The sequence below is a fragment of the Crotalus tigris genome, unplaced genomic scaffold (genome assembly GCF_016545835.1).
Source record: "Crotalus tigris isolate CLP2741 ecotype Arizona unplaced genomic scaffold, ASM1654583v1 scf7180000017666.379230911805:20528666, whole genome shotgun sequence".
Classification (NCBI taxonomy): Eukaryota; Metazoa; Chordata; class Lepidosauria; order Squamata; family Viperidae; genus Crotalus; species Crotalus tigris.
In genome coordinates this window covers 15,169,624-15,392,045 of record NW_024096552.1, presented here as the reverse complement: position 1 = coordinate 15,392,045, position 222,422 = coordinate 15,169,624, and the positions used below count along the sequence as shown (strand labels likewise).

Below are 222,422 nucleotides of genomic sequence, written 5' to 3'. Positions count from 1 at the left end.
ATCAAATCTTGCCCTCTTGTCTTTCCATTCACTATTTTGGTCATTATTTTTACGCTTTGAAAAAAAAATAGTGATAAATGATTGGAAAAAGAGTTGTTTAGGAACCAAATTATGTCCAGCTTTTCAGTTTGTTAAGAAAGTTCTGAATATAAATTTCAGAATTAGTTTCAGAAAAAAGAAAATTATCCTGAAAAACTGATAATCTAATATTGCAGATGTTAATGCATAAGTGAATATCTTATATATATATTTTAAAGAAAATACTTCTAGACTAGACGAATTATACCGAACATCTACAACTGTTATTTTTGACACTTCCACAAATCTTCTGCCATTACTGGGAAAGCAATTTATTCTAAATCATATTGAAATGGGTAGTAAATGAAAGAATATCCATTTTAATAATTATCCTTTTCCCCTCCAATTTAAATTTGACTGAAGATTGCCTCACTCTATTTCAGTTGCAATCATTTTCTTATTTTTTTAATTATTATATTTCCATGGGTCATATATGGTTCGAAAATGTAACTGTCAACATAAGCACTAGACTTGGAATTGTATGAGGACACTCCAAGTGCAGGCAACACCAAAATTTCTTTTAGCAAGGTTGGTTTCAGACATTTTAAGAGTGAAGTAAACATTTTAAGAATCATCAAAGCTAAAGACATTCATTTTGAATTAAAACTAGAAATAACAGTGATAAAACCAAAGGGCCAATTCTGAAAGTTTGCTGACAGAAAAAGAAATACTTGTGAATCACTTCTAGCACCTAAATATACTTTGCAACCTTTTCATGTAAGCTTTACTAAGTGACGTTAAGCATCTGCCCTGTATTTTGTGGTTATAGTTCTTGAAGGGATACGTTTTCAAAATTGAATGATCTTAAAAACTCTTTTAACATCATATTAATTATACATGTTAGTCACCTCTACAACATCGTATCGCACAAATTTCAGTAGCAAAAAAATAGTTAAGTGTTTCTTCTTCCACTAAATAAGTAGGAGGCACAGTGATTCTGGCTTAAAGAAGCTGGAGATGGTCTTTGCTCCGGGAGTTCACGTGGGTGAATGAGCTCCTGTCATTTGCCTCAACTTCTCCCACTTAGCATGCCACATGTAAATAGATACCACTTTGATCAGAAAATAATGGCATTTTGTAGTGTGCCAGATCTTCAATGTGATGCCAGAGCGTAATGCAACAGGTGGAGGGAGAAGCCTTGGATGATGATGCAGAATGCTTTTGAGCCTTTCTGAGTGTGGAGCTAGTCCACTCCCTCTGGTGCTAATGTAACATAGCCATACACTAAATAAACAAGTGTCTTATCCTATTAATTGTAGACCTGAGAGATCAAGGAGTCTTTTGTGAAGTTACAAGTTTATTTCCTAGAACCCTTCTGCATCATGAAATTAAACACTGTAAGATTGTTACCCTTTAAACAGAAGGTGGCAGCATTCTGTAGCTTTGCAATTGCCTCACCCTGAAAATAAGCTTTTAGCTTTTCAAAACTTAAATTCTGCCTCTTAAAGGCTTATAAGAATATCCAAACTGTATTTACTCAGCTATGCCCTAGTCTTGCAAAACAACGAATATAGCATTTTTAAAAAAATCCAGTGGATTTTATGAACTTAATAAAGCTTTAGAAAATTCTAATCAGGGAACCTTCCAGAATTGTGGGTTTCAAGTGGCAGATACTCAGCAAGCAAAATCCATGCTGAGAAACTGGAGAATGAAGTGGTTTGTCCATTTGGAGGGTGCCTTAAGTTATGAAAGGTTGCTTTGGACATTGTGTTTCTTAAAAAGCTGCTTCAAATGCCTTATGAAAAATATGCTATGGAAGCAAAGAACTTCAAAAGGAATCAGAAATGACAATGGGAGTACGGAATTGATAAATAATTTATAATTCCAAACCCAATCTTTTAGAATTTCAATCTGGTTCTGAAAAATTAGTGTGAACTTCTGGACTTTCTACTACTTTCAAGCATTTCTTTAAAATACTATAACCGCTACTATTTCTACTACCAGTATTAGCAGCATCTAGGTGGTGGCAGTACCATGGCAGAACAGAGGAAGGATATGATCCTGTACAATACTCTATGTATTAACATTAATATATTGTAATAACACCAATCTCTTGCAAACATTACTAGTTAAACCAATAATGCTGCTATTTAATAATGGTGCCAAAGTGGTTGTTTTAATATGGCACTCTGCATTTTCATCCTTTTCTCCATTTCACACTTCCATTTACACTAAACTGCACTATTGGGTTATTAATAGGAATAACCACTGATTTAGGTTAACTAGCAAAGAATGAAGTGGCAGGTACAAGGAACCAAGAGTGACCTGAGGAATGATTCCAGTGCAGTTTATGTATTGTTGCTCACTTACAGATAGTCTAATCAGACTAAAGCACAATTCTGTGTAACTAATGGATAAACTTCTTGGAGGTTTGTGGGGGGACTTGACCCTCTTCCTATATAACAAAAATCATGCAAAGCTGCCTCTTTGTTCCTCTGGAAAGTCACACACACACATACATGCGTGACACTTTACTACGTTCTACCCCATCTGGTAAAATCAGACATGATTATGGTAAATAGGAATTCCTAGCAACAAATTAAAAAGGGTTTTAACAATTAGGTGAGAGTTGCAATAAAAAAGGAAAAACAACTTGAATAACTACTTGTCATGGTTCCGATAGATAGAACCAAGTAAATCAGAACTCCAAGGCTAGAAGCTTGCTCAAAGAACATGTTTTTTGGATACAAAATATTGGCATGATCAAAAGTAAAACCAAGTCTGAAATTCCCTCCAAAGAGTTATACTATTAAAATGTCAAACTTCATACCCCTGTGCTATGCAATAATCCATGTTCCCCAATAAAATGGCTTGCTGGGCTTTCTCCAGCATGATTGGATGGAGAATCCACTAGTGGGTTATCTTAATCTTCCTGCTCCAATAAGACTAAGTCTGGAAAGTTCTTGCCTCTACTGTGCAAGAACCCCCCAGTTTACGACTTAGTCTCTTGCTCATCAGACGCGTGTTTTGTGCTTCCTTCCAGGATTAGCAGCAGGTTGTACCATCCTTAGTGGATTTTCCTTCTTAATTACCTTATAATATTTGCCTTGTATTTACCTTGCAAGAGGATCACAGGGATTGGGGCTGAGGGTGGTCCCCTTCCCAACTTCAGGGGTCTCCGCAGGCTCAACTGGATTGGGAAGCCTCAGGCGAGCCCTCCTGATGGCCCAAATTGAAGCAGCTGATCGGCACTGGGCAAATTGAAGCAACTGATTGGCGCCGGCTTGTAAAGAACTTTAAGGGCTGCCGATCCTTCCCTCGCTCCGACGGAGCAAGCCACAGCTGGAAACTAATACCTTGGCAGATTGAGGGCTAATTCTTGAGCTGATGCAGGATTGCTTTTTCCCTCCTTTCGGCGACGCTAGCAGCGCCAGTAACACCGTGCCGGCCGGAACTTGCTCAGCCATCCAGCTTTGAAAAATGGGCGGCAGCCATTTGAGCACCACATGGCTGAATTTACATACTTGGATGGTCGCCATTTTGATTGCCCACATGGCTCAATTAACATAGTGGGACGATCGCCATTTTGAACACCCACATGGGCCATTTTACATATTTGGACTGCAGCCGCAGGGGCCTGCCCCTTACAATTCAATTTGAATGAGGGCTCTCATTGTAGTGGGTTCTGGGGAGGGCAATCCATCCCCGATAGGGCCGCATTGCCTGTGGATTGATCACCCCCCCCCCCACAGTTAATTCTGGGAGAGGGTAATTCAGCCCAATAGAGTCAAATTGCCTGAGAATCTACCTCCCATTCCCCACCCCGTCCAGCAGATGGATTCCTACAGGATCCTATAGCATGGAGGGAGGGGACCGGCTAACGGTCTCTAATATCATTGGGGACACTGAGTCACCTCAAATGACTTAGAATAGTGACAAACACTATCAGTCACTGGTCTAGAGGAAAAATTGCGGGGCCTTTAAGGTCCAATCGGGCACAGCATTGTAATTGAACCTTTTCTGTTCTCCTAATAGGATGGCTGGTAATTCAGAGCCTCAAGCCCAGGGCATCCCTGACTCCCCTGCCAGGAAGAAGCAGAGAACCTCTACAATGGAGGCTTTGGGGAGGTTGAATGCAAAGGCCAGGGCCCAGGCCAGTAGAAAGGCCTCAAAGAAAACAGATACAGAGGCCAGTAAACGTCAGGTCCTAGAAAAGGAATTTTCCAAGGCAGATCAGTTGGCTTCAAGGGTGGCGGAGAATTACAAGTCTTCTCCAACTATGACGTCACTATTTGAACCCCAGATAGTCCCCTCTAATCTAGCCCCAGGGCCTGGTCCCCTCTTCAGGAGGCTGTGCGTCCAGAACACATCATGCTTAACCAGGGCCTAGAGTCATAGAGGGTTACCACTCCACAACCAAGGGCACAGGCTACCTTTACGCCCACCGCAGCAGGCCTCTGTCCCTTTGAACCACAGGCAGTGTGGCCTGATCAATTCCAGGCCACGATGGCTCAGGCCTTCACACAATTTATGGTCTCCTTAGTTGGTCAGCGATCCCAATAAGTCCCAACAGCAGCTTCACGGCCAGTACACTAGGCAGAGCTCCAGCGTTTCTTCAGGAGGCTTCTTTGGAATCAGATCCCGAGGATTGCGATCCTTCCGGACTGATCCTGTCAGAGGATGAGGATGTCTCCCCCCCCTCCCGGACCCGACACCTCCCTCAGGCCTGTTTGACCAATTCTTGTTTGGCTCACTGCTGCTCAAGGCATGTTCCTCAGTTAATATTGCTCCAGAAAAGGTGACTCAACTGACTCCTTCTACATCTCAGGACCCAAACCCATTGTATTCTGAGCCGTGGTAACGCAGAAACATATTCCCTGTCCCCCCTTCTTTGAAATATGGTACAGAAGCAGTGGGCAAAGCTAGGATCTCTTTCCACTCCAGGGGTCTCAGAGAGAACTCTATTCAATGTGGCTCCCTCCTTCACATCCTTGTTGGAGGTTCCCCTGATAGACGAACCATTAAACTCTCTATTTTCTAATTCCACCATTCCAGGGGACATGGCAGAAGTAAAGCAGAGGACAAGAAATTTGAATCTGCCCTTCGCAGATCTCATCAGGCTTCGGCTTGGGCGGTCAAGGCGTCTACATCCCTGGCCTTCTTCGCCCGGGCTTCCATCATATGGCTGCATGAGCTCCAGGATCTGGTACCCCCCGACCAGGTTCATGCCCATCAGAACCTGAGTAAGTTGGTGGCCACATCGCAGTACAAGGCTGACACTTCACTCCATGCTGCCAGGTATTTGTCATGGGCCATCGCAGCAGACATAGCAGCACGCAGACTTCTCTGGCTCAAGAACTGGCGTGCGGACCTAAAGGCCAAGTGGCGACTGGCTACTGAGCCTTATAATGGGGGTCATCTTTTTGGTGAGGTCCTCAACCCTTACTTCGTAGAGGATAAGGACAAACGTAAGACCATGATAAATATGAATAGGAAGGGAGATAGACGTCCAGGTAGTAGCACTTCACACCATTATTTTCGCAGGCAATCCTTCTGACCAGCCTCAAATTGGGACTGGCCTCAAATCTCCCATACCTTTAACCAGAGACCAGGCCATCAGCAGGACCGTTCCACAGCCAGGACAAGACACAATTCCAGGCCAAGCAGCCCTTTCGAGGCTCAGGAGGCCATCCTTTCAGAAGATCCAAGTGACTCCAGAGATATTTCACCCATAGGTGGTCAACTGTCCCTCTACGCCAATGTATGGGAGGACACCACCACAGACACTTACCCACGGTCTAGCTCTGGAATTCTGGTCCAGCCCTCTGGAACATTTCCGGACTTGCCCCACCCCCAAGAACACAAGCAAAGCAGAACTCATGTCAGAAGCCATTTCACATTTATCACAGATAAGGGTTATAGAACCTGTTCCAGAGGATCAGAAAGTGCGGAGGTTTTACTCCAATCTTTTTGTCATCCCAAAGACCTCGGGGGGCTGGAAGGCAATTCTGGACTTAAAGAGCCTCAATTACTACCTAGATTACAGGTAGTTCAAGATGCAGTTGCTCCAGTCGATCCTAGCCAGCATCAGAAAAGGGGACTTCCTGACATCAATAGACTTAACGGAGGCATATTTACACATAGTCATCTTCCCTGGGCATTGCAAGTTCCTCAGATTCTGCTATGCCCACCAGCATTTCCAATACAGGGCCCTTCCATTTGGGCTCGCCTCAGCCCCCCGAATGTTCACAAAGATATTGGCAGTGCTGGCAGCCCACCTGAAACAAATTCCAATCCATGTCCAGTGCTGCCTGGACAATATTCTAATACAATCTCCATTCTTCCAGCAGGCTGTTGGACCTAGCCCACACAATAAAAACCCTCCAGACTCATGGATTTTCTGTCAATTTTCAGAAAGCCAGACAGTCCCATCAACCTGTCTCCTCCATTTGGGGGAGGTTATTGACACAAACCCTTGCACAGTTTCTCTGTCACAGGACCGATGGGACAGCATACGGATACTGGTCCTACGAGTATGGAGGGAGCGGGTAGTATCCCTGGCATTGTTGTCTCAATTCCTGGGGAAGATGGTGTCTTGTATAGCAATTGTACCTTGGGCACACCTTCACACCAGGGAATTAAAGTGGGTCTTGTTTCCGTTCCAGAAACTACGCATCAGCAATTCCAACCGGAAGGTCCCATCTACCTTGACGTGATTGTGGGGCTTGTATACTCTCAGGAATATGAGAGCTATGCCAGAGGTTCAACCATACTGGACAGGTCTCATCTGAGGAGTCAGACAAAAAATATGGTGAACGTAAATTTCAGAATGCCATACTGGCTCGGATGTTGCCCGGGTTAACAAGGTCCGCACTAGATGTTGGAGTTCCTGGATATCTGGTAAAAATGGGTTACAGGAGTCAGGACTGTTGGCTGAGCAACCAGGACCAGCAGCTGCAGAACTACTGGAAGAAAAGGTGTTTACCCGTCGCAAATACACAGTGATTGAAAATTATTATTATTGCTGTTGTTGTTGTTGTTGTTATGGATCATCGCACAGTCAGCCAGATGTTCAGACTGGATTTGGCATTTTGTCTACCTATTGAGTCCTTACCCAGGACCTGGGATAGGCAGATGTGGATGTTTGATGGTATTACAGATATCGTCGCAGGATGGAAGCAGTTCCTAGTAAGGCCGCCTTTTGCAATTGACTAATAGCGAATTTGTCAATGCCAATGGTGTTCAAGTGGTGCTCCAGTTGTTTTGGGATTGCACCCAAGGAGCCTATGACTATTGGTACTACCCTTGCTTGCTTTTGCCACAGTCTTTCTATTTCTATTTGTAGGTCTTTGTATTTTGTTATCTTCTTCCAGTTCTTTCTCTTCTATTCTGCTGTCTCCAGGCACTGCCACGTCCACTATCCAGACTTTTTTGTCTTTCTTATCGACAATTGTTAAGTCTGGGGTGTTATGTTGCAGGTGCTTGTCTGTTTGAATTCTGAAGTCCCAGAGCAGTTTAATTTTATCATTTTCTATGACTTTCTCTATTTTATGATCCCACCAGTTTTTGCTTACAGGCAAATGATACTTTTTGCAGATCTTCCAATGCACCATTGTTGCTGCTACTACTACTACTACTACTACTACTACTACTACTACTACTACTACTACTATTATTATTATTATTATTATTATTATTATTATTATTATTATTATTATTACTAGAGACCATGAAAAGAATTATGCATGTATGTCCACAGATTCTCAAGGAATGCTGCTGATAAAAATAACTTGAGAAAACTCCTTGCTAAATCAGTTCAGTTACAGGAAGGATGAAGAAGTTGGAAAATAGCTCCCTTCCCATTTAATTTTAGAAACATCTATGGTCTTACGGATAAACCTGTCCACTACTTTTCCTGTTGACAGCTATTAAGAATACAAGGCAACCTGTACACAACTAATGTTCAGCTGTTTGCCTTAATTATGTCAGTCTTTGTCAATTGTTACAATTTCAAAATTTCTTCTACAGATAGGTTAGGACAACAGTCTAATTCTATTTAAATAAACTGCACAAGACAACCTTTTGTTTAAAGACTCCTCTCTTTGAAGAACTGATTAATCTAAATCTGACATAAAGAAGGTCCTAGCCTCGTAGTCTTGAAATTGATCAAGCTCCACAAATGAGATTCAAGGATACTAGTGATTTCTTTCCCAATCTGGCTAGATGCATTTATATTTAAGTGGAAAAATTTGTTTTCCACATGTGTCCATCTTAAATTTCCATTTTTGCATTAGCTGTGTGTTTCTGGCAGTCTTCATGGTATATTTATGCCTTAAATGACCAATATAGAAAGTCATTTGGTAAAATAATTGTTTTTTCTAAACTAAAATAGAGGTATCAACTACACATACTAGCTGGAAATTCAGAAACATTTTTTACACTTTTTCCTCCAAAGGGAACCCAGAATGAACCCGTTGTGAATCAGCAGTGTCTTGAAGTATCAAGGCTGTATACTATCAACCCTTTCATCTTGACTGATAAAAAAGCACTCCTGCTGCTTGATGGAAGCATCCAAATAAAATCTAGTACATAACCCTAAAATTGTGTGCATGAGGTACTAGACTAAAACAATCTGTGAAAATGCCATGAGTTTGGGGATATCTGAAAGTATCTATTGAAGCAGCCCAAAGTTCTTAACTAGACTTAAAACAATTGAATCCCTAGATCCTAGTAGTAGTAGTAGTAGCAGCAGCAGCAGCAGCATTTTGGAGACAATCAAGTCAGGATTCTGTTCATCCTCAGAATAATAACATATCTTTAGAAAATATGTTTAGTCTGATTGATTGGTTGATATTGATTATGAGCCATTAAATTGGTCAACTTTTATTGACCACATAAACAGTTTTTCTCCATGACAATCTGTTATTAAACTAGTCTTTCAGGTCTGTGCGCTGTAAATGAGTCCATTCACCTTGCTGCTAATTTTTTCTTCTTTCCACATTTCTCAGCTTCAAAGCCTTCTTCAGAGAGCAAAACCTTCACATAACATTTTCAAAGTGTGATAACTGGAGCCTAGTCACTTATGCCTTGAGTGAATTCTGAGTTGATAAATTCTATGATCTGTTTGTTTTTTTCCTGGCTCTCCATGGTACTCTCAGCAGTCTACTCAAGAGCACCAAAGGTCAAAAATGTTAATACTCTTTATGTTCTGGATCTTCAAAGTCCATTTTTTTTCCTTTTGCAGAATATCACAGAGAATATCATTGCTTGCACTAAAATATTTGTATGCCTATAACACATCATGAAATTTGAATAACTTTTCCAAGGCTTTCAAGGATGTTTCATCAAAGGCTAGCCTGCAACATATTTCTTAATTGCTTGTTCCTTTATTATAGATAGATAATCTTAAAAGGCAGAAGCTTCTGTCATATTGATATTTTCATTGACAGTTCTAAGGTTGGCTGTACCTTTTGTCATTAGTTTGGTTTCTTTGACTTTTATTGCTAAAGTTTGCAGGAATTTGCATTTTTTTAGCCATCATACTAGTATCATCAGCATTGGTCAGGAGAGTATATAGCCTTCTTGCATCCTTTGCCAACTTGGAGTAATCTGTTTCATCATGTTGTTTTTTTGTGGCTTCCCAATCTGTATATAGGTTTTGCATGAGAATAGTGAGATGTTCTGATATTCCTATATTTCTAAGAAAATTCCAGTTTGCTGTGACTGACACAACTGAAAGTTTTTCTTTAATCGATAAAGCACATACTGTCTTCTTTTTGTTATTCTCGGTTATCCAGTATGCATTCAACTATAGTTTCTCCCTTAATATTTCTAATTTTGTCATTCCAGTCTCCAATCATGAGCAGCACATCTTGTTTGCATATTCTGTCAATTTCAACTTCAACTTGATAATGGAACTCATCAGTCTTTTTTCTATATTAGTAGTTGGAACCTAAATTTGGATTCATATTAAAGGATTGTTCTCAAATTATATTATTCAGTGTTTGATTGCATTGTAATCAATTGCTGTCCTTTCTGCCATTTCTTTGTTTTTCATATCCTAAGTACTAAACAGCATGATCTTTCAATTGAAAGAGTCCAGACCCAGTCCATCTCAATTTGCTGATTCCTCAGAGGTCAAAATATAGTCATTTTTAAGGACAAAGGCCTTGAAACAACCTAATTTTTAAAATCTGCCTCCTAGTCCACATTATGCTATCTGATAGCTCTTTTAAAAGATATTTTTTAAACTCACAAATTAATTTTCAATATCCTTTGATTTATTATTCAATAGTAAACTACTGAATCAAACAATGCCTTTACTGATGCACAGTGCACTGATTTATCTCCACCTGGCCTTCACAGACATAATTAGTCTCAAAGTTTCAATATTACCAAACTACCTCCATTACTCTGCTAAATCCTGTTTCCCTGTGGAAGTTGCAGAGGAAGTTTTATCACAATACAGTAATATTTTATAAAATATTTCTCATCTAACCTTTCACAAATCCTCTTTGTTCTTTGTTTTTGGTGGGGTTTTGTTTTTTTGGCATCTCACGTTACAAGCAAACAAGCCAAACCTGCTGTTCTAATAACACTATTGTTTTGTAATCCCTTTTGGCAATTAAGTAGAAGCTTTTGTATAGCTTAAACTTTGTGCTCATTTAACAATTTGTAGCCACTTGCCCAAAGCAGAACAGGTCCTTCAGTCTTTTTTTTCATTGTTTCACTCTGGCATTGGATGGCTACTTACGATGTCAGATGGCCTCAGTTGTATATCCCCACAATTATTGAACTCTTTCTCTACATCTTGGAACTCTCTTAACATTTCCTCCATTTTTAGTAATGTATTACCTCCTGGGGCCCTTCTTCTGTCCAATGGAAACCAACATTTTTTTTTTAATGGCTTGAAGTATATGGGTTCAATCCTGCCAGGTGGCTCAGGCCAATGAGGCAGAGGGAAGCTGGGGACTCGGGGGAAGCTGCCGCTCAGAACCTAACCGGGATCTGAGTACGATTCATATTCTAATACAGGAGATTCTCAAAGTGAATATAAGGATAAAACCAGAAAGTTTTCTCTTGGGTTTAATGGAAAAAAAACTTGGAAATTTTTTGGGGAACTTTGATGTTATATATGTTGAGGGCAGGAAGATTACTCTATGCTCAAAAATAGAAGGGAACTTTAATCCCCACAATGGGTGAATGGAGTTAGCAGTGATGGCTAAATTGATTGCTTTAATAAAAGAAAAAAAAAAAGTACCGTATTTTCCGGCGTATAAGACGACTTTCTAAGCCACAAAAACCTTCTTAAAAGTTGGGGGTCGTCTTATACGCCGAGTCGTCTTATACGCCGAGTCGTCTTATACGCCGGAAAATACGGGTATTCTATTTTATTCCTTTACACATGTGGTTTGGTATATTACTCATCAAGTTTTCTCTCTCCCCCCCTCACTCAAAAAGAGTCCTTGATTGGTAGAGTGGCAGTGGCAGTGGGAAGAGCAATTAAACTCTAAGCTGTTTGTTTCAGCAATCCATCCCCGCGGCTCACCTCTAGCAGGCGTGTGGTTTGCAGCTGCTTTTTGCTAACTTGAAGTCACAGGCTGGTAAATGCCTGGGGGTCTCAATCTGTCTCCTCGCTGCTTCGCACTTTCCGAGCTGGAGATCAGGGTGGGAGGGAAGGATTGGAGGGAGAGGGAGGAGGAAAAGGAGGGTGTGTGTGTGTGCTGCTTTCTGAGCTGGGAAGGATTGGAGGAAGAGGGAAAGGAGGCCACACCCACGCATACACACACACACGCTTTGCATTTTCCGAGCTGGAAATTGGGGTGGGAAGGAAGGATTGGAGGGAGAAAGGAGGTGTGCGTGCGTGCGTGCTTACTGGAAATCAATAGCCATTTTTACAGTACTGCACAAAAATTACTTTTTCCTTATCTCACTCCTTAATTTTCATTAATGTGCCATGAATAGCCAATGCAGATATGCATGCTTCAGCAGGTGAATCATTTTGTACAGAAATCAGCAAGGTTTAAATAAGTTAAAAATTACAACAAGCAACTACTGAAATATCTGTCAGCGCGTCCTCTTCGGTGCCCAGAAAAGAGCCGACAAACAGGAACAAATGACAAGCGAATGGCCTTTAATCCATACAGCAACAAAGTTAGCACTGGGAGTGAGTTGCTCCCAGTGCTTTACATAGGCTCCCGCTTGCTGTTCCCACCCCCCCGCCCGGCAAACCAGCATCCGGCCTGTGGTGAATAAAAGCAATTAGCAGAGGTGTCACCCCCCCCCCCCGCTCCGCTTGATGTGCCATTCTCTCCATGGCGTTCCAGGAAACAGAGTAAGGCAAGTTCCTCTTTCCCTTGCTGTCTCTCATTGTGCTCCCTGTCCCTAAGTGTCTCTGGCAGTCTGGTTGCTTGGACTGGCAAGGCGCTAGTCCATAGGCTGACCCTGCTGTGAACCCAGTAGCCCGAGAAACCAAAGGCATCAGTCACGATAGCCAGCCAGCAGCCTGCAAAGTCCCCCCGGCGCCTGTAAGTGCGTCACAGCCAACCTCCGGCATCCGTTGGCCACGTGTCTTTCTGGCTTGCGCCTACCAGCTGGGAGAAGGTTTGACGGGACAGGCCCCTGCCAGTATGTGTCGACCCCACGGGGTATCAGGAGCCGGTCAGCCAGGTGGCAACTGGGCGACGGGTCCAGTTTGCCGAGTGGCAGCTGGGCGGCGGCAATACCACAGCCGGCCTCGCGTCTGCTCGTACAGGTTAGCCCCGCGGGGCTCGACAATATCATTAAACTATGCCTAGCTGCTTTCTGCTGAAAGTGGATAGTGTTATATATACTCAATGTTTTTACAAGCTACATATCTAAAGGCATACAGACACATTTAAAAATACTCCTAGAGAAGTCTACTGAAGGATAATCAAAATTATTGCATTCTTGTCCAAGGATCAGAATAAAGTGATACAACTAAAAATATTTTTGGCAGCTAAGGAACTTTCCCTTTTATATGGATATAACTATGAAGTAAAAAAGAGATATTGGTCTAGTTTTGAAGAAAAATCATACTTAAAATGTCAAATTTCAGGCAATATTACACAATAAAATAATACAGCACATCTGAAGTTCTAACTTGGTTGGCCTAATTTAATAGCAGATTGAAGAAAAAGCATTTTCCAGGGCATTCATAAACAATATCTGTTCTAAGTCTGTTAACATCCTACAACAGTGATGGCGAACCATTCAGAGACCGAGTGCCCAAACTGCAACCCACTTATTTATTACCGGGTGCCAGGTGGGCATGGCCCACTGGATGGGCATGGCTGTGGTGGTCATGGCAGATTGGGTGGTCATGATCACCAAGGTGGGTGTGATCACCTCAATGTTGCTCATGGGGAGGGATGCAGAAACAGTAATCAAGTCTTTCAAGAAGTGTGGCATATCAAATTCATTAGATGGTATGGAGGATGACTACTTGTGGCAAGATGAAGAGGAAGCTGAAGCTGAGACCACACCATCTGATACGGAATTCGATCCATATGATGACTGCCTTACAAATGTACCACAAGATGTCATTGATATTTTTATGATATCAGATGATGAACAGGATGATTTTGAAGGCTTTTAAAGGGAAACTGTCACGCAAGCAAAACCTGTAAAAATAGCTTGCAGTTATGATGGGCGTTGCTGACTCGCCAGGGACTTGCCCGGCACTTGCTCTTTCTATTGTTTTTTATCTTCCTCCTATCATCATCAGTTCAGTTTGGTTGACAGCTTAGAAAACAAACAGCATGGCAGCTCCCATGGTTTTATTGTCTTATCCTTCCTTTCAGCTTTAGAGTGAATTAGGAAAAGTTTAATCCACTTGCACTGTTTTATGTTTATATGTTTGATGACAGCCTTATGTTTATAAATGACAGTTTTTCTGCTAAGTACCTGCATGTCATAAGCATTTGAATTAAAATTACCATATTGAAATCAAATCTGATGTTTTTTAATTTTTATTTGGTGTGCGTTGGAAGAGGGGTAGTCTTATACGGTGAGTATAGCCCAAACTCTATATTTTAACTGGAAAAGTTGGGGATCGTCTTATACGCCCAGTCGTCTTATACGCCGGAAAATACGGTACTTTTGTTTCTACTTGGAAACCGCTTCTGGAATTTGTGCTTGAGATAAAAAAGAAAAAAGAAACTTTGATTTTGAGTTTTACTGTCTAGACAGATCTGTTGTTATAGAAATGGCTAGTTTATACTATCATGTAAAAGTAAAAATTTGAAGTTTGATGTTACTTCTTATTCTACTGCATCAAAGTCAATGCCTTTTTTCTTTTTCTATTCTTCTCTACATTTTTCTCTTCCCTTTTTCCTCCCCTACTTTTTCTATTATTTGCTTTTTTGTATTTTATATTATAAACTAATAAAAAACGAAACAAACAACTATTAAAGAAGAAAAACATATACTGGCTAATTGCCTAAAGGCAGACAAGAACAAACATTGGTGCAAGTTAGAAATTGGAACATAATGAAATAAAAACAAGAACAGAAGATTGATAAGGTAAAGCATTACAAAAAAATCAAGGGGAAAGTGGATAAATAAAAAACTTGCCAATGTCTTACAAAATCTGAAACATTATAAAAAAGAAACTTAAGGTTTGATTATGGCTGTTTGAAAGCAAGCTATTCAAGCTAATGTAATGAAGAATTGAAAAATGGCCAAATGATTCAAAGTGCAGATTGTGCAAAGAGGCAGAAGAAACAGTAGATCATATATTCAAATTGGGCAAGAAGACTGCATAAACTGATTACAAATAACAAACATAATGCAATTGCCAAATGATTCACTAGAATATCTTTAAAAATTATCATGTGTCAGTAATGAAAAACTAACGAGAAACTTCAATATTGTGGAATTTTTGAAGACAAGTTGATAAAGTATTGGCCATAACATACCTGATTTAACTTTGATTGATAAGAAGGAAATATGAATAATTAGTGAGCAATACCAAGGAACAGTAGAATAGAAGCCAAATAATTGAAAATCACAAAGTATCAAGATCTGAAAATTAAAGCTAAAAGATTATGGTGTAAATTGGATGTGGTGGTCCCAATTATCAGCACACTGAATATCATAACAAAAAACAGCATTTGGAAATCTGCACATTGACAACATTTCTACTGTCAATTACAGAAAGACACATTGCTTAGATCTACACATACTGTGTAATGTACCGATATGTTACAACATCCTTGTAAGTTCTTCTTTTGAAGAACTCGGTGCATATGAAGGCCAACACTAGTTAGAGATGGCAGCTGTGATTTCACATTGTTGTATATACAATAATAACACATCCCATCCAAATATTGCTCCAAAGAAATGCTATCCCCATATCTGGTTTATACATATTTTATTTACTAATATGATTGATATTGTTACTCATCTCACTGTAGCAACTTTGAGTGGTGAACATCAGATAAAAAATACAATTCAAAAAATATACAATGAAATATATTAATAAAATCTATAATAGCCATTGAGGGCAAACTGAACAAACAGTTAAAAAACAATATCTTATGGGTTCCCGCCTACTACAGATCCCCTTTTTTCTTGTTCATACCTTTAAATGTTAGTATCAAAATCAAAATATGCATCACAAGATGAAAATTTTGAAATGTTCATCAATTTCCTATAGTAATCAACACCAATCAGAAGACAATGGTGAAACTAAATCATAGGACCTAATTGGTGTTGGATTGAAGGTATCTGCTGTTCATTTTGTGTGTACTTCCATTCAAGCCAAGAACGACACCCTCATTCATTCCAATCTCAGTTGCAGGATGAATGAGGCTTAACTTGCATCAAATTTATCTCTGACTGGAAACTGGAGTCTGTATTTATCTCAGATCAGATCTCATTAACAACACTGGAGGTACATATGAAAGTCTCAGTGTTATTACTGTCTGTGCACGTTCATTTTTCTATTATCTCTCTTTGTGTATAGCCTTTGTAGGTTCTATTGCACTTTGAAATTCTGCAAAACTTGTTAGACCAGATATGAATGTTGGACACACAAAAAAAATAAAAGGATATACAAACAACTGTCATATCTCTGAAATATAAGGTCTGTTTGCAGTCTATATCTTGATCTTTCACCCAGCAAAACAGACTAATGGCTCTCTCTGATTGTTGCGGTTGTATGGTAGTTGTTACAGTCTATACCTTCCTTAGGCAAGGAACTTTGTAAGAACCTTAAATGTTGCATATTTCATATTCCATTCCTTGAATAAATGCTAAACATTAACTGATTCTCCTGCAGCCTAATAAATCAAGTGTCCTTGGTGCCACGTTGATAGTTTGACAGTTTAGAAAAGAAATCTATGACTTGAAAATAGTGCAGATGATTCCCAAGTACTCAAACAGGATGTGATTTTGTTCAGCATAGCCATATACTATTTGTAGCACCATATTCTATTATTTCAGACCTAAAAATAAAATGAAAATGTAAAAAAATTTCTAAGTCAAGGAGATACATCCTCATGTTTCTGTTAAGTTATAATAAATTTACTACTTTCCTACATAAATGTATGAGAATTAGAAATTTATCACATAAAATGGGCCTGCTGGCTCAGTCTGATCCCCACTATTCAGTTGTTTATCCTGGTTTGCCCCCCCCCAACCAAACAATTTTCCCATTGTTCACATTTGGGAAGGATCTCAAAAAATGAAATGGATACTTTTCTTCCCTGTAGTTTTAATAATTGCTCCCTCTTAAAATTCCTACAATGAAGTTATAACCACTATAATAACCTACAGATCATCACTTCTTTCTGTAGTCCTCCAGACAAGGTACAAGCTAAATGCGACCCCCTAAGACAAGTAAAAATTGCCTGCTGAGGTGGTATAGAATTGGATGATTTCACAGTTCAATAGGAAAGATGAATAAAAGTAAAGCATCCCTTCTCTACAAGGACTAGAATATTATGAGGAAATATTTTTGAGAGATGGGGCATTGTCTTACCTGAATGCCTTTTCTCAGCATGATGATGGAGAATCCACAAGCGGGTTGTCTTAATCTACCTGCTCCTATCAGACTAAGTCTAAAGTAAAGTCACGCCTCTGTTGTGCCCCTATACCCAGTTTAAGACTAAGGCGATGCACAGACGTTAGTCCGACACATCTGTCTTCCTAGCATGAATGAGGGCCAACTGACTCTAGCTGGGAGGGGGTGGATTCTCCATCATCATGCTGAGAAAAGGCATTCAGGTAAGACAATGCCCCTTCTCCAGCATGATTGGATGGAGAATCCACAAGTGGGACCTACCAAAGCCCTGTGTCCCTAAGGGAGGGAGTCAGTATGGCCCTGCGTCCCGCTAGAGGGCAACATGCTCTGCAAGACTCTGCGACCGAAGGAGGTATCCGAAGAGAAATATTTGTCAGTCTTGTAGTGACGGACAAAGGAGGAAGGGGAGGACCATGTGGCCACTCTGCAAATTTCTCCTATAGATGCCTGGGTCGCCCAAGCTGCGGAGGTAGCGGCACCCCTGGTGGAATGGGCCATGATATTTCTAGGGACATTCAGTAAATGTGTCCTATATGCCAGGGCAATGCAGGACCTAATCCACCTCCCTATTGTAGTTGAAGAAACTTTCTGACCTTTAGCCAAAGGCTGTAAGGAAATAAACAATGCCTCTGATCTGCGGAAGGCCGAAGTCCGATTGATAAAATGCTGCAAAGCTCTGTGGATGTCCAGTGTGTTCCACTGTCCTTCAGTGTCATGGGATGGGTTAGGACAGAAATCTGGCAAAACTACTTCCTGGGACCTATGGTATAGGGAGTTTACCTTGGGAATAAAGGAAGGGTCAAGTCTGAGGACTACCCTGTCTGAGAAGAAAATGCACAGGTCCTCTCTGACTGAAAAGGCAGCCAGCTCTGAAATTCGCCTGGCCGATGTGACCGCCACAAGGAATGCCACCTTCATAGATAACAGATCTAGTGGACATGTTTCCATAGGTTCAAATGGAGGTGCAATGAGTGCCTGTAAGACCTGGTGAAGGTCCCATGAAGGGTATCGGTGCACTGTCGGTGGCCTGGCATTGGTTGCTCCTTTTAAAAAGGAACGAACCAAGGGGTGGTGAGTCAGCGGAGTGGCATTGTCACACGTGAGTACCGTAGTGAGAGCAGCAACCTGTCTATGGATAGTGTTCGGTGATAATCCCTTATCTAGCCCATCCATCAGGAATTCCAATACAACTGGAACTGAGACACCCGAAAGCTCCACCCTGTGCCCTGCGCACCAAGTGCAGAAGCTCCTCCAAGTGGCATCATATACTCTATTCATCGAAGGGTGCCTGGATTGCTGAATCACGGCTATCATTCTCAACGAATATGAGTCCAGACTCAAGGCCCGCCTCTCAAGTGCCAAACGATTAGTTGGAGCCACTGCTGGTCCAGGTGCTGGAGTTCCCCTTGGGTGAGGGAAATACGACCTGCCAGGATCCTCCATGGAGATGAGATGGAGAGCTCCATCAGGTCCACGAACCACGGTCGCCTCGGCCAATGAGAAGCAACCAAGAGAACCTCTGCCCGTTCATGTAAGAACTTGCAGATCGTAGCGGGCAGGAGCAGGAAGGGAGGAAAAGCATACAGCAGTTCCCTGGGCCAGCGACTGCAGAGGGCATCTGTCCCCTCTGCTGACAGAGACAGAAACCTGGAAAGGGATCTTGGAAGTTGGGAGTTGGTTGGAGAGGCAAAGAGGTCTAAGGTTGGGGCACCATATCTATCCACGATCTCCCTGAACACTCCCAGATCCAGTCTCCACTCACCATGGTCTACAGTGGCTCTGCTTAGTGAGTCCGCCTGCTGGTTGGTCATTCCGGATATGTGCTCCGCCTGATGGAAGCAAGGTTCCACTCCGCCCAGGACCCCAACAGCTGGGCCTCCTGCATGAGAGTTCTAGACCTTGTCCTCCCCTGCCTGTTCACATGGGCCTTGTCTGTGAGCACCAAAACATGCTGACCCGCTATCATGTTGCTGAAATGCTGTAGGGCCAGATGAATGGCTCTGAGCTCCAGCCAGTTGATATTGTTTCTCAAATCCTCCTGAGACCAACGACCCTGGGCCCAGAGAGACTGGAGATGCGCTCTCCAGCCGAATAGACTGGCATCTGTGGTGATGATGACTCTGGCTTGTTCCATGAACTCTGTGCCCTTTGACAGCACTGGAGAGGTCCACCATCGAAGGGAGTTCAATGCCGACCACGGAACTCGAACCTTCTGACTGGAAGCATTGATGTGTCCCCTCTGAAATGGGAGAAGAATCCACTGCAGCTCCCGAGCATGAAGACATGCCCACGATATGATGTGCACACAGGATACTATTTTCCCCAGGAGCTGAGATAATAAGGCTAAAGTGACTACCTTGTCCTTCAGTATCCGCTGTACAAGGGCCCTAATGCTGTCCTGTCGGTCCTAAGGCAATTGCTAGTGTCTATTATAGCCCCTAAATGAAGGAGCCAGGTTGATGGTATAGTGTGGCTTTTCTGGAAATTGACAGAAAACCCGTGCTCCTGGAAGTCCTGACTGCAAGGGCGAGGTCTGACTGGGCCTTCTGGAAGGATGAGGACTATATTAATATGTCGTCCAGATAACATTGGACTCAGATTGGAATCTGTCTCAGGTGGGCTGCTAGTACTGCCAGTACCTTTGTAAATACTCTGGGTGCTGCCGAGAGGCCGAGTGGTAGGGCTCTGTATTGGTAGTGTTGGTGGGCATAGCAAAGCCTGAGAAATTTGCGGTGCCCAGGGAGAATAGGAATATGAAGATAAGCCTCAGTCAAGTCTATCAATGTCAGGAAGTCGCCTCTTCGTATGCTGGCCAAGATTGATTGCAATGATTGCATTTTGAACTTCCTGTACATCAGATAGTGATTTAACCTTTTTAAATCTAGGATTGCCCTCCAACCCCCTGAAGACTTAGGAACAACGAACAGGGTTGAATAAAACCCCCGTCCTGCCTGGTCTTGCGGCACTGGTTCTATGGCCCGTATTTGCAATAGGTGAGATATGGCCTCTGACATGAGGGCCGCCCTGTTCTTGCTCGTGGGGGTGGGGCAAATTCGGAACCGATCCGGTGGATCGGAACGAAACTCTAACATTAAGCCCCGTGAGATGTATTCAGGACCCATGAGTCCGTAGTTGTGGCTGCCCATGCGTCATAGTAAAGGGACAGCCGGCTTCCTATGGGAGGTATGCCTGAGGACTCACTTGCCCCTTCTGAAGGGGTGTGCTCCCGGGCCTTGAAAGGGCCACTTGCCCTGTGCCTGTGGACGGGATCTGGGTGCGGGGCGATCCTGTTGTCGCTCCGGCCTCTATAGTAGGAGCGATTGGACTGGGCCCAGTCCAGCTTGAAACCGGCTGAAAGGACTGCCTATGCTGGAAGGTCTGGGATGACCCAGTCCCTGTGCGTTTGTCTCCCTTCTTATTGGTATTAACTAGGGACTTGCGCTTGTCCTTACCTTCAACCAGGTACGGTTCTAGAGCTGCACCAAAAAGATTACCTCCAGCATAAGGCTTGGTGGTGAGGCACCACTTTGCTTTGAGGTCTGCCCGCCAGTTCTTAAGCCACAAGAGTCTGTGGGCTGAAATATCTGCTGCTATGGCCCGTGAGGAGTACCTGGTGGAGTGTAAGGAAGCGTCAGCCAAGTACTGGAATGTGGAATGTGGCTACGAGCTTGCCCAGGTTTGATGGACACGAAGCTGGTCAGGAGGAACCATATCTTGAAGCTCACGCAGCCACAGAACCGAAGCCCTAGCGAAGAAGGCCATGGATGTGGAGGCCTTAATCGCCCAGGCCATTGCTTGATGTGCTCTGTTTCAACCCTTTTGTCCTGAGCCTTAAGGGCTTCGGTTATGTCCCCTGGAATATTGATGTTGGGAAACAGGGACATCAAAGGCTCATCAACTTGCGGAACCTCCAACAAGGAAGCGAGAGATGGGGCCACATTAAACAGGTTCCTCTCTGGGGATCCTGGACTGGGAAGAGACCCCAGGTTATCCCACTGTTTCTGCACTGCGTTGAGGAAGAAAGGGGGACAAGGGATGTGATTCTGCGGTACCACCGGCTCAGCATATAAGGCATTGGGGTCCTTTGACACAGAAGGAGCTGAGGCCGCCTGTTCCGGGGTAAGGTTAGCTGTGGTGCAAGCCTTGAGGAGCAAGGAGTTGAAGAGGGAATGGTTGAAGAGTCCGGTAGGTGGTACTAGATCCGATGCTGGGGTGACCTCATCATCCGATAGGATCTGGCGAGAGGAGTCGTAGTCATCCGATCCCGACTCCGATGAGACATCCTCTGTGAGGCCTGGTGAGTCAGGACGAGGTGGAGGCTGTAGAGCTGTGGCCTGAGGGAGATGTTGTGGGGCAGAGGCAGCCATGAATTGGGAAAGGGCCTGAGCAATCATGGCCTGAACCTGCTCTGGTCCTAATAGTTGGCTTTCTGGGGAACGAAGTCCTGCTGCGATGGGCATAAAGGTGGCTGAAGGTCCACCTATGCCCTGGACAGCAGGCCTTTGCACTATCAAATCCAGTGCTGACCCATCACGGTCAGTCTGCACCACTTCCCTAGGAGGAGACCAGGCCCCTGGGGCAGAATTGCAGTGAACGAATAGGGGCTCAAATATGGACCCTCCAGTAGGAATGGTGTCCATGGGCCCTGGAGTAATTGATTTTGCCCTGGATGAATCCTGTTCCCAAGATGGCTGAGGGACAGGGTTCTCTCTGCTAGCTGCCCTAGGCCTCTTAGAGGGCTTTGCCTTGGCCTTGGATGTATTCCATCCCGCTGCCTTAGTAGAGGCTTTGTGCTTCCTTTTGGCAGGGGGCTCTGTAGTATCCTTTGAGGATGCAGGATAGGAATTGTCTGCCATGATCCCTGGAAACTACTTATTGCTATTGTTAATAGCCCAGTTGCTGATGTAATAGGCCTTAGGATGATCAATTCAGTGGTGAACCGCCCCCTTCAAGCGTTGTAATCAGCCACTGAAGATCCAATTTTCGATGAACGTTGCACCCAGGTGAGGGGGGGTGATGGGGGTCAGATAAAGGCGTGCGTCCTTGTAGGGACGAGCTTGCCCTCCCAAGGCCAGACTGTAGGCGACGAGTAGGCCGGAATTCAAAATGGAGGCTGTAACAAAATGGCGACTGTAAGAAAAACGCGCCAAAAATTCCCCAGCCTATCTGCCTCAGAGACTGTAAACAACTCAGTTGAGGCCTCTGGAATGAGCCCTGCTCCTTTAAGAAGCTTCTGGGCTCCTTTAACTGGTAATTCATCAATCTAACCTGCATGAGTCCACCGATGCTGTCTGTAATCCTCTGATGAGCAGCTGGAGAGAGAGGCCTGCTCCGCAGCTCAAATGCCTTGCAGGAGGTCTGCAGACAGATAGGGAGGCCTCCGACACACAGGAGTCTCAACCTAAGCTGTGTAGCCTGTCCACTTACTTAGGGAAGCTTCCGACGATCTGGAAAGCCTCCGATTGCCCGCTGATGCTGTACAGGCCTCTGACGATCAGCTGCTACTCTGAGAGGCCCCCGACGATCGAAAGGCTCTCAGGAGGGCCTCCCACGATCGGAGAGGACTCCGATCCTCCGATGCGTTTGCCCACGCTGGGATGGTCAGCTGGGTGTTGGTAGGCAAAAAGGGAGGCTTTGCAAGCTAATCAAGCTTCAATGCCCTGTCTCCCTGAGCCGATGAGGCTGGAAAACCTTGTGTACTCACGAGGAGCCCTGTGCTTCGGCAGGGAGTCAAGCCTGAAGGCTGCAGGGCAGAAGAAAGCTGTAAAAGATCAAGTGAGAAGATGCAGGGAAGCCAGAAGGGTCTTCCCAATAAAGTAGGGTAAGAATTATTTTTTAAAAAAACTAGAGTTTATGCTATGAAAAATGTGTCTAAGGAGCAAAAGACTAAGTCAAAAACTGGGTATAGGGACACAACAGAGGTGTGACTTTACTTTAGACTTAGTCTGATTGGAGCAGGTAGATTAAGACAACCCACTTGTGGATTCTCCATCCAATCATGCTGGAGAAGATATTTTTAACACAGCAAAGATGTAGCAAGATAAAAGCTTGTCATTGTAGCAACAGGATGGCAGCCCCATTCTTTTGAGACTCTTTTGAGCAAAGGTGAATTAATCATTATGTGTCAACTTCTGCAACGAACCTAGCTGATGCTACCTTTGTCATTCATTCTCAGTTGCCACAGAAAGAGAAGGGGGAGGAATCAGGTTGCTTTTACTTTTATTAGACTAAATATGGAATGATCCTGTGGGAACCAAGGTCATTTTCACTGGACCCTAAAGGCGGAGAGAACAACTGTCGAGAAGATTGCCAAATGCATTTAACAATAACATTAATAACAAAAATAGAGTTGGAAGGTATCTTGGAGGCTTTCTAGTCCAACCTCCTGCTCAGGCAGGAAACCCTATACTATTTCAGAAAAATGACTGTCCAGTCTCTTCTTAAAAACTTCCAGTGTTGGAACATTCACAACTTCTGGAGGCAGGTTGTTCCACTGATTAATTGTTCTAATTATCAGGAAATTTCTCCTTAGTTTTAGGTTGCTTCTCTTTCATTAGTTTCCATCCGTTGCTTCTTGTTCTACCTTCAGGTGCTTTGGAGAATAGCTTAACTCCCTCTTGTTTGTGGCAACTCCTGAGATATTGGAACACTACTATTATGTCATCCCTCATCCTTCTCTTCATTAAACTAAACAAATCCAATTCCAGCAACCGTTCTTTATATGTTTCAGTCTCCACTTCCATAATCATCTTTGTTGCTCTTCTCTATACTCTTTCTAGAGTCTCAACATTTTTTTTTACATCATGATAACCAAAATTGGATGCAGTATTCCAAGTGTGGTCTTACCAAGGCATTATAAAGGGGTATTAAAACTTCACGTGATCTTGCTTCTTGCTTCTTATTGGATAATGTGATCAGTAGCATAATAGAAGGGAGAGAATTGTTATATTTAATTACTTGAATCTTTGGGGGAAAGTTTAGAGTTGGTTTCACTTTTGATCATGCCTATTTTTTGTATCCAATAAATATGTTCTTAGAGAAATTCTACGCCTCAGAGTTCTACTTTATTCGGTTTCATTAGTCAGAACCTTTACATTAAACCAACTCTGATAAAACTTTTCCTGCTCCAGGATAGAGGGCTATCGTGAAGCGAGCTATGGGGTTCTGAGCCCCGATCGCCTACACGATTCTTTCGGAAAGACAGAAAACCCCAAGATGAAAAAGAGGGTGGAATCATCTACTACTCCCAGCACAACCCCTGTGAATGGGGCATGGACAGCAATCCAGACTGGTGATGGAATCTCGTTGATGGGTGCTCGACTGAAGATCTGGGTTGACAAGCCTGACTAGTCATCACTGCAGGAGGCTCCACTAGCCACCGAAGACCTGTACTGTCAGAGGAAGAGGTCCAATGTAGGCGTATTCCCAAGACCCGAAACTGAATTTCCTTTAATATCTTTCTACAGCCCTTCATCCCTCGCATCTAAATGAAAGGTGAAAAGAATGGCAGGTGGAGATGAATTGGGGAAATGGAGATACTTGAGGGCAATCCATGGGCTTTTGGTAGAGAAACTGAAGAAGTTTGACTGACTGGAAGTCAAGGGGGTTGCCCCAGTTGCACGGTAAGAAGTCTCCACTGGAGCTGAAGCCAGAGCCATACAGCCACTCCCCGTCTGGTGAATCCCAAGCCCAATTATTATGGCCCATGCAGCTTTACTGCTCCCTAGACCAACAGCAGCATCAAGCCTGGGGCCCAGGCCAAGCTCTTCTTGCCTCCGTGAAGCAGCAAGTCCCATGGGTCAGCCAAGAGAATTTGAGAGGTGGGCTCAACCTCAATCACAAGCTCAGGACTAACAGCATAGATGGCGCCCAGCATAATGGGCACCTCCACCCTAGGGGACTCTTCGCCAATCAAGGCTACTTTTGATAAGGACCCAAAAAAGCTGCCTTTTTTCCTGAATTGGGTGTGGGCTCACCTGAATCACTACATTATTGCCTCCCCTGATGAGAGGGTGATGATGAATGTGATAGCCGAAAACCTCAATCTGAAGCAGAGAGGCTGACCAGCGAAAGAATTTGAGAGTTCTGAAGGACTGCTGGCAGATTAAGGCAGTGGCCGAAATGATCCCTCATCCACCAAGGAAGGATTGGATTGTGAGCTGTTCAACACCTGTACCTACTGGGGGATTCCCGAGCAGCTTCATGAGTGGTATCAAATGGCAGTGATCCTTGATATTGAATTGGGCTGCTGCAAGAAACCCAGTGCTGTTGAATCAAAGCTGAGGTGCAGTCAGGAGAGAAGTCAGTTCGGACAGCATCTGGCACCAACTCCATAGCCAGCACCCTCAGAGCACTTGCTGGGGCCCCTATTAAGTGCTACCAGTGCAGCCAGTAAAGACACCAAGTGTCTGGCACCAACTCCTCTGACAAAGAGCACCACTGCCACCACCTCTAAACAGAAAAAGCCACAACAAAAGGGCCAGGAGAACTCAAACTGGGCACATCAAAATCAAGCCGTTGAAGTCTCCTCCCCCCCCATGGGGGGAAAGATGGAACACCGGTTGAACGCACCCTATGACAGTGATGCTGAAAGCAAGAATAACCTGATGCTAAGTCAAGCCATCCCTCCTTTCGCCATCCTCACTAAGATTATAGTATCAAAAACCGGGGTTCAGGCAGATCTAGATGTCTAATAGACTCAGGCTTCATGTGATGCTTAATCACTCTTCCAACTATGCTTAAGTTGGGAATCCATGCCAAGTGATTGTCCCTAGCCATGAAGTTTGAGCAGGCTGATAGGTCACTTTATTGGTGGGTCCCCAGCAACGCACGTAACTGAACTGGTATGACTAGAGATGGGCAGCATTAGGAGATCAACCATTTTGTGGTGATTCCAAGAATGACTGAGACTATAATCTTGGGGTTGGCATGGCTTAACAAGTGGTGACCCAGCATATGATGGGAGAATGGGGTGAGAACCAAGAGATTAGGAAAAGAGCCCCTCCTCCCTGAACAGAAGGGTCTGGAAGGGAAAACTGCCTCCGCTGTGACAGGATGTGAGCCCACCAAACCAATGAAAGTCACAGCTGGACGATTACACGGAGTCCAGCTCATCCCTAAAAAAACACCAGGATCTTGTGGAAGCGACATACTCCCCCCTCACTGATCCACTAACTATGCCATAGAAATCCTACTGGAGGTGGTGCTCCCTAAGCCAAAGATGTATTCCATGATTCCCAGAGAAATGAAGAAGCTAAGGGAGTATATTGACAAAAACTTAGCCAGGGGTTTCAGCCAGCCAGCTAAGTCTCGTGTGGTTGCCCCTGTACTATTCAAAGAGAAAAAAGATGGATCTTTGAGAGTGTACATGGATTTTAAAGGATTAAACTGTTAGCATGGAAAATATGTACCCTCTTCCCTTAATGAAGGACATGTTAGCTCACCTAGCAAAGGGGAAGATTTTTACCAAACTGAATTTGCAAGAAGCTGATTACTGAGTAAGAATCAAGGAGGGAGATGAATGGAAAACTGCTTTCAATTGTCCCTTAGGGAGTTTCCTGTTCAACCATGCCTACTGGTCTCCAGGGAGCCCCTGCCATGTTTATATAACTGATAAACAGTATACTGCATGATCACTTATACAAGAGGGTCCTAGTTTACCTGGACGACATCCTTATCTACACCGAGACCATAGAGGAACATGTCAAATTGGTTTGCAAAGTACTTAGGAAATTATTGGAAGCAAACCTCTATGCCAAGCTGTCTAAATGCGAATTCCACCAGTCCCCATTGATTATCTAAGGTACTGAATCTCCAGCAAAGAAGTGGAAATGGACCCAGCCAAAGTGAAGGGAGTATTGGAATAGCAGCCCTCATGGACCCGCAAGCAACTGCAAAGCTTCTTGGGGTTCGCTAACTTTTATAGCAATTCATTCCTTTCTTTGCAAAGATAGCACTTCCTAGTACTGAGCTTTTGAGAACAGGAAAAGGGGGAGGAAAGCCTTGTCCTAGTCAATTGGACAATCGAATGCCAAACTTCATTTGAACAGCTGAAGAGACTATTCACAGAGGAACTGGTCCTCAAACATCCTGACCCTGAAAAACAATTCATCATCCAAGCAGATATTAGTGACATTGCTGTGGGTGCAGTCCTCCTCGAGGAAAACACCCAAGGGGTCTTACAACCCTGCATGTACACCTTCAGAAAATTCAGACACAGAATGACGCTGGTCTGTATGGGAAAAGGAGGCATTTGCAGTACGGTGGGCATTGTTGACTTGGCACCATTTTCTAGAGAGGAGTAAAGTGTTGTTTGAAGTGTGGACAGACCATAAAAAACTTGAGGCACTTAGGACTCCATGGAAATTATCTCCTAAACAAGTTTGCTGTGCACAATATTTCAATCATTTTAATTTCTCCCTAAAGTACCTTCCTGGGAGAAAGAATTTCCTACTGATGCCTTGTCTAAGATGCCTCAATATAAAAGTTGCCATGAAGAAATAATCAATGCCATCATTCCCCCTCCACAAATGGCTTCTCAAGTGATTACTAGGCACCAAACTCAAAAACGATCCACCGGTCGTGACAGCCACTTAATCCAGCAGTTCAAAGACGATTTAAAGTCTGACCCATGGTTCAGAGCCAAGCGTCAGGTATTAACCTATAGAGATGAAGTTGCATGGAAGGGATCCAAACTCTATCTTTTTAGCACTCTCAGGATCCAAGCCCTAGAGTGGAGCCATGATGCCAAGGAAGCCAGTCATTTTGGGCTCCTGAAAACCCTCATCTGGTGAGGAGGAAATTTTGGTGGCCAGGGATGAAAAAAGACATTGAAAATTATGTTAAGAGCTGTGTAACCTGTGCAGACATGAAGAAAAGTCCCGGTAAACCCACTGAGTTATTACAACAAGTAGCAGACCCTTCCCACCCTTGGGAAGAGATAGCAATGGTATTTATTGTAGAACTTCCTGAGAGCAGTGGGAATACAGTAATTTGGACTGTTATTGATATTTTTTCAATGCAAGCTCATTTTGTAGCCTGTCCTGGACTTACTTCTGCCCGTAAATTAGCCAAGCTGCTGTTCCTGAAGCACATCTACCAGCTCTACAGAGCCCCAAAATGGATTATATCACACAGGGAGATTCAATTTACAACAAGATTCTGGAGGGAGTTCGTGAAATTGATTGGGTCAACCCAGGGTCTTTCCTTGGCTTTTCATCTGAGTACAAATGGAGCTGCTGAATGAGCAAACGCAATGGTGGAGCAGTACCTAAGAAGTTATGCCAACTATCAGTAGACTAACTGGGCAGATCTCCTGCTGTTTTCTGAAATGGCCTACAATGATACCGTGCATAGCAGTACTGGACTTACTCCTTTTAAAGTAGCTACAGCCAGGGAATTTGTTCCTATGCCTGAATATCTTCAAGAACCCCCCCTCCTCACAGACCATGACTAAATGGATGACATCATTACAGAGCGCTTGGGCAAATGTCAAGCAGGCTTTAAACCAAGCTGCTAAAATCCAGAAAGAGCAAGCCTACAAATGGCAATCTCCTCAAAATCATTTAATGTTGGAGAGAAAGTCTGTCTCTAGACTTTTGTGACCAAAGTTTATTAGCCCTTTCCCAATAGTAAGAATCATAAATCCTGTCACAGTTGAGCTTAAGCTTCCTTGGCTTTTGTGAAAGGTTCATCTGGTATTCCGTTGTAGTTTACTAAAGCTGGTGACAGATTCAACCTTGAGACCAATCCCTCACAAAGCACCAGATCTAATTCTAATAGAAGGGGAGGCCCACTATGAAATAAAATACATCCTTGATTCTAGACTGCATAAAGGGAAGTATTTAGTGCAGTGGAAGGGGTATCTCTTGTCAGAGGCTACCTGGGTTAAAAGTAATGAAGTAAAGGTAGATAGATTAATATGAAAGTTTCATGATAAGCATCTCCAGAAGACTAAAGAGCCTCCGGTACATAACTGATAGAAAGATCCCTAATGTATATCTATACTTGTTTTTGAGGAACTTCTTTTTCTTTAGGAGGGTCTGACTGTCGACTTCTGCAACAAAACTAGCTGACACCATCTTTATTGTTCATTCTCAGTTACCACATAAAGAGAAGGGGGGGGGGAATAAGGTTGCTTTTACTTTTATCAAACTAAACATGGAACGATCCCATGAGAACCAATGTCATTTTCACCATACCCTGAAGGCGAGAGAAGAACTGTCAAGAAGACCGCCAAATGCATTTATTGGATAATGTGATCAGTAGCATAATAGAAGGGAGGGAATTGTTACATTTAATTAATTGAATCTTTGGGGGGAAATTTAGAATTGGTTTCACTTTTGATCATGCTGATTTTTTTGTACCGAATAAATATGTTCTTTGAGGAATTCTACCCCTCAGAGTTCTATTTTATTCAGTTTCATTAGTCGGAACCTTGACATTAAGTTGGAAGAAATAATAATGTAAAATGGCCTTAAAATTACATTACATTGAGATCTCCCACTCCCACTGCTTCTTTTACTTTATGGGAGCTGTAGAACTTTGGAGTCTGATTTAATCATTCCAGAACTCTATAGCAATAGCATTTTAGATCTGTATTTTTTTTAATGTTAACTAAAAAAAGATCAGCTCTCAGCAGCGTGTGAGACTACCAGTGCTTTTACCAATGCTAGAAGGAATATAGGTTTACCACTGGAGAAGAATAAAGAGGCATTCCAGAGAAATATGAGGAGCATATCTTCTGATTGTTAAGAACGCTCCCAGGTAGAGCCAGATTGACACTAGTTCTGAAGCTTTCATTCTCACTGGAAATAATGGGAAGAATTCCATTAAAATGACAAAAGGCATTTTATACTTGCTACTTTGTTTCAACCTTTGGCTTTTGGATAAAAGAAGCAAGTGACATGAGATTTTCTTGCTTAGAGCACAAAACCTGGGACCTGCTGCTTTTTCTCCACATCAAACAGCCTAACACTAATTGGCTGAAACAGCCTTCATAGTTAACTCAGAATGTTCCTTCAGTGCTCCATATCTATCTTGTCTGTTAGCTGCTATATAAGGAAACTCAACTTTAATTTTACACCCAGGCAGTTCTTTCTCAATCTTAGCAAATGATTTTGATTAGAAGTTATTTTCAATTTAACTCTAGTGGACAGCTGCCTCAAAAAGCACAAAACAATCACACTTACATGCTTTTCTTCGAGAAATTACAATCCTGTTTAGTGAGATCTGATAATCTGTCCAGAAAATGAGACAGCAGCAGTTAGGCCTTCCCCTCATTTATTAGTAGATATTCCAGTCTTTTGAATTCATTGAAGACAGTGTGATGCCTGTGCAGTACAATCAGCCTACAAGATGTTTGTGAACATAGGCATATACAATCTTAAGTACCTGCACTTTTTTTGGCAACTCTAGTTGCTTCCCTGTTTCTGTTTGCGATTTTCCTGCAAGCTTTGTGAAAGCAATATTCTGAAGTCATGTTATACTCAAACTATTGTTGTATGAAAAAATTTCAGTCCCTACAATACAATACTCATCCAGAAAGGCATGTAAACTGTTTTTCTGCTTATTTACTGAAAATATTTTTAATTTGTTCTTCATGGTGGGTTACATATCAATAAAAACCAAACAGAGCTATCCTTTAGGTACACAGTCCAAACGAGAAGAAGCTAACAGAAATGGGAATGGGAAGAAAGGAAGGAAGACAAATCTTTTCCCCCAGCCCAGAGTAAACATTAGATGATGGTACTGGGAAAGATTGCTGGACATTAATTTTAGAAAAGTATGTTATTTTGAGATACTAAACATACATAGTTCTGACATACATTTTGTCTTAAATGTTTACTTAAATGTTTACAATAATGATCAGTTATTGTAATAGCTGGGTGATATCCTGGAAAAAATTATATCCTGTGATTTCTGCCTAGCTTATATATAGTAGTTGGGTCTACAATGTTCTGCAACAGTAATATTTTGGAGTTGTTTTTATGGAAATTATAAAGGAGTACTGAGTTGTTTGATGTCTCGAGCAGACATTATAGTTAGTCCTCCCTTACTGTCTACCTCATTTAGCAATTATCTGAAGTTACAGTGATGTAAAAAACTGTTTTTAATCAATCCTAACATTTACAACTATCCTGATCACTATTCACATGCATCCCAATTGGCTTGTGATATCAGAGTTCATGAAGATATAAGTAAAACAGTAAGTTATGATCACACAATGTTTTGTTTAACAACCAAATGGGAAGTGATATTGTAAGTCTGTTGCAATCACATGATTTTCTGTTAGTGACCATGGCACTTAGTGATGGAATTGCCAATCCCAATTACCTGTATCTACTAAGAGATAAACTGATCACTGCTTCTCTCTAGCAACAACCTGGGATGTGTAGAATCTGTATGTGTATGAGAAAGACAAAAAGCTATTTAAATAGAAACTGTAGAGTCAAATTGTTCCAGTACATTACAAATAGTCCTCAAAGTTACAAGAAGCACTGAAAAAAGTGAATTTTGATCATTTTTCACATGACTGTGACAGCATCCCTATGATCATATGATCAAAATCTGAGTACTTGGTAACTAGCACGTATTTATGATTATTTGCAGTGTCCTGGGATCATGCGACCTTCTGACAAGCAAAGTCAATGGGGAAACACTATTCAATTAAAACTTTGTACTAGTAATTTAACAACTGCAGTGATACATTTGACAACTATGGCAAGAAAAGTCATAAAATGGGGTTAAAAACTCACTTAATAACTATCTTACTAAGTAACAGAAATACTGGGCTCAGCTGTGGTGGGAAGTCAAGGACTACTTGTACCTCCTACTGGTGCACATTTCTCGCTCTGTGCCACAATGTCTTAAAAATGCAGCTTAAAATTGAATATGATGGAAAAAAAGATTATAAAACCTCAATTCTCACTATCTGAGAAGAAAATAAATTTGAAAGATTAGAAGAGGAAGAATCCTGTTAAGTAATAAAAATGGATACTGTTCAGTCTCTAAAATATCACATACTGTTCAGTAACCAAAATACTATTTACAGCATATAAACAAATTACACTTAAAAGAAAAGAAAATTACATTACATTTAGCAATAAAAATGTATACAAAAGAACAGGAATTAAGAGAGGAGAAATTACCAGCTAGGCTGCACATAGAGCCAACAAAATAACAGTCTTAAATCATCAATTAACATGTACAACAATCCATTCTTATTTTGGGTCCCTCTTTTTTAAAAAAAGATTACAACAAACAACATGCAATTCAGTTGGCTGGAAAATCACATGGGTGGGATTGTTTACTCTAATTTCAGTTAAAGCCACAGTTGTACAAAACTCTTGATATTATTTTTCCTTTTTGTAAAAGCTACATATATCTGGTTGAAGTATCTGCTTCCCTTTCAGAGCCTTCAGGGAATTGCAAGATTTGATGCCATAGTCAAGTCCAGGATCAGTGTCAAAGAAGATTGTTCTGTCAAGCTTCAGTGGGTCAAGTGAATGATGAGAAGGAGACGATTGCTCCCTGAATTATATAAGAACTTCCGTATGGAACTGAGTGGAGAAGGCATCAACATGTTTACATTTCATTCCTTCATTCCTTTTGCAAGACAAAGTCCATTTGTTGTATTTCATACCAGAGGACAAAAAGACTTTTTGTGCTTATGATCGTTCTCCATAAACTGCATAACAGTGTGGGTCAAATTCATATTTTTGCAGTCTACCTCTGCTGCTAGTCTGATCTGATTGGAACATTACAATTCAGGCAGGACTCAAATTCCTATCCTGCCCCCCATTTGCTTCCCCTCCCCACACATTAAATGAAAAAAGAAAGGTTAGAATGCTGCACTGCCAATTGGCAGGCTCGCATTCGAGACCTGTTGCTGCCACAGAGCAGGGTGAGCTCCTATCTCACACTCCAGCTCCTTCCAACCCAGCAGTTGAAACCGGACATTTGTGAGTAGATTATGGGAGTATATGCCTCCCCTGGGCAACTGTGATGTCATTGGCAAATCCTCTCACCACGGAAAGACTTTGATGCTTCCGACACACAACCTGCCCCCCCCCATCCCTGCTTTAGGTCTGATATAAAAAGTGCATGTCATGTGCTAAAACTCTACAATTTTCTTCAACCTGAGCATGGGAGTTGACTTTCAGTGTCATGCTGATTATTGCACTCCAAAAAGGGAAAAATTGGGACAAAAATTAAAATTAAAATTCAGTTATATGAGTGGTACAATTATTCTCCTATATTTAATATTTAGGGCTGCACTAACTGGGCACACTCCACCTTGATACTTTGTTGAAAGCCCTAGAAACAATGATTTCTACCACATGGTCAAAATGAAATGCTGGATGTGACACGATGTACTTTGCAAATTTTAAAAGCCAGGGTTAATCTCTCTTGACTGGCAGCCTCACTTTAAATAGTTCTGTACATGTATAGGAAACTACTGAAGGGGGTCAAGATAAAATGGCATGACAGCTGCTAATTGGTAAGCATCAGTGCCAAGTCTTTGCGGATTTGTTTCACTAGGGTTATTCAGTCAAATAATCTTTCCACATCTCTTTTAAAAATGTCTCTTTTGAACAACCTGAAAATTACAATTCAGTGGCAATTTTGAGGACTTCCTGGTACTGCATTCATGGCTTATGATGGCTACATGAGATCTTAGGATGTGCTCCCTTGCCATATGGTCTTTTTTCTTCTCCCTGTCCATCAATTCTTGCATGTTGTGTTTTGGTTGTTTTTTCTAGGAAAATTAAGAACAAGATATAAAGGAGTTCCTTAGCCTTTGCTCCAATATAGCAAGGTAAACCTGACATTCAGGATGAAAACATGTGTGTCTATTTCAGGATCTTATTTTGACAGGCAATGGTTTTTCTTGCATTTTAATAGCTCTGTCACGATGTTAATATAGGATATTATTGCTTTAATAAGCTCATGAATTCAAATCAGAATAATCTGCATGCATCTGCTCTATGGGGAATATAGCTCCTTCTGTATATATCAGCTTATTGGTCATTGTAATTAAGACCAGTTAGTTTTAGAAAGAACAACTCCATCTCAAGTGCGCTGACTAGTTCAGAAATCAAAAGGCATAGAAAAGCTTTGATATAATATTTAGAATGATTGACTCCTCTTTTCTAATGTGGAGTAATATTTGGAATTAACCATTCTTGCTGAACTAACAATATCTTGTATTATTTCCATACACTAATTCTCTTTTCATAACAAGTCAAATGATCTAAACTGTTATTAAAGGCATGGGCTAATATTCAATCAAGATGGGTAAGCCTTGAGCATTCTTTTCTATTCACATTTCTTTTCCTCTTACAGGAAATACTATTTTCTCAGATTTAATGTCACACAGTTCCATGAGAGGAAATAGTGAAAAGTAACCTTGATTAGCCTCCTCTCCCTCAAGGGATATCTCTTTACCTTCTGTAGCAAACTACCCTGCTAATCCTGTGAATATAGCTCTTTCTGCTCCAAAAATCTTAAACGATGGGAAAGTTAAAGAACAAACAACTTAAAGCATGGATTGGCAACCAGGTTTGTGAACACTAGCCTTGAACTTTCTCCTTGTGGCTTCAGAGCCACTCTTTGATCACTGACAACTAAAAGCAAACCATATAATCTTTTGAAGAATGCAATCTACAGCAGTGGAGGCGAACCTATGGCACGGGTGCCAGAGGCGGCACTCAGAGCCCTCTCTGTGGGCACGCACGCAGTCGCCTCAGTCCTAAGCTTCAGATGGGTTTTATAAACCTTTTTGCTTTAGGCCTCCACTGCTGTGTGCAAAAAAAAAAAAAAAAGTTCAATCAATCAGTCAATTTCAACTTCTCACAGGAAAAAAAATCTTGCAAAGTTGGAATTGATTGATTGAACTTTTTAATCCCACCCAGTCTGCCGTTACCACTGCAGCTATGCCCAGCCAATGGGCCACGCCCAGCCAATGGGCCACATCCACCCGGGACCTAACGATGGTTTTGGATTGCAATTTGGGCACTCGGTCTCTAAAAGGTTCGCCATCACTGATCTACAGCAACAAATGTAAACCCTTAAAAAGGACATTAAAAACCAAAGATTTTCAAATTCTTCTGCAAATCTGTTACATGTGGATGTAAACCCTCCAGTCTTGATCTCCACCCTTCAAACATGTTGTGTTATAAAGTGTCTCTTCTGGGAACTTAGTAATAAGTTCAACAAGAATCTTGGGAAGAGCACATAGGCCATTTCTCAACAAAATTAGTAAACGCAGAACAAATAGCCTTCCTGAGTCTTCCTCTTTGCATTTTTGTTGTACCTTCTGACTCTGTGAGAAATAATTACAGATTTGCAATCAGAACATCAAAGTTTAGAAAACTCAATTACAGATAAACACTACATTTTGTGGGAGTCTAGAAATGATGAAACTCTAGATTTATTTATCAATTTCCTCAATTAACATTGCATATCCATTCTGAAGGTCATTGACAAAGATTCTGAGTGTATAACAACCATTTTGTTCAGAATCACACCTTCATAACAACCAAGATCCATTCTTATTAGGTTAATTTAGTATTCTGGAAAAGAAGATATTATGCAAGCATTGAATGCTTAGGAATTGCTGGAATTTAAAGCATTCAAGCACACTTTCCCAAAACCTCTTTCCAGATATCTCAGTAAAAGAAAAGAATTTGCCCTGAGTTAAGAAAGGCATGGATCACTTACAAATGTGATTATTCATTCCAATGGCTTATGTTTCATGAAGGGAAAATGTTGCGGAAGAGTAATAAGAAGCATTAGACCCTTTTTTCCTGATACTTGATATTAAGCTTTTTCACATTTTTGAACAAACTCTGTGTAGCACAAAAAAAAAACCCCACATTATAAAGGCCACCCTAGTCCAAAATCAAAAAAATAGGCAAATTTTTAAAGACTTCTGGAGCACCATTAGTGGGGGAAGCACATGGATTTCTGGGGTGACCATGACTGAGACAGAGTTCAGTTTGCTGTTGTTTGCAATAATTGTTTTTCCATCTCAATCCAGTATAATTGATATTTCCCTAACACCAGCAGTTACATCACTTGCCTTAAAATCACTAGTGCGTACTTTCTTCTGTGTAGGTTTCTGTGCATTATTTATTAATTTTTCAATTTTTCCATTTCTGATACCTGGCTTAAAGGCTCTTTGCCAAATTGCTTTTTACTAATAATAGAATCCCTGTTCAGACAACATAGTCTATGATGAATTCAACATGGGAAGATCTGGGGACAGCTGACCACCCACATTCTGTCTTTTCAGCAGAGGCATTCATATGTATCAAGGAATTGCTTGAAAAACACTCCTATCTTAGCTGGATGGTAAAACAATGAAAAAATGTATTGCTGGATAGTGTAGCCAATCAAATTTATCTGTAAAGCTTATCTGACTCTCTCAGAGGCCTTTTTTGACCAGACTAACAACCAAACAAGAAAACAGTAATTATCTAAAAGTCTTAAGGATACAAAATTAATAGACCCAGATATATTTACCAATAAATACTATAAACATTTTAAAGATTTCCTTATTTGAGAAGGCTATTTAACAGTAACTTCTTAGGGAGTGATGTCTTGGGAATTTGATTATTAGGTTTGATGGATTTAGTAAACCTAAACTTAAGAATGATAAATCAACAGTCTTTAGAATGTTACAAAATAATAGCATTATTAAATCTGAATTTTAAAGTATTCACAGCAATTCTTGTTCAAAAGAATAATAATAAATAAATAATAATTAAGCAATTGCCCATTTGGACTGGATTAGTAGAAGTAGATTCAATCAGACAAGCATTTGATATTGTTAATTATTATAAAAGCAATATTACCGTCCTAAAGCATTTCTCTTTCTGACATGAACAAAATAAAGACAGCCTGAAATGATGTTATCATTTGAAAATATTTCAAGACAAGGACTGAGGCATTTATGATACTTTGTAAGATGCAGTGGTGGGATTCAACTGGTTCACACCACTTCAGCAGAACCGGTAGCTAATTTTGTGTTGCCCAGGCCCAGAATGGACTTCCAGAAGTGGCATCCACGCAGAGAACTGGTAGTTCACATATTTGAATCCCATCACTGGTAAGATGGATATTTCAGTTTTAGAAGACTTCTATGAAAAGTGTCAAACATTCTAGAGGATAGTCAGTAATCTAAACTTTTATAAAGAGGCACCAAGGCAGGGTTGGTCTAACATGTCTCTCCCCTTTACAAAATGGCAACTGTAAGACATCCAAAATCAATAAGTGTTTATTATATTAATTGCGCTGAATTTAAGATTAATTTCAAACAAAATACTAAAATAAGATCTAGCCCTAATGAATAAAATTAAATGCATCATTTCCAGATTGTATAAACAAAATTAAAAATTATGGTCTTTCCTTATATTATTTATTATAGTCTATTATCTCCTGAAACGATAAACTCAAATTCTCACACTTTCCAAGTTTTCAAATAACAGCACATTACTAAATATTCACGAAAAATCCCACCTACTTTAACAAAGAAACTGTCACCCTTACAACATTATTCTTAAATTCTGGAAAATTTGGACAAACATTTTGTGAGTTGTCCCATAAAATGCAGCAACTGCCCTATGGAATGAGGTTCCCCCTGAAATCTAAACAGTTTCCATCTAACTGGTGTCTTTCTCTTCATTCCAATCTGATTTTGTTATTTTGGGAGGATGTGTGTGTGTGTGTGTTGTTTCCTTGTTTTTAAATAGTTTAACAATGTTTAATTTGTCCAGAGTTACAGGGACTCAGGCAGCATATGCATTTAATATATAATAATTACAGTTATTATATATAAATATTTTAGCCATGTAAATTTATATTAGGGAAAAATAAACTGATTTACTTATAATTCAGATATATGAAAATATATCTGTATTTTTAAGCGCTTCAATGATCCATCAGGTAATAGGAACGCTAGCTTCATTAGGACTATAGTCCTACCATACCAGTTGTATAATGCTAATTGTAATCTAATATATCTAGAGAGGGTTGAAGGTGATGGAATACTATGATTCAAATCAAATATGTAAAAAAGGCAGACATATTCCCAAGTCTTGATACTTACAATATTTCATTATAAGAAAAAAAGAAAAAAGAAATGCAAGATAATAGAGACCAAGCTTGGAGACTTATAAAAGTACAACTTGTCTTCTGTGAGGGAGCTAGCTTTGGATTTCTTTTATTTTACTATATGAGGAACTGGACACCCCAATCCTTGTCTTTATTGAGAAGTTATGTCACACTGAAACTTGAAAGTGAGATTTATGGATTTTGAAACAGAAGAAGGCATATAAAAGTATCTTGACCAGACATAGTAAATGGAAAAGAACGTAAATCACTTCCTCTCCCTAGGCCCCATTCCTGGCACACCCACACTTCTATTCTCTGTATTTCCTGATACGTGATGAGAAAACATAAAACAAAAGTCCTTACATGACTGATGAAAATGAATTTAGAGGAGGTTGATTAGATTTATGGTGATTCCAACTTTGTGCTAATGCCCTGCAACATTACAAATAATTATGATGGATACAAAAGTAAGTGCATCCTGTTTATACAGAGAGATAAAATGCTTTTGAACTCATGTGCACATTTTATCTTTCTCTCTGGAGAAAACAGAGGTTTTGTGGCATGAACAGGTAAAGGTTTATTTATTTTTAAATCTTTATGATTCCTTTTGGGGGAAATTGTGCTGAAATGCTGAATAAATCAACCATTTTATATCCGAGGCACGATAGAATTATCCAGTGTTACCTTCTCTTCCCAATCTTGGAAAGCCTAAAGCTAAAAAGGCCATTTAGGGCCATAGATTGTCAATACCTATGGTCCACAGCAGTGCTTTATTTGTAAAAAAAAAAAAAAAAAAAGTGCCTGAACTCACACATGTCATATAATCCACCTCGCCTACCCTACAAGATTTACCTTTGTAGTTGAAAAAAAAAACCCTTCAATTTTTAGTGTATCTAAAAGACTAGGATTTGTTCAAGGTAAGTTAATACTACTAATGTTACCATGCACTGTGTGGCTTTAAATTACAAGAAGGCATTTTATTAATCTTTTGAGATATTTACCACTGGCATACCCATTTAGTTTAATGAGTGGAAATGTCATTTAATGAGTGGAATGAAATTGGCCCAATAAAACAAAATTTTGTTGCTTGTAAAAAAATTTTAAGAAGTTGTCAAACAAGGTGGAAAAATTTACATTTGGAGTTTAATATGGATATTGACTTGAAACAAATTAAAGTTGAAACTTTGTCAGTGAACGGATTGCTTTAAATTTACCTTTAAGTTAAACCCAATTTAATAAATAGATCTGATTAAACCTTATACTGTAGGTCTACCTTTACATCTGACCAATACATAATTAATATATAGCTTCGTGCTTTGAGGAGCACGAAGCTGAAAACACCAGCCTGAAGATGATGAGTGGGACTTCGTCGAAATGTCGCCAAGACACTTCCAATTGGGAGAAAACCTGAATAACCAAAGACATATATATATACATATATACACATACATACATACATACATACACCTCATAAAGGTAAAAAAGGATATATGCAGTGTTATCTTCATTTTAGATATCAAAAGGGTCTCTCTCTGTGTCTCTCTCTCTCCCTTCCTCTCTCTCCCTCTCTTTCTTTCTGCCCTCAGTCTGCCAGTCCTCTTCCCCCACTCTCTTTCTCTCTCTCTCTTTTTCCTCTCTCTCTCTTTTTCCTCTCTCTCTCTCTCCTCTCTCCTCCCCCCTCTCTCTTTCTCTCTCTCTCCCCCTCTCCCTCTCTCCGATTTCTGCTCACCTGGCAAGCTGGCTTCAAGCTGTTCTCCAACAAGCTCAGAGGTAGGCAACCTCGGCTCTTTTATGACTCATGGACTTCAATTCCCAGAATTCCTGAGTCAGCATAGCTGGGCTAGTTAGCTCTCTCCTGCCCTTCCTGCTTCCTGCTTCCTGCAGAGATGCAGCAAAGGGAGGAGCCACGCCCCAAAACATTTTCAGCTTGTCGGAGAACACAGTGAGTCCACTCTCTTTTACACACACACACACACACACACACACACACACATACAAACACACACATAAACACAGAGACAGAGACACAGAGAGAGAGAGAAGCAGGGAAGCGCAAGTGCCTCTCTCTGTCTCTGTCTCTCTCTGCAAATGGCAGAGGAGGCTGGGAGCCACAGGAGAAGGCTCAAAGAGCCGCATGCGGCTCTGGAGCCGCAGGTTGCCGACCTGTGCACTAGACCAATCTAGTCTCTAAGTATAAGAAGAGAAGAGAAGAGAAGAGAAGAGAAACTAAGATGAACAATGGCCTGGAGACTAAAACATACAGAGAACGGCTGCAGGAGTTGGGTTTGACTAGTCTAAAGAAAAGAAAAAATAGGGGAGACCAGGTTGTTCACCAAAGCACCAGAGCGAAGGATGAGAAATAATGGTTGGAAACTGATCAAAGAGAGAAGCAACCTGGAATTTAAGGAGAAACTTCCTGACAGTGTGGGCAATCAACCAGGAACAGCTTACCCCCAGAAATATTGGGCGCTCCATCACTGGAGATTTTTAAGATACTAGATATTCGCCTGTCTGAGATGGTATAGGTTCTCCTGCTTAAGCGGAGGACTGGACTAGAAGGCCTCCAAGGTCCCTTCCAGCTCTGTTCTGTTCTGTTCTGTTCTATTCTAAATCAAACAAACACGTGATATAAAAAGGCAGCTTATAATTTAGAATTCTCATCTAGCAGCCATTCTTATGATTATTTTGTGTTCTTGTATATCTGATAGAAGAAAAATATTTAAAGGATGGAAGAATATTACTTACCTTCTCATTTAGGAAACTAAATGAAGGAAAATGAAGAAGTGGCAAAAATAGTGTTTAACTCTCTTCAGGCAGTGGGTAAAGTAATATGAACTCTATTGATATCTGTACTGAGGAATAATGTTAATTTCTTCCAAATGCCATTTTTATTATCCCTTCTTTGTGCTGCACAGTGATCATATATCATTTTTTCTATACATATATTTTCCACTGTCTACCATACCTAGAAACAGGATTAATTAAAATCATCTTTTGTTTTTATGCATTATAGGCAGGGCTTTTTTTCTCATAGAACGTCCAGAACGGAGTTCTGGTACCTTTTTTGGATGGAACGTTGTAGGGTAGGCAAGCCGAGTTGTGAGTTCTGGCACCTTTTTTTTTTTTTTTTACAAAAAAAGCACTGATTATACGAATTTTTAGTTTCAAACCTATATACATATATTTTGTGGAACCTCCTACACATGCCATCTAGTTTTTTTCAAAGATGCTCAAAGACATATTATATCTATAATTTATATCAGTCATCTTCAACAAGAGTACAGATATGTGAACTTCCAGAGTTCATAGTCAAGTTCACATTTGAAGAATCCAGACTGGGGGAAGTATGTTGAAATTAGGAAAAAGCAGATATAAGCCCAAGAGTCATTATTGCACCTTACTCTATGTATCTATGTATATCTCTTTTCTATGTCCTGTCTGTCTTCTGTCTGTCTATCTATCTATCTATCCATCCGGTGCTTTTTTTTCTAAAAAAAAAAAAAGGTGCCAGAACTTACACTCATATCACACACATCATACAACCCGCCTTGCCTACCCTACAAGGTTCCATCCAAAAAAGGTGCCGGAACTCCGTTCTGGACGTTCTATGAGAAAAAAAGCCATCTATCTATCTATCTATCTATCTATCTATCTATCTATCTATCTATCTATCTATCTATCTATCTATCTAATCTATTTATCTTTAGGAAAATTCTCCTTGGTGGAATCTTAGTAGGCTGAATTAGTTGCATTATATTACCAGGATTTTCATCTGCAGAATGGAACCTTATCAGTAGGAATCTTATCTATGCATAGACAGGCAGCACAAAGGTTGACCTTTGCCCAAGTTGTCCTTTGAAAACTAATTTTAATTTTAGCAGCAGTTCAGTTGCAGATATAGTTCTGAAATTCAAGAATTTTCAGCAGTGCTAGATTCACAGCCTGTGGAATGTGCTGCCCTTAGAGGATAATATATTGCCAGGCTCAATTGCAACAACATGTTTGTAAAAGCAGGATTAAACAGTCTATTTTTAGGGTGAATTGCCAAGTTAAAAGAGGAAAGTTACTCATTGAGGATCTAATTTTACCAGTTTCCCTGTGTCAGCCTTATGAAACATTATTCCTGCTAGCCTGCTCTTTCTGTATTTTATTGCAGGTATCTATGCAAAAGTAATTTATAAACAGAGAATGTTCTTAGTTATTGTGACCCAATAAACATTTCTTGCTCTTACTGTTTCCCATTTTGTTTTATTAATAGCTGGTGTCATCAGCTATTTCCTCCATGCAATTCCTTTCACCCGTTCCTTAAATTCTAATCTATTTATATTCAATACAAAAGCAGGGGATAAAAGATATTTAGACATGCACATGTACCTTCATGCCGCTGTGACTCAGACTTTGATTTGCAGGAATTATGTAGGTGGCATGTAGACTATCTCTTTTTTGGATTATCAAAAAAGAAAGAAAGAAAACAAAAGGAGGCATAAATTTAATCAAGATATGTATAAATGTTAATTTAAAACAATATGAATATAGCTATCTCACTTTATTGGAAAAACCTGACTGTGAACAATGTGCCTGTGCCAGTATTATTATAATACTAGTCATTGACTATAATAATAAAAATCTGGTATCAATTTATTCACTCATTAATATAATATTTCAGGATGGCCTAATTGGAAAGAATTGTAAAGATGCCATTTAAAACATAATGTTACATCAAAATTATTCTAAAAACAGCAGCATTGAAAACAGCAAACTAGTAAACATATGAATACTTTTCACAGTCACTTGAAGGAAATCTCTACAGGTAAGAAATCCCAACAGCTTTTAAGATTTTGGCAGAATGCACCTTACTGCATACTATTATACAAAAACAATGTGACTGCTTACGTAGTTGGTACATGCTAATTATAGATGATGGTATTATTTAATTATCCAATATCATTCTTGACCTCTTAGTACATCTGATTCCAACCTATATGTCTACATACTTCTAATGATGTCTTTTTCATAGAATTGTTTGGCCACATTATTTATGTCCTGTCATTCAAAGACCAAAGTATGGTCTTACATCCTAATGTTCTATTATGCTCAAAGAGGTCCCTTGGATTGGCCTATCTGTGTAAGTTAAATAGATTACTGTAAAAGTATATCCTATAGCAGTGGTGGTGAATCTATGGCACGGGTGCCAGAGGCGGCACTCAGAGTCCTCTCTGTTGGCACCTGCGCCGTTGCCCCAGTCCTAGGTCTTCAGCTGGGTTTTATAAAACCTTTTCGCTTTAGGCCTCTGCCACCGTGTACAAAAAAAAAGGTTCAATCAATCAGTCAATTTCAACCTCGCGGGGAAAAAAAAGATCTTGCAAAGTGGAATTGATTGATTGAACTTTTTAGTCCCACCCAGTCTGCTTGTTACCATTGCAGCCACATCTACCAATGGGCCACACCCACCTAATGGGCCACACCCGGCACCCGATGATGCATAAGTGGGTTTTGGGTTGCAGTTTGGGCATTGTGTCTCTAAAAGATTCGCCATCACTGTCCTATAGAGACACACATATGTGCAAAATAAGAAGAAAAATCCAAAGATCAAGAGGTGATACAAATTATATATGCCTTTTTAATATATTCATATCTAATAATTTAATATCGTATTCTTTAACTAAACTTTTAGAGCGGCTTAAAAATCATAACTAACAAAATAAGAAAAAGGAGGATGAGGAGTATTAAGAATGTTAGATTCCTTGAATTAGTTATAAAAATAATAAAGGCAGGATATAAATTATTGCAAATTGACAATAATTTAGTTAAAAATTCCATAAGCAATTAACAAAGTTGAGGGATTGAAATTAAAAACAGCAGCAAAAACTTGCCTTTTAAACAGGAAGCAATAATAATATTGTGGTATCCCAAAATTATCTTGCTTGCTGAAAAAAACCAAGCAATTTAAAAAGCAAAAACTAATCGAGAATTGTTCTACCCACCTAATTTATAATTTCCACAAAGTTGTACTAAGAACAGAATAGAGATTCTGCCAGCATTACCATTATGAAAACAAATTGTGGCAATGTTTGTTTGGTACTTAAACCAAAGATATCATACATACTTCCAATTGATATAGGTTTATTAGGATTTAGCCAGTTAGCCAGCAGTTGCCTATGGATCATTGTTCCTTCCCTAATGTATTAACACCATTCATGATTACACATATGCTGAGGAAAGGGAAAAATACATCATTTTCTTAGTTTGATACCTTCTAGTTAATTACTGTTAAAGTCAACTCATGAATATGCTTCTAGAGATGAAAAAAGAGGAAAGCACAATTTTCCAAGCAGATGGACAATTTTTGATGGCCATGGATTTTAGTTAATACATAGTTACAAAATACCAAGATAGATTTAGGAAAGACAATCCACCATTGATCAATATTTAGTGTTTTAACATTTCATAGAAAAATACTTCTCCAGCAACATTACCTCCCTTTATGCTGTCTTTACTGACTTAAAATCACTTTTATTCCATATCGTGAATCAAACTGTAGAGAAAACTGGAAGTTTCCTTGATAGACTGTTGTTTACTTTATCTAAAAATATATACTCCATGAAGGGGCATCACTCAGATTAATATGTAACCCCCAGGTCAATCTCACTAGCGCCACTGGAACTGAGAAATACTAAAACTATGCTGCCTATTGGCTCCACTCCTATCCACCTTTTATATTAATTACATAGTGGGCCATCTTTTGAACACACTCCTATCCACCTTTTATATTAATTACATAGTGGGCCATCTTTTGAACACAAAAATTCACGCCACACCCCAAACTAACTGTAGCACTTAAATTATTTGAAAATAAGCCAATAGCACAACTTTTTATAGTGCTCAGCTGGGCCCTTTCTCCAATTTTGCATCATTAGAACTTGTTTAGTCCAAATGTCTAAGATTGGCCTTTCAATCCCTATCTGATCAGCCTCAAATGGCACCTTTACACTAGAGATAGGCTTCATGAAAGTAGAGGTTAAAATGTAGGTAACTATATTCAACTATAGGTCTAAAACATTATTTATCCTCTTGGCCTCACTCCACTAGTATGAGGGATGATTTTCAGTCCACATAGAAAAAGACAGTGACAACTACTATCTCATCCTTAGAATTCTCTCCAGGTCTTCTACTCAGCATTGGATAAAAGGCCAAAGCTTGCATTAAACAGGGCATAGTGGACACAGAGTGCCAATTGGATCTAGTTCCCAATTTTTATCACCAGTGAACCCAACAATACAGTCCTTTCTAAGGCATACCTAACAATCTTGAAGTACTTAATCATCAAAGGGCATTTATTTGGCATATTGTCACACTTCCCCTCAGCTGTTGTTGAAGACTGCTACAAGAAGATCTCTTGGTCAGAGAGACAACGTCATTGTGACTCTGGACATGTGGGAACAACATAACACATACTTCTCCAGGGCCTATACTATAGAGGCATTTGCACTACTCTCATTTAACCATTACTGTATTAGTACCTGAGGTCCACAGGACAATTTTACACCACCCTGCTAATATTACATAATACCATCATGCCTGTAGCCATGAACACTCCCCTAATCTAATTTTAGATTATTCATCTATTGTGAGATTTGAAAATTTACAACAGCCATTATGAAGTTTCATATTTCCTGTTATGGGCATTCTTCTCAATTGTTCTTTTAAAGAATTCTTTTTTATTTTAAAAAAACTGCAAGATTCTTCTGATTTAATAGGAACAATGGTGCTTAACTATTTCCTAAATTTAAATTACTAAATCTGCTCTTTAAATCATCCCTTACTATTTGGCCGACACTGGCTGGAAATGCTGGAAGTTATATGACAATAACTTCAGAAGGCCCAAGTTTTGTCTATTGCTGCTTTAGACTCACAGCACAAAAGAAACAAGATTGACTCAGAACATTTTACAATCAGTGCTGAAGGAGAAAATATGCCTGCTTTCCTTTTCTGCATAAGAGGCAGTCAACTGAATTTTACTTAATTATAATAACAGAATAGTAGGACAATTAGAAAATCAATATAGCATACAGGACTCTCTTCTTGAGCAGCAAGCAACTGCTGGGAAACATAGAAACATAGTGCATTAGTTACTGAGGCTTTTAGGAAGTTCTTGATTTTTATTTTGAGATTATTTAGTATGAAGAAATGGTTCATGAAAGTTTGTGTCCAAAAACCATCCCTTGGTATCACTGCTTTGCCATCCCGTAGTACCACTGTTTTGATTAAAATTATTTGTATCCTAGAGCATGTTTGCATGTTTGCATTCTTGTGGAAAACAGAAGGACTCTTATAAATTCCAGAGGGTTTTAGCAGGGAGATTTATTGCACAGGTTTAGAAGCAGTAGCAACAGCAATTCTGAACCCCGAGGGCAGGTTCAGACTTCAGTTTTATACTTTCCCTTTCTCAGGAACAAAGGAATACACATTGTAATACACATTGTAATACATTAGGTTCGTTTCTCACGGATATACAATGGAGAGAATTTGCTACATACATTGTATCCAAGTGCAATGCGCATTAGGTTAGTCACATACTACTAACACAGCATTATTCCAGTAATTATGCAGACACATCATTATTCTAGTGATTGTTTATTATTCCACATTATTCCCCCCTTTGGAAGTTTTCCTACTTAAACTTCCATCATTCTATCTCCAATTCAGGATCCTTAGGGGCCAACATTTTATATTCCCATAAAGCTAACATTGTTTCATGTTTTGCAGTTTTGACAATCCTGGTTTCCCTGTGTTTTTGTTCTTTCTTTGTGTGTACTACTCAATAGTTTTCTATTAGAGGGTTTCTGTGGTATAACCTCTCATGTAGCCATTGCACTGATTTGTGTAAGAATGTGTGTGTATATTCCCCATATTAAATAACTAACAGATATTATGAACTGTAGATTCCTCATGTCTTCCACCGTGCGTAGAGAGACAGCTTCCGGAGTGTCTCAGCAAGGTCTGATGTTCACACCATGTCTTGAGAACCCGTTGCCGGTAGGGTTCGACAGGGTATATTTCTTGTAAATTTTAATACTAAAGGTTTGTCAGTTTTATCCACCTTGTAAGTTACTGGATCGGCAGGTGCAGCTGCTTTCAATCTATTCCAGTGGACCCAGGACTTTCCCTCCAAGGTTTTCACTGCCAAAAAAGAACACGACAGCAGTATATGGTCCTTTCCATCTTGGGCTCAAGGGATCTGATTTCCAGTGTTTTATCCATACTCTATCTCCTGGTTTGGAGGGGGTTGTTGTTCCATCATATAATGGCGCAAATTTGAAACAGCTAAATTATGAAGCTGTAACTGATGTAACAATTTCTGTTGGTCTATTCCCCCCTTATGAACCAAGTCCGGCCAGCCCTGACTGTCAGGTTTAAGTAGACAAGGGGGACTGCCAAACATGAGCTCATAAGGGCTAAGTTGTAATTTAGTGCAGGGGGCCAGTCTGATTGCATACAAAACCATAGGCAAAATGTCTGGCCAATGGAGATGAGTTTCCAAACAAAATTTGGTAATAAGGGTTTTAATCGTGCGATGAGCACGTTCCACCCTACCTGCTGATTGGGGGTGAAAAGCACAATGAAATCTCCACTAAATTCTTAACGCCTGGGCTAAAGCCTTATTAATTTGGTGTACAAACTCAGGGCCATTATCTGATGAAATCCTAGAAGGGCAACCAAATCTAGGAATAATTTCTTTAAGAAAGATTCTGGCAGCCTGTATAGCTTTCTTATTTACAGTTGGAAAGGCCTCAATCCACCCTGAATAGGTATTGATTATAATTAACAGGGCTACATATTTCGTACTTCTAGGCATATCAGTAAAATCAACAATGACATAGTCCATTGGAAAATAAGCAATTGGTTGTTGACCAGGCGGTACTACCGGTCCTTGGCATGCATTGGTTTGGGCACAAATGGAACATTGAGAACATACTTGTGCCATTAGCAAAGAAGCAAAGGGAAGATAGAAAAATTGTTCAAGCTGCTGTAATAATGCAGTTTTTCCCAAATGATGTTGCTTAGGGGCCTGAAAAATAAGAGGGCAGGCAAGCGCAAGAGGAACAGCAATGTGTCCATCAGGAAAGGTGTATCAGCCTTTAACCAGTTTGGCTTGTACATCCTGTTTCAACTCTTGGCTTTCCTCTTTCGTATATGTAGGATCAAGTTGTTCTAAGTAAGTGTCTAAATACATGAACCTGGTGACATCCGACTGGAAGGGGGGGCCTTCTAACGCAGCTCTTTTGGCTTCTTTGTCTACCTTCCTATTGCCCTGGGTAATAAGGCTTGAGTCGTTTTGATGTCCAGGACAATGGATGATTACAACTTTAGACGGCAATTGAGCTGCCTTAATAAGTCTTTTAATCAAAGTTGCATATTGGATGATCTTGCCTGTGGAGCCCAAATATCCTCTTTCTTTGTAGATTGCGGCATGTGCATGAATTGTCAAAAATTCATATTTACTGTCTGTATATACATTTAAAATCATTCCTGCAGCTATTTCTAATGCTTGGGTTAGGGCATATAACTCTGCAAATTGTGCACTTGCTTGGCTAGGTAATTGTGCTGATTCTACAGTTGCAGTTTGAGAAACAATTGAGTAACCAGAGTATCTAATTCATTGATCCATAAAGCTGGATCCATCGGTAAACCACTGAAAGTCTGGATTATGCAATGGTTGGTCTGTAAGGTCAGGTCTGCAAGAATATTGTAGTTCTATTGTTTTCATGCAGTTATGCACAGGCATAGTTGAATCTGGTATTGGCATAAGAGTGGCCGGATTGAGAGTAGAGTACTGTTGCAGTGTAACTTATGGATTTTCTAATAAAAGGGCCTGTATCTAATGCATCCTTTGATTGCTAATCCATAAATGTCCCTTATTGTCAATAATTGTCTGCAGGACATGACTAGTACAAACAGCCACCGGAGCAGAAAAGGTTAACTTATTTGCCTCCTGTAGTAATAGCATAACTGCTGCTAGAATTTTTAAACATTGTGGCCATCCTTGCGCTGTCATATCTAACTGTTTTGATACATAAGCGACTGGGTGATTCCAATTTCCCTGCTTTTGGGTAAGGACTCCTAAAGCCACATTCTATCTCACATCGATATAAAGTGAAAACAACCTAGATATATCAGGTAGTCCTAGAGCCAGTGCTGTAGTAAGGGCTTGTTGAAGGTGTTTCATTGCTTGGGTCTGCTCTTGTTGCCACAAAAGTGGTTCCTTTTCTGGTCCTCTTAAAACTTGGTACAATGGTTTAGCTGTGAGAGTGAAGTTAGGAATCCAAATTCTACAGAAGCCTGTAATTCCCAAAAAGGCTCTATCTTCCTGTTTTGTTTGGAGGATGGGAATCTGTAACACAGCTTGCTTTCTCTGGGGGCCCAGAGTTCTTTGTCCTTGTGATAGTTCATAGCCTAAATACATTACAGTCATTTGAACTAATTGTGCTTTCCTTTTGGACACTCTGTAGCCACAGTCTTGTAATATTCAGAGCAGTCTGGATGTGTTTTCAAAGCAATCCTCCCTGTTTTGTCCAGTTATCAGAACATCATCCACATATTGAAGGCAACAGTCCTCTTGTCTGACTAACTTCAAATATGCAATTGGGCTAAAGCTTGACCAAAACACATAGGTGAATTCTTAAAGCCTTGTGGTAGTCTAGTCCAGGTATATTGAGTCTTAACTTGTGTCTTTGGATTAGCCCATTCAATGCAAAGATCGGCTGACAATTCTCAGCTAAAGATATGGTGAAAAATGCATCCTTTAAGTCCACAACTGAAAACCATTTAGCGGATGCAGGTATTTAGCGGATGCAGGTATTTAGCGGATGCAGGTAAAAGAATATATGGATTAGGAACAGTTGCATGTAGGGTTAAGGTCAATTTATTAATGGGGCGGAGATCCTGCACTGGTCTCCACTGTCTGTCGGGCTTACGAACAGGTAGAATTGCAGTATTCCAGGGTGACTGAATTTTTCTAATGATTTTTGCTATCAAGTATTTTTGGCTTAATTCTTGAATGGCAATAGCAGCCTCAGAAGTACAATATCGTTGAGGCACTCTAACAGAATATGCTTGTGGTTTTAGTTCCACCATAACGGGCGTGGCATATTTCGCAAATCCAGGGGGTTATCCTCTGCCCACAGGAGTGGGACAGTAAATTGTAGCCACTTAGTACCTCCTACTTCTTCTTTTGTCACTATCATCAAGCGCCATATTTCTTCCACTGGGTGGCACACTTGAATTAATTCCTTCCCATTGTCAAAGAAAATGGTTGCTTTTAACTTATTTAGCAAGTCTCTTCCCAATAATGGGACTGGACAGTCTGGGACATATAAAAATGGATGTTTAATGATTCCTTTTCCCACTTGGCATGTTAGGGGTTCCAGGAGTGGTCGAAATTGAGTTTCTCCGGATACTCCCTGAATTTGGATGGTCTGGTTTGATGGCTTGCCAATAGATTTATTTAGAACCGATCTGGTGGCTCCCGTGTCAACTAACATTGGGACGATCTGTATTTTAACAATGGGCTCTGTGGGTGGGACCATAGAACCCTGACCTCTTCAGTTTCCCCATTCCATGTCGGCTAAGCTGATCATGTTTTCTTCTCTTTCTTCCGTCTGACTGGGATAGGCTGGACGCCCTCTTCCCCTGAAGCTTCCCTTGCAATTTCCTTGGAAAGTCCCTCTAAATCCTCTTCCTCGTCCTCTTCCATACTGGCGAGATTGTCCCCTAGGTTGGCCATTCCTCTGGGGGCTAAGAGAGAATAACTGGCCCAGGGTCATCCCACAGGCTTTGTGCCTACAGCAGTACTAGAATTCATTACCTTCCAGTTTCTAGTTCAGTGTCTTAACCATTACACCAAACTGTCTCCTAGTCATATTATTAGGATGCAAGAAAAGAAATATTTAATGAAGAAGTGAGTTTAATCTGAAGATTGGAACATGTCTCACTTTCTTTGGTTATTCACAGTTAGCGCTTTCTCAAGCACATTGGGATGTAGGTATATACTACTAAAATTATATATAACTTGCTTCTATTCTTTGGGAAAATGTCACAATCCCAAATAATGACTTAGCATTATTTATGCAACATTTTGGAGCTGGTTTAGCATAGCATTTAATTTTACATATAGTAAGCAATATCTATGTCAGACATAAATGTGCTGAATTTTCACTTATTATTGTTCGCTTTGGATTTCATTCATATATTAATACCTAAGAAGGCAAAGACTTTATGTTGCATTCTAAAGTACTTGTGAATCAGCATCAATGCATTTATTTTATCTATTTCTATGACCCAGTCCTTTCAAAGAGGCATGCAGGAAACAGCATTTAAATAAAGGAGAAAAATAAAATACTGCACAAGTATATGTAATTACAATTTATACAAAACCTCAGTAAATACACATGTAGGTATTTAACATTAAAATACTAATTTATATTTAGTATATTTAAAGCTAGATGTAATCAATATATAGCATAATATACTGTATATACATTGATCTCTCTCAACATTTAGCATGTAAAATCACCAAAACTGATGCACGAGGTTTGCTTTAGTATGCAACCAAACAACACTTCTGCCAATTTAATGACATGTTATGATTAGTGAAGAGTTTTGCAACTGTTTAATAAACATGAAAGGAAAAGATATAAATTGTGTTCACTCATCACAAGTGCTCCTTGTGAAAACTTATGATGACTATTACACTGCAGATAACTCGGGCCATGTATCCTGATATCAATGTAATGGAGGATAAGTTGGATTTCTTTTCATTTGAAGGAGCCCTACAGATCTACACCTGTATGAATAGAGACCTGTAGCAGGATTACACTAAAAATTGTGATCAGTAAAGGAGGAATAATTATAGATATGACAGGACTTCTGTTTTTGCGCCACACTGCATGGTCGCAGGATTGCGAACCTCCTCACCCCACGGCTAGTTTTGCCTTGCCAGGGGACCCTAAATGGGTCTAAGTTGCCCCCCAGAGAGGCAACAAAGAAAGAAGGGTGCCCCAATGATTCTCGAACGATGGTGGTCATTTCGTTCGGTTTGGAGAAAGCCTTCTAACCCAACAGGAAAAAGGCTGGTCACATCCTATTGATCAGCCCAAGCTACTTGTAGCCAAAGTCCAAAGGCACTAACCAGCACAACAGTGAACAGCGTGCTTGAAACTAGGTGAGGAATTTGATCTTCTCTCTCCTTTTTATATTTGGTTTCCTGAAAAACTTCCCCAAGAAGGAAAAAGCCTCCCAATGTGAGAAGGGTGGGGGATTACCTAACTCTTCTATAGACGGAAATGACAAATTAAACCCTTATGGGAAATAAAAATATAAAATACCACAGGTTGGATAAATTTGAAAGCTAAGAAAATTGTTAAATCTCTATACCTGAAAAAGCATTGATAAAATTATATATATATATATATATATATATATATATATATATATATATATATATATATATATAAATATATACATACATACATACGTACATAGATACATATACATATATACACATATACACACACATATGTTCAATGATGCAATCTTCGATCTCCGGGAAGAGTATACTCCAGTTATTTATTGTTAAAACCACATTTAAAACAATAAAAACAGTTATATACAAAAATTAAAACAACTTAGCTTTCGCTGGTCCTCTGCCAACGTCCTCAGAGTGGGGCTTAGGGGGTGGGAAGTTCTTTTTATCCCCTTGCTGATCCAATTGCCTACTCATTGCCCTCGTGACAGGGCCACTCTTCCTGATTGCCTGTGACAGCCTTGCCTGTTCCGCCCTCTCTTTTTTGCACTCTAACATTGTATTTTCCTGCTTTGTCATCCTTGTGCTGTCTCCCCCTCCTGTGCTGTTATCAGTAGCACGCTCCTGGGCTGCTGATCTGCCTGCCGTTTTTGCATACCATTGCCAGTTCCTATTACAACTCCCTCCTCCAACCCCCCTCCTCTCCCAGCCTGCCGATTCATACACCCTTTGTTGTCCATTCCTGTCATCCTTCCCCCCTTCCTTCAACCCTCCCACCTGTTGATGAACATGTTGCTCCTGCCTTTCATCAACCATTCTTATTGATGTTCTCTTCCTCAATATCTTTTCCTTCCTGATCCGCTGCTCTACCTGCTGTTCCTGTTTACCCTCCTCCCCCACTATCCATCTTCCCCTCTCCAATGTCTTCCCCATCATCTGCTGACTTGCCTGTTGTTCATCCATTTCTGTACATCCTCTCTTTTCTAGCATTCCTCCTCCTCTGACCTGCCATCCTACATGCTGTTCCCACATGCCAACATCCATTCCTGTTAAACCCTCCTTCTTAAGCTTTCCTCCCCCCCAATCTGCCGTCCTGCCTTCTATTCTTATCTGCCCTTCTCTAGAAGGCAGGATGGCAGATGTATGGGAGGAGGACTTTGCCGTTTTCTTGTTCTTTGTCTTGGATTTTAGTGGGGGTTTCTTTTTGGATTAGGTTTGTAATCTTATTTCTTTGGAATCCATTGGATGTTAGTACATTGGTGAGAGTGTGTAGTTCGGCTTTTAGGTGTTGTTCGTCAGCTAAGCGTTTTGTTCTGGAGATGAGTGTCTTGGCTACAGAGTTGATCTGTGCTGGGTGGTGGTGTGAGAGAGCGTGCAGATAGCGGTTTGTGTGTGTTTTCTTCTGGTATATGGTGTGTCCTAGGGAGCCATTGGATTTCTTGTAGACTAAGACATCCAGGAAGGGAAGTTGGTTGTTAGCTTCTGTTTCCATGGTGAACTGTATTTTGGGGTGTAGGCTGTTGAGGTGTGTGAGGAAGTTGTCCAGTTTTTCTTTCCCATGTGGCCAGATTATGAAGGTGTCGTCTACGTATCTGAGCCAGAGTTTGGGTTTGTGATCCGATTTTTCTAGAGCTTGGGTTTCAAAGTGTTCCATGTAGAGGTTGGCAATGACAGGTGAGAGGGGTGATCCCATGGGTGCTCCTTCTGTTTGTTTGTATTTTTGTCCATTATAGATGAAGTATGTGTTGGATAGGCAGTGGTTGGTCAGATCTAAGATGTGTTTGGGGGGGTTATATTTGTTTTGGATAGCTGTCAAGGCTTCTTTGATAGGCACTTGGGTGAAGAGGGATATGACATCGAAGCTCACAAGTAGGTCGCTGGGCTGTAAGTTTTGTTTCTTTATGATCTCTATAAACTGGAATGAGTTTTTTACGTGTGAGGTAAACTTCCTCACACACCTCAACAGCCTACACCCCAAAATACAGTTCACCATGGAAACAGAAGCTAACAACCAACTTCCAGAAGAAAACACACACAAACCGCTATCTGCACGCTCTCTCACACCACCACCCAGCACAGATCAACTCTGTAGCCAAGATACTCATCTCCAGAACAAAATGCTTAGCTGACGAACAACACCTAAAAGCCGAACTACACACTCTCACCAATGTACTAACATCCAACGGATTCCAAAGAAATAAGATTACAAACCTAATCCAAAAAGAAACTCCCACTAAAATCCAAGACAAAGAACAAGAAAACAGCAAAGTCCTCCTCCCATACATAAAAGGCACCACAGACAGAATCAGTAAGATCCTCCATAAACACAACATCAAAACAGCATTCTGCACAAACAGAAAAATATCCACCATCCTTAGAAACCCCAAAGATAAAATTGAATTAGAAAATCAAGGAGTATACGAAATCCCATGCACCACTTGTCCCACCACATACATCGGACAAACCAACAGAAGAATAAGTGCACGCATTGAAGAACATAAGAACTCAGTCAAAAAAGAGGAACCAACATCTTCCCTGGTCCAACACCTTAAAGCCACAGGACATGAAATTGACTTAAAAATACCAGAACCATTGCCAAAAGTGAACATTTTAATAACAGAATAATCAGAGAAGCCATCGAGATAGAAAAACGCCCACACAGCATGAACAAGCGAGATGATACCTCCTGCCTACCAGCCATTTGGAAACCCGCCCTTATTGACAAACGACTCCCTAACACAAAAAATGATACCAGACCCACCCTCACAAAAACCACACAGGATGTCACCACCACACATCCACGCAAAAAGCAAACCCAAAGCCACACCGATGATGAGGCACGACCACAAACCAGAAGCCAGACCACAGCTGCATCATTAGCCACTTTAAACCCCTCCAATCCATACATGAAGCAAACTGACACCCTCCATGAAGATAAAGCACGACCACGAACGCGAAACCAAAAAATAGCAAGGCAGCCCAAAATCTTAAACCCCCCTGCAACTCAGACTAATCTGAGCACAACCAAACAGAACACTCCCCCAGCCAATCAGAGCACAGCCAACCCCCCAGCCAATCAGAGCACAGCCAACCCCCCAGCCAATTAGAGCACAGCCAAGCCCCTAACCAATCAGAACACACCTCCACCCAATCAGAACACAGCCAAGCTCCCACCCAATCAGTTCATACCCCCACTGGCAGTTAAAAGGAAGAAACAGCTAAGACCACACATTGTTGCTCGAAGCACGAAGCTGAAAACACCAGCCTGAAGATGATGAATGGGACTTCGTCGAAACGTTGCCAAGACACTTCCAATTTTACGCGGGAGAAAACCCGAACAATCAAAGACCTACATACAAACACCTGCGAAAACCTCAGAAAACATATATAGGCTCATCCTGTAGTACTGGTGACAGGGGAGTATAGGAGTACAGGGCCCTAATTGTAGGCTGCTGTTGCTTAATGCCAGGTCCGTTGTCAGCAAAGCCCCCCTTGTCTGTGATTTAATATTGGACAGCGGGGTGGACCTGGCATGTATAACCGAAACCTGGCTGGGCCCTGAGGGGGGTGTTTCCCTCTCGGAGATGTGCCTGGACGGGTTTGTGGTGCTTCATCAGCCTCAACATCAGGGCAGGGGTGGGGGAGTGGCAGTCATCGCTCGGAAGTCCTTGAGTCCTTGTGGGATTCCTGCCCCGGAGGTTGTTGGGTGTGAGTCCCTCCTATTGAAGTTGGGTTCACGGGTTCAGTTGGGCTTGCTGCTGATGTACCTACGTCCCAGCTGCATTGCAACAGCCGTGCCTGCGTTGCTGGAGTCAGTAGCCGGGTTGGCGGTGGAGTTCCCCAGACTTATAGTACTGGGGGACTTTAACCTACCATCACTTGGCGATCGCTCAGAGGCGGCGCAGGAGTTCATGGCTTCCATGGCAACCATGGACCTGACCCAGGTAATTCAGGATCCGACCCATAGGGGTGGTCACACACTCGACCTTGTGTTTCTCTCGGGGCAATGGAGACATGATCTGGAATTAAGGGGAATAGAGATCTCGCCCTTGTCATGGACAGATCATTTCCTATTGAGGCTGGACTTCAGAGCATCACTCCCCCATCGCAGGGAGAGGGAGCCGACTAGGTGGTTCCGCCCCAGGCACCTAATGGACCCAGATCGGTTCCAGGAGGAGCTTGGGGAAATACCTGACTCCCTTGTCCACAACTCGTCCGGGTCCCTGGTTGCGGCCTGGAATGAGGCGGCGTCCGGGGCCCTGGATCGAATTGCGCCTTTGCGACCTCTCTGTGGTGGTGGTCCCCGGAGGGCGCCTTGGTTACTGAGGAGCTCCGGGAGATGAAGCGCCACAAGAGACGTCTAGAGCGACGTTGGAGGGCCAGTAACTCTGAATCTGACCGATCACTATTAAGAGCCTATCTTAGGACTTATTTAGTGGCGATAAGAGCGGCAAAGCGTGTTCACTTTTCCGACTTATTGCGTCCGCAGAATCTCGCCCGGCTGCCTTGTTTAGGGTGACCCGCTCCCTTCTTAAAGTGGAGGAGGCGGAGGAACCCTTGCAGGGGAGAGCTGAGGAGTTTGCTCAGTTTCTTTCGGACAAAATCGCTCAGATTCAGAGGGACCTGGACTCTGACTGGGCAGTGCCAGCTGAGTTGCCAGGGGCTGGTCTTAGTCATATTATCTGGAGCGAGTTTGAGCCTGTGACCCCTGATGAAGTGGACAAGGCCGTGAGGGCAATGAATGCCGCCACCTGTTTATTGGACCCGTGCCCCTCCTGGCTGGTTTCTGCCAGTAGGGAGGTGACACGAGGCTGGCTCCAGGCAATAATCAATGCTTCCTTGATGGAGGGGTCTTTCCCGCAACCTTTAAAGGAAGCGGTGGTGAGGCCCCTCCTCAAGAAGCCTTCCCTGGACCCAGCTGTTTTGAAGAACTTTCGTCCTGTCTCCAATCTCCCCTTTGTGGGGAAGGTTGTAGAGAAGGTGGTGGCATCTCAACTCTTGCGATCCTTGGATGAAACCAATTATCTGGACCCTTTTCAATCTGGTTTCAGGCCCAGCTACAGCACTGAGACTGCTTTGGTCGCACTGACCGATGACCTCTGGCGAGCCCGGGATAGGGGTCATTCCTCTATCCTGGTGCTTCTTGACCTCTCAGCGGCTTTCGATACCATCGACCATGGTATCCTTCTGCATCGTCTCGGAGAGGTGGGGGTGGGCGGCACCATATTGCGGTGGTTCTCCTCCTACCTCTCTGACAGGTCGCAGTCGGTGTTGGCGGGCGGACAGAGATCGACCCCTAGGCGCCTCGATTATGGGGTGCCTCAGGGCTCGGTCCTGTCCCCCCTCCTTTTTAACATCTACATGAAACTTCTGGGTGAGATCATTCGGCGACACGGGGTGAGGTATCATCAGTATGCGGATGATACCCAATTATATATCTCCACCCCGTGTCCTTTCAGTGAAGCAGTCAACGTGATGTGCCAGTGCCTGGAAGATGTGAGGGTCTGGATGGGGGTGAACAGGCTTAGACTCAACCCTGACAAGACCGAGTGGCTCTGAGTCTTGCCTCCCAAAGGCCAACTGGATGGTCCATCTTTAGTCCTGGGGGGGGCAAATTTACCTCCCTCAGTGCAGGCACGCAACTTGGGTGTCCTTCTGGACTCACAGCTAAATCTGGAACAACATCTATCGGCTGTGGCCAGGGGGACCTTTGCCCAGGTTCGCCTAGTGCACCAGTTGCGGCCTTATTTGGACCGGGAGGCTTTACTCACAGTCACTCATGCCCTTGTCACCTCAAGACTGGATTACTGTAATGCGCTCTACATGGGGCTACCCTTGAAGGGCGTTCGGAGGCTGCAGTTGGTTCAGAACGCAGCTGCGAGAGCGATTGTGGGCGCGCCAAGGTACGCCCACGTGTCACCTATCCTCCGCGAGCTGCACTGGCTTCCTGTGGGTCTCCGGACGCAATTCAAGGTGTTGGTTATCACCTTTAAAGCCCTTCATGGCATAGGGCCAGGTTACTTACAGGACCGCATTCTGCCGCATAGCTCCCAGAGACCGGTGAGGTCCCATAGATTGGGCCTCCTTCAGGTCCCGTCGGCCAGACAATGTCGGCTGGCGGGCCCTCAGGGAAGGGCCTTTTCTGTGGTGGCTCCGACCTGATGGAATCAGCTTCCCCCCGAGGTTCGAACTACTCCCACCCTGCAGGCCTTTAAGAAGGCCGTTAAAACTCTCCTGTTCCAGCAGGCCTGGGGCTGATGTCCCCGGGGGGCCGGGATATGATCGGACTCGCGGTATGACTGCTTTATTTTATTGTTTTATCATTGTTTTAACTTTGTACGCCGCCCTGAGTCCTTTGGGATTGGGCGGCATATAAATACTGAAAATAAATAAATAAATATATATATATACACATATACATACATACATACATACATACATACATATATATATATAGAAGAACAAAAATAATTCTTTGTTTTAAAAAGTTGAAAAATGAACAGTGACATTTAGTGGAGGATTAGAGAAAACTATAGCAGCACTGATCCAGAATTTGCCAAGATGCCTAGAAACAGCAAAAAACAGCTGGGAACAAAGCATTGAGTTATCTACTACTGAGTGAAATTACATATGTTTAGAAACTGCTGACCTTCTGGGATTATAAACACACTGAACTGCATTCTTAAATCTTAACCTAAGAACTGTTTGCAAAAAAAGAAAAATTTTGGCCTTTGGTTAATCTTCTAAAGGAGAAATTACTGGAAAACTTTTAGATGGTCAAATACTTTAAACTGAATCCTGACTGGCTGATAATTATAAGACCCCGGAAAAGAAAACTGCCACAAAATATTGTTTTCAGTGGTGCCTCGACAATTGGAAATGTACCGGATTATAAAACCATTATATAAAGATAAGAACTATGTAAGATTTGGCTGTTTGGATTTTAAGATGGACTGGCTTGATAAAACTAATTAAAAAGATTATGACACCGATGGAAAACTACTTAGAGGGGAGAGATAAAATGGATATTATATACCTATCTAAAAGTAATAGAAAACTATACCTAACACCTTTTTCTGAAGAACCCAGTTTAGAGACTCAAAGATTTGCATGAACAATGACTCAAGACAATACAAATACATTGCAGGAAAAAATATACACAATGCTGCGACAGATTCAAATGATAATTGTTTCAAATCACGGAGAGATTAGAAATAAGTTTGACAATATAAACAAAAATATCTCTAACTTAAACCTACAACTAAATGACACTCAAAAATGACAACAAAGAATGAACAAACAAATCAGACAACAGAGTATAAATGAAATGAAAGTGACTTAAATAGAAAAGCTACAAGTGAAGAAAACTACAATTTAATACAAAAAAAAAATCTGCAAAACCTTATTATAATAAAGAAGACAAAAAAGATGCTTTATCCTCTAGGACTTCAAAACAAATTTGAGGATAAAAAATAAAAATAAAATGGATTAAAGAATTGTCAGAAGAATCATCAAAATGTGGGAGACAAAAACTTGATAGCTTACTTGATTTGTCTTTTTTGTCCCAAATAATTTTGTATTTACAAAAATACAACCTGGCAAGCCAAACTTACTGATCTGGAAAGCGACCTGGGAAAAGAAGAAGATCAAAGTTAGACTCAAGAGATGTGATTCAACTTATCAGATGGAATATTATATGACTTAAGCATTTTTTGAATATGGTTTATATATATATATATATGGATATAAAGAGGTCCTAGAGAAATATTATTAGACGGTTTATTATACCAGAGGTCCCCAGCCTTTTGGGCACCGGGGACCGGTGTCACGGAGAAAGGTTTTTCCATGGACCAGAGGGGGTATGGTTCTGAATACTGCCTGCATCCCAAGGATGGAGCTTTGCTTGTTTGTGTGGCCCGCTTGCTGGCATGCTGCAGACCGGTGCCGGTCCACCGACCAGGAGTTGGCTACCCCTGTATTATAGGATTAAATATTGTTGGAATAAAGCCAAAAGAATAGATAAAGCTTGCAAATGGACCCTATAGCAAGAGGAATAAGATATATAAGTAGTATAATACTTCTAGAATATATGAAATGTTAAAACATTGAGAGGGTCTATTTAAATGAAAAATTTGGATATTTAAAGGTAATGAATTTTGAGAAAATTATGACTGATATGAGTGGCCTGAATACTGAGGGGAAACTAAACTTCAATAAGAATCTTGAAAACAGGACATATAATGATTTAATAAGATGACTTTTATAAATACAACGGAAATAAGCTGATTAAAAACATGTTATATGTTGATGTTATTATTATATGCATAAATACTAAAAATGTTTATATTCAACTTGGTTTGTACTGAAAATATTAAGAATTATATTTGTTTAATGTAGACAAAAGGAGAACATTATAGGAAGAAGAGGATCAAGAAATATATTACCAATATATTGATTAATTGTAGAAATTAATTATCATTAATTGTTTTAAATATATGAACTCAGACAACACATTGTTCACAAAGCACTAAAGATTGTTATTGTAAAAATAATACATATATGGCATATATATATATGGCAAAGGGACAAGGCCAAGAAGCATTGCAATTTAGAGTGGAAGGGGTTAGGTTAATCTCTCCATATATCTGGTAAAAACTATTATTCTAATGTCCAGCTTTCTAGTGACCCATGGCTAACTGTAGTGGAAAATAATGTCACATTGGAATATAGCTCCAAGGAGCCAGTCCTTGTTTCTTCATATCATTGGGTGAAGAGTTTGCACCTCGCCAATATAAAGAAATAGCTGTGAGTATCCAGAGAGGTAGTCTAATCTTCTACAGCAAACATTGCAAGTCAACTACAATATATTAGTTTCCTTTATTATTGTTGAGTCATTCCTTTAATATCCAATCAAACTCATTCATACAACATACATACTTTTTACTTGATCAGATTGAGCAAGGTTGGCTTTGATTGGAATATTGATCAAAAAAAACAGTAGAGGATAAGTAAACCAGAGGACACACTTTGGGTAAGTAGTTTTCTACTTCAAGTCTCTTTGCTCATTCTTTTAATCTTGTAGTTTTCAGAGCCTTTGTACAGTAGCTTCTTTTCCTCCAATCACATTTCCAATATGGTACCCTGCCAATGCAATCCTCTAGCTACTTAAAATCTTTGAGTCCACTTCTCTGATTCTCATAGATGGCCACAGGATTCAAGCCAGATAACCAGCTACCCTACAAGGAAAATTATTTTCCTGAATGATGAATATCCTATTATTCTTTGCTCTTTAGTTTTGCCCTTTTTTTGCCAAATCAGAAACAACCTGAGAAACAATGGCATAATTTAGGACCAATGTAAACCTGCCAGGCACTGAACATTTGAAATCAGTATGTTTGCTGTCTCCATTGTAATCTTAAATAAACACACAAAGTTTTCTGTGCTTTATTTGAAAATGTGAGATTTTGTTCACAAATGTGTTGCAGAATTTGTAGGTAAGGTGTTTAATGACTATCACAGAAAACTGGTGCAATTTTTAGTATCCAATTAACACTTTTCAAGCAAATTGGGCAGCAAGAAATTTAAACAGATGAGAAATACAAACTGAGTTGAAATAAATCCAAGTGAACATTCTTCCTTTCCTTTCCTTTCCTTTCCTTTCCTTTCCTTTCCTTTCCTTTCCTTTCTGCTTGACTTCCCCTTTCGTGCTTTAACAAAAGCAAAATTTTACATGTGTGTGTGTGTTTGTATGTGTGCATTTAGTTTTGTCATAATAGTTTTGCATTTATTAATGTGGAGAAACAAACTGTGCAAATATGTGATGCTTCCCACAATAGCTATAAAAACCAAGAACAATTGAAAAATTCTAGAGTTATACCGAATGGGAACAGAAGGCATCCATTCTTTTTATGTTTTGTGCATTCAGTTATTTTGCCAAAAGGACTAAATGCATGTCATTTAGGAAAGCATCCATTAAGACAGCTTACAAGGAAGAGGCAAGCCACTTCCAACCAGGCGATTATGAACAGCTAGGGAAGAAAGTTAAAGAACTAGGAGCACAAGTGGTGTTTTCAGCTGTACTTAAAACAAAAAGCCAACATCCAATGAGGGTACAAAGGATTTTAGAAATGAACCACTGGCTTAAAAACTGGTGTTGTCAACAGAACTTTGGCTTCCTAGACCATGGTCTGCATTACCTAGATGAAGGACTACTGGCAAGGGATGTACTACACCTCACAAGAACTGCAACAATATATTTGGAAAGTGACTGGCTCATCTTATCAAAAGAGCTTTACACTAAAAATGAGGTGGGAGAGGGGCCAAACTTCACAACATATAGAATCTAATTTTAAGCAAAAAACCACTAGATAACCAATCACATAAGTAGGAAGGGAGTAAAGAAAAAAAGAAATAAAAAAAGAAAATCATAATGAAATAGAGAGTGATGGAAAGGATATAAATCCCAGTTACATAGTAGGAAATATAAGAAACATACCCAAGAACAATAAAGAACTCAAATGCCTATACACTAATGCTCAAAGTTTAGGAAATAAACAGGGTTAACTTGAAGTATTAGTATATGAAGGCAGATATAATATAGTTGCCATTACTGAAACTTGGTGGGATGTAACTTATTACTGGAATGTACTGATAATAGGATACAAATTATTCAAAAGAAACAGACCCAACTAGAGGAGGTGGAGTTGCAAAAGATTACTATATCTCTACAAAAATATACAAAACCTAGAATCCATATAGGTCAATATAAAAGGGGGGGAAATGACATTGCTATAGGTGTATAATACAGATCACCCAACCAAGCATAAGAAATAGATGAACTCTTTGTTAATCAAATAACAAATGTATGTAGGAAACATACCACAGTATTAATGGGAGACTTTAACTAACCTGATATCAACTGGGAGACAAACTCTGCAGCAAATGGGAGATCAAACAGATTCCTAACCAACTTAGCTGACAACTTTGTCATCCAAAAGGTAGAGGAGGGAACTAGAGGAAAAACTATACTGGAGCTAATTCTTATTACTAAAGAAGAAGTGATAGAGAGAGTTGAAATTGCCAAAACCTTGGGCAAGAGTGACTACGCCATACTGGAATTCAATATAATGCAAACACAAGAAATAGAATATAATTCAACCACTGTATTAAATTTTAAAAGAGCTGATTTTAACAAACTCAGAGAGATCCTAAGCAAAATTTCATGGATAAAAATCCTAAAGGGGAAAACTACTGAAGAAGCATGGGGAACACTGAAAAATATGATCATAAAAGCCCATCCAACACAATACCACTAAAGCAAGAAATCCAAGAAGAAACCAGCATGGTTGCACAAAGATCTCTCTGATAAACTGAAAGACAGAAAAGATAAGTACAAAAAATTGAAAGAGGGACACATAACTAAGGCAGAATATCAGCAGATAGCCCAAATCTGCAAAGATGAAGTCAGGAAATCAAAGGGTCAGAATGAACAAAGACTTGCAACAAAAGTCAAAGATAATAAAAATGTTTCTTTCAATATATAAATAACAAGAAAAAAAGTCAAGGAAACAGTCGGTCCACTAAAGAGAGAAGATGGCAAGGAAGTAATAGACAATAGAGAGAAAGCAGTGCTGCTTAACCCAAAGGTGATTTTCATGAGGCAACTGGACTTTCTTTTCTTTTTTTGATGACATTTTGCTTCTCATCTGCCACTCGTGGTGCGTTGTGCCTCAGGTGCATGAGCAGCAGTCCCATGTGTCACATGGGCTCATGCCGTAACAGCTGCACCAGTGTGATGTGCCACATGGCCTCCTGCCACAAGTGGCGGCACTGGCACAATGTACACATGGCATCCAACCAAGAGCAGCAGCACTGGCATGATGCGCCACATGCATCTGGCTGTGAGAGGCCGCAAGCGGCTGCAGAAGTCAAGCAACAGCATAACAGGTGTCAGGGTCTGGAAGGTCTGGCTGCAGCAATCCTAAGGTAAGTGGGTAAGACATCCCCCCAGAATAATGCCTCTTTTGGAGGCAAAAAAAATATAAGACCAGGTCTTATATTCGGGGAAACACGGTATGTACATTTGTATGTATGTATTTCTTAATAATAATAATAATAATAATAATAAGTTGGAAGGGACCTTATAATAATAATAATGATAAAGTTGGAAGGGACCTTGGAGGTCATCTAGTCCAACCCCCTGCTCAGGCAGGAAACCCTATACCATTTCGGACAAATGGCTGTCCAGTTTCTTCTTAAAAACTTCCAGTGTTGGAGCTTTCACCTCTTCTGGAGGTAGGTTGTTCCACTGGTTAATTGTTCTAACTGTCAGGAAGTTTCTCCTTAATTCTAGGTTGCTTCTCTCCTTGATTAGTTTCTATCTATTGCTTCTTGTCCTGCCTTCAGGAGCTTTGGAAAATAGCTTGACTCCCTCTTCTTTGTGGCAGCCCCTGAGATATTGGAACACTGCTATCAATTTATAGTAGTAGTAGTAGTAGTAGTAGTAGTAGTAGTAGTAGTAGTAGTAGTGATAATAATAATAATAATAATAATAATAATAATAATAATAATAATAATAATGATGTTGGAAGGGACCTTGGAGGTCATCTAGTCCAACCCCCTGCTCAGGCAGGAAACCCTATACCATTTTGGACAAATGGCTATCCAGTTTCTTCTTAAAAACTTCCAGTGTTGGCGCATTCACCGCTTCTGGAGGCAGGTTGTTCCACTGGTTAATTGTTCTAACTGTCAGGAAGTTCCTCCTTAATTCTAGGTTGCTTCTCTCTTTGATTAGTTTCCATCCTATTCCTCTTTTGGAGAGAATTGACTTAAATTCCAGGTTGTCTTCATATCAAGAAAAAAGATATAAAAAAGAGATATTATAGACCAATCAACTGTTGTTTTGAAGAAAACAGCACTGATTCAGGCTGAACAAGAATATTTTCAGAACAGTGACTAACAAATCAAATCAATTTTTATTATGGTCATAGACCTGCATATACAACTCTTATACACAGGTTGCGTGGGTATGTGTTGGGATGTGATCAAAGTAGCACTTATCTACCATATCCAACAGGAGTGCACAATATCATTTGGAATGAGGGTTACCTATAAGCATTATGGAAATTCTTTTTTTTACATGTTTTATTTTCACTTATAATATAAAATATGAAAAAACGAAAGCAAATAATGGGGAACAAAGATAAGAAAAAAGAACAGGGAAAAAGGGAAGTGTGGGAAAAGGTGGAAAAAGAAAAAAAGGTTTTGACTTCTGACCCCTTCTCTTGCAGTAAAATGGGGCATTAACATTGAACCTCAAATTTTTACATTTCTATAGTAATAGGAACTAGCCATTTCTGTATCAATCAATCAATCTAATCAAAACAGTCAATTTAGCCATCTCTGCTAATTCCATCAACTTTTGTAGCCATTCATCCACGATGGGAATCAAAACATCCTTCCATTTTTGTGTGAATACTTGCCACCATCAACATATATAAAATCAGAGTTCCAATTTTTTTACATTTCCAACATTCATTTGAGATACCTTTATATATTCTAGATGACTTATTTGGTGTACCAGATAAGTACACCAGGAATACATCATCTTATAAAAGTTTTAAGTTATAGTTCAGTGAGAATTTTAAGTCTTTTGTCCACATATTCTCCCATTATTCAAACATCACATTATACCCAAAATCCCTTGCCTACTGAATCATACAGTATTTTACATGTTCACTTTCCAAATTCAATTTCAATAATGTTTTGTAAATCTTAGCAATAATATGGTAATCACTACCACATAGTAAAATTTCCAATTCATTTTTAACAAAGTCAAACCCATAACACTTTTTATCTAATTTGAATCTTTCTTTCATTTGTAAGTATATATATAAACCAATGGCAGACATGACCTTCTGATTCTAACTCTTCCTTAGACTTGAGGGTAGGGTCACCAAAATTAAAAGGTATTATTTTACCAGACATCCACCAGTCTGGCTTCACCACCATTTCTTTTCTAAAAATAGCTTCTTAGGGAGACACCCAAAGAGGCAACTTTGTAAAAAAAAACTTGTTTTATATTTAATCCAAACTCTTAATATGGAATGTCTAATAAAGCAATGGTTGAAATCAACATTTACTTTAATTTTATCATACCATAAATAACATGCCATCTAAACCTTAATTCATGACCTTCCAAATCAAGTAACCTCTTGTTTTGGAGATTCACCTACTCTTTTAGCCAGACCAAACATGTATCAAAATACAATTTCAAATCTGGTAAACTGAAACCCCCTCTTTCCTTAGCATTTTGCAGTAACTTATATCTAATTCTTGGTTTCTTTCCTTGCCATATGAACTTGGAAATATCCCTCTACTGTTGTTTAAATGGAGTATCAGTTGCAAGTGTTGGTATTGTCTAAAACAGAAAAAGTATCTTTAATAAAACATTCGTCTTAATTACAGAAATTCTGCCCAGTAGTGATAAATGTAATTTGTCCCATCTTTGTAAATACTTTTTAATATTCCAAAGAGGTACACAATTATTTTGAAACAATTTTGCATTTGTGTTTGTCAACATAACCCCCAAATATTTCACCTTTTTCTCAACCTTAAAACCAGACTTTTTAGTCAATATATCAAAATCCTGAGAGGACATTCTTAATCAACATTGTTGTTTTCTGTTTGTTTATTTTAAAACTCGCTAAAGCATTATGGAAATTTTAGTCATCAAAAAAAAAGTACGGAACTCGATAGAAAAATACTTAATTTAAATGCCTTTCAAATAAGTTTTGTTCTTCCTAGCTTTTTTTTTTTTTTTTTGCATGTTCAGCATTCTCTTTTTTCTCTCCCTTACAACAACCTTGTTGATCCTTTGGTTATGACAGAAATTGAACAGGCTTGGCTGAGTCTGATGTCATGCACTGAGTAAAAGTGACTAACCTAAAGTCACCCAGCTAGCTTTCATGCCTACAGCAGGACTAAAACTCAGTCTCTTGGTTTCTTGCCTTAACTACTACACCAAAATGGTTCTCTAATCCCTTTAAAACAATGTTCTTAACAATTTAGAGAATATTTTGCAACACATCTCAGACTTCTTTTTTTTAAAAAAAAAAAACACCCATCAAATTCACACCTTTTTTTTCCCTACAAAACACTTAGCAGCTGAAGTTATTTCAGAGACATCATCCAAAGCCTATCACATCTGTAAAGTTACACTTCCAAATTAGAATCTCACCCAACAAAACATTTGCAGTTTAATCATTTTTTTAACATTCTGTAGCTTCCAATATCATAATATTATTAAATACTTTCCTAACTTAAAGTTGATATGAATTTATGTTGCTGTTTTCCATTCATCTAAAATAAGTTATTGACCAGTATAACAAGACTTACTCATCTCATCCACTTCACACATCTGATGAGAATGACAGCAGCTGGCAGACAGCTTTGTCACAATGCATTCATCTGTAATGTAGACATATGACACTTATTTGTTTTTTGTGGCATGCTTGCATAATTATTCTTGCAACTAATCATTTATGTGTTTATCTAGTAAGTAGCAAGCAGTCATACTTATAATTAAATAGATACAGTACAGCCATTCTCTTTTTCAGTTCCAGTTATAAGACATGTGAAGATCTAGAACAGGGGTAGTCAACCTTTTTATACCTACCGCCCACTTTTGTATCTCTGTTAGTAGTAAAATTTTCTAACCGCCCACCGATTCCACAGTAATGGTGATTTATAAAGTAGGGAAGTAACTTTACTTTATAAAATTTATAAAGCAGAGTTATAGCAAGTTAAAGCATATAATAATAATTACTTACCAAACACGACGAGTTGTGTTTCTACCAAACAGTTATACTTTGGTTTCATCTGACCATATGACATTTTCCCAGTCCTCTTCTGGATCATCCAAATGCTCTCTAGCAAACTTCAGACGGGCCCGGACATATACTGGCTTAAGCAGGGGGACACTTCTGGCACTGCAGGATCTGAGTCCCTGGCAGTGTAGTGTGTTACTGATGGTTGCCTTTGTTACGTTGGTCCCAGCTCTCTGCAGGTCATTCACTAGGTCCCTCTGTGTGGTTCTGGGATTTTTGCTCACCGTTCTTGTGATCATGTTGACCCCATGGGTGAGATCTTGCGTGGAGCCCCAGATCGAGGGAGATTATCAGTGGTCTTGTATGTCTTCCATTTTCTAATTATTGCTCCCACAGTTGATTTCTTCACACCAAGCTGCTTGCCTATTGCAGATTCAGTCTTCCCAGCCTGGTGCAGGTCTACAATTTTGTTTCTGGTGTCCTTTGACAGCTTTTTGGTCTTCACCATAGTGGAATTTGGAGTGTGACTGAGGTTAATAACAAGTTCAAACAGGTGCCATTAATACAAGTAATGAGTGGAGGACAGAGGAGCCTCTTAAAGGAGAAGTTACAGGTCTGTGAGAGCCAGAAATCTTGCTTGTTTGTAGGTGACCAAATAGTTATTTTCCACCATAATTTGCAAATAAATTCTTTCCAAATCAGACAATGTGATTGTCTAGATTTGTTTTCTCGTTTTGTCTCTCATAGTTGAGGTCTACCTATGATGACAATTACAGGCCTCTCTCATCTTTTTAAGTGGGAGACCTTGCACAATTGGTAGCTGACTAAATACTTTTTTGCCCCACTGTAGAAACAGGAAGTCTGATGAAATTACATTTAATTAATTAAATTATTAATGAGATCCCTGAGGCTGATGCTGCGAAACTAAATACTGGATATCTGGCTCAATTTTTGTAAGGAACAAACGAAGGTCTCCTCTTTCGGAAATATTCAGGCGGTTTCTTTCTTTGGTCATAATATGATTAACAGCACTAAAGCCTGATTCCACAAGATATGAGGTAGGGAAAGGTATCAATAAACTGAATATCATTTTCCACATATTTGGATATAAGGCAGGCATTTTTTTTACTTTGCCATAGGTTTTCATATCCACCACTATCAAATTTATGTTTACTTTCTTCATCATATCTAATTTCTAACAGTTCTTCTTGGCAAGTTATATCAGCCTCTTCAATATTTGCGGTAAAAGGATTTTTCATCCAGTCATACACCTTCAATTTCAAAATATCTTCAAATCGTTTTTCCATGTCCAATTTAAGTTCGTTGAGGTGGCTACTAAATCTGTCAATATCCTCTGGAGTTACATCATCTTTTATAGATGATAATTCAGGAAACTGATGAAATTCTCTCTTCAATAGATTATAACGAAGTAGTTCAAGTTTGTCAATAAATAATGACACAATACTTTGGCAACCTATAAGAGTCTTATTAGCTCCCTGAAGCTGCAAATTGACATCATGAAATCTCTTGAAAATATCTGCCAAATAAAAGGCATCATTCTTTACTGTTTTTAACTGTTGACACAGATTGGTCTCATTATTACTTTCAAAAAAATGTATGACACTATTATATAATGCTACAAAACGAGCCAAAGATGTACCCTTTGACAGCCACCGAACTTCTGTGTGCAAAAGTAACGTAATAAAATCTTCATTATTGTCCTGGCCAAGCTGTCAAAACATTCTATCATTTTTTGGTTTAGATTTGATCTTGTTTATGGCTTGAATTATTATATTTAATGATGAATGGAGAGTTGTACTTAGATGTTTTCCTACAAGATGTTGTCTATGCACCACACAATGAATACATAAAACATTTGACACTTCTTCCTTCAAATAAGCAACAAATCCACGATAGCAACCTACCATTGATGGTGCTCCATAAGTAGCACATGCAACAATATTATTCAAAGGAATATTATTTTTTGTAAAGTATGATTTCACAGTATTAAATATAGATAATCCTCTTGTATCTGTAATGAGATTTATTGTGAATAAATAAATCTTCTTGTAATGTATTGTTTTCATCAAAATAACGTACGTATGCCATCAATAAAGCATTATTATCTGCAGTGGTAGACTCGTCCAATTGCATAGAAAATGAAGTGTTTTGGAGAATACTTATCAGTTTTTTTTCAACATTAACTGCCATTTCATCAATTCGTCGTTTTACTGTGCTATCGCTTAGGGGCAACGTTTTTAAATTTTCAGGTATATCCTGATGCATTACTGTTGAAATAAATTCTTTTATAGAGGGTATTATTACTGTTTCTCCAATATTATAGCTTTTACCACTTTTTGCAATTAATTGTGAAATGCGATAAGCACAAATTAATCCATCTTCATTCGCTGCATGTTGTTTCTTAAATGATGCAACGATTGTTGAATGATTTTGAAATTTTTTATATATTTCCTGAAAATATTCAATGGACTTGTCCTTATCATTTGGATGCTTTGTAGAAAGATGTTCTCGCAATCGACTTGGCTTCATTGCCTCATTGGATAATGTTTTATGACACATTGGGTGTTGTTTATTTACAACAGATTCTATGAAACCCATCTTCAGATACTCTGGCAAATAGCCACGAGCGTATTTCTTTTTTTGAGACATGGCCTCTACCTTGGTCTTGAGGGAATGCCCAGTGGAGTCTGGTTTGCCCCCGATCCGTGCCTGTCACAGCAGGATGAAGAGAGAGCCTGGTTCTTGCCAGAGATGAAACCTCTATGACTGAGGGCTCTATGCGGCTCTCAAAATGGCGGCCGCGCCAAAATTAGCGGCCGCTTGTATTTGGGCTGGGCCTTCCCAGGCTTGAGGGGCCCTAAGGGGAAGCTTGTTGTTTGTTGTGCCTTTAATTTCCACCCCCGGAGCCGAAACTGCACTATATATGTTTTCTGAGGTTTTCGCGGGTGTTTGTATGTAGGTCTTTGGTTATTCGGGTTTTCTCCCGCGTAAAATTGGAAGTGTCTTGGCGACGTTTCGACGAAGTCTCATTCGTCATCTTCAGGCTGGTGCTATCAGATTTTATTCTCTTTGGGAGAGGGATTCCCAGTTTAGTTTACTTTTTCATGCTGAATTTTAAATGTGTGTCTCATTGTATTTGTTCAATAAAAAAATTCATATCCAAATGAAATTTTTTCTTGCCTGTAGCTTAGACTGTGTAGTAAGGAAACAACAACAATAAACAAGTAAGTAAAATACAAGTTTCAGCTCTCATAACTGTGGTATTTTAATTAAAGTATGCCCAGTACTTATGTAACATAAATTGTAACAGAGATTTCTGAAATCCTGTTCACCACCTTGCAAATTACCCTTACATTTTGTGTTTACTGAAATGTCACAACCTACTTAAAATGTCACAACCTACTTGAAATGTTACAACCTTCTTAAAGCCATCTAAGCAGGACCTGGTTTCCAGGAACAGTCCCAGAGATTTCAACAAAGTATCCAGCGAATATCCAGTTATACTGTTAATGAAACTGACTCTTCAGCACATAAACTAATGCTATTTATGTTTTCAAGATCTAGAAGCTTCCTCTTGATCCCAACAAAAGCAGATCCCTGTGGAATTTTTCATAAATAATGAGCTACTTAAAGAAAATATATAACTTTCTGCTATAGAAAATTAAATATTTTCTTTAAGTGGCTTGTTATTTAATCTTTAATTCATAGAGCATAGCTCAGCCTTAGATAGACGGGACTGCAAGAAAAGGAAATAAAAATACAATAGAAAACAGATGAAAATGGAAAGAGGGAAAAGGACAAATTTGAGATGCATGATAAACAGTATAAATTGGTTTCTAGTTGCACATTGATGTTAAATATGGATCTGGACTTTTACAAAAACGCCATTTTCTTTGAATGCTTTCATACAAGACATTTAAGGTATCTTTGGGCCCTTCTTTTACAATGGACAGAAACTTCATAAGAAAAGGGGAGGATCACCCAGAGGATTTAATTGGTTTTACATGATGTGGCTATGACTGTATTTAGAATTTGTGGCCTCTTAATATTATCAGTTTGGAATTGGGACATCTGTCCCTAACAGGCACCACTCCTTTAACATCTATGATGAAATGTTTCTTTACCTTTACGTAAGAGAAAAGTTGGTATCAACAGTATGAAAGCCAGATTGATATCTCCTAAAAGAATAACCGGACTTTCTTCCAGTTTTGCAGTCCAGGCTTGCTGGTTGTGATCTGTCATGTGTCATTATGAATATTCCATTGATTTAAAAGGAATTAGGCCTAGATTAAAAAAATGGTATTTGCCAGTAATAATTAGTCTGTTACAATTTGTTCCTTTTGTCACTAGTTTATTATGGTACTCTGTTCAGGTTTAGATAATTTTGCAGAACTTTTTTTAGGTTAAAAATCTCATGTGAGGCTTAGCTTTTCTAAGCAAATGGAAAAATGCCCATCTTCTTCCTCATTAAACACAATTACACTTTTGGCAATGTCCAATGTTCAAATGATTATTTGCTACTTGTCTGATGTAGTGGGTTCTGCTAATTCTGATTTGTTTTCCTCATGTATACTTTTTCCAAATAGTAGAGATAAGAAACAGGGTGGAGCATATCACAAACTTATCAAGCAGATCAATGACTTGAACATGACTGTGAAACAGAGTCTCCTCAAAGAAAACAACAATGAACTAAATAGCTTTTCCTTATTTGGTGCTCTACAGATATATTGGAGATTAACCTTCAAAATCCCCTGGTCCCATTCATGGCAATAGGCTGGGGGATTCCAGGAGTCCAATATATCCAGAAGTCACTAGTATGGGTCAGATGAAGTTATAGAAATGGCACTTAGGGACATCATGTGTGCATAAATGATTATCACAATTTAGGTCCTGTCTGAATAATAAGATATCCATCAGTGCTTAGTGAGGGTGAGTGTTATACAATATAATTTACACATTTTTTCCAGGATGATTGCTACAAGATCAGCTGTCAAATTAAACTAAACAAGTAAAGGTTTAAGGAGATGCAGTGTAGTGCCTAATTATGTCCAAACAATGTAGTCTCATGTAAGTACTGTCTATACCAACCTTTTCACCCATTGTACCACTTTTAGGATATGGCAATATCCGAGTACCACCAGTTGCCTAGCAAGATGTCAAAAATGTGAGGACCAAAAAAAGAGGAAAAAATGATAAAGTACAGGTAGTCCTCGACTTACAACAATTCGCTTAGTGACTGTTTGAAGTTACAATGGCACTGAAAAGTGTGACTTATGACCATTTTTCACACCTATGACTGTTGCAGCATCCCCAGGGTCATGTGATTTACACTCAGATGCTTGGCAACTGATTCATACTTATGATGGTCACAGTGTCCCAGGGTCATGTGATCACCTTTTGCAATTTTTTGATAAGCAAAGTCAATGGCTGGGGGTATGTGGCCAGCTCATCACTCAGGTTACGGGGCGCCTATGGGGGGTGTGGGCGGGGCTGTGGGGGGCATCCATGGGTCTCTGGTGGAGGGAAGTGGGACTGGGTGGGCACCTTCCTTCCCTCCCTCCCTCCCACTGTCCCTTCCTTCCTTCCTTCCTTCCCTCCCTCCCATTGTCCCTTCCTTCCTTCCTTTCTTCCTTCCCTCCTTGTCCCTTCCTTCCTTCCCTCCCTCCCTTGCACTGTCCCTCCCTCCCTCCCTCCCTACCTTTTCTTCCTTTCTTCCATTTCTTCCTTCCTTCCCTCTCTTCCATTGTCGCTTCCTTCCTTCCCTCCCTCTCATTGTTCGTTCCTTCGTTCCTTCCTTCCTTCCTTCTTTCCTTCCCTCTCATTGTCCCTTCCTTCCTTTCTTCCTTCCCTCCCTCCTTCCTTCCTTCCCTCATTCCCTCCCTCCCTCTGTGCCCAGGAAGAGACAAGGGGAGGAGGGCGGCCACCAGCATGGCTGGCAGCTGTACTGCCGGTGGCCATGGCTTCAAAGGCCACTGTAAATTGCTGGACAAGAGCCGCACTGTGTTAAGAGCAGAGTGGCGGGAAGATATTTGTAATGAGGGAGAAAAACAGGCATCCCCTGAAGGAGATCTGTGCGCGCAGAGGCAAGTGCATGCGCCTGATGCCTGTCGTCCCGGGTGACTGTTTTGCCACACAGATTGCATTCTCAACGCTTCCCTTTCACCCGGGACAGGCGCTAGGCACATACGCTCGCCTCTGCCTCTGCACGCACAGGCAGGTTCGCCTTGCCTGGCCGTTCCATGCAATCAGAAGACCATGCCACTGCCTGCCAAAACCAGGCTGGGGTCTGGGCGGTGTATTGCAGGTAACGTGGACTCTCATGCCACTCACGGGGTCCCCTCCCCAGAGTCCACGGCTGTGTGAAGAGGGCGAGGGCCATTTACTGATCTCCTTCAGGGGGTGCCTGTTTTTCTCCCTCCCTCATTACAAATATCTTCCCGCCATGCTCTTAACATTGTGCAGTTCTTGTCTTTCAAGCCATGGCCACCGACAGCACAGCCACTGGCTCATTCTTGTCATTGATTAACCTCACCTAGCCGGCCCAGCCTCTCCGCATGGTGAGGAGAGTGCTCTGCTGCCTGCCGAAATTGGGCAGGCTGGGGGATGGGGATGGGCGGCATGGTGCAGGCAACATGGACTCTCATGCCGCGACCCTTCACTAGCCGCGTTTCTTACCTGTTTGTTGCTGCCACCCATGTACACATCTGGCCTGTTTTTTATCCTCTCCTCTCTCGTCCCCCCTTCTTCTTTTACCTTCAGTGCAGCTCCAGCTGACTCTTCCTCCTCTTCCCAAGGCTGCGTCTTTTTTTTCTCTCCCTCTCCCACCCAAATTGCCACCTTTTATATCCCTTCCTGTCTCCGCCCCCTCCTCCTCCTTTCTCTTCCGGGTGTGTTGGAAGTGCCGATCCTGGGGTCTTTGCCTCGCCCCAGCAGCCCTGTAGCTCCTGAAGACTCACTCATCACAAGTCCTGTGCTGCACCACTTTGGCTCTTTCCGCCCCCTGCTTCCCTGGGCATACCACCTGCTATGTGCCAATGTACCACAGGTGATACATGTACCACTGGTTGAAAAGCCATGGGTTGTATGGCAATGTTTTCCCAAGTTGTGGATTAATTGTATAGCATGCATTCAGTGCATGGGATAGATCAAGCTGTTTCCCTATCTCAATCCACCCCAATACCCCTAAAAAACCCAGATGATCAATGTTTACAGTCCAGATGTAGGCAGTTTATATCTATTTATTTATATTCCACCTTTATTATTTTTACAAATAACTCAAGATAATGAACATATTCAACACATTTTTCTATTCCTATTTTCCCCATTAACAACAATCCTGTGAGGTGAGTTGGGCTGAGAAGGAATTATTGGCTCAGAGTCATCCAATTGGTCTTCATGGCTAAGGTGGGTCTCCAGTTTTTTTATCCTGATACCTTCACCACTAGACTGAACTGGCTCATTTATTTGATTCCAGATGTTGTATGACAGTCAGTTATTCCTTCTTCCCCCAACTACTGTAGACAACCAGGGCTTTTTTTCTCATAGAACGCCCAGAACGGAGTTCCGGCACCTTTTTTGGATGGAACCTTGTAGAGTAGGCAAGGCAGGTTGTATGACGTATGTGAGTTCCGGCACCTTTTTTTTTTTTTTTTAACAAAAAAAGCACTGTAGACCAGTGGTTCTTAACCTTTTTGAACGAATCGCTCCCTTGAGCCAATGAGGAAGTTGTCATCGCCCCCCTCCCCCAACATAACCTGTCAATCACAACATAGGAAATAATTCTTCAATTTATGCAAACACTTTTTTTGTTTTCTTTAAAATTGTCATCAGGACATATCGATGCAAATAATTTATTTCTAGTCTTTTTCCCATAACTCAACTGTGTGAAAAATTTTGGTGCCACCCGTCACTTTATTCCCAAACTTCGTGATACATGTATTTCATTATTATCTTAAATGTAATGACCACTGAAAACAAAATTCAATTGCAAGAAAGTGAAATGCCTGAAAAGAAAAACAGTAACATTTAGTGATTGAATTACAAGTGAAATTTAAGACGCAAAAAGAAATATAAAAAGGGCATAAGAACAAACTGCAATGCAGGAACTAAGAATTTCAAGACGAAAACTCTGAAACTAAATTAAGATTCGAGGAAAGTATATATAGTCACACACACTGTAAAAAGGATTAAAAAGACACAAAGAAAATATGTCGAACTGGAGTGCGTGCTAAAAAAGTACAATACAAAGAGACACAAAAAATGTTTTACAGAGCACAACAAAAATTCGAAAAAGAAGCTGAAAACTCAAACTGGAACGTGAAATCCAATGCAAGCAAATACAACGATAAAAGCTCAGACAATTATTAACGAAAAAAATCTATGTACACAAAAAGCAAAAAAAAGGAACATCGATGGCTGCCTTATGCTTGGTGAGCTGATGCCAATTTCTTGATGTCTGGAACCATTTTTGTTAATCACATTCTTAAATCACCTGCAAATTAAATTTTTGACTGCACTGGAACACTAGAAAAACACACGTGGACATCAATAAACCTAGTTTCAACAGTTACGTTGACATTACAGCTGACATCACAGGGGACAGCTGGTCAGCATGTGATGTTTCAAAAGAAGCGCTCCCCCCTCTATCACTGCCCATTCTGGCCAATGGCGCGCCACTATATGGGTAGAGACTGCTGCGCAATGCGCATGAAGATAAGCAATGCGTATTCACATATGTACGGCATTCTGTACTGAAGCTAGCTGGAGGAACATTTGAAAACACAATTCAATCCACTAATAGTGATCTGATGTTTTTGTACGACAGATATACAGCGATTCACTGTACGAAAAAGTCTCAAAAGTGTCCCCAAAACATCTCGCTCCATCGCCCCCATATTGCCCCCTTTTCGTTCCTTTGCCCCATGTCACCCCTTTTCGTTCCATCGCCCCCCTGAAAAACAAAATTGCCCCTTGGGGGGCAATATCGCCCAGGTTAAGAACCACTGCTGTAGACAACTAAAACATTACATAATTTACTGATGCTTTCACAACCCTGTTGAGCAGCTTTGGGCTTTAGGTTTTGGTGACCTTGAACACAGATTTCCTGACATTCTGCCAGTAATGGTATGTTCAGAGGTAAAGCAGTCTGCTATATAGACCTGAAATAGTTGAGGAGGGACTGACTGGATTCTTGTTTTTATAAGGTATCCTTACTTCTAATGCAGCGGTTCTCAACCTATAGGTCGTGACCCCATTTGGGGTCGATCGACCATTTTACGGGGGTCGCCAAACAATGCGATCCGCCATTTTCCCCCCTCAGGGGGCGCCGCCGCGCATGCGCACCACACGTGGGAGCATCGCCGCGCATGCACACCGTGCGTGCGGGCGCCGCCGCACATGCACGCTGTGCGTGGGGGCGCCGCCGCACATGGGGGGCACGCATGTGCGGCACATTTGTGTGACGGGGGTCGCCGTCACACAAACATTGAGAAACGCTGTTCTAATGTGTCTTTAGCTGAGCTAAAAAACCAGCCCTCCTCAACCTACACCAATTGCAATCCAGCTCTTAGGACCACTGTACATCAATGAATAAAGAAATCAGTCCAAACCCTCTTTAATTCTCAGCCTCAGCAGAAATGTATAACTGCTTTCAGATTTCACCTTTTTGTTTAAGTTGGTATAAATCAAGGGTGTCAAACTTCCAGCACATGGGCCAGATGTGTCATGCCAAAACCGTGCCCACCCCATTGCCAGCAATGGAAAAAAAGTCATGATACGTCACAACATGTCATGTGACGTTGAAAGTTTGACATCCCTGGTATAAACTGAGGTCCTTGCCCAAATATGGCCACTGAATGTGACTTTTCAGAAACAAATGTAGAAAGTGAGCAACTTTATAACACTCTACGGAACATTTTGGAGATATAAAGTGGGAATCTTCCCCTTGTCCTTTATACAACCTTCCCCTCCAAGTTGATGAACAAAGTTCTATAGCCTCAATATGATTGCAAAACCCCTTTTTCCAAAATAAGACAACTATTATCACAACTGATCAACTATTTCTCCCTAAGGATAACAGAGCACATCCTGATAGAGTTATTTATCTAACATGATTTAAGACTACATTTAACAACAGTTGGGGTTCTGGTCATTCCGTTGTCTTAGTTAAATACGTAGTCACCCTCCTAATAGCACTACAACATTTTCAGACTTGATTTTTCTGTCATCTAGAGACTTTTTTAGATTGTGTTCCTGTTTGATGTCAGAGAAGAGCATCCAGCATAATATAATGCATATGCTGTATAAAAGAATAAAGTGTGTATGTAAGGAATAGAGGCATAGTTAATGAGATTTGGACTAATGTTTTGTCTACTAAATTGAGGAAATGTCAAATTTAAAATACTGGTATAAACTATCTAATCAAGTATAGATGGATGCAAATTTACTGGTTAAATGTCAGAATTGTTTAAAAATGAACTGCCTTCCAATTTCTTCATACAAAAATTCAGCTAACATGGTCTTGAAAATGCAAGATGGTATGAAATAAATTTGGTCCTTTAATCCATTTTCCTGCTTAAGTTTTCTTTACTTGCTTCTTCTATCACAAAATTAAGTTGCAGTTTATTTGTTTAATGCATTTTTATTTTGTTTTAGCATAGATCTGAACAGGAGCTTTTATAATGAACTTATGTTCTTCAACTTTAAGTATTCTGAGAAGAAACAGAAAGCACCTCAAAATAACTAATATTTGGAACAATCTGAACATCTCACTGCCTGGCATTTCCTTCTAAGTACAAAGTCACAGGTTGCAATTTTATCAAAGTGTTGCATTCCAGGGTTTAATTCAATTCACAGTTAATCCAGTATTCAAATAAATGATTAAAGAAAAAACCAGGATCTTTCTCCAGTATTAGCAGCCTATTACTGAGCAGTGACGAGCTGTTTGTTTAGCCCAGGAGATAATGTTTCTAGACTCTTTTTTACCAATTACACTTTTCGGAATTACCAGCATAAGCTGATTAACCACCGGAGAACTCTTTCAAGTCCAAGAAGCTTCGGTAACCTGCCAAATGCCAAAAGCTCTTGGACGCATCAGCTGGAAAAGCACGTGACAACCTCCTGTTTCTATCTGCGCCTGACCTGTCGAAATCCCTGTCTCCTGTCGTCCCTGTAAATCGAGGCTCCGCCAGTCAAATCCTCCTCCATCCACGAGCGCACGGAAGCGCTCGCATATCTAGCATAGAAGGCCACTTAATGTGCAAATCACGCCGTGTGCAGAGGCCAGAGGGATGAGGCACTCTTGAGGGACAGTCAGTCAGATGCAGCCTGGACTCACAAGGCCAAAGGTTTGTATGTATATGCAAGGACGGGAAGGGGCAATTGAGCTTCCAAAGTTCGGCCTAAGGCTACTCTTAGCCTCTGCAGCCGGTTAGTCCAGCGCCAACAGCGCAGACAATCTCAGCCCGAGCGCAGAGGCCCCGCCTCCGCTGTGCTTTGGGGCGGTCCCGGCCATTGCTCCCCCGCGCCGCCCCTAAACTCAACAACTCGCGCGTGTAACAAGTCGGTCTGTGGCATAGCTGCTGGCTCTAGAAGCTGGTTGTCTGGGGCATTCTCCTTCTCCGCAAGAGGAGGACGGCTTCGAGCCCTCCAAGGGCGATCGCAGACAAGCCCATTGCCGGAGTGAGAGTGGAGGAAAGCAGAAACACCCGCCGACCTTGCGGGGGAAGAGCACAGCGAAAACCCAAGGCGAGCGAGGTGTTGAGTCTCTTCCTCTTCTCCCGCCTTCTTGGCTTTGCAAAAGGCGGCGAGGTTGAGAAATCCACCGGCGGAGGTCGGAAAGGAAAAGCCCCACGGGAGGGGCGGGGGCGACAAGCTGCTAGAAAAGGAACTGCGTTGCTTCTCGGAGCTCGGATGCTCCCCGGCGAGATGCCCCTGTAGGACCGCAGCGCTGCAGAGGCTCTGGAGAGATTCGGTCGAGTGGAAGGTGCGGTTCCTTCAAATGTGGGGCGCTTCGCCTGCCCGTCGGAAACAAGGGGGACGAGAAAGTCTCTCTTCCATTCAAGGGGGAAGGGGAAAAAAAGGAGGCAGGCTTATTGGCCCGCAGCTTTTGTTGCTGGCCTTTCATCGTGCGAGGGTGGCTGTATGTGCGTGTGTTTAGAGTATTTTTAACTTTCCCCACGGCTTGGCTGCTGAAGTACCTTCGGAAGCCAGCGATTACTCCAGCCTCGCAATTCTGATTTTAAGCAGTGTTTACTATCTCACCCTCCCGCGATGTTGCCAGGGTTTTCTGAAAGGCGCTTTGCCGTTTGTCCTTTTTCTTCAGAACCTCTCTGCAGAACTGTCATTTTAACCTGAAGGCCTTGCAAGCCGTCTCTGCCTGGAAGTTGCTTGTTCTGTTTAAGCTGGAAAAGAAGCCACTTTGATTTGGGATCATTGCAAAATAAAAGAACGATGGGGGGTAACCTTGGCTGCCATCGTTCCATTCCTCGAGACCCTTCGGATCTTTGCCATAGCCGTAAATTCAGCGCAGCGTGCAATTTCAGCAACATCCTTGTGAACCAGGAGAGGCTGAATATTAACACAGCCACAGAGGAGGAGCTCATGACTCTTCCTGGGGTCACCAGGATTGTAGCCCAAAATATTGTGGAATATCGTGAGTATATTGGTGGCTTCAAGAAAGTTGAAGACTTGGCCTTGGTGAGTGGAGTTGGGGCTGCCAAGCTGGAGCAGGTGAAGTTTGAGATCTGTGTGAGCAGCAAAGGAAATTCTGCACAGCACTCTCCCAGCTCTTTAAGAAAAGACCACAATCTGGATCACCTTTCAGCTACTAAAATCAACATTAACACAGCCACCTCTGCTCAGCTCATGAGCATCCGTGGTATCACAGAAAAGATTGCCAACAGTATTGTAGAATACCGCAAAGAGCATGGGCCCTTTAAAAGTATTGAGGACTTGGTCAAGATGGACTGTATCAACTCTTCATTCTTGGACAAAATCCGACATCAAATCTTTGCAGAACGGTCAAGACCCCCTTCCACAAATACTAATGGTGGCCTTAATTTCATTGTCAAGCCTCACCCAAGCCCCACATCCCTGAGCCTCCAGAGTGAGGATTTGGACTTTCCTCCTGGAGGGCCAACACAGATGATCTCCACAAGACCCTCAGTGGAAATGTTTGGTGGGGTGCGGGATGGCCGACCTGTGCTGAGGGTGGCTACTTGGAATCTGCAAAACTGTTCTGTTGAAAAAGCCAACAATCCTGGTGTGCGAGAAGTTGTTTGCATGACTCTCTTGGAGAACAGGTATGACACAAGGTCCAGAAATATTGATTTTGTTTGTTTGTTTGTTTGTTTCTCTTCTGCTGCTTCTTTAGATCCTACATGACCATCCTAATAGTAAAAGAGTGCCCAGCATTTTATTGTATTGATGTGTGTGTGTGTATAAAATTATTCATTGGGCCTGAAAGCCAGTTTGGCATCAAGTTAGAAATTGGGAGACTGTGAGTTCTAATCCCTCTTTAGGCACAAAGCTAGCTGAATAACCTTGGGCCGGTCCCTTTCTCTCAGCCCTAGGAAGGGGGCAGTGGCAAACCACTTCTAAAAAACTTTGTCAAGCAACTTCAGTGACCTGTTAGGTATACATCATGAATCGGACATGATTAAATGGCAAAAAAATAAAATAAAATTCAGTGTGATGATTCATGGCTTACTTATGAATTTACCAAGTCATTATATTTCTTAGCGTGATGATTTTATGGCTGGCACTATAGTTTTATTGTTTTGGTAACAAAGTGATAGGAAATCATACCGTCAATTTTCAACAACTGTGATCTGATATGGTTCTGGAGTTCAGGGCACACATGTAGCCCTGGAGCTCAGATGGCCTACTCTAGGATTAAGCAAACAAAATATAAATGAGGAGATGAATTCAATCCCTTTTAATCTGTAAACCACATATAAAAGTTTCAAGTTTACATACAGCCACCGTGTAATGTACAACTCACTAAACAGTTGCTTCATGACATTTTGTCTACGTTAATAATTTATTCTAAACAATAAATATATTTGTTTTGGCTTACTGTGTAAAGCCAGACATTAACTCTGTCAATTTATCATGCAGCCTAGGCTTTCAACCTGTTGGTATAATGTAAACAATTGTGAAAATATGCAAGATTTTATTTAGTGAATTGCTTAATGGACCTATATCCCATTAATGCAATAGCTATGTAGATAAAGAGGACCATTTCTTTGTGCATTTTACAGGAGTAGCTTTTGATAGTTTTAATTGCTCCTGGCATAAATTCCAGAGTATTGTAGGTAGTTTTAGATGATATTCAGACTATTGTAGTTCATATTTCTATATTTTCCTCCCTTCGCTTTGTATTTTAAATGGCTTTTTTCCAGATTATCTTTCTTAATTTTTTAGCTTGTATTTATTTTTGATCTGTAGATTGCAGTTTGAAACAGAGTGCCACAAACTTAAAGCTGGTTTATTTTTTTATATATTGATTTTAATTGGTAATCAAAAACTCTCATATTCTGACTGCTTCATAGATATGTTAATGCAGTTATTCTTGGCAACAATATCAAAATGGGATTCTTTTCCTTTTCTTTTTCCTTTCCTTTTCCCCTTTCCTGTCCTATTTATATGCCTGGTATTTCCTGATAGCTTCCATCAAATATTTGCCAAATCTGACTTAGTTTAACTTTTTGAGATTAACCAAGTTGACTCAGCATGACTTTGTCCTGCAGTAGTAGCATATAATAACAAAATGTGGTAATGCCAGCTTAAAGAATACTTAGTGTCCCTGGAAGTTCAGTTCCCTGTATTATTTTTATTTCATCTTTTATTATTGCAAAGATGCATGGTTGGATCAATAGTATTTGAGGAGATGAGAGGAGGTTGAAATACTACCACACCTTAGCACTTAAAATGGATTATGACTTTTAGTGTGACTGGAGCACTGTTCTAAGGTCAGCTTGAATATGAGTTATTAGGGGTTGTGACATAACAGATGTATTGTGGAGTGCAAAGTTTATAGGCTTCTTCATCTTGATAAATTTAAGGATGGACTTAATATGATAACCACCTTGAGAAACCTCTACAAAGAATACACTCATTTAGGTATTTTGGATCTAGATAAAAAACCTTATGCAATAGCATTTTTGTTTGCATTTTAGCACTCCATAGTACCATAGTCAGTTGATTTTGCTGGTGTAAAAGAATATAGAATAAAGAATAACAGAGTTGGAACTGACTTTGGAGATGTTCTAGTCCAACACCCTGCTCAGGCAGGAAATCCTATGTCATTTCAGACAAATCGTTGTCCCATAGCTTCTTAAAAACTTCCAGTGTTGTAGCATTCACAACTTCTGGAGACAAGTTATTCTACTGGTTAATTGTTCTAACTTCTAACTGTCAGGAAATTTCTCCTAAATTCTAGGTTACTTCTCCCTTCGGTTAGTTTCCATCCATTGCTTCTTGTCCTGGCTTCAAGTGCTTTGGAGAATAGCTTGACTCCCTCTTTTTTGTGGCACCCCCTGAGATATTGGAACACTGCTATCATGTCACCCCAGTCGTTCTCTTCATTAAACTAGACATACTCAATTCCAGCAACCGTTCCTTATATGTTTTAGCCTCCAGTCCCCTGATCATCTTTGTTGCTCTTCTCTGCACTCTTTCTAGATCTAGAAGCTCAACATCTTTTTATATTGTGGTGACTAAAACTGGATGCAGTATTCCAAGTATGGCTTTACTAAGGCATTATAAAGTGGTATTAACATTTCACGGGATCTTGATTCTATCCCTCTGTTAAAAACTACATACAATTACATTTGCTTGTAATGCCAGCATATTCCATTGTTTGTAGCACAAATAATGATGTGCATGATGTATATACATATTCATGCTTAAGTCAGTCTTAAGGATGCATCTACACAAATAGAATTTAAATCCACTTAGCCACATTCTAGTTCACCTATTTTAGGACAAAAAAAATCAGAGTTGGAATGATCAATATTGCTAAATAAAATATGATTCTCAGGAAGGGAAACAAGTCTGACAGGCATTGCTTTGATTATTAACAATGGTAAAATAATTTGTCTTAGTCTTTAAAAATGTTTATCAGATTCAATGCTACAAAAATGCAGGGTTGTTGTAACTTATTGCTGTTCCAGTTTCCATTTGGAAAAAATATGAAGAAAGAGTTTTATGGAATATATGAGTAGCAGTATTCTTTAATGGACCAATAGTTTGCATATATTTATATATATAAAGTATGCTTGCTGTGCTTATACTTGCTCGGTAATATGAACTTGGCAAATACAATAGTTCTTATTCATATGTCAGCAGTTCAGAGATTGAACTGCCTTTAGTGTACCATATTGTAGTTTTTTACAAATTCCAAGTATGATGGAAGAGTGACAAATGCCTCTGGGTTGAGCAATTTGTGCTTTTGAAACTGAACCCTTTCCTGCAATTCTCTTTCGCAACATCATTAACATGTAATCAAAACATGTGCATTTTGCAGGACGCATATATAGCTTTGTGAATTTTCATAGAAGCAAAAGAAACCATTTGTTTGTTTGTTTGTTTGTTTATAAAATTTATTTGCCGTCCATTTCGTATCCAGTGATGGCTGCCCTACTGTTGCTGATCTAGCTTAATAGCAAGTTCATTTGTTTTTCATTTATATACTTCATATTCCATTCTATTCTAAAGATGCTAAACAACTAAAATCAAATTTTAAAACCTGTAACATTAATAACAATGGCAATAATAGCAACAAATTCAAGAATTTTGTAATAATGATGCTTGTGCATTACCTTTAATCAGTGCTTTTTTTGTAAGAAAAAGGTGCTGGAACTCACATCTTGTTAATCATTTATTTATCTTTTGCATGTAGTCAATCACTCTACACATACCCACACATGTCAGTTGTGTAACGAAACATAATGGTCATCGCCCGCAGTAAGCACTCAGTACGCGATCACATGACCAATTACAAGCTGAACAGTGCCCCAAGCCAAGCAGCCGGATGAAGTACGCATGCATTGAACTTGACACACAAGCAGCCCACAATCACCATTTTAATGGTTTTGCTGTCGACCTGCTATGCTTGACACGGTGATTCAAATCCATGTGGACCAAACATAAAATTTTCAAAGGTTACTTTTAAAACTTGGAAAACCTGTCAAAAAAAGGTGCCGGAATTCTGTTCTGGTATGTTCTATGACAAAAAAAAGCACTACCGTATATTCTGGCGTATAAGGCGACAAGGCGTATAAGACAACCCCCAACTTCGGCGCCGAGTTGCATGCCTAGAAAGTTGTCTTATACGCCAGAAACTACCATTATTTCCGGCGTATAAGACGACTCGGCGTGTAAGATGACCCCCGACTTCAGTGGCAATTTTAACGCTTGCAAAAGTCATCTTATATGCCAGAAAGTAAGGTACCTGTAATCGTCAATTACTGTTAAAACAACAGAAATAGAATAGAACAGAACAGAAACAGAACAGAAATTTATTTGGCCAAGTGTGATTAGACACAAGGAATTTGTCTCTGGTGCAGAAGCTCTCAGTGTACATGCAAAGCAACAGAATCATCATCATCATCTCAATAAGGGTGGAAGGAATAAAAAGGATAATAAGATTTAGTTGATCTATGAAGTGATAGAAGAGTTGCAGCAGTTAAAGTTTCTGAGTAGTTTTTGTGGTCAGCTCTAAGTGGAATGTATTGCAGTAGTGGTCCCATTTTGTAGTAATGAGTGGGGTTGATTGTTGCTACACTTACCACTCCACAGATGGCTTACTTACCTATAATAGATAGAGAACCTCCTGGCCATGGACTCCACTTCCTTTTTGGCAAGAGCCATAAGTCTAGGAGAACTCTCAAATTGCAGGTTTATTTCTTCTAAGTGGAAAGCAGCCTGTTCCACAGCAGATGAAGCAGACAAAGATATACAAAGGAAATGTCTGATTATGAAATATGGTAACATTCAGGATCCTTGATTATGTAAAAAGTCCTTATATTCAGGCAAGCATAGTTGAATTTTCCTTTGGACATTGTTTCTCAGCATGTTTTTCAAAATGGTCTCATCTGAATAAGTTCAGTAATTGAATGTAAAAGGCCCAGTGTCTGTTATATAACCCTGACTATGTGCTATCAAATCAATGTTGATCTTAGTGACCAAGTAGGTAGATTTTTCTCCATGATGATTTATCCCTGGCCCAGTATTTCATGTCTTCAGTGCTATATCCATAGCTACTTTAACCATGTCTGTCCATCTTGCTATTGGCCATCCTCATCTTTCCTTTCCTTTTACCTTTCTTAGCATTAGATCCTTCTCCAGAGAGCTACATCTTCACATAATAAAGTGATTTAACATTGTTTTAAAAAGACTAAAATAAAAAATCCATTATTTGCATTATCCTTCAGGGAAATGTTTTTAGAAAAGCCAGAGCCCACTGTATCTGAAAATAGGAGGAAACTTAATAGTTTACTCTTGCATTCCACACTTTTCTTTGCAAATATATCTGGAAAGATGGATTTTTTTCCCCTGTGGTAAATGTTAGAAAGCTAATGTTCAAAGCTCATAGAAAGAAGCATAGAGAATTCCTTTTCTCACCATTTTTTCACCATTGCTGGACAGCCATAGGTCTGTTGTAACTTTGCTGCTATGCCAGAATTATTACAGCAACATTTAGTCCTTCAGCTGATTTATTTTTATATGCTTAAACTCTTCTTGCTTTGGCAGAGCAACAAGGTGTGTCTGTTTTATCTTTATCTTTTTCTTTATCTCTGTGTATATTTTCTTGTTCCTATTCTAATAATACATTGGCGTATATCCAAGACAAACTGTAATAAAAGAGCAGGAAAAACACAGGCTTAATAACATGAGTTATTAACACAAAGATGGTGAGCACAAAAAGTAGGCAATAAACAATTCTTATTTTCGCCCTCATCTAATATTAAAACCAGTATGTAGAACTCCTTCCATGTCTAAAAGATGTACTCCAAGTGCATTCTGCTGACAATAAGTCTAAAAGAGGGATTTTGGGCTTCATTTTATTCATTTTAGCCCATATAAAAAATCATGTTTTTACAAGATGCCTATTAGTCAACTATTTGAAAACTGGGCTAGGACTGCTAAGGAATATTTTCTGGTCACATGCTAGTGCAATCAATTCCTTTTATTTAAGATTCATGGAGGGGGGGGGATTGGGGTTAGGTTTAAAATTTGGACTTAATCACAAGGACTAAATACCCAGTTAGCATGTAATGGTAGTCTTTATCAGATTGCATTCCATGCAAAATGCTATTTATTCATGCTTGAGTAGTGATTAAAATATTGATATACTTACAGGCATACAACAGATATGATGGAACTATATGCATAATTGACTTAAATTTAGTAGGACTTGTGTATTACATTGTGTTGTACGTGATACAGAAGTCATGTGGTTGTGAATTAGCAAGAAAGGTTCAATTTTTGCTTTTTACAATATCTGCCCCTTTTTTTATCTTCCTAAAACAATTTTCCTATAATGGGAAAATTCTTAAGCAATGAATGTATTTTGTTATGGTCAAGACAGTCTTGACCATACTGGGTTTTAAAAAACAAACACAAAAAAAGGCAATGGAAAATGAGAATGAAAATGAGAGAGTATATATGTATGTGAGAGAGAAAAAGTGGGAATGAGAAAGAAAGAGAGGGAAAGACATTTGTTGGATATCCTTGATGGTATTATATGTTTATGACTGACATAGTCTAAATACTGCTTTCATAAGATTTTGAAATATCTTAATCTGAATTTGGCAGGATTCAGATCAAAGATAGAAAAATTGCGTTGGTGGAGCAAACAGGATTCTCCTTTTCTCCTGAGTCCCAAGTGTTCTTAGTCCTGGTTTTCTTCCTTAATTTGAGTCAGATCTTCTTATGGCATATCTCCAGAATCTACTTCAAAGCTAGTGCTTAGTCTTGGGAAATACATAATAGTGGCCAGGATAAATGGGCCAGTAAAGAGATGAAGATACTGATACCAAGGAAATGTCTGATTATGAAATATGGCAACACTCAGGATCCTTGATCATGTAGAAAGTCCTGCTTATATTCAGGTAAACCTGGTTGAATCTTCCTTTAGACATTGTTTCTCAGCATGTTTTTCAAAATGGTCTCATCTGAATAAGTTCAGTAATTGAATGTAAAAGGCCCCAGTGTCCGTTATATAATCTTAGATAAGATATTCATGTTTAATGCCTAAATCAGTCTCAAAGTCATATTAAAGATATTGAACTTTAATTGCAATGTATCAGTAATTATTGCTAGAACTGAGGTGGATGCAAGAGTCAGTGAGAAGTCAGTTTCAACTTAAAAAGTATTATTAGTAAATGTAATTATTGAAAATTGTTTTTTGTTCTCTGCTGCATAAACATGTGAATTATACAGTAGGTAGCAAGGGATAGATTGGGATTATGATCTTTGCAATTTCAGAGATAGCTTCCTTAAGAATAGGGCTAATCAAATACCAACAACACTTAACAGAGACTGCATTATCTCATGAATTTCATCTTGGAACTGATTTTAATCTTCATGAGTTAAAACATCTAACCTATTTTGGAGATTATCTTGCTTCTATCTTATCCTCTCTAACTACTTGCTTGGAAGCTTCTATATCTTAGTCTGAATTTACATTAATAATGAGAAAACTCTGGCATTGATTATTAAACCATTGATTTGGAAACATTTAAAAATAATGCAGTCCTTGACAACAGCCTGTAAATATTTATCTAGAATAAATTGTGCCAAACCAATCTAGTCTCTATTTTTGATGCTGTGATCAATTTAATTGACCATTAGAAAGCAGAGGACACTGAGTACAGTACCTTGATTTCAACAAAGAACACAACAAAGTCTTCTATAATATTTAAATATAGAAAATGTCAGCTGGATTGGCTACCATTACATAGATACAGAGTTGCTTGAACAATACTGCATAAGCATACATCAGTAATAAATGGTATCAAGCCGGAATAAAATCTTGAGTAACATACCAGAACCTCAATTCCGGCTTTATGCTCTTTAGCATATTTATAAATGACTTGAATAATTTCCATTTTGACAGATGTCATAACATTGCTAGGACCACAATCACTTTAGAGGAAAAGTTGGTCAGGATTCAGGATGAAGTCAATAAGTAATCAACAAGATGAATTTCAAGATGGACAGATACAAAGTCCTATGTTTCCATGGAAAAAAATCAATAGAATGTTGGTACAAGGAATAAGGGAGGACCATACAGTATCTGTAGAAAGGATCAAGATATTTTAGTGGACCATAAATTGAGCATGAGTGAACAGTGAGAGGCAGCTACAAAAGGACAAATGCAGTCAACTGAAGTATAGCATCCAAATGATAAGTCATCGTTTCTATTTTACCTTGGTCAGAGCATATATAGAATATTGCATACTAAAATACTGCAAATGCTGAGTATTTTAGAAAGACACTGACAGACTGGAGTAAATCCAGAGGAGACCAACTTAAAAAGAAAAAAAAAATACAGGGATTGTGTATCTTTAACCTAAAGAAGAGAAGACAATGAGAGATAAGAAGGACTGTCATAAAGAAGTTGGGGCAGAATTGTTCCAGAATAAAGTCATAAAAAATGGATTTAAAATATAAGAAATAAGTTTGTATTAGACATCAGGAAAATGGGAAAAGCTGTTCAATAATGGAATACTGTAGACCAGGGCTTTTCAACCTTTTCACCCATTGTATCACTTTTAAGATATGGCAATATCCGAATACCACCTGTCGCCTAGCAAGGTGTCAAAAACTTGATGATCCCCCCAAAAAGGGAAAAAATGATAAAGTACAGGTAGTCCTCGACTTACAATAATTCGCTTAGTGACTGTTCAAAGTTACAATGGCACTGAAAAATGTGACTTATGATCATTTTTCAAACCTATGACTGTTGCAGTATCCCCAGGGTCGTGTGATTTACATTCAGATGCTTGGCAACTGATTCATATTTATGATGGTCACAGTGTCCCAGGGTCATTTGATCACCTTTTGCAATTTTTTGACAAGCAAAGTCAGTGGCTGGGGTGTGTGGCCAGCTCATCACTCAGGTTACGGGGTGCCTATGAGGTGTGTGGGCGGGGCTGTGGGGGGCATCCGTGGGTCTCTGGTGGAGGGGGGTGGGACTGGCGTGGGTACCTTCCTTCCCTCCCTCCCTCCCTCCCATTGTCCCTTTCCTCCCTTCCATTGTCCCTTCCTTCCTTTTCTTCCTTCCTTCCTTCCTTCCTTCCTTCCTTCCTTCCTTCCTTCCTTCCTTCCTTCCTTCCTTCCTTCCTTCCTTCCTTCCTTCCTTCCTTCTCTGTTTGTCCCTTCCTTCCCTCATTCCCTCCCTTCCTCCATGCCCAGGAAGGGACAAGGGGAGGGGGGCAGGCCTCCAGCAGAGCTGGCGGCTGTGCCGCTGGTGGCCATGGCTTCAAAGACCACTGTAAATTGCTGGACAAGAGCTGCACTGTGTTAAGAGCAGAGTGACGGGAAGATATTTGTAATGAGGGAGGGAAGGAGAAAAACAGGCACCTCCTGAAGCAGATCTGTGCGTGCAGAGGCACAGGCAAGCGCCTGTCATCCTGGGTGACTGCTTTGCCACCCAGGCTGAGTGCATTCTTAGTGCTTCCCTTTCACCCGGCACAATAGGCACCAGGTGCATGCGCTCGCCTCTGCCTCTGCGCGCACAGGCAGGTTCTGCATGTCGCCAGTTCATCTCACCCAGCCGCTCCATGTGGTCAGAAGACCGTGCTGCTGCTTGCCGAAACCAAGCTGGGGTCATAGCACAGGTAACATGGACTCTCACACCACTCACGGGGTCCCCTCCCCCGGAGTCCACGGGTGTGTGAAGAGGGCGAGGGCCATGTAGTGATCTCCTTCAGGGGATGCCTATTTTTCTCCCTCGTTACAAATATCTTCCCACCACTCTGCTCTTAATGCTGTGCGGCTCTTGTCCAGCAATTTACAGTGGCCTTTCAAGCCATGGCTAACGGTAGCAGAGCAACCGGCTCACCCCGCCTCTGCACACATCCAGGCAGATTCAACTTGTTGCTGGTTCACGTCGCCTGACTGACCCAGCCTCTCCGCGCGGTGAGGAGAGCACTGCTGCCTGTCGAAATTGGGCAGGCTGGGGGTGGGGCTGGGCGGCGTGGTGCAGGTAACATGGACTCTCATGCCGCGACCCTTCCCCAGTGTGTTTCTTACCTGTTTGTCGCTGCCACCCATGTATGCACCTGGCCTGTTTTTTTATCCTCTCCTCTCTTGCCCCCCTTCTTCTTTTACCTTCAGTGCAGCTTCAGCTGACTCTTCCTCCTGTTCCCAAGTCTGCGTCTTTTTTTTCTCTCCCTCTCCCGCCCAAACTGTCACTTTTTATGTCCCTTCCTGTCTCCGCCCCCTCCTCCTTTTTCTTCCGGGTGTGCCGGAAGTGCCGATCCTGGAGCTTTTGCTTCGCCCCAGCAGCCCTGCAGCTCCTGAAGACTCACTCATGGCATGTCCTGTGCTACACCGCTTTGACTCTTTCTGTACCCCGCTACTCTGGTTAGGCTGGGCTGGGCCGCATACCACCTGCCACATGCCAATGTACCACAGGTGGTACACGTATCACTGGTTGAAAAGCCCTGCTGTAGACTATCTCAGGGTAGAATGGACTTTACTTAACTTTAGGTGTTTCAACAGTTTGGATGGCTATTATTAGATTCCTGCAATGGATGTGTTTGTGTGTGTTGAATTAGACAATCTACAATATCCCTTCTGTGCCTTCTCTACTTTGATTATTAGTTTTCATATACCTGTGAATTTAGAATTGATTTCCATGGACCAATATAACAATTATTTTAATGAAGTTTTTAAAGAAATTCATTGGGGGGGGACCAGTCCAGAAAATGAATGAATGAACCTTTATTATCAAAGTATAATATGTATACAGTGAGATTGGCTGAGCCTCCCTCTGTACCCCCCCCACAACTCACAAGGCTAGAAACCCCCAACTTATTACAACCTATGAGCTAATTGCACAGCACGCCAGCCTCACAAGTCTGTCATGCATAAAATTATGTCCCATTCAAGAGCCTGATCCTGCAGTCCTAGCCCTATATTACTTATATGCATGTATGCCAATATCTTCCTACATACTAGGTGTTTACACAAAATCATCCACAATGCTTAATATAGTATCACAAAAAGATTCCTTCCCCTAAGAATCTTGCAATGAGAAAATCATTGATAAAAGAGAACATAAAAGTAAAGGAGGAATGGTAGCAGGACTGGCATTCTTTTTTTTCTTCAATTGGAAATGAAAATTGGATATTAATTAGCATGCAGAGGAAAGAGACAGATGCCTTCATCCTGATATTCCATACATAAAACTAATAAGAACAGGGAATAGAATAATTTGAGAAAGGCAGATGGTTGGGGTAAGTGAATGAGAAGAAAATGTAGTCCTAAAATGGTGGCCAGACCTGTGCAAAACACATAAAAGGCAGTGAGGCTTTAGTGGTGCAGTTGCAGCTATCATCTTGACTTTGTAAAATCAATCTACGGACATCTTCAAGTAAGTCTGAGATATGCAGTGAAAGAAATGCTAAAATATGTCAACAATATGCAAGTAATAGCATTTCATCCTTTCTTCCTGCATATCTTATGTTCTTTACTTTTCCCCACTTGATCTGCCTGGCATTGAACAATCAGAAAAGCATTGAAAAATTCCAGGGAAGGATTTGAGAAAAAAATTTGAAGGAGAATTTTCAATAACAGGATTATTATTGTTTGGAAATTAAACACAATTGTTATGAAAACTGTGTTTCCTAAACCAGGGCTTTTCAACCAGTGGTACGGGTACCAGCTGTGGTACGTTGGCACCTGGCAGGTGGTACGCGACTATCCTAGAAAAGTAGCGGGGGAGGGGAATGAGCTGAACCGGTGGTAGCACTGCACAAGCCTGAGCGAGAGATGGCTGGAGTTGCAGGGCTGTCAGGGCTCAGCGGAAGTGCCAAGATCAGTGTTGCTTTCCAGCTGATTGGCGCTTCTTCAGGGTTGTCAGGGCTCAGTGGAAGTGCCAGGATCAGCGCCAGGCTCCAGCTGGAGCTCGGCACTGATCCTGGTGCTTCTGCTGAGCCCTGAAGAAGCACCAATCAGCTGGAAAGCAGCACTGATCCTGGCGCTTCTGCTGAACCCAGAAGAAGCGCCGATCAGCTGGACTGTTGCAGCATCTCCAGGGTCTTGTGATTTATATTCAGATGCTTGGCAACTGATTCATATTTATGACGGTCACAGTGTCCCAGAGTCATGTGAAGTGACCAAAACCTGCTGCAACCACCCAGCAGACAGGGGGAATAAAAACCAAACCCCCCCACCCCCGCTGCCAATCCTCAACAGAAATGCTCACACCAATGAAAATCTCGGACAGGAGGAAGAGTGCGGGCGGGAGGGCAGGCAGGTGTCTTGCTCGGCTGTTGCTTTGGGGGCACTTATTTATTTATTGATTTATGAGACTTATATACCGCTTTAAGTGCAAGCACTCTCTAAGCGGTGTACACCAGTAAGCAATGTATATATATATATATATTTACATTGCCCCAACAATCTGGGTCCTCATTTTACCTACCCCGGAAGGATGGAAGGCTGAGTCAACCTTGAGCCGGTGAGATTTGAACCACTGACCTGCTGAACACAGTCAGCTAAAGTGGCCTGCAGTACTGCACTCTAACTGCTGCGCCACCTTGGCTCAGTACCATTGTAACTTCGAACAGTCACTAAGCGAACTGTTGTAAGTCTACCTGTACTTTTATCACTTTTTCCTTTTTTTTTTTTTTTTTTTGGTCATCAAGTTTTTGACACCTTGCTACGTGAGTGGTGGTACTCGGATGTTGCCATATCCTAAAAGTGCGTGAAAAGGTTGAAAAGACCTGTCCTAAATCTTAAGTTTCTGCAAGGATTTGTTTCTCTTTCTAAAATACAGTGTGTTGTTTTTTGTTTAAAGCAGCATTTGTTATTCATCCTCTAATCATCTCGTCCTCTGCCATCCCCTTCTCCTTTTACCTTCATTCTTTCCCAACATCAGGATATTTTTCAATGAGCCCTCTTTTCTCATTAGGTGACCAAAGTATTTGAGCTTCAGCTCCAGTACCTGTCTTTCTAAAGAACAATAAGGGTTGATTTCCTTTAGAATTGATTGATTTGATCTCCTTGCAGTCCAAGGAACTCTCAAGAATCTTCTCCAGTACCACAACTTGAAAGCATCAGTTCTTCAGCACTCAGCCTGCCTTATGGTCAAATTCTCACAGCCATACATTACTACTGGGAAAAAACATACTTTTGACTATATGGACCTTTATTGGCTAGGTGAGGTTTGCTGTTTAGGTTTCCCATAGTTTTCCTTTCAAGGAGCAAGAATCTTTTAATTTCATGACTGCAGTCATTGTCTGCAGTGATCTTGGATCCTAAGAAAACAAAATCTGTCACTGCTTCCATTTGTTCGCCTTCTATTTGCCCGGAAGTGATCAGACTGAATGCTATGATCTTAGGTTTTTTAATGTTGAGTTTCAAGCCAACTTTTGCACTCTCCTCTTTCAATCTCATCAAGAGGCTCTCTAGTTTCTCTTTACTTTCTGCTGAGAGGTATCATCTGCATGCCTGAAATTGCTGATATTTCTCCTGGTAATTTTAAATTCTAGTTTGTGATTCTTCCAGCTTGGCATTTTGCATGATCTCTACATATAAGTTATGTAGGAAGGTGGCAATATACCCCTTTCCCTATTTTGAACCAATCAGTTGTCCCATCTCCGGTTTTCACTGTTGCTTTTTGACCCTCATATAGGTTTCTTAGGAGACAAGTAATGTGATGTGGTACTCCCCCATCTGTTTAAGAACTTGATACACTTCGTTATGATCCACATAATCAAAGGCTTTAGCATAGTTAATGAAGCAGAAGTAGATGTTTTTCTGAAACTCTCTTGCTTTCTCTATATTCCAGCTAATGTTGGTAGTTTTATCTCTAGTTTGTTTGCCTCTTCAAAATCCAGCTTGGAGTTCTGTTAGTTCTTGGTTCACATACTACTGAAATCTAATTTGTAGGAACTGTTAATGCATGTATATATTGTTCTATTTGATGGGTTTCATTTGTAAGTCTTAGGTAGAATTAACAGTTCTTTTAAAATCCAATGACATTTGTTGTCAGTTTATAAATATAATAATGATATTATGAGAAAGACAAAGAAGTCTGGATAGTGGGCCTGGCAGTACCTGGAGACAACAGAAAAGAAGAAAAAGGACTGGAGAAGATCACAAAATACAAAAACCTGCAAATAGAAGTAGAATGATTATGGCAAAAAAACAACAACCAAAAGTAGTACCGATAGTAATACCATAAGGCTCCGTCTTAGGCCCAGTACTCTTCAATATCTTCATAAATGACTTAGATGAGGGAATTGAAGGGGAACTCATCAGATTTGCAGATGATACCAAACTACAGGAGTAGCCAACAACCCAGAAGACAAACTCAGGATTCAAAAAGATCTTGACAAACTTGAACAATGGGCCCTATCCAACATAATGAGTTTCAATGTGGAGAAAAGCAAAGTCTTACATCTAGGCAGGAAAAATCAAAGGTACACATACAGATTGGGCGAAACGTGGCTTAAAAACAGCAACTGTGAGAGGGACCTTGGAGTCCTAGGGATGGTCACTTGATCATGAGCCAACAGTGTGCAGCAGCAACCCAAAAAGCTAATACAAACCTGGGTTGTATAAACAGAGGCATAGAATCAAGATCATGCGAAGTATTATTACCGCTTTATAAAATCCTAGTAAGACCACACCTGGAATACTGCAGCCAATTTTGGTCACCATATCACAAAAAAGATGTTGAGAGTTTGGAAAAAATTCAGAGAAAAACAACTAAGATGATCAAAGGCCTGGAGACTAAAACGTACAAAGAACGGCTGTGGGACTTGGCTAATCTAAAGAAAGGAAGAAATAGGGGAGACACGATAGCAGTATTCCAGTATTTGCGGGGCTGCCACAAAGAAGAGGGGGTCATGTTACTCACCAGAGCACCAGATGGAAGGATGAGAAGCAATGGTTGGAAACTGATCAAAGAGAGAAGCAACCTGGAGTTAAGGAGAAACTTCCTGACAGTGAGGACAATTAACCAGCGGAACAACCTCGTGTTTATTCCCAGTATTAATTGTGTTATAGAAGAATTCTTTTCAAGTTTATTCAAAAATATCTCTAACTCAGGGGTGTCAAACTCACAATGTCACATGACGTGTCGCGACATATCACAACTTTTTTTCCATTCCCGGCAGTGGGGTGAGCACAGTTTCGGCATGATGCATCCACCCGCGGGCCGGCAGTTTGACACCCCTGGTCTAAATGAAATAAAAGAGCCTAATTTCCATGTAAATCCCTAAGATTGCGATATATTATATATATCTCATTAAAATCTCATATAGTCAAAAATTGATCCTATTTCATTTTATGAGATTCCAAGTAGGCAATTTTCAAAGTTTTTCTAATGTCTTCCAAAGAGGCTCCAAAAAGGACTTACTGTCTGACTGTTATTACTCAAAAGATGGGGATTTGATGACTTAATGAGTAGCCCTTGGACTAAAAAAAATAATTTATCAGTCCTGCCCCAGACGTTATTTAATACTGTAGATGTTTCTGTCAGTTGTACTATTTATGTAAATAAATTGAAAGTTTTTCTTAAAGGAAAAAACATAAGTCTATTAAACCTGCAACTGGTCATTTTAAAATATTGCTATTGTAAGGTCTTCAGATTCTCTTTCCTCACATATCCATGGTTTCAGAATACATATATTGTTTTGCTCTCTCCATGCCTCTATTTGGTCTTTTCAAGACAGTTCCCATAGTAATTCCTAATTAATGAATGTGTTAAAGTCAGGCTGGTATACGTGCAAGCTTAGTATGTTTGCTTAGTTGTTTATCATCACGCATATAGAAATTGCCTATTGTTATGGCTATTGAATGCTAGCTATTTTTTTTTAAGAAAGATAAATTGGGCCATGCTTCTCAGATATGTTGGGATGACAACAATCAGATTTTCTAATTTGTATGTTACCCATACACTGGCTAGGAATTCTAGCAGTTCTAGTGCTGAAGGGTTTGGAGAGAATCAAAGTGGGGAAGACTGCTCAAGATAAAGGATCATTTACTTTGAACTCTGAAAAAAAGGCCAGTTATCTTTGTTTGTAAAATATATCCTATACCTTTGTTTTATCATATATATTTTTACAGAGATGGACTGTAAACTACCTGAATTATAAACAGGAAAGCTGAACAATTGCTTACTAGCCCGCCAATTGCAATATTATAAAGTGTGAACATACCGGTAGATGTTGGAGATTTACAGAAGGGTATTGCACTAGGAGATGACATGTCAGTTGCTATGAGATCATCCAGACACCTTTTCCAGATTGCTGAAGGTAATTAAGAAAAGCTTTATTTAACAAACATGGTTTCTTGCTATTCAGATGAGTACAAGGCATCCAGCCTGTTTTGCTAGCTGGCTTCACATGCCCTGCTATGATCAAACTACATCAGCAAGCTTTGTCAGCAACAATGTAGAAAATCTATGTCAGCTCCCTCCCCTTTTCAGGGGCTTTCCTTCTTTTTCTCTGGGTCCAGGGCTACTATTGTCATATGGCATATTCTCAGAACAGGCACTTGCTGTTTTAATATTCCACAATATAACCAGTCTCATATTGGTACTATATTAACAAAAAAAGAGTGGCTTTATTAGATTAGTCAAAAGATCTTTGTCATTGTTGGCTAAGTATTAGAAGAATGGCTCAGTGCTGCCTAATTCTCTAAAATTGCTGTTCCCTAGATTACTTAACCTTATTTAGCTATTTCCATAGAGGAGAGATAATTATCATTGTTAATTTACCTTGATATCATTGTGTATATTCTCAACAAACAATGTTTTCATGTTATGGATGAATCTAAACTTCTCTAGTTTAGTAGCCATGGAAATCCAGAGGAAAAGAATTGATGGCATTATAGCATCACATAAATAATGCAAATTATAAAGGGGAATATTTGTAGCTCAGAGTCAGCCCAACCAAAGAATCTCCAAGACCACCTCCCCCAACACTGACAGGCAAGCCACTAGAATATAAACTGACAGCACACTGTACTCCTTATTAGCACTGATGATGTTACCTAGTTTGGGTACTGAAACATCTGCAAGAAAACAAGCAAGCTCAGAGAGCACCAAGGATCCCTGATGCAAATTATATTTTGCAAATTATGATGCTGATGCCATTGCTTTTTAGCAATGCTTCTATGACAGTTATGTTTCTCATACATAAGATTCGATCAGTTCCTAAGCAAGTTTGGCAAACATCTGTATTTGAAAACTATGAGAACTAGATGAATACATTTATAATAATTTCAGTAGATTAATGGTTTCAGTTTAAGACAGTTTCATTTGCTCAGAAAAATAGCAAACAATTGACTGTAATTTGTTAGATTCTAAATTCATAATACAGATGCTTATCTCAACGCATATTTCAGAAGTACACATTAGTCCATTTTTTAGCATTCACAAATCAATTTTATTTTTAAAAGCTATTTGCTACAAAAATGTATTCTTGACTTGCAGATAGAGTTGAATATTTTGGTATGGGTGCAAAGTGAAAATCTCATGTAGCATTTGAAGACTAGAGTAGTAAGAAACTAAAATAATGTCATGCAAAGATTATGGTTGAACATTTGGATGTACTCAATCAGTTATAATTTTGTTTGCTTAGTTGTTTATTTATAACAACATAAATCTTAAGACAATATTTGTATCTGAATATTGCAACAATAAAATATTGTTTTTAAACCAAATATTAGGAAGAATCTGTTTCTTAAGATTTCCTCTATTGGCAGATTGATATTTTTTCCAAATTTCATAAAAATATTTTCTGCTGAAAATGAAACTAATTTTGTGATAAGTCTCAGGTATACTAAATATACAGATATCTGAATATAACTAAAGAAATTACTGGAAAATTGAAAATTCTGCAATAAAATAGTTCTAATATATATTTATGTGATGAGTTGGATGGTTTGATACTATTTCCACAACAAAGACACTTTTAGTAGAAATGGTTTTTGATTTTATCTCTATTCTGTGTTGTGCATGATGTCCGTCTACTGTCTTTTGAAAAGGGATTGTTTTTAGGAGTTGTCAGCAGTTTCTTGATAGTGTAGGGCTGACAGTTACGTTCTTCCATGTCATTGTGTTAATCAAATAATTGTATTATTTGACAATACCATCAAATAAAGAGTAAATAAGGAGTAAATAAGAATTGACTGGGTTCCCACATCACACTTGGCCAAGAACTTTTAATCATAGTTTGTTGTGTGAGCTACAGTAAGGTGGTTTATTTTATTAAACCAAAACCAGACCAAACTGTATTCTGACTTTATCACTTTCTGGATTTTATCTCATCAAATAAATGTTGACTTTTAGGGATGACAGAGATTTTTTCTCATATGAATGTGTTTCTAACTTGGTCTTTCTGGTCTTCCAGTGATGCAAATACAGGTTTGATTCTTGCCTAATTTCTTAAATTCCACAGAGACTTAATTCACACAGAATCTTGATTTGCCTCTGTTAAGAGAAAGGGCTTGTCCTCTAATTTTGCACCAGCTCCTTTCAAATTTCCCTTTTCTCCTCTAGCTCTAATTTGTGCAGCTACCATAATATTCTTCATGTTCTGACTCCCCCCCCCCAAATCAAAGGAAAGGAGCAGGAAGTAGATAGCCCAGTAAAGAAATATTATATTGTTTCCAGGGGCAGCAATGCATCTGTAGGAGCTGCTTTATGGAAGCGTGATCTAAATCTAGGAGAACTGGGATTGTTCTCAACCCTTTTTTTTCTGCCTTAGCCTTGCTTCTTTTTGGCCAATTTACCTAAAGTGGCTTGATACATATGATAAAGTGGTCTCACTGGAACTCCTATAGTAATTATATGGTTTCTGACAATGTATAAATATTAGATGGACTTTTAATAGCTTCTGTGTCTTTAGGCATTTACTGGAACCTTTACTCTTCTCATCCATCTTTATGTAGTGGTGCAATGCATGCTAATAAAATTTGGATGAATGTGCGCCTCGTAGATCATTTGGAAAACATTTTCTTCTAATGATAATGGCTGGTTATTAAATTAAACTCTTAGACTACAATATAACAGAAGTAATAAATATCAGAATTCAGGCCCACTAACCTTTCTACGGTACTTTCCATTACTTTGGGCACTGCAGGGACTATAATAATGAGAGACAGATAAAACTGTTTATTTTGAATAGTTACCTCTAGTAAAAAATAAATGCCATAAGGAACCAGAGAAAGAAAGAGAACTGGCCTTTTGTTCTTAACTATATTTGTCATATACCTCGCCCTTAATGGAGAAACTAGAAAGTTATATCAGCCTTGGCATAAATCCAAAGTTAATAACAAAGAGAACCTGCCTGCTGAAATACATACATTTTGCTAACTTTATATATGAATATCTTCTAATTTCCAGCTTGCAAAATCTTCTTAATCTGACAACCCAGAAGGCTTATAAAGTGTGATGTAACCGCTATATTTACAGTATAATCCAAACAATACTAACATATAACTCAAATGTCATGCTGTTATGTTGTTATTTTCCTTTCTTAGTATGCTTTTCCAAATTTAACTGCTAAAGAAATTTCTAATTAACCAGGAGGACTCTTTCCCTTTTGTTTGTCTTTTTTAAATAAAATATCCCTGCCACTTTAAATCCAATACTAGTTCTTCCTGTTTGAGAGTTTGATACCAACAGAGTGCAACTTTATCCACATCACATGTCTCTTAAATAACAGCAAGGAAATTAGTACTAAGCATTATTTTCCCCAGTGATTTAACTTTATACAGAATAATAGAGTTGGAAGGGACCTTGTAGGTAATCTAGTCCAACCCCCTGCTCAAGCAGGAGACCCTATACCATTTCTGACAAATGACTGTCCAGTCTCTATCATTAAGGACTACTCGTTGAGTACGGTTTATCAGCCAGTTTCAAATCCATCTGGTGGTAATGTTATCTATCCCACTTTTTTCTAGCTTACCAAACAGTAGGTTGTGGTCTACTTTGCTGAATGCTTTACTGAAGTCTAAGTATATTACATCCACAACATTCGCTGGTCTACTGCTTTAGTCACATTGTTAAAGAATGAAATAGTTTTAACAAACCTGTGTTGACTTTTAATTATAACTTAGTTTCTAGATTTTCACAGATCTGTTTTTTGATTATCTTTTCCAATATCTTCCCAGGTATTGATGTTAGTCTGATTGGTCTGTATTTTCCTGGCTTTGTTTCCCCCCCCCTTTTTTTTTTCTGAAGATGAGAACAGGTTTTTTCCAATCCTCAGGTAATTCCCTGGTGTTCCAGGATTTTTTAAAGATATGATACAATGATCCTGAGATAACATCTGCCAGTTCCTTCAGAACTCTGGGATGTAAACTATCAGGTCCCAGTGATTTATATACGTCAAGATCAGATTTATATACGTCAACCATTTTCTTATTTATTTTAATTTTTATATCTAGTCTGTTTTTTACAGCTAGGTTTTTGGTAGGTTGTTCTATAGTTCCTTTTTGAATGAAGTCTGATGCAAACTATGAGTTAAGCAGCTCTGCTTTCTCTCTACTGCCTGTTACTTCCTTGTCATCTTCTCTCTTTACTGGACCAACTGTTTCTTTGACTTTTTTCTTGTTATTTGTATGTTGAAAGAAACTTTTTTTATTATTATCTTTGACTTTTGTTGTAAGTCTTTGTTCATTCTGAGCCTTTGCTTTCCTGATTTCATCTTTGCAGATTCAGGCTATATGCTGGTTTTCTGCCTGAGTTATGTGTCCCTCTTTCCATTTTTTGTACTATCCTTTTTGTCTTTCAATTTATCAGAAAGATTTTTGTGCAACCATGCTGGTTTCTTCTTGGATTTCTTGTTTTTCTTTTTCAGTGATATTGTGCTGGGCTGGCCTTTTATGATAATCTTTTTCATATTTTTCAGTATAAAAATATTTTACATTTTATGGGGCCTTTGAATCAGTCCTGATATTTGCTGCAATTTTCTTAGCAATATTTTCAGAAGTGGTTTGCTGTAGCCTTCTTCTCCTAGAGCCATCTTAGTTGGTTGCAAGGCATAGCTTGCTGTCAAAGGTATTTTAATGTTAAATGTTATTAAGAACCAATTCAGTTAGTAACTGAAGATATTTTTCTATTGAAGAATTTTAATCTCAGCAATTTGTTTTTTTTTTCAAATTTTGAAGAAAACAAACGTTGCTATTCTTATACACTGAATGCTAGTAACCTCTGAAATGTCTGCTTGGCTTTTTGCCTATGGCTGAGTTACTTGAGTTCAAGAGGCTCACTCTCATTAAAGTTCATTCTACTACAAAATATGAGAAGGGCAACATAAAAAGAAATAAAGAGACTCATTTGTTGCATTGAGCACTATTATTTGTTTGTTTTCAAGTCTGTAGTGTTTCTCCAGCTTATTAATCAAAATTTAGATTAGTGGGGAATTTCAATTTAGTGTCTTTATAATAAATGATTTCTGCTAAGAAGGTAGATTTATCTACAAATAAGATTTTATCCTTGAAATTGAGAGGTTCTATAGAATCAAACAAGATTTTCATAGAAGAACTGATCATTTTGTTTCACAAAGATTTAAGATCTCACATAAATGAGGTAAAGAAAGTGAGATTAAAGTCCATAAATAACTCTTTATAGCAGTTATATCAGTGGTGGGATTCAGCCGGTTCGCCCCACTTTGGCAGAACTGGTAGCTAATTTTTTGTTGCTCAGGCCCAGAATGGACTTCCAGAAGTGGCATCCACACAGAGGACCAGTTGTTCACATATTTGAATCCTACCATTGAGTTATATAATGTATGAAAACAGTCTGAATGTACATATGATTAGTGTGTAAGCATGCACTTAGTCAATGTTATCACATGTTAGCCCATAATTTTAATGGGAAGCTGATAAATTGTGCATGTGAAGAAGGAACTCAGTCATATTAGCATATGACAAGCTGGTATTAAGAATATTTTGCTGTCTTACTGGGTGCTCCATGGATGCATCATTTTCCAAATCTCCCATCTAATTACATACCATGTGTTCAATAACATGTTATTACATTAACAGCTTTAGAAATAAAGGTTTCATGGATTTTAATATTTCCAGAAAGAAGAGTTATGTATTTGAATGTTGCTCTCCTTGCCTTTTACAGAATATTCCATGTCCACTAAGCATGTTGACATTCCATTTTTTTTTTTACATGCTGACTAGTCTCGGAACAAAATGTCCGTTTAAACCTCTGTCTGGATCCCATGTCAATTTCCCCACTGTTTTGTCCATTATAGAAAGTGGTGCAACAAGTGTGGCTATTGTTTTATTTTTACTGGTAAGTTGCATTGCCCAGAATTGTTGTTTTTTTTTAAAGTTTGATTTTGATCATTTGAAATTTTGGGTCATAATTTGGATAGGGCTCCTACATGCTATGTTCGGGGACCAATTGCATTCCCACAAAGTTTTGGATAATATGTGTATTATTTTTCTACATTTGGAATGGTTTTTATTTTATATTATATTTGGTTGGCAAAGAATATCAAAACTTCAACCTCCCACCTTTTTGTAATGAAACAGGAAAAATCATAATGAAATAGGAAAATAGGAAGAGTTGATTGCCAAGATATTTGTATTTGCCCAGCACCTGGTTAAGTGAAACTGAAATGGACTTTAGAAGTAGATGGGATGCTGTCTTGTCTCAAGACTGCTATGAGAAACTCCCTTTATATCTCAGATTAGATACTTGTTGTTTTTAGTTGCTATGATATTTTTTTCTGTTGCTTGATTCTGATTCCTTTAAGGGAATAGAAACTTGCTGAATTGCCAGTGTTATTATGTGTTAAACAATTCAGTTTGATTTCAGTCTCCTGTTTTACTTCAGCCCTCACACAATAGATTTTATTGGTCCAGAAAACACCTAACAGTCCAAGGTCATGTATCATTTATCCTACAATTCTCATTCTTATTGTTTATCTAATCAGGATAGTTGGAAACAGTCACAAGAATGCTTTTCTTTTTTACAGAGAGAAATACTCTGTAAAAATAGTTAAAGGGAGAATTGAATGAATCATAAATAGTATCATTGAGAATAGTAATATTATATCAGACTTTTATACATGTTATAATGTGTTGTCTAACTTTCAGGAGATTTGAGATAGATTTGATATAGTGGCAAAGCTAACTAATCTCTACAGAGAAATGTATGAAAAAGGAAATGACTTGTTTTTAGTCTGTAATTTTTTTTAAATAAGTTATTAGATTTTTGTTACACTAACAAGATAAAAAAACTACTATAAATTAATAACTAATATAAAAAAGAGAACAAAGCCAAAATACAGAAAGAAAGCAAAAGCAATATAAAGAAATGATTAATGTATTCCAAGTGTGTGACTGAAATTTAAAATCTCAGTACAATAGCCAGCTGAGATTTGGCCTGCTATCAATCTAGTTTTGATCTGTTATTATTAATATAGAAGTGGCTCTTTAAAATTGAATGTTCCAATCTAATCTTGAAACAGAGGAGAACACAACTTATAGAAAACATTCTCCCCTGCCTTATAGACTTCGAGAGAGAGTCATTGTGGTGTAGTGTTTAAACTGATGGAGTAGGAAAAGGAAGACCTAAGTTCTAGTCCTGGTTAGACATGAAAGCCAGATGGATGACTTTGGGTGGTTCATGCTCAACTCAGATTTGGAAGTTAAAAAAAAATCCCAGAGAAAGAAAATATTATTTGACCATGCAGTCCACCAGGAGAAGAACTGACTTAAAGGCACCGAAAAAAAAAAAAAGACTTTGGGGAAAGTTTAATTATTTTTCTGAATTAGAATTAAAGCTGTCTCTTATTTCTTCAGCTCAAAAGCACTTGAATTTTAGTCTTTAGTTTGGTAGCAAGACTGGCATACTGTATAGTAGAAAGAGCAAAATCCGGTCAAATTATCACTACTGTTACATCTAAGGATTAATATGTATTATAGTATTATTCACTTCTTCATAAAAAGAGAAGAACAACAACAACACTGAGCTAAACCATGATGGCTAAAACAAACAACTCCATACTGCCACACCAAAAAACCATCTGATTGAACAGCTGGCATTTTCTTTTGAACTTTGCCTTTCCTCATTATGTGACCAATGTGATTCAAATGATTTAAGAAATTCTCTTACTTGGGAAACTGACTTAGAGAAAATGCCTCTTCAACCACAAAGTAAGTTGCATAGTATAAAGTAGTTAGTTACTGCGCTTCCTGCAGGGTGCAAACACCGGGGCTCCGGAGGGTATGCCTGGACCCCAGAAAGGGGAGGGAGTCACTGGGGCGGGTGAAAGGTTGCGTCGAGGAAGAGGAAGGGCAGTTGTGCATCTGCTGCGGCGATGGGACCCGCGGCGGCCACTTGGTGGCCACGCCCACTTGGCCACACCCACTCGGTGGCCATACCCACTTGGAGGCCACACCCACTCGGTGGCCACACCCACTCGGTGGCCACACCCAGTTGGCCACGCCCCTGGGGTCACCACAACGTGGGGAGCTGTATTATGGGGTCATGGCATTAGAAAGGTTGAGAACCACTGAGCTAAACCATGAGTTTGTTTAATTATGATTGATGGGATCCTGCTAGAAAGGCCTGGGAAAAAACTGAAAAATTAGGGGGGGGGGAAATGTTTGGAAAAAGAAAATGGGGAAAAAATTGTTTTTTTTTTCACATTTTTCTTCTTTTTTTCACCAGGACTTCCAATTTCTAACCCTAACCCACAATGCCTAACCCCCAACCCTAACCCCCACTCTCCCCCAGGGCAACCACAATGCCTAACCCCAACCCTAACCCTCAATGAAATCAAGTTTGACCCTCCCCCGGTTTAATGGTGATTTAATGGCAGATTCAAAGGGAATATTTTGACCCCTGACAAGATGAGCTCAAAAAGAAAGAGCTATTCCGTCGAGTACAAGAAAGGAATTGTAGAGGACTCTCAGGGCAAGAATCTTACAGCTTTCTGCAAAGAGAACAAGTTGGATCTCTGTATGGTCCAAAAATGGAGAGCAAAGTATAATAACCTCAGCCAACAGATGGAAGTGTGGATCAGGTAGGCAGCCATTATTTTCTGAACTGGAACACAACATCTGTGACTGGATTGCTGACAGGAGAGCAAAGGCTTTGGTTGTGCTCAGGGCTGATATTCAAGCATTTACCATTGCACTGGCACCACAGTTAGAAATATCCCCCAAAGAATTCAAAGCATCACAACACTGGCTGGATGGCTTCCTTCAGCAATATGAACTGTCTCTAAGAAGATTGACAACACTGTTCAAGTTGCAGGATGCTGAACTTAGTAAACATGTATTTGTATTTAACTCCTTTGTTGATGGCATCGACTTTTCAAAATACCAACTGTCAAACTTGATTGCTATGGATGAAGCTACAGTGTTTATGGGCCAAGTATGTCAAACAACAATTGATCAGAGGGTGCCTCGTCAATATACATTCCCTCCACTGGTTACAAAAGTGCACGTGTGATGTGTATTTTGGCAATTCGTCTGAATGGAACGAAAGTCCCACCTCTAATCATCACTAAGGGCAGGAAAGATAAAATTGAACGTGTTTCAGGCATTTATGTTCTTGAAACTGAAAAAGCCTGTTGCATACAAGCCATTATAAGGAAGTAGATTGATTTAATGCTGCCACTTGTTTTGAGAGGTGACCAAAGAAGTCTGCTAATCTGTGATTCAGCCAGCACTCAGCACGCAAAAGACATGAAGAAGTTCCTTGGAGAGAGAGGAATAGATCAAATAATGATTCCTGCAGGAATGACTGCCTATCTCCAGACTTTTGGTATTGTGGTAAACAAACCATTCAAGGATCATTTGCACAGGGAAATCAGTGACTACACTGAACACAGAATGGAGAGAAATCAGCATGTAAACTTGTGAAGCCTAGCCTGCCAGAGATCGTGACTTGGGTGAAGAATTCATGGGATAAAATCACTGACAGCTGTGTTGCCAGTGCACTATGAGCAGTGTACTATGAGCAGCCTATGTGGACAAGAAGTGCTCATTTAAGGAGACAAAATTGTTGGACAATGAGAGATAGGGGCTAATGGTTCTACAGGAACTGGATCACAAGAGATTAAGGCTGGAATTTGGGGTTTGGGAGAGTTGCCATATGAAGATGTTACAGAAGAAGATGACATGGCTGTTTTTGAATAAATGTTGATTGTTGTGGTTAGGGTTGCCCTGAGGGGAAGTGGGGGTTAGGGTGGGGGTTAGGCATTGTGGTTGCCCTGGGGAGAGTGAGGGTTAAGTTTGGAGGTTAGGCATTGTGGGTTAGGGACTTAGAGATGGGAAGGCCTGGAAAAAAATTGAAAAAATGTGTAAAAAAAAGTTTCCCCTCCCTTTTTTTTCAAATGGCTTTAGAAAAATTATGGAAACAAACCTGTTTGGGGGTTTTTTGGGGGCTGCGATGTGGCTCTGGAAAAGTGGCTGCAGAACAAGTGGGGCGGTGTGGGGCAGATTCCCCCCTCACCTGCCCAGACTTTTCCCTTTCACTCCCCTTCTGAGCCAGATTGCTGGCGCTTTCAGCCATCTGGCCCTCTTTGCAGTTCTGCCCACACAGCCACTGAAGCAGCAGGTGGAACACCAGAGGGTTAAGGAGGGAGGGTGCTGAAGTGAGAGAGTGTCCAGCCTGCAGCCCCCATGCCCCTTTCCTGCCAGAGCTGGTATGCCACCACATTTACCGTAAGTGCCGGTAGATGCCGGCCTTCCCTTTGATAGGCCTGGGCAGCTGTAGGAGAGAGCCAGGCCAGTTTCAGTATCTGGCACCCTTAGGGGGTTTGCCTTGGCACCTGCTTTGCAGTTCTGTCGCATTTCTCTGCCGCTGTGGAGCTGGAGAGCTTGCCCCACCACTACCCAGATGCCCTTGTTTCCCCCAAGCATTTCTCAGCTTACCTGGTTTTCAGCCCCTTGACATTTCTCCGTTGTGTTCGTCTGCCACTGTGTGCAGGGAAACAAAAGAAGTTTGTAGGACTAAAAAAAAAAGTTCAATCAATCAATTCCAACTTCTTGTGAAAAAAAAGATCTCGCAAAGTTAGAATTGATTGATTGACCTTTTTTTTTTTTTACTCCCACAAACTTCTTTTGTTTGCCTGCACATGGCAGTGGAGGAACATGACAGAAAAACATGAAGAAATGTAATGGGGCTGGAAATTAGGTAAGCAAAGTAATGCTTGGAGGAAACGAGAGCATTAGGGCGGTGGTGGGGCAAGCTCTCCAGCTCTGCGGTGGCAGAGAAATGCGATGGAACTAGAAAGTAGGTGCCAAGGCAAACCCCCTAGGGATGCCAGGCTCTGAAACTGGCCCATCTCTTTCCAGCAGCTGCCCAAGCCTGCCGGAGGGAAGGCCAGCATGTACCATACGGGTACTGAAATGTGGCGGCATTCTGGCAGGGAAGGGGCAGCTGGCATGGATGCTGCAGGCAGGATGCCCACTCAATTCAGCACTCTTCCTCTCTGACCCTCCGGGTCTCTGCCATTTCTTTGGCCCTCGGCTGCCGCCTCCCGGCTCACCTCTCAAACGGGCCAGGCCATGAAGGTAGCCCCCCAACATTCCCGGGGCAAAGGCCCCCTGCTTGCTTGGAGGAGCATTGGCCTGGCTGCTCCCGCCCCAGTGCCCTTCCCACCACCGTCCAGCACAGCTGCCCTGGGGCTGCAGGGGCTAGCCTGGCATGGGAAGGGCACATGCACCCCTTACCCACCCGAACTCTGTCATACAGTATCTTTACTATAGTTGGTCTGCCAGCATGCTCTGAGGTTGGCCCCTCGCTGCTGTGTTGCATCTACAGCCTATGCGCAGGCTATGCCATGCCATGTCTGCTGGTAAGAAAGACATCTCCCGAAAATAAGCTCTAGTGCTTATTTCAGAGCCAAAAGAAAATAAAACCAGGTCTTATTTTCGGGGAACCATGGTATAACATATATGGTTTAGCAGGAGGTTCGAGTTTGTATACTATGAAATGTGCAAATTACTGGGATATACTTTACTTTCCTGGATTTGATTGATTTTTTTCCCCTAGAAGTGTTCCCATTTCCAAACCAAGGCCTATATATCTGCTTTTAACTGAGAAATTTTGGGGAGGAGTTGGAAGGAAAGATCTTTGTTAAATAATCTGACTAAATGGATGATGTAGGAGGTTTTTATTGAATACAAAGTTCTTCAGAATGGAACAAACAAGGAAAATGTGCTGGAAATATTCAGTATCTTATCTACATATTGTCTCATTGATAAAATGTAGCATGAGTAATTGTACTCATCTTTTTGTGACTTATTTTCAAACTTAGTTCATATTGAGTGAAGTGGCAGTAATCTGCACCAGCAATTTACTCTCAGAGGCTATGTAGTTACTTGGGTTTGCTTTGATTCATTGGAATAAAGATTTCCTGTTCTCTCTGCTTGATCAGTTTTTTGATAGTACGGTGACATAATTTTTTTGCTTTCTGTGACCTAGAAAGATGCTTTGCCTTATTAATGGATAATCATGGCCTGTGCATATCTATATCACTGCACAAAACATTTTTTGAAAGACAAGCTTTAAAGTCCTTGAAGAGGTCTAATATATTGAACAGCCAGCAATAACTACTGCCTATTTTTAGAGCAGTGCACCGTAAGTTCTGTAAAAAGCATTGAGGATATCCAGTCAATTCTTCTGTCTGCACCAGATATTAGTGCTAGGTTGCCATTCTCTATTTAGCGAAAATAATCTATTTTTCATTTTGCAGTCCTATAAATATTTGCTTAGTGATCATACTACTTTATGGTTCTCATATTTCTGTTGATCAGCACAAGAATCTTGCTAAAGATAAAGCAATTAGCTATCAAAATCAACATCAGATAGATATTATTTCTTTTCCTTTCATCTCTTTCTGCTACATTTTTCAGTACTTAGTATATGTTATGATTAAATTCTGATAAAATTAACATTTTTTTATTGGACACCACACTAAGCTACATTAATTTTTCAGAACAAATAGATGAAATTTTACTTTCTCTTGGTTTCTTTGGATTTAGAATATCCATAATAATGTTTTTGTGAGTTATTATTTGTGAATTATTAAAATATGTGGAAATAAACAATAGCTTATATTTCAGTTTAATGATGTACCCAACAAATAATGGGTTATAATTTATAACTATCATTTCCTGCTTCTAAACCTCCCAAAAGCATATGGCTGATCATTATCAACAATTGAATGGCTACTTAGCGAGTTCGATGTAGAATTCTTCTAATTTTATGCTTTCATAACCATGTTGGTTTGACTTGATTTTTTTTCTTTTTTTCTCCTTTCTAGCATCAAACTTTTGGCTGTGCAGGAGTTGATTGATAGAGATGCACTTGAGAAGGTACCTTTACTCTTTCTGTAGAGCAGCACAAATCTGCAAATCCTCTTTCTTCTGTTAGTAGTATTTCTGTTTACTGCTACTCATGTCTTATAAGCATATACTTATACTTCAGATTACAAAATGTGAATGTGTGTATTCATGTACCCAAAGATTATTCTCTTTGTTGCATTCACAATCTAATTAGATGGAGATTTGAAGCAACGACTATACTTTGCCATTCAGTGCCAGAAAATTGAGTTGAACCATAATAAAAACAAAATTGGATTTCATTTTAATTGCATATTCATTTTAATAACATTAAACATAATGTAATTTCTTTCCATTCTTCATTTTATAATTTCTTTTTAATAGCACATTAAAAATAATAATTTGCTAATAACTTTTGGAGATTCCTGAAGAGCATCTGTTGAATTAAATAATGTCCATCATACATAGGTAGCCCTCAATTTATGATGATTTCTTTAGTGATTATCGTTCAAAGTTATGATACTGTTGAAAAAAGTGACTTACCACTAGTCCTTCACAGCATACTGAGATCATGTAATGCAGTGGTTCTCAACCTTTTTAATGCCGCGACCCCAACCGGTCGTAAGTCGAGGACTACTCAACTGGTCGTAAGTTGAGGACTACTCAACTGGTGCAGCACCGTTTGCAGAATGGGACTTTTGGCGGGCTCAGCAGGGCAGAGACAGCCTGGACAATTCCTATTGGCTTTTGAAAGCCAATAAAATTAGACTCTATTCAAGAGAGCCTATTCTATTGGCTTTCAAAAGCCAGTAGAATAAAAGGGAGTAGCACAGCTAAGGAAAAGGGGAAAAAAATGGCAGACTGTGTTGTTTGGCGACCTCCGTGAAATGGTCGTTCGACCCCAAATGGGGTCCCGACCCACAGGTTGAGAACCACTGATGTAATGGGAAACAGCATGTATTTATGATGGTTGCAGCCACATGATCACCATTTAAGATTTTCCTAGGGAGCTTCTGCTAAGCAGAATCAATGAGGAAGGCTAGCATTGCTTAATGACCAGCGCAGAAAAGGTTTTAAAATCAAGCCAAGATCACTTCATAACCACATTACTTTAGTGATGGAGGTTCTGATCCCAATTGTGGTCACAAATTGAGAGAACTACTTGCATATAATAAACCCACATCCAAAGAATCCTGAGATGAACTTCAAAGCAATTTGAAATATGACCCAGGCAATGGTGCAGAAGGAACACTTCAGATGGAGATTAAGAATACATGGAAATTTGTTTTTGTTTTTTTTTAACTCTTTGGATCCCCTCTAATTTTCACCCTTTAGCTGGCACTGTACAAAAATAGATTTTCTCATAGCTCTTTGATTTTTGTTCCCTTGTGAAAAACCAGCACATTAAATCAAACCAGTGGGTTCTGCAAGCAAATCTTGCCAGGCCTTCTTATGGGAGAGTAAAAGAGTTTACAAAGTGTAATGCTTTCTTTTGTTGCTTTGCTTTTCCAGTATAGTTTTTCTTCCATATCTGGCAGTGAATGTATAGACTGAGTTGAATGTTTAAAGTCTTGAGAGCAAATGCATTGGCAGTGATTCCTTCTCAGTCCAGTCAGCTTCACAATACACATCAGTCAGTTCAGCATTACCTCATGATAAAACTTATTTTTATTTTTGTTAATTCAACATTAGTCTCACTCCCCAGCAGCCTGTTCATGAGATGACTGTTAAGCAGAAGAGAGTGCTCCTGAATTACAAATAGAATTCCTGCTTTGGTTTGGCTTGAACTACTAAGGTGGCAGTAATTCTGTGAATAATTTTTTTAAATCAGATATGTTCTATGCAGTATGCATGACAGCTATTATTAACATCCATAATATGGGCATAACCTATGCATGCACAAATAAAGAGGAAAAAAGAAAAGGGAACCGATACATAATCTCTGAGGGAACTGATTCATAATCCCTGGTTTTATTGTCATAGTAGCTAGGTCTCTTTGGACTTTTCAGTTAAGCATTTTTCCATAAAGGAAGAAATTTAATTTTCGTGACAGTCTTGGAAATTTAACTCCACCTCAGGTTTCAGTGTATTTATTTTAAAAGAGTAATAATTTGCTTTATCAGAATTAAATCTGTATGATATTCAGACACCAAAAAATAGATACCCCTTCTACTTTAAATAACTACTGTCATCAGCCTCAGAGTTGTTCTCATCATCAATCATAAAGGCAGATATTTTACAGTATTGTTCCCTTCTGATTTTTTTCTTAAATTACATGCTTTTGATTGCTTGGTCAGATGTTGGTTGGAGTTTAATCAGTTTTGGCTAGGGTTCACAAATCCTAACCAAAACTGACTAAACCGGAATGTGCTGTACTTTTGAAATAGTGGCAATGGCAGAGTATGATTGCACAGCTATATTTGATGTCTTGCTAGACTGTTCCCAAACTAAGTATTTCTGGCAACAAGTGTAAATGTTGTAGTTATGTAGAGATTTCTGCAGTTGCTCTAAATAGTACCCAGAGTGTTCAGGAACATCTATTACTGCAAAATATAACATTAAATATTAATCTACTAAACCTGTCATGACCATCTTCTTGAAGGAACGTAGGATTTTTATAATCCTTAATTGTTTTTTATTATGATTTAAGATCTTAATTCTAACTTCTAAAGCCAGAAGATTATCTAAGGATAAATATGTATAGAACAGCAAATTTGCCATTCTCTTGAATACTGAAGTCATTATTTAATCCTCATATCAGGAATGTTGTAACTCGTGTTAATGAACCCTTCCATTTTACAAGGAAGAGACAATTGATGCTAAATTTACATTGCCTTACTGAATCATAAATTAACAATTCTGTTGTTTAACATTCAAATGAAATCCCAATTTGGATATTTTGGAACAACTCCAGAATCATTCCTAATTTGTATTTGAGAGAAGAAATCAAAGTATTTGTTCTGTTTCTTTCCTTGTTTCATAAGAAGTCCTAAAACCCATAGGACATAATGAAACTTCAGGGTTTGCAAACATTGGAGCCGCTTACATCAGGTTCAGTCTTGTGTAATTCATTTGGCTTGCTTATTTTGTCTAGCTAAGATTAATTGTTAAACAATCCAGCCAAAATGTACTGTATTAGTACACATTGTCTTCAGTTTGTGCAGTTTGCTAGTTTAGTTGAGTCAAATTGAATTAATTAAACCAAGCTGACCTGATAAAACTATCCTTACACAGCCTTTCAGTTGCCCATTTTTAATTTAGTGCTTAAATTTAAATTATGACAACAAGTGCCTATCAACTGTTTCTGGAATATAAATTACAAACTTGTGACTGTTGTTTGGGAGTATGCTTAACAATTTGCTGGAGTTTTTAGTTCATATTTTTCTGTTTAAGTTTTTAATAACATTGTAGGCAAAATAGCACTGCCTGTGGCAGAAGAAGATGTAAAGGTGTAAAGAAGCATGGCAAACTAGCCCTGTAAAACAGGCTACATGGATTTCTTGAAATCTACAGGTCGTTCTTGGGTTACAACCATTAGTTCAGTGACCATTCAAAAGTTACATAAAGTATTGATCCCTGGCTTACAATTACAACATTGCAGCAAGCCAAAGTCATGTAAGATCCTTGCTTAACACTGCAAAGTCCTTGCTTAATGATGGCAACCGGGACTGCAGGGACTTTATAATTATAGATAGCAGCAAACTCCAGCAGCAATCTCTCAAATCTCTGTATTTGTTACGGTTCTCCTGAATAGAAGGGAAATTACCCAAAGCCTTTCGGCCAGCTTAATTAATTAATTAATTGCTCCCTTTGGCCCATGGATGCTGATTAACTATTTATGTGTATGGATTTGAAAATGATGAGCCTGCTTAGTCATCAAAGTGTATCTGGCCCTAAATCGGCTATAAATTTAACTATTTCATAATTTGCTTTCTTTGGTTATGCAAATAATAACATTTGAGCAATAACATTGACAGAATGCAATTCTTTAAAAATATTTCACTGAAAGAAAAAATGATTGTTCCTTTACTTTTCCCTACGGGATTTAAGATGGACCTAGAAATGCTCCAGTTTAATGAACTTCCTCTCTTCCCACCCAACTTTTTACAGTTTTGCATGGAGTTAAATCAGCCAACTCTGCCAAACATCCGCAAATGGAAGGGCCCTCGAGGATGTTGGAAGGGAAGCATTTCACAGAAGCTCTCAGGGCACCCCGAGAAGGTAGTCTGGTACAAGTCAAAAATTGTGGAGTTTTTATTTTGCTTTTATCTAGCCAAGGAAATGATTATTACAGAGTTTTGAACTATTGGAAAAGAATTTTTTTTATTTGAGCTTCTGAAATTTTATTTGAACTAAGGATAGCATTTCTTCTGACCCTTTGAAGTGACTTTTCATAACTTTCTTTCCACTGCACCATAATTGATTTCAGAAGGTTCTATGATCAGGCTATAGAGATTTTTAAAATTCCATTTTAGTTATGTCTATATACTTGTCTATATGCAAGTATTTCATTATAAATCTTGCCTCGTGGTAATCTATACCGAATTCACAAAAAACCTATAAAAATAAGAATCACAAAAATTCCATTTTGTAATTAAAAAGTAATCATTTTTATAATTAACAAATACAAACTCAATCCAAACAAAATTCACATCTTCAGCTCTTTGTTCAGTAACCCTCATCAAGTGCGTGCTTGTATTTATATTATTATTTGCTTTATAGTATATATATTCCATGCCAATCAACAGATTTTAAGTAGCATATAAACAAAATAAGATTCTAACAACCCAGACAGTCTATATAAAACATCAACTTTGATTGGATTCAAATTTAATGCTTAGACTGGCTGATTGGAATTAATAGAACCTTAATTTGGCCATTTTTGATGATGAATTATTTTGCTTAGCTATTTTCTTTTTTGGCTTTCAGCATGAAGAATATTCTGGCTTCCTATGGGACACAACCGCAGGGATAGAACTGAAAGAAGCTACATTCTCTGAAGGCCCACACACAAATGGCAATGGGAAACAGGTCTATCTTCACCCTTATATTGCACATTTCAAGGTAAGACTTGACTTTCCCAACTGAGAGAATTCAAGAAAGGGTTGGAAATTAAATGGCACTGGCATGATTTTTAAAGTTTCATTGAGCAATTAAAGGTGGTAGCATTGTCTTCTGGGTTTATAGTCTTGCCCTAGATAGATTGTAATAAAAATTGACGGTAGTATATTTTCCAAAACATACAAAACTAAAGCAGAGGTCTGTGATTGTTAATAAGAATGTGTTTCCTTACAAATCAGAAATGATTGTATTGATGAGCACAGTGGTGAACAAGCAGGAGAGATCTTTCATTTGTGATGTATTTGTGAACAGACTCTTGGAAATCTCTTAATGCTGCCTATGTTTGTTTCTAGATTGGAATGAATGATTTAATACTGGTTAACTTGCATTTAGTGCCATTGCCGTCTACTGGAGAAAATTCTGTGAAGAATCAAAATAATCATAAATTAGCAGTCCTTGCACATACTGTACAGGAAACACTGAAAGGTAAGACCAGCTGATAAAAATGTTAAACAATGCTGAAGAGGATCCATCACTCATTTGGCATTTATCAGCCTTCCCTTGCCTGGCACCTTACAGATGGGTTGGATTTCAATTAGAAAGTATAGATAAAAATCCTCCTTCTTTTTGAAAGTCAACTTAATGCTAAATAATGTCAAAAAATAATTTGCTGAGTGATTTAACTGGCATATTTGATGTTTAGTCAAAAATTAATGTATATTGTCAGTCATTGCACTGCTTAGATACTGGAAGAATAAGGGATTAGATTTATAGTACCCATAGAGAGCTTGTTTAAGGACCACTTTTAGATGTCCATATAACAAATTAGTGATTGTTCCAAAACCACTATGTCAGGTTGTGGCTTTTAGTAGAAATTTCCTTCTACTAAATGTGCTTACCAGAACACAATCTGGTACTACATGGTTATAACCATAATGCAGACAATGATAATGCAAAATAAGAAAACCTAACATTTTGTTTACAACTAAACAAAGGCTAAAAATATAGCATGACTTTGTTCAATTGATATCAAGGTTGGTTCCTGAAAGCATTCTTTAGTTTCAGAAGAGGGCCAGGTGCTTTAAGCTTAGGTGCTTAAAAATGGATTACCAACATTGATCATGAATGTAAAAAATGTTATGCCAGATTAGTTGTGCATAAGTGACAAAAAACAGCATATGGGTAGATGTTGTTTCCAAAAGCCATCATCAAGGGTATTTTCAAAGTTGTGTATCACTTTTTAGTAAGCATTGGTTTGCTTCTGCAGCCATGTTAGGTGTTGCAATGCTTCATAAATTAATACTGTGCCTCTCTGGCACATTTCAGTGATTTGACTCCTTCATAAGGTTCATTGTTGTTGTTGTTGTTGTTAATTGCGAAGTCGTGTCCGACCCATTGCGACCCCATGGACAACGTTCCTCCAGGTCTTCCTGTCCTCTACCATCTTTTGGAGTCCATTCAAATTCACACCTACTGCTTCAGTGACTCCAGCCAGCCATCTCATTCTCTGTCGTCCCCTTCTTCTATTGCCCTCAATCTTTCCCAGCATTAGGCTCTTCTCCAGTGAATCCTTCCTTCTCATTAGGTGGCCAAAGTACTTGAGTTTCAACTTCAGGATCTGGCCTTCTAAAGAGCAGTCGGGGTTGATCTCTTCTAGGACTGACCGGTTTGAACGCCTTGCAGTCCAAGGGACTCGCAGGAGTCTTCTCCAGCACCATAGTTCAAAGGCCTCAATTCTTTTGCGCTCAGCCTTTCTTATGGTCCAACTTTCACAGCCATACATTGCAACTGGGAAAACCATGGCCTGGACTATACGCACTTTTGTTGGCAGGGTGATGTCTCTGCTTTTTAGTATGCTGTCTAGATTTGCCATAGCTTTCCTCCCCAGGAGCAAGCGTCTTTTAATTTCTTGGCTGCAGTCCCCATCTGAGGTGATCTTTGAGCCCAGAAAAATAAAATCTGTCACTACCTCCATTTCTTCCCCATCTATTTGCCAGGAATTGAGAGGGCCGGATGCCATGATTTTGGTTTTCTTAATGTTGAGTTTCAAGCCAACTTTTGCACTCTCCTTCTTCCCTGCATCAAGAGGCTCTTTAGTTCCTCTTCACTTTCTGCCATTAGAGTGGTATCATCTGCATATCTTAGGTTGTTGATATTTCTCCCGGCAATCTTAATTCCAACTTTTGATTCATCTAGCCCTGCCTTTCTCATGATGTGCTCTGCATATAAGTTAAATAGGCAGGGCGACAGTATACAGCCTTGCCGGACTCCTTTTCCAATTTTGAACCAATCAGTGGTTCCGTGTCCGGTTCTCACTGTTGCTTCTTGACCCGCATATAGGTTTCTCAAGAGACAAATGAGATGGTCTGGTACTCCCATCTCTTTAAGAACTTGCCACAATTTGTTGTGATCCACACAATCAAAGGCTTTTGCATAGTCAATGAAGCAGAAGTAGATGTTTTTCTGGAACTCCCTAGCTTTCTCCATGATCCAGCGTATGTTGGCAATTTGATCTCTAGTTCCTCTGCCTCTTCGAAATCCTGCCTGTACTTCTGGTAGTTCTCGATCCACATACTGCTGGAGTCTAGCTTGTAGGATTTTAAGCATAACTTTACTAGCATGTGAAATGAGTGCAATGGTGCGATAGTTTGAACATTCTTTGGCATTGCCTTTCTTTGGAATTGGAATGTAAACTGACCTTTTCCAATCCTGTGGCCACTGTTGAGTTTTCCAAATTTGCTGGCAAATTGAGTGTAGCACTTTTACTGCATCGTCTTTTAAGATTTTGAATAGCTCAGCTGGAATACTGTCACCTCCACTAGCTTTGTTGTTGCTCAGATTTTCTAAGGCCCATTTCACTTCACATTCTAGGATGTCTGGTTCGAGGTCAATGACCATCTCATTGTGGTTATCTGGGATGTTAAGCTCATTCTTGTATAGTTCTTCTGTGTAGTTTTGCCATCTCTTCTTAATCTCTTCTGCCTCTGTTAGGTCTCTGCCATTTTGGTCCTTTATCATGCCCATCTTTGCATGAAACGTTCCCTTCATATCTCCAATTTTCTTGAAGAGATCTCTGGTCCTCCCTATTCTGTTGTTTTCTTCTATTTCTTTGCACTGTTCATTTAAGAAGGCATTCTTATCTCTTCTAGCTACTCTCTGGAATTCTGCATTCAATTGGGTGTATCTTTCTCTTTCTCCTTTGCCTTTCGCTTCCCTTCTTTCCTCAGCTATTTGCAAAGCTTCCTCAGACAGCCATTTTGCTTTCTTGCATTTCTTTTTCTTTGGGATGGTTTTAGTTGCTACCTCTTGTACAATGTTGCGAACTTCCATCCATAGTTCTTCAGGCACTCTGTCTATCAGATCAGTTCCTTAAATCTATTTGTCACCTCTACTGTATATTCATCAGGAATATGATTTAGTTCATACCTGAGTGGCCTAGTGCTTTTCCCTACTTTTTTCAATTTAAGCCTAAATTTTGCAACGAGAAGCTCATGATCTGAGCCACAGTCAGCTCCTGGTCTTGTTTTTACTGACTGTATAGAGCTTCTCCATCTTTGGCTGCAGAGCACATAGTCAATCTGATTTCTATGTTGACCGTCTGGTGATGTCCATGTGTAGAGCCGTCTCTTGGGTTGTTGGAAAAGAGTGTTTGTTATGACCATCGTATTCTCTTGACAAAATTCTATTAGCCTGTGCCCTGCTTCATTTTGTACTCCAAGGCCAAACTTGCCTGTTATTCCGGTTATCTTTTGGCTTCCTACCTTAGCATTCCAATCCCCCATGATGATAAGGACATCATTTTTTGGTGTTAATTCTATAAGGTGCTGTAGGGCTTCATAGAACCGGTCAATTTCATCCTCTTCAGCACCAGTGGTTGGGGCATAGATTTGGACTACTGTGATATTGAATGGTTTGCCTTGGATTCGAATTGAGATCATTCTGTCATTTTGGGGATTGTATCCCAGTATTGCTTTTCCTATTCTTTTATTGACTATGAAGGCTACTCCATTTCTTCTGAGGGATTCTTGCCCACAGTAGTATACCTGATGGTCATCTGAGTTAAATTCACCCATTCCTGTCCATTTTAGTTCGCTGATTCCTAAGATGTCGATGTTCAGTCTTGTCATCTCTTTTTTGACTACGTCTAGCTTGCCTTGATTCATGGATCTTACATTCCAGGTTCCTATGGAGAAAAAATCTTTACAGCATCGGACTTTCCTTTCACCACCAGATATATCCACAGCTGAGCGTCCTTTCGGCTTTGGCCCAGTCGCTTCATTCTTTCTGGCGCTACTAGTACTAGCCCTCTGCTCTTCCCCAATAGCATATTGGACACCTTCCGACCTGAGGGGCTCATCTTCCAGCGTCATATCTTTTTTCCTTTTAATACTGTCCATGGGGTTTTCATGGCAAAGATACTGGAGTGGTTTGCCATTTCCTTCTCCAGTGGATCACATTTTGTCAGAACTCTCTGCTATAACCTGTCCGTCTTGGGTGGCCCTGCACGGCATAGCTTATAGCTTCATTGAGTTACGCAAGCCCCTTCACCACGACAAGGCAGTAATCCATAAGGTTCATACACAGTCATTAAATTCTGGAAGTCATCCAGACAACATTTGCCTGTAATTCATTCAGTTAAAAATGGTACCAAAATCCAAAGCCATTTCCTTTTGGTTTTTGCACCTTATCCTTCATCTATTAAAGTTTGTTGCTATATGTTTTATAACATTCCTCCTTACTGTCATTTTGTTTCATACATTCCTTCCCCAATTTGATGCTATGTTTGCATGGGATTATGGGAACTGAAACCGAAAAAAAATCTTGAGAGAAACCATGAGACAGATAGGTGCATGTGCATGTATACATGTGGAATCAGCCCGGGACAGCTTCAGAATCAGCTATGCAAGCCAGTTGAAAGAAATAGATATTAGAGGCAGAACAGATAAAAGTTTGCATCCTAAAATGGATGCAAAGCTTTAAAAAAAGTCACAATACAACAATGGGAGGTGTTATGGAATAAATCTGTAAAATGTACTCCAGTTATAACTTAAAAGAAAACTGTTAAGTTTCTTAAATAATTGACAGATGGTATAAAACTTGTCAATAATTGCCAAGACAGACTAATTTATTAGTCTAATTTAATACTCCATAGAATATTACATGGGATAGAAAGAAAATTTTACCACATGTGGTAAATGTAAAAATACTCAAAAGTAGTAGAAAGAAATATTCAGAATTACTCAGAAACAGTTAGAAATCAAATTTGAAATAAAATCACTTCTTTTTACCAGGCAAAATTGCAAAAATAAATCAACAAAGAAAAATCACAATTTATATGATACGTTTTATGGCAATAAGATAAATGTAGGTTTAGGTTTTTAAAACCTTTGTTTGTTTGTTTGTTTATGTAGTGAACATACCTAATAGTCCTTCCTCTTCTTATTTTTCCTACAACAAGAATCCTGTGAGGTGAATTGGGCTGAGAGTGACTGGCCCACCGTTACTCAGCTGGCTTTCATGTCTATGACAGGACTAGAACTTACAGTCTTCTGGTTTCTAGCATGAGCCTTCACCACTACACCAGATTGGCTCTGTTGTGTACAAATTACAGAAAAAAAATAAGTTATTAAAGTTATCTGACTGAGAACTTAAACTTGGGGAAATTTGCAGTAATAGGAAAATTAATAGCATATATTCACAACAAAAATCAAAATTTAAATAAAAAGGTGTGTGTGTGTGTGTGTGCTTAATGACTGCCATGTTTAGCCATCATTCAAATTTGCTAGTGTTGAAAAAATAACTTTGTAACTGATCCTGCGGTTAAACCAGTATTGCAATGTCATCTGGTCAGATCCAGCTGCTTCACCTCCAGGAGGATTATTGTAGCATTGATGTGGCAGCAGCATAGCCATTTGGATGGATTCTGCCAAGTAGAGTCGGTGAGGAAGTCATCAGTGAAATTGGAAGTTGTAATTGTGTGCGGTCTTGCTTAAGGATTATAGATGATTTGATTGACAACTTTAGTAAAAGTTAGGTCATAAATCCGTTATAACCAAACTGGATGTCTCGCTTAATATAAAGGGAGTCATTTATGCCTGTTATCTGCAGGGGTTGATATAATATTGTGGAATGCAGTATTTATCCTGTAGCTGAACTCAGGGCCTAAGAAAATTGATCTTTAGCCAGGATTCTATTCCCTCAGTTGTAGGAAAACTTGAAGAGCACTAAGATTCTGATGCTATCTTAGTTTTAAAATTATGGATGCAGTTGTATGAGAAGTAGGATAAAGCATGACCTTGAAAAAGGTTTTGTGCTGCTTGCTTGAATTGGTGCACATCTGTCTTAGCTTTAGCTGTTGCAAAGAACCTTCCCCCCAAATAATAATAAATACATCTGAATTGTAAGGTACAATATGCATTTAAAGTTTTTCTATTACTTCTTTAAACCTCTGTCTGGCTCCATATTTAAGTCCTCAGCTTTATGGTGTTACAGAGTTTTAAAAATGGTTTGGCTTTCTCAGCTACTGCCACAAATTTTGCTAGCCAGTTAGCCCAATGTTAATTTCTACTTGTCTCGTTCCAGGTGGTCATGCACAGATCAGCTATTGGATCAGTTTTGAAGCTGGAAAAGAGATGGGCCTAAAACCCTATTTGTTCTTTAAAATCAAATTATTTCTGTGAAAGAAATCACAATTTGCATGTCATGATCACATATACACAAGTATAGTTAGGATGAGTTTCTACACAGAAGCAATGGGTTTGGTAATGGAGATTTATAATGATTGAAGCTATCAGATGTTAGATATCACGTCTTTTTCATACAGTTAGCACTTGATCCACTAAATTACAAATTTACTGTTAAATGTGAGCTCCCTCATCTAGTTACTTTGTAGTTTGTAGCATGTAGTTGCAATAGAACGTGTACTTGCTGCCTCAATAAATACTCTTTAAAAATAATAAATTCTTAATTTATAACAAACACTGTAATAAGTTAAAAGTTTACCTTGTTAATAAATTCTAAGTTAAAATAAAAATAATAACTTAATAAATATACATTAAAATAGTTAATAACGTAAAATATTGCTAGTTTGGTGACTACTTTTATGCTTTTCATAATCCCAAATAATTATAATTTTCACATTAATCATGGATACTCATTAACTTCAACTCTTTTTTACTCAGTAAACTATTATATAAATCAATGAATCAATAGATTATACTTATTTAAATAGAAAAATGAATTAGTCTGACAAAGACCAGATTATTTCTTATAGAACAGATAGCCACTACTGTCAGTTCTGAGACCAATTAAAAGTACTTGATTAAAATAAATCTGTAGGATAGAGACTATTTTTAAAATTCAATTGAAGAATTGTGGCAGAATAAATCCATGGGAGGAATGGAGCTGTATACAAAAGTTAGGAAAGAACAATAAGAACAATTATTGGGTATCTTAAAAGGAAATAGGAGAAATCAATTACTAGTATTTGCAAACTTTTACCTACTTACCTAGACATAAAGCCCTTTTGGGGAGGATTTTCAAGCTGCAAAATTTATATTTAATGTATAAATATTTATATTTTAATGTATAAATAAGAACAGGAGGATTTAGGATAAAACTGTCCGCAGTTTTATTCCTGCACAACATTTTCTCATACCCTTTGAACAGACAAATTAGCATATTAGCTACTCAATTTATATTATACCACATTTATTATTGTATATTAATGTTATATTAATAATTTATATCAATATTAATAACATACAAGTTATCAATATAACTTAATTGGAAAAAAAGAATTGTCAATATCTCTTTGCTGTCATTTAGTGGTCCTCTGATTTTCACAGCCAGATACTGTAGGGTAGTCCTTTTATATTCAATTTAATGTACTTTTTTTTTACACGATACACATATCTATATTTTTTAAAATGTTGTTTCTTTAAACTTGCTAAACTTAGGATTTTCTTTCCTGCAATCCAAATGAAAAAGAAACAAATAATTAAGTAGATAATATTAAATTAAGAATAATGGAAAGAACAGAACAAATAAACCTATTCATTTGGGTAAGAGAGTTATCCCCAATAATTTCATTTTAGGTGAACAAAGAGACCTGTGTAATGCACTGTCAGTCACATCACTATGTTCGCCTAATTATTTGTTTAGCACTATTGTATACTAGTACCATATTCCATTTTATAAGCAAATAAAATGAGGATAGGTTGTAATACCAACAATTTTAAATGACAAAGGGTTTTGGATAGGATTAGAACCAAGATTTGAGAATAGGCTTGATGGAAGAGACTGTGGTATTATAGCATAAACATTCTCACAGAAACAATCTCCTTAGTGGGCAGCAGTTTTGAGAAGTTGGGACATTCAGGTTGAACTGAAGGAAGATATAGCATCTGGATATCAGTTCTGACATTCTTCCACTAACCTTTTATGACTGTACTGTTCCCAATCTTAGGTGAAAAAGATGTGATTATTTTGGGTGACTTTAGTCAGCCCCCTGATAATAGTGACCATGATTTGTTACGAAAGGAAAAGTTCCACCATCTGGTTCCTGCAAGTACATTCACAAACATCAGCACAAAGAATCCTCAAGGTTCCAAATCTCTGGACAATATCTGGATCAGTCGTGGCTTGAAAAAAATTTTCACTGGTAAGATTCTACTTTGGGAGGAGATGAATATTGAGAACACTGAGTTTCAATTATTGTATATCTCATTGTTGGTTCAGCGACTACTTCAAATGAAGCAAGTGTTATTTTGAAGTGTGCCTTTCAGTGTCATGCCAGCTTTATGAAAACTCTTATCTTGGCACTCTCTATTCATATTCATAATATAGCCAGGTATTTTGCTTCCTGGGGAGGTTGGGAGTTGTTTCTAACATATTTAAAACCTACCAATTTGTTAAAGGTTGCTGTATGTGGATATTTTATATTAGAATGGCCAATATTTTATTGACCAAGGTCTGTATGTAACATTTATGGGAGAATCAAGGGCTATAGTAGATGAGACTATGCTGCAAGTGGATGGATCACCTATTCCCTTAATTTAGAAGCTGAACTTTGAATATTTATATTATTTACATTCGACTTCTTTAAAAGTTTTACACAACAGTTTGATCCTATCTTAGAATACTAGGAAACATACGAAGATACATAGATGATAACCTTGAGTCTTTAGATTTCCATTACTATGTTACACGTCCAGTTTCTTTAGTATTTTTTCTCTGTAAAGTTAATTTTAATAACTTAAAAATATAGTAATTATTCAGAAGAATAATTATTATTCTTTTATGTCATAACTTCCTATGTTTGTTTAATTTCATTTTCTGTGTTTTGTGCTATAATTTTCTTCCAAAGGAAAATTTAAATTGTCAGCCTTGATACTTAACCTTCATGTTCCTAAACACTAAATAGGTTTGTACTCACTTAGTTCCTTAATGCTATAATGTTTGATGTACTGTCTTTAATAAAAACCCACATATTAATATTTAAAAGTAAGAAGCTTTCTTTTGTGTCATTTTCAATATTTCTTTTGTCTTCCCAAATACTGACATTCATTTTTTTCTCCTGCACCCTTTTGTTTCCACAGGACATTGGGCAGTTGTAAGAGAAGGTCTTACAAACCCCTGGATCCCTGATAACTGGTCATGGGGTGGAGTAGCATCAAGTCACTGTCCAGTTTTAGCCGAATTTTACCTCGAGAGGGACTGGAATAGAAAGGATCTAACTCGAAATGGAGGTGGAGTGATAGTGGAATGCACTGATGTGGATTCTAAACGTGAGCGGTGATGAAAAAGATGAAAGCTACTTTTTTCTTTCCCCAAAAGATGGTTAGAAGATAGCTTCGCTCAAGGCCTGACATTGAACAAGAACTGCTGTGTATTTTGTTTTCATTTAAAAATGAATAAGCTTCTGCTTTTAACATCTCTCTTTCCTATTCCCACTTCTGACCCTTTTGTGGGTGTTTTAGAATATCCCACTGCCACTGTGTGGATTGTGACTTACAGAGATATGGAGGCTTCTGTGGCTGGATATACCTGGATAACTGCAAATAAAATTCACTTTTTAATAGTGTTTGTTCACAATCTTCTTTCTTCTACTTCTAATAAAATACTATAATTGAACCTAATAGCTCATGAAAGAGCAGACATGGCCAACCATTTTTTAATACATTCTGTTATCTACTTGAGATACTTCAGCAATAGAAAAAAAATATTTAGTGCTATTGGCATATAATACCCAACTTGTACTTTACTGTAGCCAGTGGTTTTGACCTAGAGATAAGTCATGAACTACATCATTTAAAGTAAAAAAAAAAAGCCCACTAAAATTCATTGAAAAGCTGATCACTCTACAATTAAGATTATATTAGCTTTATCTGGTGCCTTCTAGATTGCTTAATTAAAAATATAAATAAATAATTAATAATTAAAACTCCCTAAGTCCCAACTAGCATGAATATTAGAACCTATTTATTCCTAGAACTTATCAAATGAAATCTAAATAGCCTTTAGCCAGTTGTCCATAAGGGCATGCCTTATTTATATTTCATTCATTTAAATAGTATCATAGTTTGAAAGTATATGCAGAAACAGTTCTTATAAGGTATCAAAAGGTGGTACATGAAGAGGAATCAATTATATATAATACAATGGTTTCTTCCAACTTTCAGATACAGTAGGAATATAATTCTCAGAATTCCTGCTCATGAACAAACAGGGAATTGAATCTTCTAAAACACAAATGCTGGAATACAGCATTACCTTCATTTGCCTGTAAACCACATTGCAAATTACCTCATAAAGCAATAGTTTTTTCCAAATAAACATTCTAGAAACAAGCACAAACCTTTTCTAAGAGTTCTGCACATTCTTCACAATGTCATTTGATGTTCAATTCTCAGGTAGTATGTATGGAAAAAATTATGTGACAATAACAAAGGATGCTGAAATCAGTTAGGTTGAAATGACCCAATGTAATTTCTGTTCTTAACTTATTATACCTTATAAAGAAAAATAATTTGTTGCTTATTAGATTGTGAAGCTTTAGCCAGGGAAAAAAAATTTTCCTTAACAACTAAAGGGAAATTGGAGGGAAATGATAAACAATCTTTTGTGTTTGTGTTTCATGTTTACTCCACTTTTATCAAATGCATTATCTAGCAAGGATAATATTGGAGAATATTTCAATCCGATTTCTTGCTATTCCTTTTATTGAACTTGGGTTCAGGAGGGCATAATTGGATTTGTACTCTGAATTCTGTTGGTTTAACCTTTGCCTTTTTGGATGTATCTCCAGGTTCTATACAAGTAAAACTACTATTTTGAATCTATTTTTTTTTTAAATCTGGAATTTGTACAACTTGTACATGAGTATGTATGTATTGTAATCTAAAATAACTGAGGAAAACAGATTAGGAAAGTTGCTTTGTATTGCAGCCAAATAGTTAGTTGACTTGGTATAACTTCTTAAAGCATGCTTAAAGCCAAACATATAGAATGTTTCATAGTCACTCATTCGATAATATAAGGGTACTATTTAAATTGTGATAAATTGATAAAAGAATTGCACTTGTTAGTTCAAATACATTTATCTAGCAATACCTTATTTCAGATGATAATATATAACCATAACGAGATTGTCTGGGGAGAGACATACTTTATTTTATTACTTCTTTTACTATTTCATTACAACTGCTTAAGAACAGGTTTGTCACAATTTTAAAAATCCAGAAAAACTTTACAAAACCACCATTACAAATTCAAAATGTTTTATAAAAAGAGAAAAAAACACATTATTAAAATGAATTGATAGGGTGGTCCTTCTGATGGAGAAATGAGTTGACTATCAAATTACCGATATATTCTAAGATAGAACAACAGATAAATTGCACCAGATTTTTTTAAACCATTCTTTATGGATGTTTATGTTCAAATATTATCCATATATCACAATTATTCCATATTCCTGTGAAAATGACATTTGGCAGGCAGAATGACAAATGCCTTGCTAACAGTAATTTGAACATGGTAACATAGCATGTAAAATTAGAACATTCAGTATGTGAAATCTATAATCTGCATATTTGAATCTACTCTTCAAGAATATAAGAAAATACGGCTTTCAGTATGTAAAACCTAGTTACAGATTTTGAATGATCATGCTGGCCAATAAAAATATTATTGCTGCTAAATACTTTTGCTTGAGAAAAGGGAATAAAGATAAAAGTAAGTTATTTTTGTTAAAACACCAAATTCTGTGAAAGTTATTGTGAAATTCTACAGCTACATTCTAAGATTGGATTTAGGTTTTAGATAAGAGATAAATAGAACATCATGCCAGTTTTGTCTTTCTCCTGTTTCATGACAACATTTGTTGGTCAATTCAACCAAGAATGGTTCCTTTCATTCGTGTGCTCAGTCATCATTCTTTGTAAAGATTTTCATTCTTTGTAAAGATTTGTTACTTTATTCTCCCTAATATCCTGGATTATGTTTTCCCCTAGCCTAGACCTATTTTTATGCACTACAGTTGCAATGGATTTAATGGGATAGATTTAGGACAGGTAAGAAATAAATGCAGGAACACAATGATCCTTAACTGTATTAAGAGGCGGTATTACAACAATCTGAATGATAGCATGCAGTTACAATAGTTCTGTTCTGAAATAATATAAGGCACAGTCTATGCTACCAAAACAATGAATACTGAAGCAATACATATAATGAACACTTAGACTTTATTCAAGATAAGCTGTTGTTTAACTGGGATAATAAATTATTATGATGAACTATTAATTTAATTGAATTTTGTTCTAAACCAGAGATCCCTAAAATCAACACAGTTCAGAAATCAATGTTGATGGATCCGACATAAATAAGACTCTAATAACAGGATACATTAATTTGCATCAAATTCAATGCATATTCTTGATCTTTTACCTTCTGTCTTAGATTGTCATTATATTGAAGAATATTTTCACAATTCTATTATAATGAATTATTTTTCCAATCTTCTTGTATATAAGGTTTTTATTCAAAATATGTAATTTTGCATCAATAGGTTGTCATTGAATTAAATAATACCAAGATATGAGGAAGGATTTGTAAAACTATTCTAAAAGGGATATAAAGCTCTATATCCCATACTTCGTGCTAAATGTATATGTGCCAAAAACAAAAGTATCAATGTCTTAAAAAGAGAAAAACAAAAACTAGTGGCCAGCCTAAACTTTTCAAATAGGCTTCTGTGCTTTTGCAGTCATGCATAAACAAATTAGAGATTTTTGTTTAGGTATACAAACCCATTTGCACTGTATATTAATCCAACAAAACATCTCACAAGCATTACACTAACTATTTTTATAACTATATCTGTAACAAACAGAAAGAATTTTTTACATATAAATATATTTCAGTATGGGTCTGAAGAGAGGATAAAAAAAATAGAATTCCAAGTTTTATTTCTTTCCAATTTCCTCTTCTAAATTTATTTATACATGATCAAAAATAAAGGGGAAAATAATGTCATTTCCTTAAATTAAATTTCATGAAATATGAAAACATAAAGACAAGTCAGTGGAATGTTCTTAGTAAACTAATAAATATGAAAGGAGATCATTTTCTTCCCTACCCTTTCACATAATTTCCATTAATGAATTACAATGAAACAAACTGACATCAAATGGATTATACACTGTAAATGCAAAATCCGCAAGACTAGAGCTTACATCCATAGTCATGAGATATAGCTATGTTTCTAGTGTTTTTCAAGCATTCAGTGGTATCCTTGCAATTCTAATGGTTAAAGCACAGATTGTGAGTGTAGTGAGAGCAAACCCCACAGTAAGGCATTGATCCTTTTGATATAGAAGAAGACAATTGTCTAAATAAATTGAAAGAAGCTAAGCCCCAAAATACTATACTCTAGAGAGACAATTCAAAAGCCAGTAAAATCTGGAAAAGCTCTATTGACAAATCTATACAATAATTTCTTAAAAGATATGCCTGTGTTTCAGCTACAATTTAATCTGTTTGGTTTACATACAGCTTCATACTTAAAATGGCCAGACTGGATTTGTCTTTCTTTCTTTGAAAGACAATTTTGTTTCAGATTTGTAGAGTTTTTCAATCTTAAAAAACAGAAGTAGGTCCCAAAATATGACTTTTGCCAGGGATCAAAAATAAGTTCAGTTAATCCACTCTATGAGTTATATCAGAGCTGAAACATAAGAGTGACTCATGTGAAACAGAGATAGGCTGGTTTAGGGTACAAGAGCTTGGAGTTCAGTGTCAGATAGCTCATTGACTTCCATGATCTTTTCTAGATGTTCCATGTACCGAGAATAGTCTTGCAAAAAATGTGGCACCCTCATGTTTTCAGTCATTCCTAAATCCTTCAGACGATCCAAATCCTCATATGAAACCTAGGCATCAGGGAAAAAATAATTTCAGGCTTACTTCATTTCAAAGCATCTTTAGCTGTACCCCACCTGGTACTTTTAGCATGAAACCAAAATTGGAAGCTAATCCCTTTAACAAAAATAAAATGGAATGACGGAAAAACCAGCAGATGGCAGCACCTGGTTGACCAGGTCTGGTCTTTGAAGCTAAGTGGTACTGAATCTTATTAGTACTTAAAACTGAGGCTACTTGTATAATTCTGTCAAAAAAGCGTGCATATGTATACATGTATGTCCAGAAAGTCAATGGGAAAGAAGCTCAACTCAAAGGAGATTGTATTTTAATCCCATTTAACGTCACAAAAGAATGAAATACTGTCCTATTTTTTAGGGGGAAAACCATCTATCATTTTTTCAGTAGACAACCCATTTGTGGAGGTTACAAAACATTACTATACCAGTATTTTGAAAACAAATTTATCTATGTCACAGCTATTTCTGGAGCAAGTAAAATTGGGACTCCAGAATCAGGCACTTACAAAGACAACTTCCTCTTCCAACAATCAAAGTCCTTGGATCAGCAGACCTCTTCTGGACTTAGAGGTTGGAGGAAGAGGATATTTCTTCTCTTTTAGTAGCTTTTACAAGTTGTCTCTTCTAGATCCTCAAACAGTTCTAAATCTAAGGAAGGAGAAATAGAAGGTATCCAATTCTGTTTCTCCTGAAATAAGAGGGATGGTTTCATGTAAAGTAATTTTATATTTTCAACTATTTTAAGCACTACAATCATAAATTAACTCAGGGATATCACAAACAGCTGGAAAAGATTCAGATCAACTGTCAGCATTAATATAAACATCACTAAAAAGTAACCATGAAGTCACTTTTCAGAAAAACAGTAAAAATAAAGGTAGTCCTCGACTTACAGCCACAACTGAGTCTAAAATTTTCATTGCTAAGCAAGACAGTTGTTAATTGAGCTTTGCTCAGTTTTATGACCTTTCTTGGCACAATTGTTTGGTGAATCACTGCAGTTGTTAGTAACAGGGTGGCTTCCCCATCAATTTGCCTGTCACAAGGTGATCACATGATCCTGAAACACTGCAACTATCATAAATACATGCCAGTTGCCCAGTAACTGAATTTTGATCAACTGACCTCAGGGGATGCCATAATGGTCGTAAGTGTGAAAAATGGTCATAAGTCATTTTTTCAGTGCCATTGTAACTTTGAAAGGTCACTAAATGAATGGTTGTAAGCTGAGGACTACCTGTAAATATTATCTGTAAAAGCTTTATTAAAAAGCCTGGGAGTTGTATAAAAGAACCTGGTTGCTCTAGTCTCTGGCTGTGAGACCATGTTTCTGAGATTGGGCTCATGGAATCAGCTGGGATTGTTGCTCTCGTACTGATCTCCCGGGTGCATAGCAATGTCCCTGTCTAAACTCCTAGAAGTTGTCTCAGTCTTGTCAGTGGAGTTCCACAAACTTATAATTCTGGGTGACTTCAATGTGCCTTTCTTGGTGTTTGACTTGAGAAGTGGCTCAGGATTTCATTGGGTTTAGTTCATGGAATCAGAACAGTGAATATCTAACATTCTTATTGCAACAATGTCAACATGTGACATAACACTATTCTGTCATCACAGTCAGATATCCCTGAGACTTCTTACCCCACTTCGCTCTGCAGGGAGACTGAGTGGTCCGCCCCCGGAGACCAAAGGTGTGCTAGAAGGAACTGGGGGATATCCCTTAAAGATTTGCTTCATGGCCCCGCCAAATCCTTAGTAACAGTCTGGACCAAAAGGCTGCTGAGACTTTGGACAGGATTGTGCCTATGTGACCTCTCATGACCCTTTGCACCCATCACAGCCCATGGTTCATGGAGGGACTGGGGTTTCTGAAAAGGTTAAGAACTTTCTAGAGCGACACTGGAGGAAAGCAAAGGATAACTGACTGGATATATCATAGAGCTGCTATTATTATCTTGTAGCAATAAAAGAGAGAAACAAAACTATTTCTCCACTCTTATTGAATCTGCAGAGTGTTGCTCATCAACCTTGTTCCAGATTACTCAGTTCCTCCTAGGCAGGGGTGCTCGGGCAATCATCTTCAGGGCAATCATGTTCAGAACAATTTGTTGAACACCTGTTGGATAAAATCACTTAGATATACTCCCAGTTAGAACCTTTTTGTGGTGCTATTCCTTATAAGAAACCTAGGGAGACATATTGCCCAGTAATTTGGGAACAGTTTGACCCGTTGGAACTAAGAAAGTGGACAGGATCTTCTTGCTGTCATTGTACCCATTTGTCAATTAGATTCTTGCCCCTCTTGGAGGTTGAAAGTCTCCAGAAGAGTGATCATCCAGTGGGTTCTTGTAGTGATACAGGATCTTTTAAAGAGGCCCTGGTTTATCCACTCCTTAGAAACCATCATCACTTGACCCCACCTGCCTGGACAACTTTCATGCTGTCTCCCATCTTCCCTTTAGAAAAGGTGGTGGAAAAGGAGCTTGGCAGTTCTAGGGGATCCTGGATGAAAAGATTTCCTGGACTCTTTTTACTCAGAATTCAGATTCAGCTATGAGACAGAGATAGCCTTCGTCACACTCACAGACAATCTCAGGCAGGAGCCAGATGGGGGTAGTACAACCATTCTTGCTCTCCTTAACCTCTCAGTGACCATGGTATCCTGTAGGTTGATTACACAAATTGAGGCTGGGTGGCACAGTTTTGTGCTGGTTCAGCTCCTTCCTCCAAGATAGGTCTCAATCAGTGTTAATAGGGAATGAAAGATCCAGCTCCTGACTGCTCAATTGTGGTGTCCTGCAGAGTTCAATACTCTTCTCCATTCTTGTTTACATCTACATGAAGCCACTGGATGAGATCGTCCATCATCATGGGTTGAGATATCTCAATATGCTGATGATACTCAGCTCTACATTTCTACACATGGTGACCCAAGGGATACTGTCTCTGCTCTCTCATGATTCCTGGAGGCTGTAGGGACCTGGATGGGGAACCAACAGACTTGACTAAAACCTGGCAAGACTGAGTAGCTTTGGATGCATGGAGACTCAGGATCCAGGTTTTTGTCATTATTAGTTCTGGATGAAATAAGTCGAGCTTTTGCAAAGCTCTGGTTTATGCAACCAGCTATGACTTTTCCTGGATCATGAGTCCTTTCACTCAGTTACTCAAGTCACAGTCATCTCTCATCTGGATTACTGCTATGCGCTCTATGTGGGGCTACCCTTGAAATCGATTCAGAAGCTTCAAATGATACAAAGTGCAGCAGCAAAAGTAGTCTTTGCTGCCCTTAGAATAGTCTATATTACACCTGTGCTATGTGAAGTTCAACAGCTACCGGTCTGCTTTCAAGTGCAGTTCAGGGTATTGGTTATGACCTTCAAAGCTCTTAATCATATAGGTCCAAGTTACCTGATGTGTTGTCCGACTGGGACAAGCCCATACTATTCATGCCAGCAGAGAGGGCTTACTATGGATCCCATCGATCAAAGAACTCCACTATCTGGATCCAGAAGAAAGAGCCTTTTTTGCTGCAGTTGCCCATCCTTTGAAACATCTGAGCCTCTAATAAAATTTGTCCCCACCTTTCTATTCTTCCACAATAGCCTGACAACCTGGTTCTCCTATTGGCCCGGGGACCAAATAAGGGAGTTCCTTGCTGGAGGTGGCTGCTGATTGATGGCAGACTCCCCCTCCCCCTCCTTGCTCTCTCCACACATATTTTTGTTATCGTATTGATATATTTCTACTGTTTACATTTTATTGTTTATTTTAATATTCTATTATTTTATTTCTGTTTTGTTTACATTTCATTTCTGTTTATTTTTTTACACTCTTTTTATTGTTGTCAACTGCTTAGAACACCCCTTAATGAGATGGGTAACAAATGAATTTAACAATGAATGAATAAATGAATGAATGAACAAATAAATAAAAGCAAGAGGAGTGGGAGAATATGGAATTAATAAATGGAATATTTGCCATTTATTTACAAGATTATTAAGACTACAGACCTTTTAACTTGCATGACAAAACAAGTCATTAAAATTCTTCAGATGAGCCTTGAACAAATTCAGCATCTCCCAATTCATGAAATAAAATATCTATCATATTTTCAACATGTTCACTAATCTTCTGACTATTTGATACTTGTTGCTGCTGTTTACATGTCAGCTTTTAGTCTTAAATAGTATATTTGTACTAGAAACAGACAAACCGTATTTAGATTGATATTTTCTTATCCAGCCATTTACTCACCTTTCCTAGAGCTGTCAATAAGTAGAAATCAATAGAACGTCGATATCTCAGAAGTCGTAGGATGCCATCCAAGTAGACCTGATCTTTACTAAAGCACCCTAAAAGAATCAGAAATCATGGTGGAGGCTTTAACTTTTAAAACTTTTAAAAATATAAAATATTTACTACGGCAGCATTAAATGATAATTTGAATGGCTAATTTTTAAAATAAAAATAAAATGAAAATGTCATACTTTTTTACTTGGAAATAAATTTCTTTGAAGTAGTTGGATTTATAACTTTAATACAAAGAATTGAGCTAGAAGACTGCAATCTCAAACATGCTCAACATTCAGTCCCATTGAACTTAGTGACTAAACAATATATAGAATCCACATACATATTAAAAGATTAATACTTCAATCCATATCCTATCTAAGAGATTTAGTTATAACCCAAGTACGTCATACAAAAGAAACTAAGATTAAAGTTTAATTCCTAAAATCTGCTTCTGTAAGACAAAAAACTATTACGGCAAGTAGTAACAGTTTGCAATAGGATATCTTGTGATTATTCACTTCCATAGAGATTTACAATCAGGATGATAATACTTATAAATCCATGCATTTAATCATAAACAAGATTTAACAATGAGAGGAGAATTCCCTGGGATAACACTATAATCATGAAGTTGAAGAAAGTCATTTATGATTGTGAAGATCAAAAATCTACGTAGAATTTTCTTCACATAGTTATTACTAAACTTTATTCTTAATAACTGCAACTACTTATTGTACTGCCTTGTTCCCCAGAAAGATGCCTTTTACTGGTAAAGGATGTTTTCAGGACTAAGAGGTGCACTTCTCTCTTGCTGACATCCCCCATAATTCCCAATTTCAAACAAAATCTGCAAGTGGTAGATAAAAGAAAGCTTACCTGGTTGTGAAGTATCAATCCAACCCCTCTTGGCTCGAACGCAATAATCCCACCTAGTATTGGGATCAGTGACAAACCTTCCAATGTCCTGAAAGAGGTCTCTGAAAGACATTTGGCTGGCTTGGTAGACAGTATAATACAGGAGGGCGGCCCGCCACAGGAAAGGATCTTTTCGAAAGAGAACACTGTGAATACTAGCCAGGCCTTCCTCAGTGGGGTTGATGGGTTTTAACCCGTGCTTCCGGCGCCCGCTCCAGTTGTTCCATAATTGGCTATTGTTGTTAATGCCCCTAAGATAATGAGTTCCTGTAAGAATGCACCATATATATATATGTATATATATATGCAATATCAAAATGATTACTGAAAATCAAGGCAGAAATTGAATCAGTCCAAACTCAAAACTGTAATGGGTAAAATCTGGTTCATACTCTGTACCTTTCTCTCTATTTTTTTGACCACAACTTACTACTTTCTAGCATAGCCCTTCTTTGAAAGGAGGCTATCAATGTCCTTTTTGAAAGGGGAGCTTGTCTCTTCCCTAAGCAAAAAGGAAATCCTTTAAGGTTTTTACTTCAGGTTTTGATTACAATAAACAACTGGATGGTCAAAGGTACCCTAATATTGACTTAATGACAATGATCCTTCTACCAAACCAGCAGGATCTGGCCTGCCTTGCTTTGTCTAGTCGAAATTGGACAGAATTAGGCATGATACTGGAAGAAGTGCCTTTGCCCTGTATCAGTGGAGATGGAAAGAGTGTTGCAATTGTGGTGCTCATATGCAAACTATTGTGCATAGTTGCCTATGCAAGGTTGCCTATGGAGTGAATTCTGCGGTTCCTTAGATCTGCATGAAGCAATGCCAGAGGCCTGTACAGCTAAATTGGACATCCAGTTATGAGGCCACTGCCACACCCCCATAGAAGTTTTATATATATACAGGTAGTCCTCGATTTACAACAGTTCATTTACTGACCATTACAATGGCATTGAAAAAAGTGACTTATAACTTATAATGTACAACTATTGCAGCATCCCCATGGTCACATGATCAAAATTTGGATGCTTGGCAATTGACTTATATTTATGACAGTTGCAGTGTCCTGGGGTCATGTAATCACCCTTTATGACCTTCTGTCCAGCAAGGTCAATGGGGAAGCCAGATTCACTTAACAGCCATGTTCCTAACTTAAAAGCTGCAGTGATTCACTTAACAACTGTGGCAAGAAAAATCACAAAATGGAGCAAATTCAATTAGCAACAGATTGTTTGGGCTCAATTGTGGTCATAAGTCAAAGACCATCTGTAATTATGTGGACTCTGCATATATGTTAACTTCTGTCATGTTCTCATCATACGCTAAATAATAACTGACTTAATAGATTAAAAAGATAACAAAAATATGATTTTATGGAACAAAGCAAATAGACATAACATTTTTTTAAAAAATATCTTTATTTTTATATGTACTCATTAAAAATATTACAGGTTAATAACCAATCATTCAGCGACTATTCAACCTTGCAATAGTGCTGAACAGATGGTACATACAATTGATCCTCGCAATATCCCCAGGGTCACATGATCAAAATATAGATGTTCAGAGCCCACCTCACAATTATGATGTCATAGCATCTTGTGATAATGTGGTGCTCATTTGCCATCTTCTTTGCCAACTTCTGACAAGAAAAGTCAATGGGAAAGCTGGCAGGTGACCACATGACATCCCCACATAGTGACCTTTAATGATTCATTTAACAAAGCAACCAGGACTGCCAGAACTGTCATCACTAAGCAGAATGATCAATTGCCATTGTAAATTGAGGACTACCCGTGCTATGCTTCATTGGTGGATTAAAAAGCTCTCTATGCACATGTCAAGAAGCTGAAAACTGCTATATACATGCTGTGCACATGTCCATGTGACCCTGGAATTTTTTTTTCTACTGCTGTTACTTAAGGAACCCTCCCATTAAAGTTTAGGCAACTCTTAAGGCAGTGCTTATAGGAGATGACCAGGCTGAGCCTGAAGGTGGGATCAATTACATCATCTATCTGAAGGCCCTACACTCCTGAAAGAGACCTAAGCTGTCCCCTTGAAATCCATTGACTCTTATCTGTTGCCAATTTGCTTTGACAGTTAACAGAGCACATTCTTGTGTATCGGTTGCATGGAATAACTTGCAGTGCTTTTGAACTCTATCCTAGCTGACTTTTTTAAGGGGGAGGCAGAAACCTGAAAAAAACTCAAGCTATTTCAGTGATGAACGGAAAGGTGCTGCACTCACATGAGGTCCAAAATAATTTTTCTGAATCCTTTTTACGTGGATTTTTATTTTCTTCCTGCTCCATCAACAATGGACTATTGCAACCATAAAGCTGCTTTTTTTTCTGCCAGAGAGACAGAATTCTTCAATGGCCACCAGCCACTAAACCAGTGGTTCTCAACCTTTTTAATGCCGCGACCCCCAACCGGTCGTAAGTCGAAGACTACTCAACTGGTGCAGCACCGTTTGCAGAATGGGACTTTTGGCGGGCTCTGCAGGGCAGAGACAGCCTGGACAATTCCTATTGGCTTTTGAAAGCCAATAGAATTAGACTCTATTCAAGAGCGTCTATTCTATTGGCTTTCAAAAGCCAATAGAATAAAAGGGAGTAGCACAGCTAAGGAAAAGGGGGGAAAAATGGCAGACTGCGTTGTTTGGCGACCCCCATGAAATGGTCGTTCGACCCCAAATGGGGTCCCGACCCACAGGTTGAGAACCACTGCACTAAACGGACTGCTCAGAATAATGAGAAACTATTTGACTCTGAATCAAATGCATCATGCAGTTTGCCCCTGAAATTCCAATTTATTTTAGCACAAATAGTGTTTGTTACATTTAATGGGTTACAAACATTTTAAAAAAGTATTCCAATATTTTTGCAAAAGCCTGTTGCCAGCCCATATTTGCAGAAGCAATCCAAATATCGTATATATGAAGTAGCATACAGGATTTGTGTTTGCATATGAACAGATAGAGGATATGTCCCTAATTTTCCCTTTGCCTGCTAATTTTATTTATTGTTATTCTGTTGTCATTATTTGTATAAATAATTCAAGGTGATAAGCATACACTTTCTCTTCCTATTTTCCCCACAATAGCCCGTGAGGTATGCTGGGTTGAAAGAGCGTGATGGGCCAAACCTGCTTTTATGCCTAAGGTGGGACTAGAACTCAGTCTCTCAGTTTCTAACCTGTTATCTTAACCACTAGACTAAGCTGCTATTCCCCTTAGCCATTTTCTCAAAGTTGCAGTACTTTGGGTTGGGGGAAAACTCAACCAGAATAATTATTACATACCTATTTCATGCCTGAGCATCCCTTCTAACCAATGTTCCCTTGCAGTGGAAATATTGATGGTAAGAGTTGGACGGCCATTCACCACAGTCATTGAGGCCCGAGAAAGCAAGTCTTCAGAAAGGTGAACCACAATCTGAGGAAGAAAAACAAGCCATAGAAGATAAAACTATATTGGTACTCATATTTTTCATTCAACAACGTACTCCTTTTCTATAAAACGTTATTTTGTTGCTTTCACTTTCAGTGGTAGATAACAGTTCAATTTTCTTTTTGTTTTGTAGAGTTATATGCTTGCCCTGTGGTTAAATGCAGTATTGCAGGCAAAATCTGCCCAAAGCCTAGAGTTCGATTCTGATGGGGCTCAGGGTTGACTCATCCTCCCTTCCTTCTGAGACCAGTAAAATGAATACCCAGAAATAATGCTTCTATATGAGAAACTGCCCAGAGAGTACTGTAAAGCACTATGGGTCAGTATTGTCAACGCTGTTAATATAGGATATTATTTCTTTGACAAAATATACAGAACTGTCTGGTATTTTTAGAGTTAATTCAGATGACAGAGAAAGGGAGGAGATTTATAAGAAAAGCCTGGGAAAAGGAAGAGAAGTGAATCTTTGCCCTCCCGGCTAATTGGAAGATGTGACTTATGACTGCAGAATAAGGGAGGGTTTAGCAAGAAAAATTAGATGCAAGCAAGAGAAATTCAGATTCTGGCATCCATCCATGAAGTGCTGTCAATCTGTTACACTGTTAATAAAGGCTTTTAGGGTAAACAATGCCTGGAAGTTCTCTGAAGTGTTTCATTAGTCGGAACCATAACAAATATATCAGTCTAAGTGCTACTGTTATATGTCTTTCAAAAACTCAAGGCAGCATTCATAGCATTTTGTCCTCCATTTCTTTTATCTATTTCTGCGTCTAAACTAAAATATGACTTAAACAACAATGGATGCATTCATACAAGAATTAATAGCTTATTCTACAAAATAACTGGTAGTTCTTGCATCATATGGCTATCACTCTTTAGACAATTGGTTACCATTAATTATGTATGTATGTCACCTGTAGGAATGATGGCTACCATAAAACTAGAATTAGGAATGCTGGATAAACTGTAACTCTCTATTTCAAAGAAATGCTGCAAACAAATCAACCTCGCCCAGGCAGCCTTCTTTTGCCATGTATTTTCGGACATGATTCCAGATGCGACTCCTAGGCAGCAGGCTTCCTCCAGTGGACTGTTCAAAATTTTCATAACTTCCGTATTTTTGCAAAGTGAGTTCCATAATTCTGATAGCCTGTGACAAAAATATAGCAGACATAAATGTTAAATATACTAAATGTTCTAATGGATTACTGTGTCTGCTCTTGGGAATTACGTGTATCACAAAAGCAGGCTGTCTATGTAGAGATTTCTTCTATGATGAACATGAACAGGACCAATGCTTTTAAGTTCCACATCAAGATTAAATATATGAATTTTTTTCTTGTATTTCCAATTTAGGGCTAGTGTTGGAGAAACATTGATACTCAGTCCAGTTTAAGGAGCCAAAAAGTAGTTTCATGATTCTTATTGACCCTTAATATTATCCTTTCTTTGCAATGTCTCTCTAGCCATTGTAGTGGTAATCAGAAGCACTATTCCTTGGGTAGTTACAATAGTGACATGGAAAGCAAGGCACCGGAGTTATCTTTTCAAAAATTTCTATGATTCTCCGTTCTCCTTGCACCACCTATAAATAGTAAGGCAAATCTATTTATATGTATCCCTGCATATATGATTGTCCCATTTATTTCAAAAAAAGTGGGCAACTCTATTGTAAAGAGACATGAACAATAGCCCTCCCTTACTAAAGGGAATGCAGCTGCTGTTGTGGCATGATAGATGACATACTGTATATCAAAAGTTCCAAATACACGTTATATCCCATGACTATGAGGAGTTCCTCTCACGTCTACAAATGTTGGCATGTAAGCCCATGAAATGTTTGATGCTAAAAGGGAAATATATTTCTTGCTATGAAGGAAGTGCCATTGTATTTTGTAACAAGTGGCATAAATAATTCAGAATGATATGCTCCAGTTTCCAAAGCAAACTTCTAGAATACTGATATCTATTTATAATGCTCATTACTTATTCCACATATATATATGATTTCTGTTGAACAATCATTTCATTTAAGCAAACTGTTCCCTTTAATATTTTATCTTCTGATCTAATTATTCACTGTGCTTTGATTTTTTTCAGAGGGAACAAAGGACAAGAAGATACCATGAGATAAAAAACAAAAGATCAGTATCAGCAATCTAATATCTTTTGGTTTCTAATGAATTAAATTGTAACAAGCACTGATGATGTTACCTAGTTTGGGTAATGAAACATCCTCAAAAGCAAGAAAAAATATTTAAACCTGTCCTATCCCAATGTATCCCACGAACTCATATATCTAGAGTTAGAAGGCTTGATTATAAAAATGGTACATGTGCAGGAGGGGCTGAACTTTTCCCGTTTAACACACTACTAAGCTCCTTAGTTTGCCTTTCCTAGATTTGAACTATTATTTTTCAAAATCTAAGGGGTGAAAAAAGGCTGTGTAATCTATTCAGTGCATTAAATCTAGACCTGTATCATCCTCAAGAGATGGTGGATTAGCCCTGCTTGTAAAAACACAAAAAGTAGGAAGTAGGGTTTTTTTTCATTTTACAATGGATTAAAAATGGATAAACTCTGTCCTAATATGCAAAAGGTCAAGATGGTGGTCTTGATGGTATGACTGTATAACACACGTGTGCATTGCACTGCTGATTGCAACTCACTCCTGTCCTTGAGTGTGAGAAATCTTCCCTTCTCCCATGGAAGCCTAAGCAAAAGCTATGGATATCTGCAAGGTTAAACATCCTATCATAAATTATGTAATCATCCATTTGCATGATGCTCCATGTGTTATTGCTTTGATGATGATCATTGTATTGCTTTGAGGTCACCACTGCTTGTTACAGAGGCCATTGTCAACAGAGGTTCTGCTTCAACTTTCACTTCTTAAAATGGAAAATTGTACGAGTGCTCTATGTTCTGGCATCCTGCTTTTCAAAAACTCTTTTCTAATCAGACTAACCCCTTTCTAATCTAATAGATCTAAAGAAAAAATAAGAGGTATGGGGAAAGTAGAAAAACTGAATCAAAAAGAATGATGCATGAGAAATAGGTATAGCAAAAGTATCTTTACCTGTTTAAGAAATAAGCTGGATGCTTGGCTGTACTTTTCAAGTACACTGGGCAGGGCAGAACTTGCATATTCAAACTGTGGGTTAGAGGTAAAATCTGATTTGAAAAATTTGATCTTCTCCCTTTCTACATTGGAAGGCTTGATTGCAGTGAGGATACAAAACTTTCGACCAGTGGCATCTCCATCTTTTAAGCAGCTTTTAGATGTCTGCAACTGTTTGGGCTTTCCTAGGCTAAAGGTAAAATGTCTTTTACATTTGTTCTTGGGTGGAGTTGACAATCCTATGCTGTTCCCTGTTACTGAAATATTTTGTGCTAATTTAATCCCATTGCGGAGTGAGCTGGGAATAAAATAGGAGGAGCGCCTTTTGAAACAGCACCACCCATTTGGGGGTATGAACAGTGGTGTCTTAACTTTGTGGCGTTCATTACTACGTGAACCATGAGTGGATTTGGTGGGCTTCCGGAGTCTTTTGTGGTGGGCTGATGAATGTTTCTGACGCTTTTTTTCCTCTTTGCTCTGCAGCAAAACATTGTAGCTGCTTGTCCCTGTGGTGAAGTTGTCCTTCAGGATGCAGGACTTAACACTTCTGGTTTCATTCATGCAAAAGAATTTCTGTTCTTCAGGCTTCAAGATGGACTTCTTGGAAAGTTCTTGCTCTGGCCAGTGAAGCTTTTCTGAATAAAAAATAAAAAAATCTAGTTCAATCAAAAAGGTTTTTCTAGATTTTAACATGTAATGTGAATGCAGGCATAGAAATATATAAAAGAGGTTTTAATACTAAAACGTAGACATCTCTGAGAAATATGGATTATAGCAATTCCACATACAATTATCAATGTTAGTGCAGCAAAAATAAGTACAGAGGCTGAATTTGCCTTTTCTAAAATTTCCCTATCTTTTAAAAATATAGATCTGGAAACTTTTTGGATTTTCCTCATGTTAACATACTGAATTTGTCATAAAGTTTCCTATTTAAGTGCATAAATTGTAAAACAGGAAAACCAACCTGCCTACTGCACTAAACAATTATTTAAAAACATTCATTTGCTCCATCATTTAAAAAACTAATATGGAAAATAAAGACACCTGGAGGGAAGGAACAGAAAAGTCAACTGTGTGCTATGTCTTGATGTCACATGAACAGATGAAAGTGACATATTGTAATGGCATGATGCACATTTTATCATTTTGACAAAAATGTCAGATTCTGCAGATTTCTCCCCAACAAGGTTTCTCAATCTCAACCATTTTAAGTTTCTAGGAATTTCAGTCCATGCATCTTAAAGTACTTGATCTTGAGAAACACTGCTCTAGCAGTGCTTTCTCAAAAGTGCTATTGACAAGATAAAGCTTTCCCATTCTTCCAAAATTCAATTCCTTTAAATGGATACCAGTTTCTTTTCCCATGTTTGAATGCAAAAGAAAACATGCTGACAAAAAGTTACTTTTAGGATTAGATTTTCAATTCTAAAAATTCTAAAAACAATGTCCATTTTTCTGCACTGCACTGCAAGTTCAAACTCTGCCTGTAATAGCGAGATGAAGAGGGTTTTTCACACTTAAGATCATTTCAGCATGTGTTACCTGATCAAAATTCAGATGCTTGGCAACTGGTATGTATTTATGATGGTTGAAGTGCTGGGGGTCCTGTGATCACTTGTTGTGATCTTCTGATGGACAAAGTCAATGAATGGGAAAGCCAGATTCACTTAACAACCAGATTCACCTAACAACTATGGCAAGAAAGGTCATAAAATGGCGTAAAACTTACTTAACTGTCTTGCTTAGAAAGAAAAATTTTGGTTGTAAGTCAAGGACTACTTGTATGGGTCTATTAGTGATACTCCAGCTCTATTGTTCTTCCTCTGAATCATCCTTGTTTTGTTCATTGTTAAAATTCAACATAATTCAAATTCATAATATCTCAGCACTAGAATCAATGTTGTTTAATAAAATATATTCATGATTATAACATATGGTATCACAAGACATTTTTCATTCTATAACAAAAGAATAGCTGAAGTCATACATAAGCCAAGTAGTAACATGGTGGTCTACTCGTATAAATGCCATACTTTATTCAATATTAAAAACAAGCAATAATTTATCATATTATGCAAATGTAATCAATTATTTAATTTCTTGGTTTTGGCTATTGAATTGATTTATTACTATAACCAGAAATTATAACACATATAAAGCAAAATGTAAAAAAACACCAATAGATTAAAATTATTACAACTCTGAACATCTATCAAGCACTAATATGACTACAAAATTGTATAAAAGAAACATAAAACTACCATCTAATCAAAGGTATTGGATTTTAATTCTAATTAAAAAAACATGTTGAAAAAGGCCTTGATAATTAATATAAGAGAACATATATCCTTGAAAGAGAACAGAAGGGAAAATCATCTGACTTGTATCTTAAGAATGTCATAGCTAGAGTTCAGAAACAAGAGCATGAGAAAGGGCTGATACAGATGCAATGCCAAATCAGAATTTATGGTATAAAAATAATCACAATCAGCCAACATAGAGCTCAGAACAGTAAACAAAACTTGTTTACTGTGAAAATAAATCCCAATAAATCCATTGCTGCTAATTACTAAATAATGAGCTTAAAATTACAAATATATACTTATCAGAAACTTTCATAAAACATAATAGAACTTCACAAAATTATAAGATTAGATGAAGTAGTAATCCAATTGATCATTAATTTACCCAATCTCTTAAACCTCTCTTGTTGGTGTGTCTACAGTGATATTTTTCAATCTCTATGCTACACCATCTTGTTCTTCCATATTTGTTAATATAAATATGTAGCACTTCTGCTAACTCTTCTCCTTTAAATGTTTATTTTATCTGTACCTTATTCTTTCCTATTTGATAGCTGATCAATTGCCCATCATGCCTCTTTTTCTGTAGAATGGATTCATGAACAAATTCTTTTTGCAAATATTTGTTTTCTTCTATAATCATTTTATAAAAGATTCCCAAGAGTCTTTCCATCTTCTTTTAACCTTACATTACTCTGATCACTTCCATGACTACTCTCAAATATTTCTGCCTTAGCAATAATTTCTCTCTGATTTCTCTGATAGTCTTAAAAATAATTCATTTTCCTGTTACAGTTCCCTATTAGGTGACATTCTTGATTTAAATTAAATCTTATCCTTACTTACCAATTGTTGGAAATTAGCACTTTGTCTCTATATATCCTGGTTACCTAAAGCTTTCATCCTCATTCTTTGACTATCAAGAAAGCTTTTTCCTAAAGCCACTAATAGCTTTCTCATCTTTAACATTCTGTGAATATTTTTGTTTTGATTTTCTTGATGTCTTCTTGCTCTTTCCACAACACTTGGATTATGCACCTAGCATTTAATGTAGTTTCTTACTATACCATTCCTCAGTGTTGTAGGATTATATTTAAAGTAAGTGAATATCAGTTGCTTATACAAACATTGATATTCCCTTACACATTAATTTTAATAGTTACAGCCAATCAACACTAATAAATAATAATAGTAATAGTAATAATAATGATGATGATGTTGGAAGGGATCTTGGATTCCAACTCCATTCAGGCAAGAAACCCTATACCATTTCAGATAAATGGCTATCCAGTCTCTTCTTTAAAACAAGTTGTTCCACTGGCTAATTGTTCTAACTGTCAGGAAATTTCTCCTTAGTTCTAAGTTGCTTCTCTCTTTGATTAGTTTCCATCCATTGCTTCTTTTTTTTATTAAAAAGTTTTACAAAAATTACAAAATATACTCCAAAACCCACCCACCCTACCCCCTCCCCTCCCCCTCCCCCACTTCCCAGAGCTGAATACAGGGTAACAAATATAATAATCATAATCTAACTAACATTAGCCAACTATATAGATAAACAAATATAATGCGCTTGAACTCCCCTTTAACACAGAGTAAACAATTTGCAAATAAACTTAATCATATAAACAAATTAAAATCCTAATTCATAAACAATACAATATAATAAAAATTTCACTATAATAAACTATTAATAATAATAACAATAACAATAATAATATTCTAAAATTTATTCATAAAATAAATGGAACTTTTTAGTCCCATATTTATTCTGAATATAATCTATCCATCTTTCCAAACCGAAATATATCTCTCTTGTGAATGATCCTTCAAATAAGCCGAAATTTTTGCCATTTCTGCTTAATTTGAGACCTTAAGGGTCCATTCTTCTATAGTCGGCAAGGAATCTTTCTTCCAATATTGCCTTACCAACAGCCTTGCTGCTGTTATTAAATTCAACATCAAATTAGTTTCCTTAACATCAAAATCTACAATAATACCCAACAAAAATAGTTGAGGAGTAAATTTTATCTTCCTTTTAAAAATATTTTGAATATTCCACCAAATTTTCATCCAAAAAGTTTTTATATTTCTACAAGTCCACCAAATATGAAAGTAAGTTGCATACCACATCTCCAACATTTGGGCTGCAAGTTAGGATACATACAAGACAACTTTTGGGGATCCAAATGCCACCTATAAAACATTTTATAAAAATTTTCTCTCAAATTTTGAGCTTGAGTAAATTTTACATTTCTAATCCAAATTGTCTCTCATGTGTCCAATAGAATCGGCTCTTGAATATTTTGTGCCTATTTTACCATACAGTCTTTAACTAACTCCGTTTCAGAATCCAATTCTATTAAAACATTATAAATTCTCTTTATATGGGCTCGAGTTTGATCTTTAATCTGTTTTACCAAATTCGCGTCCTCTAAAGTAATACCAACCTTTTGATCTAAACTCCACCTAACTAACAATTGATTATACTGAAACCAAAAGTGTACAATATTTTCTTGCTTCAACTCAGCTAAAGATTTTAATTGCCAATCCTTCCCTACCAAACTAAGTAATTCCTTGTAAGAAATCCTATCCAAATTCACTCCCCTAGATACCCCCTCTATCACGTATCCAGGAATTCCCCAAATTGGAATTTTATAATTTAACCTATAATAATACTTCTTCCAGACACGTAATAAAGCATTTCTTAAAATATGAGATTTAAAAACCTGATCTACTTTTTTATTATAAATTAAATATGCATGCCATCGTATAATAAATCCCATCCTTCAAGAAAAAGTATATTTTTATTTATTAAATTAAGCCAATCACTAATCAACGTTAAAGCCACCGCATCATAATACAATTTTAAATTAGGTGCCTTAAGTCCTCCTCTTTCCCAAGCATCTTGTATTATCTTAAACTTAACTCTTGTTTTTTTCCCTGCCCAAATAAACTTATTAATACCCTTCTGCCATTCCTCCAAGTTGGCATCTTTTTTCAAAATAGATATTATTTGGAACAAAAAAAGAAACTTTGGAAGAACATTCATTTTAACCGCTGAGATTCTCCCCAACAAAGATTACTGTAATTTTTTCCAATCATTTAAATCCTTTTGCACCTTTACCCATAATGTCTCATAATTATTTTTGTACAACTTAACATTAGAAGCTGTAATATTTAACCTTTTTCACTATTTCAAAATCTGTTAATTTAGCTAACATATCCTTTCCTTCATAGACATATTTTTCGAAAGTATTTTAGTCTTATTGTTATTTACCTTAAAACCAGAAACTTTCCCATACTGGGTTATGATTTCCACCAAATCCCTTACCGAATCTGTCGGTTGAGATAATGTCACAACCAAATCATCGACAAAAGCTCTCAACCTATAATCATTCTGTTTTATTTTTATTCCCTTTATTGTAGTTGATTCACGAATTTTAATTAATAAAATCTCCATTGTTAAAACAAATAACAATGGGGATAGTGGACATCCTTGTCTAGTACCCTTTTTAATTTTAAATGCTTCTGTTAATCCTCCATTAATTATAATTTGTGCCGATTGCTGTTGGTATATTGCCTTAAGAGCATACCAAAATTTATCCCCAAAATTCATTTTCTCTACAACTCTCAATAAAAATTGCCAATTTAATTGATCAAAAGCTTTTTCAGCATCCAAAAATATCAAAGCTGCAGGAATTTGATTATTCTTATCCAAATACTCAATTAGGTTTACAATTTGTCTTACATTATATTTCATATATCTTCCAGTTATGAATCCAGATTGATCACTATGGATCAATTGCTTCAAACCTATTTGCCAATATTTTTGAAAATATTCAAAAGAGATATAGGTCTATAATTCTTAGGCTGGGTCAAATCTTGATCCTCCTTTGGGATCAATGATATGAAAGCCCTTCTCCAAGATAGAGGTACCTCTGCTCCCAACAAAATACTATTTAAAAGTTCCTTCAGTGGTTCTATCATTTCTTCAGATAACATTTTGTAATAAATTGCTGTTAATCCATCTGTACCAGGAGCCTTATCAACCTTTAATTGTTTAATTGCCCAAATGATTTCCTCAGAAGTAATTAAACAATTCATCTCATCTCGTTGGTCATTAGAAAGTCTAGGAAAGTGTGCTACCTGTAAATACTTTTCTACATCTGAAACTTGTATACTTTTACTAGCATATAACTTTGAATAAAAATCTAAAAAACTCCTTTTAATCAAATTCTGTTGATACCTTTTTACCTTTATAATCTATTTTCTCTATAATCCTTGATTTCTGTTTCTTTCGTAATTGGTAAGCCAACCACCTACCAGGTTTATTTGCATTACAAAACGTATTATGTTTCATATACTGCAAATTATTGCAATCTAGTCAGCCATTAACATATTAAATTGCTCCCTAAGCATAGTTATAGAAACCTTTAAACTATTATCCAGTAGATTTAAAATAAGAGCCTTCTCTTTGAGTTTAATCTCTTCTTCCAACTCTTTACGTTTTTGCATCTGTTTACACCTATTCGCATTATTCATATGAATCAAAACCCCTCTCATATACACTTTATTAGCATCCCAAACCATTATCATCGAAGTACCCTTATACATATTCAAAAGAAAAAATTCCTTCAAATATTCTCTACATTTCTGTAAATTCCTCTCATATCTAAATAAATTTTCATTCAGTCTCCAAGTCCTTCTATTCCCATCTTCAACAGATAACTCCAACCATACAGGATTATGGTCAGACAATATTCTAGGGAAAATCTTAGCATTTTTAACTCTAGAAAAAAAGTCATTAGTAATTAAGAAAAAATCAATTCTGGAATACGATTGATGCCTGTCCGAAAAAAAGTAAAGTCTCTTTCTTCAATATTCCGTTCTCGCCAAATGTCTCTAAGTTCCAAGTCGTCCTTCAAGTCAAAAAAAGCTTTGGGTAGTTTAGCATGATTAGGAAGTTTAAAAGAACCCTTTTTATCTTTACTTGAATCTAAAACACCATTCCAGTCACCCATCATAATAACAGATTTATAATCCAGTTGAGTTAATTTCTGATGTATCAACTTGTAAAACTGTTTTTGTTGTTGATTAGGGGCATATAATCCAATAATAAGACATCTCTTACCATTTAATAATAAATCAATAATAACACATCTTCCTTGTGAGTCAGAATCAATTATTTTCGGCGATAAATCTTTCCTCACATAACTACTCCCCCTTTTTTCTGCAGAGCAGAGGCTATAAAATGTAATCCCAGCTGGGAGTTAATCAAATACTTTTGGTCCTTTGAAATAATATGAGTCTCTTGCAAACATACAACATCATTCTTATGTTGTTTCAAATAGTGAAATACTTTCTTTCTTTTCTGTGGTGAATTCAAACCATTAACATTCCATGTCAGAAACTTTGCCATCTTTAGTGGACTGAAGCCTCCGGAACACTGCTTGTAAATCTGCCATCAATGATCTCTTCGGTCTTGTTCCTCCCACTGGCTCTGAGGTAGTCGAATACGTTGTAGATCCAACATTCACTTTTTGTTGTTCTTTTTCTTTACGTCTATGAGCTGCACGAGTCATTCTCTGCTCCTTTGGATCATCTTTTATCTCCAAACACTGTTGCGTGGATTCAACCTGCAAATCTCCTGGAACTAATGACATTGCTCCTTCAGCCAGCTGTTTTTCAAGCTTTTCTTCAATTCTCTTAGATCGTGGAGATGGTGGTGTGCCTACTTTCAAAACAGAAGCATAAAAATCTCTTGCTTTAAAAATTGTATTAAGTCTATAACGTGTCCCAGCATAATTCACCACAATTCCAACACGTAAATCCCATCTGAACTGAACCTGTCATTTTTTAAGCTCCTCAGCCAAAAAAGCAAAGTCCTTTCTTTTTCTAAGAATTTTTGGAGGTATTTCTTTTAAAATTATAACATCTTGAGCTGCAATTTGAAATCTCTACTTATAAAAAACCTGTTTAATTTCATTATGAAATGATCTTCTGGAAAAATAAGTCACCACATCTCTTGGTAAATTTCTCTGTCTCGCTATCCATGAATTAACCCTAAAAAAATTTTCTATCTCTCTCAAAATTTCTTCAGGATCACATCCCAAAATAGGAGCTAAATCTGCTGCAATTTCTTCTTTCAAATTCTCTTTCAAATTCTCCTTCAGCCCTCTTATTCGCAAAGCATATTCCATATCTCTATATTGTGACATAATAATTTCATTCTGTGTTGTATCAACATTATTTTCAGCTTTTTCAACTCTATATTCTAACCTTTCAATATTTCCCACCACATCATCCACACACTCATCCAGACGTTCTACATGAGCTGCTAACCCTTGGAGAGCCAGCACTATATCTTCTGTCATCTCCCTATTTTTTCCTCAAAAAGCTCTGCTGTCTCTTTTTTAATCTGTCGTGCTGTTTTCTCCAAAGCATCCTGTAAATCTTTGAGTGTGAATGCCGGTGGTGGGGGAGAGGGTGGTGGACACTTAGGCTTGGATTGCTATACAGTCTGAATTACCGGAGAGGAAATTGAGCCTTTGGGAAGAGCAGAAATTCCAGGGCGTTTAGAAGCCATTTTCAAACCATTTAAAACTACTTCTCTTATAAAACCAACAGTTACAAAAGATGAAAAGAGGGGACAGTAAAAACAAATCCCCCCCAAATAAAAAAGGCTTATTCTTTAAATGAATAAACAAAATCAATTACTTTGTTTAAACTTTGTTGCCAAGTAAAAGTGAAAGTCTTTCTTAATGATGTTCTTTCAAAGAAAGAAACGGCATTCCTCCGCCATTTTTCTCTTCCTCCTTTTGTTAAAATAATAGGTGGAGAAGATTCTTTAATTATTTCCTGAGTTAAAGTCCCAATTTTTCACAATGGTCAGCTCCGTCTGCTTTTAATTTTACTCACAGATCTCTTTAAACAGCAGATGTGGAAGCAGCATCTGGCTTTGTTCCTAAGAACAAAGGCATCCTGGGATGCGAAGAAAAATCCAGACTCTGAGGGAGTTCTCCCCCTTCGCCCTCCAAAAAATAAATTTATGGAGGACCTGGGGAACTCGACCTCTATCTGAGTAAGCTCACCTTCTCCTCTTCTCCCAGGGAGAAAGGCTCCAAGCCGCGAAACAGCTGTTGATCGCTGTCTCTGCAGGCTTTAACGCATTCTCAGGGCAGATGGCTAAAGAAAAGCCACCATCGGCGTGGTGATCACCACCGGAAGTCCCCTCCATCCATTGCTTCTTCTTTTTTTTTTATTGAAAGTTTTATAAATTTTACAAAAAGACAAAAATAATACAAAACAAAAAACAACATATACAAAAAAAAACTAAACATCACATATAAAAAAAAAAAACCCATCCCCCACCCCTCACAAACACCCTCCCTTCCCCCCCCTGAGCTTCCCAGAGCAGAATATAGGCTTAGTTAAAAATTAACAAATAAAAATAAAAAATTAAGTTAAAAAAATTTTATATTTATATATATATATAAAAAAGTATCTATATATAACATTCTCTATATATGAAAATAAAACTTATGAAAAAGCTATGTGATATTTTTTAATACCCAATCTAAATTGTATAAATTTTATCCATTTGTCCCAAACGGCAAGAAACTTCTCTTGCATTTGTTGCTTTAAGAAAGCCGAAATCTTTGCCATTTCCGCCAGATAAGCTACTTTAAGAAACCATTCCTGCAATGTAGGCAAAGATTCCTTCTTCCAGTATTGTCCTACTAACAGCCTAGCGGCTGTAATCAAATTTAACATCAATACAACCTCCTTTGTATCACAATCTGTAACAATGCCCTAACAAAAATAATTGCGGAGTAAATTTTACCCTCCTTCTAAAAATTCTCTGGATATTCCACCATATTTTGATCCAAAATGCTTTTATCTCTCTGCATGACCACCAAATATGATAATAAGAAGCATCCGTATAACCACATCTCCAACATTTGGGTTGTACGTCAGGGTACATAAGAGACATTTTTTGTGGATCAAGGTGCCATCTATAAAACATTTTATAAAAATTCTCCCTAAGGTTCTGTGCTTGTGTAAATTTGACATTTCTCACCCAAATGGTTTCCCAGATATCCAATGAGACTGGGACACCAAAATTCTGCGCCCATCTAATCATGCAGTCTTTAATTAATTCCGTTTCTGAGTCCATTTCAACTAATACCCCATAGATTCTCTTGATATGGGTTTGTCTTTGATCCTTGACTTGCTTAATAAGATTTCCATCTTCTCTAAGAAAACCCAATTTACAATCCACCTTCCATTTATCTACTAGTTGCCTATATTGGAACCAAGAATAAATAATATTTTCTTGCGCTAAATCTTCCCGTAATCTTAACTGCCAGTTTTGCCCATCCCATCTAAGTAACTGACTATAAGACACCATATCCATTTTTACACCTCTTTTTATTCCTTCTATCGCATGCCAAGGTATGGCCCATAATGGAACTTTAAAATCACTTTTATAATATTTTCTCCAAGTCCTAAGTAAAGAGATTCTTAAAATATGAGATTTAAAGACCCAATCCATTTTTTTATTAAATATTAAATAGGCATGCCACCCATAAAGTAAATCCCATCCCTCTATATGAAGTATCTCAGGATTTGTCAAATTTACCCAATCACTAATTAGTGTTAAAACCACCGCATCGTAATATAATTTCAAATTTGGTACCTTGAGTCCACCCCTCTCACGGAAGTCTTGCATAATTTTAAACTTAACCCTTGGCTTTTTCCCTGCCCAAATAAATTTATTAAGACCCTTCTGCCACTCACTTAAGTTAATCTCATTTTTCAAAATCGGTAACATTTGAAACAAAAAAAGAAACTTGGGTAGAATATTCATTTTTATCACTGCAATTCTTCCCATGAGGGATAATTGCAACTTCTCCCAATTCTTCAAGTCCTTCTGTACCCTGACCCACAACCTTTCATAGTTATTTTTAAATAATTTTACATTAGAAACAGACAACATCACCCCCAAATATTTTACCTTATTAACAATCTCAAAACCCGTCAAGTTAGCCAAAATCTGCTTCTCCTGACTAGACATATTTTTAGGTAAGATTTTAGTCTTATTTACATTAATCTTGAAACCCGAAACCAAACCATAATAATGAATCAACTGTAATAAGTTTACTACAGAGCAATCAGGTTGCGACAAAGTAACAACCAAGTCATCCGCAAAAGCTCTCAACTTATATTCTTTTTTGTTAACTTCTATTCCTTTAATTTCCTGAGACTCTCTAATTTTAATCAATAATATTTCCAATGTTAAAACAAACAACAATGGCGATAAAGGACACCCCTGTCTAGTACCTTTCTCTATTGTAAAAACCTCCGACAAACCTCCATTAACAATAAGTTGTGCCGTTTGTTTTTGATATATTACCGTGAGGGCTTGTAATATCTTTTCGCCAAAATTCATTTCTTCCATTACTCTTAGCATAAAATGCCAATTCAATTGATCAAATGCTTTTTCAGCATCTAAAAATATGAGCCCTGCAGGAACTTGGTTGTTCTTGTCTAAATATTCTAATAGATTAATAATTTGTCTAACATTATTTTTCATATACCTTCCAGTTATAAACCCTGATTGATCTTTATGCACAAGATGATGCACCACCCTCATAAGCCTATTTACCAAAATTTTTACAAATATCTTATAATCCACGTTTAAAAGAGATATAGGCCTATAATTTTTTGGTAAAGTAAGATCTTGATCCTCCTTTGGAATCAATGATATAAAAGCACTACGCCATGAAGGAGGAATCTCTAAACCCTGTAAGATACCATTAAAAAGATCATTTAATGGTTGGATCATCTCCTCCATTAAAGCTTTATAATAAACAGCTGTTAACCCATCCGTACCCGGTGCTTTCCCTAGTTTCAATTGTTGAATTGCTGAGGCAATTTCCTCCTTAGTAATTAAGCCATTAATTTCATGTTTCTGATCCTCAGTCAGTTTAGGAAAACTTGCCTCAGCTAGATATTTATTTATATCTAGCAGTTGCACGTTAGTAGATTTGTATAACTTTTGATAATAATCCAAAAAAGATTTTTTGATCAATTCCTTCTGAGAAACTAATTTACCCTTGTAATTTATTTTCTCTATTATTCTCTGTCTCTGTTTCTTTCTTAATTGATAAGCCAACCATCTCCCAGGCTTATTAGCATTACAAAATGTATTTTGTTTCATAAACAATAAATTAGTTGCAGCTTGATCTGCTATCAACATATTAAATTGTGACCTTAATAACTTTACAGATTCTTTAATACTTTCATCAGAAGGATTTAGAATCAAGGCCCTTTCTTTTGATTTAATTTCGTCTTCAAGTTCTCTACGTTTCTGAATCTGCTTCTGCTTATGACAATTATTCATTTTTATCAAGACACCACGCATAAATGCTTTACCTGCATCCCATACCATTGACATTGAAGTCCCCTTATACATATTCAAAACAAAATAGTCCTTTAAACACTCCTTTAACTTTTGAACATTCTTCTCTTGTCTAAACAAATTTTCATTAGCTCTCCAGGATCTCCTTTCCTCTTTCTCTTGAGTCAGTTCCATCCAAACTGGGCTATGGTCCGTCAGTGATCTAGGAAAAATCTTTACATTCTTTACTTTATTATACAAATCCGTAGTAATCAAAAAAAAGTCAATTCTTGAAAAAGATTGGTGTCTATCAGAAAAAAAAGTGAAATCTCTCTCCTCTTGATTACATTCCCGCCAATAATCCCTTAATTCCCAGTCTTCCTTCATATCAAAAAAAGCTTTAGGTAACCTTGCTTGTTTAAGAAAAGGAGAGGAACCTTTCTTGTCCCTTTGTATATCTAAGACACCATTCCAATCACCCATTAATACCACTGATCTATAATCAAGCAATGTTATTTTTTGATGTAACTGCTTATAAAATTGTTCCTGTTGTTGATTTGGAGCATAAAGTCCCACTATAAGTACTTTCTTACCATATATACCAAGTTCAATCATCACATATCTCCCCTGGGGATCTGATTCTACCAGACAAGCTGGTAGGTTTTGTTTAACATATATAACAACTCCCCCTTTCTTCCCAGGAGCAGAAGATATAAAATGAGATCCCAAACGAGCATTGACTAAATATTTCTGATCTTTAAGTAAGATATGAGTTTCCTGTAAGCAAATAACGTCATTGGTATGTTGCTTCAAATAATAAAAGATTTTTTTCCGTTTCTGAGGAGAATTCAATCCATTAACATTCCAGGTCAAAAACTTTGCCATCTCCCTTGGCACGCAGCCTGGAGAAGACACCATCAAAATCTGAAAGAGCTGCATGTGTTGCATAACTCTTGGGTCTTGCTCCTCCCACCGGCGATGATGCATTTCCAGAAGAATTCTCTTTGGGCTCTTTTTTACGTTGCTCCTTCTCTTTACGCTTATAAGCTGCACGAGTCATCCTCTGCTCTTTAACCTCCATCTGGCGTTGCCTTTCAGCTTGTATCATCCCAGCGGAAACCAAACCTAATGCCTCAGATTGCTGCTCGACTTCCTTGCCACTCGGAGATTTCTGACCAGATGGAGTTGAGCCTGCACCCAGGACCGAAGTATAAAACTCTCTAGCTTTGTCAACTGTATTCAATCTGTAGCGTGTCCCCGCATGGCTCAAGACAATACCCATCGGAATTTCCCATCTAAATGGCATCAATCTGGCTTTAAGCTCATTGGTTAAAAAAGCGAAGTCTTTCCTGCTTCTTAAAATTTTGGATGGGATTTCCTTTAGAATGATAACATCTTGGGCAGCAATCTGAAATCTTTTGTTGTAAAAGGCTTGTATAATCTCATTCCGCAGGGACTTCTTTGTAAAATAAATCACCACATCTCTAGGCAAATTCTTCTGCTTAGCAATCCAGGAGTTGAGTCTATAAATTTTTTCCACTTCTCTATGTAATTCTCCTTTATCCATATCCAAGGCCACCGCCAGATCAGTAAGGACCACCTCCACCAAATCTTGATTCATATCTTCCTTGAGGCCTCTAATCCTCAGGGCATACTCCATCTGTCTGTACTGAAACATCAAGATATCTTCTTGTGAGGACTCCACCTTCCTTTCCACATCTTGAATTTTATCATCAAAAGAATCAACTTTGTTTTCCACTTCCTCAAGCCTTGCATCGAGCTTAACCACCACAGTAGCCAAACCTGAAAACTTCTTGTCCTGCCTTCAGATGCTTTGGAGAATAGCTTGACTCCCTCTTCTTTATGGCAACTCCTGAGATATTGGAACACTGCTGTCATGTCATCCCTTGTCCTTCTCTTCTTTAAACTAGACCAGGGGTTCTCAACCTTGGCAACTTTAAGACTTGTGGACTTCAACTCCCAGAATTCCTCAGCCAGCAAAGCTGGCTGAGGAATCTGGGAGTTGAAGTCCACAAGTCTTAAAGTTATCAAGGTTGAGAACCCCTGAACTAGACATACCCAATTCCAGCAATTGTTCCTTATATGTTTTAGCCTCCAGTCCACTAATCATCTTTGTTGCTCTTCTCTGTACTTTCTAGAGTCTCAACATCTTTTTTACATCATGGAGACAAAAACTGGATGCAGAATTCCAAGTATGGCCTTACCAAGGCATTATAAAGTGATATTAACACTTCATGTAATCTTGATTCTATCCCTCTGTTAATGCAACCTAGCACTATGTTGGCTTTTTTTGGCAGCTGCAGCCACTGCTGGCTCAAATTTAAGTGATTGTCCACTAGGGCTCCAATATCCCTCTCACAGTTACTACTGTTGAGCAATGTACCACCTATACTGTACCTGTGCATTCGAGTTTTCTTGCCTAAATGTAGAACCTTACTTTTTTCACCATTGAATTTCATTTTGTTAGATAGCGCCCAGTGTTCAAGTATACCAAGATCTTTCTGTATCTTAAGCCTATCTTCTGGAGTGTTGGCTATTCCTGCCACTTGGTGTCTTCTGCAAATTTGATGACTTCCCCTTTTATCCCCGCATCCCAATCATTGATGAAGATGATGAAGAGCACTGGGCTGAGAACAGAGCCCTAGGACACCCCACTACACACTTTCCTCCATGTAGATGCAGTTCGATTGAGGACCACACACTGAGTACATACAGCCAGTCAGCCAGCTACGAATCCTTTTGGTGGTGATGCTGTCTAACCCACATTTTTCTATCTTATCAAGTAGTAGGTTGTAGACTACTTTATCAAATGCCTTACTGAGGTCCAAGTAAATTATATTCACAGCATTCCTCTGGTCCACTAATTTTGTCACCAGTCAAAGAATGAAATAACATTTGCCTGGTGTGATGTTTTTGACAAACCCATGTTGGCTTTTGGTAATGACTTTGTTTGCCTCTATTTGCCCCGCTAATTCATTGCTTGATTATATTTTCCAGAATCTTCCCAGATATTGTGGTCAAGCCGATAGGTCTGTAGTTTCCTGGATCCATTCCCCCCCTTTTTTTGAAGATGGGAACTACATCAGCTCTTTTCCAATCCTCTGGTAGTTTCCTGGTGCTCCAGGATCTTTGAAAGATATACTTCAGTGGTTCTGAGATCACATTTGCCAATTCCTTCAGAACTTTAGGGTGTCATCTATCTGGTCCTGGTGATCGGAACTCATCTAGAGTAGACAGGTGTTCATTTACCGTTTTCTTATCTATCTTAACTTAAGTTTCTAATCTTATTTTTATGGTATTGTTTTTCATAGGTCGGACTGTTTTTTCCCTTTGCGTAAAGATGGATGCAAAAAAACAAGTTAAATAGTTCTGCTTTCTCTCTGTTGTTTGTCACCTTCTTGCCACTTTCTCCCACTAATGGACCGATCATTTCCTTAACTTTTTTCTTGTTTTTTACATGTTGAAACAAGTTTTGTTTTTGTTGTTATTTTTGACTTTTGTCACAAGTCTTGGTTCATTTTGAGCCTTAGCTTTCCTCAATTCATCTTTGCAGGCTCAGGCTATTTGCTGATATTTTGCCTTAGTTATGGTGCCCCTCTTTTCACTTTTTATACTTGTCCTTTTTGTCTTTCAATTTATCAGAGAGTTCTTTATGCAGCCATGCTGGTTTCTTTTGAGAGCTGTTATTTTTTTCTTCGGTGGTATTGTGCTAGACTGGGCTTTTATAATTTCACTTTTCAAAATTTCTTGAGTTGTTTTCCCCTTGGCCTTGAGGACTCTCATCCATGGAATCCTTCCCAAGCTCTAAGTTTATAGAAATTATCTCTTAAAGTCTATGACACTTGTTAGCTGGCTATGTTCTATTGCTTATGCTTGCATAATGTTGAATTCCAATATTGAATGATCATTCCCCCCAAGGCTCCTGTGACTTCAACACCTTCTATCATTTTACCTCTGTTAGTGAGAATTAAGTCCAATATTGCTGATCCCCTAGTTCCCTTCTCTACTTTTTGTCTGCTAGGTTGTCAGGAATCTGTTTGATCTTCCACTTGGTGCAGAGTTTGTCTCCCAGTTGATGTCAGGGTAATTAAAGTCACCCATTACTATTGTGATGTGCTTCCTACATACTTTAGTTAATTAACTGACTAGCAAAACGTTCATTTATTTCCTCTGTTTGGTTGGGTGGCAATGTCATTTTTTCCCCTTTTATATTGATCCAAATGCATTCAAGATAGTTTTCATCATTGTTGTGCTCTATTTCTGTAGAGATGTAGTTATTTTTTATAAAGAGAGCAATCCCACCTCTTTTATTTGGTCTGTTTCTTTTAAATGATTTAAATTCCTCTGACTGTGTGTTCTATTTGTGGGTTTCATCTCATCAAGTTTCTGTAATGGCACAATATCATGTCTGCCCTCATTTACCTGAACTTCTAATTCACCCTTTTTATTGCTCATACTCTGTGCATTGGTGAATAGATATTTGAGTCCTTTATGACTGATCCTGTGTTTACTTTCTATATAACCTGTGTGGTGCCTGAGTTCCCCTATTTCCTTAGCACCTGTTTGATTAGTGCACTTAGTGTGGCACTCACTATTAAAAGCTATAAAAATTTTATTATGTCCTTTTTAGTATCATTACAATTCCATTCCCTTTAGTCTCATGCCCTGATTAATATAATATAAATAATATAATTTAACCACTTCAGTTCAGGTATATCTAGTAATTTTCTTTAAAAATCCAATTTATACCTCATTTCAACTCTGAAATTTTATGTTTTCCTTGGTTTGTGATTGCCACACTCTGCTGAGGTAGAAAAACTGAGTAGATTCAGTGATTCTGAAACCAACATTGATGGGTATAAAAACTTTTGGTGGGATGCTGATGAAACCAAAATGGGAAGAATGAAATTTAAGAGTAATTCATAACAAGAGGAAAGGGAATCTGCAGGCCAGTCCATCTAAAACAGAAAAAAAAACCCTGGAAGAAAGCATTGTACAGGTTTATGTTTTATAGCCAATAAATATTTGGACAGTTAATGCCAGCTGATGGAATTTCTCTCCTCAAGATGGCTTCTTTGAAGTATCTGAGGGACAATGTGGCCAGATCAAAAGCACAAGGAAGTCTGTTCACTGATAGTGCTAGCATTCCTTGTTTTACAAGAACAGCTGCAACTGGAACGTTTGCAATATTACTGAATTTAAATATATAGATTCCATAATAGGAGAGGGAGAGTTCTTGCAACTCATGTGACCTGCTCAAAGAGGCTTCCTCAAGTGAGTAATTTAATACAGGAATGAGTTGAAAACTCCCCAAAATTTCATCTCTTGAAATCCTATCCTACTCAGAGCAAGTTATTCTCCTTCTATACACAAAAGAAAATAAAACAATCTGGCAGCAAAGGAAATGTCTTTCTCAGGACAAAAAGGAAGGGAATTGATTTGACTTAGAGTTACCACAACAGCATTGTAAACATCCAGGCAGGCATTAGATGACAGAAAACAGATATATAATACTCCAATTCTTTGATGGCATCTTGTAGCCTTGATGTGTGCAGGCCAGAACTGGTAGCCCTAACATGGTTGCAAACAACTTCAACCATATAGAGCATGGCTATTAATTTACCTGTTTGTATATAAGGAGGAAAGGAAATCATCTTTCCATGAATCTTTCGCCATAGTAGATCTCAGGAGTTTTTCTGTCTATGCAAAGAGAAAAGGATCCTCTTTTTTCTGTATAGACAGATCAATGTTTGTTTATATAGATTTACGTGTGTTTCTCTTTGTGTGTGTGTGTGTGTGTGTGTGAGAGAGAGAGAGAGAGAGAGAGAGAGAGAGAGAGAGAGAGAGACCGACCAAACTGTGTCTGATTATGGTAATGCTATCTCTGTAATTATGCAAAAAATACCCATACTAATCTTGAAAATAATAAAATAATTTACTTAAAACACATTACTCCATTAGGTAATTATGTGAAAAAACAATTCCCAGTTGAGAATAAATTATGTGCTTTTTTTAATCATTACTGTGCAGAGTTGATATATTTTCAATTAAATCAAGCCCATATTACTCTACTCAACGGAGTTCATGGGACTGATCTAATTGCTCTCTGTTGGATTTAAATTCTTCTCAGAAATGACACATTGCTAAAACTGAACTTAAAACGATCTATTTGAAGCGGATCTATTTGAAATCAATGGGACAAGCGGTAAGGATTAATTTGCGCCCTATTTCAATAGGTTTTCTTGGATTGCAGTAACTGATGCTGGATCCAAACCTCTTTCTTCCCGTCGTTTTATTACTATAAGGATCTGACGGATGAGGAAACAAAGACCGTGCGGCATTATTACTCACCAGTGACTCGAATAGACTCGAGCATCCTTTAGCACGTGAGGTGTAGATTACAAAGGGATCTCGCCTCCTCACTTTTTACCCGGGCACTATTCTAAAATTTCGGGGGCAGTTCCAAGGGGACAGTTGGATAGAACGAACACGGGGAATTAGGACAGAAGTTCCTGGGCTTCTGTCAAAATTGTAGCAATGGAACAAGGCGCTGAACAGCGGCCACAGCAATTCGAAAGGCCGCTTCCCTTCCTTTCCCAAGCTCCAAGCAGCGGCTGGACCGACTCTTTCGCTCTTCGCCGGCCGTTTCTTTATACGGGGTCATTGGAATCGTCAGTAGCTGCTGGCTGGCCTAGTTGCTAGGACACCCCCATTTCCCGCAAATCACAGAACAGCTCCCGTAAGGAAACTGTACCACGATAGCTTGCAGATGCGCAGTGCGACTGGTAGTTCAGGATCTCATCGGAAACCACATTTCCCAGTATACAATGCGCCGAGAGACACACGTGAGTATGCTGGGAATTGCGGTCACCGTAAATGGAGCGTGATTGGATCAGCAGAGCACGTAGCCGCTATATTATGGTTATGGTCGACTGTTTATTTATTTATTTATTTATTTATTATTGAAAGTTTTTAAATTTTACAAAACAATACAACCCTTCCCCGAACCTCCCCAACCCTCCCATTCCCTCCACCGACCTTCCCAGAGCTGAATATAGGCTTAATTGAAATTTCTTCAAAAAATCTTTAAAAAGATTTAAACCATGAATAAATCTAAATACATTAATTAAACAGATTATAAGATACTTAACCATAATATATATATTAAACATAAATACAAAAAAATACTTAAAAAGAAATAGGAAAAAAGAAAAAAATAAAAAAAATAAAAAAATAAGGTCTATAAAATATTTTAAATTTTTAAATATGAGTTATTGAAAAGCTAAATAATATTTTTTTATATCCAACTTATATTGTATAAAGTCTATCCATTTTTTCCATACCACAAAATACTTCTCTTGCGATTGATCCTTCAAGAAAGCCGAAATCTTTGCCATTTCCACCAAATAAGAAACTTTAAAAAACCAGTCTTGCAAAGTAGGCAAAGATTCCTTCTTCCAACATTGCCCTACTAACAACCTTGCCGCTGTAATTAAATTTAACATCAATGTAGTCTCTTTAGTATCACAATCAGTAACAATACCTAACAAAAACAATTGTGGGGTAAATTTTACCCTCCTTCTAAAAATTCTTTGAATATTCCACCATATCTTAATCCAAAAAGCTTATGGTCGACTGTTTATTGACGGTTAAATTTCCAGATAGTTTGATTTAATTTTCCATACATTAGAGATTATGGGATTGGAGTTGGTCTATTGCAAAGGAAATGTAACTCGCTGGGAAGACCTGTCAGTGGACGGGAAGGCTACTGTCCTGCTGAGAAAGCCAAACACAGGAACATAGACTCTTTAGGAGCGGATTGGTTATCTCAAGGATGCTTTTTCACAAGACAACTGGACTTTCTTGTGTTGTTTTTGTGTGTGAAGATTTTCGCTTCTCATCCAAGAAGCCTTCAGCTCTGACTGGATGGTGGGGAATGGAAGGATTTATACTCCTTGCAGACAACTGTTCATTTGCATTCTTTTAGTGAGTGTTAAATCTACCTGGAAGCTTATCTATGTCTTCAGGGTCACCTGAGTTGCACAAATGGGTGTGGAGCCTTATTGGAACTGTTGAAAGGACTATATTGGAGATTGGAGATAGACGATATTGAATCCTTCTATCTCTTGAGAGAGAGCTGTTCAGTTTTGACATAGATGGCCTCTTTAACCCCTCTTTCAAACCAGCGGCCCTCTCTATGCAAAATGTGGACTTTGCTATCTTCGAAAGAGTGGCCTTTGTCTTTTAAATGCAGATGGGCTGCTGAATCTGGTCCTGATGCGTTTGTTCCCCTATGTTGTGCCATACATTTATGAAGTTGTTTCATTTCCCCAACAAAATGAAACAATAGCTTCATAAACGTATGGCATAACATAGGAGAACAAAACCAGTAGGACAAGAGTCAGCAGTCCATCTGCATTTAAAAGATAGAGTTGGTTGAATCTTGTTGATACTATAGAATAGCAGGGCTATAGACGACTGGAAAGTAAAGTAAAATAAAATCCTGCGAAACATGGCAAACCATTTTCATATTACTATCAAGAAAATTACACAGATATGTTCATGCATTCACCAGGAATAAAAATTTGTCAGACACTTTTACTTGAAATTAATTGAGTGAGATCAGTCCACTGAACCATTTTCTTATAAACTGTTTTTAGTACACATGTCATAGGTGGCATACTTGTGTGGGAAATCAGCCCCCCCGAAGGAAATATTAAAAGGGCAGAATATTATATTTCGTCAAAGGATCTTAAAGAGGCAGAAAAGCATGCCCAGTTTTTCTTAATAGCCCCAAATCTCCCTCCCCCAAGCAGAAACCAGCTCTGTAGAAATGCAGATGTGATAATCCATTCAGGAAGGTTGGAGCCCTCCAGCTAGAAGCTTAGGAAGACAAAGACACCTAAAATCTACATACAAACTCTAAGACAGGACATAATAGGATTAGTCCATAGATGCCAAAGGGGCATACTCAGACTCAGGTCAAAGTACATGATACAGGAAATACAAAGCCTCAAACAGGAACAAGAACTTCAAGAGCCCCAGAGGGTATAAAAACCCACTGCCTACATGTGCTCTCTCTCTCTTTTCTTCTAGAGCCATCTTTCTGTCTGGCTCTCCTCGTCAATAAACTTTCTAAAGCAGTCGCCATGTTGTTTATTCCCAGCTTGGACTGAACCCTGATGAAGAATTTTCCTTCAACACTTGCTCGTACATAATGATGACTTCAGATTATATTCTTTTGCAGACTTGTCCTTGAATGATTCAAGAGTGTTGTATCATCAGTCAATCATATTTTTTTTTTGGAAGCAGCTTTGTACTTTGGGAACCTCCAAAGCCTGAATAAAACTTCTGAAGAGATTGGAAGGACTAGATATTATTGCCTTATGTCTTAATATATTAAATACACATTATTTATTTAAATAAATAAACATTATTTAGTTAGGGAAATTTACATGCTAGATACAATGCAGTCCTTACAACCTAAATTGCTATTTCATTCTGTTTGGCACTTGGGTGCCTATCCTTGGTGCACTGCAGGGGGCGAACTAGCTGTAAGGTAATCAGAATAGAGCTGGAAGAGACCTTGGAGGTCTTCTAGTCCAACCCCCTGCTCGAGCAGGAGATGCTATTCCATTTCAGACAAATATGTAATCAGAATAGAACTGGAAGGGACTTTGGAGATCTTCTAGTTCAACCCTCTGCTCAAGCAGGAGACCCTATATCATTTCAGACAAATGGTTGTCCAATCTCTTCTTAAAAACCTCCAGTGATAAAGCATCTACAACTTCTGAAGCCTATCTGTCCCACTAATTAATTGTTCTCCATTAGGAAATTTCTCCTTCAGTCCAGGTTGCTTTTCTCCTTGACTGATTACTTTTCATCCATGGCTTCTTGTCCTGCCTTCAGATGCTTTGCAGAACAGGTTGTTTCCCTTCTTTTTTGTGGCAGCCCCTCAAATATTTGAAGACTGCTGTGAAGCTACCTCTTCTCTTTGTTAGACTAACAGAATCACAGTATTGGAAGGACCTTGGAGATCTTTTAGTCCAACCCCCTGCTCAAGCAGGATCCATTTCACACAAATGGTTGTGTAGTCAAAGCCTCCAATGATGAAGCACCCACAACTTCTGGAGGGAAGTCATTCTGCTCATTTAATTGTTCTCACTGTCAGGACATTTCAAAATGTTTTGGCTTTGTTGCATGGAGGCTAAAAAAAAAAATCCAGCTTATACCAGCTGATTGGTGGCCCTTGGCCCTTGGGTTGCTGTCTTTTCTGGCCTCCTCTGCTGGTTTCAGCTCACTAGGTGTTATCTTGAACAAAGTACATCTGCTACAACCTTTCTAGCTTGGTGGCCCGGAGGGAAAGGAAGGAGCAGGCATGAGGCTGTGTGTGCGTACGAGATGCAAACGGGCAATGCTAGCCCCCATGTGATGCTCAGGACAAGGCTAGCACCTGCACAACACTCAGGACAGCACTAGTACAAGTGGAAGGGAGTTTGCACACTGGCCAGCCATTCACGCGGCCCGGTGGCCAAGGCCCTGTAGTGGACTGCAGCCCAGAGGTTGAGAACCCGTACTACAATATCCTTTTTTTGCCATGTTATTTAGAACATGAATTATTTTCCATATATCCTACTGTTATTGCTAAAGGAGATATAGCTCCATTTAATGTGCTCCAGTATATTATCAGTTAATTTTAAAAATATTTTGTTCTAATGGACTACATGCAAATATGACTTTGTATGTATACTTATACATTATGTATTTAAACATTAAATATGCTAGCTTCAGATCTCTAAATGATTCTAATACCTTGAAGATGTAAGATCAAATGAACTTATTTAAATCTTGAATAAACTTGAAGCATTTGCTACAGAAGTGGATGATAAATGACTGGATCAGTGGTTCTCAACCTTTCTAATGCCGTGACCCCATAATAAAGTTCCCCATGTTGTGGTGACCCCCAAGTGGGTGTGGCCACCAATAAGAGGGAGTAGGACAGCTAGGGAAAAGGGAAAAAAATGGCGGACAGCATGGTTTGGTGACCCCCGTGAAATGGTCATTCGACCCCAAATGGGGTCCCGACCCACAGGTTGAGAACCACTGGACTGGATAAAGGAAACATAACCAGAAAATAATGTCTGGGGATACTTTGGCTATGTTCTGTGTATGTGCATATTGATATAAATAATTCATTCTTTGAATAAAATAAAAATTAGATTAATAATGCTAATTATGTAATGAAAAGACATTGCTTTAATCTATTGCTGAAAAGCAAAGGATGGAAAAGAGCATTTGAAACATCAAGGAAATGAAAATGTTTTGTCAATCTTGCTTTCCATCCAAAGAATCTTTTTTCAAAAATTCAAAAAACTGAGAAATGTATAAATGTATAAAACTGACGACGATCTGCAATATTAGAATGTCACCGCTTTCATTTGTTTTGGAAAGTTAACGGAATTGTACGTTCCTCCCTGATTTTCAAAAGGTAGAGAAAAGCTAAAATCTCGCTGGTCTTCCTCACTAGCAGTGTTGTCCCATCGAAGTCCAATATAAATCACAAAGCATTAAGGACCCTATCTTTGTATAGGTCTACAACTAGTATTTCCTATTTCTGAAGTTCTAAGACTATACAAACGCCTTTTTTTAAGATTCCGCCAATTTCATAAACTGATTATGAACCACTACCATATAAGGATACCATAAGCCTAAAACAGGGCGGCTGTAAAATGCTAAGACGCAACCGGGGGAATGTGGCTTATGAATCATTGGCTAAAAAATCTTGTCAATCATTCTCTTCACTGTTCTACGATCGCTTTGCCGCACAATCAGTTTACAGGATTGCTAAAAGCGGAGTTCGGTTGAACTTCACATTAAGGACGAAAACCCGCGTGAGACAAGGCGGTCCGTTATGGAATTGGGATGGGCGGAGCAGCAGCCTCTTGCGAGTGAGGCTCATGCGTAGTACGCAGCTTGCCTGTGGCAGGCGCTGAAATTCAAATCTGACTAGCAGTTATCATTTGGTAAGAGTAGTGAAGTAGCTTGGTTGTAGACGGAGCGAGCGGCTTGTAAAGATGGATCCTTTCACCGAGGTACGTGATTACCCCTACGTGGTGGCTCAATGAGGTGATTTGTTAAGTGTGGCCGAGGATAAGGGAGGTGGGAAATGAGAAAGGTGGGCGAATTGTGCGATGTAGAGAAGAACAGTTTTAATGGAGAAAACCGAGTTGGGAAGAGGAAATGTTGGGGAAAGAAAATATCTGCAAGCAGACAGACGAGTTTAGAGAGCACCAAGGACTCCATATTCAATCCAGAGCGGCATATATTCGCTTCTTGAGATAGGAAAGGAAATATTACCAAGAAAGGATAGTGAAAAGGGAACCAGATACCTTCCCCCCCCAAACCTGACTTTTGCGCGATTACTTACAAGTAAAATCTAATAAATAGAGATTCGGTTTCAACTAAAAGGCCGAAATGCAAATTAATTGAATTACATTTCATGAATGCATTGCATTTCGGCCTTTTAGTTGAAACCGAATCTCTATTTATTAGATTTTACTTGTAAGTAAAAGTAGCTCCTGAGAATTTAGTCCAGTGTAGAATTACTGCATGAGTCTTTCAATTCCTCATTTCTAAAAAAGGTTATTTTTTTCTATGGGATTGAGTGCTTGATTTGTTTTAATATTAACATAGTACTTTCCATAAGTCTTCAATACATAACGCATAGTTGTCATCAAGAAGGTTTTAGCAGTTTTTTTTTAAAAGAAACATTCTCACAAACTGCGCGTTTTTCATGTCTTGACTCACCGGGAAAAAATGAACGAATGGGTGTGGCATTCCTGAATTGTTTTTCTGTTGGCTTGTCAAGATGAAAAGCAATACAAAAGCAAAGAAGTTGAGTTGCTACAAAAATTCAGTTAGAACTATTTTTATGTAACTTGAAGTTCGGAAAGTTTTCTACAGTATATTTGAGTTTCAGAGTTAAGGTTGTAAATAGAACAAGTTGATCAATCACAAACTGGGTTTCCTTTAAAATCGCTTACATTTTTAAAAATATTATAATTTGGTTCTACAAAGGTTGGGTATTACTTTTAGAGCAGGACTCAAATTAATTAAAGTAACTAAAATTTCAGAAATTCTTATTTGTATCTCATGTTCAAAGAGCTTATCAGTTATCAGATAAATAATCTAACTGAACTATTATCATATTAGACTTAAAACTGCCTTTCTTTCTAAATATTGCATAAAGATTAAAATTTAACAACCACTGATTATAGCCTGGTTATCCTATAAGGGAATAACAAACAGCTATGAAAGAATTTCTATAGATTAGAAATGAGCAAGCACTAAATAGGTGTTCCTGACAAGGGCATAAAATACACCTTTCCTGTTTTGTGTTTTCTGGGAGCAAGAGAGTCAGCCTTTCAATAACAGTTAACTTCCTAATACAGTATTGAAGGTGGGTCAAACCAGAATTCTCCTTTTTGGTTTATAGTCCCAGGACAAGGTTTTTTGTAATTTATTTGTGATTACTTTAATTTGGGATCATAGATATTGAGTCTTCTTCTCTATTATGCTAAATTTGAATATAAATACTTTTAGAAGCAAAACTATCCCCCCTTTTAATTAAATGATACAGTATAATTGTCAACAGTCACTACATTAAATATGTATTATGTTTATATGGAGAAAATAAAGTTTTACAATGTACTAAAATCCTGATAAATGACTGAGTAGTACTTAGATTACTGCACCTGGAATAATGAAAAAAATGGAATGCAACTGGCACATTTCCTAGAATAAAATACTTAGTTTACCTGTTGCATTGTAATATCATTTCAAATTGTTATTGGGCACATGAGTCAACCAAATTTAAAGAATAATGTCTTAGTAAAATTGTCCTAACATTTTATTAAAGGTTGAAGGTAATGTGTAGCATCTTTTATCTTTTCAGTGGGAAAATAGAATTGCATTAAAAGCATTTTAAATTGGAATTAACTGTGTTTAGTCTGGCAGTTTTATAGATTAGAAAATATACTATATGTTACCTGATTTGATTAGTTGTAAACAAAGACCTTATTGCTTTCTGAATGTGGTGCTTTGCTTGAACTGTCCTATTTAAAATAAAAACTTCTACCTGGATTGTCATGTTCTTCTGTTGGCTTACAATGGCTTGGTCCCTTTAATTATGACCAAGAGTTTTTGGTCTTCCTGGTGCCAAGCATTGCATGCCAAATTGTAATTCTTTGGCTTTTCATGACCAGCCATCACTTTTAATGAGCTATGTTTGTGCACTGATCTCAAAACAACAGGCTATTGATTTAAAGCTGAAGCAAATTTATCAATTTTACTTGGAAACACCTTTAGCTATTCTACATGCCTTCTTAAATCAGTCTTTTAGCTGTTGCTCCTGACTCTTGCCTTGGGGTGGCAATCCACCTAACAATTCTGAAATTTAAAAGGGCTTTATTTTGGTTAGATAAAGCCATATAACAACTGCTATTGAAGGGAGATATAGAAGATATTGTTTGATCAAATACTGTGGACTTATAGTGGAGAAATAACTGAACTGATGGAGCATGATACTTTGTACTATCCCCTGTACACAGATGCTTGCCAGAATTATTACTTCCATTCTTTTACTAAACATTGATTGTTCTAACTTGTTCTATCATAAATTGTTGTTATTACATTAATCTGATTTTATTTCTTTAACCACAGCTAAGTACTGGATATCATTTGTATACTATGTCATAATATAGTTTTTAATCTTTTCTGGGTATTTTAGAACATATATTTTTTATCCTAATTAATTATGATTTTCTTGTTTTATTTGCTGATCTGTGACCAAATAAGAATTGATTGGTTGATTATTAGTTATGAATGATATTAAATAAGATCTCATCTCAGAAGTTTTTTAGGTGTTGCTCCTGACTCTTGCCTTGGGATGGCAACTTGGCAGTTCCTGCAGCCATCACCTATCTTCTGAGGGCAATCTATGTGTACTTTCTGGCAATTAAAAAATCAAAAAAGAAAAATACTTTCAGGCTATTTAATAGAGAAGCATACTTAATTGAGAAGCATATGGTTACAGATTTGGCCCTTCTTCCTTAATCTTATTGCAGAAAAACAAATTTAAATTATATATTTTAAAAAAGATAAGGCAAAATACAGAAATGTTACAAAAGAAAATCCAAATAAACTTGAAGTGATGCTGAACTGCTGGCAATGAATGTTTTCACCCTGTGAAGCAAGAGATATTACAATTTAAGGAGTCTAGGTAACGCACAATTTGGTTTCAGAAACAATCTTGGTATATGAGATGCGCTGTTTAGCATTCAGTTTCTTGTACAGCATTGTAGAGATGTCAGTCACAGTGTTTACATGAGCTTCATTGATTCTGAAAAAGCTTTTGAGACACAGCAAACTATTAGAAATCCTGAAACAAGGGGGACTAGATGACAAAGACATCCAAATAATAAAGAATGTATATTGGCATCAGGTAGCAAATGTGAGACTAGGCCAAAAATACTCAGCTGATGCAGAAATAAGAAGAGGGGTCAGACAGGGATGTATTCTATCTCCACTGTTGTTCAATATCTGCTCTGAGTCAATCTTCAACAAGGCACTGGAGAACATCGATGCTGACATCAAAGTAAATGGTGTTTGGATCAACAACTTAAGATATGCTGATGATACAGTTCTGCTGGCCAGTAAACATGAAGACCTTCATCTCCTCATCAACAAAGTCACAGAAATATCTGAAAAATATGGCTTGAAGCTTAACACCTCAAAAACCAAGATCACGATCGTCCGCAAACAATCCGTTAATTTACCACCAATAAATTCAGAAGGAATATCACTAGAAAAAGTTGAAAGGATCACGCATCTCGGTTCTAATTTACAGGAAAGCTGGGACAAGAATAGAGAAAGCTCGAACAGCATTCTTCAAAATGAAAAAGGTCTTCTGCAGTCATGACATAAGCCTAAGACTGAAAATCAGGCTTGTCAGATGCTATATTTTTTCTATCCTGCTCTATGGAGTAGAGAGTTGGTCTCTGACAGAAGGCCATCTGAAGAGACTAGAAGCATTTCAAATGTGGATTTACAGGCAGCTGTTACATATAAGCTGGGTTGACAAGATCAGAAATAAGGTGATAAGCCACCTGGGAAAGCCAAGGGAAATCATCAAAACAATTGAAAAATGAAAATTAGAATATTTCGGATATGTGATGTGACACCCAGAAAAATACGGCATACTCCATTTAATCCTCCAGGGAAACATTGAAGGCAAATGAGGTCCAGGCAGAAGAAGAACATTGTGGCTTCAAAATCTAAAGGACTGGTTTGAACAAAACTCAGCAGCGCTTTTTTGTGCGACTGCTGATAAAAACAGGATCGCCAAGATGATCACCAATGTCTGATAATGGATATGGCACAATAAGAAGAAGAAACTACACCAGAGGGTATATCTCTGCTATGTCTCTTGAGAATGTAATGGAGGACCTCTGTCCCTCTAGATCTGTACAGGGCTGTCTCAGTATTAATGGCTAAAACCTGTTGCCTGGCAAGGATACAACCTTCAACTATATGATTCTTTCTTAATTAAGGTTAAGCTAATCTGATATAAGAGTTAGTTCAGTGGTTAAGACATCAAGCTAGAAAACAGAAAACCAAGTTCCAGTCTCACTTTAGGTATGAAGTTACCTGGGCAACCTTAGGCCAGCCACTCTCTCTCAGCCCTAGGAAGGAGGCAATGGCAAACCACTTCCAAAAAATCTTGCTAGGAGTTGAAAACTGACTTGAAATCACTAAAAAAAAAAATCTTATAATAGTGTGGCATGTTTATATAATATTGCATTGGTATTATTTAAACAATAGGATTCATAGGGTTTACAGATATATTTACATATTTTTTTAATTTAAATTTAAACATTGCTTTGATCACTTAAAACTTGTGAAATATTTGCTAGTATTGATTTATTATTTACTGTATTCTGCATTTCAGTTAACTGAATAATAAAACATAGAATAAATTTAACACCTAAGTAATCTCCCTTTTTGCATCAAAATCTGAAAAAATATAGTTAATCTTCATTTAGCGACCACAATTGAGACTGGAAATTTGATTGTTAAAGCAAAATCGCATATATGATATTATTTCAGCTTTCCTTTGCTTTACAGATATACAAAGGTACAAATAGGATTGTTGCAAAATTACTTTTTCATTACTGTAATAACTATCAATAGTTGCCAAATAAGGTACTTGCTAAATGAGAACCACCTGTATTCCAGTTGATAGATGTCGTTGTATTTATCATTGGACAAAAATCATAGCTTTGCTACTAATAAATTTTGTATTTTATACAAAATCACTATAGTTGCTAGGAAATATTTACTTGTGGTCATCCTTATGAATATTTTAGAAACTGTTAGAACGAACTCGTGCCAGGAGGGAGAATTTACAGAAGCTGATGGCTGGGCGTCCCACAGCAGGAGTCCGGAGTATGGCTCAAACAAAAAGAAATAGAGAACCTTTATCAGAAGCTGGTAATCAGTCACTTCAGTCTAATAAAGAAGGTATTTTTCACCAGTGTTTTAAAATTTTGCCAACTCTTAAACCACACTTGCCTTATATTAAAATGTCATAAGTTAAATATGGAGAAGGAGTATGCATTACAGGTTCTTGTGAGTATCCTTTCAGGTTTCTATTATACTAAAAGCGAATGCAATTACAATTTTAAATTTATTTTTAAATTTGATTTAATCCCAAATTATGTATTTGAGGAGTTATATGAGTCAGATCACTTATAAGCCCAATAATTAATTGATTATGAAACTCAAGTTTTAAAACATTCAGATTTTCCCACAGCTGTTCTGTTTTTGATGTATACAAATTTGGATTTGGATTTAGAAAGTCAAATCTTTTATCAATGATCAGTGGACATCAATGAATAATGAAAAGCCATTTTTTTTCTACCCGGTATAACTGGGTGAAAATAGCACAACCTGCTTAACAGGATAAGCTTATTAAATTAATTATGATTTTTTTTAAAAAATGAACTCACAAAGTTGTAAGATGAAATTTCAATAGAAAAATGATCTGCCCTGTCATTTCTAATGATTGGATTAGATTTTTTTCTTTTTTTTTTACAAAAATAATATGTTTGTTGTGGATTCCAAACCAAAAACATGTATATTTCCCTAATAAATTTTTTTTTTTTGGGGGAGGAGGTGTTATTGGCAAAATGATAGAAATCATAAACCACTTATAGCCAAGAAGCCTGTGAACAGATCCTATATTCTGGTCTGAGAAATCTGAATTTATTTTTAATTTAATGCTTCATTCAGTGCTATTCTAGTTACAAACGTATTCTATTTGTCTTTTTTCCCCAAAAAGCAAAGCCAAGTGCAAAGCCATCACCATCCAAAAGACATTGTTCAGACAATGCAGAAATTCCAGTTTCTAATTCAGAAAATATGCATCCAGTTAATTTACCTTCAATAAACTCAGTTCTTCCTGAAATGAGTCTTATCTCTCAGCTTGCTGCTTCATCCTCAGAAACTGAAGAACACAACGCTACATCTGAACTGACTTCTGTTAGTTCAGTTAAAACACGTATGCAGAAGTTGGCAGAACAGCGACGCTGCTGGGATAATGGTATGTATTTAATGCTAAGACATTGAAAACTAAACCTATGCAATGATATGTGCAAGCCAATACTGTGTGGAAAAGCTGTGCATGAAACTTTTTAAACATTATATTTAGTTTGGCTACAAAGTACTATCCTACAGAGGAAAAAAAAGTAATCTGACTAATAGTAGGCATGATTGCAAATGTTTAGCTAGTCTGCCAATGTCAGTTAGAAAACCAGAGTTATGTGTGTGAGCCAGTGCTTTGTTTTGATACAATTGTTACTTGACTTAGAGAAATAATTCTGCTTTGCACCATTGGGAATCGTCCTGTATACAGATAGTCCTCACTGCTCTACCATTCTCTCAGAAAGCTTGGACATTCTTCCTGCCCAGCTGTGCAGGCCCACTTATCTTCCCTTTTTATTCTGCTGACAATCACATCAACTGATTGATGTGCAGCTACTGTAGAAAACTAGAACTGAGAGAGATGAGCATCAACCCCAGCAATGTTTCAAAAGTCTAGAAAGACCTCAGAAACATCATGAGATGAGCACCAGTACTATTTCTTTTCTGAGTGAAATGAGAATGAAGGAAAGAAGACTCCAATTAGTTTTAATTACCCTTGTGAGGGATTGGGAGGTAGAAACTGGTGGCATGGAAGTACTCTCAGAAAGATTGTTCCACGAATTATTATAGATTTGTGTAATAGCTAAGGTTAAATCTCTGTCTAAAATTTATTTCTACTATATTCAGTTTTGAATACCCCAAGTCTTTTTATATTAAGTATGTTTTGAAGTATCAGAGGTCTGTAATAGATGAACTTTCTTTTCTCTGTTTTACGGGGAGGGCAAGAAGGACAAGGTAATCTCTGCTGTCCTTTGGATGGGGTGTTTTTTCTTTGCAATTAACTGAAAAGAAGGATGCATCTAAATGTATATACTCTGACTTCAGAAAGTTTGACATCTCTTCACTATATTTTAAAATGTGCTTTATTGTTTCAATTTTCAGATTTGCCTGAAAGCATTTCTATAACACCTATCTTATCAAAAGAATGTGTCATTTCTCCACCCAAACAACTTAATGCAATAACTGATACACCAATAGGAAGAAGGGGCCGTCTAGCTAATCTTGCTGCTACAATTGGCTCCTGGGAAAATGATCTAAGACATCCATCTGCAAAACAAAACAATACACAAGAACAGCCTGGTACTACTTGTTTTTCCAAATTGTCCACTACAAGTGGAGCATCTGCTAGAATCAATAGTGGTAGTGTGAAGCAGGATGCTACATCCTGTTCACAAAGGGCTGTGGATAAGTCAGCAATCTCTGGGATATTGGTAAGTTATATTTTAATGTTGTATATTTCCTATATAGACTGCTAAAATGAAGGTAAACAATACTGGATTATAATTCAAACCACGCTTAAAAAGGAATAAAATTTGTTTAAAAAGAGATTTATGAGAATCTTTTAATAAATGATAAGTACTTTACACTAAATTTGATAGAAAGTACTTTCACAGACACCTGTTCACATACTGTGGAAAAGAAAAGTTAGGGAAATAGTAAACTACTAATAGAATAGTCAAAAAAATTGGTTTTGGATTGGTGCTTTCACAGAAGAATTAATTACATCTGGAAACTATTTTATAAACAATAAAAATGTTTAAAATAATTTTAGTAGTCATTTTAAACTAATATATTTCCCCATTCAAACTATCTAGGATGGAACGAATAGTTCTGTAACACAAGCTTCAGGAGTTACTAGCAGCCATTTTAAAGAAACTGAGGTACCAAATCTAAAAGAAAAGGGCAATCTTAACTTAACACCAGAATCTCAAGAAATTCCTGCCAAAGAAGAGCCAATACAAGAAACACCCGAACAAGTTGATTACAAAGAGAAACTCAATACACCAGGTAAAAAAAATGCTTCAGTATTTTTTTATAGCATTAACTAAGTACTTGTATGCAAAGTATGTTTCTGAGTGTTACTTTTGTTGTTTCTAGCATTCCATGTGATTTAGTATTTATCTTGTTATTTATAGAATTCTTAGTGCAATTTTTTTAAATAGCTATTGAGCAATTCCACTAAGTATATAAAACCAATCACATGTTAAGCAGGGGCAAAAATCTTTTCAGGAAGTGATTTGAAATTAAGTTTGATTGTGCTGATTAAAACATACAGGTGAAAACCTGCAATCCGATGTAAAGAATGGCTTTAGCATATTCCCCTAAAATGCAGTGCAAAATAATATCTCTGGACAATGATTATTTGTAATTTCAACATTAAATATACTTAATTCTACAAATCATACACACTTCATTTTGAAACATACGCATTCTATATGTTTAATATATATTTAAAATATTTGTATCAGCCATAAGCCAATTTGGTATAGAAGTTAAGATACTGGCTTAGAAACAGAGGACTGTGAATTCTAGTCTCAGTTTAAGAATGAAAGGCAGTTGATCAATTTTGGGTCAATCAGTCTCAGCCCAGCCCACCTCATGGAGATGTTTGGTGGGGAAAATAGGAAGATGGAGTATTATGTATGTTTGCCACCTTGAGTTACTTACAAAGTTATAAAAGCAAGATAAAAATCTAATAATGTTATAATGTCCACAGAAGTGTACTAGAGTGGCACAGCAGGAAGCTATGAAGCAAGATAGTTGAGATAAAAACTTCTCTCTTCTAGACATATTAATATAACTCTTATTGCCTTGACTCAACCCAAGTAAACTAGTAATTTTTTTAAATTAGTTTTTGTGTATTTTGGGAGCATATGTTACATGATTGCAATATGATGCTGTTAATAGTCATTAACAGTACTGGTGTTTTATAAATATGAAGCCATAAAGTGTGTGTGTGTGTGTGTGTGTGTTTTTGTGTTTATTATCATGATCTATTCAAAAGACCATGGAGTTTAATGAAGGATTTGCACAGCTTGGTCCCAGAGTTTTTATGCATAAAAACATACTTTTTGGCATAGAATTAGGTTGCAAAATATGTATTGTATGCATATAATCTTTATGGGTTTAGTGAAGTCTTGGTTAAGTCTTTATAGTTTCTATTTTCATTTATGGCCTTTAGTTATTCTTTCTTGGTGATAAAGAATCTTAACTTTTTAACAAAGAAAAATCAATTATTATTATTATTATAGGAGGTTCAAGCATTAAGCCTTTACTGGAACGTTTTGGGGAGCATTGCCAAGAGTATACTACACAAAGTTCTGCTATTACAGGAGGGTACAGAACTCCAATTATCACTCCAAACACAAAGACAATCCAAGAAAGACTCTTTAGGCAGAATGAAGCATCTTCAGCGTCCAGTCTAGCCCAGCAGCTCAAACAAGTATGTACTTTAAATAACTTTGTATTTGAGATCATGTGTATTGATCAGTCTTTGACACTGGATATCTACTGGACAAATGTTCACATTACATTTATTTTTTCCTTGGTTTATTCAGGAACGTGAAAGAGAACTTGAATGTATACGAGGTCGCTTTGACTGGACCACTTTGTGGAGTGCTGAAAAAGGAGAACAACCCAAGAAAAAGCCTCAAGAGATAAAATTAGTAAGATGTTAAAATCTATTTTAAGAAAAGAACAGTACCATTTTCTCTTTAAAAAGATATAAATAAAACATTGTGATTAGTCTACAGTGCTAAAGTTTTCATACACCCTTTATATGGCACCTTGTATGAGTGTGTATGTATATTGAGAGATTACACAAATATGACAATAGAGGATGATTTTTATTTTATTATGCATATATCCCCACATGCATTTCAGCTCGTTAAAGTGGCTAAATATATTTCCCCCTCCCCTCTCAGGAGAAACCTATGACTGCTGGTCTAAAGCACTTCTCAAGTTCAGATGCCAGTTCCCAGTTAGTAGGAAAAAAGTTCAGAACATTTGAAAGAGTTGTAAAAAGCACATATCCAGGTGAGAATAATTTACCTTAAAATTGCATCTCAGTGAAAGTTAGCACATGGAAAAATTGTTTAAGAGATGCTTAAATAAAATTGTTTTTATATTTCTAGTCATCTATTTAGATTTTTTGTTTATGTGTGAGAAGGAAGAATATTTAGTAAGGCGATTGATAATATGTTGTTGAGATATTTTCTATAGATCAATAAATACTAGGTAGTTCATGAAAAAATACTGAAGAACTTAAATGTGATGGCTGTAAATCAGATCAGATTAGTTTATTGCAGTCCTAAGGCCAGATACAGTAAGATATCTATAATAATAGCATAACTGTTACATATTTTCATTTATATAAAACAGAAAAACAAATAAAATAGGATCTAAAATAATTAAAAACAGATAAAATAAAACAGAAATGTAATGTAGAAAGTTCCAAACATAATTACAGATAGTCCTCCACTTACAATCACAACTGAGCCCAAAATTTATGTTGCTAAGCAAGAAATTGTTAAGTACTTTTTGCGCCATTTTATGACCTTTCTTGCCGCAGATGTTAAGTGAATCACTGCAGTTAAGTTAGAAATACAGTTATTAAATGAATCAGGCTTCCCAATTGACTTTGCTTGTCAGAAGGTCACAAAAACTGACCACATGACCCCACGACACTGCAGCCAAATACATGCCAGTTGCCAAAGTCTGAATTTTGATCATGTGACCATGGGGATTCTGCAATGGTCATACATGAAAAATGGTCATAAGTCACTTTTTTCAATGCTGTTGTAACTTCAAATGGTCAGTAAGTGAATCAAGACTACCTGTAATGGTGCAGCAGCATATTGTACAGATGGTGATGTAATACTGGATGACTTGAGAAGATATTTCTGAGTCGTTGTCTCAAAGAAATAGTATTAAGAAGAAACCATACTCCCTATCTGGAAATTCCTTCAGTATCGGATAAATGAAGCTCTATTTAAAATCCTTATAGAGAGCAGCATAGTAGAATATGACAGAGTTTCTATTGAGCTATCACAATATGACCATAACCAAAAATATGTAAAAGTATCTTAAAATGTAAAAAAGTGCTGAGGATAATGCATCTAACTTGTCTAAAGTGAAAGCCTTATTTCAGAATTGTACTAAATGATAAATAAGATGCTAGAATGAAATCTCTTGGAAAGCTGTATTAAATACTGGGATATGTGTCCTTGCTTAATTAAATTTGTTTGAAGATCGGTATCCCAAAATCATTGTTTGAGGGCAGTTCTAGCATTATCAAAACTTAATGAGCACAAACCTCCCATAGAAAATCTCAGTACAGTTCTCGAGTTACGACCATAATTGAGTCCAAAATTTCCATTGCTTAGCAAGACATCTGTTAAGTGAATAGTGCCCCATTTTATGACCTTTTTGTCACAGTTATTAAATTAATCATTGCAGTTGTTAAGTGAAACATTCAATTGTTATAGGAATCTGGCTTCCTCCATTGACTTTGCTTGTTGGAAATCAGCTGGGGATGTTATAAAAAGTGATTACATGACTCCAGGACAGTTCAACTGTCATAAAATACATGCAGTTGCCAAGCACCCGAATTTTGATCATGTGACCATTGAGATCTGCAAATGGTCATAAGTGTGAAAACCGGTCATAAATCACTTTTCAGTGCCATTGTAACTTCAAATAGTCACTAAACAAATGCTTGTAAGTCAAGAATTACCCGTAAACACATTTTATCTAGAGCTTTTTAAAACCATGATTTAAAACTATCTTTTAAGTACAAATAGCGTCAAACCTATAGGAAGTAAAATTGACTTTAGCCAAAGATACTAAGAAACCATATTCTAGAGTGCAAATCAGTCTCTACACATAAGATGACATTTTTGATACTTTTGAGGTCTTTAGTATCAATAGTATCAACTATTTTGAATAATTTTAAGACCATTAAGCTTTGCAAAGGACAAATTTGGAAACCATGAGGAAGCTGAGGGACTATTTTAGTTTGGAAAACAGCTCCTTTTCAGTGATAAAATCTTGGGCATTCCAGGGTAAATAAAGAAGCATGGAATTGCATTCCAAGATATTTATAGATAAGTGCATGCTCAGTTTGAGTACCATTTATTTGTAATTTGTGAATTTTATGATAGCCTTGGACAAACTCTAAAGCAGGGTTCCCCAACCCCCGGTCCATGGACTAGTATCAGTCCATGGCATGCCAGCAACTGCTCCGCAGAAACGAGCAAAGCCCCATCCGTGTGATGCAGGTAGCACACAAAACCCACGCATTCTCCGGTCCGTGGCAAAACCTTTCTACGGAACCGGTCCCTGGTGACCAAAAGGTTGGGGGCCTCTGCTTTAAAGTGATGGCTTTCTGATAATATATTGATAGCTTTTTTCTTTATAGAATAAAGTGTGTAAAGTACTAGTGTTCTAAGTGGTTTTCTCATTCTCACTTGTGAAATAGACATAACAACATTGTAATGCTGGAATCAAATGCAAAATAGGTATGTGACCAGCTGAAACAGCAAGTGCTTGGATTATTGGATTTACTGTAAATAAGATTAAAAAGTAGTGATGTTGTAAGTTGTTAACTGCTTCCTGAACTTGGTGGTTTTCTTGGAGATGTTTCATTACTAAATTAGGTAACATCATCAGTGCTGATAATATTATCTAGTTTGGCAATTAAATTTCTGCAAGAAAAACTCCAAGCACCAAGGTCCCCACAGTTCAACCTTGAGCTACAAATATTCTCTAAGTGAAGTTAATAAGCAACATTTGAAAAAAAGTAACTGAATAAGTAGGAACAGCCTTTTATCAATAGTAGACTATCTTGAACTGTCTGACACACTCTCCCTTGATATTATGTGAAGTTGGCTTAAAATCAACAGAAGTTGCAAAAATAGAACTATGAGAAATTGCAGAATATTTGCTGCCAGATTATGAAGTACCAAACAGTGATCAAATGCTGATCATTCCCTCTAAATCCAGCTTATCCTTCAGTTATGTTTTCATTTTGTACCTAAACCACTAATTTTAGATATAAAATATGGCATAAAGTTTACTTGGTGTGATTAATAAACTAATAGGCCTGTCATTTTTAGGATCAAGTCTATTTCCTTTATTTTTGTAATGGTAGAACAATAGCCTGATTACATTCAGAGGGAAATTGGCTTGTGACATAATAGACCTGTTATTATGGCCAGAACTGGAGACCACCAATTTTTGTTTTTCCTGATTAATTCTGAAGGGAATAAATCACAATTATTCAATAAGATATTTAAGCTCAGTTATAAACACTGGGTGACATCATTATGAAAGGGAATAACATATGAAATTATAGCATTACAAGATGTTTCAGAAATGATCTATTTATTTGTAAATATGTGTGTGATAAAGCTAAAGTTATCCATCTTATAAGGTACCAATTAAGTGCGAAAACCAAGTGGTACCTTACCATTTATCTGTTTGATAAAAGAAATCAGAATAGAGTTTCCCTGACAATTTCAGATATATAATATTTTTAATACTAAAATAGGTGACATTTATATACTTTGGATGTTTGGTTATTTGTATACTTCATTTATATGCTTATCCTTATGCTTAAAAATGTTAATATACTTTGGTTGTTTGGTTTGGATGTTTTCCAAAATTGTTCAATAGAATAAATCTTAGCTTCTTATTTACATTCTTCCAAAGTAAATATTGCCTGATTAAAAAAAGATAATGCTCCACATGATTTCCTTTCCCAATTTCTGCTGATATTGCTTATGGTAAATTGAAAACAAATAAAAGTATTTTTTAATGATTATTTCAGATGTTTTATCTGGTTTTTTTTAAATAGCTAGTTATTTTTCCTGAATTGCCTTTTAAATTTTTTTTTAGGTCCTTCAGAAAACGAAAAGAGAGAAGAACTCAGTCCTCTGAAAGTTTGTTCACCAAAAACTCTTGTAAAAGCAGTTTCTAACACGAAACTTGAGCAAGTTCCTAATAAACAAAACGGTTTGTGTTTCTTAATTCTATATCCTAAATTGGTTGTATTACATAATCTTTCTAGTTCAGATACTAGTTCAGACTCCTTGTGTCTGTTACTAATAATAAAAGAAATTGCTGGATAACTAAACAAACATATGAAATTCTATTTAATATTTTTTTTAAAAAATTCACTTTGCATCCAAACTGATGCTGTAATAAAAAAATAACATGGAAGCGAAATATGCTGATAACAAATTCATACTTTAGTTAATTAGCAGGAATTAATATTGAACCTGTTAACAAGGAAAATATTATCCAATTTTTAATATAGCTAGAAGGGAAAACCCTGCTAATATATTATTTTACTGTTAAGGGTAAGTTGCTGGATGGTTGCAATTATAAATTATGTGCTTTGGTAGATTTTGTTTTGTGAATCTAACCATTTTATCTTAATAAAAAGAGCTTAGTCTTGTTTTTAAGCGAACAGAAATACTTGTTTCAAGAAAATTGGGTTTTTTAAAAAAAATAATTGGACTTGAACTTTAATAAGACTACCGTACTTTCCGGCATATAAGACGACTTTTGCAAGCGTTAAAATCAGCGCCGAAGTCGGGGGTCGTCTTATATCCCAGAAATAACGGTAGTTTCCGGTGTATAAGACGACTTTCTAGGCATGCAACTCGGCGCCGAAGTCGGGGGTCATCTTATACGCCGGGTTGCCTTATATGCCGGAATATACGGTACATTGTTAGGGGAAAGAAAAAACAATGAATTGTGCAAGCAAATTGCTAAAACTTGAAACTTTTACCTTATGGATGGAAATTGCTTATGATATTAGGGAAGCATGTCTAAAAGAATCTATAATCATGGATGTATATCTATGCCTTATTCAGCATATGTTTAAAATAAAGTTTTAATTTGATTCAATTTAATTTAAAAGCACCCTTTCAAAACAATCAGTAACATGGCTTGTTACCAGTAACAGTTGGTTTTTTTTGTAGGCACTAATAACTTCTTTTCCTCATATCTCTCTGTTCAAAGATGCATTTTATATTAAATTCATTTTAAAAATTGGTTTCCTTTTGGGATGATATGACGAAAAGTATTGGTGACAGGGCTTATTAGTTTGCATATCTTTTTGAAGATGCAATTTTTAATTTCTTTTTTTGTAGTTTTGATTTTTAACCCTTATTTTATTTTGACATGGTTGGCCACTTTGAGTACCTCTTTTTTCCTCTTGCAATTGCTAATCTTAATAATTTAAGCAGAACCTACAAGGGTGAACCTGTAATCTAAATGATAATATAATATGGATTCATATTCATTCCCATAATAAAGTCATATCTTTATTGCAAAAATAAAAAGATTATGCACTCCTTTTATTGTTCTTTATACAAACTTGTTTTTGGTATATGTTTGTATTTTTACTGTGTTTTTTAAATTTATATTTTATTGCTTTTTAATTAATAAAAAGAAAAAATGAGCAAAACAAGGATAATTGTGAAAAAGGTATATACATTGTCAAAAAAAAAAAATGGATTGAAGACCTGGTTGCACTTGCCATTTATGAATGGATTGCCTATAGTCGTAGACTTTATATGGATAAGTGTAATGAAACATGGGATCTATTTATACAGAATACAGTAGGTTAAAGGAACAGTCATATATAATAATATATATAATATTATTTGCATTATACAAGTATATATAGGATTGCATTAATGGCTTTTTTCTTTGTCACATTCTTTTACTTCCTTGTTAGAGTACTTTATGCTTACATTTTTTTCCTTTTCTCATTGACAAAGTATGTATTTACATCATTATTCTGTGTTAAAACCTCTTGCTCTCATTGTCCAGGTAAAGAAGAGGAAACTGAGATAAATGATGAGATGAATAGCACAAAGGTAATAAGTGACATCTTTGATGAAGTCCTTCATGAAGATGGGCCTGACATAGAGAAACTTAAAAAAGAAATGAGTATAACTTTAGACGCTGAAAGTGATGCTGAACAGGAAGAGACACTGAATATTTCATCAATGTCCCTCTTAACACCTTTAACAGAGGCTGTTGCTGTTGCTAGTCCAGAGGTAAGAGTAAATTCTAAATATAGTAATATTACTTCTATACATCTAGCAGGACAGGGTAGGTTTTCAAAAACTTGAGAAAATATATCAAACTTTTAATGCTTCCAGCTGGATACTTCCTACATTAACAGAGTTCAGCTTTTACAAAAATGTCTTAATGTTACTTCAAAATACAATTGCTTTTAGAATGATCAAACATGTATGTTTCCCTCTTTCAGATTTTTGCTTCTCCTAGTAAGTCAATTGCTGAAGGAAGTACTGCAAGTGATGAGAGTCCAAAGTCTATCAGATTCCAGAGAATGTCTGTCAGCAGAACTGAATCTGGAAGCAGCATTGTATCTTTATCAGAAGAACGTAATCTTTATAGGTAGTTTCTGTTTAGAAGATCTAGTAGAATCATGGCTCATTTTGGAGAAATGATGGTTAAATTAGCTAAAGGAACTAACAAAGATTTATTTGTAGCCTAGTCTAATAAAAACTTACTCTTGGATAAATGAATATGGGGAAGTAATGGCAGCACTCTGCTTCCTGAAGTCATGGAACAAACATGAGTGAGTAGAGAAATTTAAATCTACCAAACATTTAGGATCTTATACAAAGCAATCTAGTTTATCACAAGCACAATGTACTTGAAAAACACCTATCCTTCTTTATCAAGGAATGGAATAGAATAAGTCAAATACTCTTACTGCATTTTCTAAAACTAGATTTTTTTCCTCCTTGAAGTATTGATGCCTATCGATCCCAGAGATTTAAAGAAACTGATCGTCCATCAATAAAACAAGTAATTGTTCGCAAAGAAGATGTATCTTCTAGGCTTGAGGAGAAGAGAAATGGAAATGATCAAATTAACATTAAACAAAAATTACAGGTAGTTAGAATCCCACTTTCCAATTAATATGAGAAGAAAGTATATATGAAACGTTTTAATCGTATTCTTAAATCATTGTTAACTGATGTAGTTTTATGATGCAGTTTTGTGTCTGTACTTGATAAACATTAGCACCTCTTGTGCGATGAGCATTTCTTTAAAGCTAGGAATCATCTTTAGTATCTATCTGAGGGTTGTGATCAGTGATGGCAAGATATCACTGAAATGACTTCAGTTTAATCTATGGGAATCTAAGGAGTAAACTATATAGAACCTTAAAGTTTCCATGTTCCCTATTCACTGTTGTTTAAGAGGTGACATTGTTAATTTAAACTGTTATTTGATCCTTTCTATCGCCAAAAAAGGCCCACTTGCTTATTTGTGTATGTTTGTTTGGTGGGGAGGGGCTAAAGGAATGTAGATACAGAGTACAGTGCAGTATAATAATGTATACTATAATTCAATACCTGTGTAAATATTCAAATTTTTTCTGTCTTAAATCATAGAGCCTATTTTTCTTCATAGAAAGGGCCATTTATTTTTTAATCACAAAACTTTTTTTGTTAGAGTAACTACTATCTAATTCCAACTACATTTAGGAGCTGAATAATGAAATTAATATGCAACAAACTGTCATACATCAAACAAGCCAGGCTCTTAATTGCTGCGTTGATGAGGACCACGGGAGAGGATCACAAGAAGAAGCAGAAGCTGAGAGGCTACTTCTTATTGCAAGTATGATGCTTAGTTTATTTATCACTGGATTTGCAGAGAATGTTATTCAGGATGCTATATATTTTATAAACAATATGATTATTTTTAGGTACCCATATTATATTAATGGAATTATTACTTAATGTATTTCCTATAGTCAATTTATTTATATCTTTCCTCTTTCATTGTTCTGAATAGAGCAGCAATTATTGAAAAATCATTGACAATGTGCGACCTTACTTGTTTTTCTTCCTTTTTAAGTAAGTGAAGCTTTCATATTCAGAGATATAACCTACTACGTTATTGTCTGAAAAAAGAGAAACAAAGCCTTATGTTACCTTAGGGAATAGTTACTGAAGCTAGCTAACTTTGACTGATTTTGTGCTGGGTTACATGATTTCATAAAGGATACAGAAAATGCTTCTATATGAACTATTTCAGACATGAAACTTCATTAAAGTTCCAATTTCAAAGATTTGCCTAAACACAGAATGGGTTATTTTGGGCTTTCTGAAAATAAATTCATTCACACAGCATTCTGTACTCACAACAAAGCTGTTCCGTGTAGAGAAACTTGAAATATTGAAAACAGCCAATTTTTCTCTTGAAACATGTTCACTATCAAAATGGTTTAAATAAAAATTTGCACACCACTAGTTTTGATCCATTGAGGAACTTCTGTAAAATGGATAAGTTTCCTGGTAAGTGGTTATTATTTAATGAAAATAATTGATAATTATAAAGGAAAGTTATTTCAATTCTTTTAACTTTTTTCAAGCTGAAAAAAGAGCGGCATTATTGGAAGAGTTAAACAAGCTTAAAAATAAAGGACCTCAGAGTAAGAAGATAAAAGCTGATTCTACAATTTCTAGAGTTTCACCTTCCAAAGGATCTGTCACTCTGTCAGAAATGCGACTACCTTTAAAAGCAGATTTTATATGCAATATCCAGAAAGCAGGTAATATTCTTGTATTTTATGATACTTGTAAGGCTTGGCACTATCACTAAGTATTATGAGGCAGCTCACTTGAGTTTGCAATTTGTAACAACAGCAAATTGGGAGTAATTTATTCTCTGGTTTTATATTCAGGGTAAGAAGAAACTCTTGTAAAATTTTCTGCCCTAGCTATAGTGGTGCTCTTTCAGCAATAAAGCAATCCTGCTTTCCTAATGTAATTTGTGCAGCACTGAGGAAAGTGTTGGAGCTTTTTACAAAACTGCACAGTTAGGGAAGCAGAATAGATTGCTCTGTTGTTGGGATATGCAGCCACCTCCAAGAAGCATCCACAATTTCAGTACAGCAGAAAGGAACTGTGGCCACACTGAAATAGCAGCCACTTCTGGGATGCTACTGCATGGCCCAGGAATATTAAGGGATGGTGTTGCCTGCTCTCCTTCCCTAAAAGAGGCATAGAGCTCTGGAGATCTTCAAACGGGAAATGCACTTACAAGAGTTAATTTGGTGATTGTTTGAAGTTACAACAGCACTGAAAAAAATGACATGACTTTTTCACACAACCATTGCAACATCCTAGTCACATCATCAAAATTCAGATACTTGGCAACTGACTCATATTTATGTTGGTTGCAGTGTCCCAGGGTCACCTTTGAAATCTCCTCTGAATCTTCAGATGTTCATTGGCAAAGTTCAGATGGGCCTGTACATGTGCTTTCTTGAGTAGAGGGACCTTGCGGGTGCTGCAGGATTTCAGTCCATCACAATGTAGTCTGTTACCAATTTTTCTCTTTTGTGACTTTCTGAAAAGCAAAATCACTTCACAACTATGTTATTAATTTAACAACTGCAGTGATACATTTACAATGTGGGGAAAATATTTGATCCCTTGCTGATTTTGTATGTTTGCCCACTGACAGAAATGATCAGTCTGTAATTTTAATGGTAGGTTTATTTTAACAGTGAGAGACAGAGTAACAACAAAATGCATTTCAAAAAAGTTATAAATTGATTTGCATTTTAATGAGTGAAATAAGGGTTTGATTCCCTATCAATCAGTAAGATTTCTGGTTCCCAGGTGTCTTTTATATAGGTAACAAGCTAAGATTAGGAGCACTCTCTTAAAGGGAGTGCTCCTAATCTCAGCTTGTTACCTGTATAAAAGACATCTGTCCACAGAAGTAATCAGATTCCAAACTCCACCAAGACCAAAGAGCTGTCCAAGGATGTCAGGGACAAGATTGTAGACCTACACAAGGCTGGAATGGGCTATAAGACCATTGCCAAGCAGTTTGGTAAGAAGGTAACAACAGTTGGTGCAATTATTCGCAAATGGAAGAAACAAAATAACTGTCAATCTCCCTCGGTCTGGAGCTCCATGCAATGGAGTTCACCTTGTAGAGTTTCCGTGATCATGAGAACAGTGAGGAATCAGCCCAGAACTACACGGAAGGATCTTGTCAATAATCCCAAGGCAGCTGGGACCAAGAGAATAATTGGTAACAGACTACATTGTGATGGACTGAAATCCTGCAGCACCCGCAAGGTCCCTCTACTCAAGAAAGCACATGTACAGGCCCATCTGAACTTTGCCAATGAACATCTGAAGATTCAGAGGAGATTTCAAAGGTGAAAGTGTTGTGGTCAGATGAGACCAAAATTGAGTTCTTTGGCATCAACTCAAGTTGCCATGTTTGGAGGAGGAGGAATGCTGCCTGTGACCCCAAGAACACCATCCTCACCATCAAACACGGAGGTGGAAATATTATGCCTTGGGGGTGTTTTTCTGTTAAGGGAACAGGACAACTTCACCGCAACAAAGGGACGATGGACGGGGCCATGTACTGTAAAATTTTGGGTGAGAACCTTCTTCCCTCAGCCAGGGCACTGAAAATTGATGGGTATTCCAGCATGGCAATGACCCAAAACACACGGCCAAGGCAACAAAGGCGTGGCTCAAGAAGAAGCACATTAAGGTCCTGGAGTGGCCACTTACAAGAAACGTCTGATCTCTGTGATTGCCAACAAGGGTTTTGCCACCAAGTACTAAGTCATGTTTTGCAAAGGGGTGAAATATTTATTTCACTCATTAAAATGCAAATCAATTTATAACTTTTTTGAAATATATTTTTCTGTGTTTTTTTTTTTTTTTTGGTTATTCTATCTCGCTGTTAAACCTACCATTAAAATTATAGACTGATCATTTCTTTGCAATAGACAAACATACAAAATCAATAGGGGATCAACTGATTTTTTTTATCACTGTAACAAAAAAGGTTGTATAATGGGGCAAAACTCACTGAACAACTGTCTCACTTAGCAACAGAAATATTGGGCTCAATTGTGGTTGTAAGTCAAGTACTTGTAAGTGTCAGGGAATGGGGAGGAGGCCCAAATCTTGGTGGCGGAGAAAAGGCCTGAGGGGATCCAGTTAGAAAGAAGAAAAGGCCAGCAGGGACCTGATTAGGGGAGAAGTATCCAAGTACTGTGGAGACCCCGAGGGGCAGGAAATGGAATATAGGATGTATCTTGGAGCGTGGGTGAGACCTTGGGATGCCTGCAGCAGGCCAGTCTGGTCCCGGGGTAAGCCTCCCAGGACCTCTTCCCTTACTCTGGAGGATCCCATGGTTGCTTAAAGACCCACAGGGATGGGAGTTGTTAAAAGAGGTGATTTCACCTAATGGCTGTCACATCATGCATTCTTAATGTGCATGCTTTATGTTTTATTATGGCCATAGGTTTAGGATTACTTGTAGTGTTTTTCAACCTTGACAACTTTATGCTAGTATAGAACTTACTTTAAAAAATATTTGCAATTTATTTATATATTACTTCTGGAGTACATGTATAGATTGACTTTGTGATTTATCTTGGCTCAATTTTGAACCAAAGATTCCTTTCAGTTTCATTACTTAGTTGGATAACTAAGCATCAGGTATGTAACTGAAGTATAGTTAAATTATAATCTTGTTTAAACTACTTTTTGTTACTTTCCTTTACAGTATTTTTAGTTTTCTGTTTGTGTATTGTTTTACTTTGAACTGTTTTGAGTGTTCTTTCCAAGTAGAAACATGGCATCTAAATCTAGTATATAAATAAACTATTCATTTATTTGCAGATACAGCAAATTACTATTATATAATCATGCTAAAATCAGATGCAAAAAATATGGTTGCAACACCTTTAGCAAGTACTGCTAATTCTCTGTGTGGAGATGCTCTTTCTTTTTCAACAACATTTACATTGTAAGTATTATTTTATTAATTGTATTTATGTCAGCACTAGTAGGCTTCTTTGGAGACAAATATAATATATAATTACAATTAGTTTAAAAACTAAATATCTTGTTAAACTTAAAAGTATTTTGTTTAACCCAAGAAGCATTTAGTATTATGTTTTCTCTTTTGAAGTCAGTAATTATGGAATTATATATTTTCTTTCCCTTTTGTTTCCTGAGTTAATTTTTTTACATTTTTTTAAAAAAAGAGTTATAGCTAGATATTCACCTTATGCCAAACAACATATCTGATTTTTTTTCCTTTTTAGCAGGTTTTCTGTCTGAAGTAAGCAAGCAATATGCTCTTATTTTGTTCTCACCTCCTTATCTGTTTTGCTTAATGATTTCAATAAGGAAAAAAATATTTCTCCAACAAACCTAATGAAAAAAAAATTAATCATACTGAATCCTACAGTGTTTTCTTGTAAACCCCAAAGCAACTAATTCTATGGGTGTGTTTAGTGCAATGAAATAGGGAAACTGACCAAGTAATGCAGGGGTGTCAAACTGCCAACCCACAAGCCGGTTGCATCATATGGAGGCCGTGCCCATCCCAGCTCTGGCAATGCAAAAAAAGTCACGATACGTCATGACACGTCACGTAATGCAGCAAGTTTGACACCCGTGAAGTAGTGGAACTCACTCATATTGCTATGATGTAAAGAACACTTTTATTACTGTGTTTGACTGAAATTTTCAAAGTGCAAAAAGAAGTATCATTATCTCTATGAGGAATTACATGTATATATTATATTAGCCACTAGATGGCACATTAAAAATAACTGTGCTTCATAGGAAGCCTTGAAAAAGTGGCTGAGATATCAGGAACTTGGCCATTATTTCAGTTTTTTAGTTTTTCATTTAAATTTTATGGGTTTTCCCCCCTGTTCATTATTGACAACATTGCATTAAATGCCCCTTTTATTAAAAAAGATATGGCCTCAGATAAGAAACCATTTCTGAAAATGGTTCTGTTTTATTATTTGCCTGATTCATCTTTTCTTTACAGACTATAAGATAGCAATTACAAAACTTCTGAATACAATATGGATAGTGGTATTTTATTTAGCTATCAAATTTATAGGCTTTCCTAGAAATTTCTAGACTTTCCTAGAAACTTTCCATTTCAATTCCAAAATGTCTTATGCCGATTCACAAAATTAAAAAGAGATTATAGCTACATTCCCATGCTATATTGAATTTTATAAGTAACCTAGCCCCTTGAATTGCACCTGAAAGTCAACTGTAATCATTTTAGCTCATGTAGCAAAGCTTTTGCATCACTCTCATACTGCTATATTTGGACCAACTGAAGCTTCTTAAGGGTTTCCAAACTGTTATGATATTTCATACACAAGGTACCAATTTATCCATAATCTAGAAAACAGCTGCATGATCCAGGAATGAATGCAACTAGTGTACAAGTTTAACCTACACACAGGACTTCCTAGATACAGCTGCCACCTGCTTGAGGAGTAGATGTGAGTCAACAAGACCATATATTGCCAGGAAGCCCTGAGTGAATTATTACAACCTCATGCAAGACTAGAACTGAGAAAACCAAGCACTTTTTGCCATTTGGTCTTGCTAAAGTTGAATTTGAGCCCCTTGCTCCACTACACACTTCATTGGTCTCTATGTACTAGGACAGTTTTGAGACTGTGTCCCAAAACTGGCCTTGCCCCCACTCTACCCCCTGCTCCGCCCCCATCCCACCTGTCTCAGGGCCCACTGCAGTTTGCCCAGCAGCGCCATGGCAGCCACGCAGCATCAGCTGTGCTTGGCTGCCATGTCCTTGACTGCACTGCTCTGCGTGGGCCGTGCTCGGGGGCAACCCTTCTCCAGGAGGGCTGCTGGTGAGGAGGTGTCATGGGGGGAGGCAAGGCTGGGGCAATGGCACGTATGCCCACAGTGAGGACTCCGAATGCCGCGTCTGGCACTCATGCCATAAGTTCGCCACCACTGCACTAGGACAAACTTTGAAAAGTTTATTTGCTCAGAGGTTGAGATGTGCAGCTGAATATAACGAGCATAGTAATCATTCCAGATCTCTAACTGACAGATAACCTACTTCAGTGGTCTTAAACAAGAGAGGAGAAGCATTTAGCCCTGAAACACCTTACAAATTAGGGATTTTGTGAACTCTCTCCCATCCTCAAACAACAACTCGAACCAGCCCAAAAAAGAATTACTGTAACATTGTGCCCCCCACTTCCATAGTCAGTCCAAAATATTACCATTGTCTATAATACCAACTACTATTGAGACTTTTATGATCAAGGGGTCCTTGGTGTTCTTGCAGACATTTCATTATCAAACTAAGTAACATCACATAGAGCAGTTTTCAAAAACCTAAAGAAGAACCAACCATCATGTTACCAGCAGACAAAGACTGAATCATCATTATCATGGAAAGATTACAGCATAGACAAAAAGTGAAAGAATTACTAGAAGAAAAAAACCTAACATCCCAGTGAACACTTTGTTGTTGTTAGTTGCGAAGTCGTGTCCGACCCATCGCGACCCCATGGACAACGTTCCTCCAGGCCTTCCTGTCCTCTACCATCTTCTGGAGTCCATTAAAGCTCACGCCTACTGCTTCAGTGACTCCATCCAGCCACCTCATTCTCTGTCGTCCCCTTCTTCTATAGCCCTCAATCTTTCCCAGCATTAGGCTCTTCTCCAGTGAGTCCTTCCTTCTCATTAGGTGGCCAAAGTACTTGAGTTTCAACCTCAAGATCTGGCCTTCTAAAGAGCAGTCAGGGTTGATCCCTAGGACTGACCGGTTTGATCGCCTTGCAGTCCAGGGGACTCGCAGAAGTCTTTTCCAGCACCATAGTTCAAAGGCCTCAATTTTTTGGCGCTCAGCCTTTCTTATGGTCCAACTTTCACAGCCATACATTGCAACTGGGAAAACCATGGCCATGACTATACACATTTTTGTTGGCATGGTGATGTCTCTGCTTTTTAGTATGCTGTCTAGATTTGCCATAGCTTTCCTCCCCAGGAGCAAGCGTCTTTTAATTTCTTGGCTGCAGTCCTCATCTGCGGTGATCTTGGAGCCCAGGAAGATAAAATCTGTCACTACCTCCATTTCTTCCCCATCTATTTGCCAGGGATTGAGAGGGCCGGATGCCATGATCTTGGTTTTCTTAAAAGTGCTACACTCAATTTGCCAGCAAATTTGGAAAACTGAACAGTGGCCACAGGATTGGAAAAGGTCAGTTTACATTCCAATTCCAAAGAAAGGCAATGCCAAAGAATGTTCAAACTATCGCACCATTGCACTCATTTCACACGCTAGTAAAGTTATGCTTAAAATCCTACAAGCTAGACTCCAGCAGTTTGTGGATCGAGAACTACCAGGAGTACAGGCAGGATTTCAAAGAAGCAGAGGAGCTAGAGATCAAATTGCCAACATAGCTGGATCATGGAGAAAGCTAGGGAATTCCAGAAAAACATCTACTGCTTCATTGACTGTGCCAAAGCCTTTAATTATGTGGATCACAACAAATTGTGGCAAGTTCTTAAAGAGATGGGAGTACAAGACCATCTTATTTGTCTCTTGAGAAACCTATATGTGGGCCAAGAAGCAATAGTGAGAACTGGACACGGAACCACTGATTGGTTCAAAATTGGGAAAGGAGTCCGGCAAGGCTGTATTCTGTTGCCCTGCCTATTTAACTTATATGCAGAGCACATCATGAGAAAGGCAGGGCTAGATGAATCAAAAGTTGGAATTAAGATTGCCGGGAGAAATATCAACAACCTAAGATATGCAGATGATACCACTCTAATGGCAGAAAGTGAAGAGGAACTAAAGAGCCTCTTGATGCGGGTGAAGAAGGAGAGTGCAAAAGTTGGCTTGAAATTCAACATTAAGAAAAGCAGAGCTCATACATGACGCCAACTTGCAATCAGAAAATATGAAAACTGAATTTTGCAACACATGGACAGACTTAATCATGGTTTCAACTTGGAAATGATGAGCATACTAGATCAAACCAAGCCCCCAAACACTTGAGAATTCCTAGAAGCCTGGCACATATATTATTTGTCCATAAACAGATAAATAGAGATAAACATCTACATACCATTTAAAAGAGACAATTGAAAAGGAAATAAAAAGACCAAAACAATCCTCTGCATCCTAATGAGCTGAAATTAACACCAAGACTAACGTTAGACCAACAGTCAAGAACCAATCAATACCCCAGGTCAAGGAACTACCAACTCAGACAAATAAGCTAACAGTAAACAACAGTCCGATCAAGGAACCAAGACTACTCCCACCAATACTGATAGGACAAGTCACTAGTATATAAAATGAAAATTAATTCCACTCCCTATTAGAACATGATATTACCTACTAATGAAATATCTGCAAGAAAACAAAGCTCAGAGCACCAACAACCTTATAGTTCAACACTAAACTATAATTATTCTCTTATATCAGTACGTTTATGATTATCACAACAGTTATAACAGCCCCTTTGCCATAAGTCCTCGACAACTAGTTACTGCTTGACCATCTCCAAAGTGTCCAGGGTGGTTGGATCCATAATAAGCAAATGATCTTGAGAAGGGGGCACACCGCCACTTCCTTCAAGGCCAATGAAATTATTTCCTCTCTCAAAGAAGCTGATGTCACTATATGGAATTTAACTGTATGTCACTTCCTACATAGCTTTCACTAGCCAAGAGGAACAGTGCTATAACATGGATATACTAGGATTCCTCACCTGGGCCATAAAATGTGCTGGTGCAGAATCAAAAAGTAGAAAAGTGATAATGATTCCAGCTTTCTGATAACTGAGTAAGATATAGGAGACATTAAATGCTTTTTTTGTTCATGTGTCTGTCAATCTAAGCATACTTTTTTATATAATGATTTTATTAAACAATTGAAAAGATAAAAACTAATAGAAACCAAATAGAAAGAAAAAATAGAAAGTGCAGAAAAATAGAAAAGAAAAAGGAATATAGTAAAGAAAAAGGAAATAAATATATAAAACAATTTTCTCTTCATCACAACAAATACTGTAGATATGGCTCAAGAAGAGCCTCACCCCCATGTCACCGTCCTCTTGGTTCTTACCTTTCTCTTTAATCTTCTCAATTTCAACCATTTGTATTATTTTATACTTTTTATTATATTATAAACAATACAGAGTCGCCGTATCAGTGAAATGGCAGCATAAACATTAAATACATATGAAGAATTTGAATAATTTATCTCTTGAATACAATAATGATCTCTTTTTCCTGTAGCCCATCTTTTATTTATAACAAATCCTTAAAGCTTATTATGATCAGCAAATGTCCATTAAGGGTTACCAGACATAATCCTTTATTCTTGAGAAGGAAATTAACTGCAGTCAATTGAATTTTAGCCTTGCAAAATCCTTGCCCTATCTTAATTTTTCTTGTTTGGCTGATAGCAGCTTCTCTTCATTTCCAGTAAACAGGAAATTGTAGTGTGGCTTGATTCCTTACTTTTATCAAAGCATAGCTTTAATGGCTATTCTTATTAATTTTGTCTCCTATTTTTTTTTAAATTACAATATACACCCCAAAGCCCACCCACCCTAAACCCCCCCTCCCTCCCCCATTTCCCAGAGCTCAGTACAGGGTTACAAATATAATAATCAAACTCTTCTATTTTTAAAGGCAAAATGTGTCCAGTGACTTTGAGATCAACATTGAAGTTTATAACTTGGTATGTATTATCACTTTTCAATATGCTTCTTTTGAAAGAATATTTAGCTGATTGGTGGATTGTAATATTTCTTTTTTTCTTCATTAGATACAGAAAAAAGAGTTCATTGGTGTCGATAAGAAGAAAAAATCAATTAAGTCAAAGGTAAAGACTATAGTTCCAATTTTTCAATTTCAGTTGTAAAAGTGCAGAGAAGAAAAATTGTTTTTTCAGGCTAGTGGACACAAATTGTTTTGACTAAAATGTTCTTCCCTGTTTCTTAATACTAAGTTCTATTTTATCACTCAATAGATATTCGACTGCTAAAATAAAATGCTAGAGCAGGTTTATTGCAATTTCAGATCCAAAACAAAAGTATTACAAATGTATGGCATACAATGTAATACACATAAAGATACACGCTGTGTTATACAAATAGAGACAGGTGTAAACCAGTGCTTTTCAATCTTTTAACCCATTGTATCACTTTTAGGATATGGCAATATTCGAGTACTGCCTAGCAAGGTGTCAAAAACATGATGACCCCCCCCCCCAAGAAAAACTGTTCAAAGTTGCAATTGCACTGAAATGACTTATGGCCATTTTTACACTTATAACCATTGCAGCATGCCCAGGGGTCATGTGATTTATATTTGGATGTTTGACCACTGATTCATATTTATAATGGTCACAGTTTTCCAAGGTCCTGTGATCCCCTTCTGCAACCTTTTGACAAGCAAAGTCAATGGCAGAGCTGCTGGTGGCCAAGTGCTAAGGCGGGACTTCCTTTCCTCCCTCCCCTCCCTGCCTCCCTTTTTCTCATTCCCATCTCTTCTGAAGTAAGAATTTGAACCCCCCCCCCATATTTTCCCTCTTCCATATATTGATCAAACAAGGAAAGGCTTCCAGAGACAGAAAAGACAAGCTGCTGAGTGAACTAGCTTAAAAGGCACATTCCCCTTTAAGAATTAGCTACTGGCTAGAAAGGAAAGTAAGGAGCAAAGCTGGTACTTAAGGAAGAAAAAAAATGTAAGTACTGGCTGCTGGCTAAGGCAACCTCCCCAAATGGCTCCATTCATAAGTAAATGAATGCTACAGGCAAAATCCATTCAGGAGAAAAATACTTCAAAATTCCTTGCAGCAAAACTTACAGCTAACAACAGCAGAGCAATAGAAGCTAACATGAGACACCAGCCAAATAGAAATTGCCAAACACTCCTTAAGAACACAAAGCCCTCATTGCATAAATTCCAGAACTTCAAAGTCATAAAAGCACATAAGAATCCTTCCACTCTCCATCTCCTTCCCTCCTCCATGCCTCACCTCCAGCCACTGCTGCCAGAAGTGAGCCTGGGCCCTTTGCAGGAAGACTGTTCTTCCAGTCTTCCCATTTATATATCTGATTTTTTTTAATTTACTAATCTTTCAATTCAGTCTTAGGGAATTTCTCCATTTCTACTACTGGTGTTAAAAGAGAAATTCCTGGCATTAACGAATATCTCCATTTATTCCATAATTCTATTGAGTTTTTTAAAAAAAGGATTTTGGATTCTCTTAACAATTTTTTTAGTATCTTTTTTAAACCAATATGTTTATAGGATCACTTATTTCCCTTAATTCATTCAATTCCACACACTCAAAGGCCTTAAAAATGTCTAGTGCTAACAAACCAGCCTTTAATTTTTGATTCTTTATATAATACCCTAAATTTAATACCTTTCTTACTACATCTGACATTTGTCGGCCTCTTATAAATCCACACTGATCATTTTTAATATAATTCTCTATAAATGTATTCAATCTATTTGTCAATATTGCTGTAAAAATCTTAGCATCCTGATTAATAAGGGATATTGGTCTATATGATCCTGGGTTTGTAAGATCTTTATTAGGTTTCACTATCAGTACTATCAAAGATTGCTTCCAGGAACTTGGAATAATTTCCCCTTCCATTATTTTATTAAACGTTAACCTCATCTTCGGCACCAATAATCCTTTAAATTTTTTATAATATTCTGCGCCTAGTGCTTTACCTATTTTCAATTTATTAATAACTTCCAATATCTCCTCCTCTCCTATTTGTGATTCCATTATTTCTTTATCATATTCTTGAATTTTATAGTTTAAATTCTTTTCTATATATGCCCGACTTTCATTCAAATTTATTTCCTTTCCCTTATATAACTTTTCAAAAAACTTCTGAAATATGAACAATTTTTCTCTCATCACGTTACATCTTTCTCCCTTTTCATTCTTTATTACTCCAATTAGGCTTTTTGCTTTTTTAACATGTGTGGTTCTAGCCAACATTCTAGAATTTTTATTACTATTTTCATAAAATTCCCTATTTAAATAAATTAGATTTCTTTGAACCTGTTCTAAGTCAATATTTTATAATTTTTTTCTTTTAGCTGATAATTCTAACATAATCCTATTCTCTCTACTTTCTATATATTTACTCTCTAGTTCTTTAATTTCTTCCTCCAACCTTTGTATATGTTTCTCTTTTTGTTTTTTTAGATTATAAGAATATTTTATCCCTAAACCGCTTACCACTGCTTTCATTGCATCCCATATTACACCTATATTACTACCTCCTTCTTCATTTATAGTCCGTATGTCTTTTAATTCTCTTTCCATTTTCTCTACAATCTCTTTATTTTTAAAAATCCTCCATTCCATTCTCCATCTACTTGCCTGTTTATAATCACACTCTTTCTATTTCCATATGTACCATTTCCATATTTACCGTGATCTGATATTTTAATTATTTTTATCTCTGCTTTCATTATTTTAGATAATATTTCTGATGTTACAAATATATAATCTATTCTTGTAAAATTTTTATGTCTATTGGAAAAATATGTATAACTCCTTTGATTTCCATGTAATTCTCTTCAACCATCTTTTAATCTATTTCTGTTAATAAATTTTCTTAAATCTGTATTATTATACTTTATTTCCACTTTTGATGGATTAGATTTATCAATTTCTATATCCATAACCATATTGTAATTACCTGCTATTATCACACAACCTTTTTTATTTATTCTATTTCTTTATATACCCTATTATAAAACTCTCTTTGATTTGTATTAAGTGCATACAAATTTGCTAAAGTGATCTCTTGTCCATAGATCAAGCCTTGAATTATGCCGTATTATCCATTTTTTGGCTTTTATCTTAAATTCACATCTTTTAGCTACCATGATTGTTACCCCTCTTGCTTTTTTTTTTATTAAATTTTTTTAAAATTTTACAATAAAAACCCCTTCCCCAATCCCTCCCAACCCACCCCAAAACCCTCCCCCATTCTTCCCAGAGCTGAATACAGGCTTAACTAGAATTTAAAAGAAAAAAAGTTTTAAGCCCAAATAAACCTTAAGCAAATATAATTACACTCAATAAAGAAGTTGTAGAATACTTTAACTCCATTATATATAAAAAACAAAAAGAGGAAAAAAAAGAAAAGATAAAAAAATTAAAAAATTAAAGAATGATAATAATTACACTTCTAGATAATATCTTAAACTTTAAATATAAATTATTCGAAGGCTAGATAATATTTTCTTATATCATACTTATGTTGTATAAAATTTATCTATCTTTTCCACACCAAGAGATACTTCTTTTGCGATTGATCTTTCAAGAAAGCCGAAATTTTTGCCATTTCCGCTAAGTAAGAAACTTTAAAAAACCATTCTTGCAAAGTAGGCAAAGATTCCTTCTTCCAATATTGCCCTATTAACAACCTAGCCGCAGTAATTAAATTTAACATTAAAATAATCTCTTTGTCCTCACAATCCGGAACAATACCCAATAAAAACAATTGTGGAGTAAATTTTATCCTTTTAAAAATTCTTTGAATATTCCACCATATCTTAATCCAAAAAGCTTTTATACTTTTACATGACCACCAGATATGATAATAAGTAGCATCCAAGCAACCACATCTCCAACATTTAGGCTGCAGGTTTGGATACATACGAGACATTTTTTGTGGATCAAGGAGCCATCTATAAAACATTTTATAAAAATTTTCCTGTAAATTTTGGGCTTGCGTGAATTTAACATTCCTTACCCAAATAATCTCTAATAAGATCGGTTCATCAAAATTTTGTGCCCACTTAACCATACAATCTTTAACTAGCTCTGCTTCTGAATCCAATTCCACCAAGACACCATAAATTCTTTTAATATGGGTTCGACTTTGATCTCTAATTTGTTTTAACAAATTCTCATCCTCTCTAAGCAAGCCCACATTATAATCTATCTTCCACCTTTCCAATAGTTGTCTATACTGAAACCATGAATAAATAATATTTTCTTGTGCTAATTCATCCATAGATTTTAATTGCCAATTTTTACCACTTAAGTAATTGTGTATAAGAAATAGTATCCATCTTCTCTCCTTATTCCTTCTATTGCATGCCATGGAATAGCCCATAATGGAATTCTTGAATCACTTCTATAATATTTCTTCTAAACCCGAAGTAAAGAAATTCTTAAGATATGAGATCTAAAAATCCTATCAGTCTTTTTATTATAAATTAAATAGGCATGCCATCCAAAAAATAAATCCCATCCCTCCAAAAGGAGTATATCTACATTTGTTAGGTTAACCCAATCACTGATTGATGTTAAGACCACAGCATCATAATACAATTTCAAATTCGGTACCTTAAGTCCACCTCTCTCTCGTATATCTTGTAAAATTTTAAGTTTTACTCTTGGTTTTTTCCCTGCCCAGATAAATTTATTGATACCTTTCTGCCACTCATCTAAATTTGCTTCTTTCTTTAAAATAGGTATCATTTGAAATAAAAAAAGAAATTTTGGCAGAACATTCATTTTAATCGCTGCTATTCTCCCCAAAAGGGACAATTGCAGCTTTTTCCAATTGTCCAAATCCTTTTGTATTCTAAACCACAGCGTTTCATAATTATTTTTATACAGTTTTGCATTGGAAGCAGATAAGATAACACCCAATATTTTACCTTATTAACGACCTCAAAGCCTGTCAATCTAACCAAGGTCTCCTTATCCAAGTTGGTCATGTTCTTAGGCAATATTTTAGTCTTATTATTATTAATTTTAAAACCTGAAACTTGTCCATACTGATTTATCAATGTAACAACTCCGTTACGGAATGAATTGGTTGAGATAAAGTAACAACCAGATCATCTGCAAAAGCCCTTAGTTTATATTCTTTTTTATTAATTTCTATTCCTTTTATTTTCGATGATTCCCGAATTTTGATCAATAAAATTTCCAAAGTTAAAACAAACAGCAATGGGGACAATGGACAACCCTGTCTGGTCCCCTTTTCAATTGAGAATACCTCTGATAAACCTCCATTAACTATAAGCTGTGCCGTTTGTTTTTGATAAATGGCTCGAAGAGCCTGTAAAATTTTATCTCCAAAGTTCATTTCCTCAACCAATCTTAACATAAATTGCCAATTTAATTGATCAAAAGCTTTTTCAGCATCTAAAAATATCAAACCTGCAGAGATTTGGGTGTTCTTATCCAGATATTCTATTAAGTTAATAATTTGTCTAACATTATTTTTCATATACCTTCCAGTTATAAAGCCAGTTTGATCCATATGTATTAGTTGATTCAACACAATCATAAATCTATTAGCTAAAATTTTCGAAAAAATCTTATAATACATTCAAAAGAGATATAGGTCTATAATTCTTTGGTAGAGTAAGATCTTGGTCTTCTTTTGGGATCAAAGATATAAAAGCTCTACCCCAAGACAAGGGGGTCTCTAAACCCTGTAATATATTATTAAAAAGTTCCCTTAGAGGTTCTATCAACTCATCTATCAAAGTCTTATAATAAACTGATGTCAATCCATCAGTACCAGGTGCTTTACCTAACTTTAATTCTTTAATTGCTGTCATCATTTCCTCTATAGTAATCAATCCATTAATTTCTTATTTCTGATCTTCTGTTAATTTAGGAAAATGAGCATCTTGTAAATATTTATCTATATCTGAAACCTGTACTTTCCTGCCCATATATAATATTTTATAATAATCTAAAAAAGATTTCTTAATCAATTCCTTCTGGAATACCAATTTACCATTATAATTTATTTTATCTATAATTCTCAACTTCTGTTTCTTTCGCAGTTGATAAGCCAGCCATCTCCCTGGTTTATTAGTGTTACAAAATGTGTTATGTTTCATATACAATAAATTAGTTGCAGTCTGATCTGCCATTAACTTATTAAATTGCGATTTAAGCAATTTTACCTTCTCATCTGTAGGATTCGAAACCCCTCTTGCTTTTGATGTACCAAATACCTTTATATCAGCCCAATATAATCTAAGTTCATTTATTCCTTCTTTCTTTTGATGTGTTTTTTATAAAAATACAATATCTATTTTCTCTTTGTTAATTGATTTTTCGATTCTTGCTAGTTTATATTTCCTCCCCAAGCCATGTACATTCCATGTAGCTACCTTCAAAGATTTCTCTATCTATTCCTTATATTATATATTTCCTTTGGTCTCCATATGTGCTCTAATATAAATCTTACAAAACAAAAACTACAAAGTAAGCATTGACCAAAAACATAAATAACCTCTTACCCATCCATATACATATATATTGTCCCCCTTCCCTTCTTCAGGAAATCTTCCTCCTCTCCGCCGCTTCGGGCCTCCGGAGGGGGGAAAAGGAGCCATCCCTGCATGGATTTTGGTCACCCACTCCACCTCTCTTGACCATCTTTACCCTTAATTTCTGCACCCAAACATATATTGTAAAATTACAAATACTTATGTACTATCTCTACAACGAACTTGTAACTCTTATTGCTTCATCCAGCTTCACTTTCTCCTGTAGATCTTTTTTATTGATGATTCCATGCTCCCTTAATTTCTCCATCACCCCCTCCTTTGTTTCAACTCTGTAAAACCTTCCATTGTAAGAAAATCTCAAAAAACCCAGATATCCCCAGCTATAGTTAATGTTATTTTTCTTCAATATTTGACAAACTTGATGCATCTCTTTCCTCCATTGTAAAGTCTCATTGCATAAATCTGGAAAAACTTGTATCTGATTCCCCCCAAACATTATAGACAACATGTTTTTCAGTTTGCGCATCAGTTGTTCTTTTTTTGCGCATGACCAAAATTGCACCACAATATCTCTCGGCAACTTTCTCCTCACTCTTTTTGGGCTGACTCTATGTATTGCATCAATATCATATCTTGTAAAGGGGCCATCTGGGAGGATCAGACTAGCCCAATCCAGTACTACTTGAATAAATTTTGCTTCATTTTCTTCACCTTTCTCCAGATATCCACGTATACGTAAGTTTGATCGGCGCTGACGATCGCATATCTCAATCAAATCCTTTTTCATCTGATACATCATAGTTGTTTGACTTTTTAACACCTTATCATGTTCTCTCATCTGGGTCTTCACTTCTGTAATATTTCATGTCATATCCTGACTTTGTTTCGCCAGATCTGTTATTCTTACCTCCATCTTGTCCATTTTATCTTTTATTTGCTTCAAATCCTCCTCTATATTTGTCTTCATTTATTTTATATTTATCTTCATTTCTTTTATCTCTTGTAAGAGAATATCAAGTTTGTCTGGTTGAGTCAGTGACTTCTCAGGTGATTTTTTCCTCACATCCATTTGTAAGGCTTTTTCCACTCAAATCCGAGGTAAATCTGAAGGTATGTGGCCTGCTTTGGGTCTTTGCCAAACACTTTCTGCAGTTTGGCTGCATTTTGACATCCAACCACCAAAAAGAGCTCTTAACCTTCTAAGAATTTTTACACAGTCTATAGTCCATACACCTCACTTCCTCCCTTTGTCTTGTCCTTATCCACTTATCTCCGTGAAAGCGACATGATGGAAATTAAAAAATCCAAAGGCAGCAACTATCTTTATTACACAGGCCTCTGTCTTAAAGGTGTTTAATATTTTCACTTTTTCCGAATCTCAACACTCTGACTGGAAGGAGGGAATAACAGGCCTTGACACTGTACACTTATAAATCAGCTATTATCTTTTCAGTTGTACTTCTTTAAACTTCCTCCAAATTCTTTCTCCTATCAGTCTTCAGTCATAGGGCCTCTCCTCTCCCCATCAGCCTTCAAAAGCCTCTGAAATCTCTTAGTCAAACATCCAAATTCAAAGCTTTTCTGGGAGAATGTCCAAAACCGAATCAAATACAATCCAGACTTCAGGAGGGAAGCAAAGGAAGTAACCCATGTCTCATAATCTCTTAAATTTTCATAGTCCTTAATTGGGTGTTATATTTCTTAATCAATTCTCTGATGGTCCGGAGGAGGCAGAAATTCAGCATCCGTGTCCATTCAAGCTAGCTCCGCCCCCCTTTATTTGCATTATAGATAGTCCTTGACTTACGACCATGATTGAGTCCAAAATTTTTATTGTTAAGTGAGACACTTGTTAAATGAGTTTTGTCCCATTTTACATTTCTTGCCACATTTGTTAAGTTGATCATTGCAATTATTAGTAATACAGTGGTTAAGTGAATCTGGCTTCCCCATTGATTCTGTTTGTCAGATGGTCACAAAAATAATCACAAGACCCTGGGACATTGCAACCATCATGAATCTAAGCCAGTTGCCAAGCCTCCCAATTTTGATCATGTGACCATAGGGATGCTGCAATGGTTGTAAGTTTGAAAAGGGTCATAAGTCACTTTTCAGTGCCATTGTAACTTTGGTCACTAAACAAATGGTTGTAAGTCGAAGACTACCTGTATATTATCTTGGTACACATAAGAAATTATATACAATAACAGACTTTAGCAGATGCTGGTATATCTTTTCCCAGGTAGGTAGCTCAAAATACTATAGTGATATAATATTACCATTGCAGCTGCTGCTATTATTACTATTGCTACTACTAATCAACATCACCATCATCATCCCAGATCCTTGGGAAGAATTTAATAGATGAATAAAAATACCAAGCCCAATCTCAACTGTGCAATGAACCATAATAATAACAATAACAACAATAATAATAACAACAACAAAAGCAGTAGAAGAGAAAGAAGTCAGCAGAATAGGAGAAAAAGAACAAAGAAGATAACAAAATACAAAGAATTCTGGGAGTTGAAGTCCACAGGTCTTAAAGTTGCTACTTTGTTTAATTGTAGGCCCCTGAGCTAGCTGGTTGGCCCTTCTTCCTCTCTCCCTCTCTTCTTCTTCCCTGCCTTCTGAGCTCTTCCTCCCCAGTCCCTTCCCTGTACTCTTAAAGACACAGGAATCAAGCGCAAAGCAAGAAAGGCTCACAAAAGCCTCCCAGATAAAGAAACACTATATTCCGGGGCTTTTTTCTTTAAGCTGCCTCAGGCATGTCTCATTTTAAACAATGTAGCAACCTGAGCCTAAAAGGCTTGGCAATTGCAAAAAGCGATAACCTTAAATTAAACCTGTTTACCTACAAAGAAAACTTGCTAAAAGCCATATACATACTCAAGATAAGGGGGTAAAACTAATTACATTTGTTTAAAGGAATTAAACCTACGGACGCCAATATTGTTAGCCTTTGTGAAACAGACTAAATATTCCAATAACCAAAGCATAGAAACTGATCCTCTGAATTACAAAACACTGTAAAAACTGTATAAAAATCCTTATAGTAATCTATTCAAGCTGCCAGCTGATCAGGAACCCACTGGCTTCTGAAACAAATCCACCTTCTTTCCGACATGCTCGTCTCCCAGCTTTTCATTTCATCAGGGCTGATTGCATTCTCGTGGCTGGAGAAAACAAACCAGGGGGCCTTTTCTTCCAGCAACAGCTACTGCTTCTTCTCTGTCCCTGTTTCCTCCCTGTTTGCTGAGCTCTCCTTCCACAGCTTCTTCTCCATCCCCTTCTCTTTTCCGGTTGTCTTTTTTTCCCCTTTCCCGCCCAAACTACCTCCCCTCTCCGCCCGCTTTTCTCTCCAGTTCATCTCAGCATTGCTTCCGGAAGCGCCAATCAGCTAGAGTCCTGTCGGTGCTCCTGAGGCTTCTGCCGAGCTCTGACAGTCATGTAGCTCCAGCTGCCTTTCCCTCAGCTTGGATCGCTTTAGCTCATTCCCCTCCCCCGCTATACTTCTCTAAGATGGTCATGTGCCAAAGAACCACAGGTGGTACATGTACCACTGGTTGAAAAGCCCTGATCTAACTGACTAAACAAAGAACAATAATAACATCATAAAACATCCACATTTGCCTTTCCCAGATCCATGGGAAGGGCTTGATAGATGGATAAAAATGCCAAATCCAGTCTGAACATCTGGCTAATTTATGATGAACCTTTAATAATAATTAGAACTGAGGGAAAGCAGTCTGAAAAAAATTAGAAACACTGGCACTTGAAGATTGAAGTTGAACATTTATTAGAAAATGAAATCCACAAATATACTAATTGTGATTGGAGCCCTTGGAACAATACCTAAATGACTCCTTCAATAAGGGGTCCTTGGTGCTCTCTAAGCTTGCTTGTTTTCTTGTAGACGTTTCATCCCCCAAATGATGTAACATCAGGGCTGCACCAAAGATCTCTCATTTCAACCCTGAGCTACAAATATTCTTCTTTATCAACTCCCTCAACATTTGAAAATTTTGAATTTATTGGACCTGAACAACTCTAATTTTACAAAAAGAAAATATTCTGCTTGGAACTGACTTGGAATGTTAAGATAGTGTTTAAATTAAAAAGCTACATTTAAAAAAAAATAATCATGTGGTTCGACAAATTTCAGTCTGAAACCATTACTGTTAAAACGTGTTCATGGCTATAAGTACAGGTAGTGCTTGATTTACAATAGTTTTCTTAATGACCATTCGAACTTATAACGGCACTGAAAAAAAGTGACTAAAACCATTTTTCACTTAAAACTGTTGCAGCATCCCCCTGGTCACATGATCAAAATTCAGATGCTTGTCAACTGACTCATATTTATAAAGGCTGCAGTGTCCTGGGGTCATCTGATCCCCTTTTGCAACTTTCTACCAAGCAAAGTCAGTAGTGAAGACTGATTCAGTTAACAACCTTGTTACTAACTTAACTGCAGTGATTCACTTAACAACTGTGGTAAGAAAGGTTGTAAAATTGAGCAAAACTAATTTAACAAATGTCTCACTTAACAACAGAAATTTTGGTCGTAAGTCAACGACTATCTATATATGATTGCCAACATACTTACAAGCAATATAATTCAGAATTGCAGTTTAAAAAATAAAAGTTCCAAATAGATATCTTTCAAAAATAAGATGTTTAGAGAAACTACATTTTCTGTTACATGTTGTGATACAAACTAAGCCAGGACATAAGTATACATACAATATATAATTTATTGTAATCATATGGACAGCAAATACATTTGATGATGATAATAAAAATCATTTTAAATATAGTATGAAAAGACCCAAAAACAGTTGTATATAATTGCCAGAATATATCCTTTAAAATCTTAAATGTGAGATTATTTTTAGATGGGTTTCAGTATTACTTAAATGATATTATTTCACTGTTTTGAAATTAGTAAAAAGCTGGTGTTTACCAATCTAAAAATAGAAGAAATGTAATAAAATATTATGGTTGGTTTCACAATAGCCAGATGTTTAGCTGGATTTGGCATTTTATCCACTTATTGAGTCCTTCCCAAGGATCTGAAATAGGAAAATGTTGTTTGATTATGTTAAAGGGTATTGTTGCAGGATGTAAGCTATTCCACGTAAAGCTGCTTTTGGGAATTGATCAATGATAATTTTGTCAATGCCAGTGGTGTTCAAATATTGCTCAGATGTTTTGGGATTGCACCCAAGGCACCTATTACTTTTGAGCTATTTTTCCAGTTATTCTATTTCTATTTGCAGTTCTTTGTATTTTGTGATTTTTACCAATTGTTTCTCTTTTCTTCTATCTTCAAGTATTATTATTTCTATAGTTAAAAGATTCTGCAACTTTTGAAAAATTGGATTTCATTTCATCAGTTAATATTTGTATATTTAATGTACAGTGAAATAAATCTATTGTTTTGTTTTTGACTTGCTTTTATACTAGATAGGCTTTTCATTCTTTTTGCTTTGTTACTTTTGTGATGCAAGAGACTTAAACTAAGTTCTAAGCCTAACATTATACTAAAATAAATTATAATATTTGTAGTGTTCTTGGTATGTCATATCTTCTCTATCATAGGCTATTACTCCAAAGAGATTACTGACATCTATTACTACTGTAAGTACTAATCTTGATTTATTTTTCCCCACTCCCAAGAAAACATCATCTGAGAAGTATATAGTTAATTTTGATTGAGACTGTTTCCAATATAATATCAAATGTATTGTCTATAATATTTCTTGAATAATCTGTTTCTATTATTCTTTTCTTTTTACATATACATATCTATAGAAAACTAATCTTCTTGCACCAGGTAAGCAAAACTTTAGGTTTTGGTATTCATTTTGATATTAGTCCTGATAAATAAAGGCTGAAAGAAATTATAATCTTTTTTTTTATTGAAAATTTTTTAAAAGTTTTACAAATAAACAACAAAAAAAGACAAAACAACCCTCACCCAATCCCTCCCAAACCCACCCCTCCCTCCCCCCTCCCCGAACTTCCCAGAACTGAATATAGGCTTATTTAAAATTTTAAAAAACCTAAACAAATTTTAACAACTTATAAAATAATTAATAATAAAATATATATGACATAAGCATTAAAAAGAAAAAATACTTAAAAAGAAAGAGAAAAAAAAGAGGAAAGAGAGAGAGAAAGAAAAAGAAAAAAAAGAAGGATAGGAGAAAGAGGAAAAAGAGAAAGAAGAAAAAAGAAGGAAAAAAACAATCTATAAAATATCAGAAATTTTTATACAAGTTATAAAAAAGCTAAATGATATTTTTTTATATCCGAGTTATATTGTATAAAATTTATCCATTTTTCCCATACAACAAAAAATTTCTCTTGCGATTGCTCCTTTAAGAAAGCCGAAATCTTTGCCATTTCCGCCAAATAAGAAACTTTATAAAACCACTCTTGCAAGGTAGGCAAAGATTCCTTCTTCCAATATTGCCCTACTAACAGCCTTGCGGCTGTAATCAAATTTAACATCAATATAACTTCCTTAGCATCACAGTCAGTAACAATACCTAACAAAAATAATTGCGTGGTAAATTTTACCCTCCTTCTAAAAATTCTTTGAATATTCCACCATATTTTAATCCAGAAGGCTTTTATGTTTTTACACGACCATCAAATATGATAATAGGTGGCGTCCAAACAACCACATCTCCAACATTTAGGCTGTAGATCAGGATACATAATAGACATTTTTTGTGGATCAAGGTGCCATCTATAAAACATTTTGTAAAAATTCTCCCTTAAGTTCTGGGCTTGTGTAAATTTAACATTCCTCACCCAAATAATTTCCCAGGTATCCAGTGGAATTGGTTCACCAAGATTTTGTGCCCATTTAATCATACAATCTTTAATTAATTCAGATTCTGAATCCAATTCCACTAGAACCCCGTAAACCCTCTTTATGTGAGTTTGTCTTTGATCCTTTACTTGTTTAAAGAGATTTTCATCTTCTCTAAGCCAACCCATGTTACGATCCATCTTCCATCTGTCCACTATTTGTCTATATTGAAACCATGAATAGGTAATATTTTCATGTACTAAATCTTCCAAAGATTTTAACTGCCAATTTTGACCATCCCATCTAAGTAGTTGTATATAAGAAACCCTATCCATTTTAACTCCTCTCCTTATCCCCTCTATTGCATGCCAAGGTATGGCCCATAAAGGTATTTTAAAGTCACTCTTATAATACTTCCTCCAAACCCGAAGTAAAGAGATCCTTATAATATGTGCTTTAAAAACTCGATCCACTTTTTTATTAAAAATTAAGTAGGCATGCCATCCAAAAAGTAAATCCCAACCCTCCAGATGGAGTATTTCTACATTTGTTAAATTCACCCAGTCACTAATCAATGTTAAAACCACAGCATCATAATATAATTTCAAATTCGGTACCTTGAGTCTACCTCTCTCACGAAAATCTTGCATAATTTTAAGCTTTACCCTTGGTTTTTTCCCTGCCCAAATAAATTTATTAATACCTTTCTGCCATTCATTTAAATTAAGCTCATTCTTTAAAATAGGTAACATTTGAAACAAAAAAAGAAGTTTTGGTAGAACGTTCATTTTAATAACTGCAATTCTACCCATAAGAGATAACTGTAACTTATCCCAATTCTTCAAATCCTTCTGTACCCCGATCCACAGCTTTTCATAGTTATTTTTATACAATTTTGCATTAGAAACAGATAATATAACCCCCAAATATTTTACCTTATCAACAACTTCAAAATCTGGTAAGTTAACCAAGATCTGTTTGTCACAATTAGTCATGTTTTTAGATAATATTTTAGTCTTATTATTATTAATTTTAAAACCCGAGACACAACCATATTGATGAATCAATTGTAATAACTTTACTACCGAGTAGGTAGGTTGAGACAAAGTAACAACCAAATCATCTGCAAAAGCTCTTAACTTATATTCTTTTTTATTGACTTCTATTCCTTTTATTTCTTGCGACTCCCGAATTTTAATCAGCAAAATTTCCAATGTTAAAACAAACAATAACGGAGATAATGGACATCCCTGTCTTGCACCTTTTTCTATTGTAAAAACCTCTGACAAACCCCCATTAACAATAAGTTGAGCAGTCTGTTTTTGATATATGGCACATAAAGCTTGTGATATTTTTTCTCCAAAATTCATCTCCTTAATTAAACTTAACATAAACTGCCAATTCAGTTGGTCAAAGGCTTTTTCAGCATCCAAAAATATCAGCCCTGCAGAGACTTGGTTGTTCTTATCTAAATATTCTAATAAATTAATAATTTGTCTAACATTATTTTTCATATACCTTCCAGTTATAAAGCCCGATTGATCCTTATGTATAAGCTGCTGCAAAACCCCCATAAACCTATTAGCTAAAATTTTTGCAAAAATTTTATAATCCACATTTAAGAGAGATATAGGCCTATAATTCTTAGGCAGAGTGAGATCTTGATCCTCTTTTGGAATCAAAGATATAAAAGCATTTCGCCATGACGGAGGGATCTCTGAACCCTGTAATATATTATTAAAAAGCTCACATAAAGGTTGAGTCATCTCTTCTATTAAGGTTTTATAATAAATAGATGTCAAACCATCCGTACCCGGCACTTTACCTAGTTTTAATTGCTTAATAGCTATCACAATTTCCTCATTAGTAATTAAACCATTAATTTCTTGTTTCTGATCTTCTGTTAATTTAGGAAAGTTAGCCTTACTTAAATAATTATTTATATCTATAATTTGTACATTAGTACTCTTATATAATTTCTGATAATAATCTAAAAAGGATTTCTTAATCAATTCTTTCTGATAGACCAATTTGCTATTATAGTTTATTTTATCTATAATTCTCTGTCTCTGTTTCTTTCTTAACTGATAGGCCAACCATCTCCCTGGTTTATTAGCATTACAAAATGTATTTTGTTTCATAAACATTAAGTTAGTTGCAGCTTGATCAGCCATCAACATATTAAATTGTGTTTTTAACAATTTTATAGCCTCTTTCACCTTTTCATCTGAAGGATTTGAAATCAAAAACTTCTCTTTTAGTTTAATCTCATCTTCCAATTCTTTACGTTTCTGAGTCTGCTTTTGTCTATGAACATTATTCATTTTTATCAAAATTCCACGCATAAAGGCTTTACCTGCATCCCATACCATTGACATTGATGTTCCCTTATACATGTTTAAAGCAAAGTAATCCTTTAAGCATTCCTTTAATTTTTGAACATTTTTTTTCTTGTTTAAATAAATTCTCATTCAGCCTCCAAGATCTCCTCTCCTCTTTCTCAGCAACCAATTCCATCCAGACTGGACTGTGGTCCGTCAATGACCTAGGAAAAATTTTTACATTCTTCACCCTGTTATATAAATCAGTTGTAATCAAGAAAAAAATCAATCCTTGAAAAAGATTAGTGTCTGTCTGAAAAAAAGGTAAAATCTCTTTCCTCTTGATTACGTTCACGCCAATAGTCTCTCAATTCCCAATCTTCTTTCAGATCAAAAAAAGCTTTAGGTAATTTAGCCTGTTTAAAAAAGGTAGAAGAACCTTTTTTATCCTTTTGTGTATCTAAAACACCATTCCAGTCTCCCATTAATATCACAGACCTATAGTCCAACAGAGTTATTTTCTGATGTAACAACCTATAAAATTGTTCCTGTTGCTGATTTGGTGCGTACAATCCCACTATAAGTATTTTCTTACCATATAAGCCAAGTTCAATCATAACATATCTTCCTTGAGGATCTGATTCTACCAGACAAGCTGGTAGACTTTGCTTGACATAAATAACCACACCCCCTTTTTTCCCAGGGGCAGGAGATACAAAATGAGATCCCAAGCGAGCATTAACTAAATATTTTTGATCTTTAAGTAAAATATGAGTTTCCTGCAAGCAAATAATATCATTATTATGTTGCTTTAGATAATGAAAGATTTTCTTTCTTTTCTGGGGGGAATTAAGACCGTTAGCATTCCAGGTCAGGAACTTTGCCATCTCCCTCAACCAGGAGCCTGGAGAAGACTGCCTGAAGATCTGCCACTGAAGAATGTATTGCAGAGCTTTTGGGTCTTGCTCCTCCCACCGGCATCGAAACACTCTCATGAGAAGATTCTTTAGCTTCTTTCTTCTGTTGTTCCTTTTCTTTACGTTTATGTGCTGCGCGAGTCATTCTCTGCTCTTTAACCTCTGCTTGACGCATCCATTCCACCTGTCCAGCAGCCATCAAACCTAGTCCTTCAGACTGCTGTTCCACCTCTTTGCCACTCAAAGCTCTCTGAGTCATGGATGAAGATGAGCCTGCTCCCAGGACCGTGTTATAAAATTCTTTAGCTTTAGCAATCGTGTTAAGTCTATAACGTGTCCCCGTATGGCTCACAACAATACCCATCGGAATCTCCCATCTGAATGGCATCAATCTTGTTTTAAGTTCATTAGCTAAAAAGCAAAGTCTTTTCTACTTCTTAAAATTTTAGATCGGATTTCCTTTAAAATGATGACATCTTGGGCAGCAATCTGGAATCTCTTGTTATAAAAAGCTTGTAAGATCTGATTGCGCAGAGACTTCTTAGCGAAGTAAATCACCACATCTCTTGGCAGATTCTTTTGTTTCGCAATCCAGGAGTTAACTCTGTAAATTTTTTCCACTTCTCCACGTAATTCATCTTTATCTATATTCAAAACAACAGCTAGATCATTAATCACCATCTCCATCAAATCTTGATTCATATCTTCTTTAAGACCCCTAATTCTCAAAGCATATTCCATTTGTCTATATTGAAACATAAGAATATCATCTTGTGAAGTTTCCATCTTTTTTTCCATATCTTGGAATTTATAATCAAGGAAGTCTACTTTCTCTGCAACTTCTTCCACTCTGGAATCCAGCTTCACGACCACAGAAGCCAATCCAGATAAAGCTGAGACTATATCTTGCCTCAGAATAGTATTATTCTGTACAAAAAGCTCCTTCATTTCTTTCTTCATTTCCTCCTTACTTTAAGACTTGCTCTGTTCAAGAAGTTGCTTCATTTCCTCCCTGAATTGAGACACAGCATTTCCCATTATGACTTTAATGTCTTGTGCAGACAAGCCTGGTGGGGGAGGAGAAGATGGAGGTGTAACCTTGGGTTGCTGCACCGGTGGTGTTACTTTAAGTTGTTGTTGTACAGTTGCAATAACAGGAGAAGAAATCGCCTTAGAAACTATAGAAGCTGGTTGTCTCTTTGAAGCCATTTTTTTTTAAAAGTCTTAATCTCTCTTTCTTCTTAAAAAAAAAATACTAAAATCTTTACAGTTAAAAAAAAAAGACCAGGGAGAGTGCAAAGAAAAGAAGAACTTCCAAAGCACTTTAAGAGAAAAAAAGAAACTTAAAAGAGAAAAAAAACAATGCTAAGCATATGTTTCATTTAGTCCGTCTTTTCTTTCCGGAGATAGGAAAAAAAAACACTTTCAAAACGCCATTTTACTTTCACTCTCGCTCTCCACCCGAGAAAAAAAAAATCAAAAAAGAAGAATCAACATAAACTAAAAAAAAATTAAAGAAAAATAAATCTCTAACTCTAAGTAAAATCCTTTAAACAGTTCTGTCCCCTTTAAAAATCACTCACCAGAAAGCTTTAAGCGCGGAGATGGTAGCGGCATTTCACTTTGCTTCCGAAGAAACAAAGACAGCTGAGAGGTGGAGAAGGCACGAACTCCAAGGGAACACTCTTTCTACCCCCCAAAAAAGAAAATCCAGGGGGGGTTAAGAGGTTCTACCTCTATTCATGCAGTCTCTACCCCTTCCCTTCGCCCGGGAAGGGGATTTTGAACCGCGGGCCAGCTGATGAGCGCTGTGCTCCGCAGATCTGACACTGTCTCAGGAGGAAGGCTACAAGGTAGCCGCCATCACCGTCGCTAGCCACCGGAAGTCCCCCGAAAGAAATTATAATCTTATAAATATTTAAGTATTATCAAGATTGTGTATCATTCTTCCTTTTTCACAGATAGGAGTGGATGAAAATGTGTTTACAGATTTGTCAGGGAAAGTTAACGACATTTAAAATTCACATGCTTGGTTAGGAGTTTTAGATTCTGTGTAATTGATGAATCATAGTTAATACAGACGCAAACAGGAAGAGAGCTTGTTTATATATTTTATTAACAATAACCATTTTCAAACAAGAGGTATGTTTATGATTTGGATCCATGGCCATTTCAGATAAACAAATAAATTACATTGTGATTAGTTCCTCAGTTTTCAATTCTTAATATATTTCATGTGCAGTACATACGCTGTTGTCAATAAAATAATTTTGTATTTATCTGCAACTTGATACAATTATTAATATTTTATACACACGTGTACATAGATAAATACATACATATATCCCAAAACATTCATGTGTAAAATGCCTGCCTGGTGGGATTCCTTGCTATATTAGAATGAAGAAGGGGATATAATAAGATTAGATTGCCACATAATTTTTGTATTCTTAGAACTATGTTTGAAAATATTCTATAATTTTAATCAATTAAATACTTAATTTACAAATAGAATTAATTAATAGAATTAACTAATAACATTAACTAAATAAAAATTACACATCTTTTTATTTTTATAGCTATGACCAGTCCAGGTGGACCTAATTCTGTGCGCACAAGTAACTTTGTTCTTGTTGGTTCACATACAATTTCACTGTCTTCAGTTGGGAGTACCAAATTTCTGTTGGACAAGGTAATTAATTTACATTTTGTTTTTCCACAAGCTATTTCTTTAAATTATAGCAGCTTAATAAAGGTTCAGTAGCAGGTATATATGGACCTACTATTGATGGCCTCTGACATTAGATTAACAGAGATTTCTTACTTGCATTTGTTTCAATGATAATAGAATTACTACTATTCCTTAATTCAGTGGTTCTCAACCTGTGGGTCGGGACCCCATTTGGGGTCGAACGACCATTTCACGGGGGTCGCCAAACCACGCTGTCCGCCTTTTTTTCCCTTTTCCCTAGCTGTCCTACTCCCTCTTATTGGTGGCCACACCCACTTGGGGGTTACCACAACATGGGGAACTTTATTATGGGGTCACGGCATTAGAAAGGTTGAGAACCACTGCCTTAATTCCTTAAGTGCTGAAATTAAGGAAGCCTGATACAGTCTGGAATAGATTTTGTATAAAGCAACTGGCTGTTCTGTTTATTTCTGGTAGGCAAGTAGATAGGTAGATAAAAATAATACAATAAAAAATAACAAAAACAATATCAGTGTTATACAAGAACGATAAACATCTAATAGGGATTAAAATGAGTTAAAGCTTTAAATGGAAGAATACATAGCATTAATATAGAATTGCTTTTTTAATCAGCCTTTAACATGTCATTAAATGATACATCTACATTTTCTCATTTTTACGGTGAAAAGATTTTTCAAATATTGGCAAAGAATTCATTCTTTATTATAACTATTTTTATTTTATTTGAAAAAAGTTAAAATACAAAACTCAAAAAATAAAATTTAAAACAAACAAAAAAGAAAAAGAACAGAACAAACAAGATATTAGAAAAGGGTACATTAAAAAAAAAAACACCCAACTCATATACACATATTATCCTTCCCAGTCTTAATACATTACTATAATATTGGTTTCTTACCCTTTACGAAATAGGCCCTGGAAACTACTAAATCAATTTTCAAATTAATGATCTGGTCATCTATATACTATATTAATGACAAAATATGTTACAAGAAAAACAAGAATAATAAAAAAGGCAAGGTTAAAATTCCAAAAACTTACTAACAAACTGTTATTGTGATCAACTCGTAGAAAATTTACCATGGTATCTTATCTATTCCAAATTGTCTGAAGAATTAGGAGTGATTCATCCTGGATCAAATGTCAACATTTCTTTCTTAATACCATCTCTTAACAATTGTTGTCTGATTAAATATAATAAATTCAGTCCCCAGAATTGATCTAACTTTCCAACCAGGTTCATATGAAAGTGGTTTCTGATTAAATGTGATAAATCTATTCCCCAATCTTCTCCAGTCCTGGAGAAAACCAGTTTGTTATTTTTCCATTCAGTCAGACTTCTGCTATTATAAAAGTACAGGCCTGAATTTTAGAAAGATGTACCCAGTCGTTAGTTCTAAATCTATACAATCCATTTCTCTTTCCAATGGGCCTGTAGATTCATTTTGTGGGTCTAATTTATTCAGAATATTTTCCAATAAAATATTTTCATTTAATCAAACTTTTTAGAAAAACTTTCAACTAAGAATTGTTTGTTGCCAAAAGATCTCAACCACTCTTGCTTGTTTGGAGTTTGATCCATTGTTAATCTGTGATGTTTAGCCAGGAAACATAGAAAGCTGAAGCAAAGAGAAGCAGGGAAGGTATTTTCCAGATATTTTGATCCAAGATTAAAATAAAAATGAAAAGGAGCGTCAAATATTTTGCAATTAAAAATGCAAAAACCCAGTATTAATGCAAATCAAATAAAAACACTTTACCATCCAAAAACACATCTTGCTTCCTAATGGAAAAGAATAGTTATTCAAAACAACAATTTAAAGAGAAAAATAAGAGCTAGAGTCCAGCAGGGATAAAATAAATCAGCATTCAACTGACGGGTCATTTTTTGAAGATAAAAAGTGGAGTAAACAAGAATATTCAAAAAGTTAAAACCCAAGCTTATTTAAGAAAATGAACTGCTGAGAGGAATATATAGGCCCAGTGGGACCACAGCTGTCCAAAAGCTGTCTTGGGTCATTCCTATGTGTTCCCATTCAAATCCAGGAAGCAACATTGCCAGAGAGCCAATGTTGGCAGCAAAATTGGCAGATCATTGGCAAGAGAGAAAAAGCCTTTTACCATTCAGCAGCCATCTTGAGGAGGAGTCTGGAATCTACTCTTTGATAAGAGAGTTGTTTTCTTTCCATCAACATAAATTTTGTTAGTTGAACCCCAAGCTCTTTATTGCCAGAGTTATTCATTAAGAGATAATTATCATACTTTTGGAGTATAATTCAGCATCACATTTCACCTTTATTATATTTTTGCCCAATATTGTATTGACATAAAAAAAAAAAATCCCAAAACTATTTACAAGTGAAAAACACATGATTTGCTTCAGCCACATTTATTTGAATACCACTGGGGAAAACTACAAGGTTTCCGTCCACATGAGGGATTACGGATAACCTTTTTATAGTTGGATAATTAATGTTGGCTTTAATGTCAAATGCCAATCACCTTATTTTTGATAACATAGCTTAGATTTTCTGCCTATAACAAGAATATACATTTAATAAAACAGAGGTTGGCAGGAAGCAGCTTTTATGATTAATTACCTAGTTTCTTTTTAAATATACTAGTTCTGATTTAAGACAACTTGTGAACCAGCATGTACAAATGCCTACACAAAGAATTATGAGATTTTGGTTCAGGTATTTGTTTTACTACTTCTCTTGTGGTGATTTGAAAACAAAAGAAAACTAACAGGGATAACCAGATCAAATGAATTAGAAGTAACTTAGATTTTTTTATACTACCAATGCAAAAATCTGACCATTTTGAAAACATTTTTAGGAAGCCCAATAAAAATAGAACAAGATTTTCTCTTGAATTAACTTATCCCTAGATCAGAGATGTCAAACACAAGGCCCGGGGGCCGGATGCAGCCCACAACATTTCATGTGGCCCGCGAAGCCATCCTGGAAACAGTGAGGGAACGGCCCCCGCTGCCTTGGCCCAGGCCAGCCGGGAGCCAATGTACAATTTTGTGGTGGCCATCTATGCTGAAACCATTCAGTCTTAGCTCCACAAGGCCGTCTGGAAACAGTAAGGGACCGGTCCCTGCTGCGTCGGCCCCGCCCCCTGGGTGCATGCTGGGGAGGTGTCACCCTTTGTGAGGAATGGAGAAATGCACCATCACCTGGAAGTGGCCAGCAAATGGCCCTCGCCTACTTCACATATCTGGCTTGATGGGCTCCGGGGAAGGCTTTTCCAATGGACTATGCCTTGGCACCTGCCCTCCTCCCACCCCCTTCTGCCAGAGACCCTCAGATCTGTCCCACTCCTGCACAGGCCCACTTGATGCGAATGATGTAGAGCTGGCCATGCCTACCCAGTAGCCCACACCCACTCCACCCACGCCCACCCAGTAGGCTGTGCCCACCCTGGCCACACCCACCCAGCCCCCCCCCCCAGGACAACCACAATGCTGATGCGGCCCTCAATGAAATTGAGTTTGACACCCCTACCCTAGATCATTAACATTTGAACCCCATTGGTTTTCTAAGAATATCCTGATCACTTATTTCCAAGACAGTTTTGACAAGATACAGAAAATATAATAGTAAGGGGCAATGTGCAACTCAGCTGAATGTGTTTGGTGGTATCAGTTCTGAAGCTCCGGAGACTACACATGAAATGAGGCGCTGCCTTTCATCTCTTAGAATGAACACACAACAACCCTACTTTCGTTCTTTGAAATTGGTTGTTGCCTAATTATGCGTCTGCTTCAATGGCATAATTGGTCAGTTCTTAGAAAAGTAGTGCTCAGGTTATTTTATGTGACTGGATTATTGTGAGGTTTCTCTTGACAACGATTAGAACTGAAAGCAGTAGCATCAAATGCCTCAAAAGATGAAAATCTCCAAAAGTAGATTAATTGGAAAAGAAAAGAAACTGATATAAAATAACTACTGTGTATCAAATGAAAGCCATAATTATAGTAAAATTAGGCTCCACATTACTTTATCTTTCTGCATGATGTATTGGGCTTGAGGCTTTTCCTTTTTGGTGGAAGAGGTGTTTTCCTTCCCTTACTATGATTTCTGTTTTTTCCTCCTATTATTGGTTTCCTTTTCTTACTGTAACAGACAAGTCTGATGTCTAGCTGTTTGCTTCTGATGTTACCTGAACAAGTTTTCACTAGTTTTGTGCACTATCCAGGATAGCTCTTACAATATGGGCTTTTTAAAAATAAAGTACACCTATACTATGTTGGGTGTCATTGAAGAAACTTGCAGTGAAAATTAACCACACCAGAACAAAAACAAATATACTGTATACATATATATTTGCTGAAGTTAAAAAATACTTTTTAAATACCGTAAATGCCGGCATACAAGGCGACCCGGCGTATAAGACGACCCCCGTCTTTATAGCCGATTTCAGTGCTCGTGGAAGTCGCCTTATAACGGTAAGCCTGTTAAGTTTTAAACAATTTAGTTTAAGTGTTATTAAATTTGATAGAAAACCAAGTTTCCTCCCAGTAAGACAAGACTTATTTTAAAAGGCCCTTTAAAATTTATAATGCAAATGACATCTCAGCAATAATGAATATATTGTGTATATATGTTCTTATCTTTCTCATAACTATGGTGATAATTTTATAATAGAGACCTTTGCTTCTGGTTCATGGGTTTTCTTGAATCCCTGGTTCTAAAATGTGCAGATTGCTGCTGCTTCTCAAGTAGTAATAAACTTTTAAAATTGTTTCTGGAATTTCAAGATTGTAGAATCTTAAACTGTGTGAAGAAGCTTATAGCCGTGAAGATGCTCTGGATGCATATTAGGAGCAGAAGAAGAAGCAACTTTTTTCTTCCTTAAAGAAAATTTGGGGTAACATTTATACCTATCCATTTTTAGGTTCCTTTCTTATCGCCTTTGGAAGGGCATATACATCTAAAGGTTAAATGTCAAACTGATTCTTGTGTGGAAGAGAGGGGCTTTTTGGTAAGTTATTGCACCTATTTTACTATAGAGTGAGATCTTGGTTTTACTTTATCCTAATTTTAAGAATTTCTAAAACTGTTCTCTTTGTGACTATGATAAATCTTTCAACATGTGGCTTTCTAAACTCTGGTTTAAAAAACCAGCAGTGTTAAATTGCAAATAATTGTAGTTGCCAAATATTATTGAGTCCACTAGATGGCAATATGTGCTATAAAAATGCTCATAGTCCCAAGATCAAACTAGTTGTTTAAAATAGTTGTTTAAATAATGGATAGTATAAGAGGATTCAAGGATCAAATCTAATGTTAAGCAGTTAAGGAAATCCATTGTTCTATATAAGGCAGTTAAATCAGAAGTAAATGCCAGCTTCTAGAAAAAATATAAATTGCTGTCTGAGCATAGGGTGTTGCAAATGACTGTAAATATGGGTCAGTTGCTGAGCACCCAAAATGTGAATATGTGCCAATGCAAGGGGGGATGAACTTTGGATCCAGATCAAAAGTAGTTTTTCAGGGAGTCTACTGTAACTTCGAGTGATCACCAAGTAACTGGTCATAAATTGAATATTATCTATATGGCAATCAAACAAAGCAACAGTAGGAATTGTAGCAGGCTGAGCTGTATCCGTGAAGGGCCTGAACATGTTTACAAACAAATAAGGGAGAATGTCTATACTCAGAAATATTTTTCCCCATTTCTCTAGACTATGTTTGAAGATGTTAGTGGGTTTGGAGCTTGGCATCGACGCTGGTGTGCTCTTTCAGGAAATTGTATCTCTTATTGGACTTATCCAGATGATGAAAAGAGAAAGGTAATTGCAGGCTAAAATTCATATAAAAATAATGTAGAGAGTTTTTTTTTATTAAACTCTTCATCAGAGTTTTATACAGCTATATTAATTTTAGGTAAATTCATACTTTACATACTTTACATTGCCAAATTCTGCACTATTTTATAATATTTGTTAGGATTACTTATTTAGATAGGAAGAATAATATAACTTCCTATGCATTTTGGACTGTTTGTCATCTTCAGTTTGAAAAAAAGACTGCAATTAATTATAAATTTTATTTCTTTACTTCTCTTCTGTGTAGTTTTCTCAGAAAGAACATGTATGTAGTTTGAGGGTGCTCCTGAAATTATTATCTTTGAAGGCTCAAATTACCTCTGATTAAGAATATTTATTGTTAGCTTGAGTTGATATATTAATTACACATTTTTCTGGACAGGGACAGTGTGGGCACATTTGTTCATTTATTTATAACTTTTTATTTAGAAGACTATACTATAATTCATTGTGAGACTACTAATGTTTGATCTGGAAGCTGCAGCTGGTACAGAACTCTGTGTGACCAGATTGTTGAGTAGGCACTGTTTCTGATACACTTTTTTGAAGCAACTACCAAAACAGGTTCAAGGTTTTGGTCATGATATATAAAGCTCTAAACATCTTGAGGCCAGAATGCTTGACATGTAGCCTCCAGAGAGGTCATCAAGAGAGATTTTATACCAAGAATTGCTGAATGTCATTACTCATTATCTGGGTCTTATCTAAAAAAAAAATTAGATAATAGTTTATGACATACCATGCTCGAAAAATTATTGTTTAGAATGATTTATTTTAATATTTCATTTTTAAAAGACAGTTAAACTCTGTTTAAATCAGTTCCCAATACCGTGAAATCTACTGTACCATCACACATTTGCTGTGATTTATGTAATTTGTATAATGGCATAATAATGTAACTGCATTTGCATAATGCAAATAATATCATTTGCAATTGTATTATATTTTGTGTATTAATGTAGTTGCATGAAAAATGTAAATGCCTACAGTGTCGTGTTCTCTGATTCCATGGAGTTTTCTCAACTTCTTCCTCCCAATTAGTCTGATAATTGTGTTACTTTTATTGAATAGATGTATGTGTGTGTGTGTGTGTGTGTATATATATATATATATATATATATATATATATATATATATATATATATATATATATATATATATATGCAGAAAACACATCTATAAATAAATATCTTTAATTTCAGCATCCATTGGGCTCCATAAATTTGGCAAACTGCACTAATCGCCAGATTGAACCAGCCAACAGAGAATTCTGTGCTCGTCCCAATACTTTTGAGCTAATTACTGTTCGTCCCCAGAGAGAAGATGATAAAGAAACCTTAGTTAGCCAATGCAGAGACACTCTCTGTGTTACCAAGTAAGCAGTTTTCTATTCTTTCTTCAAAGAGTTGAGTATATATTTTCTCTATTACAGATATCTTTAAATTGATTGTTTACATGGCCTGGCTATCAACATTGTTGATTAAGTTATTGGAATGATGTTGGAATTATGATATTTTTTATAATTAATAAAATAATCCATTTTACCTGTATAGGAGAATTTAAAAATTAATATTCAATCTCATTTTTTTAAAGGAACTGGTTATCAGCTGATACTAAAGATGAGCGTAATCTTTGGATGCAGAAGTTAAATCAAGTGCTTATTGACCTTCGCATGTGGCAACCTGATGCTTGCTATGTTCCTATTGGAAAACCTTGAATTATGTTTTCTCCTTAAAGCTTGCTTTAAGAGCTAAATATAAATGATGTTATTTTTAAATGAGTGATATCTAAGCAAAATTAATATAAGCTGAATGGTGCAATATTAAGGCTACTCAGTTAAATAGCAGATATGCAGCTTCCACAAATGTTTTCTACTGGTATCACAATGTGCTATGATGTAGCTGCATTTGCTTTGAAAAATTAATAGACGTGCACTTCCTTTACATGATGTGGCTTTAAATAAACACTAATACTTTATACATTGTCCCTGTCTCTTTTTTGTAATTCTGTGAATTCTTAATATTTTTTTTACTCTTAAGCTATAAAAAAGACTTCATAAATAAAAATGTCTGTCATAAGAATTATCTTCCAGTTAGTGTTTTCTTGACATAGTGCAAAAGACTGGATCCAAACATAGCTAAAATGAATAAACCAAATTTATTTATTCCATAAACCTTGAACTGCTTCCATTTAGAGAATTGTGTTTTA

At 37.6% G+C, this 222,422-nt stretch overlaps 4 protein-coding genes across 7 annotated transcripts; 2 read left to right on the top strand and 2 right to left on the bottom strand.

Annotated features, from left to right (window-relative positions):
• Positions 1 to 16,481: 16,481 nt before the first annotated feature.
• On the bottom strand, positions 16,482 to 19,350 carry LOC120305049. The gene is made up of 3 exons (XM_039336355.1): positions 19,022 to 19,350; positions 17,846 to 18,584; positions 16,482 to 16,487 (listed from the first exon to the last, which is right to left on the bottom strand). The coding sequence occupies exons 1-3, from the start codon at positions 19,348 to 19,350 to the stop codon at positions 16,482 to 16,484; spliced, it is 1,074 nt and encodes a 357-aa protein (XP_039192289.1).
• Positions 19,351 to 79,157: 59,807 nt separating this feature from the next.
• EEPD1 (endonuclease/exonuclease/phosphatase family domain containing 1) lies at positions 79,158 to 126,138 on the top strand. Of its 3 annotated transcripts, none has more exons than XM_039336786.1 (8): positions 79,158 to 79,677; positions 80,655 to 81,633; positions 110,836 to 110,887; positions 114,965 to 115,075; positions 115,784 to 115,918; positions 116,269 to 116,401; positions 124,383 to 124,577; positions 125,515 to 126,138. In XM_039336786.1, the coding sequence occupies exons 2-8, from the start codon at positions 80,783 to 80,785 to the stop codon at positions 125,712 to 125,714; spliced, it is 1,677 nt and encodes a 558-aa protein (XP_039192720.1). In that variant the 5' UTR covers positions 79,158 to 79,677; positions 80,655 to 80,782; the 3' UTR covers positions 125,715 to 126,138. The 3 variants fall into 3 exon arrangements, with proteins under 3 accessions (XP_039192720.1, XP_039192722.1, XP_039192721.1); XM_039336787.1 differs by lacking the exon at positions 79,158 to 79,677 and adding an exon at positions 79,710 to 80,315; XM_039336788.1 differs by lacking the exons at positions 79,158 to 79,677; positions 114,965 to 115,075 and having other exon boundaries at positions 79,707 to 81,633.
• A 1,428-nt stretch (positions 126,139 to 127,566) lies between these two features.
• Positions 127,567 to 161,655, bottom strand: KIAA0895 (KIAA0895 ortholog). Its single transcript, XM_039336789.1, has 7 exons — positions 161,226 to 161,655; positions 142,101 to 142,777; positions 140,028 to 140,171; positions 138,874 to 139,006; positions 135,529 to 135,834; positions 134,614 to 134,711; positions 127,567 to 130,350 (listed from the first exon to the last, which is right to left on the bottom strand). The coding sequence occupies exons 1-7, from the start codon at positions 161,248 to 161,250 to the stop codon at positions 130,189 to 130,191; spliced, it is 1,545 nt and encodes a 514-aa protein (XP_039192723.1). The 5' UTR covers positions 161,251 to 161,655; the 3' UTR covers positions 127,567 to 130,188.
• A 5,113-nt stretch (positions 161,656 to 166,768) lies between these two features.
• On the top strand, positions 166,769 to 222,198 carry ANLN (anillin actin binding protein). 2 transcript variants are annotated; one of them, XM_039336784.1, is made up of 24 exons: positions 166,769 to 166,966; positions 172,301 to 172,454; positions 173,275 to 173,535; positions 174,519 to 174,847; positions 175,232 to 175,424; positions 176,669 to 176,859; positions 176,975 to 177,082; positions 177,341 to 177,452; positions 181,314 to 181,430; positions 183,261 to 183,490; positions 183,706 to 183,854; positions 184,214 to 184,358; positions 184,958 to 185,093; positions 185,851 to 186,030; positions 189,146 to 189,272; positions 194,975 to 195,023; positions 195,111 to 195,167; positions 207,203 to 207,241; positions 207,416 to 207,437; positions 214,242 to 214,354; positions 219,281 to 219,367; positions 220,071 to 220,178; positions 221,417 to 221,589; positions 221,808 to 222,198. In XM_039336784.1, the coding sequence occupies exons 1-24, from the start codon at positions 166,949 to 166,951 to the stop codon at positions 221,929 to 221,931; spliced, it is 3,222 nt and encodes a 1,073-aa protein (XP_039192718.1). In that variant the 5' UTR covers positions 166,769 to 166,948; the 3' UTR covers positions 221,932 to 222,198. The 2 variants fall into 2 exon arrangements, with proteins under 2 accessions (XP_039192718.1, XP_039192719.1); XM_039336785.1 differs by lacking the exon at positions 207,203 to 207,241 and having other exon boundaries at positions 166,770 to 166,966.
• The last annotated feature ends 224 nt before the right edge of the window (positions 222,199 to 222,422 follow it).

Coding starts and splice junctions, on each gene's coding strand:
- LOC120305049 (XM_039336355.1), bottom strand. CDS start 19,350: ATGTCTTCATGCTCGGGAGCTGCAGTGGATTCTTCTCCCATTTCAGAG. Junction 18,585..19,021: donor TTTCAGCAACATGATAGCGG/GTCAGCATGTTT, acceptor ATGAACGGGCAG/AGGTTCTCTTGGTTGCTTCT.
- EEPD1 (XM_039336786.1), top strand. CDS start 80,783: ATGGGGGGTAACCTTGGCTGCCATCGTTCCATTCCTCGAGACCCTTCG. Junction 110,888..114,964: donor ATAGAGATGCACTTGAGAAG/GTACCTTTACTC, acceptor AACTTTTTACAG/TTTTGCATGGAGTTAAATCA. Junction 115,919..116,268: donor CTTATATTGCACATTTCAAG/GTAAGACTTGAC, acceptor GTTTGTTTCTAG/ATTGGAATGAATGATTTAAT.
- KIAA0895 (XM_039336789.1), bottom strand. CDS start 161,250: ATGCTCGAGTCTATTCGAGTCACTG. Junction 139,007..140,027: donor AAGAAGGCTGCCTGGGCGAG/GTTGATTTGTTT, acceptor TTTCTTCCTCAG/ATTGTGGTTCACCTTTCTGA. Junction 130,351..134,613: donor TATTGACAGCTCTAGGAAAG/GTGAGTAAATGG, acceptor CCTGATGCCTAG/GTTTCATATGAGGATTTGGA.
- ANLN (XM_039336784.1), top strand. Junction 207,438..214,241: donor AACTAATCTTCTTGCACCAG/GTAAGCAAAACT, acceptor TTATTTTTATAG/CTATGACCAGTCCAGGTGGA. Junction 214,355..219,280: donor CCAAATTTCTGTTGGACAAG/GTAATTAATTTA, acceptor ATCCATTTTTAG/GTTCCTTTCTTATCGCCTTT.